Genomic DNA, 288,358 nt, shown 5'->3' on the forward strand with positions numbered 1-288,358 from the left:
AACATTAAAATGGAAAACCATTATTTTAAAGTTTAATGCCATTTCACAATATTACTGTTTTTACTGTGTTTATGATAAAGTAACCTTTATTATAATGTAGTGATGCCTAAATTAACTTGTAGCATTTAAAATAACTGATTTTAATTTTAGTGGTTCATTTTGTATTTATTTTGATTAAATTGTAAAGAATTTTAATGTTGGCCATTTATTGGTTATCAGCCATAAATTTTATATTGGTCCAAATTGATGTTGTTTGAAAATACACTATAGTAATGCTACTGTACATAATCAATACTGAAATGTATGTATATAAAATATATATATATATATATATATTTCAGTCTAACAACAAATGGGCCGCTTACAATTTTAAGTATATACAACAATTGCTTATGTATTGCATCGTTAGCTTAGCAACATGCTAACAGCAAACTATTGCCATTGATTATGAGTCATGTCTCCTCTGTGGTTTGTGTGCAGAGCACTATTTATATGACGCTCACAGTTACTGCCTATATAGAGCGCTCCAAATCTGTCACTTATGAGGTTTCATTTCAGTTAGGATGCTGCCTTAGAAGAAGACAGCTAGGCAGCTCATTAGGTTTCAGAACACAGTTTATACGTACAGTAGCAATAAAAAATTTGACTGATAGTAGATTTTGGAAGCGCATATTTTTTTCTCCAGCAACTTTAATGTAATCACAATGCTGTATTCACAAAATTCGCTGACCCTGTAAGAGCTTGTAAAAAATGGCAGCTATACAGGTGATCTCAGGGACTCTCAGTTGCTAGGCGGTGATGTCATTCTCTTAGCAGCACAGCGTGTACTTGAATCAGGTCATGCAGCTCCGCTCTTTCAAGTATCTCAAGTCTCAATGACTGTGGTCAGGCCACATTGTAACCAAAAGGCCAAACATGTCCAGAGAAGATAAAGGACACGTGGGTGAGAAAGAGAAAACCTCCCTGGCGTTTGGTTTTTGTTTGGCATGGTTTGGTGGTTTGTACAGACATAGGTGTGGATGTCAATACTAATGAGAAGAAGCGTAGTTGCGAAAGAAAATAATTATCTTGAGTGCAGTGAAGTGGAGCTTGTGCACGACAACAAAACCATCGAAGAAGTGAAAAATTATGTTCAAGATGAAAGAGTGCATGTCCCAAAGCTGATTAGCTCACATGTTTGAGTCACATAAACAACCTTTCTCTTTCTCTCTTGCATCTCACAGGTTGAGGATCAGAGGTCATGGAGTCTCTCTTCGGGGGGCAGTTGGGCTTGCTGGGGGGTAATGAGGGTCTGAAAGAAGATGGCTGTGGGGTGGGCTGGTCAAACTCTCCATTATCAGAAGACATGTACTCTGCCTCCCACTTCGCCCTCATCAGCGCCTACCAGGACATTAAGACTCGACTGGCCGGCCTTGAGCGAGAAAATGCAGACATCAAAAGAAAACTCAAGATTTACGAGATAAAGGTACAAAACGCCCTAAGGATCCTTTAGTTTCAGATACTGCAACAGATATCAGCAGTTAGTAGCGTATCTACCGGCAGTGTGGGCAGATCAGTTCACTGAAAAAACAAATGGTGTAGGATTTACTTATTCCCTCAGAAATTGCAGAAAATTAAAAAAGAAACAAGTTTAAAAATAAAGACAAGTAGCACATTTAATTAAATGTCTTTTATTTTTTAAGTAAAAAGATTGAAATAGTATTCCAATACGCCAGTAATTCAACAACTTAAAAAAAAACAGTTTTCACGTGTACTGTAGTACAATATCTTTGTATACTTATACTTTACAATATGTCTTAATATGTTTAATGATTAAAACACTAAAAGTGCCTAGCATTGCTATTCTTCACTGTCTCCTCTATAGTTAATTTCTCTCATACTATAAATATATCATCCATGGAGGCCACATATTCTAAAATCAATAAATTATACATTGGGGTCCAAATTCCAAAAATTCCAAATTCACAGTGTAAAGCATTTTTTCAAGGACATACCCTCTCCCAGGATTCCACAGGAAAAAGGTTCAGTGTCACTCTAGCTGTCTTAATAGACAGTGAATAATGGTCAAGATAATGTTCACCTCAAGCATACAGTATATACCAATATAAATATACATCTCCAACCAGCGTCTTTTATTAACGTGTTTAAATTTTGCTGGTGGGGATTGTGGGAACTATTGTCCTAACTACCTTTCTGGAATTTGAACGTGGTAGTTGCGTTGCTGTCTATGCAGGGTCAGAAAGCTCTCAGATTTCATCAAAAATATCTTAATTTGAGTTCCAAAGATGAACGAAGGTCTTACGGGTTTGGAACTACATGAGGGTAAATAATTAATGACCGAATTTTCATTTTGGGTGATTTATTCCTTTAAAGACCATTTGTGAAAATGCTATAAAATTCACCAGCAATTATTTTATATGACCGCAGCACTTTTTACCAGTTTGTGTAAAGCCTTATGATCATGTTATCCAGCTTGATTTGAGAATGATCCACAAAGCATCTTGTGCTTCAGTGGAAGCACGAAGAACTTTTGATTAGTGACCTAGAAATAGTGCAGAATCTTAAATTACTATTATGTAACTTTCCTTGTTTAAAACTATCAGCTTATTTCCAGGTTTAAATGAAAAACATCCCAGATTTTCAATGTGCTCTTGTAGACTTGTAGATAAAATAGTCTGCTAAACATAATTAAGCTTATTAAAATATCAAAATGACTCATTTTCAAATGTCGCAGCCTATTAAACTAACCTGTAGTTTTTACTATACCAGAGTAGGATTTTTTTAGCTAGTGCCATATATATATATATATATATATATATATATGGCATAATTATCGAGTTAAAAAATGGGGTGTAGACATCCTTGTTAGCCCCGAACCCTTTCTCCTGCCTCATCTCACATTAATGCAGAGACAGTGACACGATCACAGACATACTATATAGGGCATTTAATTAGAGTAGAGCAGAGTGGACACACATAGCAAGCGATAATATGGATAACTAGCACACAGCAGAGAATTGCACTGAGAAAGAGCATAAATCCAATAATTAAACTAACCACTTCCTGTGTCGAGCAACCCAAGTTCAATAGATCAAGGGTGCATTTCCCAAAAGCATCATTAGCCAGCTACGGTTGCAAGTTCCATTGACCTCTTTGGGTAACAACGGAACTTATGACCATAGTTGCTTTCGGGAAATGCACCCCAAAAAGAGAAGGTCAATCTACGTTTCTGATAAGCCTTTAATATGTGGTGCTCCAACATTTTAAGAGAAAGTGAGACACTCAGACATAAACATGAATCTGAGAGATTAATGATATGATTTATCTGTTTATTTAGCAAAGATGCATTAAAGTGACTGCAAAGACTTATTACATTGTTACAAAAAATATATATATTTCAATTGTTCTTTCTATTAATTAAAGAATCCTGAAAAGAAGTGTATCATGATTTCCACAAAACTATTAAGCAACACAACTGTTTTAAACATTTAGAACATTCAGAAATTATTGTAATATGCTGATTTAGTGCTCAAGAAACATGTGACACTGAAAACTAGAATATTCAGCTTTGCCATCACAGAAATAAATGATATTTTAATCTATATTAAAATAGAAAACTTGTTTTAAAATGGTAATATTTCACAATATTACAGTTTTTACTGTATGTTTGATCTAATAAATGCAACCTTATTCAGCATAAGAGACTTCTTTCAAAAATATGAAAAATCTAATGGTGGAGACCCATCAATTATTATTGCACCAATAGTAATACCACTATTTCTGGTAAAGGCTATTTAAAATTTAACTGTAATGGAGTTTGCAGTTCCCATGTGAAAAATTGTTCACCAGCTGAATACTGTGGCTGGACAGCACTCATTAAGAGCTGTGCCTCCTTCAAGTATGAAAGAGCTTTATTTATAGCCCAGCTGACACGTGAGCCGAGCAGTACATAAACAAGTATGCATGCTCTCTATAATTACCATGTCAGGCTCTCACATGAAAACTCACAAAGCCACTTATACACAAAAAACAAGATGCTCCTGATGCTGTTTAGATCACACGATTGTTAAGAAAGTAGATAACATCTCTATTAATATTTAAACGTGATTTAGTTGCTTTTCACTAAAATAATCAGTGCTCAGAAATGACAGCAATTATTGAGCATGAAGACACTAAATGCATAATATTTTGGTATCATATAAATGATCTACCAGTATTAGAAATATTTAAATATAGTAATATAGGTTGATGCTGAACGTGATGGAACAATATATATTGTGAAAAGTGCTATGCAAATAAACTTACAAAACTGCTGGTTCATTTGATGTGATTTTTGAGTACAACTAGATTGGGCTGCTGCCAGGCCTCTGGGGAGCTGCAGGTAGAAGATGCTCCAGATTGGATATATTTAAAGCTTTTTGGTTTGGCTCTGCCCAAACATATGCATGTATGCGCACCATCGACAGCTAGCCTCTGAAGAACAGCTGTTTTTGCAGAAGGCGAGAGAGAGAGCGCCTCCAGTGTTCTGCGTTCAGTGTGGCTCACTGCCTAGTAAATGGCTAAATGTGGGGAACTAATGCACACAGCTCGTAGGAGTAAAAATATATGAGATCCTGCACATCAAAGCACACAGCGTCTATTGATGCCAGTAGTGAGGTAGAAGATTATGTTGGAGCTGAACTTGTAGCCTACAAGAGCAGACCTCTTTGAACTGAGAGGACTGTTTGATACCAAGTGACTAATAAACCCCTCAAATTATTTAGTCACCAAGTCGCATTTATATATATATATTCTATATATATTCTGGCAATTACCTGATACTAATACTGGCTGTATAGATGTTTCTGAATGGTTATTTGTATATTGCTCACTAACTGTATCCCACCCGGAGGTCGTTTCAGAAGCATTTTTATCACTGTTGCCATACACTGTCATTCAAACGTTTGTGGTTCATAAGGCTTTTAAAGTTTTTGCTCACCAAATACAGTGATATTGTGATTTTATTACATTTTAAATTAACTTTTGAGTGTAATTTTGTCATTAATCCAGTCTTTAGTGTCACACGATCCTTCAGAAATCTAATTTGGTGGTCAAGAAAAATTTCTAATTATCATCAGTGGTGGTCATTTTTGGGGGATTATTTGATAAATAGTTCAAACGAACAGCCTTTATTTGAAATATAAAACATATAAAAAATATTTTTTACCTTTGTTTTTATAGGAAAGTAAAGTATAGACAGGAAAGTAGGGATGTAAGAGGGTAACAGGCCAGAGCTTGACCCACTCCTTAAAATGCAAAAAATGCCCTTTACTATACACTGTATCATGATTTATATGCCCAGTTATAAAGCCTCTCTCGATTCTTTCACACTGTAAAAAATATTTTTGGAAAATATTATTGGAGTACATTTTAGAAAAAAACATTATTTTTTACTTTCAAATTTCATGTTTAATTCAATGTGTTACTTGCCGTTTCATTGTAATTATTTGTGAAATTTAATAGCAATTTCTAAGTGAAAAAGGAAATCCTACACCATTTTTTCCAGATTAGAATTGCTTTGGATTTTTCACAAACATCTGTTTTAAAATTGTGTACCAACTGCTTTCTGTACAACTTTAATTGTGCTGAATTTAGTGAATAATGTGCAATCTGTAGACATCATTTACATATTTGTGCTGAAAAGAATGACAATGACTTCATTTAAATACTCAGTTTTAAACCAGTCCAGACATTGCCCTTTTAAACCAGATTGCAGGCTGTCAGTAAATATGACGTTTTTTGCTCCAAAAATGATAACCCCTGTGCCACTTTTTTGTACATTTGTGTGTACAGTTCCCCATGATAAGCGAGTTTGGAGATGACAGGAACTCCTACTGCTCCTTTGAGCCCAAAGACACAGCGCTACTCCAGTCAGAAAATGGCAGTCTGCAACAGAGAGTCAACATGCTGACCCTCGAGGTGAGAGGACACACACCTAAATACACCCACCCACCTCTTTCTGGATTGTATTTCATCTGATGTTCTGCTAATTTCGAACCACCGCTTGTTATAGTATGACTTGGCTATATTGTGTTGTAAATCTGGATTACACTTCACAAAATGTAAAGATTAGAGAGGTAATACGATTAGCTGGGTAATGAAGGACAACTTCAGATGCTCAGTCATTCATGGGCCTTACGTAATCTAGCCCAAGAACGAGTGTTCGTTTTTGCGTGCCTGAAGCCCGCTCTCAATCGTCTCTCCCGACTGGCTGTGATGTGGAGTGTAAACGGGAAGATCATACTCTCTCTCTGCATCTCTCGGCTTATTGCCTGGCGAAGCGTCTCATTAATTAATGATGCTTGCTATTTGTTTCCATAGCCACCCAGCAGCCTTCGCTCCATCGAAGAGCCAGATTTCTCTTTGTCATCTGTTCCTCTCTCTCTCCCACACCTCCCTCGCTTTTGCTGACGTTTGGTACTTTGTGTGTACGTTCCTTATTCTTCCCCACCTTCCTCATTTGACTTCCTTCTCGATTTGTGTCTTCTTGTGTTTTATTCTTCACTTTTTTCCAGAAAAAAAAGCCAGACCCAGAGCTTTGCAGTCATGAGCTATTGCTGAGATCTAATGCAGCGCTATTGAAAGTAAATACCCTGTTCAGTCATATTTTCTGAAAATAAGCTACTATTATCTGTGAAGCCAAAGGATCACTGCAGAGAGGTGTGTTTTATTATAATTGAAGTAGATGCTTATGTGTGTCTGTATTAAAATGAAAGTGCAGGGAAGAACATTTCACTTTATTATTTTTGTTTTTATATATCAGGCAGAACACTCTATGCCTATAAATGTTTTTATTCTCTCTCACACCATGTCGGTTTTCAGAGACAAGCAATTTGTCAAAGAATGAAACTTGTATGCAACATGATCAGTTAACAGAACAGTCACTTGCCCTTTCGCCACTCAACTATTACATTTCGAACTTGTAACGTAATTTTTTTTTCTTGTAAACATAAATGCTTGGTTTACTGTTGCTGATTTGTAACCAGCTTAGTTATCTGAGGTTTTGTCAAAATTAAGCATAAGTATGAATGTGATCAACTAGAAACCAATCAGTAATCATATACCTTTTGCTGTTTTTTTCTGCAAAAGTGTGATAATGAAATAATAGAATAGGATTATAGCTATAATTTTCAGGTTGTAACTAATTTTGTTTATAAAGAAAAAAATATTCATGTCAATAATAAAATAAATTAATACAAACTCAAACAGTTATTTTCAGCTTGTTTGTTTATAATAGACAAACATTTTATTAAAAATCATTTTATATTTATTTCTTATTTCTTAGATTTTCTCATGTTATTTTTCATTCATGTATATATATCTGAAAATCATTTATAGTAAATGTAAAATTTATTGTAAAAATGGATCTTTCAGAAAGGAGTTTCATGTGGTGAACAATCAAGTTAATAACGGAATAAGATTTAGGTCATGTGTGTAAAACTTATTGGCCTACTAGGGACATATAAAATCCATAATGGTAACAAAAATAATAGGAAGGAAATGTGACAAGAAATAATTGACAAAATGAGAATGATTTTAATATATTTTTATCGTACACCTGCCTAATACCAAATGTTACAACAGCTTGTCATTATACAGCTCGAGGACATCCCAGCTGTCATTGTAATTCAAGAGCGTATACACACTTTAATGTAAAATGAAAAATGAAAAAAATGTCTGTGTGAATTTAAGATTTTGAAATATCATCAGGTGTGTATTAAAGCCATATGGTGTTCGGGTCTGTGGGAACGTTTTCACTTTTTATCAAAAGAAAAATCATACTATTATTTATTTTTTCAATCTTAGACTCATTGGCCTTGACTCATTTTCTGTGAAGAACATATATCAGAACAAATTTTCAATGACAACACATTGTACACAGGGGGTGCTGAGGGTGCTGCAGCACCCCCTGATTTTTTCTGTGGGCAACTGTAAACTGTTGTGAATAAAAAAAATATATATAGGCTATATATATATATATATATATATATATATATATATATATATATATATATATACTGTATATTTATACTTGAATATTTGGGATTTGTATTATTAACCAATCAAATTTGTTGTTGCCGATTACAACGCGTAACTAAGGTTACCTTGAGGGACGTAATTTCAGTTAGACACGAAGCACATGAGCATGTCACAAAAGATAATTATGAGTTTTTCAAAAACCCTAAAAATATTAAAGTTTCAAGGACGAGCGTAAATGATTCGACTACCACCAACTCCGTGTCCAGCTCCACCACCGGCGGCCCTTATGTTTGTGAATGTTATGTTTGTGTTGTGGGATCTGTAGGTTGTGGCTTAAAAGCGGAACATGGAAATATCATGGATGTACTGGGAAAAAAATATGTTTTAAACTTTTTTTTTTTTTTCTCAGCGATATGAGTCTTCCCCTTCTCCCAAAACAGCTTATAGCTACCTATTAAAATAGTTCAGTTTTGTATGTAATGGAAAAGTGATTAGGCTATGTTTCGTTTTTTTTTTTTCTTCATAAAGTTAATTTAGAAAAACCTTGGGAGCATTTTTTTCCGTTAAATGTTGTTGTTTTTTTCTTTTAAGCAACGGCCAAGCGGCCAGCGTTAGCAGTGAGTTGCTCGCCTATGTTTGATTCATTTAGCCTTATCAAATCATCACGACTTGACTAAAAACCTATATAAATGTGCGCTGTTAGACGCATATCCAACAGTTTGTGTGGAGAGTGGAAGATGAAGCGAGCTGTAGGACGCGGAGGCTCCAGCGCGGTCACTTGTATTTTTTTTTTCTTACAGTAAAAACAACTTAAAATACGCCGTGTGATTTTTGCTCATAAAGGTAAGAGTAATACATCATTTGGAACTGTAAAGGGTCTACTTTTATTTGTGTGCATTCACAATATCAATATTGTGCTTTTATAAAATAGGAAAACAGAGTGTGCCAGAACAAGAAACTCGGCAACTCGAAACTGGCTCACAGATATGATACACAAATATAAAAATAAGGGAAAGCCTAAAACAGGCCCCATTGTAATTTGCGTTTTATTTTATAATTGTATTCAATAATAATAAAAAAAAAGTATGTAATATTTGTCCTTGAAATTTAAAGAATTTGCTACGACGCAATTTTGTCTGACTGATAGGCCTATGTGAATTATTTATTGGCCTAGCTTTTTAATCCATGCAGCAAATGCTTTAAAAAACAGCTGTAAAATTACTTTATTGCATTCCAGATGCTTTTAAAGAACTTTTCAATATACATTTGAAGGGTTTTTAAGCTTGAAATCAGCTTGAATGTAAAACATTATGAATTCATTGTAGCCTATTCCCATTTGTAAAATAGCTAATTGATGTCTAACACGATCTCATGAAAGTGCGTAGGCTATAGCATGATTTTCTGTTTCTATTTGGCGTATTATTTATATGCAGAAATTGACTAACCCCCCCACAGCACCCCCTACATAAAACATCTTCCCGCGCCCCTGTGTACCCCCCCCCCCCCACACACACACACGCATACAGGATGTTCGGGGCTAATAAAAGAGTGGAAATTTTAGGTCCCATGTACCTTCACTCTGTCTTCCTAATGTCTGGGCCTGATATAAGTGTTTATGTGTGTGTGTGTGTGTGTGTGTGTGTGCGTGCCTTTTTGTGACAAATGAGGACATAAATTTGTATAATGACACAGGTATGACATAGGTATTACAAGGTGAAGGTGACTTTTCAGGACATTAACCTATGTCCCCACTTTTCAAAACGCTTATAAATCATACAGAGTGAGTTTTTTTGGGGGAGTAGAAATGCACAGTCTCCTGTGAGGGCTAAGTTTAGGTGTAGGGCAATAGCAAATACAGTTTGTACAGTATAAAGACCATTACGCCTATGGGATGTCCCCACTTTTCACAAAAATAAACGTGTGTGTGTGTGTGTGTGAGAGAGAGAGAGAGAGAGTCTGTAAGAGTGTGAGTGCAAGTGTGAGTTTTGTGTTTCTGCCCCTGCCATTCCCGCACAAGGTTGTAGCACTTTCATTCATAAATGTGATCTAAAAAAGGTAAAGGGCAAGATTTATCTGATTTATCTAAAGGGTAATTTTGACCATATATGCTGTTTATATTTTTTGTAATTGGGATGAAGTAAACATCTGTTGAGTATTTTAACATATAATTTTTGATTGTGTTGAATTAATAACCCAAAACTGCAGCGGGTCCACCAGACCCACAAACACTGGCTGAGTCGCAAAAATGATAACCCACCACACAGGGGTTAAGCCAAAGGAAAGTCTTTTTAATGATAGGAGTGTTTGTGTTCTCAGCTTCAGAAGAGCAAAGAGCGAGAGGAGCAGCTTGAAGATGTCATTCAGGCCTATGAGAAAATCCACATGGAAAAGTCAAGCCTTCAGCGAGACCTCGACAAGATGGTGAGAACTCTCCTAAAACTTTAATTTCACCACATCCATGCTAAGTTTGACTGCCGAGCGGATGGGCAGTTGTGATAATTAGCCTCTCCATGTGCTTCAGGCTTTAATCCAACCAGGTGTCCATTTGATTAATCTTGTACTCTCATACGTCCTAACAAATGTAATTGCGCTCTTATATTACCCAGCCAAGCCCTCATATAAGTGGATGATGCTGGATATCTATAATCATACATGCGCATTTGCATCCTCAGTTTTAAACACGGGTCTCAAATGGCTTCAAATGGATTTGGCTGGGACCAAAAAATTGAGTTTTTGAAAATTGCATGATGCAAGCGTTTGAGCATCTGTGCCGTTCGCCTCTCTGAAACACTCAGTCAGCTATCAGCTGTTACATCTACTTGTTCTCATCTTTTATTGCTGACAAAAATTCCTTATGGACACGAATGCCGGAAGAATCTGCATGGTGAAGTAATGGCCTCTTTGCCCTTGTATATCTTTTGATCAGTCCCTCATCACCTGCCTTACTCTCTGTACTTTGGTGTTTCATGGTGTTTTTTAATCTTTTACTTTTGTGCCCATCTCTTTCTCTTTCCCTCTCCTTCTCTTCTTGTCTCTTTCTTCTCTCGCTCTCTTCCGGGCTCAGACGTCTCTGGTGGAGAAACATGTTGAGCGGATCCACAGTTTAGAGGCAGTTCTGAGGCAGAGGGAGAGCTCACTACACAAACTCAACACACAGCTACACAATAAAGATATGCAGTATCTGCAACTACACAGCCCTGACTCGCATAGTAAGTCTTGTTTTGTCTGTATGCATGCAGGTGTTCATTTATAAATCACTCAGTGGCCTAGAACCTGTTGATGTGTGCATAAAACCACTAACACTGACTCATTTAGTGCACATAGGTCACTATACAAGAACAGAGTGAAACAAAAGTGAGTGCATTCAGACAATATTGCACTTTGTAAGATCTTACAGTTGTTTTAAGTCCTGAACGACAAGAAAACTATCTGAAGTCTGTTCAAACTGAGATGAAAAAGAAAAAAAAAAATCACGTATCACATATGGATATGATTTGGATTAGGTTGGTAAACATAAGTTTTCATTTTTCTGTTCAGACTAATTAAAAAAATAATAATTTTGAATTAAATACAACAACCTATTTAAAAACTTAAAACTTTTAAATTATCCTGTAATTAAATACCAACTCTCACTGTACAAGTAAATTGCATGCAATCTGATCTGCAAGCTGCAACTTGACTGTTCACACTATACTGTACATGTGAAGTAAACACATGGGACATGTCAGAAATGTATCCAATCATGCGATTGCCGGTTGGGGGAGGTTACACTGCCCTACAAACGGTGCACTACAAAGCTGAAATTTGGCCCAATGTAAAAAAAAGAAAAAAAGAAGAAGAAGAAATCAAAGTCAAACAAAAATCAAACAAAAATCTCAGAGTGTATGCCCCAGATTTAAAATAGCCTTTTTCTTTGGATGTAGCCTACCAGTGCAAAGCATTTTGAGTATAATCTCGACTGAGAGCATGCAAGGCAATTATACTTTACCTTACTGTATAGTGAGTGTATATATCAATGTTTTGTAGGCTGGTAAGTTTTAACTGGAAACACAATAAGTATATCCCTTATGAGTAAAATCAGTAAGTTTTAGTCTAATAACTTTAACTAGCATGTTGGGGGGGGGGGGGGGGGGGGGGGGTCATCTTCAACACCAAATGAGATATGTAGCCACACATATCTTATATTTATATATAAATATAAAAATATATCAGGTTGTTTATTAGCATACAATCTCATTCATGATTCGTAATTTTATGTGCCTCCTTAATTTGTATTCCACTTCAACAACAGATTGTGTATTGTGGTCTTTGAAGTGTCCTTTTTCATTATATATGCATCACATTTTCTATCCAGTTTTCAATCTAGCCTAATTTCGTTTTTTCAAAGAACACCTCTCCTACGGAGGACTTCAAACAGGGCCAATCGTCAGTCCTTTTGTTCTTTTGGTCCTCTTTGTTGTTTCCCCTGATGACAGTGTTGTGTTGCATCTCTCTCATTTTACCCCATTTCCCATTTCCTTTCTCTCTTTCCGTTCACTGTCTCTGAGGCTCAGAAAAGACTCTCACCACAAAGAGACTATGTAACTAAATGGAAAGCATATTTGGCAGAAGAAGGTCACACCTTTTCTCCTGTGACCCCTTTCTGGGATCTAAAACGTTTCAGTCAAACTCAAAGGCACTCAACAGAAGTCAAATAATCTCAGAGAACTCCAGCAAGTTATGTATTTACTGTATGTAAATTACGCAACAGAGATGTTCTGTAACCCTGTCAGAAAATAATACAAGAATGATGTCAATTTTGTGTGCGCTCATGAATACAAATATTACATGCAAATATGAAAAAAAAAGAATAAAAATCATTTCACTGCTGTTTTGGTGCGAGATGTAGGCGTGCAGGGGTGTGTGTTTTCAGCTTGCTTATTGCTGAACTGTCACAATAGCTGCTGGCTCAAGGACGGCTTTTCTATGAGCTGCTGAATCACCATGCCCACGACGGGGGTGAGGAGCAGGATGCTCTGACAGGAAAGAGTTCAGTCTTGCATTCTCCATCTTCAAGGTTTCAAAGCTACATGGAGTAAAGGATGTGTGTAGGGGGACTTTAGGTTGGATTTCAGCCCTGTTAACAATATTGGCCCTGAGGCGGCCACCAAACCCCCTGTCCAGAAATTTGTAAGTTGGCGTCTGTTCCCTTTGGCTGATGAAGGAGAGAATTTCCCATTACGTAACATAAAGAAACACAAATGAGGTATTTGTTGCTCTGTTTTGAGTGACAGATCAGATATGTTGCTTCAAAGACATGCTGGCAGACAATTTGTCTGCAGCCTCATATGACAAGATGTTCAAGGAAACCTAGCATTATTATATTATTTCTGTCTCCACTTAAAACGCCACTTAAACTTTGAAAAGGTAGGGAGTTAATTTTAACCTTTTAATGTGCAATTCTGCTATCCTAGCTGGACGAACATTGATTTTTATTCATTGACGCAATGTGTTCGACTTTTCTGGTCATAATAACCATCCTATGTCTCTAGTGCTAGACTGCCCCATGACCCTACAGAGCTCCCGAAGCCTGGACACACTCTCTGACCTCAAACTGCAGCGTCTGGAGGCGGAGCTGGAGGGGGCACGGCATGAGGCTCAGGGGGCGTGTCAAAGGGAGGAGGAGCTAAAAGGAGAATGTGAGAGGTTACGAGAAGAACTGAGAGAATTGCAAAGCAACCAGAGACAGAGGGTCAGTAACAAACACACATGCTTAATGACTCAAATAGGAACTACACATTGTCAAAATTGATTTTTGCCTGAAGTCAGGTCTCTGAGACACTGATAAATACTGTAACCGACAGTTTTGTCTCAACTGTTCTCTGATTCAGAGGGAGAAAAAGTGATAAGTAATAAAGCATACAAAAATATTCTCACTTTGATTGCACAGCAACTGAATTTTGCCTTTGAATTTTGTCTCAAATCTAGCAGTGTCGTGACCTTTCTTGCCTTAGGCTTCAGATTTAAGATTTCAGGCCAAATATACTATGATTTAGAAGTTTAGGGTCTGCAAGAGTTAGTTAGTTAGCTTGAATTGTAATAATTTAATCATTTAATAATATTAGTGTCTTGACTGAATTTTTGGTCAAATAAATGCAGCCTTGAAACCTTTCAAAAACATTAAAATTCTCCAAACTTTTGTAGGTTCACATATAATTCTGATTGCATTTACAGTAATACAAGTAATATACAGAAAGTATGACGCCTGACATGTTGCTCTTTTGCACAGGATGTGAGTTCCACATGTGGACAGTGTGATGTGGAGTGGATAAAGAAAGTTGGAGATGAACAGTAAGAGTCTGTTTCATTGATTTAAAGCTTACAGCTGTGCATATTAACTTTTAAGTTATTGCTTTTGTAAATCAATTTGATTACATTTTGCTGCTATATTATTTGCTGCAGTTGCATGGCTAGTTTCCTTTGGATCAGTGGGCCATGGATATTTGCCAGTAGAGGGCAGTATAGCTATTGGCAAGCCTCCAGATCACAGTCTCACAGAAGTGGTCTAAAAGTATTCTCTCACAGAAGTGGTCTAAAGTGTTCTCTTAAACTGACGCTGAAGAGAATACAGGTGAACTGAAAGTAACCTGTGTTGAAGTGAAATGGGGATTCTTGGAAAGGAAGGTCGCAAGTAATGCCTACGTCTCTTTTGCACCTCAGTTTCACACTCTACTCCCCCTCTTTGTTTGAACTGCTGGTTCTTGTAAAAGTCGTGATTTAACAGAAAACGGCCAACATCTTTTATGCAGTTACTCAGACATTCTTATGCTGGAAGTTTTCAATGTTTTTGTCTTGTTTTCTGGTGGAGGGGTTTATTGGGAAAAAAATATTTTCATTTTCATAGACACCGATTCTAAAGAAAAGGCAAAAGACAATCTGGGGTTTCAATCCATTTCCACAGTGTTCAGGTTTATTTTGAACTGCAATTGGTATCACTAATTGTTTCACATACTGTATGCGGATGTTACATTCTTTTTCTTAACTTAAGTTTAAACTCAACTTAAAAGTGCACAGATTATATTGATTTTAATGGCAACTTTTTGGTGTTCACCAGGTACAGTTTTAACCAGTATGTTGACCTAGTCAGCATCAGTGTGAAGTCTTGATTTTAAATCATCATTGAGTCATCAACACTTGAGAAGTGGTATCGATGCATGGCATTTCCATCAGCTAAAAATTTAGATGAAAAATTATTGGATGGAAAATTAGCTAAAGCATTGGCAGTTAAATTGACTTAGCAGTATCTGTGTATAAAAAGGTATTGTCTGAACTTGTCCATAAACCCGAGAGTGTCACCTCAGAGTAAATATTTTCTCAATTATTGGATGTGTATATATATATATATATATATAGTGATTTTGCAGACGCTTTTATCCAAAGCCATTTACAATTGGGGAATACATAACGTGATTCATCTTAATGAGGCAAACAGACACAGGATGTGCTCATAATACCCAGTTTCAGGCATTGTTCCAAACAAGTACAAGCTAGAAAGGGAAGGAATAAATAAAGAGAAAGACAATGTTTTTTTGTTTTTTGTTTTTGAGATTAAATCAAATAGTGTTGAAAGAGATGAGTTTTCAGCTGTCGCTTGAAGATTGTCAGGGAATCACTTTAGAGTACGGTTCCATCATTAATAAACAACTACACAGGAACAAATGAGTAACGCAATATTAAGTTAAGTATTTAACCTCAGAATGATCTCAAAGTAAATCTGATTTTGTGGTAGCTGCGCTTTACAATTAAATTGTTATAATCTTAATTCAAGGGATAAAGAATTGCGAAAGTGATAGTGATCAGTGTTGAGTACTACTTTAAGGTTAACCCTGCCTGCTTTATATGTTTGAAAATGAGCAGCCTAACAGTTGAAAACATTAGAAATTTGGAAAAGTAATCAAAAAGTAATCAGTAACCTATTACATTTCCAAAGCAACCTTCCCAACACTGTTAGTAAGTAATAGAGCTTAGTCGAATGTGGTAGTTCACTATTAGCTAAATAGCAACTACTATTTTTTCACACCTCCCTTAGAACTAAGAACTAATGTATACCGGTCCATAATTATTATGAATAATGCATAATGTATAATTAATTCTAAAGTGAAGGTCATGGTAATGACTTTAATGACTCAAATATTACCAAAGTATTCATAAGGAATTACTAACTGTTTGGATTTGTATTCTAAAGTGAATAACATGATAACTCTCTAGTATACTAAAGTCATTGTAAGCAATTGGGGGTTTTGTAAGGTTCAGAATTATAATTCCTTTTTCTAGATTTGGTAACACTTGAGTCATTACTAATGGGTTACCATGACCTTCACTTTAGAATACTGATGCAAATAATTAGTAATTCCTTTAGAAGGATGTAACACTTGAGTCTTGCCATCTAAAGCCTTACATATGCCTCAAAAGCTTACAACGACATCAGTCAATATTAGGAAGTTAGCATGCTTTTCACTTTAGAATACAGATCCTAGTAATTAGTAGTTCCTTTAGAATGATTTGTAATACGTGAGTCACTGCTACTGGATTATCATGATCTTCACTTTAGAGTCAATTATACATTATGCATAATTCACATTAATTATGAACATGTATATAGTAGTTCTCCGGGATATATGAAGAAATAGTAGTTACTGATTAGCTAATAGTAAACTACCACTTTCAACTGAGCGTTATTACTTACTAAATCATTAATCAGAGTTTCTTGTTAATTAATAATAGCTACTAGAATGTTAATAGTGCATTAGTCATTTGTTCTTATGTAGTTATTTATTAACAATGGAACAGTATTCTAAAGATTTACCACCCAAACATACTGATTTGAAGGGTTGAGAAGTATGTTTTGCAATTATTTTTATAATAATGCTCTCTGGCAAAAGGTACTTATTTGTTTCTGATTACATTTATTGTCTGCAGCGTAGGCTGTGCTGATTAAGTTATTTGGCTGCTTTAGATTGAAGTTTTGCTGAAAAATAAAAGATAAATTCATATAGCCAACATTTGTTTGCATAAGAAGACGAATATTATAGATACTAGTTTCAGCACAAAGGTCATACATCGCTCAAGCAGCCCACATACCCTCCTACACTAGAACATCATCAATATTCAGATAAAAATCACACACACACACACACACACACATCCTCCCACTCATTTTTTTTGTTTTTTTTTACATTTTCTTATTTTTGTGCTCAATAGTTCTGCAGATGCTCAACTAAAGAATTTATTTCATACTTCAAGAGCTGTGATTTTACCTTTCAATGTACACACTCATATGTATTGTCTATATAGATGTATAATACTAGATAGATAGATAGATAGATAGATAGATAGATAGATAGATAGATAGATAGATAGATAGATAGATAGATAGATAGATAGATAGATAGATAGATAGATAGATAGATAGACAGAAAGAACAGGCCAGCAACACTACTCTGGTTTCATTTCATTTATGTTAATAGGAAGATGTTCACACATTCATAGAACATTTCAGTGAACAGTCCAAAAGGTGATGCATTCATAGGCCATTTCCTAAGATTCATACTGTGCATGCAAGTGTGTGTGTGTGTGTGTGTGTGTGTGTGTGTGTGTGTGTGTGTGTGTGTGTGTGTGTGTGAGAGCAAGCATGTGAGGAGGTGAGAAAAAAAGTGTCACACATCATCTAAATCTGCTGTAAATACCTCTTTGATAGATAGTGTCTATCAAATGAGGATGACACTTGGACAGATGAGTTGTTGCTCATGCGTTGCTAATGATGGAGGAGAAAGACAACTCGTTGCCACTGAATACCATGGTTGCTTGAGCCTGACTGTGGATGTTCACGAGCCCAGAGGGCCAAATAAAGGACACAATGAGCACAATGGTAAGAATATCCAATGCTATGGCTCATTGGCCAGCAACAGAAGACAACTTAGCAGATCACTGGTTAACGCTTGGCCTACGAATACAAATTAAGGCTAACGTTCCATTACTTTGTCTATAATGATGTTAGCTTGTTCTTTGGTATTTAGTCTCAATATAAACAGATAGAAGGCAAGAGTGGGTTCTCTCTTACTCAGCTAATGGAGATTTCTTTGGGCCATGTGGTAATTTGAGTGTGTGTGTGGGACTAAGAAAGAGACAGAGAGCTAAGTCCTCCACTAACGGAGAGAGAAAATTGACAAGATGTGACTTTGCACTTGACCGCTTTGGTGGCAGATGACTCATTTAACTCATCTTATTAAAATGCAGTGAACTTCTTCATTAGTTTTGGCCCCTTCTTGTGTTCATGACCCTCTTCATGTTTTTTTTGTTTTTTTATATTTAGTCATTATTGCCATTTACAATTAATCCAAATGTGCAGTATACATATTAGTGGCATTACATAGTCAAAATGGTAGTTGACCTTAAACGCTTTTGAATTAAGTTTTTTATTTTTTTGTAGGGAGCTGTTTTACATTTGATATACAAATATTTTAAAAATGACACCCATAATGGTGTTGACTTGAAATTAATTTAACAGCATGATGTTTATACTACTTATAATGTATATACTTATCTGTGGTTGTCAAATTCATGCGAATGTACGCATTTTAAAAAAGTGAGCGGTCACACGTGCCTTCTGAAGTGTAAAACTGAAACGTCTCTCCTGATATATCTAACACCATCTCAAAAACTATGAGTCTTTTTATAATAAAGCACCGAAGGTTTTTGTGAATTTGGTCAATGTATAATCAGATAAAGCCTTTCTGATGACATAGTTCCTGTTTCTTTGCATCTAAGTTAACTGGCATGTTTTACCAAAAAAAATGCTTTTTAATGGTTATCATAAATGTGTCAGACTTATTTGATTGTTGTGCATTTGAATTATGTATCTTTTGAGTAAGCTAGATAAAACCAAGATACAATCTGATCTCTTCTTTTTTTTTTTGCTAAAAATGGATGAATATCAGTGAAAGGAAGGTTGTGAGTTAAGTGAGAGATATTGTACAGTCATTCAGTCATTATTGCAATATAAATCACACTGGTTTATTTTATTATTGATAATGAAAGACTGATTGCTTAATACATGACTAGCAACAATATACATAAATACATGGACGTTAAAATTGATTATTTGTTAAAGTTACTGTATTATGCGTGAAGAAAGAGGCAGCAGAGAGCTGCGAAAGGCTTGCAGAGCTATGTAGGAAATCACTTGCCCATTTTTGTGATGACTGAGGCTTTTTAGAAATTTGGTTGCCATGGTGAGTGACTGCAGAGTCAGATGATTTGAAACTACACTGTTTTCTTCTCTGTACCAGTCATGCGTTATGTTCTCACTGGTGGAGCGACACATATCGCAGTTAAATAGTGTTACCAACTGTGTCATAAACATAATTGTCAACCATTGTTACAGTACTTGCTTCTTATTATTGCTTTTAAATGTCACACAGTTAAGTACTAAGGAAATAGTGCTGATATTTTATTGTCATTGTCAGTTATACAGTAATGTGTTAACATGCTAAGTGTTACTGCTGCATTGATGAAGTGCAGTTCCATCTTAGCAGACGGTAATAGCATGATGTTAATTACACCTGGCACCTAGTTTGTTTGTTTTTTAATCTGTGTGCATGCCACCATAGATTTTTAAATAGAAATTTTGCATATAAAGAATTAAACTAATTTAAGTACTCACGATGCAATCCTATCGGTTACATTGACTACAGGTGGTTATGAGACAAAAACGGTTTAGTTAATTCCCTCTGTCTCTCTCTTTCTCACTCCCTTCTCATTCTCTCTTTTTCTCTTGCTCTCTTTACAGAGTAAATCTGGCTTTGGCCTATACTGAACTAACAGAGGAGTTGGGCAAGCTACAGGCTCTGGCCTCGAAACAGACAGAGATATTGCGAAAAGCCTCACAGGAGCCGGCAAGCCCAGGTATGAGGACAAGGATCTCAATATTTCATCAATATTGTACATTTAGTTAGAGACATATATATATATATATATATATATATATATATATATATATATATATATATATATACACACACAACTATAATTACACTTTACAGAGTTATAAACATACACTATATATCTAAAGGTATGTAGACATCTTCTAATTACCCGTTTGTATATTCGAAAGGGCTCAGTGACTTTATTTAATGTGGCTTTGTCACAGGATTCAACCAGTTTACAGAGTCTGCTATAGAACGAATTAATTGGCTTAATTAGGTACAAGCTCCAAAAACTCGATGAAGCCCATTTCAAATGGCCGGAAAAAGGAAATCACTATTTAATTTTTATTAAAGTATTACTTTATATTCTAATGCCTTAACTGTTGGACCCACGACACTCAAGTCCTTTGGGATGAGTTGGAACGTCCACTGCCAACACCTGACGATACTGATGCTCATACTTTTTCCCATGTAGTGTAATGAAGACCTGGTTTAGGTAATAATCATATTTTCATACTTTAATAAACCTCTTTGTAATAATGCCAATTTGTCAAACTCATCAAAATTCAGCACAGCAGGTGGGTGCATTTTTTTAGCATTGCTTGCTTGTTTGCTGTCTGGTTAAATTCCACAAGGAATGTTTTTGCTGACATGTTCTGATCGCCTCTCATGTCTCTGAAGAGTTTGAGAACATAAACAACTCCCCCCTTATCTTTTTAGCACCTCTGCTCTCAACCACACAACCCGTTTGATATAGGAAACCAGACCAAAAAGCAGAAGCGGAGATGGAGGGGAAAAAAAACCTACTGATTCATAGATAGAAGGACTGATTTCTCTAAATAGCTGATTGCAATCTCACGATTGCAGGAAGCTCAGTGTATGCACGTTAAGACTTATGATTGAGTGACAGATGCATCTTCTGTACAGCATCTTGTGTACCCGTTGCTAGTCAGAAAGTGGTGTATAAGTAGCCTACCACAGGTGCTGGGGTGAATGCACAGGAAAACAATATGAAAATATCTAGAAGAGGAAATGTGAGGGGAAAGAGGAAGTCATTACAGACGTCTATCTGTCCATTAGGGACTGTGCTCATTTCACCTCCTTTTAAGATATCCTTCCGGTAATAAAATGAATCATGCTACAATTAATGAAATAAAATATTCAAATATATGAATTTAGCCATATAAATTTAACATAAACTACATGTCATTACCCAATGCCCATGTTTTACGTATATCATATTCACTGACTAACTCATAACTTAGTTCACTTGCATGTGATTTTGTGCAGATATTGTAATATTTTGTGTGTATGTATATATCAATGCATGTTAATATCTTGTGGTAGCATTATTTTTAATCAACAGTATTTTAAATTAAATTGTTTAAATATCTTCATGATGCATTTTTCGTCTTGTCTTTGTTACTGTCGATGAAAAATATTATTGTTAAATTACGATGTACGGAACCCCATAAATATATTTATTAAATTTGTTCATTCTAATTTTTACTTCCTGGCCACAATTTAATTTAAACCATAAATTGAAAATTCTGGCTTTGTAAAAGCAAGGCTTCATAATGATGAAACAGGGTTTTCTTCCATGTTGTGACATACATCCAGGTCTAACAAATTGATTATAAAGAAAAATGTGTATTTATTGGTTGCTGATTGGATTTTGAGATGTGGAGGAGGCAAAAATGACAGGCAGATAAATGTGAGCTTGCCGGGGCAAGCAGTTTAAGTGCCTTAAATGAGGAAAAAGCCAAAACATACATCTCCAGAGAGAAGACTGTCGTCTGTCCAGTAGTTTGAGTTATGGTATATGATTAATATATGAGGCTGGCTTTAAACAGCGATATCATCAGTAATTTTGTTGACAAGATTAACACTGATCTCAAGCATTTATTCAGTGTAATTGTTTAAACATGTATCTTGTCTAATATTCATTCTGGTGATTTTCTTCCCACTTTTTAAATGTCCTGTGTTTATTTTCTAGTTCAGCGCCACTCTCCTGTCCCTCACCAGAGGCATTCTCCTGTTCCGCAGCGCCATTCCCCAATCCAACAGCGTCATTCTCCCATACAACAGCGCCATTCGCCTGTTCCCCAGCGGCGCTCGCCAGTGCTGCAGCGTCTCTCTCCAGACATGCATCGTCGCTCGCCTCTGCCTGAGCTCAGCGACGGCCCCGCATCCTATTCCTGCAGGCCCACTTCCCACCACTTGAGGGCCAGTTTCCAGGGAAGACGCAGTTACTCTGAAGTAGCCGATCCATCGGCTTATCAACGGCCCCCACGGTTCACTCTGGACCCGGTGTCCACTTTGCCAAAACCTCGACCATATGTCGACAGCTACCACAAGCAGCAGCAGCAACAGCAGCAGCAACAACAACATGGAGGAAGCCAGCACATGTTAGTTCAAAGACAGGGCTCTCAGTCTGGGGTTGGAGGCGATGGGGGTTTGGTTGAATCTCCACGGCTGTCCAGGGAGCTGTCTTTCCATCACTCGGATATGTCCCACTTGCATTTCGAGCCTCAGCCCAGCCCAGCACCTCTGCATCCATCCCCACAGCCTCCACAGTCCTCAGAGGATGAGGAGGAGTGGTCCTGCCCTCATCCTATCAGTCCTCCGCGAACACTGGGAATGTCGAGCCCTTCATCAAGCTCCAGAGGCCCCGCCTCTTGTTCCGCTTTCCCAATTCCTTCCCGTCCCAGCACCTTAAGCTGTCACCCACCTGGATACCTGCACGCAGAGCATGCCCAGTCTTGGCCGTCCATCAATGTGAGTAGAAAATCACATTCAGTGGCCAGAATAACCTACCTAGGCTCATTGGAAATGTGCCTGTGATGACATTTCTGCAAAATGTTACGTTGCTTCTGGCTCGTTTCGTGACACTTTCAAAGTGAAATGTATAGTAAGTGGCGCTAAAAGCATGTTCAGTTTTATCCAAAACAGATGAACATAAATCTGACTCGTACCCCAAGCACACCATATTGAAAGTGCAATGCTGTACCAGGTGAGCTACCAAGCAAGTTTACTACATCAAAAAAGCCATGTGATGCTAATGTCAAAATATATCAATTTATAAATCATGCATTATAGTGTTTTGAGGTCTTAATATAGTGTTGTGCATAGACCCATAGAACAAAATTCTAGATAATAAAGACAAAAAAGTATTTATTCATTAAAAATCTTACCCTGTAATCATAAAAAAGCAAAGGAGTAAAAGTTGTTTGTGTTTTACCGCCACTAGTGTTCATTTGAGCTAGAAAATGCGGTGAACTGTATAAATAGATATGTTTTTGGCGTTTTGCAAAAGTGTAGGTAGAGGCACATTTTTCCAATGAACCTGAGAATATACAGCAACAAAGGTGAAGTGTGTGATTTCACCATTTGTGTCACCAAACGGAATTAAAAAGTAATGTTTTCAGACTGGATTCCTCAAACTTGTGCAGCATTCAGAATTGAATTGAGAATGTTTTTAATTAAAAAAGAAAGGTTTGCTAAGTCATGACAAAGCCATGTCTTAATCTTTAAAAGGCTTAAAGTTTGAAATGTCCCCTAGCATTGTTTCCTAATTTACATATAACATTTATATAATTGTTATATAATTGTGGAATAACATTTAATTAATTTAAAATCCACATCCTGTATTCCCAATTCAACTTCCTGTAGAGTTTGGTTGAGTCACCGTTGCTGTGTCTGACTGCTCTAACAAACAAATAAATATTTTGAAAGCACCATGGAGACAGTGTTTACAGATAAATCCATATTGCTTACTTGCTAAACAAGCTGCAAAAGGAAAAGATAGTTTAAATTCAATAAAATACACATTTCACATTTATTTTATTTGTTAGATTTTAAAACATTATGGCTTTCATACATATCACTTTGCCCGTTACAGCTGTGGATGGAGACAGAGGAAGAGGGTGACGTCAGGAGCTGCCCGCTGTGCCAGCTAATCTTCCCTGTTGGTTACCCTGATGATGCCTTGATCAAGCACATTGACTCGCACCTGGAGAACAGCAAGATCTGACAGCCACGCCATGACCTTCTGTTGTTCCACAGTTACATTCATTCTTTGCTCCTGGTATTTTTAGATGGGTGCCTTCAGACAGAATGTAGGCGATGCACCTGTGGCCAGTCTCCCAATTTGATAGGTGAAACGGAGATCTGTGATTACCTCCAAAACTCAAATGTGTCATGAATGGCTTATATCTCTATATATCGCTTCTTTTCAACACAAATTTCATGAAAAATGGTAACTTTCTATTTTAAACACTGTTTATCAGCAGTTACACACACTAAACCAAACTGACTGAGCATATTGCAATATTAAGGCTCTCATTTCAACTTTTAACTACAGTTACCATGATTATTTTAATTATTTACACTTTAATGTGGTCACAGAATGTGCTTTGTGGCCATTTTTGGAGAACTGAGTAGTTATGAGGGTGCTATAGAGGATGAATATGAGGGAATATTAGACATAATGGCCAACGGTTGCATAATTTGAATTTCAGCACTTTATATAAGCACTTAATATCCAGTTTACCTTCATCAATATTACTAACACTGAGGCAAAAAAAAGTAAAACCTTATAGATATAATTTATTTTTTAATACTCCAGGGTCTTGAATACCCTTAAATATATCTTAGTTTGGCAGGACTTCCCTTTAACAAAACTGAATTCTTTGTAATTATCTGTAAATTCACAATCGCATCTATTTTGTTTGTCTTCCGGGGAGTTTGGCTGTACAAAAAGGGAAGATTTTTTCTTAAAAATATTCTTAAAGAATTTCCTCTCATAATATACATAATGATTGCTGCTCTGTGCACACAGTTTAGCCAACCACTGACAAAACACCAGTTACTGTTGTTTCTCAAGACAGTAATACTGTGATTTCCATATAGTACACTTAGACAGTGGATTGTTTTTGATGTAATTACTTAAGAAAAATTGCTTTAACAAAATATATTTGTTCGTCTGATCACATCACAGAGTGCAATCTGTTTTATCAGTTCAAACTTTTTTAATGTACTGTAAATGTATACCTGTATTTAAAGCCAATTATATGTATTAACCTATATAATATAGATATGCATTTTTCAAGCTTGGATAAGAGCAAATGGATTGCTGAAGATTAAAAGCAAGCTACTGGAACTGCTAATTCAAGCGATACAGCACCCATTTGAGTGTGTTTAATTAGTGTTTAATTACCTTACTATTCCCTATTCTTCCAGGTGTACCTTATACTATGTTATAAAGTCTTCTTTCTCGCTACTTTCCCTGATTCTGCAGACGTTGTAAAAACGAGGGCACTGGATCTGATACTAACCCAAATAGAGAGGAACTAAAATGGGAAAGTAGCACAAAGTCATCGCTGGTGCACATGTGAGAAATTATGAAGCCAAATATAGCAAAGCGCAAAATAAGAAGCTGTATGCTGTCTGTCAAATAACTGGGTGGAGGTTTCATTCAATTGGTCATCTAATTTTATCTGGTATTTGCTAATATTCTGGAAAATACCATCCCAGATGTTGTAAATATATGAATTGTCTATGATGTCACCATTCAATATACGATGAAATACAAGTGTGGATAAACTGAAATGCCATCAATACAACCAAAGACACAGCCTGCTTGTTTTTCATTTCTTTTCACATGATGACCAAGTACCACTTAAGAATATTACCCTGAAATATGTGGAAGAACAGTTTTAATGAATAGTGTGCAGACGTGGAAACATTGCAGCTAAAGTGTAAAGACAATCCATTTCTGCATAATCACCCACAAGTTTCCATATATAAATATATATATATATTATATATTGTCTTGCACCCTTGTCCACGAACATGCAGAGTAGAAGCAAAGTAAAACTTCAGCCACTATTCACAAAGATTCGCTCAGGAGTTATTTAAAGAGCTATTGCTGTTACCTTGCTCCTCAAGACAGTGTTTTTTTCTCATTCAGTCAAATTAGCAAACTGAATGCTTTTCTGGATGCTCAAAGTATATGGTCTCATGCCCTGTAGTTTGGTGTGTGTGATTTCTTTGTGATATTCTTAAATAACTCAGGGGATAAAGCTTTGTGAATATGGCTTCTTGACCATACACAACTAACCTCCACTGGGACATTGTGAGAACTCGCCAAATCTATTGAAGAGCCAAGAGGACGCTAACGGGGTAGAGATATTTTGTCATACTAACAAGGTATACTTTAAAGAAAGAAAAAAAGAAAATGAAGGCATATTGTGTCAAAAATATTCTGTAAATATTATTAAATAAACTGGAACATGCACTGATTTGGTGTCTATTTGTCTGATTTGGTGAATATTGCTAAAATTATCCACAAATTATGCTTTTCACTCAAAAACTGAGGTGCATAAGCATAGACCAATGAGGCTTACGATCAATAAGCAACAAGAAGAAATAAAAAATGTGATAAATGGCAAATAAGCTGATAAAAAGACTGAATCCAAGATGGTAATAATACAACAATGAGAGATTTAAAACAAAGGCTGGTCATTTTTGACCAGAATTACCAAATTATGTAAAGTAACATTTTTAGCACAGCACAAGAGTTAAATAGGATCGCAGTGAACTGATCATTTGTAGAACAGTATAATCATATTTTCAAATGATATATCCTCATAGCTCAAACCTGGGAATATCAAATTGCATTAAAATAATTCATTTTCTCAAAAGTATGGAGCACACACAACAATTTAGTGGAAAAGTTTGCTTGAAAATGCATGTTGCTTGGTTTTATATTTTGTTAATCCAATGACATTCAAACCTTTTAATATGTGGCATAAGAGAATAAATACATTTTGGAGCAACTCTAGCTGATATCTGATATAATAAAATGCTATTTGTGTCAAATTCGATAAATAATATCCAAATTTAAGATTGTATAACAAAACAGAACACTACCAATCAAAAGTTTTTAATTAGTCTAAAGCATTATAAATGTCTTTATAATCACTTTTGATCAATTTAAAGCATCCTTGCTATTAGTATTAATTTCTATAATTTATCTCACAAAAAAAAAAAAATATATATATATATATATGTATATATATATATATATATATATATATATATATATATATATATATATATATATTGTGACGAGTCGGCTGCCTCCCCCCTTATTATCATCAGCACCCCGTCCCGTATTCGCCGCCCTTCACCAGGCTCCCGACGGGAGTGGGTGTGTGAGAGAGGAGGGGCGCTGAAACAGCCAGGGCTGGCGGCGTGTGATGAGGCGCACCTGATGTGAATAGAGCCTCATCACCGCCGCCGTTTAAATGCCGAGCGCGCCTCTCCTCGGGAGACCGGTCTCTTCCCCGTGCATGCACGCTGGTTTCCTCGTGGGTCCAGGAAGGGCGCGTCGAGTAGGAAGACTGCCGCACCCGTTACAGCTGACGGGCCAGGATGCCGGGCCGTTTAATCCCCCAGAAGCTCCGGGGGCCAAGGAGTAGGACGAAGCCGCTCGAGAGAAGCCGCCTGCCACTCGCTCCCGGACCCGAGAGGGGAGCGCGTGCGGCCACCAGACTCCGCCCCTTCCCTGGACCCTTCCTTTCTGAACACTGCCCTCCTTCACGTACCCCGCAGCACGACGAGGACACCAGATCCCCTGTTTATTTTGGACACTTTTTCCCCTTGGACACTATTTTGATTATTATTGTTTAATAAAAACCTCTCCGAGGCCTGTTGCCACACCCACTGTGTCTGTCGTTTGCTCCTCCCGCCACAATATAGCCTATATATATATATATATATATACACTCACCTAAAGGATTATTAGGAACACCATACTAATACTGTGTTTGACCCCCTTTCGCCTTCAGAACTGCCTTAATTCTACGTGGCATTGATTCAACAAGGTGCTGAAAGCATTCTTTAGAAATGTTGGCCCATATTGATAGGATAGCATCTTGCAGTTGATGGAGATTTGTGGGATGCACATCCAGGGCACGAAGCTCCCATTCCTCCACATCCCAAAGATGCTCTATTTGGTTGAGATCTGGTGACTGTGGGGGCCATTTTAGTACAGTGAACTCATTGTCATGTTCAAGAAACCAATTTGAAATGATTCGAGCTTTGTGACATGGTGCATTATCCTGCTGGAAGTAGCCATCAGAGGATGGGTACATGGTGGTCATAAAGGGATGGACATGGTCAGAAACAATGCTCAGGTAGGCCGTGGCATTTAAACGATGCCCAATTGGCACTAAGGGGCCTAAAGTGTGCCAAGAAAACATCCCCCACACCATTACACCACCACCAGCAGCCTGCACAGTGGTAACAAGGCATGATGGATCCATGTTCTCATTCTGTTTACGCCAAATTCTGACTCTACCATCTGAATGTCTCAACAGAAATCGAGACTCATCAGACCAGGCAACATTTTTCCAGTCTTCAACCGTCCAATTTTGGTGAGCTCGTGCAAATTGTAGCCTCTTTTTCCTATTTGTAGTGGAGATGAGTGGTACCCGGTGGGGTCTTCTGCTATTGTAGCCCATCCGCCACAAGGTTGTGCGTGTTGTGGCTTCACAAATGCTTTGCTGCATACCTCGGTTGTAACGAGTGGTTATTTCAGTCAAAGTTGCTCTTCTATCAGCTTGAATCAGTCGGCCCATTCTCCTCTGACCTCTAGCAACAAGGCATTTTCGCCCACAGGTCTGCCGCATACTGGATGTTTTTCCCTTTTCACTCCATTCTTTGTAAACCCTAGAAATGGTTGTGCGTGAAAATCCCAGTAACTGAGCAGATTGTGAAATACTCAGACCGGCCCGTCTGGCACCAACAACCATGCCACCCTCAAAATTGCTTAAATCACCTTTCTTTCCCATTCTGACATTCAGTTTGGAGTTCAGGAGATTGTCTTGACCAGGACCACACCCCTAAATGCATTGAAGCAACTGCCATGTGATTGGTTGATTAGATAATTGCATTAATGAGAAATTGAACAGGTGTTCCTAATAATCCTTTAGGTGAGTGTATATACTGACTCCAAGCTTTTGAATGGTATAATGTATAATATTACAAAGCTTTTTATTTCAGATAACTGCTGATCTTTGAATCTATATTCATCAAAGAATCCTGAAAGAATGTATTAGACTGTTTAAATTATTAATAATAATTAATATTAACAAAAAAAAAATCTTGAACAGCAAATCAGCATATTATAATTATTTCTGAAGGATCACGTGACACTGAAGACTGAAATAATGATGCTGAAAAGTTAGCTTTGATCGCAGGAATAAATTACATGTTAAAATATATTCAAATAGAAAGCAGTTATTTTAAATAGTAAAAATATTTCACAATATTACTACTTTTGCTGTATTTTGGATGTAATAAATGCAGGCTCGGTGAGTAGAAGAGAATTCTTTAAAAAACCTTAAAAATATTACTGTTCAAATTTTGACTGGTAGTGCATGGGCATTTTGATCTAGATTTTTTTTTTTAATTGCTTTGACCAAATGTTTGTTTTTATGATGATTTCTTATAATAGATGTCTTAGAAAGAGTCTCTCTCTCTCTCTCTCTCTCTCTCTTTAATTCATTGAACTGATAGCAACAAAAGCTGTTTTAAAACTCTCATCTGTTTTCCCCTAATTCCCCCACCCCACTTCCGACCCTTTGTGTCATTTCTCTGTCACATGCATGCTCTCAGTGAGAGATGCACTTCTCTTAAGTTCACAGGATGGCCCGCCCATCCGCTCAAAACCACATGCTCTCCGTGAAGAGCTGAGAACTCTCTCTTTCTCTCTTTTATTTCTCCTTTTCTTTTTCTCTCTCTCTCTCTCTCTCTTTTCTTTTTTTTTTTTGACAGACTCACACAAACACATCACACAGGCAAATGCCTCCACCTCAAACATTTCAGCAGATATGGGTCAAATGTAGGTTTTAGGGCTACTAATTAAAATTTAAACACAAAGGGAAATCAAAACCTAGATGATTTATGAATTATAATTCATTTGAATTTATGATTAATTTCAAACATTACAGTACAGTATTACTATACATTAAATTACAAACTGTAATTTTTTCATTGCTTTAGTTAATAAGATTGCCCTAAAAAGTTTGTAACATTTTGTGCCAATATTTACACCTAAATCTATAATAATTAACTGATGAGAAATGGGGAATAAATAATTCAAAAAAAGCATTCAAAGCTGTTTTTCACTTTTTTGTCTGATGGACAATGATAAGAGTTCAGCGTTAGTGGTTAACACAAATATTTATTTTCTGACGTGTTGCTGCCGTCACCTTCTTACTCTAAATAACTAACGTTTTCAAAAGTAAACAATTGGACAAATCCAGAAACGTATTGTGAAGGTGGATTGGCGTATACATTCATTAGTATCACCATGGATTAAAAAAAAAAAACATAAGCACTCCCTTTTCATTGCCAAAAATATGTGGAATCTAAAAACCACATAAATAGTGCTTGTTGAATATTTAATTCCAAAACCATTGGCATTAATAGTGAGTTGGTCCTACCTTTGCTGCTGCATCTTGGAAGACATTCCACTAGATGTTGGAAAAGGCTAAGATGATTTGCCCCTTTTCAGACAACAAAAGCATCAATGAGGTGCTTTAGTCACAAGTCAGTGTCTCAATTCATCCCAATTCATTCAGTGGTGTTCACCTTTGGGCTTTTTGCTGACCAGTCAATTTCTTTCACACAAGTATATAATTTCTTTATGGATGTCACTTCTATGCCCAGGTATTTTGTCATGCTGGAACAGGAAAGCTATACATGATTGATTAAATGCACCTGGCTGCAGGTGAAATAGCCAAACAGGTTAGTTAAAAGAGGGTGTGTTTTGTTACTCTCTTATGACATTTATTACAAAACATAATACTATACAATAGTATAATGTTACATCTGAGACAAAGTATAATGTTACATCTAAATATGAAACCATAATAACTTCTTTGTATGAAACCCTTCGGGTTTTGGGCTCAAACTTTAATTTGCTTGCTTGATAATCTAATCTTTATGTGGTACCCTAAGGTGCAAAAGCTAAAAGGTACATCTTTAAGTTTATTTACCCATAAATGCTATCAATAACTTAAATGTACATATTAGTACCTAAAGTGTATTTACTAGCTTTTGAAAGTGTCCCACCCCAGTGACAGTTTTGTACCTTTTTTCTGAATTTTCTGTGTATTGTTTCGTCTCAGGACTTCACTCTCAGAAAAAAACTGGGATGGCACTTTTTCAAATGGTACTGTACATACACTCTATGCACAAATATGCACCTTAAATTACTAAAATTGGATAAATAAGTTACAAAGGTGTATCTTTTGAAAGATTACCTGCCCAGTGGCAGCTTTCTGAGAGTGTTCAAAAAGTTCTTCTTTCATAGCTTTTTGAGGTAATTTTTTAAACTTTATGTTCAATGTTGCTACTTAGGGTAGAGAGGGGGGAAACACCCCCCTTAAGGACGGTGCAATGTTTTTTTTCTGTGAAACAAAAGTTAAATGTGTTCAGAAAAGTTATTATTGTTTTAGTGACAATGACATAAATTATAAACCAAGTATGAAAAATGTCCAGAGTTTTCATGTTATTAGATTTCTAACAAAAATTAAATGTGTGCCAAGGGGGCGTTTTATCCCAATTATAGGGTAAAATGCCCCCCAGTCTGACCAAGCAATTTGCTTTAAACATTTACAGCAAAATCAGAGTACAGGCAGTTTTAGCTTAAAAAAGAATGCAATCAATAATTACAAAAATAAATACAAAATTATAATAGCCTATTTGAAAAAAATTGTTCGCTGATGCTAACTGGCTAGCTAACTAGCTACCTAATGCTAACTTGAGGTAATTTTTAGGTCTAAAAAATAAAAGCAAATTTCAAAATGCATAACAAGAACTATAAAATATGTTGCATATTTTGTTTTGCCGTTGAGCTTTGGCCTGGCAACCCTGGTGAAAAATAAACTGACTGCTTGCTATCTAATATCACTGCTTCTATCTGTTTGCTTAATACCATGCAGTTTAACTAGCCAAACAGTTTTAAGTTAGTACCATACAACATCTCATGCTTAATCCCATTTGCTACTGTAACCCTGTGTATCCCACATTTTCCACTAGATGGCCAGGAAGATCACAAAAACAAGCTCTTTCACCATCCATGTGCAATATAGGCTACACAACATTCAGTGCAGATAATAAGTAACACAGATAGATAGATAGATAGATAGATAGATAGATAGATAGATAGATAGATAGATAGATAGATAGATAGATAGATAGATAGATAGATAGATAGATAGATAGATAGATAGATAGATAGATAGATAGATAGATAGATAGATAGATCATATAAGTTGTCATAATGGAACCTGCCATCAAACGGTTCATTACAAGTCGAGCATTATACTGGGCCAACAAATACTGTATTAATTAAAGCTGCAAGCAGTGTTGAAAGAGCCCTCGCACCCGGGCTCACCGCCACCCGGTGACTTTAGGAAAACAGTGAACGGTAAGCAAAAGGCATTTAAAGTGGTACATATATGTGGAATATAGGAATACATAATATAGCATTTATATGTGCCAAACTTACTGCTGCCAGCTGGTGGTGCTATGACTATAACTGAATATTGGCATGTAGATGTCTTCAAGCCAGGACTTTTATCAAACATTTGAAGTTTGGTGCAGATTGAACATGGTATGTTTGAGTAAGTGTAAAACATGACATGTTGCCAACAGGTGGCACTATGATTATAACTGTATGTCGGCCTTTAGATGTCTTCAGGCCAGGACTCTTAAGCCCCACACCAAGTCGACGGTTGGCCGTCGGCCAACTTCGGGCCATCGGTGAGTGTCTGTCGGGCTAGTTTGTTTGGTGTGTTCCTCTCATCAGGCTCACGTCGGCACTAGCTTGCCTGATTCAACATGCTGAATCGGTGTCAGGGCCATCAGGGCTGTTCAGGACCATCAGCGAGAGAGAGAGCTCTGATTGGATGTTCAGTTTAGCAATGAGTCTGTGCAGGAGAATTCAAGCAAAAGTAATAAAAACAAGCAAGTAAATGAAGGTCGCACAGACAGAAGGCTGTTTTTTGATGTTACTTGATATTACCCAAGCATTCCAATATTCAATTTTTTTCATAACAACATGAGCCGCTTAAAATGATGAATTTATCAACATTACTGATATTCAAAATGCAAAGCAAGCGTTGCTTTGTTTACGTTTCGTATATCTTTGTTTTGGTTTCTCCTTTTGAATGACGAATATTTACTATTGATAGCTACTGATATAGACAGCTAATTCCTCTCACGTAGGTGCAGAACATACGTGTTTAGTTTGCAGTCGGCTGTAGTCTGTGTGGTGTGTTCACGTGCAGCTTTTTGGTCTGACGCTGACGCTTTCGTCGCCACTAGTTTGTTGATGCCAAACACGTGAAGTCTAGTGCAGATTGGACATTGCATGTTTAAGTTTGTGTAAAACAAGTCATTTCCTGTTACCAGTAGGTGGTGCTATGATCATGACAGAATATTGGCCTTTAGATGTGTTCAGGCCAGAACTCTTATCGACTGTGTGAAGTTTGGGACAGATCGGACGTTGTATGGTTGAGTTACAACAGCTTCCTCTTCCATGGCAAAACATTGAACTTTGCCAGGCTGCCAAGGACACACCCTTTAGGGAAAACTCAAGATCTTCACAATTTAACATCTCAAAGGCCTTTAGAGTAGACTGACCAAATATAATTTTGATGTCATTAAATCTTAAGGAGGAGTTTGTTAGAGCTTAAAACATGGCACTTCCTGTTACCAGCAGGTGGCGCTATGACTATAAATGAATATGGGCATGTGTTCAGGACAGGACTCTCATCAAACCTGTGAAGTTTGGTGCAGATCGGACATTGTATGCCTGAATTATGACAACTTCCTACTTCATAGCAAAACATAGAAGTTTGTCATGGACACAGCCTTCAATGAAAACTCAAGATCTTCGCAATTTAACGTCACAAAGGGCTTTAGATTACACTGACCTTTGAAATTTGGTGTTGATCTGAATAAACCTCTAGGAGGAGTTTGTTAAAATACAATGCCTGAAAATGGCAAAAACAGCACAAAATTTGCAGAGAAAATTCAAAATAACAGACTTCCTGTTGGGTTTCGGACTTCATGGGACTTTTTTGTAGATATTGGTGTGCTACATGTGTCTACCGAATTTTGTACATGTATGTGAAACTGAGCAATTTTGATACGTTCCTCAAGCACCGGTGCTCGGGCCCAAAATATATTGTTCACAAAACATATTTGACTTGACCCAACCAGTTACCTACATAAAACACACATGGCCCACCGAGAAACAACAATGCCTTGGATTTCTCCTCTTAAGTTCCCATTTTTATTGCATGAAAAACAAAATGAGTTTGACAGTATATTCCAGGATCAAACAGAGCAGGGATCAAACAGTGGCGAGCAGAAGTGAAGCTGTTAGCGCAATGAGCCAATCAGAGCAGAGCGAGGCATCGACTTGGAGCATGAGGCTATGGCCTGCGTTTGAACTGCTGACCTGTGTAACTCACTCCTATTGATGACGGGACACGCACTACCACACTTACAACATAACGCTTCAGCAAGCACAGCAAGGCCCTGGGCGAGAGGGATGGAGAGGGGCAAGAGGGGGGAAATGGGAAAGGAAAGGGCAGGATGTTTGTCAGGATGTAAGTTTATTTTGTAGTGTTTTACACTGAAATTAAGCCAACGAGTCACTCTTCTCTGCATCTCTGGCCTGGAAACAGGTAAATATGACCGGTGTGGTAAGAAATGTCAGCAAAAAGTATAAAGGAAAAGATAAAGTGTAGCATTGGTGACGAGTCATCTGTTATTGATAAGCGAGTCAATTATTTTCAGGATCAGTTTTTCATCCATGACTGATGTTCCTTTGACCTCAGTTACACAACTAAGCACAACAGTGGCAAGAGGAGTGTTTAAAAAATTTTGGCCATTTCCTGGTTTGCTCAAATTAAATGACGCAAAATATTCTGTGCACAGCTTGTACTACAGTTAATATATTATACAATGCACTGCAAAAGTGGTTTTCCAATTTACCTAACATCATTTTGCTTCTCAAGTACTTGTTTCTTGATTTAAGAATATTGAGATATTTGTACTGGAAAACAAGAAAAAAACATTGAATAAGAAAATCACTTTTTGCACAAATATTGCCGGAAATGTTGCACAATGCACTTTTATGAAAGAAACCTCCTCATGCTCAAACCTTTGCCCAGGTGACCCCATTTTTCTGCCAACATTATGACCTCATCAAAGACATTTTATATTGCAGTGCACATGCCTCTTATTTGCAATATCCGCAAAACACACAACAGCGAACTAACGTCCTATCACATTAACATGTCCGCTGCACAATTTCTAAATCTAAATCATTGGTTTCTGAAGCAGATTAGAGGTCTGGTCCATAGATGAAATCAATATCTGTGGAAACCATAGTGTTTTCATTAGGCTTTGCGGTGACACCTTGCAAGCTCTGTGGTTTTTGCATAAACCCTCTTTCTTTGTTGGTGACACACTAGTATGCATAGAGTTAGAGTTAGTGTGACCATGAGTTTGTTTCCACTAACAGGAAGAGTGACTCATAGTCCCCAGTCATGCTGCAAAAAACAGTATTACAAACTGAATTATTATATATTTCTCTCATTTTAAAAACTTTTAGCAATCAGCGAGGTGTTTTTGTAAGTTGGCTTCATTTGCTCTTGTGACTGTTATCGTGACAGTATCTGTCAGGATGCATTTCAGCTCAGATTTTGGCGGACATGTAGCGCAACTTAGCAGCGCTCATCATTAGCTGTTGCCGCATGGCAAACGGGTGGCGCAGCCCTTTTTTCCATGCGGCAGTATCACAGCTCCGATCTGTCACCCTTTGCTCGCCTTAATGTGTGAAAGTAAGACGTGTTGCGCCTATTAGCACTTTCTGGCAAGGCTGGCATGCTGATCTGTCCTCCCTGGGGAGCCAGGCAATATGGTGGCCCGCACTCTGGGCCTGCCAGACAGGGCGCCCACTGTCACTCCACATCAGCTTGACATCAACTGCCCAGTCAGGCGGCTATAAACACACACACACACACACACACAAACAAACAAACATAAAAATCAAAACGGGATTAATACCTATAAACAATTTCAGTACAAGTGTTTTCTGACAGCTGGAAGTGGGCAGGATCATACAGATTAAAGGTGCAGTATGTAATATTGCTAGCTAGAAGTTGAGATGGGTACTGCAATTCCAACCTGGAACCTGCCCAAAACGCACATTTCAGAGTAGACTTACTGCCTATAGCATTATTTTTCACAGAAACAGCTATGTAAACATAACGTGTTTCCTAAATATCTACAAACATATTATGTTATTTTTTGGCTTTAGAAGAGTCCAAAACTTACACACAGCACCTTTAACAAAGTTCGGGAGGAGCACGTTCAGATAATTAACCTAATTAACACAAGAGGAGCACAATCAGTAATCAACCCAGTTAACAAGATAAGAGGCATGTATTCAACCGCTGCAGACGGAATGAGGAGGAGAGCAATTGTTGAATGAAGTCATTGTTTTTGTTTTCTTTGCACACAAAAAGTATTCTTGAAGCTTTGCAAAATTACGGATGAACCCCTGATGTAACATGGACTATTTTACCAAAGTCCTTGCTATGTTTCTGGACCTGGGCACATTGCAGTTGTGTTGCCGTCTATGGAGGGTCTGAGAGCTCTCGCATTTAATAAAAAATATCTTAATTTGTGTTCCGAAGATGAACGGAGGTCTTACGGGTTTGGAACGACATGAGGGTGAGTATTTAATGACAGAATTTTCATTTTTGGGTGAACTATTCCTTTCATAAATAATTGTGTGAAAATGATATAGCACTTTTAAGATCTATGTACTCCAAATCAGAGTTCATGGTGTTTGAGTCAGTGGTGTGAAAAGGTTAAGTACCTGCCAGTGAGGTTAGCAACCCTGAACTCAGCATGCAAGACCTGATTGTGAGCTGCTACTGAGCAGAAACACTCCACAGATCTCCTGTAACATTAGTGGAAAGGTCAAGAGTGGAAAAACGTCAAATAACATCATCTTCCAACACCATTTGACCTAACGTATCGGGAGTCACTTTAAAAGGCCACAAATACTTTGCGTTTGCTGACAGCGCCACACATGCGATTCACAGGTTTGTTTATTAATCACATCGTGGTGCACGCAGACTCTAAAAGATAAAAAAATGGAGTCGTATGTGGTGATAAAGCGACTTGCAGCTGTAAATAATCCCCATGCTTGTCAACAATGTGCTATCTTGTTAATCTGACGTTACAATTCCTTCCAGTGATCCCCAGTGGGCAGGTGAGGTATCATAGCCTGGTGCCAGGGTTCGGTTGGTTTTTGACCTGAAATTAATTTAAGATTAAGCGAGCTAGATAGGTAGCAGGGATGAAGGGATGCTGGGAGCAGAGGCGTGAGGGGGTAGGGTTGTCTGCCGATCTGTCACAGCTCCACGCCTGGATGCTCAAATTCATATTAGCAGTGACGAGACAAAGGGGTGACACGTCCCAGCCCGCAGGGGCCGGAGCAGACACATATGCATGTAAAACCTCCGCATAGACACCAGCACACACACACAATCCACATAAATCCACCTAAATATCCCTACAGGGTTGAGAGGGTCAATTTCAGGGTGCAATTGTGATTCATGAGTCATTGTGATGAACTGAATCAATTAAATTATCCTTTATTGGACACATTCAATGTTTAAAATTCATTCACACAGAAATGCGAGTAAAACAAATCAGGTGGGTGAAGCAGCTGGGATGATGTGTTCGGGAACGAAGGAGCAGTGAGCGCATCGCATACACATAAACGTGCTTACACACAGACACACACATATCATAATGGTTCACAAACAGCTCGGCTGATGGATAGAGGGTGGCAGAAAGCGATGCCTGAGCATGACAAGATTGAACTTTGGGACATCTCAGCACTCGACAGCTTCAACAAGAAGAGGGCAGCAGGCGGTCACCAGGGGCATTGCTGCGGTCACCAGGGAATGACATGGTATAGGAGAGGGATCTGGAGAAGGAGAGGAGAAACGGAGGGAGGGAAGATAGGAGGCATCACAATGTCACTGTACCGCCAGGCCATGTCACTTGCAATCAGCATTGGATGTAATTTTCTGAGCAATTAGAGCACTTGTATTCAGAGATCTGGCTGGCAAACAGGAGGTCCTATAGCAGCCATTCAGGCAGTAACGCAGGCCAGACACACACACACACACATTTACTTAGCTATTTATTTAGAAGTATTTAAGCAAATTAATATAAACTACAATTACAGTTATATTAATTCAATTGCATAACAATTAAAATAACCAGTAACAGATTAACCATAACGCAAACCCTACCTGAAAGAAAAATTTACAATTATTGAAAAAATAAAATAAGAAATAGTATTTTAGTGTGTGTGTGTGTGTGTGTGTGTGAGAATTCAATTCAATAAGATAGATACATAGATTGATTAATTTGATTTATTTCTCATCTGTCAGTCAATGACAAGTACATGAAGGCTTATTATACACTTCTGGCTGCATAATAAGAATTTATAAAACTCTAAGACTTTATAAGTCTTCAATAAGCTCTACTTTTACTTACTTACTTTACTTTTGTCATTTAGCAGACGCTTTTGTCCAAAGCGACTTACAAATAAGAAAAAGTAACTAAAACTAAAAGTTACAACTCTATAAATACTATACCACGTGTAAGCTTAGTGTAAGCTCTAATGTGCTGGTTGGTTAAATGGACCTATATAGAGGTGGTGCTGGTCAGTTGTTAACAGTAAATGAGGGTGTGATCTCTGGAAACACTGAGCAAGGGGGTATGGATGTGTTATTGTGGAGGTTACTGGTTCTGTCACCACAAAAGGTGTTTTTTCTCCACCTCCACCCAAGTGGGGTCTCTAAAATGATGGCAACCCCCCAGTGTGTCTTCCCCCACTTTCCATAGTTGTTTATTGACGAATGAAACTTCAAAATGACTGAATGAACAGGCAATGTTCCATCTCTGTCATTACCCATTACATACAATTGATCAGCTTTTGCTGGGGCAACAAAAAATGTTTTTGTTTAATTCATGCATACAATAACTGTTAATCAACAGTAACTACTGAACTATAATCTCCTCATTCCAAACGCCCAACTGGACAAATCAGTTTTTCTTTAAGTTTTTCTTTCCATAAATTGTAAAATATATTTTTTTTATATCAAAATATATATCAACGTTGTAAATAAAGATTATTCGATTTATTATCCTGTTTTAAAATAAAATTTCATGTTAATTATTCAATGTTTTACTTATTGAAGCTGGTTTCTGCTACGAGATTCTGGATATAAACTTGCAAGAAGAGAAGTCTGAATTGTGAATTGCGCGGAAAAAAGTCAGGATTGTGAAATAAAAAGTTTTCATTCTGTGGCAGAAATGGGCTTCCATAGTTATTTGCCATTTCTCAGTAATTATTTGTGAAATATACTAGCAATTTCTGAGTTAAAATTGTTACAAAGACAATTTGTTTTAGAGTAGAACAACAATTTAGAATTAACAGCAGCTATTTTTAACTGAAATATCTATTTACATTGGTCATTATGGAATGTTACTGTAATGGTTGATATTTTGAGTTTAATTGTCATGCTGAAAATTTTATCTAAAATGAACGTTGTTTTTAAATTGAAAATAACGTAAAACTAACAGCATAAAATTTATAAGACAGGACGTAATGAGTCACAATGGGTGACAGAGCGAGGGCAGGAAGGAGTGATATGAAATGAAACAGGAAAGACAATTAAAGTGTGCCAAGAAAGAGACTGTTGGTGAAGGGTGCGAGAGTTCATAAGAAATTGGGTGATTAAAATGTCAGATTTCCTTCCTCTGATAACACACTTCCACACCCAACCCTTCCATGTTTGTGCTTCCTACATGCCTGATTGAGTCAGAAGACACCAGCAGGGCAGATCTGGAGATGTCTTCTGCTATCAGCTGCAATGTCTAAAGATGCCTCAGCCTCGTTCCAGCCACATTCATTCAGGTTGAGACCTTCATAGACGCTTAACATCTACTGGACCAGAGGGTGTCGGACCATGTCAGCCCCCGTGTTACTGACACATGTCTTTTCGGGTTCTGGGCTCATATTTGCCGCTTCATCTGGCGCGTCTACTCCTGTTGGAAGAACCCACATCACCAGCTATCCTACACTGCCTGGGCCGAGAGCCACTCAGCTGGGGCAAAAGGATTTGTCATATTTAGAGTTAACACTCACATACGCATATAAAAAGATGAAATGACAAGAACACATTAAAGGTCTCAGTCACAGTCACAGATAGGGACACACAGAGAAATTAGATGCTGCTGTAACAAAATGAATGGCAAACAAGGCTTAAAAATTATGTGTTTAATTATTACAAAAAAAAATCTAAAGAAGTCTTGAAAGATTTGTCACGCTGAATACTGGAATATTTAGCTTTGCAGGAATCACAGGAATAACATTTACAAACCATTACATTTCAAAATATATTAAAATAGAAAACATTTATAACATTTATTTTTTATTATGTTTCACAATATTACAGTTTTGTATTTTGAAATGCAGCCTTGGTGAGCATAAGAAACTACAGTTTTAAGGGTATATTAATTATTATTAATAATAAAACAAGAATAGAATATATACATATTGTAAATACATATAAATGCATGAACAGGTCACGGATGAAGGAAGCAGCTCAAAAGTTAGTTTCCTCTGTCTAGCCACACTGATATCAATAGACACCTTTATTCTGCACACCAGCAACCGTTGGTCTATTTCTTCAGTTTGTCTATATTTCTGTCTATATTTTTCTTTCACTTCCTCTCTGTCCCCAGTGTTTTCTCTTTTGTTCTCATCTTATATGTCCTCCCATCGTTCTCTCCCTCTCTCGCTTTCTATCTTGTCCTCCCTCTCCGTCCTCCCATCTGGACTGATAGTGGTTGTGATGGCTGGGGTGTGAGGCGCTGCCTGGGTCCAGTTCCATTCTGGTCTCACCCACACCATGTGTACCATAGGTGCGTGAAGTATAAATACCGTGAGCCCCGTGGCCATGCTCATCCCAGCAGGACCCTCTCTAGCCCTCTGCACCCCTCCCCACTCCCCTTCAGTTTTTCTGTCCCTAATTAGGATCTTGGGCTCGTTAGGGCCTGAGACCCTCAGGCCTGCTGATACAAAGTTGATTCTATCTGACGTAACAAGTCGATGCTAAGGGGATGGATGCTAATTTTAATTAATAGAATGCAAGGGTCAGTTTATGCTAAAATGCTAGTGGAGATTGTAGTGAACAAATTACCAAGAGGTAAACCACAACAACAATCACCATCAAAATGAAATGGCCAGAACAGAGAACAAAATGCATAAGTCCTGGAGTTTGTGACCTCTTGGCAGCAGAAGACTTGGAAGAACCTGTTGATGACCCTATAATTCTCGCTTTCAACAAGCTAGCTGTGCATAAACTGCACAATATGCATGTATGATTTAAAGTAGATTTTTCCAAATGGTAGTTTGACTTAAGACTAAAAATTTATTAAATTGAATGCAACATTAAAATAAACAAATGGGGCTCTTAGAGTGAAGAGTGGCACTGTGTTCATTTACACGCGTGCTTCTTATAATAATGTGTTTTCAGAGCAGTTTAGTTCACAGTATATGCTGTTTCTCATAAATGTTTCTCATGCAACGCAGTTTTGTGTATGAAACCAATTCAAACTGAAGTCATTATTTACTGAAAGCCGGGACATCCACCCTATTCTCATAGTTCTCCCTTGCTTACAAGAATGTGCATGCAAACTTTACTGGTAGTAGTGATACATTTTTCAAAATGCCTCACTAACTAAAGGTGCAGCCTAAAGGTGCATCCTTGTGCAATTGTGCGGGCAAAAAAACAATTTGTTGTCTATTGTCAATAGAGATGTATAAAGACATTTTTGGGTGAACCGTTATTTTAAGAATAGTGGTTTAGCTCATTTTCCCTTTCATCTCCCAGCTCATGAAACCTGCGTGATGAATGTGAGAAGACTGTTGGTATGTGTTCCTACCAGAGCCAGTGGAGCAGCGAGAGCCAAATGACTGTCTCTGCGTGTGGAGGAACCCAGCTGTGGCTTCCTCTAGTGCTCTGCCATAACTTCAATCTGAATGATGCCAAACAGAGCCCTTAAACTAATAGTGGTATTGTTTTGTCTCCTGCCTCATCTTCTTTTCTCAGTATGAACTGAGATGCTTTATAGGCTATAGCAGAGCTGCAGTGCCTACTGCACACCCACTGAGAAGTAATTTAGGCTTTAGAATTTATAGTGATATTAATTTGTGTATATTTAGTGTATTAGTAAATAAAAGTGCCATAAAGTCATAAAGGGTGAAGGTCAGCCCCTTCCTCCATCGATTGACCTTTAGCATCTCCTCCTGCACATCACACACCTTGTGTCTTTTTTAAAGTAATTTGCAAATGCTTAACATTTGCTCAGTATTCTACTCACCCTCATCTTAATCACTGTTTCCTCAACATGTCCCTCTGTGCTCTCCACCGTCCTTGCATGTAACACACCCTCCCCCTCTTTTTTCTGACCTAGATTTAGCAGTTGATCCGGACTGGAAGGTTAACCCCTAGAGGGAGCACCTTGTCAGCCCTCCACCCCATCAGTTCACACACAAAGGGCACCCTTTGTCACTTCACATTTCCAGGCTTTCCTTGCCTTACTGTTGGGCCCTAATGGTCACTCTGCCATCAGGCCTTAGTCTTACCTTTGGCCCAAGCGCAGGTTTTGAAATCCTCTCGAAATCTTTGGTACAAAAAGATTAATAATTAAAAAGAGACAAAATTTGAAAAGAAAGGCCTGTTGTTGAGAGATTAGGCACTTATTTCATTTCCGTCTGCAAAGACGAGTCATTAGAGCAGGTATGTTTTTGTTATCTTTACTCAAAATTAAATGACTTCCTCTGAAATCTCTAAAAAGATCTGCTCATATTCAAATATTTCATTTCTGTGTGTTTTGGGGGGATCTGAGTTATACTGCAATTATGTGGTATCAGTTTTGGGTCAAAACTTATTCAAATGGATTCATCCACCTTGAAACTGAAAATCATACATATGTATTTTGTGATCATTTCACAAAAGTTTTTAATATTTTTGAAAGCAGACTCTTATGCTCATTTATTTGATCAAAAATACAGTAGTACAGTACTGTAACATTTTATTACAAAAATAACTGTTTTCTATTTTAATATATTTTTAATTTTATAATAAATGTGATTTATTCCTGGGAATTTTAAGCAGCCTTTACTCCAGTCTTCACTTTCACATGATCCTTAAGATATTCATATGTTGATTTGGTGCTTAAGTAATATTTCTTCTTATTACCAATGTTAACAATGCTTGTTTAATATTTGCTTCTTAATACTTTTGGGAAAACCATGAATAGAACGTTCAAAAGATTTCACTTTTGATCAATTCAATGCATTCTTGTTTAATATATTACTGACCCCAAATATTAGACAGAATTACCACAGAAATCAACCTCAATCAAGACAATTTCGCAATGCATAGTGACAAACAGGTGTTTAGGAAAGTATAGTAGTGGTTTCTGTTGCTATTCGCTAGAAGAAAAAAATCAAAAGGGCCCTTTACCCATGATACCCTGCATAGATGTGGCTATGGAAATGTTATGAAATCAATGAAATATTTACCTATTGCTTAGTTGAATGAGGACTTTTCTGCTCACAACACAGAGATCTCTCTCAGCTTTTCACCTCTACTGAACTAGCTTATGGAGCCACTTTCAGAACAGCTTTAAAAGGAGCTTGCTTGCCGTGTATGTAACACACAGCATGAGTGAGTGGTGCCAGGGTGTGAGTGCTAGTGACAGAAGGAGAGCTTAGGTTGGTTATGGCCCTCCCAGGGGTCAGCACCCATCATGCACCGGACCCTAATGCTGCTGATGAGAGAAAGACCACCCTACAGGCCTGCAGTCCCTCGAGGAGTGGGCATTCAGCATCAACATAAGCTGAGCCGACAGGCACAAACACACACAAAAGCAAGAACATGTACACTCACATACACACGGACAGGAATCTGACACATACAGACACACAAGCACAAAGACACACACATATCTAAACACACACTGCAAGATTAGTACAACATTGCATGACAAAGGCATGTAGGTTTCTCACTAAAGAAAGCACAACGGAATTAATGTGGCACACACTGAAAAGTACACTTTAAAATAGTATTTTATGACCACACAAACACACACATGCACATTTCCATGTTTTATGGAGACGTTCCATAGGCGTAATGTTTTTTATACTGTACACACTGCATTTTCTATTGCCCTACACCTAAACCTACCCCTCACAGGAAACTTTCAGCATTTTTAAATTTTCAAAAAAATACATTCTGTCTGATTTATAAGTTTGTTTCCTCGTGGGGACCTAAAATATGTCTCCACAAGGTCAAAATTTAATGGTATCACGATACTTGTGGAGACATTTGTTCCCCATAGCATACACATATCCACACACACACACAGACCCACACACACACACACACACACCTACACTGACAATTCAAAATGACACCCCTACTCTTTAATATTACAATTTTCTACATTTTAGAATAACAGTAAAGTCATTTAAAACTATAAAATAACACATGAAAGTATGAAAATTTCATAGTGACTAAAAATGTTAAATTAACATTTCTGCATTATACTTTAGATATAAGAAGTATAAGAAGAAATATGTATTATTATTATTATTATTATTATTATAAACAAAAAACATGCAAAAAAACTTGCAAAAAGGTTTTTGCAAAGAAATGTGAATGTATAATAATAATAAATATTGATTAAGATGAATTATTTTAATATTATTATAAATTATTTTTTTCTTTTCAGTTTTATAAAGACATTTGTAAATAATTATTATTTTTATATTATTTTTATATTAACATTATCATTCTAAACTTCCCATTATTGTTTTTTTGTTTTTCTAAAGAAATTTGTACAGTTAATAACATATTTTAAAATATATTTCATATATTCGGCAAAACTAATTACAAACTTTATGAGAAACAAATTCAGCCAAGTGTGTCCCAATTTTTGACTGGTATTGTACATACAAAAATTTTGTCACTAAGGCACAAAGTGAAAGATCATGCTCATCATAAGGAAGACATAAGATTCACTCATGCACTTGTCAGCACTGTCTGTGAACATGCCCATGGAGCTTGCAGTCTGGTCTCACGCAAACTAACAGCCCTCAAATTAGCACAGTCTTTCCTCACCTTCCTTCAGCACAGCTGCCGTGTGTTAAGCAGAAGGATGCAGATCCCTGCCAGCGCCTTCTTCAGGTGTGCTGTACATCTGAGGTGCTGCAAAACACACCTCCGTTGGAATTCCCTTGAGGATCTGTAAATATGGCTAGTCAAAGCAGCAACAGAACACTTAATTAGACTGATAAGCTCATCAAGTGTGATTAGGCCTTGTACAAATAACTGACATTTACTTTAATAATAATCCATTTGTTTTGGTTTCTGTTACATCTTGTTTTTAATTGCTAACGGGCTGATTTCTCCAGAAACTTCTGACCTGGGATTATGGGTGGTTAAAAAATGCTTTAATATATAACTTATATAAATACATATAAAGTCATATTTTTCATAATTTAAAAAAATGTAATTAAATATATTGTATTTTATATGCATAATCAGTGATGTACCATTAACTGATTTATGGCTGTAAAAAGTATTTTTTCGAAGTTGTAAATAAAACAAAGATTTTTGGAGTATCTTTTACAAGAACTTCCATAGTCTCTATAATTTCATATTTAATTTGATGTGTTACTTGCTGTTATGAATAATTTACTAGCAATTTCTGAGTCAAAACTGTTTCTACACCAACATTTTTTTCAGTGTAATATCGTCCATAATCCTTTATGAGAGAAAACAACTAATTTAAATATATTTAGGATTTTCAAACACTTTTTTGTTTGAAAATTCTAATTAACGTCTGTAATGTGATTAATCTCTAATTGGTTTGGTTCTTCAGTCAAAACTCTTAAATGAAAAATTATTTTACATTTTATATAATACAAATTTAAATAATAGAAATAATTTTAAATAATAGAAATACCGAAAAAATAATGAGGCAACCTATATGGTTCCTGCATTTTCTCATTTTGTGAATTATTATTATTTATCAAAATGACACCCCATACATATATATATAAATATATATATATACTGTATATATATGGGGTGTCATTTTGAAGTTTTTCATTCTCAGGCTGAATCTTATTGACAGAATTTCCTATGATGGTCAAACCTGCATGTGACATCAAAGGTCATTCTGTCTGATGATACTTTCAGTATTCCATCCATCATCAATACAATTCCATGATTGCATCACCTTTTATTCTCATGAACAACAATGAAGTTCTTGGTAAAGGCTGCTCTATAGCATAATTTAAAAGTAAAACCAAACCAGCTGACCTGACAAGTCAAGCTACGGCACTGAATATTGACCCAGCACGCCTGTACTTATCACTACCCCGTAGCATCCCTTAACAGGGTCGTGACCCTCTTAATTTACACCCGCTGCCAAACAGTCTGCCAGCAGCAAGCTTTTTAACCTCCTGAACCATGCATTGCAAGAAATACATGACCAGAGATTTCTCTTAGCCATGATCTTGTAAAAAACAATATACAAAATTATGAAAATAAATAAAATACTGAATTTGACAAATATGCCTTAGCTTATTTATTAGTTTTATTTCATGCATTTTGTGAGGACAATAAAAATAACCCTAAAAAATGTCGTAAATGTGTGTACGTGGTGGTTATTTATCATAACACGCACTAAGGCGTCTATGGAAAATTGGCCGCAGCACTATTACAATCCTAATTAGGCTTGCTTACGAGACAAGAAAGGCAAGCGTGTGTGTGTTTGTGTGTTGTAAAGCAGAGTAGCTGAAGGGGTTAGCAGGCAGGGGAGCTGAAAGGAAACACCGTCGTGTTGATCTTTAGGAATGCAGTATGCCAGAGGCCTGGCTCGGCTGGCACCAAACCCAAATACCTTGCCCACCCCTCTTCCTGTGCCTGTTCCCTTTCTTCTTACACTCCTTCTCCCAAACTGCTGCCCCCCACCCCCTGTGAAATGGGAGAGCCCTCGTCTCCACTTCCTCTGACAAGATCAGCAACCACCCTCCCCCCAGCAGAATTCCTGCCCTGGCGTTGCTGTTGCTGGCCGGCTGTCACAACTGACCAGCCAGAATAGCTCTGTGACGTCTGCTGAGTTACTAGAAAATTGAACTCTCCCAAGAACCCCGGGAACAAGGATACGTAAACGGACAAAATGTATCTATCCACTTGTGGCCGCGCAGTCTCTGACACAGACACAGGTGCACTAGGGTCAAAATACACACAGAGACACACATGCACAGTGGTACATGATGATTCGGTGGCATTTCTAGACTACTTTAATTAGGGGAGAAGGTTAGGTGCATGATAATAGAAATACCAAAATCTAAAATTCTACATTCTACAAATCTAGATTCCTACAAACTGTAAACGTTTGATGACAAATAATGAAAAGTACTATAAGCAAAAGGGATCTGGTTTCATCAGCCACGTTTTTCTGTGTAATTAATGACAGTGTATATTAATAATAATAATAATTCATTTACATACAAAACACATATACAAAAATAATATGCTTTGTGTGTTTTAATGAGAATGCATGTTTAATAAAATATATACATTATTATGTATGTACAGTGCCTTCCACTAATATTGAAGAGATACTCTACTCATTAAGAATTTCTAATTGTGGGCAACATGAACTAGAGAAAGCATTTATTTCACGATGAGATTTCCCCCCTTGCTCATATTTACCAAGGGTGCCAATATTATTGGAGGGCATTGTATGCATAGAGAGAGAGATTAATGTTATATGACATGATTATGTGTTAACTTTTGATGTACACTGTAAAAAATTGTTGTAAATAACAATTATTGGAGTATGCTTACAAGAAAATTTTATTTCAGTATTTCTACTTGAAAATTTAATTCAGTGTGTAAATTGTCAATTCTTTGTAATTATTTGTGAAATTTATTAGCAATTTCTGAGTGAAAATTGTTTGTACAACATATTTTTTAGTGTACGTTAAGAACCGACCAGGGAATACAGATAATACAGAATACAGATCCTTTCAAATACATAAAACATTGTTACAAACCAAATTAAAAGCTCAAGGCCATATGACCTAGAATATGTGACTAACTGCTTTTTATGAAACATAATGTCGCTCTCTACAAAAACACTTCAACAGACCGTCTGATAAACATTCACTTTCAACTTTGAAAGTATATTCTGACACAATGAATCCAAAAGACAGTCTGACCTCAACACGCTTCACATAAAGATCCTCACAACAAAAGCGAAACGCTCTTTCAGAGCATCTGAGGGAGCGTGACACCGCAGCTCAGCTCTGTGTCAGAAGGAATGATGCATGTTGACTGTAGCCCTGCGTTTGTCAGAAGAGGTGTCTGTCGTAAAATTGCCAAAGCCAGCAGATTGACACTCATTAGCAGGCCACTGAGAGCCATTGCCCGGGGAAGCAGCGCAGAGAGACCATATCCCACTAAAAATAAATGATTCAAATGATTGGTACTGATAAAACCGGATGAATTAGAAATAGAAGAGAGCTCAGGCAAGACCTCTGGTTGGCAAGCTGTTGTCACATGAAAGGCCGCTTAAAGCCTCCATGACACTCACCACCCCCAGCCTCTTAGCGCTGGTGTTGGCCACCCTCAAGCTGAGCCCACTCTTCCTGCTGCCACTCACAGGCACACAAATACTGTAAATTATGCACCCCACACACACACACACACACACACACACACATCAATGTCTGCTTCATGCCACAGTTTAAAAGCAGGAGTGACCAAGGCCAAATCCTAGAGGGTGTAACACACCCCCTCGTACACACATTTGCCTTCGCACTCCGAGCATACGCCATCATGAACGTCCTGCCCTGGTCCTTTGCACTTTATATGGCTTCACAGGCAGAAAGGGCACCTGTCCATCACTGCATTTGTTCACCATCCCTAAATTAAGTCATTCATCATTATGCATGTCTTAGTCTGTCAATCATTCAATCAATTGGAAGATTATTACAGTAATTTAAGGATCAGGCCCTCCAGCACAGAAAGTAGAAAGAGATGAAAGAAACTTTGAAACTTTTTGTGAATGGTATTCACAAGAATCGCCAGACATTCGCGACTCCCCTTGGAGTCCAAAATTTCACTTATTCTTTTGTTTATTGTTTGGAGGCAGTATTGAGACTACCAGACACTGCTCTCTCATGCCAGAGATATGCCAGAAAGTACTTACTGGACATACAGCCAAGTAAAGGCCGATTTTAACATTTAACTCCCTTGTCTTCTCACCAAAGCACGGATTATGGGAGCAACATTAAAAATGTGTTCCAAATGCTCACTGATGCGTCTCCTTAATCTCTAATTAATATTAATAATTTAACCAGATAATAATAATAATAGTTTAATCAGAGTTTGGGTAAGCTCTAAATAATTAAGTATAAAAATTAATCAAAATGTACATAAAATGAAATGAGGGCTTTTAATTTAAATAAAAAACTATTAAAACTGTTATAAAATAATAAAATATATCTCTAATGCTGTCAGTTCTTGCATATATTTGTATGTATATATATATATATATATATATATATATATATATATATTTAATGAATTGTTTATTATTTTTAGCATGCATATTTACTTGTTTAAAGCATTCAGAATCAATAACTTATTGGTTCAGCTTAGTATTCCTCAAAACCAATATTCACTTAAAGGGATGGTTCACCCAAAAATGAAAATTCTGTGATTAATTACTCACCTTCATGTCATTTACAATTTTAAAATGCATTCCTGTGCATATCTAAATGGGAAAATTCTGTAGACTTCTATTGTTTTATATATAACTATTTATAAATAGTATAACCTAACCCTAAAAAAAATCTTGACAATAATTACAAAAAAAACTTTTTACAACAGTTTTATATATTTGTATAACATCCCCAAAATTACATTTTGAGAGGTTTTGTCAGATTTACAATTTATCACACTTCTGGGTACAAATAAAATCAATATACTTATATTGTCATAGCCATTTAAAGTGATAGGTCACCCAAAAATTATTTCGTCAAACTGAGCACAAAAGAAGATATTTTGAAGAATGTTAGAAACAAAACAGTAGCTATTGACTTCCATAGTGGCTAACGTAAACTGTTTGATTACCAGCATTCTTCATCTTCTTTTGTGTTCAACAGAAGAAAGAAACTCATGTAGGTTTGAAACAACTTGAAGGTGAGAAAATTGCAAGAATTTTCATTTTTGGGTGAACTGTTCCTTTAAGTTTTCGTTTTAGTTAGGGTGCTGCATTAGAAAGCTGCCTAGCTGTAAAAGACTTGAATTCATTTAATTTATTAGATATATTATTATTTAATATGATATAATTCAATTTAATATGTATTATTAAATGTAATTGTAGACTAACTTAGACAATCGGCAAGACTAAATAATGTGTTGAACAAATCACAAAAGCAGCACAAAGAAAAAGGCAGAAAATAAAGAATAGAAGAAGACACATGTTTCATTACAGGATATGCTCCCTTTTTCTGAGCCCCTAAATGCATCTGTGTGCTCTCTGAAGGTCCATTTTCCCACAGTGATCCTTCCTGGATGTGGACTAAATATCCTGCACCAACCCTGCCAAAGTGTGTCTGATCCAGTCCAAATGTGGCAGGCTTCAAACCTGTGCCAAGTGTGTCACCATCAAGGGTCAGTATTCAGAAGCTACACTGAAACTAAAGTCCAGGCGCACAACAGGAAAACAACAACCACAGCTCATAAATCTGTCAGAATTTGTAATGATTTTTATTGGGGGGGGGGGGGGGGGGGTGAAAATGCTTTATTTACACAGTAATATTACATGTAGTGATTGTTTTGTTTTTTACTTTTTCACATTCTGAGTTAGTGATGAAAATTGTTCAGAGCTGAAACTCTTAACCCTTATATCATGTATAAATTATTATAACAATTATAAAGGGATGGATTTTTTTAACTGTATATTTCTTACATAAATTCTTGTAGCCATACTCTTTATTAGCCTTTGTTTATACAGTTAATTAATTAATTAATTAATTTACTTTACAAAAAGCTATGCAAAGTGTCAGTCAATTTGCAGTAAACTGTCTTTATCGGTCAAATCATTCCTGTGAATTTTTCATGCCATTTACGACTTCCCTTTAACGTGTCATAACCCTGTCAAAGCAGAGAGAGTGGGATGTATTTCACTTCAGCTCACCATCTGTGTTGTCCACTCAAAGCTGCTAGCTGAGTAAATCTTCCTATATGGATATTATATATGCATATTATGTGATATTAATATATTATTTTAAAAAACTGTAAGTACAATATGCATAATATTATGCAATACAATATTAATATAATCACATTTATAATAATAATAATATTTCATTAAGTGAACAAATAGGTGATGAGAAGAAATTGCCAAGAAACCAGATGCATTAGCCTTGTTTGTTTGTGTGTCTGTTTGTGTGTGTGTTCCTCAGGTATAAAAAATATTTATTTTATTGAAAAAATGTGAGTGACTATCATGAGGTGGAAAATTATTAAATGTTAACTGACTGAAAGGAAAGCTGCATCAGAAGTATCTTTTTGAAAGCCAATCTGCTTTTATTTGCCTAAGAGCTTGTATTACTCAGACTGCCCAATTTCCACTTTTTATGTGCCTTTAGTTCTATCCTTACTTACATTTGCTTGCACATTGCCCAGCAACAATCCATTTCTGCTCTACAAGCGCTGATGTCTTTTTCCACACTATCTCTATGTCCTGTTTTCCTCCTGTCACTCCCTCCCCGCATGTATTAAGATACAAAATTCTTCCTGCTCGTCTCGCCTTGTTACAGTCCATATACAAAAGTGGATTTAATGGGCTTTTGCAGTGATTTATAGCTGTCATGGCTCATCAATGCAAATGAGACTTGACACTGGCCCACATACTTTTTCCAGGCTACGAGCCAACAGATACAGACAGAGACACACACTATTTCTCATTCATGATTTCAGTCAGCGCAGACGCGGTGGGGCACGTCAGATCTCTCATGCGGTTTTTAACATCTTTAAGAGTCAGCTTTCTCCAAGCAGCCCTGCTGGTCGGTTCCCAAGAGGCTGCTGATTCTGCATTACATGCGATGACCCCTGTCTGACAGTAGGCATGACAGTGGTGATGATTTCTTAATGTTCGCCAAGTGGGCGACAGTGGGAGGCCCGTTTCTGACATTAGGGAGTGATGGAGGGGAAAGCGAATTGTATGGTCCGTCGGCCAATAAGAGGAAGCCATGCTTTGGGGGGTGATCACTTGGGGCCTGCAGAGCAAGCCAGAGGAATGCGGGAGAGCACAGCTGTCTTCTTCTGTCAAACGCAGACCCTAAACTGTCTGAAGAATAGATAAGCTTGGCATTTCGTTTGCAGGACCCATCCTCACCTTCTCAGGCCAGACTGGTGGGCCGCATACTACAGTTTTACATGTTCGGGGTGTGCTAAGCATTTCCCATCATTCACTGGAGCAGCATTCCTGATGAAATGCTGAAATGAGATGAAAATGTGCAGGTGTTTCCTTTAAGTCAACGCAATTTGCCTTTGAAAACACATTTTACTTTTATAATCTAACGGAATGTTCAGTGAAGTAGAGTCAGATTGAATGCATGTTTGCTAAAAACAGTCTCTAAACAGCTGTTTGGCTATTGCTTAACATTATTCAGTAGACTGCATGTGTTAGAGGGAGAAGTAATTTCAAAGAAAGTTACTGTATTAGAGGAAGAAAAATAATTTTAGACCAAGTTATTGCATTTCAATTTTAGATAAAAAAATTATGAAGACAATTAATATTTAATTATTATCACAATAAAGAAAATGCACACAAAAATTAAGATCCTGTCATCAAAATATCAGAATAAAATATAAAATTGTATAACACACACACAGAGAGCATTTTATTTTTTCATTATAGAATAGAAATAGAATAAAATAAAATGTTAACTATATTTATTTTTTTTAAATATGTAATTTTATAATTTATATAATGTTAAATTAAATAGATGTTACTACCTGAAGAACATTTTAGTTTACAATTTTAGGTTACATTTTTTAGGCTCTTTCCTAGAATCAGTATATATCTGCAATTCTGCATCATCAAATGTTAAATAATTTTCATTTAACTGAAGTTATTTTATCATTTTTATTTTTTTAAGCAACTGAAAAAAGAAATGGTTCTTGATTGTTAGAACTGATACACACACAAACACACACAAAGTATTTTTATTAAGATTTCTCAGCTTTTTTTTGTCTTCAAGAAGATTTGCAGTATGAAAGGTCACGTCTGGAGCCCTGGATATGTCTGCATGTGGGTCTCTCCTCCATGTTTAACCATGTACAACTTAGCGCCTCAAGCTTTTACTCAGTCATTGCGTTTATGGAGGTGACACAGGGTTCAGAGGCTGGTTGGAGAATGCAAACCCCACAAGAGCTGATGCACATTCAAAAATGAATGTACACGTGGAAAATCCCTTTTGATGGACGAGGCCGTTTTTATTGTTATGTTAAAAAAATAGGTGTCAACTCTCATTTTTACCGGAACGATCCGCCACACGTGTCCTGTAAGCAAAATTGCTGATTGAAACACCTTATGGACATTGACAAGTCTTCTCCCCTTTCCAAGAGACTCAGCATTGATTACCAGCTAATTATAAACGAAGGAAGTGGCAGCTTGTTTGTTTCTGGGGTTGCAGTGGAATACATTTGCACTTCTCCAGGAGATCATGTGATATCGGGTGAGAATTCCGCAGTTCATTAAGTGCTACCTTCTCCGCTCTCTTCTTCTACTTCACTCTGGTTGTCTGTCTCTCACTCCTCTAACGCTCTCTCTCTACACCTTTTAATTCTGCCGCCTTTTCAACGACCCCCCTGCCCGCATTCACAGCCCCTGTAGGTGGTGCCTCCCAAAAGCCTTATTTCACACCCAAAGTGGGGTTTCAAATAAACATATGTTGCGTTAATTAGGTCCCCGTGCCTGACAGGAAGGCCTAGTGTAAGGGGTGACTTGAAGAAACATATGCTGCTAAGTCTCTCTAATCAGAGCTATTCACACGGTGATTATTAGACAAGTTATACTCATGTCCTCATCCAGCTCCCCATATTCACCCACAATGAACACCAATCAAACAATGTGTTCATGATAAAATCACATATTAATTTAAGTAACACTATCTGAAAGTACGATATTGCTAATGGGTAAACATGGAAATCTATTTTTTGCTATTTGTGTGTATTTTTAGATGTTGCAAACAGGCACCAATTTTAATATTTGACTGGTTCATTTAAATAGTCCTGCGATGTGACAATGAATCTTTCAAATAATTAAACAAATAAGGTATTCTGTCAATTAAAATAAGCTCCTAAAACAGATGTCACACCACAGAACTATTTTGACACATTGCTTTCTATATGCTAGCATACACAGAAGTCGACTAATTTTATGTTATTAATAGGGAAATTCCTCTTTCTATTATGTGGATGTGTCATACTGCAGGACCGAAAGCATTTAAACATTAATATTACTAAATTAATTAGTGGTAGGATGCAAAGCTCAAGCTTGAAAATATTTGATTCACTTCCTGTTGGGGTCCTGATGAGCAACTTTTTCGAGGATCATCAAGAGATTGCCTATTTAGAAATGGATATTGTGAGTAAATCCACAAGTCTTAATAAACTGTAACAAATTATTTTATGTCTTTTTTAGATTTATGCAGCAATATAAAATTCAATGATGACTAATTTTAGAGAACAGTCCAAAAATAGATTATGCTAATATATTTAAATCCACATTTATCATTTTGATACACTTCTGTATGTCAGTGTTCATAATAGCAACAGACATAATTAAAATTTCTAAAGTACACTAAGAATAGATCATGTTCTTTGCTGTCCAAAAAAATTAGAATATAAAAAATATTTATTTGAAGACAATAAAATGACAAAATAAAACAGACACATTTAGGCTTGCTGTGTTAATCTTTTATTTTAATAAATTAGAGTAAAGTTCAAAATGAAGTAAATAGGAAAAGGAAGTGAAACTTGACTTGACTTCTGAGTTTACAAGAGCTGCTTTGACAACAAGGGTACCGCATATCATGACTGATGGAGTGCAGGCATGGTCTGGGTCCATCAGAGCATTAGGCGTGCTCAGGTTTCCGTGGGCCCTATGTCCTCCTCTCCCCTCCGTAACACTGAAACGAGAGTCATACGCTGTTGTGGAAAGAGAGCACACACTGAAACTATCACAGCTGCATATAGCTGAAGGTATATTGCTTAACAGATCATCGTTACTGATGGAAAATCTGAAATGTGTAGATAAAACATTAGTACAGGATGAGTCAGAATAACACCTCACTACACTAACCCACCACATGAAAACTCTCAACCCCTGAAACTGCAGGAAGAAGAAGTGTGATAAAGAAATCCAGCAATCTTTCACATCACTCTCTGATTGATCGTCAACTGAAAAGACATGATTTTTAGGAGAGCTTGACTTTCAAAACCAAACAAATCTCACAAAATCTAAAATGAAGTCGGATCCTGGTCATATCATTCACATCGTACATCTGTCACTCTGACCACAGATATGAATATGACCTCATAAAAATCTGCTGCTATCATTTACACCTTGTAAAATAGATAATAGTGTTGCTGAGGGAACACCAATGCAATATTCAGAAAAGAAGAAATGAATAATTTGATTGTCATATCCACTCGTTAAAAAATACAGCTTTTACATATAGAGCTACATACAGAAACCGCTCCAAAGAAGAGTAGAGCTAATATAAAATCCCTCCTCCCACACACTTTGAACAGAGAACTGCCATACACCTGTGACAACTGCACCAACTAGATTTGAGAATGCGTGGCATTCAAAGCTGCTGCGTAAATGCTTAAAAGACTGCCGGGCAGCGCGTTGCGTGTGTAGTGTGATTTCTTTAATTGCTGATACAGTAGATGAGGGATGTTTGTGCGTACCATTTGTGTTTTCCGAACGGCTGTGGTGGACATCCCCTGCGGAAGATCAGCTTAACTAAGGCCTAAAAGGTGCCTGTCACCCCCACAGGGCAGGTGGAGAGTATAACCGCCCGGCCTTGTGGACGTGTCATTGGGGACAATACGCTATCATAGGGTGTCAACACCAATGAGTTCAGCTGTTGACCTTGTGAGTTCACCTTGCTAGGAGAGACACATGAAGTTGAATTAGAGAAATTATGTGTCATACCTGCACTGGGGGGACACTGAGTAAGTGTGTGTGTGTTTGTGTGTGTGTGTGTGTGTGTGTGTGTGCATGCGTGTTAATAAAGTTATAAACAAAATAACAATTTTGAAATTGTAAAAATGCAGAAAGTCTCCTGTGAGGGCTAAGTTTAGGTGTAGGGTTGGTGTAGGCCAATAGCACATACAGTTTGTACTGTATAAAAACCATTACACCTATGGAATGTCCCCATTTAGATAGCTAAGTAAAAATGTGTGTGTGCGTGTGTGTGAATGTGGGTGTTATATTTGGTTGAATGTTGGCTGAATGGGGTATTGCGATTTTCCTCGTTTACTATTTCACACTTTTCTATGAATGCATAGTATTTTGTGCAAATGCTGTGTACAGTGTCACTTGACTGCAACTGAACTAATAAAGTGAAAAGAAGACTAATGTTTTCACATTACAACAAAGTACAGTAAGGAAACTAAAACATTTTTCAATTTAATTTGTTCATACAATAAAAAAAATACATTTTATAAGATAGTACATGAAAATTTAATTTTTTTATTTTTTTATTTATCAAGTATTTAAAAAACAGAAAGAAATTAAGTCACTACATATTATTAGAAATTATGCATTTTAAATAAAAATATTGCCTTTAATCCCATGTACAAACCATAACATTTTGGAATCTATTTAAAAAGTTAGTTTCTTATTTTTGTCTTATTTTAGTATGTACACCTTTTGAAGGTATACATACAGAGTATTGTATGTGGCATATTAAATTATTTGCATTTACTGCATTATTTTAGTGTCACGTGTGTTATTCTGATGTAGTGTTTGTCTTTATAATATTGCTAGTTCTCTGAAAGTTTTCATCAGTTATTGGAAAATACACTTACAGTGAACTTTAAGGCATGATGTTTGTGCCGTTACTAAAATGCCATATAATACTGCTGTTAATATCATCATATAACTTCATTTTGTACATGTACAACAGAATGGTTAAAAAATAAACCAATTAATTAATTAATTTAAAAAAATCAGTGCTCTTATTTACAGTGATATAATATTTCATATGTAAAATTTCAATAAAGCCGCTGTCATAGTGGAGACAAAAAAAAATCCCGTGTGCTTGAGTAAGAATGAATGTCATAAACCTAAGTTTCAAAAAGAAAAATAACAATTTCAAATGGGTGGAAAACGACTCACTCTCTGTGATTTATGTTGGTCTGGTATTCCACACATTATTCATTGACACCTGCAAACAAATTTAATGAGTTATATGAATTTAGTCTTAATTATAACTATTTTTAGTTTGTTGAAGGCTAATTGTTTTATTAAAAACTAATACAAAATACATTATTCAATACACTCACCGACACACATACCTTTATATGCGCCTTAAGAATGATTTTTTTACACTCTGTGAATATACACTATAAAAACTGTTCAGTTCTATTAAGTGAGTATACAAACTGAAGCCCCCGTAAATAGGGGAAGGCCCGTCCTCGCGTATCAAGCCTATCACGCCCAGTCTGTAGTGTAAAGCCCACCTCCGGACCAATTACCATTCGAGATATGGATATATCATAGAGTCTTATCATGTGTTTGAAGTCCGATTCCTATTCCAAATACATAGGGGCAATGTCTTCAACATACTAAGTTAAATCAAAGTGAAGACTTCCCAAGTAGTTTAAAACTAGATTACACGGTGCGCTTTGCAGACAAGCTCCACAATTTGCAGTCTATAGAGAGCTGTGTTGGAGTCTTATTTTAAATGTTAAAGCATACGGACGCTAAACCTATGACACCTCTAGTGAGCTCAACCCGGTGCTGCAGATGGGCGGCATAGGCAGGAATTTGTATCTCAATATGTTGAATGGAACAGAAGCGCAAAGTTTCGCCAAAGACGCAGAACTGAACAGCCACCTGCACCGAAACCGCGACTTACCGGACTTCAAAATGGGCATCCAAGACACGAGGTTTTACTACCAGGACTCGATTCCAAATGGACAGGACAGTTTGACGTTGCCGTTCCACGCTGAACACCACCAAAGCGCCGGGGCGCAGACGGGGAGGCTTTACGCACCGGCTCCGCTCGGCAGCTGTCACTTCACCAGCCGGAGCGGGACGGGACACACTTACGTTCCAGCCGGTGCCGACGCGTATTCTTCAGCCAACGGTAAAGACGTGTACCCGAGCAGTGCAGACGGCTACCCGGCGTCTTTTCAGCACGGGTATCCGCGAGCACCGATGTACTCTTTACCTGGTCTACAGGTGTCTGGGAAGACTCAAGTGCTCCTCAACAACTACCCGCTGTGGGCAAAGTTCCACAAGTACCAGACAGAGATGATCATAACGAAACAAGGACGGTAAGAAGCATAATAGATTGCCACTCTTTCTTTTTTTTTTTTTTGCCACTCTTCGTTTTTGTACGCGAAAACAGCATGGATCATAGAAACTGAATGTTTAGTCCTCTTACTTGTGTACTTATCTAAATGCCAGCTGTGCCAGTCAGGGCAGGTGGAGATGTAACCGAGTCCTTGGCATATGTGTCTTAAATTTAGAAGCCTAATTACAGAGATCTTTCGATCTGATCTTTTTTCTCCAGACCGCGACCTGGTTTCAGTTATTGTCAAAAGTAAACAAATACTTCTGATGATGTTTTGGATACGTTATTTTTAAATGCTGAGAATAATGACGGCAGTGTTATGAAAGAACGTGATGATCAAACTTAGTTATCATGTTTATAGTGTGAGTAGCCTAATAATAATAATAATAAAATTTAAAAAACGCAGTTAATTTAAAATGTGATTTATAAACCACCGGTGTTGTTCCCTAGGGACCCCAGGGAGGGAGGAAAGTGCTTGTGGGGACGTTTGGCAGGTCACTGAGCATTAATATCTAAACATGTCTCTGATGATTATAGTCTACAGATTATAGTCACTTTCATTTTAGAGCAGCTTTCAAGGCATACATTAGATAGTCATTGCATAATACAACTTAAAAATGTTGACTGATAAAACTACATAATTGTTTCTAAGTAGGCCCTTATAAGTCAGTTTGATGAAAATATCTATCACAGATTCTTGAATATGTTCAAATAAATAAATAACGCTTAAAACTGTTGCACTGACCACACCTGTCACCATAAAAATTATTCCTTTTAAAATGTATGAGAATTGACAGCATGCAAAAAACTTACACGCTTACACGTTAAATCCATAGAAAGAGTTATTAAAAAATTATTCAAAAGACAAAAAATGAACACTTGTAGTCTGAAATTTATTTTGTATTTTCTTTATGCATATATGACATGAATTAGATTTTAAGAAATAATAGGCCCTGCATATTTTAAATTTGGTATTGAAAGGGTGGTGTAACCTTGAAAAATTGACTATGTTTTTCTCTCAGTGTTTTAGCTACTGATTGAATTCCACAAAATAATGCTACACCAATATTATATTATATATCATAGCAGTAAAATCCTGACCATGATGTTGCTTTAAAAACTCCCACTGAGGTCATGGTCATCACTTATAAATGTCATTATTTTATTTTGTACTGTACTGTACTATATGCACCACCTAAAATCTAATTCCTCATTGTCAATTTTTTTTTAAACAGAGATATGTATTTATTTTTTTCTTAATATTATTATTATTTATAGCTTGGAAGCTTTTACTCAGATATGCGTGCATCTGTGTGTTCAGTAGGCTACAGTTGTTTGTGAGGGTGTTAGTGTGTGAATGCATGTGTTTGTAACCTGTAACCTACTGGCAGGTGCCTTGAAATCTTTTGCAAACTGTCTTTAAAGCCGTGTTCAAATACATTCAGAAAGCAAGAAATTCAACGGTGCGTGTTTTATGTAGTTTATTAATATACTATTAAAGATGTTACATAAACAAGACTTCAAATCACCCTAGTATGTGCGAGTAACAATTAAACTGACTATTTGTGAGATTTAATCTTTAACTTAAGCAAGAAAACCTTGTTTATTTTGAATCAGCATATTGATGATTTTTTTTTTTTCTCTGAATCCTGTTTGTATCTAATCTACTGAACTAATCTTCTCACATGCTTCAGATCGCATCAGTTTGAGTTTATTGAAATACACAATATTTTTTGTGAATTATTATTACGTTCTGGTTTGTACGATTCACAATACGAGGGTTATTTTTATTGGTTCTCGTTGCCAGTCAGTGTCAGAGCTCAGGTAATTCTGCCCAAGACAGGAAGTGGAAAAGTAAGGAGGAGGGGGTGGTGCATTTGTGGGTAAAGTTGGTGAGCACCACTGAGACTCTGATGGCCATACACATCAGTGGAGGTAGCTTTGAAGTGCAGGAAATGAAGGAAGGCACTTTCTTCCTCTCTCTCGCTCTCTTTCTCGCTTTTTCTTTGCTCTCTCTCCTCTGGTCTGGTACCTTGTGAGCGCAGTGATGCACGTTTCCTCAGAAGTCGAGGTGCAGTCCAATTCGAGGCTTTGAAATGCACCGTAAGGCCCATAGCCTGAGACGAGAGCAGAGGTCTTCAGCCCTTTTCAAGTCGAACTCTAAAACTAGCCCCTAACTTCACCCCTGCCACCAGGTTTCTCAAACTTAAACAGGCATAGGGCCATGAGCTCTAAACATAGATTGGTGTAGGTGAGTGTTGTCTTGCTTTTATGCTAGTCTGAGATCCAAATAAGGGAACAAGCGACTGCCAGACTAATAACTGGACTGAAATTCATGAAAAATGTTGCTTCACAGAAAGTCAGTGGGAGAGCTATGAAACCACAGATAATCCATTCCACTGCATGTTCAGTGGCTGGTAAATACTAGAGTGGAAGAAAAATGTCTTGTCAAATGCATCTGCAACATGCCTGAAAAGAGAAACTAGGGTTTTTCAATGTCATTATATAAAAGTCAATATAATAAGTTTAAAAGATATATTCTGGCATCAGGTGCTTGTATAGGAGATGTGAATCAGTAGGTTCTTCGTAAGTCTTGTGGAGGAGTCATGGGTCTGTGCATTATGTGTAAATAAAGCTGGCTTTCTGCTTCAGTGGATTCACATGTCTCATATTTAACACCACAAACAGCTAGAAATTTTCCAAGCATTTGCTTATGCCGGTGAAGTCTAAAATTGCGTAGTGAAACTCTTAGGAACTTCTTTACACTTTCTATATTCACACAAAACATGGTATAACGAAATATACTGCACAATGAAATCATGCAGCAAAGCAAAAAGTGAATGAATAATTTATCTGGCCTTCATTTGCCCTCCCTTAAATTGCAGCATTTAGTAAGATAATAAAGACGGCAGTTATAAACAGTGGCCCCCAAAATGAAAGTTTACCCACCCTCATGCCATTCCACACCTGTATGATTTTCCATCTCCTGTGGAGCATAAAAAAGATATTTTTAGAAATGTTTGTTTTTTGCTCAAAAGAAGTCAAAGCTTCATGGTTACTAGCATTCTTCAAAATGTCTTCTTTTTTGTGTTCGGCATAAGGAATAAAGTAAATGATGACAGAATTTCATTTTTGGGTGAACTATCCTTTTAAGAATGCGTAAATTGCATTCATTGAATTGCCTACACTGTAAAAATGAGTTTTGTTGTAAATAAAGATTATTGGAGTACATTTTACAAGAAAATAATATTTCAGTCTTTCTACTTTAACTTTTAATTTATTGTCATTTCTGTGTAATTATTTGTGAAATGTATTAGCCATTTCTGAGGGAAAATGGTTCCAAAGTAAATTGTTTACTGCATTTTTTAAGTGTATAATAAAAAAAAGATAGCAAACTAATTGGTAGCTGAAAACACTCAGAACTAGCTTTTTCTGAACCATTTTTCAATTACTAGCAGATGTCAAGGTGATTTAAGTAGAAAAATCCCATAGCAGAGAAACCGCAGATGTTTTTCATCACATGACCTAGGGACAATAGGTTAAATAAGCAAAAATGTTCAAAAAAATGCAATGATATTTATATAAAACCTAACAATTTTTTTGTTTTGTTTTGAGCGTGAAAAGTTTTGCTTGAAAAGTGCTATATTTCTTCAAAAAAAAACAAAAAAGAGAGATAAAATGCTTAAAATTTGATTGTATAATAATTCATTTTTAGGTGTGCTACTTTTTGGGGCCACTTTATTTCTGCATTTGTAAAGATTTACAGCAAGAGCAACCCGTGCAATATAAGTGCATCAGTTTTATTAATATTCTTGAGGTCGTCCAGGCTCTGCATAAAATGCAATCTCTCCCCCTGCACCACTCTTTCTGCCTGTAGCCTTTGAGCTCTCTGTCTTTTTTTTTTTTCAACTAACAATCACTTCCTGTTCAGCTGTATATGGTAACATGGCGCATGCAGTTTTACTGCAAAAAAAAACAGACCTCAGAAGCAGCAAACTTGTTGAATCGTCTTTGCTCACTGCAGGACAGACCTATCGCTGTGTACATGATTCCAGCAGAATCCCATCAAGCAGCTCTGACAGAAACAGATGAGTTGTGACAGTAGCACATCAGTAGAATGGCATCAAGATCAAAGGGATCGCATGTAACTGTGGTTGCTGGCTGCTCCATTTCCAGCCACTGTTTTTCAGCAACCATACTACAAGCTCATCACTACAGCTATGACGGTTCTCAGTAAATATATCATGGTTTCTGTACGTAACCACATTCGCATAATAGCTTACAATAACCACGTAAACATGCAGTATTTACTGTACATGTCAATCTGCATGTGTCATGTTTGATATTTTACCTTGGTGTAAAAAACGGTGTAAAAAAGTGAGCTAGCAGCCGCAGACTGGCGTGTTTTTAGAAGATCAAGACTACGAGGATGACATAAACTGGACCTGAACTTTTGTCCTGGCGAATTAGTGACCACCAGTCTATATCCAGACAGTTTTGTTTTTCTTTTGAGTGTCCCTTCTTGTCTTTCTTACTGAGCAGTGTTGCCTTGATCACATCAAGCAGTTCTTCTGCTTAGGGGAAACACATATATGTATGGAAAACTGCACCTTCCTAAAGTCCTAGACAGCAGAGGAGGCACTTTTGTTTGGCAACCACCTACTACCGTGTTCACGGCTCCATCAGTGAGTCAAGGAGTGGCAGATAAGTTTCCAAAGGTTAACCTCTAACTTTTTTGTCGTAAACCTTAACCTCCCACTCATGCAAAACATTCCTCTCAGTGGCAAACTCACTGGTTTCCCCCTCTCCAGGTACTGATTTCTTATAAATGTCTCATTTTAAATAAGTATGACAATTTCTGAGGCTCAGTCAGATGAGGAAAGTGACTGCCACAGACGGTATAGCTATAACTCAGAGTGAGGAGGCAGCACATGAGCGTTGAATGATACAGAGACAATTCTGGTTTCTGTTTTCACTTATATTGACAACTGATGTGGAAGAAGAAACCCTTCACCTGCTCGGTCTCTTCACCACCACAAGGCCCCACAATGGCAGGGCTACATCTGAGAATGATGATTGATTACAGCTGCCCGTGGGTGGGCAGTCCATCCGCTTGTGTTATGCCACCCTGTAGCAAATGAGTGTCATCGTCCTCATGCTCTGATCCTCGATATTCGTCCTTTACCCTACTTAAAAAGAGAAATTGTGAAACTGAACTTATTTCAGGTCAAAATATGGCTCTTAATTCTCTCTTTCAAAGCAGTCTGTTTTATTTTGTTTGTTTTTTGTTTGTTTTTTGTCTCTTTCCACTTACTGAAGCAGGTATAACTTCTTGGAAACACAAAATAAGATATTTAGTAGAATATGCAAGGTGCGCTTTTGCATAAAACAAAAGGAGACTATGGCTATGAGTTGTTGAACATCAAAAAAAAAAAAAAAATGCAGACAATGTAACAAAAACATAGTTGTTATATGCTTTAAAAAAATTCTCTTCATTGTAGTTCAGAGAATCTGTTCACATTTTTACATTCAAATAGCACGTGTATAATTTGCATTTTTGGGTGCACTATTTCTAATATACTATTCACTATTTCTACATATCTAATATATTTCTACTATGTTTTCTAATCATGAATAGTTTTGTTTTAGGGTTAGATTTGCTAGTTTTGTTACTTAGACCTACAGTACACTCTATTTTGTAAAATAAAGTACACTTTATTTTACGGTTACATCTATTAGTTGCTTATTAGCATGCATATTACTAGAATATTAGCCATGTATTAGTGCTAATTAAGCACATATTAATGCCTTATTCTGCATGACCTTATTCTACATCCCTAATCCTACCCAATACCTAAATTTAACAACTACCTTACTAACTATTAATAAGCAGCAAATTAAGAATTTATTGAGGGAAAAGTCATTCTTAATAGTTAGCAAGTGTTACCTATTCTAAAGTGTGACCGAGGTTTCTTATGATCGTCAAATCTGCATTTATTTGATTAAAAAACAGTGGTGGTGATTAATATTTTGTGGGTTCTTTATTAAAAATGGAAAGTTCAAAAAGAACAATTTTCTATTTGAAACAAAAAAAAATTGTATCATTATATACGTTTTTACTGTCACTTTTGATCACAATTTAATGCATCCTTGCTGAATAAAAGTATTCGTTTAAAAAATAAAATAAATAAATAAACAGAATTTTACTAACCCCAAACATGTCATTTTATTAAATAAATACACTATTGCTTAAAAATTACTATATTCCCTTCTTAAAATGAACCAAAAATAGGTTGTAAATTAACATTTAATATGTTCAATAAAAGAACATTTATTAATAAGTTTAATAAATAACAATGAAATAATAATACAAAAATGAATTGCTTATTAATACATTTTCACCCTTTGATTATTGTTGATGCCTCTAGTAATTATGGGTCTGATTTTTAATTAACAATCTATTTTGGGTTCATTTTAAGCCAGCCATAAAGCTGAAGTCGTTCTAAAAATCTGACCCTCATACACCCTTCCCAATGGGAAAAAGGTGTACAGTTTCACCCAGCAAGCTCACAGGCACAGGAGACAGAGCAAGATAGAGAGTGAGAGATTTTTTATAAACATACTCACAACCTAAATCCATTCTGAGCCATATACAAATTATTTGGTGTGTATCCAATTCATGGAATGGACACAGACACAGATATGATCAGACAACTGCACTTGAGTGTCACCTGACAGGAGCATCCGGCTGAGGGGAAACATGCAAGCATGAGCAGTAGCCCGCAACTGTTGAATCTACTGAATGAGAGGCAGCCATATGGCATAGATGTCATCTCTGGAGTGTATAAGTGAGACCGAAAGCGTCATAGTATTGGGTGAGGTTGAATTCAAGCCAGCATGGCTGATGTCAGAGGTGTGTTTTATCACAAGTGGTGCCAAGGCAGGAAGGCACAGAAAAACAGAAGCTGCACATTTCATACTGGATCTACTGAGATTTAAGTCACGTTTTTGTAAACTTCACCCTGCCATGGGACACAGTGACTTCCCAGTTACCTCCTCTCCATCTCTGTCCCGTGATCAAAATCTGTCTAGCAAGGAAAACTACAGCAATCAAGCAGATGTTTTATTAATTGTCATATTAAAGATTCACAAACATCCTGCTCCCAGTTGCCTTTCTATCATAATGTCTGTGCCTTCGTAACTACTGTTTACCACAAAATACCACCCGCATATATACAAGCATATTCAAATAGCTCATGCATATGCATGATATATTGGGACCATATCAAATATGAATGAATTTCATGTATTGTATCGGATGATTTTTGACATTTGTTTTAAACCATTTCTGCATATTTTTAGATTGCAGTCATCTAGCATGACCTTAGCATAAAGGATCGCGCAAGACTGTGGCATATGTTTATTTCTTTGTAAGAGCACTATTTCTTAAAGAGAGTGGGTGTCGCTTAGTTATCTTATAACAAAATTTCCTTTCACAAACTTTCAGAATGAATATTTGACCAAAAATATGTTGCATTAATTAATACATATTACAGTTATATTACATTGTTATAGTTCTTCATTTAGTTATGTTTTCATTATATACTAAATAAAATATTCAAAATATTATTCTAGCCCAGTCTTTCTTTATCTAAACCCCTTACCTTTCATTTCCAAAATATAAAACTTATAATTCTAATAGAATAAAATATATAAAATAATAAAATAAAATATACAAATAAAAATAAAAATAAACAAATACAAAAAAATATAAAATATATTTAAAATTTATAATGCCATTAAAAAATATGGGGGTCAGAAAATTTTATTTTTCATTTTTTTAAGAAATTAATTCAGCAAGGATGCATTAAATTGATTTTAAAAAAAATTAGATTCCAAATAAAACTGATTCCAAATAAATGTTGTTCTGTACTCATCAAAGATTAAAATAGATATATTTGACACCTTTATTATAATAAGAAATATTTGTAAAGTAAACATTTTCTTTCATAAACATCAAAATGAATATTCTAAAAAAATGAATATCTCTCAGTGAATATTTAAATAGTTATTTTAAATATAATTATGTTTAATCTATATTTTTATTAATGTATTTATTTGTTCTAGACAAAATCTAAAAAAAAGTATATATTTATAACAAAATAATTTGTTTGTCAACTTATCGCTATTCACAAAAAGTTTACTATCATTGCACCCCTAATAACGCGATCTTATCTTGTGTTTTCTGATCTGTCTGTCAACAGGAGGATGTTCCCTTTCCTCAGCTTTAACATCAGCTCACTGGACCCCTCGGCTCATTATAACATATATGTGGACGTGGTTCTTGCAGACCAGCATCACTGGAGGTACCAAGGAGGCAAATGGGTCCAGTGCGGCAAGGCAGAAGGCAACATGCCAGGTACCCAACAGTCTCACGGTGCCTTTTTCGGGCCACTATCTACTTTTAAACCCTACAAACAAGATAAATGTCTTTATCTGCATTGTGGTTTCACAGTGTGAGCCTTTTCTGAGCAGTGAAGAAAACTTCACATACCAATAGCTCTGTCTTTTTGCGGCTAGAAGTGCATGAGTGTTTCTGTTACCACTGTATGCCACAATCAGAGGAACCTAAGCATGTGGCCCACCACAACAGCTCTGCACTGCAACTGCTGTTCAAGGGTGACTGCATGGTAGTGCAAGTGTAAAACATTTGACATTGAACTCTTAATTGGCTTATACCAATCAATTTACAAAGTGCAAACATTTAAATACTCATACTTCTGGCTCTTTCAACCTAGTTTTTCTTTACTCAAACTCCTGACCTTTCCTTACCTAAATATGGCTCTTCTATAATTATAATAATTATATAATATAATCAAAATGTATAAAATATACAAATACTGTATGAAAAATAAGTAAATATTAAAAATAATTAAATAATTATCATTTTGGGGACAGTAAATGTTTATATATATATATATATATAAATTCATCAAGGATGCATTAAATTGATCAAAAGTGACAGTAAAGACTGCTAATAAGAAGATTGTTACAAAACGTTTTGTTTCAAATAAATGCTGTTCTTTTTAATGTTTTATTCATCAAAGAACCTTTAAAAAATTATAATAGTATCCACAAAAATATTAAGGAGCACAGCTGTTCACAACTTTGAATAATAAGAAATTTTTCCTGAGCATAGAATGATTTCTGAAGGATCATGTGACACTGAATACTGGAGTTTCAGGAATTAATAACATTTTAAGATATATTATAATAAAAAATAAACAATAACAATTTAATTATTTTAAAATGTAATGATAGTTCACAATATTACTTACTGTATTTTATCAACAAAAAAATGCAGCCTTGGTGAGCATAAGAGACTTCTTTCAAATACATTAAAATATCATACTGACCCAAAAGCTAAATGGTATTTTAAATGGTGTATATCAGTAAAATACTGTGTCATTGACAATAAAATATGGTTTAAAGACATGAATATTTAAATTGCATTCATTACCTATATATCTATTCTTAAGTGCTTAATTGTTTTTTGGTTTTTTACAGGAAACAGAATGTATATGCACCCAGACTCTCCCAACACTGGGAGTCATTGGATGAGACAGGAAGTTTCCTTTGGCAAATTGAAACTTACCAATAACAAAGGCAGCTCTAACAATGTAGCACAGGTAATTTAATATAATAATAAACTCCTACATAAAAGCCGACTTACTGCAACATACACAAACCTGAGTCATCTCTGTCAACATTGGTTGTAGTCAAACAGAGATTACAGTTATCATTTAGGTAGAATATATAGCACCATAGCATATCTGCACTATTTCTCTAACAATTGCATTGCTTGGAATACAGATGATAGTGCTGCAGTCGCTCCATAAATACCAACCACGTCTTCACATCGTGGAGGTGAAAGAGGATGGAACGGAGGATGCCTTTCTGACCTCGAAAACTCAGATGTTTGTCTTCCCTGAGACTCAGTTCATTGCCGTCACTGCCTACCAGAATGCAGATGTAAGTCACGTCATCTGAACACATCATGCTGTGGGTTATTTTCTTATTAATCAGATTGCAACTGTCACATAACCACTGCTTACAGCAAACAAAGATACATATCGTCACAGTGTGGGATGACCCAGACGACAGAGTTGTGTTATGTCTGCACTTTGAGTCTGTGATTGCAAACATGTGTAGTGCATGTGCAGAAGATGTCTGCCTGTAGGAAAGAGTATGAGTGGAATTCATGAATTATTTCGTAAAGACAGTGATCTATCAGTCTCCCTGGCTATGTTTCCTGTACCCATGTGACTTTACTCTTACCCTCTCTCTCTGCCCTTTCTCCAACCTCTTCCCCTGTCATTTCTTTCACAGATCACTCAGCTGAAAATAGATCATAACCCTTTTGCTAAAGGTTTCCGGGACAATTATGACACGTAAGTAAGCCTGAAGTAAATTAAATACAGAAAATTGTTCTCTGTGGAGCACTACTTGTCATTTACATCTATCTAGCTATATATCTATCTATCATCTATTTATCTATAAGCCTAAACCTTCAAACATTTTTTACAAAATAAGACTTAGTCAAGCCAACATTCAATTCTGCATCCTGTTTGCTACCTAAATTTGTATTAAATTAAAATTCATGAACTTCATTCTCAGTTTAATTAATGGTGCAGCATTAATTAACATAATATAATATTACAGTTTTTCTCAATAGATTTGACACATTTCTCCAAACTCAGGTCCCTGTTCTCAAAACTGTTAACAGTGAGCTGTACACTTTGTAATTGTCCTGAACAGATTGTAGGTTTTCATTAATTTCATACAAATTACAAATCATGCAAATAATTTTGTCAAAACACTGTGAACAAAAAACTCTCAAATGTTTTCATAATAGTTGGTAAAACTAACCAATACTTTAAAATATCTGAAAAAAGGTCATTTGTAATCTGTAATTTTTCATATCATCAAATGCACATGGTATATTTTCTGTTGGCCCCAAACTAATAACTGCTCACTTAATAACACACACAGCAGCACAGGAAACACAGTTTGGAACAAGAGCAAATGGAACAAGAGTACATTATATATATATATATATATATATATATATCTGTTTGTGCCACCTTTAGCAGCAAGAACTGCAAACAGACTCTTCTGATAACTAGAGAATATCAGAAGATTTTGTTTGCAGTTTCTTGCTGCTAAAGGTGGCACAAACAGATATTAAGTTTAAAGGGGCAATTAGTTTTTCCACATGGGTGTTTGGAGTTGGATAACAATTTTTTGTTTTGTTTAGATATACACAATATATACAAAACAAACTCCCTGTTGAAGAATTGCAATAAACATGTACTTTCATTAGGTATTTGTGTGTCTCCAGCAGACTATGTTTTATAATCATTAGCAATCATAGATTCAACGTAAACATTTACTTTTAATAAACGCATTACTAGAAAAATTGCAGTGCTTCATTTTGTAGTAAAATTTAACTGTTTGGTTAAGATAAGTTTGTGTTTAAATAGCTGTGTTATTTGTTTTGAGTAAACTGACAAATCGACTGAGAAAAACTGTAACATTAACATTTCAGAAGGGGTTTTGTCCGTTGAAGATGACCTTTGACCCCTTTTATTTCCTCATGTAGGCTCTATGCACCTCCTGACTCAGACCGCCTTACGCCTTCCCCAGCTGAGGGCCAGCAGCTCCTCCCAGGCGGTTGTTACCCTCACCAGCCATTCTTGTCTGATCAATACATGAGCCCCCTGCCTCAGAGTCGTTTCTACAGCCGCGAGCCAGTCAGCATGACCCAGCAGTGCCCCAAAGACCCTGCCGCCAGTCCTCATAGCCGCTTTTACCTGCCCAGCCAGCAGGGCGTGCCACCAAACCGCCTCGACTTCAACACATACGAGAGCGAATACACTTCCAACACCCTCTACAAGCCGTTTCCGATTCAGACATCCCCACACCACCCTCTGGGCTACTACTCTGAAAGCCCCTTCGCTTCTGGGCCGGCTTCTGGCACCAACGCTGGAGCGTGGAGCTCAGGACGACCCTCACCGCAATACCTTAATCACCCACACCACAGTAAACCCGGGTCTAGTCTTGGCTGGTTCCGAACCATCTCGTCCCCAGCCGCGTCTTCGTCTCCCTCAGCGGTGAACTCACGCTTCCATTCCTCCCCATCGCTCCTGGATCCCCAACGCCAGCCACTGCTCCAAGACAAGTCCAAAGAGTCTGGGGAGGACACCTGGATGGAAGCCCCCTCAGTAAAATCGGTGGACTCAGCTGACTCAGGTTTGTTTGAGGGAGGAGAGAGCAAGAAGAGGCGCGTGTCGCCTTACACATCCAGCACGGAAAATTCCCCTCCCAACCGCAGTGCAGAGGCTTGTGAAAAGGACAATTGCAGTGACGCGGGCTACTACGGCTTCTACACCCACTGAAGACCAGCCCTCAGACTGTGCTCCTGTTGTCTTACACCCACCGTCTGTCTGCATGACCTGAGACGCAGGGATCGAGCTCTCTGTGATAGTAGCTACAGTGCCAGGTGTTAGGTGGCCCCTCTGTACTTTGTGTTCCCTGTGTTAGATGTGTGGGGGGGTCATGTGGAGGTGTTCTGAAGGTCACTGTCACACAAAAGATGAAGACGATGTGACTGCACTGAGACACTGGCCTGGAGACACACAGACAGTCAGACCTGTGTGACTTTAGCAGCTGAAGATTTCACAGCACACCTGCTGACACTCCCCCAAAGGAACTGTCTCTGTCCCCCTCGTCAGCCACAGACATGAAAACACCTCACAAAACCCACGCACCACAAGCACGCTCAAACAAACAATCAAATCGTTTTCATCACATTCACATCCATCTTGAAAAACGTGGACTTAGAGGTATAGTTCACCCAAAAATTAAAAGTCCGTCATCTACTCTCCCTCATGTCATTTTAAACCTGTTCGACTTTCATAAAGTAGACAGTTTTAAGAAATGAAAACAAGGACCTTTCAAGCTTCAAAGTCACTATAAAAATAGTTCATACAGCTCATGTGCTGCATGTCAAGTCATCCAAAGCTTTATGAAAAGACATGAAATTTAAGTCTGACATCATCTGATTCGGACATTGCTTGTTCTCTCATGAAGAGAGAACAAGCAATGAGAAGAGAAGTCTGTTTCTTATCCAATGCTATTGTACATTTCAATTTTCACTCAGAAATTGCTAGCAAATTTCTCAAATAATTACAATGAAACAATAAGTAAAAGATTGAACTAATTATGAAATTTTGAAGTAGAAAGACTGAAACTGTTTTCATAACTTCAAAAACACCCGGAGTGTTGCACACAAATCTTTTATTTGGTCTCTAAATGACATGAAATCGACTTGCTTAAGATGTGATGCTGTGGACCTGTAAGCATGTGCTGATATAACATCTTCAGATCGATTGCTCTAAACAGAGTAATGCTGCATAACAATTGTGACCCTGGACCACAAAACCAGTCTTAGGTGTCATTTTTTTTAAATTGGGATTTATACATCATCTGAAATCTGAATAAATAAGCGTTCCATTGATGTATGGTTTGTTAGGATCAGACAATATTTGGCCGAGATACAACTATTTGAAAAGCTAGAATCTGAGGGTTAAAAAAAATATAAATATTGAGAAAATCTCCTTTAAAGTTGTCCAAATGAATCTCTTAGCAATGCATATTACTAATCAAAAATGAAGTTTTTATATATTTATGGTAAGAAATTTATAAAATATCTTCATGGAACATGATCTTTACTTAATATCCAAATGATTTTTGGCATAAAAGAAAAAATTATAATTTTGACCCATACAATGTATTTTTGGCTATTGCTACAAAAATACGCCAGCGACTTAAGACTGGTTTTGTGGTCCAGGGTCACAATTTAGCACAATACAGATTTAATGCATTGTGCATTTGAATGTGAGCCTTCATTACAGTGCAACATTTCTGTGTCGAGTCAATCCTAAAATGCACTCCTACAGGGAGTACAATCAATAAGCACATTGAAGCCCAGGCCACTCAGACAACACATGCTGGAAATAAAATAGCCACAATGTCTAACAGACCATGGCTGTATGCACCAGCTGGAATTCCATCCTTTAACAGACAGACATAACAAAGCTTGATAGAATGCGTGAGTTATCATATATGCGGTTATATTAACTATTTTCATAACTATTAACAAATTTTCATAAGACTAATAACATCGTTACAAAAAATTGAAATTTAGTTCTTTCCAGCATTCAAAATTCTATTGTGGTTTCCACGAAAATATTAAGCAGCACAATTGTTTTCAACATGATAATAATAAATGTTTCTCAAGCAGCAAATTAGCATATTAGACACTGAAGCCTGAAGAATGACTGTTAAGAAATTAAACACAAAATTACAGTTTTTACTATTTATGATCAAATAAATGCAGCCTTTGTGACTATAAGAGATTTCTTTTTGAAATATTACAAAAATCTAAACACAAAAACAGACAGGGGAAGGTTAATACATTTAAACTTAAAATGCAAAACTGAACCTTAAGACCTGTAGTAATTCTTTCCTGATCTAAAGTTTTATAGTTCTATTGAAAAAAAAAAAAAACATTTTTACTTTTCATACTGCATACTGGCAACTTATGTTATGGCAATTGTTTGAGACCTTGTAATTCTCAGGTTTCATGTAGCTAAAGTCCACGAGTTAGGATAAACACACTAGTGTCAATCTGATGACCTGTAACCGGACATACTTAAGCCAACAGCATCATGTCTTGAGGCGTCGCACGTGACGGTATACAGATAGACAGGGTGGAAAAATGGACACCTGGCAGGGGCTTCAGACTGACTATACATCATCTTTATTAAAACAACAATGTAACATGCAGACAGCCCACACACAGACGTCAGTGACACAAAGGAAGAATGAGCCTTCAGTCTAAGCCTGTCAGGCACCGCTGGCATTCAAAGGTGAGAATGACCTCAGACAGATAAGTGGGTGACAAGATGCCACTGCAGAAGACATACACTTCTGGGACACACCAGAAGCCTGTGAACTCAGAACTGTCCATTTATAGAAGCTTTCTGCATCTTCTGATCACAAATATGCACACAGACACTTGCATATGGTCTGTGTCCTAACATGAAACCTTTGTAAAATAGAACAATTAAAAATGATGACTCTTCGTTAAAATGCATTGCCATCTGTGTTCATAGAAGTTTCCGAGAAATTGTAAAGTGCTGCAAAAACCAAGATGGTATCAATATTCTGTGGCCACTCTGTGATCACAGTTTTTTTTTTTTTTTTTTTTTATAAAGTCAGCAAACTGACTCTAACTGCCTCTGTTTATTTTTCATGTATTTTTATGCAAAAGCAAACAAAACATGAGTAATATGGTTAAGACTACATTATTTTAAAATGCCAATACTGGATTAGAAAGCCATTGCCAGATTCATGCTTAGTTATTCAGCTGGGAAATTTGTAATATTTTACAAATGCAATTCATTCATTTGCTTATGGGTTTATTAAGATTAGTTAAGCATTTGACAATGATAAGCAAAAAGCGAATGGCTGCAAGACATTGCAGCAATATTATTTAACTGATAATCAACGTTAAAGAACAAATTTGTATTTTAAAGTGCAATTAATGTGTTTCTATGTTAATTTAAAAGATGCAAAGATTATTAATCTTCATGTTTGGTTTCTTTTTATACACTGAAATGCACTTAAACATTTCTTACTGTTGATGTGCACTCAACATAATGAACAAATTGTCTGTTGTTGTCATATTAGCAGTCAATCCATGTTTTGGCTGACCCCTGGTGGACATTTTGCTCCTCATATATTTGAGTGTCAATAGCAGGAACCCATTTAGGTTATTCTCTCTGGCACCATCCTTGTCTCTGTGGAGTTAAAAGCAACAATTTAAGTAATGTTATTAACAATAAAAGAGGTGCTTCTATAATAGGTTTCCTCAGCCAAGCAAACTGAGCCTCAGATACAGCTGTCAAAATACTGTAAATAATATTAAATGATGTTTTTGATTCATTCTAAATGTAATAAAGACTGAACTATACAAATTCATTAATATTGTACATTTTATTGCTGTTTTAAATAACTATACAAGTTGTACATTTGCACACTATGATTTTTTCATCCAGGCTTACACAATATGGTCGTTTGGGTTGAAACTGTGAGCTTAATTCATACTTAAATGCCAATAAATACAATATCATTGTCTAAAATTAAAATGACATTTAGTTCATTAAAAAAATAAGACGTGCAATATAAGATTGCTGTGGACACATTTCAGAAATCACCTACAGCAAAACGTCAATAAGGGCCCAAATTAGAGTTAATCCATTTACTGCTCAATCCTGCTCAGGTTCAGACATAGCTTTGCAAGGGAAATAATGCTCCTTTTATAAGTTAATGGAAGAAAAAGTTAGTTAATGAGACCTCTGAATATTACATGTGATCAAATAATCTATTTTCTTTATCCAGACTCCTGTTGTTTCCACCGGCACATAAGTACTTATATAAAGTGAAAAGTAATTTAACATTGACCATAGAAATGTGCGTGTGCGTAATTGTTAAAGCTTAACATCTCCAGAACTCGCATACATTCTCGTTTACCTTTTGGCTTATATTTTATCCAAAGTGGAAGACAAGGTCAAACTGTCCACCAAGTTTTGGTGTCCTCAACCATAAATTAAATAGAAATCTTCAAAATGTATCCCTCCTCTTGCTGTTTGGTAAAAGCATCATCCTTGCTCAATGGATTTGGTTTAGTACAAAAACCCTTGGCAATTCATTGTTGCTCCCAAAAGCTCCAAGTTTGTAAAGTCTTTCCAAAACTGTGTGCAAACTGAATTTATCACAGGCATTAAGTGTCCACAGCGTTGCAGCAATCTGCCTCCTTCACCATAATTCCAGGTTTTTAACATTGGAAAAACCAGGATTATCCCTGATCTTCCAATACGTTCCATTGTAAAGCCAAACTTCCCTTCCAGCAGCATCCAAAGTTTTCCTGTAAGATGGGAACATTTTAACATTCCAACTCTAATTCATATGAATAAATCAATTGTAGGGTTGATGTCAACTCACCTGAAGAAGCGAGGGATATGCTCCTCTCCTCTCTTGGCCAGAATTTTCCTCCTCTCTCTTTGCTTTTCCTCCACTTCATCCTTCTTTTTGTCTGTCTCCTCTATTTTCCCCTCCTCAAGAAGCCTAACAACACCAACACAGAGTAAATGTAAAACAGAGGATTTTATGGACTTGCTATATTTTAAACATAAAACAGAGAATCCATTTATGTAGCACTCTTAAATCATTCTGGCTCAAACGTCTGTCTGTATATCAGTGTCTATTAGGAAGGTCTCACCTTTGGTCTGGGCGCAAGCGTGTATCTGTAGGGGGCAGCAGGGGCTTAAGGTCAGGGATCAGCTCATTCATCTCTATTGCAAAGCTAGAGAAGCCAAAGTAAAGCATGTAGTTCTTGGGCTGTGGATCTGTAAGGAAGCACAGACATTCTGACAACATCTGCCAATACAAAGATACATCTTTCATTTATTTGTTTTGTCAGACAGACCATTAAGAATTGACCCAATACATTCCTGGTCTTCTTGTGAACAATGAACCTATTTCACAGTGATGACGTTTTTCCAGATATTAACATTGTAAATCAAGTTTTTTTATATATATTTTTAAAAATATAATGTACATTTATAACACTATACTTTGTTTTTTAACTTGGCATTAATTTACTGTTTCTAATAAAACGGGTGAGGAAGTTAAAAAAACCCCGGCTGTTTTGATCAACGTCATCTCTCTTTTTGTTTCCTTATTTGGAAAGTTATAGAAATTATGTTTTGTTTTCTTTTCTTGGTAACAATTCGGTAAGCAATTTACCAATTCTCTCTATTAACAAACCATTAACTATGACTTTTGCCTCAATGAACTCCTAATTTGCTGCTTATCAGTAGTTAGTAAGGTAGTTGTTAAGTTTGGGTATTGGGCAGGATTAGGGATATAGAATATGGTCATGCAGAATATGTGCTTAATAAGTACTAATAAACAGCCACTGTGTTAATAATATGCATGCTAATAAGCAACTGGTTAATAGTGAGAATTGCTCCCTATACTGAAGTGTTACATTTTTATACATTTTTAATGGGGATGCAAAAATTATGCAACATTTGTTATGGTTCCTGTTCAGCACTATCGAAGTTTACCAATTATGATGACTTCTGCTGCTGAGAACCCTCAAAATATGAAGAGAGTCCATGGCAGCACGAGTTACCACATAATGCTGACCAATATTCAAATATGTATTTAGTATTTTCTAAGCAAATGCATTCGGTCTGGATAATTCCCAAAGGATAAAATACATTTTAATTAAATTTAATTTTCTGTTTAACACAGGAATACAACACATTTCAAAAGGAATTTGGGTTGCAAACATCAGTCCATGCAGCAGTGGGCTGTTCATTGACTTCAATAAAAAGGCACAATAATAAAATAGAAGAGTATTCAATAAAATTAATGAAAGATGACTACTCACTTGGCTTCCAGATACACTGTGGATTGGGAAGGGTGTCACAGAAGATGCCTTCATGCCAAAATCCACCAAAACGATGGATGACATTACCAGACTCGTCTAGAACTTGACCCTGCACTTCGTTTTTGGAACCATCTGAACCCCAGTAACGGGACTGAGAGGGGAAAAAACATTTTCTGCATTTGTACTTAGACTTTTATCTATGTATACTCAAATGACAACAACATTTACATTCAAAACTGAACACACCTTGACAAATGTGATCTTACAGGTGCAGACCGAACTTTTCAAATTGCGAATAATGACTTCGCCGTAGTGCTCGAGGTATCGCTGCTGACTGAGGACACTGTGGATGCACGTCACCACTTTGTTCCATTCATAGTGGTCCCCGTATCTACAAGTACAGTATATCAAAGATCAGAATTCTTCTTTAACACTTCAGAATTAAAATTCCACCGACACCATACTTGCTTTTTAAGAGTCACATTCACCATCCCTGTTGGCATGATCTCCAAAGATTTGCCCCAAAACTTGTTTTTCCATCTCTGGTCTGCTCTCAGCATGTAGAATTAAAAAAGAATGAGATTCAAATTCAAACATATAGTACATTAAGACATCATCACACAGGCCTTAAAACATACCCTGCCAGAAATCAAAATTGTCGGATTCCGCATGACATGCAGATATTGGTGGATGATGGGAAACCTGAGGGCAAACAAAACCATGGAATAAACAACTGCTTGATAGCAACTTATCTGATGTATGATTAGATGCGATTATTAATTACCTGTTCACTAATGTAGCGGAAACCTCTGTCCTCTCTGATACACTCAAAAGTCTCTCCCAGAACTGGATTAAAAGGTTTGTAACGGTTGCGATACTGAGCCGTGGCATAGCCAGATATGGCGAAAGCAGCAATATAAACCTTTACAAAGACAAAACAGAATTTTCTAATAAATAAATATGAAGAAATGCACTACTGTTTAAACATTTAGGGTAAGATTGCAGATTCATTACATTGAAAGAGAGTGACAGTAAAACATTTATGTTAGAAAAATTCATCCTAGAACAACTGTTTCAACATATTAATAATAATAATAATACAAGTTTTTTTGTTATCTTGAGCATCAAATCAGCTTATTACAATGATTTCTGAAGGATTATGTGATACTGAAGACTGGATTAATGGCTGCGGGAAAAAATATATTTTCCATCACAGGATTAAGTTACAATGGAAAATAGATTAAAATATATATATGCAATAATATTTCACAATATTACTTTTTTTTTTTTTTATTGGATCAATTAAAAGCAGTCTTCTTTCAAAACCATTACAGTATACAGATATAGTAATAGTTTATTATATCATTTATACACTTCTAAATGAAACACACTCCTTTTGTAATCATTTGGACATGTACAGTTTTGCTGAAGTTTCTGTAATTATTACCATCCTCTGGTAGGGGTCATCGGTGTGATTGGCAGTGTCCAGTAGGTCAGAGTATTCCAGCTCCTCACAGAGTCTCTGCAGCAGGCACACAGGCTCATTCAGAGCTGCAGGCATGGAGACACGGGACAGATCCTTCCCTATGTTGTTGTAGAGGATAGTCATCAATCCAACGTGGCTGTTGTCAGGGCAGACTGCAGGCAGAGTAGTACGACGTCCGGTGTTCTTTATGCTGTTCAGTTTTGGTGGTGCCTTTGAAAGGCTGGCGCGGTACTTTCGTGAAGCCATTGCTGTTGAGTTGATAAGAAAAAGATAATGTTGTAACACAATGTAATAGATTACAATAAACAAAAGTACACTACAGTTCAAAAAAAAATTTTGTGTGTTTTTTAAAAGAAGTCTCTTAGGCTGCATTTGATCAAGAATACAGCACAGACAAATACTGTGAAATATTATTACAATCTAAAAATAATAGTAATTTTTTATATGTAATTTATTCCTGTAATGTCAAAATTAAATTTTCAGCAGCCATTACTCCAGTATTCAGTGTCACATGATCCTTTAGAATATATATAATCATTCTAATATGCTTATATGGTGCTCAAGAAACATTTCTTATTATCTATGTTGAAAACAGTACTGCTTAATACTGTATTGTTGAGGAAATGTGATACACTTTTAGCATTCTTTAATGAACTGAAAGTTCAAATTCATTATTACAAATTTCTTTACGGTCACTTTTGATCAATTTATTGCATCTCTGCTGAATAAAAGTATGAATTTCTCCAGCTGAACCCAACCCTTTGAATGGTAGTATATATAGACACCTAAACACCACACACGTGCCTACTGAGCATTTAATTTTTTACTAACCATGAGCCTCATCAGGCTCTGAATTACTGGATCCATCACTCAGACCGGACTCATCGGACATCTCAGAAGAGCTCGCACACATAAGCTCATCACATGCATCAAAATACTCTGCCGCTGAGTCAGCCACTGAGGGCGCACGGAAAGACAAACTACGGCCTGAGCCAGACTGAGTGAAACAGAGACAGACATGTAGGTAGTCAGAAACTGTATGCTTGATTGCATCATACTGCTATGACAATAAAACTATGAGAGGACAAAAGAGCCTGTCGGCATATGAAGTAGGTGTAACCCATCAACCTGTAAACAGAATAAAAAAGCAGAGGGTGGAGGAGGGAAAGAGAGACGAAAATGGGAACAGGATGAGTAGGTTCTGGGTAGAAAGAGACACACCTTCCTTTGCAGCACAGTACGGAAGGAATCTTCTGAGGAGTCGGAGGACACTGAGAGTTTGTGGATTTTGGTGTGACGGGACTTAACATCTAACTGAAGATACACATACACACACATCTATGCAGTAAAACATAACATGTAATGCACTGAAAATAAACTATTAAACCAGTGGTTCTCAACCTTTTTGACTCAACAATATTCACAACAATATTCCAAGCCCCCCTGACTTCTCTGGTTGTTTGATAATTCACCCAAAAACGAAAATCAGCCTCAAGTTGTTCCAAATCTGTACAAGTTTCTTTTTTCTGATAAACATAAAAGATATTTTGATGAATGCGAGTAATCAAACAGTTGCTGGTCCCCATTAATTTCCATGGTATGGAAAAAAAGTACAAGTCAATTTTGATTACCAACATTCTTCAGAATACCTTCTTTTGTGTTCAACAGAAAAAAGAAACTCAAACAGGTTTGGAACAACTTAAGGATGAGCAAAAGATCACAGATATTCATTTTTGGATGAACTATTCCTTAATTATGAAATAATCAGAAATTTTCAGTTATTTATTTAGCTTATTTTAATGCATGTTTTGTCTTGTTTTAAATAATTTCAAATCATCTTGAACTTTTTTAGAAATCTGTTGAGGCCACAGATTGAGAACAACTGTATTAAAGCATTTACTAGCAGGGGTGTTTGCTTTATGGTATAGAACCAACAGCATATACATCATCTTTAATAACAAGATACGCTCTAGTAAATCTATTGTTTGCAAGCATGCAGACAATTTCAAGGCAATACTGCTGCACTTTTAAGCTTTTTTGTGCTTTTTAAGTAATATAAGTCCTTATCACCTCAGCCAGGCTGCAGAGGTTGTTGATTTGAGCAGAGGTGGTCTGGTGAAGCTCCCTGCTGGACCAGGTGTCCTGCAGCCTTTGGCGCTCCTGAGCAAGAGCCTCATGTGTAGTACGCAGAGAGGCATGGACTTTATGGGAAAAGACAAAGTGCTGACCTTCAACATTATACATATAATACAGCAAATAATCATAAACTGAGTTTAAATTTCAACCATAAAATCATTCATGTGTTACTCTTATCCTTTCATACCTTTCAAGGACATGGAGCAGATGTCTTGGTGGAGTTTCTTGCTTTCTGATGAGGTGGAGGCTGGTGGGGTTGCCTGGGTGGAGACATAATCGGTCATCGAAGGGACAGAGGTTCCCAGGTGGGCAGAACTGGTCAAGTGGCTTGATGATAGCTGCATTAAAAAAAGTGGGTTGAAAACAAGTTGGAGGAGATATTATTATCTACTTTCTGCAACATGTAACAATCAGAACCTATAGTGCATTTACTAAACTACAATATAGACTACCATTCAGTGACTTTTTTTTTTTTTTTGAAGAAATTAATTTTATGTAGAAAGGATGTATTAAATTGATCAAAAGTGAGAGTAAAGTCATTTATAGTGTTACAAATTATTTATATTTCAAATAAATGCTGTCCTTTTTAACTTTCTATTTATCAAAAAAAAATGAAATATGTATTATAAATATATTAAAATAGAAAACCGTTGTTTTAAATTGCAATGGTATTTAACAATAGGTAAGAAACTTACTGACCCCAAACTTTTGAGTGGAAGTGTTGTAAAGCATTTGCTAGGTATAATGTGACGAAAATTACAAGGTTGATTTACAATCAGTGTTTCTTGTGCTGACTTACCGATTTAGTAATCCCACGAAACGGCTTCATGTAAAAAAGGAGTTGACTAAATTACTGGGGGTTTTGAAGCTCTAATGCTTACAATACATTGGCACAACACAAATGCCTGACTACAGTATGCAAAAATAAAATCAAATAAAAAATACACAGAGATCTTTGGGATGACACTGCACATGAATATGAAATAAATTCCATTACGGTTTCCAAACCTTTGTGGAAAACATGAAATAATCCCATTGGCAGGGCAATCCCTGTAGGCAAAGATTACAATTGCTTCCAAGGCTTTATCGAAGATATCGAAAATAATGTAAACTGAGCAGCCTCACCATTCCAAGAGCCTCAACTCGAGACAGAGTGCGAGAATGACCCCAAATCTTTCCACTCTTCTTCTTGGGTTTGTCGAGAAGGAGATTCTATGGGTCAAACACATGTGGGAACATTTACTTGCAAGTCATTTTAGTAAAGGCCTGTCTTCAGCCTGCTGCTTTGACTAACCTGCATGCTGATAATCCTCTGGAGATCTCCGTTATTGACCATTTGGCCCGATTCTAGAGAGTGCAACTTTTGGACCAGCCGTTGCAGCTCATTCAGCTCCATTTGACAACGGGTAAACTCTGGAAAACAACACAAATGCTGCATCTTATTCTGTACATATGCATCCGTTTATTACAGTTTCACTAGTATTTAAAAGCACAGCTGTACCTTGTGCGCAGATGTCAGGTTCTTGGGTCTGTAGCCAAGCTGACACTTTCCCATTAACAGCGGGATTGACACATGGCAGAGGTTCACCCACATAAGACGCGCCCTAGAATTGTTCATATGACATCCATTTGTAACTTCCATCAGACAAATAAACTATTAAATCACCGAAGCATCTATTAGTGTACATTTACAGATAAAACCACCGTCTGGGACATTGAGGTCTAATCACTAATTCGTCTTGTTCTTAAACTGTGAGGACACATTCTCCTAATCCCTGGTGATTTAGAGGGCTACAGGAAGTCAGTGTAGGAACAACTTTACTCACCATGTCCTGCATGGGACTGTTTTTGTGAGATAAATGACTGGTCTGGGACAGGGCCTGGAGGAAGCCATTGTGAACGTGTGCAGCCTCGTTTTTCTTATACATCCTGTGGGCACTCAGTTTGGTGACCCATATGTAATATGAATCCGGAGTCTTGGCCTAGTTAGAAAAGTAAAATGAGTTCAGTTGACATTTTTGATAGTGAATTTATTTAAATGAAATAATTAGCATAATTTGCTGAATGAAGGAAAAGTATTCACATGACATGCAGATAAACAAATTAAACACTTAATCTTTTTTTAGAATGTTTTATTTTGATTGTTTTTATTTTAACTGATTTATTTCAACTGTATTTTTTATTTATTTAATTAATTATTAGCTTTTCATAAACTCATAAACCCCCTGCATTTCCTTCAAAACCCTTCAGGGGTTCATGAACCCCAGTTTGGAAGTATTTAAGTAGCTGAATGACTTATGGAAGCCCATTCAATCATAGAATAAAAAAATATTTAAAAAGTTAATTGCAATTTATCACAAAATTCTGACTTTTATGCAGTAATGCTGGTTTATATTTCACAATTATGAGGACAAAAATCAGAATTGCGAAGTAAAAACTGACTTTTTCTTGCAATTCTAAGACTGTATCGAGCAATTCTAACATTTTTCCTCAGAATTCTAAGTTTACATTTTTATTGAAACTGCAAGTTTATATCTCCAAATTGAGTTTCTATCTTTCAATTCTGAAACCGAAAAAAGTCGAAAAACCGAAAAATAAGAGTTGTGAGAAAAAAGTCAGAATTGTGAAATAAAAAGTTACCTTTTTATTTTCTATCCCATGATGGAAACCAGCTTCCATAGAACTAAAGATCAATTTAGCTTTAAAACAAAAATGAATACATTTCATTCAATTATATGCCAGCATTAATGACTTACTTGAATGTGATACATGATGTCTCCAGCATCCAGATCTATGCGCCTTGCTTTTTTGTTCACTGACATAACTGCGAGACTGACATCTAGTGCACCGTGCATTTTCCCTCTAGAAAACTGTTGAAAAAGTAAATCCCTGATTGTCAAAAAAAAAGCCTGGATGCAAGATCTGCAGTTGCTTTTAAGGAAAAAGATAATTAGCATACTTACATCATGTTGGTTTTTTGAATATCGCAGGATCCCTTTATCCAAGACAAAGTATCTCTGTAAGAAAGTATAACTTTAAAGTTCATTAAATTTTACACAGTTCTACAATTATACCAACAACTATTAAGGAAAAGATTACATGAAACATTTTTTTCCTCATACCTTATGCCACCCTTTAAGAGGCCACTTTCTCCTCTTCATCAAGTAGCCTTCACAGATTCTTGGAGTATTCGCATCCTGCATGTTTTCTCCAGTGAGGTTCAAATCTACTGGAAAGTCGTCCATTACTTCCCAGTCTTTAATATTCTATTTGGAACAAAGGGAAAAATGCAATCACAGTTGACGTACAACAGGGCGTTCCCATTTAAACATGTGCCACAGGTAATCCCTATGAACGAAATGTAATTGTTGAGCTTGTTAAGACAAACTTGTTGGTTTAGCTTTCACACCATCTGATTGGACACTTGTTAGGTGTTGAGCAACTGGTTTCAAACACCCAAGGGCAGAACTCCTAATGCTAGCTTTTCACATACAGTATGTACTTGTAAGGAAAATATTTAGGTGTGTCCAAAAATCTGTTGAAAAAAAAAAACAGAGTTTGAGTGTGTTTATGTCAAGCAGATGTTACAAACCAGTCGTGAGTGACGTGAAGATGCTGTGCTGCTGCTCCTGGAATGAGTGGGCTTATGCCAGCCACTAGACACCTTCTCCACACCACTCATCTGTGACTGGACGTGGTCCAGTGAAGACCCGTGGGAGTCCATTTTGAAAATATCCTCTTGTGCACTTATTAGTCGAGCTTGGTGTGAAAATACACTCTGCTAGAGACTCCTTCTCATTGTACACTAGAGCACAATATGTCTGCAAAGCAGAGTTTTCATTATTGGCTTTTTAGAAAGACAAATCATTTATTGGTTAGTCAAACAAGCATGTGTTAAGACTGCTAAGAAAGTTAATTGTATACTATATTATGTAACAGGATTAGGAAAACAATTAGCCATATTTTCGATAACAGAGGTTTCTAAAAATACTATGAAAATACTGGAATTTATTTTTATACCATTTTGATTTTTAGTACACTGAAACTATAAAAGACAATTACTTAATATTGAAAATAACATGTCTTTGTGATATTGCACTTATTTTTTTATTCAAACGGTACATGAAAATATATAGTTGCCTTTATGTTTCAGACCTACTTTTATGAATGCTTTGTACAGTTAAATGCCATAAATAGCCAAGGCAGTAACCGGCACAGGGACAGTAAACAGAAGCCATACAATATCCAGAGAAAACTCCTCTAATTCGGTTATTTAACAGCAGGGATCTGCCTTAACCAACACTTCCTGGGCAGGACTTTAACTTCTGCCCTTTACTAGATCATATCGGTTCATCGTCTCATAAACACTTCAAATGACTTACTATGAAACACAACAAGAGCATAGTAATGCAAAGTAAAGAAACCAAAATAATACACTCATAATTACATAACAGTCTAAATGATACTAAACCATTATGTATGGACCAAGGAAACACCTTTATTGCTGCTTATTCTTAATTACATACTGACAGATTATTGAAAAAATCCTTTTTCTAGATATAAGCTGAATGGAATGTCATCAGAGGGGTGTGACAGAAACCAAACATGTTTTATAGAATCTCTAATTGTCTTGACAACACTGACAAGCTCATACATACCCATTAAACTAGAATGAGGGCAAATGAGATGTTTTGTAAACAGACGAATTTGTAGTTGAGTAATGAACTATTTGATTACACAATTGGCACTAAATAGGCCTATCTGAGGTAAAAGCAATTGGAATTATTCAATCATAACCATAAATCATCATTGTTTTATGTATGTTTTAGATATCCTTTTTTATGTAAGGCAGAATATGCACAGTAACACTTATGTTTATGGATAGTAACCTCATAAAGGTAACGGTCCCTATGGGAGAGGCTTAGTGTCATTACGATAATTGGCTTTGAATAACCCTTTTTAGCAGCCCTTATCTTGAATAGCTTTTCACCATGAGCATGCTGACAGGTCACAGTAAATATGATGTACAGCATCAGGAAAACAGTGTGATGTACACGTTTGAATAATCGTAACATCTAGTAGTTTAGAGTATTTAATTGTAGATGTCACTGTAAATTAAAAGAACTGAACACGATTTAAAAAATTATAATAATTGTTAAACAGGTTTAGTCAGACAAAGTAACCACGCCTTGTCTAGTAGCCTATGTGAAGCATCAACAAGCGTGTTGAGAAACTCAAATTTAATGTAGCTGAAGACTTACTCTTTGTAACTAAGATGAACTCTACAGAATAGAAAATTATTGTATAGCCTGATACTCTTACCAATCACCACATTGGCTGCCGATGCCAATAAATTAAATGTAAAACTAAATTTTAACAAATTAAATATTTTTATAGTTATAGAAAATGTGTGATTAAGTAACTTATCCAGTTAGATTCACCATGCACTTAATAAAGGCTGTTTTCCATACATATCCGTTTCCAAACAGTAAATATATAAATCCACTTCAAAGATCTATTTCTACTGCTACCAGCATTTAAAACCACAGTTTCTTTAAGTATTGTAACTCGAGCTCTTACCTGAGGTTCCTGCTCTTGGCCAGCGTGTGGTGCATCTCTGAGTGATTCCCTCCAAGCGCCTTACTTTCATGTTCCCCCATTTGTACAACCTTGCGTCACTGTACTGTCAGAACAGGAAACCAGTTCAACCACTTTCTACTAAAAGTTCAAGAATGCAGATATCCCATGTGCATACAGCTCGCAAACTATCCTCCACTGGTGACTGAACATCCTCCAAATCCACCCAAGGCTCCCATCCAAATCATTATCCGCATTAGTGTCTTAAAAGCTGTTGGAATTACAGGCATGTAGGAGGAACTTCACTGACAGCCAGCCATTCAGGTGAATTACATCTGAAACTATTGAGTTGTTCTGCCATTACCTGTTTACTGGGATGAGATCACCTCCAAATGTAGTCATATTCAAGTGGGTAACCCCCTATTGGTTCATATTTTACCACACACAGAGCACATACATTTAATTCAGAGACGTTTTACAAATTCAGATAATTTTTTCCAGAAAGAGAATTATACATAATTGTAAAACTGGCCTAAAATTAAACAGTGTGTCAAAATATGAAGAACAGAGACACTTCTACACTGAACCCAGAGTTACAACCATAAAGGACTAACTGACCTAGATTAACATGAAGTAATCCAGAGATTAGCACTAATCAGGATCCGTGACCACTAGCTAGTGTTTATTTTGGCAGTACAAATACATGCTTCTCTTGGCTTTGTAACTTACAAATCAGTTCAAATACACTTTAAATTGTTTAAATATCCAAAAGAGTTTAAGTCAGGGTCTCTACCCTGCTCCAGGAGAGCTACTCAACTCTAGTCTTAATCAAACACACCAGAACCAGCTAATCCAGGTGTTCAGGGTTACTTGGAAATTACAGGCAGGTGTATTGGAGCAGGATTGGAACTGAAATCTGAAGGAAGCAGAAGAGAGAAGGGAGCAGGGTTGGAGACCCCTGGCAAAAATAAATAAATATAGACACTGTACCTATTAACCTGTACATACCAAAAGAGTTGACTAGAAAAAAAGCTGTTGCATTTCCACCATTAAGGCTGAAGAATAAAAGATGCAGCACATTGACTTTTTAAGACAAGCTATATGGGTTAAATTGTCACAATGGAACCTGCCATTAAATAGCCTATTATTGGCTCTTCAGCAACATTTAACAGCAAAACAATTATTAACTAATATACATGGCAAATATATTCTTAAATTGTATAAAATGTCATTTAAATTGCACTTTGAAAGACAGAATTATTACTAATATTATACTAATTTAATGTTTTTTAACTAGTAATTTGAAACCAACATACAAAATCACTGCTAGAAAACAGCAGAGCTGTTGCCTTTATGAAACCGTGACAAACAAAATTCACCTCCAACTATAGCATATACTTTAACTTGAAATAACATTTTATTATATGCATTTTATGTTAACCATACACAGCTGTTCATTTTATAAAATTCAAGCTGCTGTTTCCTGTATTGTAGAAGTATGTTTATCTGTAACAGCATTTGTGGAGTCCCCAGAACCTTGCTGTTTGACATACTGTTGAAGGAGGGCGGAAAGGTGAGCTGGATGGTGACGCAGCATTGAGACAGTCCGTGAAGTCATCACTGTTAGACCACCAACTATCTCACCCTGGATAGTGGTCATAGACGGGAGCTTGGAGTAACTGAGAATGCCTTGATATGAAAGCAATGTGTTCTCTATACAAGCGCCTGAAAGAAAATGGCACAGAAAGCCTGAGAGACAATACCAACCATTTTTAGAAGATCTTTAAAGTAATAGTTTACCAAAAAATTAAATAACGCTTGTTCAGTGCTTATTTCTCGCCTGATTCAGACGAGACAACTTTTTCACTTTTCACTGGAAAAAGCAATATTATGGTGAATAGAGGGCCATTTTAGCAGGAAGTCAAAAACATCCTAATGATGGATTTGTTTATTATAAACATGCAACTTTTCACTTCAAGATATTAACTGGCTAGAGTTGTCTGGATTATTGTCTTGTTTTTAAATCGGCTGTTTGAATTCTCATTCTGACGACACTCTTTTACTGCAGAGGATCCATTTTTGGTGAACTATTCCTTTAAGAATGCAAATTCATGCTTAGGAAATACTCACCTAACAGCACCATCTGAGGACTTTGTTTTAACGCTTGGAACATCTCTTTAACCTTTGGCTCTTTACTAACAAATATCACAGTCTGGCCAACAAATAGAGGCAACATGTTACTGTAAATGCTGTTGCTGAGAAAGGACCTCGTCACCTGCAAAGAAACACAAATAAAATGTCACAAAGCAGTAGCGCACATCTCAACAGTGGTAAGCATCACTATAATTTGCCATTACCTGGTTTGGGAAGAACTTGACACTGATATTGTGTCTCTTCAGTTTGTGTTTCAGCACCATGAGGTCCTCTGCATTGATTGCATTGTTTTGGACCACAGCAATCATCTTACATTCCTTAAACAAGTTTTCTAGGTCTTTCCTCAGCAAAACTGCCAGAGCACTTTCCTAAAAGGAAAAAGAGTAGAGATATGCATATCATTAAACACTTAAAATGACACACTTAAAGCCTTGTAAGATAGTGTTCAGTAGGTAGGCTATAGCAGTGATTGACCTCCTCAATCTTTCTGACTCGTGGAGCCAAAGCAGCAGGAGGAGCTGCAGGTGTGGGGGGAATGTACTCTGTGACAGCCAACAGCTTCTGCTTGAGAAAGTGTATTGGCTTTCTGTGACGAGTAACAGCTTTGGAGCCGTGACGAACACTCTGGCTTAATGGCAGCCATCCTGTAGGTTATAATATGCAAATATTGGTAAGTATAACATTAAGGCTAGAATACAAACATTACTATTCAAATTACATTATGAATGTAAAGGATGCCACAAATGATTCACTAATATCGTGAGACCATCACATCTGGTGTTTTAATCATGAAAATAAATACAAGGGCTTGCCAAAAATCCAAAATAGCAGCATGCAAACATAACAAATGCTAAATATGAAGAAATGTACCAAATAACATTGAGCACCTCAAATATGAATAGCATATTCACTGATAGATGATGATTATACTGTACAGTACCACAAATAGCTTCATAGTGGCTTTCAGATGTATGTAATTTTACGATATAATTCATAAGTTACATGGTTGTAAATGACAGGTATTGTCTTTGTATACATGGTATTTACTTATAATATTTTTTGCAATAATATCAAACCACAATCTTACCCGATTTCGGGAAAAGCCTGCAATACAAGGTCGCTGCCATCTTGATCCGGAATTGACGTGGGGCCGTTTTGTTGAATTCGTACTTACAAAATAAAAGTCTTTATGGTTACGTTAAAAAATTTTTTATTATATATATAATAAAAAATAAATACTACAAAAGTATATATATATATATATATATATATATATATATATATATATATATATATATATATATATATATATATATATATATATATATATAATAAAAAATAAATACTACAAAAGTATATATTTTCGTTTTTAAAGTTTTACGAAATAGAACATATTTAAATGTTTTTGGCTATATTTTTATTTTTTTTATTAATTATAGAATATAAAACGAATGATTAATTGATTAACGTATTTATTTTTCATATTTTATTCATTCCTAAATTAATTCCAAAATTAGAGGTTAGTTACAAAACCGTAAGAGCATGAACGTGATGACGCAGGTTTGGAGTTGCAGGCATTGAACCCAGTGTTACCTTTACAGTCCGCAGTACTTCGTTATTTGCCTCGTTTTCCTGCAGGAATTTTACTGACAGCGGCACCGACATGGATCTGAGTAACATGAGAAAGAGCTATAAGAGCGATCAGGAGGTGGGACACATGACCTGAGACCCTTTTCAAAAGACATAATATACAGAGTATCATATCATGATTTTTACATCAAAACGCTAGATATGCAGAGCCGTCATTTTCTGTATTATTGTATAAAACCTTATCAATGGGCTTTTAAATTGTTTGCCATTTTATATTATCTGCAGCTAAATTGCGTGCTTGCCAAATGCCTTTTCAAAAATGCATGCATTGTCAGTTGACCTTGACTTTAATTAATCACTTACTAATTAAGATTATATGAAAAGAGTCAACACAATGAGACAGCCTTTGACCATTAAACATGCTTTTCATTTCAGTTATGCATGGGTTAGTGTTACAGTAATATCATATTTGGTAAAGACCCCTTTACACAGTAAAGGACACTGTACTAGTTCAGTTATGGGGTATTTAAACCTACTTTGCCACATATGTCACAACGGAGAGTCAATAATTTAAAAATAATATATGATACATTTATAAATTTCCTATTTATCATTCTCATCCTACAGTGTTTTGAGGAGGATCAACTTGCTTCTTTAGATCCAATTAAGCAATTCGGCAGCTGGTTTGATCAAGCCACTAAATGCCCTGAGGTGGGAGAAGCCAATGCTATGTGTCTCGCAACAGCCACCAAGTAAGAATGGATGTCGTGCCGTTCATCAATACTTGGAAATAAACAGAGCAATATAATCCATATACGTACTTAACTTGCTTTTTAAATTCGGTCAAAATTTCCCCTTCTTGTCTTCTCAAAAGGGACGGTCGTCCCTCTGCACGCATGGTTCTTCTAAAAGGCTACAGCGAGGAGGGATTTCGCTTCTTTACCAACTATGAGAGTCGGAAAGGTGAAGAGCTGGTGAGTCTTTAAAACAAAATGTCCTTATGGGTTTACCTTCTCATCTTTCTCACGTCTTGTATTTTTAAAATTGCTTTGTTTATTTTGCAATCAAATAGGACAGCAATCCCCACGCCTGTCTTGTATTTTACTGGGAACCATTAAACAGACAGGTAAGCTTTTTTGGTTGGGGGGGTCAGAATCTTCTCCAGCTAATTCTTTGGAGAATCTTTTCCATATTTCAATTTGAATGACAAAAAACGTAACACATTTTGAATGTAGTTTTTGAGCCCATTGTATTTTTGTTGTATCCTAACAGATTCGCATTGAAGGTGCTGTAGAGAGAATCCCGTATGAGATTTCACGTGATTATTTCCACTCAAGACCCAAGAGCAGTCAAATCGGTGCTGTTGTTAGCAGGCAGAGCACAGTAATACCAAGCAGACAAGTGAGTAGCACTATCAACACCATCCAGGGTTATTAAAATTTTTTTTTGCTAGAAATAAAATATAAATATTGAATGAAAACCATAAACTTATGTTGTCTTGGAAACTAACTGAAATAAGTTTGAGTACTAAAATTACTAACTGTAAATAAATAATAAAAAAAAAAAAAAAAAAAGACGAATACAATTGACAAAAGCACATAACAAAAATAACTAAAAATTAAACTATAATTAAAAAAAAAAATAAAGCTCATTCAAACTGCTAATGAAAGTAATAAGAAGATATAAATAATGCAATTAACACAATCAGCTTCAGCATTTAGCTAAACACTCATAATGATAATTATAAACAATTAATGTTAATTATTTTCCTGGTTTGATGCAACACCTGATTTATTAATAAATTGTTGTGTGTCCCCCTTAAAGTACCTGAGAGACAAGAATGCAGAGCTTGAGGAAAACTATAAGAACACTAATGTACCAATGCCAGATTACTGGTGAGTATTTTGTGTTTATTAATATCAAATCCCTGTCTGTGTTTGTATGTAGACAGTTATATTTTAGTTTCATAAATTTTTATTGATATATATTTTTCCGCAGGGGTGGATACATTGTAAAACCCCACCTGATTGAGTTCTGGCAGGGTCAGACAAATAGATTACATGACCGAATAGTCTTTTTGCAGCCAAAAGAGGGAGAGACTGAGCTGGGGGATATGCAGCATCAAGCTGAGGGAGGCTGGATATACCAACGCTTATCCCCCTAATAGAGGGCATGCTGTGAAATCAACATCACCGTCTGTGACATCAATACATCATCATTACTTGACAGTGACTGTCGCTAATAATGCCACCAGGGCATCAACTGACTAGTGAAGACTTATCACTCCATATCCGTCCTGCATTCGTATTGTCTTAACCCAAATCAGGAGGGAGATTTATATGTTGATAACTGTATACATGATTTTATGAATATAAATCATGTTGCATTACAAATGGTGCTTCGTTGCAGCATTTTTAAGCCTTCAAGACTGACCTCAACACATTCTTAATCTATTACTTGTAAGTGCAAAGTCTGTTGACTGCCTAATGTTTCTTAATAATTAAAAAGCACAGCTGTACTTGCAGCCTTAATTGTAGTTTCAGAGAACATAGACTTTGGACTTCTGTCACACACAAAGAAACATGTTGCTCCGTTTGATGTTTTGCACATCTTTAAGTGTGTTCATGTTACAACAAGTGTGAAATGTGATTAGATTGTGTTATAAATGTGCCAAATGTAATGCTGACCAAAATAAGTATCTGAATTTGGCTGAATGGTGACGTTTTCTTGTTAATATAAAGTAATAAACCTGTTTAATTTTTGCAGCAATGCTCATTGTGGTTTTTTGCCAGCAGATGGCAGTGGCGTTCAAACAGCTTGTTGTACTTCCACGATTTAACACATCTCAGCAATGCAATAAAAATCTTTATTCTGCATATTTCAACAATAACCTATAAAGACTGCAGTAAACAATAGACAAGTACAGATTAAAGCTGTAGTTGTGGAGAACCTATCTCTAGCGTGCTGTGACTTGACTGTCCTTGCCCTAGTTGAAACCATATTTATGATGAATGATCAAATCAGATGCACAACTGAACGTCCAACCACAAAAAAATAAAACACGTGATCAAATGCTAATCAAAGGTCACATCAACCTGAACAAGTCTGTTTCCCACAGGTTTGAGATATATTAAACAATAACGTACATTTGTATGACCATTCTCCACTTTAAGTTTAAAAATGAACGGATTGTGTGATTTATAAATGCGAGTTGGATAAGGTTTCTGTGATAACCCACAGATAACGCATTTTATGAGCATGACATTATTGTTTATGATTTACCGTAAACATTAGCAGCTAACTCCTTAATAATCATCTTGGGGTTGCTTTTCAATTAAAATATGGCCGTTAAAAAATAATAGCCTAATTTTCTGTTGAAGTATCTTTGTTGTTAAAACTCCATTCAACAAGAATGAGTAAAAATGAGTTTGTATGTATAAACAAGCTGCAAACTGTCTGGAAGTTATTTTTCCACATGGCTCTTGTCAGTCCGAGCAGGTTCGGGGAAAAGGCTTGGGTTTTCCGCCAGAGTCGAGCGAATCTTCTTCTTCTCCTTAAACCGCCCAGAATGGGAAACTTTTACATGACGGCCCTTGGTGGCAGATTTATCCACTATTTTTTCCAGTCTGGCATCTAAATTGCTGTCTGCGCCGTCGTTGTCCAGATCTTTTTGCGCATTGTTGGTGCTGAAGTCTGGTGGTATTTCATACAAGACCTTCGGCTCAGACTTCTTTTTCTTCAGGAAGGTGAGCTTCCACCAGGCAGGGTCGGCCATTATGACAGGTGCGAAGGGAAGTTAGCAAAGTAGACCTATAACACGAATGCAGATTTGTCAGGTAACTGTCAGGGCATAACTACAGATGAGTTATACTGAGTAATGACGATTCCAACTCATAATTTAACAGTGAGCTGATTAATCTTCCAGTCCATAGCATAAGACTCATGCATTTATCACCAACACACAGAGGGTTTTTGCCATAGGATGTGCTATTATGGATACAAAAACATCTAATTTGCATACTTTAGCACATTGTAAGCAGCAAAATTAGTTCTCTGTGAGGTCATATGTGTGTCTCCTCATCCAATGATTAGATTAGAATAACAAGAGGACACCTGACTCTGCTGCTCAGCTGTTTAATTAATGAACAGCACCACTGGATCCCCTGTCTCTCCCCTGAGATCTGAGATGCACCAAAATAACATTGCTTGAACCAAGACACTTGAACATCTCCTTGATGGATAACTTAGTATTTGGTCCTACTCCGATAGAGTATCATTTGTTATGTAATATTGGACAGACTGTATATAGCTATTGTACACATCACAAAGGATGTACAATGATTTACATAGCGACCAGTGTAAACACTAGAGACTCACACACCTGGTAATGATAATGGGTATGGTTGGTATCATGCTAGGGTGTGTCATCTGGTACCTTAACAACATTGCCATTGTTAAATGGAATGTATCAATGAAGATATGATGGGTCGTCCAGCGAATGCAGCAGGTTTTATAGCATTGGTGTGCGATAAGATTTTAAGTATCAGACCTGAAGTGATCTTTAGAAGGCACTAGTAAACACACCCTTCACTTGGCAGTTGCCACCTAATATACCGGTACTTTAAACTTTCTGGTAGAATATTGTTCAGTTATAGAGGGTGACTATAGCTACCTTTTATGGTGAATTCCACTACTTGACAAGCTCCTTTCTGACTTCCGGGTGCAATTAATTTTTGGTAAAATAAAGAAATTGGATTTAGATCTAGAGATCAGGCCAAAAATATTAGATTATTTTTAGCAATGTAAAGCATTTTGATAGACTATCTATCTATCTATCTATCTATCTATCTATCTATCTATCTATCTATCTATCTATCTATCTATCTATCTATCTATCTATCTATCTATATCTGTTGTAAGTTTTGTTCTCTGCAAAACTGCTTTGGAACAATATTTATTGTGTAAAATGTGATATGAAAAAAATCATTTGAAACCGAATTGAAACACCTGGCATTATCTGGGTAAAAAAAAAAATATTTAAAATGTAAAATATTGTTGTCCTCAATAAAATAGCAGTATTAAAAGCCAGTTAAATAAAAACTTTGTAAAAATGTTTTTACAAAGTAAAACAACATTCTTACTATTTTTTGCTCACACGACTTATACAGTAAAAATGTTGATGCATTTTTAGAAAGGAGGTCCCTTGCAAGGAGATCATCATATTTGGAGGTCATTGAAACCACTGCCATAAAGGTTCTGAGACAAAAACAACAGCCTTAATGCAAGGAGAGTTTCTCCATTTTCATGTAATGTTACAGTGTTTACAAAATAAGAAGGCATTTTAACACAAGGGAATATGGCCATTTTATGAGCAAACAGAGACTCTACACTGGATTTGTCACTGATCTTCTGCAATTACATAATGACATGATTCAGTCACTTTTAGAAGCAGCTATTACTATTTCACCTTAATTGGACTTAATTTATTGTAGCCAAGTAGACTGTAGATGTATCTAGAGGAGATCTTATTGCACTCTGAAAATGACTGTAAAGTTTAATCCTGGGAGAGTCAGGTGCTTTCCTCAGCTAGGGTGGTATAAGGTTCATTTAATGGTTTTATTGTTCATGCTTATTGATTATGACTTGCTTATGTTGAATTGTGAGTCACAGCCTGCAAACAGAAATGTGCCAGACTGAATGTGCTTTACAGAATGTTACTTTTGAAACATTTCAGACCAGCTAGAAAACAAATATATAAGTAATTAATGAATTCTTACTTGCACAATTATAAAAAAATAAAGTAAATAATAGCAGTATTTTATTTATATATTGAATTATTTTTCTTAAATATTTTCACACAAATAAAAATCTTTTGCAGCAGTTTCTTGAAAGTCACTTGACCTTCTACAAGACGTTCTGATACTCAAGAGATATCATTAGAGCTAGATAATAAGTTACTTTGTTTTCCTCCTTGTGTGACTGAGCAGCACTAAGAACTTCAGAGATCACAGGGAGAGTACACTGTGCCTATCTAAACCTAGGCAATCACTAACCAAGTTCAAAGCCTTCCCGGTGATACAAATGTTTGAGGAGAGGAGAGGTTAACTCAAGGGCAGCCAGGCCCTGCCGTATTCAGAGCAGTCATAGAGGGTGTCAAGTTTGCCTGCAAGTCTAGGCCTGGACATCCTACTGCTGCTGTTTGTGTTCTGAATGTTACTTCTCTCTCATCTGGGCCTGTAACATGGCATATCAAGCTTCCTATGTAGCCTACAGCCTCTCAAGAGAGGCCTTCATAGAGCATTTGTTCATAACAGGTTCTGTTAGGAGAATTCATGATTTATGAACACGTTCAAATTCCTCTCAAAACTACTCATGTTTGTTCATTTGACTTTATTTTTTATTATTAAATGGCAGTGTTATTATTTTAGTATCACTGAGGTACTATTATAGTTTTTATTAAACGTTTTGAATTAGTTTTGTATTTTTATACATTCACTTTTCAATGTGAATTTCAGTAAAAGTTTTAGTAATTTTGTTGTGTGTTTTTGTCATTTTTATTAGTATTTGTATTTAAAATGTCTGTATAGTTTTTATCAATTTTAATTTATTTTAGTACATTAAGGTAAACTAAATTAAAGTAAGAAACATTGCCTTGTCAACCACCTAGACGATTTTCCAAGATTGTTTTTATTTAATTTTATATTTTTTTGCTAACTTTATATTAATTTATATTTTATTTTATTTTTTAATCTTTTTTTTTTTTGTTATAATTTTTGATTAATGTTTTATGCATTTAATAAATTTAAGATTTTAAAAAAATCCTAGTGCATTTTTTAAACTAAATCAGCAAAATAAAAAATGTGAACTCTAATGTCCTTGTATATGCAAAAACAAAAACAAAAACAGCATCTTGAAATACAAGAATAAATGCAGTTCAATATTTCAACAATTTCACTTAAAAACACAAAAAAGAGCAAGTGATCAGTTCTCACCTGACAAGGTGCGTTCACTTCTTTCAAAAGTGCTCTTGGTTCAGAAGAACAGGTGTCCAGAAGTTAAACCATTGTTGCCTTGACAGCCTTGCTCCCTGTGTTCACTTAGTAACTTCACTTTACCGCTCAAGTTCAGTCTGCTGAGAGCTGCTAATACCTTCTCACCTTTTTGCTTCCCCTTCTCTTAATTAATCTCCCTACTACTGAATGTGTGCTTTGAGTGCAGCGTCTCATGCTACAGGTGTTCTCTTTCCCCCTTCCTCTCTCTTGGTCCCTCCCTTACTCCCTCTCTCTTTATCAGTCTTGTTTTATCTCAGACAACAGCCTATACAGCCTCACACAAACACACTGTTTCAGTCCAAGTTGAACATTAGGTCCAACCCAATGCAACATGAGTAAATGTTACAGCCATGTGATCGAAAGAGGGAGGGCAATCTGAGTGAACGACCTCATGGGAGCGTGAAGTTGGTTTAACATTTGCATGGTCAACCAAAAAGGTGCTCACCTTACCAAATCAAGACGGATTGCTGTAAATAAATGCTGCCTATCTATCTATCTATCTATCTATCTATCTATCTATCTATCTATCTATCTATCTATCTATCTATCTATCTATCTATCTATCTATCTATCTATCTATCTATCTATCTATCTATCTATCTATCTATCTATCTATCTATCCTATAGAGCATACTATAAAGTGCAAAGTAAAAATTCATAAAAGTTATTGTCTATGGAAATAGCAGGCAACTACATGAGATATTATATGGGTTATTAGAGTTAACTAAAATCATATAAAAAAAATTGAAATAAAATAAAATAAAAAAACTTAAACTTTTTCTATTCTAACTGCCAAAGCAACATTTCTCATTTTCATTTAGTTGAACTGACTAAAAATAACAAAACAAAAAGAAAAACTATAGACATATTAATAAACACACACACGTCCATAGTATTATGTGTGATATAAAATATCTCACACAGCATATTACTTCAATAACTTTTGTGATTTTTTTCTTTAATATTGTAGACATTTATTATAGATATTTTATTATATTATTATATTATAGACATTTATTGCAAATAAATGTCTACAGTTCAACCTTTTGACAAAGAAAATATAATTGTTTGTATGTTTGCCCTGGTTTAGTTTCATACTGCAAATGCAAAAGTCAGTGGTTTGTATTCACACATAGATGACATTCTCGAATATGGTTTTTAGAAATAAAGGATTTTTTGGGATTGTAGGGGCTTTTAAAAACAGAAGGACGCTTGCCACCTGAGCTTGTTCACAATTTCACCTGATGTTTAATTTGACAAGGCCACCAGACAGATAATGCTCACATTTGCATAATGTGGGGAAATCACAGACGGATACTAGATGTCCAGCTGAGATAGGAGCAGGTTTGAATGTCATTCAAAAAATATGAAAATAAAGCATTGCCTGTATGGTTCCCTTTAACTGTTACAGCCATTGTGCTTCACAAGACCATAAAAGAGCTTAACCGATTTAGGATTAAAATTCTGATTTCTGCTGAAATGGTCTTTGGAGTGATTAAAACTGCTCTGTTTGGAGTACAATGCAAGTTCCTTTTCAAAGGCCTCTCCTGTGTAAGCTGGGTATTAAGTGTAGTGTTACTGGAGTTGCCCAAGATATCCAAACTTTAAGAAGCAGAACTACAATCCTATCTTTGATTTTAACATTGCATAGTGTCATACTGACCTTTATTTCAAACTTTCTGCTTTCTTTCTTTCTGATTTTAATCTGCTCTGTCAAAAAAACAGAAGAAGAACTACTTAGATATTTCTGTCAACTGTACGACGGGAGGAGTCTCTTGTTGGAAACACCTGAGACACCTGCAGTCATATTTACAGCCAAAGTCCCTTTGGCAGATACTGTAGATAAGGTATGCTGTGATCCGGGAAACAGAAAAATCTATAAAACCACCTTGTTCAAATAAAACTGAGAAAAGAGCAGGAAATTTACCATACATTTATGTCCACATAAAGTGCATGTTGAAGTATTTTATGAATTATGCAAGCGGCACTATAAAAAGGAAGCACAAATGCAATGCATATGGTGCAAAAAAAATGTGAAATTACAATTTCATGTTGTTATTGCCAGGCCTGCTTATAAGTACGAAAAAAATATGTCACTATTTTTCTAGTGGTGTCAATATAAAGGAAATTGCGCCATCTAGTGGACATAGCACTTCTGCTGTATACCTTTCGAAAAGTAAACAAATAATTTATATTCTTCCCTTTTTTTTTCTTTTTTTTTTACCATAATAAGCATAATAAGAAAATAAATCCAAATGATCAAAGACCATTTAATAGTTTGAGTTTTTGCCGTTACATTGTGAAAGGACTAAGAAAAAAATAGTAATGTGTTGAATTTGCAGCTTTTTGAATGTGATATAAATAACGTGATATAAATAACTTTTTATTACCAGATTCGTAATTATGGCAAACAGTGTGATAAAATGCAAAGTATAAAGAGATAAAGTACACTTAATAATAAATACTTATTATTTATTAATATATAAACATCTTTTACATGGATAATAATAATTATAATTAATTATTCAATTATTAATACTTGAAATTTTTGAACCATCTTAATTTTATGAAATAAATTAGTTGAGTATCCACAACTTCTGAAAGCGTGTATTACGATTTCCGTACATTTGTAGATTTTTTTTTTTTTAAATTTACAGTGAATTTCAGATATGTTTGAGTTTACGAAAATACATAACTGTGAGAGAAAAATCAAGGTAACTTTGCTACAATTTCTAATGACTTTTATTTTGACGTTACAAGGAAGTGATTCAGGGTTCTTCTATTCGTGCAGTTCATTGGTCTTTCAGCAGTGTCGCGTGTGCTGATTGGTCAGTCGCGTATGTACGTGTCAGTGGAGTTGTAAACTTGAGCTGCATCTCATCGATTTGATTTTCAAGTATGGAGTAGCTTTAGGTATTATTCTATCAAAATAACGACAACCACGGTTGCAATGGAGGTAAAACAAAACATTCTTTGGTCAGAATTAAGTGTCACCGTTTTGTAAGTCTTGCTTATAGAAATTGACAAGCTATTCAAGAATATAGCCTAATTGTGCATCAATGCATACTTCTGTGTTTTTATTAATATAAATCCTGAATTATTTACTTGGCTTGCAACTTTTCATTGTCAAGATTATAAGTCCATAATAATGTGCAAAATGTTACCATGAGCGTTATTACAGTGTGTATATTGTAATCTACCTTTATTATAAAATCTGTTTTAATAGAACATCCAGAATGTCCCAATTGACATCCAAACCAGTAAACTCTTAGGTAAGACAGTCATTTATGCATACACAAGTCTTAAACATATGGTTTGAAGTGCTGTAGCTTGACTTCTATAAACAGTGTTAGATCTTGCACAAAGATCTATTGAATATTTTGCTTTTGTCTCCATCATTCAGACTGGCTGGTGGACCGGAGGCACTGCACACTGAAATGGCAAAGTGCAGTGATGACAATTAGAGAGAAAATCAATGCTGCCATTCAGGATATGCCTGAGAATGAGGAGATCAAACAACTGCTCTCTGGATCATGTAAAAAAAAAAACGTATAATAATACAAACATACTACTTTGTTTGAATGTTATTACTCATATATTGTTCCTTTTTGCAGATATTCACTATTTCCATTGCTTACGAATAATCGAAATATTAAAAGGAACAGAAGCGTCCACCAAAAATATTTTTGGCAGATATTCATCACAAAGGATGAAGGTGATGATGCATCTCTCTCTGCTGTTTATTATTCTTTTAATGTGTAATTTATTGCTGTATTTAGTAAAAAATAATAGCTTTATATATTTTATGTCAACAGGATTGGCAAGAAATAGTGTCCATGTATGAAAAAGACCATGTCTATTTAGGTAAACAATCATCATTTAGTTATTTAAGCCATTTTTTTTTAAAGTAACGCAAACACAGTGACGGGATTGTGTGTATGTGTGTTTTTATCCCCAGCTGAAGTGGCCAGTATTTTTATTCGTAGTGTAAGTTATGAAGGTCCTGCTTTGAGGAAGCAGGTGTCTAAAGCTCAGCAGCTTCAGCAGGAGTTGAGCCGACGAGAGCTGGAGTGTCAGAGCGGTGCCACCGACATGAGGGAACGCTATTATGCTGCCTGTAAACAGTATGGGATACAGGTTAGACAACAAATAATTACATTTTATTTTGCATCGTTTGTTGCTGATTACCGATAATGTCCTATAATTTTTCACAGGGGGAAAATGTGGCAAGGGAGTTGCAAGCACTCGTTAAGGATCTGCCTGTAGTTTTAGAAGAAACTGGTAAAAAAGCATCCTGTCTGGATGAAGCTATAAAATTTTACGCAGCCTTCATAAACTTTGTTAGTGACTGGTGAGTGTGACTTCCTGTCATTTCTAATGCTGCATTGATTGACCTTTAGACACCTGAAATCATGCCTGTGATTGAACTCCAACATGACCCTTATATGATGTTCGTCTAAGTGCAATTTTACCTTTTTTTTATTTTATTTTTTAGGTCTGAAGAAGTCCTGCCCATTCTAAGATTTGTCCAGAAGAAAGGAAACACAACTGTATATGAGTGGAAGACAGGAAATGTGCCCACAGTTGTAGAGAGACCTGTGATGGAGGAAGCCCCACCTGATGTTGTTGCAGAGGAGACCGTAAGTGTGATAATATGACGCCATGAGTTGAGTTTTAAGCGTCTATCTGTCATCTATCTATCATTCTTGTGTTGTGCAGATTGACTGGGGTGACCTCGGCGGTGGTGCTGGTACTGAAAAGGTGGATTTTGGGATCTCTGTTGAGGGTGGTGTGGACTGGGGTATTAGCCTCGAGTCTGGCACAGAGGTAAGAGCCTTAAATATTTAGTACAAATATAAAGTCTTTAGTTATCACATTTTGAAACAGAATTAAAACAGTCTACCAATCAACTTCAGGAAACCAGTGCTGGTGGTATTGACTGGGGAGACTCTGAATCTACACCTGTGGAAATTGAAATTGTGGATGTTGGTACAGACTGTAAGTGTGTTGGGATTTACTGAAATTAAATGTTGATAACTGTAATTAACATTAAGAATTTGTTATAAATGTACACTGCTTTTAAAAAGTTTGGGATCAATAATATTTTCATTCAGGATGCATTAAACTGATGTAAAGTGCCAATGCGACATCAATAATGTTAAAAAAGATTTTCAAATAAATGCTGCCCTTTTGAACTTTTTATTCATCAAAGAATCTTGGGGAAAAACTGTTTCATGGTTTCTTTACTATATATATATATATATATATATATATTCTTTTTTTATTTGTTTATGCACCTGTATATGTGTGTGTGTGTGTATATATATATATATATATATATATATATATATATATATATATATATATATATATATATATATATAGATAGATAGATAGATAGATATATAGAGATAGATAGATAGATATATAGAGATAGATAGATAGATATATGTATGTGTGTGTGTATATATATATAATATATATATATATAGAGAGAGAGAGATAAACACAACTGTAAATGAGTGGAAGACAGGAAATGTGCCCACAGTTGTAGAGTGACCTGTGATGGAGGAAGCCCCACCTGATGATAGATAGATAGAGAATAAAGAAACCATATATATATATATATATATATATATATATATTAGTTTTTTAAGAGTGATTTCCAAAGGACCATGAAACAACATCAAAATACTGGTACACCACAAAAAAAAAAAAATTTAGAATTTTTTTTTTAAGTGTTATATTTTACATTTTGCTGTATTTTTCTTAAAATAAAATGCAGCATTGGTAAACATAAATGACTTGCTTTTAAAAGTGTTAAAAAAAATAAAATAATATCAAAAATATCACCAAGAGCTTTTTATTTCAATGTGACATCTGCAGTTTGGTAAAATGATAGAATTACAGACAGGCAAACATAATCGTATATAAACATATTTATATCCATTATGTATATACACATTATATCAGTAATATAATACACATTATAATCAGTGTGCATAATGCACAACTCCAAAGTCTGCAGATTTCGTCTGGATCTGGGTATTGCGCTGAATTATTTTACTTTTGCAGGTCCTGATGGTGTTGCCAGAGGTGAAGATGCGCTTTCTCTTCTAGAAAACTCGCAGACACGTGGCCAGTTCATCAATGAGCTGAAGGAGGTACAACATCTCATTGTTAGAAGTATTAGACAGAATGTTTCGTCCTCACCCAAGCCAAACTCTTTTTCTGTGTTTCTGTGGGTCAGTTGGAAATGTTCCTGTGTCAGCGGCTCAGTGAGATGCATGAAGAAGGTGACTTGGTGACCATGAGTCAGTTCCAGCTCGCTCCCTCAGTGATCCAGGCCCAGACTCCCGAGTGTGTGGAGGCCATGCGGGCAGACGTGCGTGACCTGCTAAACGGGCTCACTTCAGTACGAATGCAGCACCTCTTCATGATCCAGGCGTCACCACGGTAACTACACACTCAAACATTTCAAACGCGGAAGTGCATTTTATATCTGTCATATCAGCATATCTGAAAGGAATTGTTCACCCAAAAATTAAACATTGCTGAAAATGTATTCACCTTCCAGCCATCCAAGATGTAGATGAGTTTCTTCATTTGAAAAGATATGGAGAAATGTAGCATTACATTACTTGCTCACTAATGGATCCTCTTCAGTGAATGGGTGCCGTCAGAATGAGTCCAAACTGCTGATAAAAACATCACAGTAATCCACAATGCTACTTCAGCCCACCAGTAAACATCTTGTGCTGCTAAAAGCTGTTTCATGAAATGTTCCCAGGCCCAGAATCGTAGCAAGGAGATTGGTAAAACAGTCCATGTGACATCAGTGGTTCAAACGTAATTTTACAAAGCTGCGAGAATACTTTTTGTGCGCAAAGAAAGCAAAAATAATAGCTTTATTCAACAATTCTTCTCCTCCAAATCTTCCACCATTATCTCGCTGCACGTAAACAATACATGCATCTTGGTACGCTCCATAATGGCGCCCTAGGGTGTTGTGAAGGAGAAGAATTGTTATTTTTGTTTTCTTTGCACACAAAAATTATTCTAATAGCTTCGTAAAATTGTGGTTCACCTAATGATGTCACACAGACTATTTGACCAAAGTCCTTACTACATTTCTGGGTCTGGGAACATTTCAGTTGCATTGCAGTCTATGCAGGGTCAGAAATTTGTGTTCCAAAGATGAACAAAATTCTTATGAGTTTGGAATGAAATGAGGGTGAGTAATTAATAACAGAATTTTCATTTTTGGGTGAACTATCCCTTTAACTTAAAACAATTTCTTCCAGTAAAAATATGAGTCCACTATCAATAATAATTGCTTTCTCCAGTGAAAAAGTAGAGAAATATGCACAGATCAAGTATTAATCTAACATTATTATGGCTTATGGTTTAATTGATGGACTGGAGTTTTGTGGATTATTGTGATGTTTTTATCAGCTATTTGGAGTCTCATTCTGACGGCACCCATTCACTGCAGTGGATCCACTGGTGAGCAAGTGATGTAATGCTAAATTTCTCCAAACCTGTTTCGATGAAAAGCAAACTCATTTACATCTTAGATGGCCTGAGGATGAGTAAATTTTCATTTAATTAACTATTCCTTGTAGCCATTAGTCACATAACAAAAACAAAGAACACTAAACAGTTATCTATAGTTTTAATGTTGTAGCAGCTGAGATCTTGTAGTCAGATCATGATAAATCTGGTGTTGTGTATGTTTGTTTGTTTGTTTGTGTCTCAGCTACGTGGAGCGTGTTTCAGAGTTACTGCGGCAGAAACTCAAGCAAGCTGATATCTTGGTGTTAAAACGAGGCACGCTGGCTGAAAAACGACAGGAGGCTCTGGAAGAACAGGCCAAGCTGGAGCCCCGCATTGATCTGCTGGCTGCTCGCACCAAGGAGCTCCAGAAACTGGTAGAGTAACTTGTTGTAATGATGTGTTTGTGCATTTGTTTCAGTACAGGTTTATCACAGTACATTTGTCCTATTACAGCAGTATATGGTATAGTCCTGATACTTTCTCACTCATTTACTTTCCTCTCTCTGCAAAAGTGAAACTGGCACCCTAGCAAACCTTCAAGTTCCTGTTCACTCTCTTCCCCTCTTTGCAAAAGGAGCCGATGCTTGGCAGTGTTAAATATAAAAAGAAATAAGGCTATTAGAGCAAAAAAGCTAAACTAATGTAGTTAAATGTCATGGTGGACATAACTTTTATTGAACTAAATCCTAGATCTATCCATCTGTCTCTCTCTCACACACACAGATTGAAGCTGACATCTCCAAAAGATACAACAACCGGCCCGTCAACCTCATGGGAGTTCATGTGTGACCAAGAAGAGTATTTACATGCTGCACAGATGTATCATTTCATAAATATATTTTTCCCATTTCAATTGGGAAGGTAATTGTTTTGTGGTGATTCTATTTTCTGGTGGAACAAAATTGTTGCAATCACAGCGCTTTGAATATTCAAAGGAGGCTGTAAATAACTTGCGCTTACACAGCTGGCCTCATTAGTCTGAAGTGCTGAATTCGGTAAATGAACAGTCTTAAGAGGCCAACATTTAAATATGCAATTGCTAACCCTAATTTCTGTGAAGAAAAACATGTGGCACTTTCAACATAAAGGCTATCAAAACTCTAAAAGAAATGGTCAGAAAAATTTACATTTTTGCAAACAACATGTACAAAGTAATAAACTTTATAAAAAATATATATATATTAAATTGCTGAATTATCAATATTTTAAAAACGACATACTAGCACAGTCGATTTTACCTGAATCAGCAGCGGTGACTTTTTAAGAGTTTGAAACAAAATGTGGTTTTGTAGATACCGATTAACCCATGCATACATATTTTCTCACACACACACACACCCATACATATATACAGTATCTCACAGAAGTGAGTACACCCCTCACATTTTTGTAAATATTTGATCTTTTCATGTAACAACACTGAAGAAATGACACTTTGCTACAATGTAAAGTAGTGAGTGTACAGCTTGTATAACAATGTTAATTTGCTGTCCCCTCAAAATAACTCAACACACAGCCATTAATTTCTAAACCGCTGGCCACAAAAGTGAGTACACCCCTAAGTGAAAATATCCAAATTGGGCCATATTAGCCATTTTCTCTTCCCGGTGTCATATGACTCGTTAGTGTTACAAGGTCTCAGGTGTGAATGGGGAGCAGGTGTGTTAAATTTGGTGTTATCACTCTCACTCTCTCATACTGGTCACTGGAAGTTCAACATGGCACCTCATGGCAAAGAACTCTCTGGAAAAGAGAATTGTTGCTCTACATAAAGATGGCATAGGCTATAAGAAGATTGCCAAGACCCTGAAACTGATCTGCAGCATGGTGGCCAAGACCATACAGCGGTTTAACAGGACAGGTTCCACTCAGAACAGGCCTCGCCATGGTCGACCAAAGTTGAGTGCACGTGCTCAGCACTCTGGTCATATCCAGAGGTTGTGTTTGGGAAATAGACGTATGAGTGCTGCCAGCATTGCTGCAGAGGTTGAAGGGGTGGGGGGTCAGCCTGTCAATGCTCAGACCATACGCCGCACACTGCATCAAATTGGTCTGCATGGCTGTCGTCTCAGAAGGAAGCCTCTTCTAAAGATGATGCACAAGAAAGCCTGCAAACAGTTTGCTGAAGACAAGCAGATTAAGGGCATGGATTACTGGAACCATGTCCTGTGGTCTGATGAGACCAAGATAAACTTATTTGGATCAGATGGTGTCAAGCGTGTGTGGTGGCAACAGTGTGGTGTGAGGAGTACAAAGACAAGTGTCTTGCCTACAGTCAAGCATGGTGGTGGGAGTGTCATGGTCTGGGGCTGCATGAGTGCTGCCGGCACTGGGGAGCTACAGTTCATTGAGGGAACCATGGATGCCAACATGTACTGTGACATACTGAAGCAGAGCATGATCCCCTCGGCAGTATTCCAACATAACGACCCCAAACACACCTCCAAAACGACCACTGCCTTGCTAAAGAAGCTGAGGGTAAAGGTGGAGGAGCTCAAGGTCCCTAATATCCACCAGTGGAAGAGGACTCCAGTGGCAACCTGTGAAGCTCTGGTGAACTCCATGCCCAAAGAGGGTTAAGTCAGTGCTGGAAAATAATGGTGGCCACACAAAATATTGACACTTTGGGCCCAATTTGGACATTTTCACTTAGGGGTACTCACTTTTGTGGCTAGCGGTTTAGACATTAATGGCTGTGTGTTATTTTGAGGAGACAGCAAATTTGAGTGTAGTGAGTGTACAGCTTGTATAACAAAGTGTCATTTCTTCAGTGTTGTCACATGAAAAGACAAAATATTTACAAAAAATGTGAGGGGTGTACTCACTTCTGTGAGATACTGTACATATATACATACATGCATACGTACTAGGGTTACTAATTTGTAGTAAACAAAGTTTTGTACAAATTAGTACAAAAGTACAAAATTAATGCAGTGTAACAGGGTTGCATGCAATTGTGTGGCACAGCCAAATATTAGATTTTTTAATTAATTCAAAAAAAATTTACTACAATAAAATGAATGTCAACAGATCAAATGATTTTAGCTGAATCAGAATATAAGGTCAAACGTCTGAGGTGGAATATGCCAAAAATACCATTTTAAGGGGGAGATAACAGACGGTTTCATATGCATTTCACACATTTGTGGTGGGTTTTTTTTTTTAACATTACTGCTATAATGTTTTTAAAATGTCTGGGGTCATTAAGGATTGTAAGAATGTAATTTCTTTCAGCAAGGAGACATTAAACTGATCAAAAGTGTCAGTAAAGACTTTACATTGTCAAAAAAAACTGAAAAATATCATGGTTTCCATAAAACTTTTAAGCAGCACAACTTTTTTAACACTGATAAGAAATCTGTTGCACCAAATTTGCATGAATGATTTCTGAAAGATCGCGTGACATTGAAGACTAGAATAACTCAGCTTTGCATCACATGAAAATACATGTTAAAATATTAAATAATATTTTGGATCAAATAAATGCAGCCTCGGTAAGTATAAGAGATTTCTTTAAAAACATTTAAACAATCTTACCAACCCCAAACTTTTTAAAATTATAGAGCATACTGTACCTAGAATGTTTTCCTTGTACAGTCCACCTAAAAATGAATTCTACAGTATAGTAAACATATAGTGAAATATTACTTTAGAACAGCATACGATTATCATAGGAATTGCACCTTAACTCATCTAAAAAGACTCTAGCCATGCATCTCCCCTGATGTTTTATCACTGTGTTGTCTCTGTTTTGCCCTGGGGCAGCTGGTTTAATCACATGGCAGAAACACATTATGCTCACAAGATTGAAGATCTAATGGACATCATCTTTGCACACACCCTACATCTGAAGCAAGGAACAATGAAGCATTACAGCTCAATTTCAGAGCCAAGTTTTATACCACATTGGTATTGTAGACTGTGTCGTCGATCATGGAGATGTTTAACAAAGATAATATCTGTGGTGCATTCTCACTTCATTGGTTTGCAAAATGCACACACATCCATTCTTTCTTTCTTTTGTCTGTGTCCACCTATCCCCCCACTGTCTCTGATGAAGCTATGATAAGTAGAGGGTTGCGCTCGGCCCAATCATCGCCTGTGCCATCAATCAGGCCAGACAGGCCCCTGTTTACTGACACAGAAGCTTAAAAGAGCAGCCATTACAAAACACTTTGTTTTCCGCCCAGTCGACAAGAGCGGAGAAACACGACAAAGGTCTGAGCATTTATCAAATATTCCACAGAAACATCATAATGATGATCAAAAGAAGTCTAAAATTGTCACTGGGTGACAGACCTAATCTCTTTTTGGGCCCTAAAAGCTTTTTGCCTTTCATTTGTTTGTCAAAAATCCCCCTCATCCCTGCAGCGGGCAGATGCTCAGAGGCGATGGCCAGGGTAAGACCCAGACTGCTGTGGCCCAGAAGACTGAGGTTGCCAAGACAACTGGCCCAGCACCCCTGCTGTTGTCACTCTGCCTGTGTCGCTCAGTCATTGATTCTCTCCATCTCACCAGCTCTCCACATGCAGCTTGCATTGTTCTCAATGGCCCTCATTGAGAAGGCATTGTACACGATAATACACCTACCAACTCTCCCACGTCCATTTCATCGTGTCACACATTAACAACCAAAAACCATATTGAATAAAAAATTAAAATTAAAAGCTAACACTAATAAGCACACCTACATTTTCAGCATTTAATAACAAAAACTACATACATAAAGCTGTTGTCATATAGACCAAATAACATCATCAAATAAGAAATACATTGAAAATACAATGTAAATAATGGTCACACCCTATTACGCTCCGCGCACAATGGTACGTCCTGAAATCCTACATCTGTTAAATACAAAGTATTAAAAAAAACAGACGTTCACAGAGACACATCATTAATATCTAAACATCTCGATATCTAAGCGTCGACTGTGCTCGATGCAGCCAGAGGCTTTCGTGAATGCAACATTTGGACTTATCTGGAATCGCTAATTTGCATTTTCACATCAGAAACGCCACAACCGTCAACTGCCAAATGGCTGCTGCAAGAGATCATTGTGACTTTCTTTGAAGACTATTGTCAACGCACATCAGTTTCACTTGAGTCCAGGACTTTAATTGTAAGTAACACCGAATAAGGCTAATTTAATTGAGAACACGCAATTAATATCCACTAACCGTACGTTTCAATTCTGGTCGATCATATCTAACGGTACATTGAAACCTCTAGACTCATATTGGCCTGAGAGTGACGGTTTCTTCCTCAGTCTCTTGGCTTCGTTTTGCAGTTTCTGTCTGATGTAGCCCTTGATCTCTGCGTCAGTCTTGCCAGGAAAGAAATACTGAACGGTTCCTGTACAGGAATATTTCCAAAAATTAGGTATAATAGATTCAAATTAGTGTAAATTTTCACAATCTTCAAAATGACAGAACACCATCTTACTCAGGATTGCCTGGACCTCTTCGGTGGGGAGAGCAGGCTTTGGTTGGCCTCTCTTGTTGTACACGACTCCAGATATAGAGTGGGAAGCCAGGCATTCCCTCTCGTAGAGTCCACGGAGCAGGTCGTTGGTCAGTTTTTGGGCAGTGGTGCCTGTGTTACATCTCTCCAAAATTTCAGGAGTGATAAACTGATAGAAAAAAAAAAATTATTAAATACCCAATTACTGATGCCATCTATTTTTTTGAACTTGTGAAATATATATAGCTTCATAAGACTTGACAAGTTCTTCTTTCATGTATGTTAGGAGTGACCAATATGACAAAAACATCGTATAGCAATTTTTTAAGGCAAGATCACAATCCACAATCTTGTGGCAGTTCTTTCGGATACTAGTTTAGAAGACTGAGCAGTACAGCCAACTGCTCTAATTGCCTTATTAAAAAATATATCACTACAAGGTAACAACAGAGAAAAGAATAAAGATAGACCGTTTATATATTGAAAAAGCATAAGATAAAATAGTAAAAACAAACAAAAAAAACCTTGTACACTGACAAAGTTAGTGTAGGATTACTTTTAAATTTCTTTTTTTACTTTTAAACAGAAATTGCTAGTAAATTTCATAAATAATTACAACTAAACAACAAGTAGCATTGAATTAAACATGAAAGTTTTAGGTAAAAATAATTGTAAAACATACTCCAATGTTGTATTTGCAACTTCTTAATTTCGACAATATAATTCAAAGTTCTTTTGATATTAGTGTCAAATTGAAAATATGGAGTGCTACAATATTAGGATGAAAATAGAGCATGACAGAAAATATACAACTGAACTGGTTGTATGAATAATGACCCAATTACAAATAATGATTATTTGTTGCACAACCTCTGACTAAAATGTCTAATTAACTCTTATAGACTACCTCTGTGAAGAGCCCATCCCTCTGAGCATTCTGAGTGGCCTCATGAGGTTTCTGTGGTCCTGCACCCTGATTCAGCCATTGCCCATTCACAATGGCTGGAGGAGAACGCACATCTGGTATCACAGCATCTGCCTCGGCAGGTGTCTTTGTCGTGCCTTGAGAATCTGGGGTCCCGATAGAGGTCCCGTTGTTCCCATTTGACCACATCTGGGTCTTCTCGATCAGCATCTCCAGGTTTCTTGCTAGCTTTCCACATGCTATAGTGAGTACATCAAATGTGATGATTTGAAATATGCAATTCAATAAATCAAAACACCTAACAGAGTCAAAAATATTGACCTGTAAGGCACCTAAGTTGTTCCTTCAAGTCCTCCATTTCCCTCTGCATGCACAAGACCATGGCAATAAGCTCCTTCTTCGAATAGGACTGTAAATAATGAGCCTCCTGCCATCATAAAAGTACACAAGCTCAGGTCTAGAATCAAATGTCTCGCAAGCAAACAAGTATGTCAACAAGCAAATGTCTCAAATGCTGAACACAAGTCACAACCTACCTCAGACTCAGAAGCAGGAGGACTGTCAGTGTAGAGGTCTGCGGAAGAACAATCCAGCTCATTAACCTGTTATGACAAGAAAGAGTCCTAGTATTTTCTATTTACTGAGTCACTTGTCATTGATAATTGTACAACAGTTCATTTCAGCCATCAAATCTGATCACATTTTCTCTCCCCATGACCAGATAGAGGTTTCTCTCACACTTCCTCTCATATGCTGTTTCAGAACAGCTGCCATTTTGTGTGTTGCTTGTTTGACAAATAAAGAAAATAAAGTATTACTTATAAACTTCCATTAATCCTGATTACCGACTGTTTGTTAATTAATGTTGAAAAACTATTTTCTATGAGAAACCGATTATATAGTTTGATTTAATATATATATATATATATATATATATATATATATATATATTTTGTTGGTGTATGAAACTGTTGGTGTTCAAAACTGTCTAAGACAGGATGTGATGCAGAGAGCTGTGAGTATCCTGGCCAGAAAACATCTGTTGTTTTTCCAAAAGTTATTATGCTCTTCATATATATTTTATCTCTAGCCTATATGATGTAATGTTTATTCTAACTGAAAGGTTATTCCACTGCATGTTGTTTTTGTTTATTAAAGTATATAAGCTGAGGCTTGGACAATAAACTTTGAAGAAGCTTGGCCAGAACAGAACTTTGCATTGGTGGTCATTCCTCGTTCCTGAATGAAACGACTGAGTATTCAACTGCACTGAGAAATACAGGAATAATCTAGTAGTGGATGAAGAAACTAAATTATAAACTAAAGGGTTAATGTATGTTAAACTGTAATATTATTGAGTATATCCAAATCACAGCTGTGCTCTTATTTACATCAACAGTAGCTTTAATGCGGCTTACATATGCATTGACAAGGTTGATACTTTGTTTACCATGATGAGAAGCTTCCACTGAAATATCAGGCAATGCAATTGTGGTGAACTACTTGATGAAAAAAAAACATTTTTAAAAAATGTTTCAGCTGACCTCCAAGCCTGACTAGGTCCTCACACCCATCTAAAACCACTGACTAGACCAGCATGGGAGAATAGAAGACCAGCAAACATCTTTTAAGCTGGTTCAAGATGTTTTGTCAGCAAAGGCATAGCCGCGAATGTCATGCAAAAGCAAAGCTACTGAATGCTTCTTACTCTTTAAATGAGAACCCATATTGTGGCCTTGCACACTGGTGTTTCCCTTGGGGGAAGTACCATGGCAATTTTTTATGGGTACCAACAAAATAACTTGAAAAGAAGAGATTGTTTCAAACTTTCTAAAGTTTAGAATTTCAAAACTTTGAACCCACTGGGGAGCTTGTACTTGGTGGGAAATGAGTACAGGGCTTTAGTTGTGCGAGCGCCTGAAGAGGTTTCGATCAAATGGTGTATTGTACCATGCTTTACCCCATTGTTCTCCATTAGCGGCCAGGCATGGCCGCCTGCCCTGCCTCACGCCACTGCTGCAGAATAGGAAAGCGTTCAATCTATTGCTATACGGTGCGAAAAGTGCAGTAGTAAACCAACAACAGTAAATTATGGGTGAGATTGTTGCGTAAAATGCTGCTAACAACCGACGTGGAACAACTGTGGGAATCAAAACAGGTCCGTCTTCTGTCAAAATGCATACAAAAAACATCGATTAAACACCTATAATGAGAAAAAGCCCAAACCTTGATGTCTAACTTCTGAAGCCCGGCGTCGGATGAGTTATTTTCTTCTGCTTTCTCTTTGGAGGAATACATTTTTCTTCGTTTCTGTGCACCATTCTGTTGGACAGTCGGGTTGACATGATACTAATTATTCTTTTGGGATCAAACATATGCCATTAACAGTTACAAACAAACAATGAGACATTAAACACGTTTCCGTCGATCATCTTACACTGAAGCAGTCCGGTTTTTGTTCCTCTTCCTCTTCATTTTCGTAGTCAAGAATTCGCTGCGCTTTTGTTTTCCTTCTCATTTCTCTCCCATTATTTTATCTGCGAGCGAGAAAAAAGGCTCCACTCTGAATAATGCAGTTACGACTAAAATAACACTATTCCTCTTTCTGAGATTTAGACGCGGCAGATCTACTACAGATACCGACAACTATGTGTCTTGCGATTATTCTACTTCAGCTCAAATACTTGAGTGAATCTATGGGAGGACAGCACTTTAAATGACAGGAACACATTTGAGGCTAACGCACCGTAGCGTAACGTGGCACGAGCTCGAGTCCCGTCTAGATTCGATCTAACGGCAGATCCTCACAACAACAGGAAATCCTTTGCAAAAAATTTACCATGGTAACCCTAGTTTCCGCCAAAATACCCTAGTTACTGCTGTAAAACCGTCATAAATCATTACAAATCCTCTTTAAAACAGTTCAAGAAGCTTTCAGAATCTTCATTTATTTTATTGATGGCACTGTCACCAAATACCAAGTTACCTCAGTTTTACTGTAGTAACAGTAACTGCAGTAATTATGGTATGTCGGCGGAAACTATGGTTACCACGGTAAATATTTATAAGGGGCGCTCTTTTAACTCTTGTTTCCCCTCCATATGTAGCATTTTGTTTAGGATATATCCAACTAAAGTCTTATTTACACGTCGTTTACTGAGTATTTAGCCGGACAATTGAGAAAGTTAGATTCGTCTTGCAGTTTTAAGAAATATTTCGCGAGACGTCAACTAAATAATTAACTTTAGTCTTATTTTGCAATTATAATACGTCTTTGGTGTGAGGCAGATCAGTTAATATTAATGTCAGATTATTAAAACGCCTTCAATTAAAAAATTTAGCAGTGTACACAGTTTCTACCACTTTAAAAAATATGGTAATTTATTAGATTAGATTAGACTAGATTAGATTAGATTAGATTAGATTAGATTAAATTTTATTGTCACTGTGCAGAGTACAAGTACAGAGCCAATGAAGTGCAGTTAGCATCTAACCAGAAGTGCAAATAACAAAGTATATAAATAAATATAAAAAAATGTGTATATGCATTAAGTTTTATGACATATAGTGCAAGTTATGAGGTAGAGGGGGAGAGACTAGCTCAGTGCAAATGACTGTTTTGTTATTAAATTTTTGTTATTAAATCTGTTATTAAAATGATACATTTTAGGTTGCAAGGAAGTATAAACAGAAGGTGCATTATACAGTGAGGTATGTAGTAGCATATGTTTATATATGACCAATGACCTTAACGGCATCCGGAGGTAGAAATGTGCAAAATAACAGAGGAAACAATACGAACATTGTGAGTGAGGAGTGCAGACACGTTATTGAACAGTGCATTTTTTTATTATTATTATTAGTCACCACTTTAATATGATCAAATAAAAATAATTTTTGTACTGTATTGGAGATCCTGTACTATGATGTCTTCGTTTCAAGAGCAAAATTATGTTTTGTATAAAGTGACCATTTCAGTTTAGGTCAATTAGCCTACAGCTTTCTGCTTTTGTAATTATTGGAAACTGACACACGAGGATGTTTCTTAAAATGAGTTTTTAAAGTCTTGAAGAGCCTTAAGTAAATGTGAATACATCGATTGACAAGGAGAAGAAACAATAACACTACTTAGGTTAAATGCATCAAATAGACTGATTTCCAAGTATCAAATGTGTTTTCTAGAATAAACACATTCTCTGAAATGTTTCCTGACTGATCCAGTGATAACCATAAATTGGAGCATGACATCTTGAATGGCAATAGATGTTTACTGCCTCCAAATGACATTTCCATTTCCAAGATTTTTTCCTCAGTAATCAGTTGTTATGCTTTCATATAGTCTTCAGTAACTCCTGACTCATGCAGCATTTTATGAACAACAGTTTGTTTTTGTCAATGCACTATTGTCTGTTTAAGAGATGCTTGAGCATTTAATTGGCCTCAAACGAGAGTGCATTGCAACCAAATGCTAACAGGGCTCTTATATGTAACTCTCCTGACTGTATCTGTAATATCTGAATTTCTCAATGCATGTCTCAGAGAGAATGTGAGTTGGAGAGAGACATAAGAAAAACTTGGAGGCATTCATGGTTTTTTTCCCCACTGCCTCTCAAGGCTGACACAAAGAAGCATGATTGATGTAGATATCCATTAAAAATTTCTAAAAACCAAAATAGCTGTAATTCAAAATTCATCAAACAAAAAAGATAATGTTATGAGGAGGGTAGTTACAATCTTGAACCCTGCTATAGAACAGAAGCGACCCTGTCAAACACGCTCAATGAGCGCCATCTAGTGGCTATAAGTAACTAAACGCATTTTTATAGTAAAATATTTTATTGAGTCAAGTTGTGCAAAGTGATATAATTTAATTCAATTAATTAACTACAATATTTACTGCGACAAAAGCTACTTTGGTTGCTATTTTGTGTGCTGGTTTCAGTGTTGATGAAAAATGTTGATGAAAAGCCTATAACATGCTATTTATTTAATGGCTGGTGACATTGTGACGAGAATAAAATGTCAATAAATGTATAAATGAACGGTATGTATTTTTCTAAATGTCGTCAGAAACTTTTTTGCAGGCTAGACTTTATGGACAATTTATTTTAAAAGATAAACCTACGCTAAGAAATATTAATTGGAGTAAAAGTGTGACAACTATCCCCATATGATAATAATGCATGATTCTTTTGGCATAAAGTATTATCCATCAATTAGTCTCGGTATCAGAGTATTTTTGGCCAGTGTTTTAGTGATTGTCAATTATTTTGTGACTTTCAGTACCACTTCTGAATATTGCAAATATCGCCAGTATTGTATTCCCACGGAGCTCATCGAGAAAGGGAAGAAAAATAAAGGCGGGACAACTAATAGAAGTCAAATAGATACCACACAGACAGATACCACTATTAAATTATGTTATATAAAAAAAAAAAAAAAGTCTTATTTATAGGTTTGTATACAACGGGGAATTTTGATGAATGATCTCATCCCGTATGTGCACTAGAATATTCTACGCATGCGCAGTGGCAGCATGTTTCAGCGCCTCAGTTCAGCCAAGTTGTCGGCAAGAGGAAATTCTGCAAGTCATGGTGGGCCATTCAAAACGAGAGGGGAGTGACAACCACATAGAGATCTAAGGGAATAAGTGCGTAGTTAGTTGGAAGTGACTGATGACAGTGGCTGTGTATGCATGTAGAGGCATTCGGTGTCATTTGTCAGTAAACTCTTCCTGAGTAAGTATGAAAACGGACTATTTTGATGCTATGCTAGCGGGCTAAGTTAGCTATAGCTTTCGAAATTGCGAATGTGGGAGTGTGTGTCAGTGCACAAGACAGCATTGCGTGAACCGAAGGAACCGTTTTGAACGGTTAGGTTTAACCAGTTGACAAGAACTGGGTATTTAATAAAAGTTGTTATTAGTAATTCAATGTCCCCGGTAGAACCCCGTCAGGGCCCGCCTCCTTATTGGCTGTAGCACGGAGAGGAAATGAGTGACAGGCATCTTAGCCAATCAGAGGCTGTTGCGCCACTTGTTGCTAACGGGCTGCTGGGCTGTGATAGCGGAAGTGTAAGAGGTCAATACTTCACAGTGCTTGGATAAGTAAATTGTTCTTAGATTAGGTTTTAGAAGGAGGAGATGAAAGTAGACAGAGAACGACATTAGGCCGAAGCTCAGTCACCGATCTGGAATTTATTGGTGGCGAACATGCGCGATTTCTTTGCGTACTTTAGGTTATTAGAGGGCTACAGGGATGGATTGATGTGGGTGTGATTGTGAGGTGGGTGTATGTGGTGGGAGGTCATTTAATATTTTATAATAACAGTTTCATAGTAAGACTGTAAATTGTCATAGTATTACTTGAATTAGGTTGTTAAAACACTTTGTTGTGATGTCTGGTGTGCTTTCATAAATCAGAATGTGTTAACATTAGAATGTTGAAATTTAATTTGTGTATTATACTACATTATGATGCAAGCACTTTTGATGTTATTTAACTGATTTGAAAAATCACTTGCACTTGAAATATTTGCAATTTAATTGCTAATAATATTGTAAAATTTTGATTAATTTCTGTCTTCTCTTTCTATGCAGGCTTGGTGAACTTTGAAAGTGCATGCTTACAAATATATAAGCTGGATATAATTTGGGTGAAAAAACTTTCTTCAAAGACAACAAAAGAGGATTTATCTTCATCTTTAGTCCTGTTTTATTACAAGCACATGACCGTGAAACGAAGCGAGCATCCTTTTATCTTGTGTCTGCTTTCGATTTTCTATCGTTTACAAGGCTGACCATAACCTTAATCGGGTTTGACATTTGTATGTGTGTATTATTTATTTTTTTTGCTTTTTAATTCCTTTTTGAGGTTTTTCTTTTTTTGTTCCTTTGCAAAGAAATGCTTTACTTGAAAAAGTACTTCACAGAGGGTCTTATTCAGTTCACTATCCTCCTGAGTCTAATTGGGGTACGGTTGGACTTGGACACTTATTTAAACAATCAGCTCCCTCCACTCCGTGAGATCATCCTGGGCCCCAGCTCGGCCTACACCCAGACGCAGTTCCACAATCTCCGTAACACCCTGGACGGCTATGGCATCCATCCTAAAAGTGTGGACCTGGACCATTTTTTTGCCACTCGCCGGCTTCTGAACCAGGTGCACTCCCTGGATCATCTGCGTGTGCCCAGCACCGAGCTAAGTGCCTGGCTGGTGCATCGTGACCCTGAGACTGTGGTTTCGGCAACCAGTCAGTCCGGCCCCAGCATTGCCCTGGACAATGGGGGCAGCCTGGAGGACGTGAACAACTCCGAAGCCTCGGCCATGAGAGGGGCTGGCGGTGCTTCTGAGACCACTTACAGCCTCAGTGGAGAGGACAGCCTGGGAGCCGTGGCCCCTGAGGACAGTCAGGAGCAAGGGGAGAGAGAGAGCAGCGACGACCTCTCCAAAGAGGTACAGTAGCTGTGTGTTTTTAGCTTAGCCTACAGTAATTAGATTGACATTGGTTCGTATTTGATTTCTTCAAAGAGAGAACAGTGTTATGCTATTATCTCTAGCTATTAGATTAAGCGCATTGCATAGTGGCTATTAAGAGCGTTGTATGTGAAAGAGTAGTATTCTTACTCTACATTATGAGCCTTACAATAGTGGCTGGACAGGGTGTGGTCTCCTCGATAGAGCTGTTTCTCTTAAAACTAGGTAGTTATGCTAATGTTAATGTTTTAGGCTAACAGTAATGTAAATATTACATTTTCTAGCAATGTGGACATGTGGAACAAATACTGCACTGAATCAAATGGAGATTATAGTAGTAGTAGTAGAGGTCATCTACTCTTATGGTTGTCAGGACCTTATACAATATGTAGCATTTAATTTTTTTGAGAGAGAGAGAGAGACACGTGGTTCCTTTGTGATTTATTTAGGAATACATGCTTGGAACAATTAGCCAAATAAGAGCTGACGAATCTGCATCATGTCCCTCATTATATATAATTATCTTATGATGTCCCGTAATCTTAGACCTGTTATGACACTCCACTTTAATGAATATATTTCTAGGACATTGACCTCATAGACATCCAATGGAGGCAGGATATTGACCTTGGTGCTGGCCGAGAAGTATTTAACTATAGCAGTCGGCAGAAGGAGAGTGATAAACCTAATGAAGAGAACGAGGAGGCAGGTGGAAGAGAGGAAAGCTGGAGAAATGGACTTAATCTCCAAGCAGTGCAGAGCCTAACTCATGTTGATGGAGAGACAGGAGAAAGCATACCTGCGGAGGTATATGCTGTAATATGCTAGGATTCCAGGAAGGTGTGAGGAGCACAGCAAGGTTTTGCTTAATAATGCTTTTAGATTATTCAAAAAGGCTGGTGAGCTGTAGATGTGAAGTGAATCTCAGTCAGCCTTTGAATCACATGGACTTTTCTTGTTGTATTTCCTAGCTTACCAGTCTCGGTGCTCAGACTTCATTATCGCTGCAGGAATGTCTGAGGCTTCTGGAGGCTACCTTTCCATTTGGAGAAGAGCCAGAGGTAGCAACAGTGAAATTCATGCTACATAAAAGATTAAAACTTGGCAGTTTTTTTGTTTGATTGTCATTTTACAGTGACTTTTTTTCTCTTTAGTTCCAGGCCACTGGACCCACCTCACAGCAGAGAGCTTCAACCGAGGAAACACCTTCAACATCACAAGGGATCCCTCTGCAAGCCCCACTGTCACAGTCTGATACACCACTAGACCTGGAGCAGCAGTGGCAGGACATAATGTCAATAATGGAACTGCAGGTTTGTGCATTTATTGCATTCAAAATTGATGAAAGGAATATATAGATATTATTTATGGCTTAGTGACAGTGGTTGTAATAGTGTCAAATTAAAAGTCATTTTAAAAACACATTATAATGTGCTTTTGGATTTATACCATTTCCAATTAAATTTTTTACTTGTGATAAATGTGGTGTATCCATCGAATAAAAAGCAATAACACATTTTTCTTAAACCATAAATTTAGGCTTACTACGATAGACAGTGTTGACTGTTTTACTGGCGTGAAGCCGGTTACGTCACTTGTCCACCACAGCACCGTCCCCCACCGTCGTTTTGACTTTTTATAGTAATAAAAATAATTTTGTTCAGTTAGAGAACAGACACTACAAGTAAAACTGAACGCGGCTGCTCAATGCAGCATGCTGAACGACAGTTGCATCACAGATCAGATTTAATTTATCACGTGAGGTGAGACAAACAAGACGATGGCGGAAGATTTAGTTTAGAAACGAAATGCATAACGTTTCGTTGTTATTCTGAGTGCACACAAATAAAAAAATAAAAGTTTTTACAGATTTGAAAAATGTGTTCCTCTTATCTATATGATCAAAAATGACAGAGTATTTTAAAGGAACACTCCACTTTTTTGGAAATAGACCCATTTTACAACTCCCCTAGAGTTAAACAGTTGAGTTTTACCATTTTTGAATCCATTCAGCTGATCTCTGGGTCTGGCGGTAGCACTTTTAGCTTAGCTTAGCATAGATCATTGAATCTGGTTAGACCATTAGCATCTCGCTCAAAAATGACCAAAGAGTTTAGATAATTTTCTTATTTAAAGCTTGATGCTTCTGTAGTTACATCATGTATTAAGGCCGACGAAAAATGAAAAGTTGCGATTTTCTAGGCCGATATGGCTAGGAACTACACTCTCGTTCCGGTGTAGTAATCAAGGAACTTTGCTGCCGTACCATGGGTGCAGCAGGCGCAGTGATATTATGCAGCGCCTGAAAGTAGTCCCCAGCATATCGGCCTAGAAAATCGCAACTTTTCATTTTTACGTCGGTCTTAGTACACTATGTAACTACAGAAGAGTCGAGCTTTAAATAAGAAAATGATCTAAATTCTTTGGTAATTTTTGAGCGAGATGCTAATGGTCTAATCAAATTCAATGATCTATGTTAAGCTAAGATAAAAGTGCTACCGCCAGACCCGGAGATCCGCTGAATGGATTCAAAAATGAATTAAAATGAGCCTATTTCCAAAAAAGTGGAGTGTTCCTTTAAGAGAAAAAGACCGCACCGGCGCCTCCATCTGTCATGCAGTGAGCGCTCTGCTGTTCAGTTTCCGCACTCCGCACAGACACTTGAATAGTGCACATATTTGTAGGTGAACATTAGATTGAGCGACCATGTAAAGTTACTACTACATCCATCTTTCAGATGAAAATCCATATGTGAAAGTAAAATGTGCACAGCGCTAATTTAAAAGCAAAGGAAAAGAGGGAAAACCCAAAAAAAGCCCCCCTCCACGGTGATACCGGTATTACCGGTGTTGTCACTCATCGATTAACCGGTGGGAAAATTTCCTCACCATCACACCCTTACCATGAATACATGTGAGTGTATGCATATATCTATCCATCTATATATATATTACATATATCAGGGCTGTCAGTCGATTAAAATATTTTATCTAATTACATGATGTGTCGATTATTTAATCGAATTAATCGCAAATTACATTTAAGTTTATTTAATGCTATTTTTGTGTTAAATGAGAAAGTATTAAGTAGACATTATAAATAGTAGCTTTAGAATGGGATATTTTATTTGATTCAACATAAACTATGAAACATAAAAGAAGATAATTTGAGTAACATCTGGGTTTTTTTTTTGTTGTTGTTTTTTTCCGTTCATGCAGTGGATGTCATTGGTAACCAAAACAGCTTTGTTACCTACAGTCTTCAAAATACCTTCTTTTATGTTCCACAAAAGAAAGTAAGTCATTCAGGTTTGAGTAAATGATGGGATAATAAAAGGGGTGGTTGTTTGTGATTTCACTTTTTTAAAAAGCTAATTAGTGTGTAATGTTGCTGTTTGAGCATAAACAATATCGGCAAAGTTGCGAATCTGAAAGTTCAGTGCAAACAGAGATATCATCTTTTAAAATTCTGGCAGTTTAATACCTACAAAAACGGTTCGTAGGGCTACAACGAGTTACCTTCTGGATTTGTAATAGGGCTGGGCGATATATATCAAATGCGATTATCATGCGCGTCTTGTCAGTAAAGCCGGTTCCGTGATTAGCGGTAAATCTCCATCACCTGCATTTAATACACAGAACCGTAATTCACTGACAAGCTACGCAATAGCACGTTCATTATCGCAGATGAATCGCCTTTGATAATGAACGCGATATTGCATAGTTTTTCAGTGAACTACGGCTCTGTGTAAATGCAGCTCCATTTGAAGGCAGGTGATGGAGATTTAACACTAATTACAGAACCGGCTTTACTGATGAGATGTGCATGACAATCGCATGCGATATATCGCCCAGCCCTATTTTGTGACGTAACAAACCCAGATAAACCCCGCCCCTGGGAACACACAGCAAAGGGGGTGAGGCCATGCTGCACTGCTAGAGAAAAGTAAGAGAAAACTATGGGTGCACGTAATAATTTATTCATATACAGTGCCCCCCATAAGTATTGGAACAGTAAAGACAAAATTGCTCTGTTGCCTGTGGAATCAAGGCATTTGCAAATATGATTAAAAGATGAATGAGACACAACTCTGAATTCAATAATGAAATGCCTTAACTGAATATTGAGTGTTTAATCTTATTTTTATACATTACTGACACTCTATCGTCCAATTTGATACTGTTAAGTGCTTTGACACAATCTGTATTGTTAAAAGCGCTATATAAATAAAGGTGACTTGACAAAACTACAGAATGTCACATTTTATTATTAGCCGTTTCAACACATACATGTTTTACCAAATAAAAAGAACAGCACTTTTAGAGTTCATCCCACTCATTGATGTGAGCATAAGTATTGGGACAGTTGAACAAAGCAGATATAAAAGATTAAAAGCTATCATTTAGTTGCAGATCCCTTGCACACAATCACAGCAGTGAGTCTGTGACCCATAGACATCACCAGACTCTTGGTCTCATCCTTTGAAATGCTTTTCCCAACATTTAATGCAGCCTTTACTCTCCTCTTCAGCTGGTGAAATTCATGTTCAGTCAGATTTAAATCTGGAGATTGACTTGGGCAATCTAAGACTTTCCATTTCTTTGCCCTTATAAATTCTTTGACTGAACTGGCAGGGTGTTTTTGGTCATTGTCCTGATGCAATATGAAGCACTTCCAAATTAATCTGGTGGCATTTTCTTGAATATTGGTAGGCAAGATTGGTAGGCAGCCATGCATGCCCATTCCATGACGCCACCTCCACCATGCTTTACAGATGAGGCTGTATGCTTGGGATCATTTGCAGTTCCCTTTTTATCTCCAGATTTTTGCTTTCCCATCACTTAGATAAAGGTTCATCTTTGTCTCATCGGTCCATAAACACAGTTCCAAAACTCTTCTGGCTCACCTTTGTGCTTTTTTGCAAACTCTAATCTTGCCTTTCTATTTTTGGTGCTGGTCAGAGGTTTGCATCTTGCTGTGTAGCATCTGTAATTCTGTGTCAAAGTCTCCAGTACGGTGTACATTTTAGGACATCCTCAGACCTCAGTCATAAAATTATTAGGACATCCTCAGACCTCAGTCATAAAATTAAACGGTGTCGTGCCTCAGACTGAAAGTCTTCAGGTGTACATTTTAGGACATCCTCAGACCTCAGTCATAAAATTAAACGGTGTCGTGCCTCAGACTGAAAGGCTTCAGGTCTCAGGAAAAACAACATCAGGTCTCATACAATTAGGCATCAGGCAAAACGGACTCAGATTAAAAGGCATCAGATTAAAAGGCATCAGGCGAAACGGACTCAGATTAAAAGGCATCAGGCGAAACGGACTCAGATTAAAAGGCATCAGATTAAAAGGCATCAGGCGAAACGGACTCAGGTAGAGTGTGACGTGTCGCGCTGCCCCGCCCCATGTGACGTCACACGCACGCGGTTCAAAACAAGTGGTGTGGAATGGTTGAGGATGGCGGAAGGAGGTAAGCCGCTCCTGATATATTCTAACAGTTTCAGTTAAATGTTAAACTAATGGGGCGGCGCGGGGCGGGGCAGCGCGACACGTCATACTCTACCTGAGTCCGTTTCGCCTGATGCCTTTTAATCTGAGTCCGTTTTGCCTGATGCCTTTTAATCTGATGCCTTTTAATCTGAGTCCGTTTTGCCTGATGCCTTTTAATCTGATGCCTTTTAATCTGAGTCCGTTTTGCCTGATGCCTAATTGTATGAGACCTGATGTTGTTTTTCCTGAGACCTGAAGCCTTTCAGTCTGAGGCACGACACCATTTAATTTTATGACAGGTCTGAGGATGTCCTAAAATGTACACCGTACTCCTGAGGACAGTAGATTGTCAGAGCATCACCCCAGCTTTCTGGAAGTTGTTGGTGATTTTACAGACACGTCTTTTAGGGTTAATTTTCATAGTTTTTATGATTTGTCTGTCATCAGCTACTGTTGTTTTCTCAGTCGATCAGGTAGTTGTTGGTTGCTGGTGTCGCTGGTGGTTTCCAGACTGTTGATTTCTCCATGCCCTTTGTTTTTGCTATAGCTATAATTGACTTCCTCTTTTCTTTTAGCATCCAAATTGCTTACTTTTCTCTCAAAGTCAGCTCCCTCATCTTCATCCTGGTTTGTGTGTCATCATCGAATGCAGGATTCAGAATACAGAAGTAATGGATATAACTGATACGACACATTCCCTGCTTTTAATTTCTGAAGAATTAATGCAACAGGACACAGCTGATCACTTAGAAAGACCTGTGAGGTAACTGTTCTAATACTTATGCTCACATCAGATAGAGGGATGAAACTCTAAAAGTGGAACTTCTTAGCTGGTAAAACATTTATGTGTTGAATCACCCAATAATAAACTGTGACATTCTGTAGTTCTGTGTCATATTCATCTTTTAATCATATTTGTAAATGTCTTGACTCCACAGCCAACAGAGCAATTTTGTCTCTACTGTTCCAATACTTTTGGAGGGCACTGTATGAATCGCGATTCTGTCTTCTAATGATTCTAATCGATTCACAAGTTTCAAAATCAATGTTCTAAAGCAGCGGTTCTTAATACTGTTCCTCATGTCCAATGCTCTGCACACGCTCTGCTCTGAATCTCTCTCTCTCTCTCTCTCTCTCTGATTTAGATCATCAGCTCAGTGAATACACTTATTTTCACATAGCTATGAGAAGCGTTATACATGGATGCGTGTGCAGTTGCTGTACTGTATTAAAGCTTTAATCAGAATAAAACCGTATACTAAAAGCTAACAGTTACAAATAGCAGAATATCTAAAAGTATAAGACAACAACAAACAAAAAACTACTGTTAAAAACCGTGCTTGGACAGGTTCTGCATGATCCTCTTCATTAATATTTTCTGGGTCTCAATCAGGCTCAAATTGATAAGCAATATAGATGATGCCATTGTTTACAATACAACCGGAGCACATTCCGCTAAGCTGAGGGGCAGGACGTTTAGACACGCACTAGAGGCAGTTTAGCCAATCACAACACACTGGACCAGCTAACCAATCAGAGCCCGTATTTCTGAAGGAGGGGCTTCATAAAAGCAGGAAATGATCAGCGCGTTTATCAGAGAAGGGACAGAGCGGTGTGGAATAAAGGTAAATTATGTGAAAAATAATGTGTTTTTTTTTTTTAAACGAAGCATTAACATGTTAGACTGCACCCCATAAACAATCAAGCCTAGAAAAAAAAAATTCAACCACCCCTTTAAAGTTTTTTGGGTGAACTATTAGATTAAAAGATTTTTTCCCCCCTATTTTTTTCCTTTTTTTAATGAAATAATTCTCTAAATAAGAAACTAAAACTGCCAGCAGTTTTGATTCATTCAAACAGCTGATTCATTCACGAATTCAGTAAATGGCTCACTTCATGAATTGGCCTTTGAATCATTGATTCATCTGATTTGTTTAAAACACTACACCGCTATGTTGAGACGTACAACAGTTCTGCTGTGGCTTTATAGGTAATATTTTTTTCTTGGCAAAACGGAGCAAAAACAGGCAATATTGTGTTTAAAATACAACACAATATTAAAGAGTTACTCCACCCCAAAATGAAAATTGTCATTTATCACTTACCCCCATGTCATTCCAAACCCGTAAAAGCTTTGTCTTCGGAACACAATTTAAGATATTTTAGATGAAAACTGGGAGGCTTGTGACTGTCCCATTGACTGCCAAGTAATTACTACTGTCAAGGCCCAGAAACGTATGAAAAGCATCGTCAGGATAGTCCATCTGTCATCAGTGGTTCAATCTGAATTTTATGAAGCAACGAGAATACTTTTTGTACACAAAGAAAATAAAAATAACACCTTTTTTTTTTTTTTTTCAACAATTCGTCTCTGTCTCTCTCTGCGTCACTGTAGAGCCATTTTGGAGATTATCCACTGAACGCAAACTGCGTACACTGTTTTGTGTCAGCCGCACCTCGCGGATACGTCTTCTATGTATGTTTACGCTTTGATTTGAATGAAAATAGCGCATCCTTGTGTTGCGGCTGATACAGAAGAGCATACGAAATTTGGGTTCAGTGGATAATCTCCATAATGGCGCTATGGTCTTATTATTTACTGAACCGTTGTGTAAAATCACATTTTGCTCTCGTGCTATTCGGACATAAACGGCACTCATGTGATATTGCTCTCGCTGCTGATGTGCTATCGCTTATCATGTGATATAAATATGAGACAAAAACTCATACAGGACCATTTTTGCCCCAACATCTTGAATTTTATGCCATAATTGCATTTATGAAATCGTTGCGCTGCATCATATTTGTCAACAGTCAAGTTTATGTAAATGTAAGATGACATACTAGTCTGGGGGGTGGGGCCAGTGCATTAACTGTTAAAATATTTTAATCATGTTATTTTTTTCATAACTAATTGAGTTAAACTGACAGCCCTAATTATATATATATATATATAATGTATGTATGTATGTATTAGGAGTGTAACGGTACACAAACATGATGGTTCGGTACGTACCTCGGTTTCGAAGTCACGGTCCGGTATGGTTTCGTCACAGCAGGAGGATAAACATATATTTATATTTTTTTATTTTATTTTTTTTTCTAATTAAACAATGGTTTACTAAACAAATTGCTTAAATTCAGTTACAATTTTCTATCTACCTCAGCTTCAGCTCTTAATTATAGGGAGCCCTTTTACATTACTACAAGGCTACAATTAACAAAAGAACACAAACTTAAATTTAGTTACTATTTATTTTTAACTATAATAATCAACACTCAAATTAAAAATGTGTATGGAAACGTTGCACATAATGCAGTTTTTAAATTAACCTCTAAATTAAGACATCACTAACAGGTAAAATATAATGGAGTATATAGTCTAATATTTTTCAAAATGCTATTCTCTAGACTTCTCTTGGAAATAATGAGCTGTAGACACTGATGACTTTCCTAAGGTAAATGAAATGCTACATGACATTTTGTTAACAAGCTGTTTTAGAGACGTCTTTCCACAATAAAACACTGATTGAGCGATTACATGAGATGTTCATTCATGTTTATTTTTCGTTAAAACTAGTAGTAAAGATGAACGTGCTCCACACTGCCATTAGAACTGAGGCTTCTATACAGCAATTTGTCACACCACATCAAAGAGTGTCATAACAGCATTGTATTGTCTGAATTTACTAAAAAATTTAATGATTTGTTTGGTACACATGCGTACCGAATTGAAAGACCCATCCCAAAAATTAAGAGTATATATATATATATATATATATATATATATATATATATATATGAATAACATGACATTGTAAAACCTAAACTAACCTTGCATTGCTCTATAAATGTCTATAAAGAGACTAACTGGCCTTGACACCACATCGTGAGGTTCTGAACAAGAGTATGTTGGTCTTACTGTATGACTTTGACTTGGCAGTAGTGTTGTCACGATACTGGAATTTCTAACTTCGATACGATACCTTGAAAAATATCGATACTCGATACCATTTTCGATACCACGGTGAAACAAAATGCCACAATATTAAGGGGGTAATTTTTTTTAATTTAAAGATAAATGTAACAAGTCGAGAACATGCGGTATATTTTACATGAACAAAAAAAATGTCTTGAGGTACTGCATTTGTTGATTTATTTATTAATCTTAGTTAAATGTTCATTGAAACTAACGTTTACTAATACATGTACTAATTAAAATCCAAAGTTCTATTTGTTGATATTCTCATTTGCTTCATAACCAAAATATCTCCAGATATAGGGCCCTATGAAATCCGTTTTATTTTTCCCCAAATTCCGTTTTATTTTTTTCTACATTCAATTTTTTCCATTTTAATTTTTCTGGATTCCGTTTTTTTCCGTTTGAATTTTTCTGGACTCTTTTTTTTTTTTTTAATGGTCAAATTAAATGCTATTAATCTAAAAACATGTCTAATTCATTAAAATCATGAAAATTATACAATTTAACATTAAATTTATTAAAAGTGTAACAAAAATGACACGTTTAGGGCCGTATGAAATGTTTTATTTTTTTCTCACCTTATGTTTTAGCATGTCTATTATTTGAATGCATACAAACAATTTTTATTTATTCTTACAGTAGCCTTATGAAATGTGTTTTCCCCCTCAGAAATTCTGTGTTGTGTATTTAAATTTTACTGGATATCAGATGAAGGCATAAAACAATTTTAATTAATTTATATTTGAATTAATGAAAATTAAACATTTACATTTTTGGCAAATGAAGGGGATTTACTATTAAAATTAAAATATTTTGTGATTATTTCTTTAAAAAAAATGAACAGTGTAGTAGTATTATGTACATTCTACTAAATAATAGTAATATAGCCTATTTCTGGCACACGGTCTTTAATAGGCTGTTAAACCGAACTTTTATTTTGACGGGTTGCCGTGAATACTTCTAAAGTTCTGTGTGTGTATGATATGATGCTAGTTTTACTCAAATTAAATGTTAAAATGCTCGTAAAGTGCCTTTCAGATCAGTTCTGGAGATATTGTTGATGTATTTATGTCCTCATTGAGACGGCAGACGCTGAAATCACCGCGAGCGCCACATTAGTAAACACAAACGCACGTGCAGCACATTCACACAGAGACGCGCAGAACATGCAGGATTCATATTTAAATCCACTTTTGCAGCTTAATATTTACAGATACTAGTCCATATCGCGATTTGATTTAAGTGTAATGACCTACTTTTGATTAATTCATCCAAACTTTGACAAATTCTGTGACATTCCGCGTTAAACTGTAAATTCCGTTTTTATGACTGGATTCCGTGCGCGTTCTCTGCATCGCGGCAGCAGCGGCTCGCCCATAGAGGGAGCTGGGGCGCCGACCTCCCTGCCAGTTTTTTATTTTTATTTATTTTTTTATTTAATAATAAGAAGTTTTTAATAATCTCTCATTTTGAAAAATGATCCGTGTTAATGACATGCTATTAATGGTTTTACTTTAGAATGTGTTTAGAACACATTTATTTACATTTATTCATTTAGCTGACGCTTTTATCCAAAGCGACTTACAATTGCTATATATGTCAGAGGTCGCACGCCTCTGGAGCAACTAGGGGTTAAGTGTCTTGCTCAGGGACACATTGGTGTCTCACAGTGGATTCGAACCCGGGTCTCTCACACCAAAGGCGTGTGTCTTATCCACTGCGCCATCACCACCCCCCGGTGAACTCTCCAGAATGATATTTGCATTCACTTCATGTTGGTGTAGTAGTAGCCAATAGGCTGTCTTCCCTGGGCGCCAGTTCGCTCAGCCCTACAGTGCTGGAATTTAAGCCAATGGTTCCCCTGTTGCTACGCAAAAAAGTTTATATTTTGCCAATCATCGTCGTCGAATTTTATGGTTTGGGGGCGCTGAAAATATCGCCCCTAGTACCAAGATTAGAGCAGTGCACCTGCTGCGCGGGACATTTACCTCAGAGGAGTGCGAGTGCAGTATGGCAGCGCCGGCGACGTCGAGTAGCATTAATGTAAATAAAAAAGAATTCTTAATTCAGATATTTTTGTTTAAAAACATTTTTTGTAAATTTTACTGATTTTAAATGGTTAACTTTTAAGGAATTAATTAGATTAATTATTACTCAATTCTAATTTGTTAAATGTATTTAATAATATTGCTTGTAATCTGTTGCCACAATTTTGAGTGAATATAGCGTATTCATTTTTATGCTGTCATTCTCTTACTCACTCAGTCTCTCTCTCTCACTCACAGTCACACACCACGTTTCACACACATTTGCCATTAAAATAGTGATCTCAATAGGAATCTAACTGTATGTTTGCTTTGCTTTTTTTGTTTCGAAGTTCTGAGCTGGATTACTGTGTTTCATACTAGCTAAAATGTTAAAATAATTTTTCTTCTCATACTTGGTGTTCTTCAAGAATGTTGTCCCACGCTTTCTTTGAGAGCCTTCTCTCTTTCTCTAGTATCAACACAGACTGTTATCCATTATCCAATTTGTCTACAGTGAACTTTAAAGATATGTAGTCTACAGTTGGGGATTGATTAAAGAACTAGATTGTTGTATTTCCTATAATTTATCGTTATGCGTTTGCACTTTTTCTATCTGGACACGGAGCATAATAAACATGCAACTTGTTCATTATCATTACCTGTGAAACTGTTGATTTCTACATGGCAGTTCAAATAATATTGTCTTTTTAGACCATTGGTATTGACTGGTTTGAGTTATTTTATTGGTATAAGCAAGGGACATGGGTGGCCTAAAATGCACCAGAATGCAGGAAATCACATCTATGAAATTAAAATTTTTCTGGGGGAGGAGCCCCCAGACCCCCCGCACAAACAGCCCAACCTAAAACATTTTTCACCAGCCGCCACTGCATCGCGGAGATCATAGATCCCTACAGATAGCGCTCCTGCTGTGTTCTTTAACAACCAGAGCAATCATCTTTCTATTCACTTCACTTTTGCTATTTAACCAGAGCGAAGGAGACGAGTGCGGTCACGTGTGGTGCTTGTCCACGCGCCTTTGGAGAGAAGTGAAAGTGACAGCTCGGCTAGTATCGGTATATCGATACTTCGGGAAATTAATATTGGTACCGTTCAGATATTTCAGTATCGATATTTATCGAAATATCGATATTTTTGACAACACTACTTGGCAGACAAGTTTTTTCAGATATTAATAACCACTTAAAATATTTTTTCCCAAAAAAAAATTCAGGAATTTCTTCCTTTCAGTCAGACTTTTAATCTTTTTTTATTATAATGATCTCTGAATACTTTTATCACCCTGACACCCTGAAAAAACAATTAAACTGTAGGTATTCTATGTAAACTAGGTATTCTAGTCATTGTTTGTGTGAAATAAAATGAAATATTATTTAATGAATAGATAGGACTATAGTAATGAGCATCACTCCATTAAACCCTGTCTAATATTCATTACGTCTTTTTTTAGGACATGGAGGTGAACAATACAGCAGTAAATGTCGCCATGAATAATGACCCCAATAACAACAATGCCAGCACTACCGAATCAGCCACAATAGGAAGTTTTGAACTCCCACGGTCCACTCTCATTAACCAGGATGTTAGTCTCCACCAGGCTTCACTTCCCAGTTGCAGCCAGGACTTTCCCACACTCTTCAACCCCGAGCTGGATTCCACCGGGGTACAGCGGCCTACCTTAGTCAGGCTCTCTTCTAGCAACTCCTCCAACATCAATTCAACATTTGGAGCTACTAACTTGACCGGACTCTTTCTCCCACCACCTCTAAACAGTACTACAAACCTAACCACTACTCCGGTGCTGCCAGATCCATTTTCCAGTCTGTTGGAAGAGTCTATGCTGGATGAAATTAGCCTGCTAGACCTTGCAATGGAAGAGGGTTTCAGCCAAGACCAGGCTTCTCAGCTCGAGGATGAGCTCGATTCCGACTCAGGTCTTTCACTGGACTCTAGCCATAGCCCAGCCTCACCTAGCAACTCGGAGACATCCTGCTCGTCAGCCGCATCATCTTCATCCACCTCTGCTACATTCTCGGAGGAAGGAGCTGTGAGCTACAGTACAGATTCAGAGGCGGCCACAGCAGAAGCGGAGGAAGGAGCCGTCGGGGGCTACCAACCAGAGTATAGCAAGCTGTGCCGCATGAGCTACCAAGATCCATCTCAGTTCCATGGCATACCGCAGTTGGAAAGCGTCAATCACAACCACACCTACAATCTACCACTGGCATCGTCCTACTCTGAGCGTTCTCAGCTGTCCGCATCTTGCAGCAAGAAAGGCAGAGACAAGCAAATGCAGCAGACCAAGCTACAGCCACCACAAGAATGTGTTGACAGGCAGTCTAGCCGCGATGAACGTAGGGCGAGGGCCATGGACATCCCATTCTCCAATGAGAAGATCATTAACCTCCCCGTTGAGGAGTTCAACGAGCTTCTGGCCAAGCACCATCTCAACGAGGACCAGCTCTCACTCATTCGCGACATCCGCCGCCGCGGAAAGAACAAAATGGCGGCGCAAAACTGCCGTAAACGCAAGCTAGACACCATCCTGAAACTCGAGCAGGGCGTGCAAGACCTGCAACGCGAAAAAGCTCAGCTGCTGAAGGAGAAGATGGAGTACTGTAAGTGCATCAGACAGACAAAGCAGAAGGTTCAAAGCCTTTCCCAGGAATTGTTCGCACAGCTGCGGGACGAGGAAGGCAGACCCTACTCGGCCAGCGAATACTTTCTGCAGTACGGCCCCGATGGCGTTCTTCTCATGCCTCGTAACATGACCACAGAACAAAGCAACAAGCCTGACAAGAAGCAGAAGGACAAAAAGAAGTGAGGAACTTGAACTGTTGCACTTTTATTTTTCGCAAAGGCACTACCATACAAAGTATTTCGAAAGGCAAAGGAAGCCTTTTTCTTTGAGATGATACTAGCAAGGAGAAGAAAATTGCACCATTGATTACTCTTCCTGCATTGGGTTTTCTTTGTTCCTTTTTGGTTCAGAAGTTTTCTCCTGAAAGCGGCATTAAAGCAGACGTGCTTTATGTAGTACTGATTTCTCATTACAGAAAGATGCAAGCGAACGGGATACTTTCCGATGCCAACTGAAAGAACTGTCCAGAATGTGAGGTCATGGAGGACGCCAAAATGTTCTTAATTCAAAGAACTGTTCGGTAATGCTCCTAAAAATGTAGTCGATGACAATAATACACCATACCTAGATGATGTTGACCACGAGAATGCAAAAATTGTTACATTTTCAGCATTAGCCCATGCTGTGTGTTTGTGCGTACCCTGGGATTTCATTGGTGGGTGAGAAGCAGGACCCCTGAGAGCTGGTAGAAAAAGAGTCTACTGTACACTAGAAGTGAAGCCAAAAGAAACTACAGGCATGCCAATACTAACCAAAGGTTGTGTTGTGCTGTTGTTCCCATAACGAGTCACTCTGTGGATCCAAATTCACGTTTTCACTTAAAAAACAAAAAACAAAACGAGTTTATTAGTCTCACTGGACAGCAAACCCACCTGAAATTTCTCTGGAGGGTCAATGCCATTTGCCAAGGAACTTGGACGGTGAAACGAATAGCGCTAATGAGTGAGTTTGAAGTTAGCTTTGGCTTGATGAAAAGCATTGGAGGTGCAGATGGAGGATGGATACACACTGCATTATTACTAATAAATCGGCTTCTGTACCCTTTTCAGCACTGTAAATCAACACTGTAGTTTGCCTATAAGCTTTTTTCCTCTTCTGCTGGGGAAAGGGTCTCTCAGGCCTTTCTGTCAGCTTTTAATGTAACTCTCTCCCATGTGCATAAACTTTTTAATAAGCCATCATGGACACCTGAGTGGCATCAGTGCAGTTTGCTCCCAAATCATGTGATTGAGTCTGGTGTGCCTTGGTATACAGGATTAATTGAAACGAACCGAGTCGTTTGCTTTTAAAGTTCATAATGTTTAGCCTTTGTTGCAGGTCAAAATGCTCTGTTGCTACTGCAACTCATGCTAGTGGCTTTTGTGTAGTGCAGTGGAGGAACGTTAAGAGATGCTTTTGTTACAGTTGTACTGTCATTTGAAAAAGGAATACAATTCTCACCAAAATATACGAATAGTAGCAGGCATAGGTCATTATTACATTTAAACTACAACTTCTCATTAGCTGGGTCAGTGTCTTAGCCTTGATGTGACGTGAACCTGACTTTTTTCTTTTACCCAATACACTACGTTTAGTAAAAGTACCTTCATCGCTAATTGAGTGAAGCCATGAATGGTCTCCTGGCAAATTAAAGCAGTTAAGCTTGTGCCAATAACCAACTGGATCGTGCTTTACTGCAGCCTGAGGATACAGCTGAACTTATACACTGACATATCAATGAATGGGTAGAAAAAAACAGTAACACTGCTGTGAATGTCTAATTTACATGTTGTCCATCTTCATCCTCTTCTGTCGGTCTCTGTTGTTTCCATCTACACTGTTCATAAAGCACCACGAGACACGGTCAGTGTCTGTTTTGGTGTGACATGAATAAATATGCAAGACGTGGTAATTTTTTTGTCTCAGAAATGGAAAAGAGACCATCTTTATGTTACTGGTTACAAATACTTAGCGTAGTTGGGGTAGAGATAATGAAAAAAGGCAAGCAATTTGTTCACTTGGATGAAATTTGAATCCCTGTTACACTGTCATAAGTACTTGCCATTAAGCACTGTTGTTTTTCGTTCATCTTGTTCAGTTTGTAAATATTTTTGTGTTCTGTATGTCTATTGTCCTAATTGCTTGGTTCAGCCAGGCCTTTTTGCACCTTCTTTGGATTTCCCTGGTCAGAGTATTCCTATATGATTTATGTTGAGAGATTTGCTGGCAATCTGAAATTGTTCTTTTATTAATTATAATAAACATTTGTTTCATTTCCTTGGTTTTCCTTTTTTTTTAAGTGATTATTATAAACATGGCAAAATAAATTGAATTAAAAAATAAAAATGTCAGAGGATTTGGTTATACTGTAAAAACTCTCCTGATAGCTATATAAAAATGAATTATGTTGTCTTTATTGCTGGCGAAGCTTAATTTTTGCTTCAGTGTGCTGCTCACCTCTCAATGTTTGGTAAAATTGTACTCTTATGGGGTAAAACTTTATTAAGTTCAGTTTAATTTGTGATTTGTTTTCAGTTAACATTGCATAAAAAAAGTCTCTGGTGCTCTGGAAGTTGATTTATTTATTGAAACATCATTTATTTATTGATCGATTGCTTCAGTCTGTTGTGCTGCTGAGAGGTTTGCGATTGTAGCTCCGCTTTTTTTATTGAATCTTTACCTTACTTTCACTCTCTGTTGTTTAAAGTGACAATGCATAACTTAATTCCCAGCATATTTCTGGTATTATCAAACGAATTTGATCGTTCGCTTTTAAAACCGCGAGTGCAGCGCGTTAGCATTCGTTAGCCAGTTAGCTTCTGTTCGCCCCTATTATTTTTTCTAGCTCTGTTTTCACGAGTTCATCAAACAACATTGACAAGTTCATCAATCAGGGTGAGTAATGGCTTCTTCTCCTGCTATTGTTGTTTGCACTGCTTGCCACATGTACAGTTTATCTGTCGGCGTCGAGGGATTCACGTGATAAATGCAGGGAAATAGGCTGACAGAGAATAAATGTCTGTTTGGCATGGCATCTAGTTTTACTGTCACAATAAGTTAACGTCATTCTCCAGCCAAAGCACTTCTAATGCTGCTGAATGATTATGATTTGATCATACGATCAGAAAAATTGCACATCGTCACAACGAATCCCATTAATGTAAACACTGTTATTGCATAACAACACCCCGAAGTTTAAGTCTAGTTCTATGTTGCGATCCAGTGGATCATTGGCAAAACACATTCTTACACAGGCAGGCTGCCCACATACACTTGATTGGAAGAGAGCTGAAGTGGATGACGACGATGACATCACTAAATCATCAATGAGCTGACTTTAGCTGGAAAATGACTGTTGTTGTCCTCTATTTTCCTGTTGACACTGTAAAGCGGCTTTGACACAATCAGCATTGTATAAAGTGCTATATAAATAAAGGTGAAAAACAATTCAAATTATACCTCTATAGCACTTTTCACAGCTTTACAATAACACACACACACACACTACACACAAGCAGGACAAAGGAAGTCTTCCTCAATGGGAGGCTGGCCAACACAGTTCCAGTGAAGCCATAGGTTGCATGTGCTACATTGAATCTGGTGAAGAAAACATTATTGAGGGAAAGTGTCTACATATTTGGACTCCATCATATTGCAGTGGATCCAGCTACAATAAAGCAGGTGACTGTCAAGATATAGACCTTTCCACATGGTCAATAAAGCATAGGGTGCATACCTTCCCCAGTCCTTTTTGACGTCCTTGCCACATGGAGGCCATTTGATACAAGTCTACTACAAAGCCTCTTTTGGAGTCTGTGGTGTACTGTTTCACCAAACTGGTGAGGTAGGCATTTATTATCTAAAAACTAGGGATGTAACGGTATGAAAATTTCTCATCACGATTATAGTGACCAAAATTATCACGGTTATCAGTATTATCACGGTATTGTTAAAATGTGCTGGAGATGTTCAAAAAGTACCGATACATAAATCACTTCACCAAGTTTTATACTTAAAAATCAACAAACAGCAAATAAAATGACTTTTTGTTTGCATAATCACTAAAACAATAACATTACCAATGAGGTCTGGATTTTAAATGACAACTTGACTGACACCCGTTTAATAGCATGTTCAAATAAATAATGTAAATGTTCAAATAAAGCTTTGAAAAAGTTTCATATAAAGGTAAACCTCACATTTCAGCCTTTAAAGAAAGGAGTTAAGTCAAAATGATAATTGATTAATAAGGGGAAGGGGAGGGGGGAAGTGGTGTGTGGCCAAGTATGGTGACCCATACTCTGAATTTGTGCTCTGCATTTAACCCATCCAAGTGTACACACAGTAGTGAACATGCACCCAAAACAGTAGCACATTAGTAGTCATCTTTATGTATATTTCTAGCAACACAAACCCATTGGCTAATAAGGAAACACAATAATCAACTTTTTAAAGGTTAAAAAACATTTAAAGAAAAAGGAAAAAAAACTTACACCTTTCTGAGGCATCAGTTGGAGACTGTGTAGAACAAGAAGAAAACTTTAATGTTATTTAGTGCAGAATTTCAGGGAAACCTTTTACATAGCATATATTGGAGTTGCATAAGAGTGCTGCAGCGACGTGTCTGTTGGTGGGGTCTCTTGAGGCTCAGGGCATGTAGGTGGGGTCTCTTGAGGCTCAGGGCATGTTGGTGGGGTCTCTTGAGGCTCAGGGCATGTTGGTGGGGTCTCTTGAGGCTCAGGGTATGTTGGTGGGGTCTCTTGAGGCTCAGGGCATGTAGGTGGGGTCTCTTGAGGCTCAGGGCATGTTGGTGGGTTCTCTTGAGGCTCAGGGCATGTTGGTGGGGTCTCTTGAGGCTCAGGGCATGTTGGTGGGGTCTCTTGAGGCTCAGGGCATGTTGGTGGGGTCTCTTGAGGCTCAGGGCATGTAGGTGGGGTCTCTTGAGGCTCAGGGCATGTAGGTGGGGTCTCTTGAGGCTCAGGGCATGTAGGTGGGGTCTCTTGAGTTGTGTTGAGAGCTGCTTTTTGGTCCTAGTGCAAATAAGGTTGCCTTCAGGTGTGTGTCCCAGCTCTCAGCATTTGAACCCACCAACTTTGTTAGAACTCTGAAAAGGTAATTATTTGTTTTATCCTTGTTACTATACAGTATCTGTTAAGGTTATGCCGCTATAAACAATCCAGGTCAGCATTACACGTTTGGATGCTTCCATTCATTTTCTCCACAAGGCCATTGGTTTGTGGGTGGTATGGAGAGCACAAGTTCCTTTTAATACCCAACCTTTGACAAAGGTCAAAATTAGTCTGTGAAAATAAGTGTACAGTAGGGGTGTGCGATATGACGATTTTTGATCGTGGACGATAAAAATGTCTCCACGATCTGCCTTTTAAGAAATATCGTAGTATCGTGCTACAGCACACATTATGTCAAATACAGTCCTGGCGCCGCTGTCTCTATATACTGTACAACACGACATACAGCAGTAGAGTTACTCTGACAGGACACTGCACTTATTCACGATCGCAAAAGTACATTATTTGCACACAAGCCTTGCTGGTTAAATGTTTAATTCGCGCGCTGGTCTGACGTGCGCTTTTTCTGAGCGTATTCACCTTAAGCACGCGCACTAAAAAGCCTGTCTAACAGCGCCTGATTACTCAACTAAGTTATCTTTTGCGCTAATACTGTCAAAACACACAAGGTTTACATACAGACTGAGTTGGTTATCTCTAAAATGCGTACCTGTATATTAGATGCGTGCAGCTCTTAAAGGGACAGGACACTAAACGTGCTGTCGACTGTCATTAAAGGGATAGTTCACCCTAAAATTTAATTTCTGTCATTATTTACTCACTCACATGTTGTCCCAAACCTCTATTAATTTATTGTGCTGAACACAAAAGAAGATATTTTGAAGAATGAGGGTAACCAAACAGTTGCTGGTCCACATCGACTTTGATAGTAAGAAAGAAAAATCCTATGGAAGTCACTGTGGACCAGCAGCTGTTTGGTTTTCCACCTTCTTCAAAATAGCATTTATGTTCAGCAGAAGAAAGAAACCCAGTCAGGCTTAAAACAACTTTTGAGTAAATGATGGTATAAAAATAAAACATTATGACAGAATTGACAGATGACTATTTATTTTTGAGGGAACTATTCATTTAACGTTAACAAAACAACAAAACACAAAGAGAAAAATCACTCACTATTCTTGACTGAAAATCTTTAATACAGTTGCTTTAGTCTATCTACAGTTTTATTTTTATACTTGTTCATTCAATTTCATTGAATGCTCTGCTAAATACACCTATTGTACCTGAAAATAAAGCACTGTTTGTTTTATTTGTATATTATGTGTATTTGTAATGTGTATCTTTGTTCTTATTTTTTAATAAAATAATAAAATAAAATAATGACAAAGATTTTTTATCTTCGCCCACTTTGGCCTAAATATCTGCCATGCATCTTTGTTTTTCTAGTTTGGCTGTAATGCTCAGACAACTTGTAAAACCAAAATAGTAAAACTAACATGACAAAGAATCGTGATAAAATTGTGAATCGTGATATTTCTAAAATAAATCGTTATATGATATTTTTCCCATATCGCCCACCCCTAGTGTACAGTATACTGAAAAATATTTTTTTAAGACCCAGAGCACATTAGGTGACAAATATGTTACCTTTATTGACAAACTCTTTGCCTTGGTCAGTCAAAATCCTTTTTGGAGCTCCAAATTTATAGAAAAAAATCTAAAAGGCAGTCAGACACTTCCCTTGCCGTTTTTGATTTCAGTGGGTAGGCCTCTGTTCACTTAGTAAGATAATCAATCATAACACAAATGTATTGATTCCCCTGCTTGGTTGGAGTCCATTTCCCAACCAAATCCATTCCCACGAGTTCCAGAGGCTCTGTGATCTGGGAAAAAAAATATGGTGTATAGAAGGACAATATGCATTTAATCAAATTTTGGAACACTACTGTCATTGGATATACTCACCTCTATCGGGATGTAGGCCGCCTTCTCCTTCAATGTAGAACAATGTAGCACTGGGCTAGCTACAAAATTTTATGTTCTGTATTAAGTACATTCTAGCGATTTAGTGATTTTTCTTTAAAATAATGAGCCACAAATAAGTAGGCAAGAATAAAACTCACCCATTTGAGGATGTCCTCTTCCATGACAGGCCAGTAGAATCTGGAGCTGATGGCATCAAGTTTTTTCCATGCCACAATGATCCCCCTGATCATTGGCATGGAGGCTAATAAAAACATAATTTGCCTCCTCTGGTGAGGTGACCATTTTGGCCAAATGTTCACCTCGCCTACGCCTCCGACATGTATAGTGAAGCTGGCCATCTGATATAGAATAGACAAAGGCTAAGGTAATTATTTGCTGTACTTGTGCCACTAAAATGGCAATTTTAAGGCTTGCCTTTCACTATATAGCTTTCAGCTCTTCTTTTAATGATGAACTTATCCTGTTTGGAAAGCAACGTTTAATAATAATAGGTTGCACTACTTTTCTGTAAAGTGTAATATACTTTGTTTAAAGAACTTTGCTACTTATTTTTCTGTTTGTATGGTTGAGATTGTATGTATCTGAATTGGAATCCACTAGACACTAAGCACAATTTACAAAACATTGTCATTACAGACCCACATGCAAAGACCATCATAGTTTTGATTAAAACAAGAACCCAGATGGCCATTCTCATTACAACCATTAAAGCTCATGAAACTTTGCAGTTGTTTTTGTTCAGATTTTTCAGCTGAATTTTGATAATGTTCATATTTCATAAATTTTTTACTAAACAAATTAGATGAGATACAAGATATTTCACAGATTAACATGGGCACATTGGCTTTATAGTGCAACATGCAGTCTTCCCAGATTTATAGCACCTGTGAACTATGGTTTCATAGGGAATGTGTTGGCCAGTGCTTGCCTTTAAAAAACATCGGTGTTCTGACACCGATGTAATAATAAAATCACATGTAAAATGAATCACATTTGTATGGAAGCCCGTTTCCGCCAATGAATAAAAAATAAAACAAGGTAATTGCGACTTTTTATCTCACAATTCGGACTTTTTTTCTCGCAATTCTGACTTTATAACTCGCAATTCTGACTTTATAACTCGCAATTCTGAGATATAAACTCGCAATTCGGAGATATAAACTCGCAATTCTGACTTTATAACTCGCAATTCGGAGATATAAACTCGCAATTCTGACTTTATAACTCGCAATTCGGAGATATAAACTCGCAATTCTGACTTTATAACTCGCAATTCTGAGATATAAACTCGCAATTCGGAGATATAAACTCGCAATTCTGACTTTATAACTCGCAATTCTGACTTTATAACTCGCAATTCTGAGATATAAACTCGCAATTCGGAGATATAAACTCGCAATTCTGACTTTATAACTCGCAATTCTGAGATATAAACTCGCAATTCTGACTTTATAACTCGCAATTCTGAGATATAAACTCGCAATTCGGAGATATAAACTCGCAATTCTGACTTTATAACTCGCAATTCTGAGATATAAACTCGCAATTCTGACTTTTTTTCTCAGAATTCTGACTTTTTTTCTCGCAATTGCGAGTTTATATCTCACAACTCTGACTTTCTCGCACCATAGCAAACCACTCTCCGTGTAAGGCTTTGCAGTACTTTGTTCAATTAGCTGAACTATATATTGAACTAGATGAATGTTGCGTCCGAATATGATTTTTGAACAAACATAAAAATTACTCATTATTCTTTATTTCTGTGTTTTGCGCTCACGGTTTGGACAGTACCATTACCGCCGGGCTTTCAGACACAACATTCTTCATTTCTTTATAGTTCTGAGTTTGAGGCAGCTTCTATCGCGTTATTTTAATAACAGCTGTCAAGTAAAGCGCGTATTATTGTAACACGAGAGTGGATATATATGAATGCACGCAGGTGGATTTCCTTCACTCTCGCATAAAGCGCGCTTTCATCTCTATGTTCTTGCTATAGAATTATCTTATCTCCTGTATTTAATGTTGTAAGATATCGACCAAGCAAGACATCCCCAATGAAAATTATAAATAAAGGATTCATTAATTTTATTATTATTATTTAGTCAATGAAGAGTTCAGATGCAAAAGCCATAAGTGCCATCTGAAATGTTATTCTAAAATGAGCATTTTTCTCAGGAACAGGTTCTTTTCATTGTCATTAAAGTAAAATAACTGAATATAAACGAAAAATACTAATTTTAGAAGAAAATTTCAGATGGCATTTAAGCTTTTGCATCTGAATTCTTCATATATAATTGACTAAATAATTTTCATTTATTTATAATTTATTTATAATTTTCATTGGGGATGTCTTGCTTGGTCGATATCTTACAACATTAAATACAGGAGATAAGATAATTCTAGCAAGAACATAGAGATGAAAGCGCGCTTTATGCGAGAGTGAAGGAAATCCACCTGCGTGCATTCATATATATATCCACTCTCGTGTTACAATAATACGCGCTTTACTTGACAGCTGTTATTAAAATAACGCAATAGAAGCTGCCTCAAACTCAGAACTATAAAGAAATGAAGAATGTTTTGTCTGAAAGCCCGGCGGTAATGGTAGGCTACTGTCCAACCGCGTCCAAAAGCCACGGAGAGTGGTTTGCTATGGTGCGAGAAAGTCAGAGTTGTGAGATATAAACTCGCAATTGTGAGAAAAAAAGTCAGAATTGCGAGTTTATATCTCAGAATTGCGAGTTATAAAGTCAGAATTGCGAGTTTATATCTCAGAATTGCGAGTTATAAAGTCAGAATTGCGAGTTTATATCTCAGAATTGCGAGTTATAAAGTCAGAATTGCGAGTTTATATCTCCGAATTGCGAGTTATAAAGTCAGAATTGCGAGTTTATATCTCCGAATTGCGAGTTATAAAGTCAGAATTGCGAGTTATAAAGTCAGAATTGCGAGTTTATATCTCAGAATTGCGAGTTATAAAGTCAGAATTGCGAGTTTATATCTCCGAATTGCGAGTTATAAAGTCAGAATTGCGAGTTTATATCTCCGAATTGCGAGTTATAAAGTCAGAATTGCGAGTTATAAAGTCAGAATTGCGAGTTTATATCTCCGAATTGCGAGTTTATATCTCAGAATTGCGAGTTATAAAGTCAGAATTGCGAGTTTATATCTCAGAATTGCGAGTTATAAAGTCAGAATTGCGAGTTTATATCTCAGAATTGCGAGTTATAAAGTCAGAATTGCGAGTTTATATCTCAGAATTGCGAGTTTATATCTCAGAATTGCGAGTTTATATCTCAGAATTGCGAGTTATAAAGTCAGAATTGCGAGTTTATATCTCAGAATTGCGAGTTATAAAGTCAGAATTGCGAGTTTATATCTCAGAATTGCGAGTTATAAAGTCAGAATTGCGAGTTATAAAGTCAGAATTGCGAGTTATAAAGTCAGAATTGCGAGAAAAAAAGTCCGAATTGTGAGATAAAAAGTCGCAATTACCTTGTTTTATTTTTTATTCATTGGCGGAAACGGGCTTCCATACATTTGTTTACATTTTCTTTTGTAGCACAGAATTCTTAAATAAAATTGTTTAAAATCTTAAATTCTTTAAGTTACCCATTTCATTTTTCATACTAAGAGGTTGCATGGGGAAAATGTCCCACAAAACATCTGTGTTGCTTTAGAATTGCTCACAATTATTAGACATTTCCATCCATCCATCCATCTTCTTCCGCTTATCCGGGGCCGGGTCGCGGGGGCAGCAGTCTAAGCAGAGATGCCCAGACTTCCCTCTCCCTAGACACTTCCTCCAGCTCTTCCGGGGGGACACCGAGGCGTTCCCAGGCCAGCCGGGGGACATAGTCTCTCCAGCGTGTCCTAGGTCTTCCCCGGGGTCTCCTCCCAGTGGGACGCGCCCGGAACACCTTCCCGGGAAGGCGTCCAGGAGGCATCCGGAACAGATGCCCGAGCCACCTCAGCTGACCCCTCTCAATGTGAAGGAGGGTAGGATATTAGACATTTCTAAAATCTAATTCAACCACTTGAAGTGTACCATTGAGGAAGACTTCCTTTGTCCTGCTTGTTTAGCGTGTGTGTGTGTGTGTGTGTGTGTGTGTGTGTGTATTGTAAAGCTGTGAAAAGTGCTATAGAGGTATAATTTGAATTCTTTTTCACCTTTATTTATATAGCGCTTTATACAATGCTGATTGTGTCAAAGCCGCTTTACAGTGTCAACAGGAAAATAGAGGACAACAACAGTAATTTTCCAGCTAAAGTCAGTTCATTGATGATTTAGTGATGTCATCGTCGTCATCCACTTCAGCTCTCTTCCAATAGTGTGCAATCAGTCGAGTGTCCCCAACTAAGCAAGGCAAAAATGTATTTTTATGTATTAACCAGTGGAATGAACCACGTCTGTGTACAGTCTTTTGTAGCAGGATTTGCTTAGAGCATTAATGTCCATTTATTTATTTAATTTGATGTCTTTGTTGCATTTTTGTCCAGTACACAAAGACAAATTCCTTGTACATGTAAACCCATTGTATCTGGCAATAAAAGGGATTGTGATTGTGAAAGAACTTGTGGAGCATTGATTAAAAGAGTTTGAAAATTTGTCCTTTCACTATTTAAACATTGTGGCTAAGAGGCTGCATGGGGAACATGCCCCATCAGATATTTGTCCATATCGAAATCCTGATTATTACTAGTAGTTACTAGTACTAGTAGTTACACTATAATGGTTGTCTTGGATAGTTAGCAGATGTTATAGGGTTTTTTGTGTTTTTTTTTTTTTAACATTGTAAAACAAGAAGTGTTATGTGGGCAGCCTGCCTGTGTAAGAATGTGTTTTGCCAATGATCCACTGGATCGCAACATAGAACTAGACTTAAACTTCGGGGTGTTGTTATGCAATAACAGTGTTTACATTAATGGGATTCGTTGTGACGATGTGCAATTTTTCTGATCGTATGATCAAATCATAATCATTCAGCAGCATTAGAAGTGCTTTGGCTGGAGAATGACGTTAACTTATTGTGACAGTAAAACTAGATTTTGGCTAGCAAACAGGTCACAAGTTAACACGGACACATTTCCTTGATTCAGCCACGCAGAGAGTAAAATCCTATTTGAATCCAAAAATCCGCGATTTAATCAATGCAGCTCGGTAGCTCAGTGTGTTCATTACTGGCGTCTCCCAGCACAGCTATTTGCTATTTTTGGGCGTGTTCGAAACCCATGCCAAACAGACTTTTTTTTTTTTTTTGTTCCGAAATTCAACCGCTACTGGCGATCATACCATTAATTTCTAATCATTACAAGAATACCAAAATCGTGTGATGTGCAAGTGTTATCAGACAGCTTAATATCACGTCAGTTTGTGCTTTCAGAATCTGTGAATCTGCTGCGGTCGTCCCATCACATCTGGAGCGAAGGACCTGAACCAGGAAGTTGGTCACCAGATAACACGGAAACCAGTTAAACCGTAACACCGGCATTAGAGCCCATGCAGCAGGGAAACTGGGTGACTGTAAGGCGGCCTAGTCGCGGGTCAAAACCAGGGGCGTCGCTAGTGGGGGAAAAAGGGTGACAGAGTGCATAGGGCCCAGAGGTTTGGGGGGCCCGCGATCACCTACTGGCCATCGGGAGCACCGGGACACTACCTTTGAGTAGTGGGCCGATCGCCTAAAAGAGGGAAACGTTATTAATGTTACATTAAATGTTATTAGGCGCTGTTTTTAAACTACAGCGTATGCGAAACCACATAAAGCAAATACTCCAAAAGTGTGAAGCAGCGCTCCCCGATGCATCTGCCAGCCGCTCGTCAAAGCAGAGCGGGATCAGTCTCCCGCACAGCGCTGATGAACGTATGCCGCGCTTCTGCCACGATTTATAAGAGATAAACAGCGCAAGTCACTTGATCCACTCAGATGTGACACAGAATTGTTATACAGTCGTGTGATATGAGAACATTAAAGGTTCTGTGGTGATGCTAGCTGAAAGCAGCCATGAAAGTGAGGTATATTGGAAAACGCCAATAGGCTGTCAATTCAGTACCATAGTAATTTAACTTGAAGTTAAATGTATTTTGCAGAAATTAGTTTGCAGAAATGTATTTATTATAAATGTTACTGTTGTTACATATAGGGTAATATTTTAATTTCATAAGTTATTTTGTAGTTCCTTCGTTTAGTTTTTTTTAATACAAATTTTATAGTTTATTATTGCTTATTATTTATTTTAAAAACCATATAACCATGGTAATGAGGACCATGGTTTTACCTTTTGTGACCACTATCCTACTAATTCTAGTCAGTTAAACTCTGGATTCTAAGCAAGAACTTCTTTCTTTTTAGATGTTTAGTTCTAATGAATTTTAATTGAAGTAAAATGTTAATTTTCAGCAGCTCTGTTAGTATTGATGAGCCTCAGACTATCAACACTCATTCAACAAGACATTCAGGATCATCAGCAGATCATCTCACTTTATTCTGAGTGTTTGCTTCTAGAAACTGATTATATGAGTCTGATAAAAGTCTATAAGTGTTCAAATGAAAGAAAGTACTGTTATTTCTCACAATGTGACATGGACGCTAATAGCAGCAGGTAAATGTACAGGGCAGTCGTGGCCTAGTCGATAGAGAGTTGGACTTGTAACCCGAAGGTTGTGGGTTCGAGTCTCAGGTCCGGCAGGGATTGTAGGTGGGGGACTGAGGTGAGACCCTTGAGCAAGGCACCGAACCCCCAACTGCTCCCTGGGCGCCGCAGCAATGGCTGCCCACTGCTCCGGGTGTATGTTCACTACTGTGTGTACACTTGGATGGGTTAAATGCAGAGCACAAATTCTGTGTATGGGTCACCATACTTGGCCACACACCACTTCCCTTTCCCTAAATATCTATCCAACAACACCACGTGTTTAGTTGTAATGAATTATAATTGAAGTAAAATGTTAATTCAATAAGAGACTGATTAAAGATAAATAGCAGTGTTATATAGATAGTTATATAAATTAGGTGCTTATTATTTACAAATAATAAAGTTCTTAAAGGGAGATTCACCCAAAAATGAAAATTGTCTTCATTTACTCAACATCATGTCATTCCAAACCTGTATGAATTTCTTTTTTCTGTGGAATGTAATTTGAGAAATTCAAGACATTTTTGTCCATATAGTAGAAATTAAGGGTAACCAAAATGGTTTGGTAACATTCTACAAAATCCTCTTTTGTGTTCAACAGAAGAAAGTCATTTTTAATGACATGAGGGTGAGGAAATGATGGCAGAATTTACTAGCAGTAACTTTCCAGCAGTCTAGCTCACAATCAATGCTTTACTGTCAAGTGCTTTTCTATGTGACAAAAATGCATTATTAAGTTTGTTGCATTTGTTGTGAATTCAGTAATAGCTATCGTTTCTGTCCTGTGTCATTTATTAATTTATTTACTCCAATTGATGGCACTATGATCCATCAAAACAAGGGGGAAATTGTGGGAACTCACTGAACGTGATTTTGAGGGGGCCCCATAGCAATTTAGTGCACAGGGCCCAGAATTCCTAGCGACAGCCCTGGTCAAAACACCGCTCTTCTGTTCCGATCAAAACATCAAACAGGTTCTCCCCACTCAGTGACACACCCACTGAGAAACCTGATGAAAGTGCTCTAGTAATTGGCGATTCTATTGTACGGAATATGAAAATAGAGACACCAGCCACCATAGTCCAGTGTTTACCGGGAGCCAGAGTGCCTGACATCTTGGCAGATTTAAAAGTGCTGGCTAATGCTAAACATATATTCAGTACGATTGTTATCCTTCTCGGCGCCAATGATGTTCGACTTCGCCAGTCGGAGATCACTAAAAATAATGTTAAAGAGGTGTGTGAACTTGCAAGCACAATGTCAGACACGGTAATATGCTCTGGCCTGCTCCCTGCTGACGAGATTCATAGCAGACTGCTGTCAGTCAATGGCTGGATGTCTAAGTGGTGCCCGCAGAATAACATAGACTTTATAGACAATTGGACGAGTTTTTGGGGCAGACCTGACCTGTTGAAAAGAGATGGTCTTCATGCCTCCTGGGTGGTGCCGCTCTTCTCTCTAGAAATATGGCACATAGTCTTAGAGTTCGTACTTCACTAACAGGGGCCCAGGTCAAGATGCAGACAGACTGGCTAAACCGACCGTCTGCTAGCCGCCTCACGTCACAGAAGTCAGTTAATTCTCAGCACATAGAGACTCTTTCACCTAGATATCACACTATAGAGACTGTGTCTGTTCCCCGAACTAGAAAATACAGAAAACGTCCAAACCAAATTAAGAGTAACAATTTAATTGATGTTCAACAAATAAAAAATGTTTACAATACAGAGAAACAATTGATCAAACTTGGCTTACTGAATATCAGGTCCCTTTCTACAAAAGCACTTTTTGTAAATGATTTGGTCAGTGATCATAACCTAGATTTGCTCTGTTTGACAGAAACATGGCTAAAACCAGATGAATACATTACTTTAAATGAGTCTACCCCCCCAAGATTACTGCTATAAAAATGAGCCACGTCCAAAAGGTAAAGGCGGAGGTGTTGCTACAATTTATAGCAATATTCTCAGTATTTCTCGGAGGGCACGCTTTAAGTATAACTCGTTTGACGTTATGGTGCTGCGTATAACATTATCTAGAGAAACACATGTTAGTGATAAATCCCCTGTGATGTTTGTACTGGCTACTGTATACAGGCCACCAGGGCACCACACAGACTTTATTAAAGAATTTGCTGACTTTCTATCTGAGTTAGTACTGGCTGCAGATAAAGTCTTAATTGTTGTATGTCGATATTGAAAAAGATGCATTGGGATCAGCATTCATAGACATTCTGAACTCTATTGGGGTTAGACAACACGTTTCAGAACCTACTCATTGTCGAAATCATACTCTAGATTTAATACTGTCACATGGAATTGATGTTAGTGGTGTTGAAATTCTGCAGCAAAGCGATGATATCTCAGATAATTATCTAGTCTTGTGTAAACTCCATATAGCTAAAACTGTAAATTCTACTCCTTGTTACAAGTATGGTAGAACCATCACTTCTACCACAAAAGACTGCTTTGTAAGTAATCTTCCTGATTTATCTCAATTCCTTAGCATATCCAACAGCGCAGAAAAACTTGATGATGTAACAGAAACTATGGACTCTCTCTTTTATAGCACTTTAGATACAGTTGCTTCTTTATGCTTAAGGGAGATCAAAGTGAAGTCTGATTCCGTGGTATAATGAGCACACTCGCATCCTAAAGAGAGCAACCCAGAAAATGAAGTGCAGCTGGAGGAAAACAAAACTAGAGGTATTTCGTATAGCTTGGTGGGAAAGTACCCTATCCTACAGAAAAGCATTAAAAACTGCTAGATCTGATTACTTTCTGATTACGTCTCTTCTAGAAGAAAACAAACATAACCCCTGTTTTTTATTCAATACAGTCACTAAATTAACGAAAAATAAAGCATCAACAGGTGTTGGCATTTCCCAAGAGCACAGCAGTAATGATTTTATGAACTACTTTACTTCCAAGATCGATTCTATCAAAGATAAAATTGTAACCATGCAGCCGTCAGCTACAATATCGCCTCAGATATTGCACTATAGATCCCCTGAGGAACAATTCCACTCATTTTCTACTATTGGAGAGGAAGAATTGTATAAACTAATCATCTAAACCAACAACATGTATGTTAGACCCTATTCCATCTAAACTACTAAAAGATCTGCTTCCAGAAGTCATGGATCCTCTTTTGGCTATTATTAATTCATCATTGTCATTAAGATATGTCCCCAAAACCTTCAAATTGGCTGTTATTAAGCCTCTCATTAAAAAACCACAACTTGACCCCAAAGATCTAGTTAATTACAGACCGATCTCAAATCTCCCTTTTCTGTCAAAGATACTAGAAAATGTAGTATCCTCACAATTATATTCCTTCTTGGAGAAAAATGGTATCTGTGCGGAATTCCAGTCAGGACTTAGACCGTATCGTAGTACTGAGACTGCTCTCATTAGAGTTACAAATGACCTGCTTCTATCATCTGATCGTGGTTGTATCTCTTTATTAGTTTTACTGGATCTTAGCGCTGCGTTTGACACTATCGACCACAACATTCTTTTAAATAGACTAGAACACTTTGTTGGCATTAGTGGAAGTGCCTTAGCATGGTTCAAATCGTACTTATCTGACCGCCATAAGTTCGTATTAAAGGATTGTTAGGCCACATTAATTAGTTCAACCGGAACCGGGAACACTCCTCATAACACACAATGTACTCGTTACATCGTAAGAAGAATGGCAAGGCAAGGCAAGGCAAGTTTATTTATATAGCACATTTCATACACAGTGGTAATTCAAAGTGCTTTACATAAAAGAAAGTGAAGTAGACATTAAAATCAATAAAAACATGGAAATAAAAATAATAAAAACAAAGAATTTTAAAATGATATAGAAAATGATTTAAATAAATTTAAAGAAAATGATTATACATAAAATTATTGCAGTCAGTTCGGACATATAGCACAGTGCTCATTCAACAAATGCACAGTTAAACAGATGAGTTTTGAGTCTTGATTTAAATGTGGCTAATGTTTTAGCACATCTGATCTCTTCTGGAAGCTGGTTCCAACTGCGGGCGGCATTATAGCTAAAAGCAGACTCCCCTTGTTTTGTGTGAACCCTTGGTATTTCTAACTGACTCGATCCTAATGATCTGAGTGGTCTGTTTGGTTTATATTCAGTGAGCATATCAGCAATATATTTAGGTCCTAGGCCATTGAGTGACTTATAAACGAGTAAAAGTACTTTAAAATCAATCCTAAATGTAACTGGAAGCCAGTGTAAGGACTTGAGGACTGGTGTGATATGCTCAGATTTTCTGGTTCTAGTCAGAATCCTGGCAGCAGCGTTCTGGATGAGCTGCAGTTGTCTAATGGTCTTCTTGGGAAGGCCGGTGAGGAGACCATTACAGTAATCCACCCTGCTGGTGATAAAGGCATGAACAAGTTTCTCCAAGTCTTGACTGGAAACAAAACATCTAATTCTTGCAATATTTTTGAGATGATAGTATGCTGATTTAGTTATTGCTTTGACATGACTACTGAAACTAAGGTCTGTCTCCAGAATCACCCCAAGATTTCTGACTTGATTTTTAGTTGTTTGACCCCTAGAGTCAAGGTATGCATTCACCTTGAGAACTTCATCTTTATTTCCAAATGCAATGACTTCAGTTTTCTCCTTGTTTAACTGAAGAAAGTTCTGGCACATCCAACTGTTAATTTCATCAATGCATTGGCAGAGGGAGTCAATGGGGCTGTAGTCATTTGGAGATAAGGCTAGGTAAATCTGGGTATCATCAGCATAGCTGTGATAGGCAATTTGGTTCTTCCTCATTATCTGACTTAGTGGGAGCATATACAGGCTAAACAAGAGCGGTGCAAGAATTGAGCCTTGTGGGACTCCACATGTCATGGCCGTCCACTTAGACTTATGCTCTCCTATACTCACATAATAACCTCTCCCTTCTAAGTATGATCTGAACCATTTGAGTGCCATCCCAGAAAGCCCGACCCAGTTTTCTAGTCTCTCTAAAAGTATGTTATGATCGACAGTGTCAAACGCAGCACTAAGATCTAGTAGTACCAGCACTGATATTTTGCCAGAATCAGAATTGACGCGAATATCATTTATTATCTTAACGAGTGCTGTCTCTGTGCTGTGATGTGCTCGGAAACCAGATTGAAAATTGTCCAGGTATCCATTTGACTTTAAGTAGTTGTTCAGCTGATTAGAAACTACCTTTTCAATTATCTTACCTATGAAAGGAAGATTTGATATGGGTCTATAGTTGCTCAACATGGTGTTATCAAGATTGCGCTTTTTCAGAAGGGGCTTAACAACTGCAGTTTTAAGGGAGTTTGGAAAAGTCCCAGAAAGAAGTGAGGCGTTCACCACTTCTAAGAGATCAGCTTCTAAACAGTTAAGCACATTTTTGAAAAAGGATGTGGGAAGTGTGTCAAGATAGCAGGTTGAAGATTTAAGGTGCTGTACTATTTCTTCCAAAATTTTGTTATCAATTTCTTTAAAAACACACATAGTCACTTCTTTTTGAAATTGCGGTCGAATCTGTGTGACCTCTGCATAACTTGAGGATGTGCCAATCTCCTTTCTGATATTATTGATCTTCTCAGAAAAGAAGGAAGCAAACTCATTGCATTTGCTGTCGGAGAGCATTTCACTGGGAATCTGACTTGGGGGGTTTGTCAGTCTCTCAACAGTCGCAAAAAGAGTGCGGGTGTTGTTTAAGTTACTGTTTATAAGGTTTGAAAAGAAAGTCTGTCTAGCTGTGGCTAGTTCCACATTGAAAGCATGAAGGCTGTCTTTATAGATGCTATAGTGAATTTCGAGTTTTGTCTTCCGCCACATCCGCTCAGCTTTTCTGCATTGTCTTTTCATGCTCTGAACTGCTGTTGATTTTCTCCAAATTGATTTCTGTTTCCCCGTCTTCTTGCTGACCTTTATCGGGGCAATATCATCAATAACATTCTTAATTTTTGAGTTAAAAGACTCCAGGAGAAGATCAACAGAGTCTGCAGAAATGCTTGGTGTTAATGATATTGCCTCCATAAATAGCGCACTAGTGTTGTCGTTAATGCATCTCTTTCTGATAGAGACAGATCTAGATTCAGTGGTGACCGAGATCAATATATCAAAGAAAATACAGAAGTGATCAGATAGTGCTACATCCTTAATTACAATGGATGAGATGTTTAGACCTCTACTGATGAGTAAATCTAGAGTGTGTCCACGATTGTGTGTTGGTCCGTGCACATGCTGACTCAGGTCAAAAGTGTTTAAAACAGTTATAATTTCTTTTGTAGTTTTGATTGGCTACATGCTAATATTTGTCTGTTTCTTTCTTATTCTGTTTCTCAGTCCGTGGCCGGATCAGATGGTGGATCGGCGCCGGGAGATGATGTCTGCGGCTCTGATCGTCGGCGGAGACTGGACACTTGGATGAGCCCCGGGGACATATCCCCAAGGAAAACCTCGACAAAAAAAAAAAATACAATAAAACTAAAAATAAAACAAAATAACTAAAAATATAATAAAATACCTAACTACATAATACTATTATTGTTAGAAATTGCAACAATATAAAAATAGAAATAGAATACATTTAAAAATTTTATTAAATCAATAAATAACCAATAATATCCTGGCCAGTGGTTTCTCCCAAGGTTTTTTTCTCCATTCTGTCACAGAGGGAGTTTTGGTTCCTTGCCACTGTCGCCTCTGGCTTGCTCAGTTGGGGACACTTAATTTCTAGCGATTATCGTCAATTTGATTTCACAGATACTATTTAAACTAAACTGAGCTAGACAATGACATCACTGAATTCAATAATGAAATGCCTTAACTGAATATTGAGTGTTTAATCTTATTATTATACATTACTGACACTCTATCCTCCAGTTTGATACTGTTAAGTGCTTTGACACAATCTGCATTGTTAAAAGCGCTATATAAATAAAGGTGACTTGACTTGAAACAGTAATCATGTGAAATATAATTTAAATAAGCTTTTATTGTAACATTTTAAAATGTAATTTATTTGTTACATGGTCCTTCATAAGTTTTTTGTTAATACTTTTTTTGGTCATATGATCCTTTAGTAGTTCACTAGGAGTGCTCAAGAATCATTTCTTATTAACAATATTGGAAATTTTTGCGCTGTATAATATTTTATAAGAGATTGAGTAAAAAAAAAAAAAAACAGCATTTATTTATAACAAATCTTTTATAATACTCTAAATTCCTTTACTGTGACTTTTGATAAATTTAATTCTTCCTTGCGGATAAAAGTAATAATTTATTTTTAAAAAAAGTAATAGTAGTTAATAAAAATAGTAGTATAAAAAAAAATGCTAAATTAAATAAAAAAGAGATTGATATCATGTGACCTTTAACTGATATCAGAATAATGAACATGCTTAGTTTTGAAAATTTTTAAATTATTAAAATATTAACTTCAAATTTAAGGGGTTAATTTCATGTCAAAGGGGACAAAAAAAAGAGACTCCCTGTACAAGTAATTTACCAAGATTAAAAGTATTGACCATTGACCTTAGAGTATAAGCATAAATAATTATGACCGGTTTTGACAGAAATACAACAAAGATTTTTATTTTTGAAAATGGTATTTCATTGGAAAATGCTCTGATAATATGGTTAAACAAAACTAGCATACAATCGTTAAAGCTCAGAACATAAAAACGTACTACAGGAGAACAAATGTTACAATTCTTCTACTTTGCTGTGTGACAAAAATAAGACCGAGTATCAAAGTAAAAACCAATCTTCAGCTGACTGTACACAGTGATACTGATGTGCAAGGAAATGGCAAACCTATTTACAAACACAAATGTCAAGAAAGACTGTTAATATCCAATGGGGCTGACTCACAAATAGCACCTATGGTGAGACCAGACACGTCGTGGGCAAACAAACACTGAAGAGTAACAGTTGCTGGCATGTCTTTATAAAACCAATCGTATCAAAGCCAGTTCCGAACGTCAAATAAGGCCTATATCTTACACCTCTTTTACCATGGGCCTAGATACAGTCCTGCGTTCAATGACCACCTGCATTGACAGATGTATAAAATTGTCATTTTCTTAATAATCTGTTAAAGCAGTAATATTTTAACATTAGTTATATATACATAAAATTAAGAATCGTGGAATACATCAGGACGTTTTTTGAGACCGCTACAGCATCAAACATAACCCACCCAGTATGATAGACTAAACACTAATCTACACAGGGAAGGGGAATGTAAAGAACACTATTTGACGTATGAATATCAGACTGTGATTCTCCTTTGAAACATGATCTGAATGTTTCCGTCAACAGAAAGCATGAAGAGTACATTAAATGTGCAGTCACCTGTCAAGCACACCGAGACAGCAGTGTTCTATTTACTTCATCTATGACACCGGTGCCCAAACTAAAATATGCTGAAACCTATGTAGATTACAGTTTATACTGTCGCTTTTTACAAATGCTTCTGACAGTTTTCCTTTGCCATCTTAAAAAATTTTTTTAAATAAATGAAGAATAAAACAAGCATATCAATGGCCACGACTGATATTGACTGTCCCTTACATCTTTTTTTCTGTGTGTGTGTGTGTGTGTGTCTAGTTTTTGTCATCCTTCTTCTCTTCCTCTTCAGTGGGGTATGAATGCCAGGTGAGACGTTCCTCGTAAAAGGAGATGACCACTTGTGGACACTTTACATTCGCCTCCTTGGCTGGTACTAGATCAGCTTCATCAGAGTTTTTCCTGTAATATAAAAATACAAAAGAATACATTAACAACTAATCGGCTATTTCTCATCCGAGATGGGTTTCTTGAGTAGAGAAAACTGAGGGCAATTATAATATTTCCTTCAACTCACAGACAACTCAAAATACACCAAGCCATCTTTTGGTATATGTGCCAAAAATAACAGCTCCAGTAAGTCTAAAATTAATACACTGTAAACATCAGAATACTATCATTCTATATCAGATGTTAAAAACATTACAATTGTCCCTGTTATGGAGGTGATTGCAAGGGTACGACTACATTTCAAGCATCTGAAATTGATTTGGTCCTGGCAATGAAGTGTGGAAACAGGATATGATTTTATCTGTTTTTAATGAATAATTCAAAAGCTTTCCCTCAACACTGCAGATCATACAGCTGTATGAATGTGCAGGTCAGAGTTCACCAAACTTGAACTTTAGTATCCAGAGGAAGATGAAGATTGCATTTCCACTCGCTCATGTTCACATGCGTATGAATGGAAGTGAATGGAGTCTTATGTGGCCACACTTAAAAAAGGGATATTCACATTAAAAAATTCTGTCATGATTTAATCACCCTCATGTCATTCCAAACCTGTAAAAAAAAAAAAAAAAGAAAAGATATTCCGAAAATGGCCTCAATGTCTCACTATACCTCCTTTTGTGTTCCACAGAACATGGAGGTGAGTAAATGACAGAATTTTTATTTTTAGATGAAATACCCCTTTAACAGTGAAAGGGGGCAATTGTAATGCTTGAAAAATAAACCAAGTAGTAATGGCAAGGTCATGGAATGCATAAATTTGTATGCCACATAAACTATGTATACCTTAAATATCCTGTTTACATAAGAAGTCTCTTATGCACACCAAGGCAGCATTTATTTGATCAAAAATCCAGTAAAAAAAAAAATATATATTTTTTATAAATATAAATGTTTTCAATTTTATGTCTTCTATTTTCATTTCTATTCCATTTTAAAATTATCATCATATAATTTATTCTTTTTATCATGCAATTTATTCCTATGATGATAAGGCTGAATTTTCAGCAGCAATTACTTCATTCTTCAGCTTCACGTGATTCTTCAGAAATCATCTGAATATGCTGATTTGGTGCTAAAGAAACATTTCTTCTTATCAATATTGAAGATGTTGCACATTTCGAAGACCAGCATTTATTTCAAAGAGTAATCTTTTGTATCATTCCAAATGTAACTCTTATTAATTGCTCTTGTAAGCCTTTATTGCATTTATGATGTGTGAATGCAGTTGTGCTGTTGAATTTTGTAATGCTGGCAGGACTTGTTTATTTATTGTTACTGTTTTTTTTCTAGTTTGCTTGCTGTAAGGTGACCTTGGGTGTTTAGAAAGGCGCCATTAAATAAAATGAATTATTATTAAATGTCTTTACTGCCATTCAAGAAATTTTTGCTGAATAAAAGTATTAATATCTTTCAAATAACATTTAAAATATCAAATAACATGTAAAAATAACATTACATATTTTAAATATTCACTGTAATATTACAATTACACCGACCCGAGAAGTTATAAAATGTTGCATAGTAGCTACCAGTTAAAATGTTAACATTTTTCATTCTCGTAAACTTTTAACCAGTTGATAGATATTAGTTTCCATTTGAAGGCATCAAAACTTTAGAAAGCAAAAGACAAAAAAAACTCAGTGATACAAATCATGCTTTTTTCCCCTTACGCAGAGCATATACTACATAGATGTGGTTTGAAGAAATTTAGTGCGTTACAATTGCCCCCAGTCTCTCCTAATGCTGCTCAGGAACTGTCTCTCTAATCCAAAACTTGGTTTTTGTTTTTTTTTACGGGTAACAATTTCCATACAAACCATTTCATGAGGAACATGAGTTCTCCACTTGAGTCTGTAGCACCAATAATCCTCTCAGGATCCAAACCACGTGCAAAACCTCTGAGTTTCTCAGGCTAAATTAAGAGAGATGGCATGTAAGACACTGTTTAGCCCATTCAATCTCTTTTGGTTTTCTAATGTTTTAAAGACACTTCCTGACCAGCTTATAGACATGGATTGATGTAGACATCTCAGATTCTCAGATCTTCATGGCTCTTACCTCATCCTTGCGCTTTTTGGTCTCCTTTCCATCTCCGTCTGACTCGGCCCGCCTCTTGCCTCCAGATTCAGCCGATTTCTGTGACTTAAGGAATTCTGCTATGAGGTCAGGACAGTCTAGGTTTTCCTCTGGTTCCCAGGTGTTGTCCTCGCTGAGGAAAATAAATAAATAAATAAACACCAGGATTTTCAGACAAAATCAAGTTGAAATCCAACTGCGGCTGCTCACTCAGAAAAGCCTTTCCACTTGAGGAGATACTCCACTCTTCCCTTCACCACACGCCGATCTAGGACCTTCTCCACAACATACTCCTCTTCTTCTTCCTCCACCACTTCTTCCACTTTCTTTTTGTTCTGTTTCTTCCCTGCTGTTGATTGCTTGGTTTCAGATTGAGTAACTGGAGCTGGATACATGAATGGTGGGTGGAAAATACATACAAAAACATACAAGTTGACCTAAATCTTTTACCACAGTTTATGTCAAAATACCACAGTTACAACAGTGGTTGTTTCTACCGCAAAATATGGGTAACTTGATGCCAGCAACTACTGGCATAACAGAAAAAAGGGACAGTTCACTCGAAATAAAACTTATTTACACACAAAATGTGATGTTAGGAAGAAAGTTAGAGGCTGACCACATCATTCCCTTTGATGTAATATTTTTCCATACAATAAAAACGAAGAAGGCTGTCGTCCTCCATAACAACTCATTTTGCGTTCCACAGAAGAAAATAAGCCGTATGGGTTTGAAACAACATGAGGGTGAATAAATAATGGGCAGTGCTGGGTAGTTACATCATTTGGATTACATAATCTGTAAAAACTGTATTTGTAATTAGATTAAATTACTTTTTAAAAAAAGATTATAATCAAAGTTAAATAGTTGTTTTTATGGATTACATGATTTCATATTCACACATTACTTTGACATAAAATATTTAAATAGACCCCCCCCCCCCCCCCCCCCCGTGATTTAAAGTTAATGTCAATATTATTAATAATGTTATTATTTATTATTAATATTTCAATCAGTTTTCTGATGTCAGTCAGTCAATGGTCATCACACTGCGCGGGTAAATAAATATAAAATATTTCTCATTTTAACGCTAAAGTATTTTTTGTCATTTTTATAGTATTTCTTTAAATTTACATTTTGATTATTCAATACATTTGCTTTTCATCAGCTCACAAACCCCAGTTTGGTAAATCCTGATGTTCAATTCATATATTATATATATATATATATATATATACAAAGATTACTTTTGACCTATTTCGTTTATCACATATATTTGAATGGGACTGTTTTGTACCATGTTTGAGAAAAAAATAAAAATCACACACACACACATATATATATAATATATATATATATATATATATATGTATATGTGTGTGTGTGTGTGTGTGTGTGTGTGTGTGTGTGTGTGCACCTGGTATTCATCACGTCCTGGGGACCAAATGTCCCCACAAGGATAGTAATACCAGTAAATCTTAATCTTGTGGGGACATTTTTTGGTCCCCATGAGGAAACAAGCTTATAAATCATACAGCATAAAGTTTTTTGAAAATCTAAAAATGCAGCATGTTTCCTGTGAGGGCTAAGTTTAGGTGTAGGGTTGGTGTAGGGCAATAGCACATACAGATTGTACAGTATAAAAACCATTACGCCTATGGGATGTCCCCATAAAACATGGAAACCCAACATGTGTGTGTGTGTGTGTGTGTGTGTGTGTGTGTGTGTGTGTGTGATTTTTATTTTTTTCTCAAACATGGTACAAAACAGTCCCATTCAAATATATGTGATAAACGAAATAGGTCAAAAGTAATCTAAAAGTAACCAAAAAGTAATAAGACTACATTATTTTCAGGTAATCTGTAGTAAGTAACGAACTACAATTTCAAGTAATCTACACAGCACTGATAACAGGTGTACTATCCCTTTAAACAAAAAAGATTACCGAACGCTTCTTATAAGTTCGGATGAGATGTCATATCTATGATTTTATAGCAAATAATAGCTGTAACTATGGTATTTTGACGAATTGGTGTTTGTTTCCATTGCAAACTAATACAAAAAAAATTCCAAACCTTCAGTCACAGCAGCATCGGCTGAAGGCTCTGACGTTTGGCTCATATTTCCAAGGGCTCTTAACAGCTGGAAATATATATAGATCCTTATAAATACAGATATAAAAAAAAACAAATACAAATATTTTCTATGAGATATATCGATCACAAATTTCGTAAGCACACTACACTCATCATTTCATCTGAACGTGTGTTGGTTTACCTAAGGGATGCAGCTGTACTACACATCTGCATGCATAATATGACAAACACTAGGACTGTCTGTTATGCATTTGCGAAGGCGCGCGACAAAACCCATTCTGAATAAATGCATTGCATGCTTCACGTGCTGTGCGCGATGAGATGGATGAAGCAGGACGCCGCTGTTTTACTGTATTTTGTTCCTCCATGTTGTTTTAGAGAGCGCAAGCACGCAATTCGATGGATGTCTGCTGTGGTCAAAACATCTTGCATCCATGCCGCAGCACGTTTGATCGCTGCGATTTTACCACAACAAACACTACGTGCACGAGCCCGTAAATCGGCGGCACGCTGAGACAAACGCACTTACTTGTATCTCGCTGAGATAAGGATGAAATAAAGCTGATCTGCATGTATTTAAATCCGAAATGAATAGGTTGCAGTGATTAATTACAGACGTCTACTGTGCTGTGATGCTGCTGAATGTGGCTGTTATTCACGCCCCCTTCCGTATTAGAAAGGAGACAAAACGGTGACTTCCGGTGTAATTATCTCTATGGTTTCTTTCATCATAAAAGTAGATTTGCTTTATTAGATATTCCGGAGGATGGAATTGTGATTGGTCTCAGTCATTTCTCTCGCATGTTGCTTCAACAAAGCATGAGCCATCTTTACTCAGCAGAGATGCAGCATCTGTGCTGCTTTTGCTTATGTTCTAGCTTCCTTTCATGAATTTCAGAAGGGAATGTGGGCTTCACACTTAAAACAGCCGTACACTGCCATGCAGCTCTTGACACATGCTGCATAAAAGCAAAGAACGCCATACTAAAATGCAATTCTGATGCTGATTTGCTTCCATGTGAATTATGCAGCATTGAAGCTTAATTGTTGCCAGTATCAAGTTTCAATGTCTATAACATCTGTATGTGTAAATACACCTTTAGGCTATTATTAGCTTCAGTCTAGTATTTGTAGAACTCATAAGCGAATAAAGAAATCAGGTCAAGGGTCTACTTGTTATTTTCTCTGTTAATCAAAAGTAAATGTTTTTAATGGCGAACTATGAAAAGGCAATGTTATGTAGATTATTTCAAGCTCATTGAAGTGAGTATAGTCATGCCAGCATAATGACAGAACAACCACTTGAGAGAATGAAAAGCACATCCTTAGAAACAAAGACCCAATCTGTCCATCCCATCAGAAGATGCACTTTCATTTGAACTGTTTATATCTTGCTTCTGTTTATATCAATTATTATTAAATTTAATTAGTTTATTTCCTTCAGCTGTTACTGATATGCATTAATTGTCTATCAATAGTTCTTAGGAACATTTTAATTTTCAATTGACCAAAGTGTTTAGAAAGCAGCTGACATCTTATTTATGTCTTACCAACTCATAAATCCAGTCTTCCTAGGTGGATTTCAATGCACAATAAGTTGTACTCAGCTGGTCATGGGATCTCAGCATGACGGGCCCTATGAAGTGACCAAATTTATGTAAAACAGCCTTTTTGACTGATTGACTGAAAACGGCTGTGACAATATTTTTCAGAATTACTATTCATGTTTTTTTATGTATTTTTTTTCTATTCTATATCTTTTGCCACATCATGTTAAATTTCTTTTGGTAAAACCAGGAGGGGGAAAATGACTCAATAAATAGGTTGTGCTAGTACCCGCTCCATCCTACAGGTGGCAGTGATGAACAGCGACAGTACAGCATCTGTCCTTTACAAGGCAGAGAAGTAGGAGTCAACGAGGCTGTTGCTGTTGACATTTCTCAGGAGCCCTTCAATAGTTTTCCGCAGTGCTATGGCAGTATTGTCAGTGGCTTCAAATACATGTTTTCAGTCGGAGAGTTGAAAACACCGAGCCGTCAGATGACTGTGCACTTCGGTTGATTTTGTGGAAGTGGTTGTGAGTACACTTTGCTTTTCGGGGTTGGGACAGGAACAGCATACGAGGTCATTGATCGCAACAGCTCGTTTCTCAGAACAGACTGTTTGTTTTCAGTTATTGTTATTCTGTGCTGTTATTTCATGTAAGTGAGTATTACGTTTATTAGTCTGCAAGCATGTGGTTTAACCTTTCGATGCACGAATTATTAAATTATTATAAATTACATTTTTTTTAAATAATACATGCTATTATATTACTTCTTTTAAAAATAATGTATTTTGAGAGGGGTGCACATTTGTCCACTGTAGTCCCCTATATTTTTGGGGTTGTAATGTAAATAAATGGCAACTAATGGGAAAGCATGTCCGTTATATCAGAATATGTTGGTTATAGCAACTAATTTAAAACATGTATTACGAACATGTCAAATAACGATAATAACATTTACATTTACATTTATTCATTTAGCTGACGCTTTTATCCAAAGCGACTTACAATTGCTATATATGTCAGAGGTCGCACGCCTCTGGAGCAACTAGGGGGTTAAGTGTCTTGCTCAGGGACAATATATTTATTATTCATTTTATTAATAGTAATAGTTTTAAAAAATTGCTTAATAAATATTTTAGATCTAATAAATAAATATTTAGTGGATCTTAGTGGAAACTCCCAAGGGAATTTTTTTATTTTTGAAGATAAACTAAAGAACTTTTTAAAAATGTGCTTCACTGCTTTCAGATCACGTTGAATTTTTGTTGCCAATAAAATGTGCGTTGAGAGAATTATTCAGCTTCAGGTAAAGAGCTGTGGTGGTTTCGATGTAATATCACACCCTGAAATGGCTTTTAAAGATCTGCAGAGTGTAGTGGGACATTGTGCATTAGAGGAATATGATGGAACAAGCATGACTGATTGATTGGTTAATTGGGCAATCAAGATATGTAATACACAAGAAGTAAACATGCATACCTTCTCTTCACTCATTCAAATCAAAGTAAATAAATGTGCCTGGTTTAGGTTGTCAGTATGACTCGCGATATCATTCTTGGAGATGAACTGCCTGACTGGGTCGGGGCAAAAGAGTTTTATCAGAAATATGATCCCAAAGAGGTGATTGGCAGGTGAGTATTTGTTCGATTCAACAAGTGTTTTGATGTAATTTATTGAGACGTCTTGTAACTGAACTGTCCCCTGTGCAGAGGTGTGAGCAGTGTGGTGCGCAGATGTGTACACAAACACGCTGGGCAGGAGTTTGCGGTGAAGATCATTGAGATCACTGCAGAGAAAATGACAGAACAGCAGTTAGAGGAGGTGAAGAGCTCCACACTGAAGGAGATCCACGTGCTCAATGTGGTGAAGGGCCACTCGTCCATCAGTGAGTATGAAATGTACTGCTAATGTTTAAACATCTGTTCAAACCTTTCTGAATAGTAACTGACCTTCTCTGTGCTCCTTTTTCAGTCACACTTATTGATTCTTATGAATCAACAACCTTCATATTTTTGGTATTTGACCTGTAAGTATCTATATTATATTATGTTATATTATTATGAAAAGTTTGGGGTCGGTAAGATTTTATTAAAGAAATAAAAGTAAATTAATACGTTTATTCATCAAGGATGCATTAAATTGATCAAAGGTGACAGTAAAAACCATTACAATGTTACAAAAGATTTGTATTTTAAATAAATGTTCTATGAACTGAAAAAAATCTATCACAGTTTCTTCAAAGATATCAACACTGATAATAAGAAGAAATATTAGAATGATATCTGAAGGATCATGTGATCCTTTGCCATCATAAAAATAAATTACATTTTTAAATATATTAAACTATAAATATTAGTAATAATATTTAACTATTTAAATGTTTTTACTGTATTTTTGATCAAATAAATGCAGCCTTGGTAAGCATAATCTTAGCAAGCCCAAACGTTTAAACAGTAGTGTATATTTTGTAATTTCACACACATCTTTTCATACAGTATGAGGAGAGGAGAGCTATTTGATTACTTGACTGAAAAAGTCACTCTCAGTGAAAAGGAAACCAGGTGAGGTTTCAATTTATTCTCAGATCTTGCTTCAAGTTTCTATGGTAGCAAATTGTTCTCCACATACCATAATTATCCACATTTATTTCTTGCAAAACTGTTCTTGCTTTTAGGAGTATGATGCGTGCTCTTCTGGAGGCTGTCCAGTATCTGCATTCTCTAAATATTATACATCGTGACCTCAAACCTGAAAATATTCTGCTGGACGACCAGGGACACATCAAACTTTCCGACTTTGGCTTTTCAGTCCAGCTGGGGCCTGATGAAAAACTAAGAGGTGAGAAAATCAACCCTGTCCTTCCACAGCGGCAAATCAAAACAGATTCAGAACAGTTTTTCAAAAACAGTTTTTACACTGCTCTTTACACTGCTCAGTTTCCTTTGTTAGAGTTGTGTGGAACACCAGGATATCTGGCACCAGAGATTCTGAAGTGCTCCATGGATGAGACACATGAGGGATATGGGAAAGAGGTTGACCTGTGAGTAAATGGGTTGAGATTTGCTATTAAACCTTAATATTAAACCTTTCTTTGGGTCTCAAAAGCATTGTACTGCAGTTGGTTCATCATTCGCTCCATGTTTTTCCACAGATGGGCTTGTGGTGTGATCATGTTCACGCTTCTTGCTGGTTCTCCACCATTCTGGCATCGCAAACAGCTGCTAATGCTGAGAAAGATCATGGAAGGCCGGTACCAGTTTAGCTCTCCAGAGTGGGATGACCGGTCTGACACCGTCAAAGACTTGGTGAGATTCTCTTAGCCTGTAGCATATAGGCGAACTGCTAGCATTGAGAAATGTAACCATATGTGCATTCTCTAAATACACTTAGATCTCCAGGCTTTTAGTGGTGGAACCCACACTTCGTCTAACGGCTGAGCAAGCTTTAGCTCATCCTTTCTTCCGTCAGTACCAAAAGGAGGATGTGCGGCTCTTTAGCCCCAGGAAGACATTTAAGGTGTGTTTTTTTTTTTTTTTTTTTTTTCATTAATATAAACTACCATTCAAATTTTGGTGTTGGAAAGATTTTTTGTTGTTTTTGAAAGAAGTCTCTTATGCTCACCAAGACTGCATTTATTTAAGAAATTACAGTAGCAGTAGTATTGTGAAATGTGATGTCATCACAAATTAATAAAACTTTTTAATATTTTAAAATGTCATTTAAATTTTCAGCAACCATCTCTGTGCTCAAGAAACACTACTTATCATCAATGTTGAAAAACATATTTTTCTAAAAAAGTCCCTTTTGTCAGGATTCTTTGATGAAAGAAAATTCAAAAGAACAGCATATATTTGAAATGGAAATCTTTTCTAAAATTATTATCTTTAACAGTCACTTTAACTTAACTTTAACACTTTAATTATTATCTTTAACAGTCACTTCTGAACAACTGAATGCATCTTTGCTGAATAGAAGTAATAGGGCCAGTTTTACTAAACGGCAAATTAGCACGAGAGCGCAATTCCAAAACAGCGCCGATGGGCGTGGAAATTTCTGCAGGTGATTTACTAACAACGCAAAGATTAAAGAACACCGACTCAACATCTCATTTACATATCGACCAACGCAATATATCAAGCGCTGCGCAAATTAGCGTAGCTGCAAATACAGAATAAACAAATAAATAAGCCACAGTACGTTGAAAATCCTCTCCCTTCTGCGCTCTCTGTTCTCTGCGGTGCCTTCTCCTTGCAACAATAATTGCAACCATTTCAAGCGTAACACAGTTTAAGACATGCTTTATTTGGGCGTTAAATAATGGCGCAAATACTAGTAATTTGACGAGCACAAACGTTAGTAAAACGCGTTGCGTGATTCATTTGGATACTCTCCTCCCATAAATTTTGCGTCTGAAATGGAAACTCCCACAAATGCATATTCAATAAGGTCAGGTGCAAAAATAACTGTCCACGCTTTTTCAGTGCTAATTCTTCACTGCGTGTCTTTAGTAAATCCTGACAGTACTATTTTAATGCCAAAAGACGGTTTGCGCTGGCGCAAGCTGTTAGTAAACCTGGCCCTTAATTTCTTTAAAAAAAATATCATACTGACCCCAAACTTTTCGACAGTAGCGTAAGATTAATAACGAACCATCATTCTAAAGTGTTACCAAATTGTTTCCACTTGTCTTTACAGGGTTTTGTAAATTACTAAAATATTATGTAAATAAAAAAATATATATATTTTTTTTTTGCTTAATGTTTTTTTTTTTGTATACAAGAGAAACTGTAATTCAAAATTGTTGTTTGCATTTTCAGGCCCTGATCTTGACCGTGTTAGCTTGCATACGAATGCAGTGCCGCTACTACCGAGCCAGACCATTAACAAAGGAGCTCCTAGCAAGAGACCCTTATTCCATCCGCGGTGTGCGCAAGCTGATCGACGGCTGTGCTTTCCGCATATATGGACACTGGGTCAAGAAAGGGGAGCAACAGAACCGAGCTGCTCTATTCCAGAACACTGCTAAAATCATTCTACTGGGCCTTGAAGACCTTGAAAACTAAAGGTCATATTTTTGTTTCTAAAGATATCCCTCATCTGTCAATTAACCGTTTATTGTTTATGTCTTTAAGTTAGGGTCTGTAGTTTGCCTGTCCAAAATTTGCACAAAACACAACTATTTATAGATGTTTTTTGTTCTTAAAGATGGATGGTTTTAGCAGCAGGCCATGTGACCTCATTTTAATCACTCACTGTGGATTTTACGTTTTTTAAAATGTATAGTTTTGTCACATACTTATTGGTGTTATTGTCTGATATTGCTTATTATATGGACCTCAAAAAAAAACCTCATTCACAATTACCTAACAGAGCTTGTCTCCTATTCAAGCGCTCTAGCCTTTGAGAGTTTTTGACACAAAGCAGATTGTATTTGAATTTATTATCATTTTTATGCTTCAAAAACAATTCCAGGTTGTTGAAGACTAAACCATAGATGCACAGGGACTATTTAACAACGTGGAGTGGATTTTAAGACTTTCAATACAAAGGATAACATACTTGAAACATAGTTACATAACCCTACTTTTTATCCTTATAAAATGTATATACCACTTGTTTCTTATCACAGTCGATCAGACATTATCCATTTATCATCAAGGTACTGTACTAATTCTAAACAGGTATACATATGAATAATATATATATAATTACTGTCTTGTGTTTTTTTAAATGAGTGGTTTCCAAAACTAAAGAAGTGGGACATATTTTCTTACTTAACTTGAATGTTGGTCTCCAGTTTACTAATGGCAGGGCTCGCAAAATCGCTAGCCCGACGTCCCGGGGCTATTGTGTTTTCCAGTCGGGCTACCAAAATGTATCACTGCCCTGCCCGACGGGCTACCTTAAATACAGGGCTCCCACGCAATGTTCCCTCTAAGCTGAGCGCGCGCGCGGCCGCGCAGAAGAAATAATGTGCCTCGCGCGCACAAAAATGAGTTGGGAAGCCATTTGATTGAATGCCACAGTAAAAGGGAAAGAATAGCAATGCTCGGGCAAACCACTATAGAGCTGATGTCACGACAGAGTTAGAACCGGTTTCATAGAAAGAGAACGATATGCACCAAATGAGTCGCTGTACAAACTGAATACTTCAATGGTTGCACGAGAGACAACGCAAACACAATGACATGTGAAATAAAACGTCCTCATATATTAAATAAGAGTGGCTTGATTAAGTGCTGGAAATAGCGGAGGATGGGCAACAAAACTCTGAAACATGTACAGTCTCACACAAGAGTATTGTACAAACTGTACTTCATAATGATGTTTAGACGGCTATAGAAGAATTCATACGTTCACGGTTTTTATATTTAACTTACAGATCTCAGCTTAAGTTTGGCCTCAGTTTGTATTCTATTCCATTCTATCAGTTTAAATAGTTTTTGATAATATATTATGTTAGGCCTATTATAGACTCAAAAACAAGGTCAATTATTTATCAGGTTTTTGACTTTGAGTCTCTTGCTCATCAAGGCTGTATACAGAAAAAACAGTGATATAGTGAAATATTATTGCAATTTCTAATATTGGTTTCCTATTTTAATACCTATACTTTAAAATAGCATTTATTCCTGAGATCAAAGCTGAATTTTCAGCATCATTACTCCAGTCTTCATGATCCTTCAGAAATCTTTCTAATATGTTGATTTATTATCAGTGTTGAAACTGTTGTGCTGCTTCATATTTATATGGAAACTGTTTCTTTTTTCTTTGATTCTTTGATTAATAAGTTTAAAAGAACAGCATTTATTCAAAATATAAATATTTTCTAACAATAGAAGTCTTTACTATCAATTTTATCCATTTAACACATCCTTGCTGAATAAAGTTTATTTAACTTTTTTTAAAGTATCTTTAAAAAAGAAAGAAAACATTTCTGACCCCAAACTTTTGAATAGTTTATATTGTAACACAAAATCTCTATTTTGACTAAACACTGTTCTTTTTAACTTTATTTTTTTTTAAATATCACAGGTCCCAAAAAATACAGTATATATATAAAAAAAAAAAAAAAAGCAGTACAACTGTTTCCAACATTGATTAAAAATCAGCATATTAGAATGACTTCTAAAGGATCATGTGACTCTGAAAAAACTGCTTTGCTTCACAGGAATTAATTACATTTTAAAGTATATTAAAATAGAAACATTTTATTTTAAATTGCAATATTTCACAATATTATTTTGTGAAATAATATTCAGTATTTTTTATCAAATAGATACAGCCTTGATGGGCATAAGAAACTTCTTTAAAACTTTTTTGTGTGTGTGCTGTACAGGTCTGGTATAAAGAATGCTTTTGCTCAGGTGACCGAAATGTCCACCCAATAGAGAAAATTTTGCTCAGTAAGAAAAAAAATGAGAGAGAGCATTGTTCCCACAGGTCCTTAAATTTGATACAACTAAACTGAAGAGTTTTTAAGGCCTTAGACAGTTTTAAATGTTAAATGGTATAAGAAATAATTTTTCAAATTGCCTTAACTAGATTTTTAAGAATTCTGCAGATACCTTGTAAATAGTAAAATAAAACTCTTTCGTTGATATTTGTGTATTGAAAATGTTTTTGATTGCCATTTATGGTCTTTATTTTATTTGGGCTAGTTAAATTAATTTTCGGGCTACCAAAATCTGAAGAGTACCTGCCCGAAGGGCTACCAGAGATTTAGAAATTTTGCGAGCCCTGAATGGCATTATTTAGCTGATCAGCACTGTCCTGGAGCTGTTGTTGTCACTGAGCAGTCAAACGCATCACTTCATCCCTCACTTCCTTTTGAACAGTGGTCCTTAGCTCAGACTTTGGAGAAGACCCTTGTGTGAGTAAAAAAACAATATAAACATAAGCACATACATTTGTTTTATTTGTTGTATGTAGTGATTATTACATATTAAATCATGCAGTCTGGCATTCAATTATGTAATCACTATTTTTCAAATATCTTCCACTTGTACAGGTTTTCTAAATTACTAAAATAAATTCTAAATAAAAAAAATGTTTTTGTGTTTTGTGGAAATTGGGCATACACATAATAATGTTTTTTTTTTTAATTAAAAACAAAAATTTTCTTTAATAATAATTTGTCAAATTGGAGTTGGATGAACTTATTTGTTGATTTGTATTAACAAAAATATATTTTAGAGCTAATGCCTTGTGCAAGCTTGCAATTTTGTTTTTGGAGTTGTCTTATATACTTAAAATTAAATGAAACCTGTTAATAAACTTTAATATATTAGTACCTTGCTCGAGACTGTCTGTCTCTGTAGCCGTCATTTCCAATGCAGCACTTTGATGAACTTCTCCATGCATTTCTGTCTCACTCTCAGTTTCTCTTTTGCCATCTGCAACACTTTCTTTAAACAACAATTGACCGTATATGCTTTCAGTTATCAGTTGTATGCTATACGGTATATTTTAATTTCATCCGATGTGCATTACTGTACCAGATTGGGCAGTTTCCTCTATATCTGTGTCCTCAGGTATTCCAATATATGACAAAGATATATCCAGCTGTACCTTTACCATGCAAGAGAAAGTGGTCATAAAGGTCATCATTTCTTTTCCTGTTAACATGAATTAATACTTAATTTACGCACAGCATTTGGCCTGACAAATTCACAGCCTCATACATACCTCTGGGGTAAAAATGTATTTGTAGAAAAAATAATGTCTCATGTGTGTTGATGAAATAGGACAAAATTTGTGTCACTTGTTCCGAGCTGAAAAGGTCAATATTGAAAGGAGGCCTCTCTGTGTTTAAAGGGGAAAAGAACAAAGGTTATGATATTTGTTATGTGAGGTTTCCAAAATGTATGTCTTTGCAGATACAGCAATATTATTCTGACAAGCTCAGGAAAAAATTATCTTCCAGTGATCCTGCTTCAGTGTGGATAGGAATGAAGGACATCACCAGTTACAAGTCACCATCCCCCAGCACTCTGGAGAATCAACACCTGGCAGACGACTTTTATTGTTGTTTTGAAAGATCACACCACACCCGCCCTGAACACCTCTCTGCACAACCATTCACACCTCCAGCAACCCCTCTCTCCCCCACACCTACGATTCAAATCAGCGAAGAAGATTTGTGCCAGGTCTCCAGGAATAACAAAAGAAGGAAAGCACCAGGCCCAGACGGTGTGTCACCAGCTTGCCTAAAAACCTGTGCTGATCAGCTGGCCCCCATCTTCACACAGATCTTCAACAGATCACTGGAGCTGTGCGAAGTCCCCTCATGCTTCAAACGCTCCACCATCATCCCCGTCCCAAAGAAACCCCAAATTACTGGACTTAATGACTACAGACCTGTGGCACTAACATCTGTAGCAATGAAATCATTTGAAAACTGGTTTTGGCTTATCTGAAGGACATCACTGGACCCTTACTGGACCCCCTGCAGTTTGCCTATACAGAGCAAACAGGTCTGTGGATGATGCAGTCAACATGGGACTGCACTTCATCCTGCAGCATCTAGACAGACCAGGGACTTATGTGAGGATCCTGTTTGTGGACTTCAGCTCCGCTTTTAACACCATCATCACAGAAACCTTTTCATCCAGCTAGTAAAGCTTGGTAAATTCACATCCGGCACTCGTACCATCAGCACTGGAGCTCCTCAGGGCTGTGTTCTCTCCCCACTGCTCTTCTCCCTCTACACCAACAACTGCACCTCTAAAGACCCCTCTGTCAAGCTCCTGAAGTTTGCAGATGACACCACACTGATCGGCCTCATCCAGGACGGTGACGAGTCTGCTTACAGACAGGAGGTTAAGAAGCTGGCTGTCTGGTGCAGTCTTAACAACCTGGAGCTTAACACGCTCAAAACTGTGGAGATGATCATGGATTTCAGGAGAAACCCCCCTGCTCTCCCCCCACTCACCATCATGAACAGCACCGTGACTGCAGTGGAATCATTCAGATTCCTGGGCACCACCATCTCTCAGGACCTGAAGTGGGATATTCACATTGACTCCATTGTCAGGAAGGCCCAGCAGAGGCTGTACTTTCTTCGCCAGCTGAGGAAGTTCAACCTGCCACAGGAGCTGCTGAAACAGTTCTACTCCGCCATCATTGAATCCATCCTCTGCACCTCAATAACTGTCTGGTTCAGCTCAGCTACCAAATCTGACCTCAGAAGACTACAGAGGGTAGTCCGGACTGCTGAGCGAATCATTGGTACAACCCTCCCCACTCTCCAAGAACTGTACTCATCCAGAGTGAGCAAAAGGGCTGGTAAAATCACTCTGGACCCCTCACATCCAGCACACTCCCTCTTTGAACTGTTACCGTCTGGTCGACGCTATAGAGCTCTGAGCACCAGAACGACCAGACACAGGAACAGTTTCTTCCCTCAGGCAATCCATCTCATGAACACTGAACAATAAACGTGGGACACACAACTATAATACATTATCCATTCACCACAATCACTAATTTTATCTTTATTTTCTCATTTCTAATTTGCACATACTTGACCTGTACATACATAGTTGTTTATATTATATATTGTGTTTTTACTGCTTTGTACATTGCCTATTTGGATATTATTATTTTATTATCTGTGTCCTGTCCTGTTACTGTCCTTCTGTTTCACTGTGAAGCTTCTGTCACTACAACAAATTGCTTGTATGTGTAAACTTGGCCAATAAAGCTCATTCTGATTCTGATTCTGATATAAGATCTACACTACTTTTTAAAAGTTTGGGTATGTAAAAAATTTTTTTTTATGTTTTTGAAAGATATTTTTTATGCTTTTTTTTTTTTTTTTTCAAAATACAGTAAAAAAAACAGCAATATTGTAAAATATTACAATTTAAAATAACTGTTTTGAACTGAATTTCATATATTTTAAAATGTAATTTATTCATAAGATGGTAAAACTGAATTTTAATTCAGTCTTCACTGTCACATGATCTTTCAGAAATTATTCTAATATGCTGATTTGGTGCCCAAGATTCATTATTAGTATTACCAATGTTAAAAATGCTGCAGGATGATTCAGGATTCTTTGATGAATAGAAAGTTTAAATGTGAATAGTATTTATTTGATACTGAATAGTATTTATTTGATACTACAGAATGCTTTGTAACAGAAATATTTTTACTGTCATTTTTGATAAATTTGATTAAAATACATCCTTGTCGAATAGAAGCATTAATTTCAAACTAAATCTTACTGACCCCAAATGTTTGAACAGTAGTGTATGTGCATACCCTGACTGAATGGCCAAGCAGAAGTTCACTGCAGTAGGTCAAACATTGATCTGTGTTATTGAGGGGCGTTTCTGAAAGGTTGACAAGAAAACGTGTACAACAGTTAAGTACTTTATTAAGCAAGTTATGAGTACTATGGGTGCATTACCTGTGTTAAACTGATGTACGTATTTGATAATTGAGATAAGTACAGAAGTTTGTTCCCTGTTAAAATCTTGCTCTTTGCAGAACAACACAAGATTTGTGTACAGCACAAGTCTGTTTTGGCTGAGCCACATCAGAGGTCAATAATGCAAGGCACAAAATCCTAGAGAGGAAGCAGACAATGTGCATTTAAACGAATTTGTTTATTTATTCAGTTGCAGGGAAAACAGCAGGTTGCCTAATAATAAATCAATAAGGGTTAGAAAGTTTGAAAGATTTATAGAGGGTGTTATATTTTATAATGTCACTAATTTATACATGATGGACTGTTTAAAACTAACAAATTAGGATGTAATGTTTTAAAAAACAATTTAATATGTTTGTTAGGCAACAAAGTTTATAGTATAAAGGTAAACCTTTCGATCTCGTATGGAATTGCTCTTCTCAATCTCTTACATGTCACTGTGTTTCAGATCAGCCCTAGAAATGCAATCAACAAGAGTTTTAGGATGTTTGTGTCTGAATATGCGCAAACTGAACTGGATTTAGATTTATAATTGTGGGACCTACCATAACAGCATCCGTGATCTTGGAGGCCGAGGAACCTAAAAAAAAAAGATTACGAATAATGTAACGTTACAATAACGGATCAAATATTGATGAAATTACCATTTACTACTGTAAAAGTAACGCGTTTACCCTGATGTTCTCTAAATGTCTCCCCCCTGGCAGTCTGAAAGCTGCTCTATAAAATATTGATCTAAACCACGTGTATGTTGAATCGTATCCTAGCAACTGATTTATTTATTTTTTCTTCTGTAAAAAAACAAAAAAGCAAAACTTATAACCCAAGAACGAAAACCTCACACGAAGGTGCAAGCTATTAATTATTTTTTATCTTAAATTAAACAATAAAAACATGGAATGTAATTACATGCGTTTTCTACGAATCAACAAATAAATTAATTTTGAAGCCAACGGTTACGGACTTTTATTTTATTATTTATTTATTTATTTTTATTGCAGAAAAAGGTAACATACAGATAAGAACACAAAAATATAAACGAACAAGACAAAAGAAAAAATAAATAATAAATAAAAGCATAGCTCATATTCAATTTTAACAAATAAGGATATTACAAAATACCAGGGGGATTGAAGAGTGTATCATAGCTTTTTAAACATTTCACAGACTTTTAGTTTTTTAACAGTCTTATTGAAGAAATATAAAATTCAAAGTCAGAACAAAAAAATTAACATAGAAGATGAAGTAAGACATTTTTGTTTATGTATGTGAAATTTTGCTAATAAAATAAAAAGGTTAACAATAAATTCTAGATCCTTATTGCTTTTATTTTCATAATACAAGGTAACATCCACGAACTTTTATTTTCACCCTGCGATTTAGGGGAAGTGACGTAAAGCATCAGACCAGCACGAAAGAGTCCGCAAACACACTTTATTCAAATCGCTCACTTCGCGCAAGTACATCAGTGATCCCAACAAATGTTCAAAAAGGTACGAGTGCTATAAACAAAAATGTTTCGACATACGTGAGGGCCTGTCTGTACCCGCTCACTTTTATTTTGATAGAGAATAGTTTTTCCCGGTAGTGTCAATGTTCACATATTCTACTCTTCTTCCTGTTTTCCGACCGGAGTGGAGGTTTGTTTCTGGGTGCAAAGAAAATCACTAACACAAATATATTTTAATACACATTTGTGACGGCGAGGTAGCTAAAACGTTGTCGTATGACATACGCCATATAGTTTATACAAGAGTGTAATTTATAACGTAAAAATGCCCATGTTGTGACGGTTGTAGCTCGCTTGCTAGGCTTCGGATAGCATCGAAGCTAACCTCACTCTAAGCGCCATGGTTGCCTAAAATTAATGTAGAAAATAATATTTTACTCTAAGAATTATGTAATATGATTCAAATGAATATTATAGCTTCTTTATTGTTTGTTTCGTTATAAAAGAAATTCAAATAAATAAAAATTGTATCGCCGTCGTTAGCCAGCATTAATATAACAGAAAATCGTGAATTAAGTGACAGTTGCTTTTGATATCGTCCAATATTTAGTTTTGATTAACTTAGGCGGAACATATTAATATCTTGACTATGTAAAGCCTATTTTATTCCACGTAGGTAGCTATTATCTATGCAAAATCTCTGTACAAGTGTCTTTGTTTGAAATTATCCGTACTGACAGCTGTCCTTGCAATTTAGTTCTTCGGTGTAATAATGTTTTTTTTAAATGATAGTTCACCCCTAAAAGAAAAAACTGTCAATCGTTTACCCACCCTCATGTTATTCCAAATCCATATGACTTGCTTTTCTGTAGAACACAAAAGGAGGTGTTGTGCAAAATGATTAGAAATGACAGCGTCAGTCATCATTCATTTTCAGTTGCATATTTTTTCCGCACGATGAAGTTGAATGATGACCAAGGCTGTTATTCTGCCTAACACATCCCTTCATATTCCACAAAAGTTAGTCATGCAGGTTTGGGACCAACATGAGGGTGAGTACATGATGGCAGGTTCTACTAGAAATTGATCAGCACCCAGGTTGATTTGCCTATGTTGTAGTTCCAAATGATATTATAATAATAATCTTTTCAAAATTATGTGTAACACTGAATTTTGTAGGGAAACATGTCTGGCGCAGGGGGTGGGAAGCGCCCCACAGGAGGGGATAGTCCCCCTGGCCCTCCTGAAAAAAAGCTGAAGAAAGAGGAGAAGACGACCACCACTCTCATCGAGCCCATCCGCATTGGAGGAGTTTCTTCTACGGTTTGTTTCAAACTGTGATACATTTTTTTCAGGATTACTTTATGAATCAAAGAGACATTTATTTGAAATAGAAACATTTTGTAACATTCTAAATGTCTTTACTGTCACTTTTGATCAATTTATTTCATCCTTGCTGAATAAAATCATTAATTTATTTTAAAACTAATCTTACAGTCCCCAAACTTTGGAACAGTAGTGTATGTTTCAGTCATAACCATGAAATGTAATGTAACCATGTAATTTTGCCCCAAATTGTCCTTTGCAGGAGGAGATGGACATGAAGGTCATTCAATTCAAGAACAAGAAGCTCTGCGAACGGCTTGAACAGAGGCAGGCTTTGGAGGATGAGTTGAGGGAGAAGATTGAGAAGTTGGAGAAGAGACAGGCAACTGATGACACCACCCTGCTTATCGTCAACCGCTGCTGGACTCAGGTTCAACACTCTTCTTTTCTTCCAATGCTTTACTCATTTTCTTCTATAACAGACCTCAACGTTAAGCTTTTCCAGTAAAATTGATAATTTATTGTTTTTAACAGTATTGCTTTAGCATACAAAAATGAGTAGAAAAACGGGCTCATTTGAAATCTGTTCTTACAGCTTGAGGAAAATATCCATGAACTGCTGCAACGTGTGGAGCCTAAGGACGCCCCGACACCTGTCCAGACCCCTGCCACCCCTCCTGTTCCAGACTTCTCAGTTGCTGCTGCAGCCCCTTCATCTGCTCCTGAACCTTCTGCTCCTTTGCCAGCTCCAATTGAAGGTGAGGACAGCCTCCCGCAGCCTCCACCTTCAGCTGATGTGGTGGAAGAAGAGCAGCAACAACCAGTGCAAGAAAAGGAACAGACGCAAGAGCAGCAACAGCAGCTTCCTGACTCTGTGGAGAAGTCGGCTGATAAACCAGTGGAGGACAGAATTCCCGGTAAACATGCAAGGAGTTAGACTCCAATACACTGTGTATATCTACAAATATGTCAAATTATGCATTTTTAGAATTGTGCCAAAGGCCTTTTACATGGTAAAAAAAAAATAACAGAAGCATGTTGTAGATTAAGTACAAAAGGTTTATCAGCCAGTTTTGATCGTGTTGATAATCAAAGTTTATGTAGTTATCTTATTAGTCCTGTAAAACCTACTGTTTCATATTTGACATGCACATTTTGAAATCCTCTAAGTTAATATCAACATGATCAAAACTTACTGAAAAACCTGTTGTACTCAATCTACTACATGCTTCTGTTGTCTGATTGATAGATCGGGGCCGATTAAATGTTTTTTTTTAAGTGATCGCATCGGCCTTAGCCCGATCCTTGTTTTACATCAGCTGTCATGCAGGTGAGTGCAGTAGGTGGCAGTTTGCACCTTTAAGTGGGTTTGCCAACTGCCATTAAAAGGAAAAGAAGAAATGTTGTGTATGGAAGGTCACGTGGGTGAACCAGTGAGGTCTGTTCTGGCGTTCGAGATTCTGTGTTTAGTGTATTTGATGCGCACTTTTGTAACATTTCTTATTCATTTATCGTCTACTGTTATCTGCCGTCAGATTATCTGAATCAATGTTGTCATAATGCGGATTTGACTGATAGACTGGCGTTCTGACACCGTGAGCTTCATACTTTATAACCATGTGTTGTAATTATTCTGCTTATTGTACATAAAATACAGGAAGTTTATATCAGCAGTCCCATATTCATTATTGTGACGACACAGTCTATTAACAGTGGTTAACACTGTAACATGTTTACATCTACTGAAGTCTTTATATACTGTGTGCACAGAGAGTGAGTGAAACTTATATTTATATATTACATGATGTTATATTATATCATATTATACAGTGTATTCAGTAAGTATTCAGACCCCATTCACTTTTTTTCAATTTTATGTTGCTACCTTATACTAAAATTGTTTAAATGAATTTTTTTCTCATTAATCTACACTCAGCACATTTATAATGACAAAGTGAAAACAGAATTTTAGAAATGTCTAAATTTATTAACACTAAAATATCACATTTACATAAGTATTAAGACCCTTTACTCAGTACTTAGTTGAAGCACCTGTAGCAGCCTCGGGTGTTTTTGGGTACGAGGCTACAAGTTTTGCACACCTGAATTGGAGATGTTCGATAGGGTTCAAGTCGGGGCTTTGACTGGGCCTCTCTAGGACATTGACACTAGAGGTCGACCGATTTTTGGCATTTTTCCGACATCGGCGATTGTACTGCACATTAGGCCGATTTATAGGCAGGCGCATCTGCGGGCAGCTTGTGGAACGCCAGGCTGCGTGAGACGGAGCAGCACACTGCAGGAGCGCCTTGTTTACACACAGCTTCAGCTAATGATGACAGGGGAAAACAGATCATTTCAAAAGCGTAATTACGTTTTACCCTACTAGAATTGATGCCGGAAATTTATCGTATTCATAAGTGCAACAGGTCATTTGCACGTGAAAGTAGAAACGCGTGCAATTCAGACGAAACTTGTGGGCTGATTATAACGTGCACGTTAACTTTACTCATTAAATGTGTGTGGGTCCGACATCCCTCGTGGCAAGTGCACCCTTAAGCAGTTATGAGCAGCGGGCTGTGTAATATGTGTGAACTCTTATTTTTGTTATCACTATGGCCATTTGACTTATAGCAGTGTCCTGTGTTTCCCACACATTGAGTTATTTGTGGCGGCTCGTCACATTATCAAAACTTACCGCCCCAAATACATTTTCCAAAAGTCTTATACTTCGTTGAATTAACTGAGCACTGCACGTTTCAAAATTAAATGCAGCGCGGGTATTTTTATATGAATGTATCTTTGAAAAGAACCGACTGTCTTCAGAAGAAAAGCTTCGATGTCATTTTAATTTCGTCTTTCCTGTAATGCCTGATAAAGTAGCGTTTGTTAGCGCAGCATCTATTTGATTACAGCCGTTACCGGGGAAACCGCTACCTCCCGTTCCAGCAGCGCCTCCTGCTGGCAGAGAATGCATTTGGATTTGCATTTGTATGTCTGTGAGAAACACTGGCGTCTGTCAACAAACATGAACAAAAAGCATGCTTCTGAACTATTTTGAGAAGGTGCTTAAATTATGAGCCATGTATTATTACCATGAATTAGGCTATTGCTACTATCTTGTAACCCTGCAATAATCATTTACTCAAACTCTCTTTTATGAGATGAAGGGGGAAAATAGAAAATCAGACAAAAGAAATCTGCATCATATGGGCCATTGGCTTCCCTGATTTCTAAATATGGGCATTGGCCAGAGAAAAACCCATATCGGGCGACCTTTAATTCATAGAGTTGTCTCTAAGCCAATCTTGTGTTGCCTTGGCTGTGTGCTTAGGGTCATTATCATGTTGGAAGGTGAACCTTTGGCCCAGACTGAGGTCATGAGCATTGTGGAACAGGTTTTCTTGGTCACCAGTCTAGACAAGGACTTTCTCCATCAATCAGTTTGGCTGGGCGACCTGGTTGTGCCAAACTTCTTCCATTTGAGCATTACGGAGGCCACTGTGCTCTTGGGAACATTCAGTGCAGCAGATCTGTGCCTTGGTACAATCCTGTCTCTGAGCTCTGCAGGCAGTTCCTTTGACCTCATGGCTTGGTTTTCGCTCTGATATGCATTGCTAGCTGTGAGGCCTTTTGTGGAGAAGTGTGTGCCTTTCCAAATCGTGTCCAATGAATTTAACTTACCACAGGTGGACTCCAATCAATTTGTAGAAACATCTCAGCAATGATCAAGAGAAATGGGAGGCACCTGAGCTAAATTTCAAGTGTTGTTCCAAAGGTTCTGAATACTTATGTAAATGTGATATTTCAGTTTTTCATTTTTAATAAATTTACAAACATTTCTAAATTCTGTTTTCACTGTCTTTATGAGGTATGTAGTGTAGATTAATGATAAGAAAAAAAAAGAATTTAAACAATTGTAGTATCAGGCTGCAGCATAACAAAATAGAAAAAAGTGAAGGGGTTCTTAATACTTTCTGACTGCACTGTATATACATGCATGCATACATTGATCTTTGCACAACTCTTTATACATTGGATTGATTTTAATGTACTTGAATTGTGCACCAAACATTTGGAGCATATTAGTATATCGGATCGGGGCACAAAAAACCTGATCGGGACATCCTGTTAGATCATGCCTCCGTGCCAGATAATTAAGATCCAGTCCCTGATGCCAGATCCTGTCAAAAAATATCAGTTTTGTCTGGTAACAGACCAACTAATCAGCAAAGTAGTCTAATACCCAAAACCCCTTAACAGCAAGTCTTTTCTGTTACCCAAAACTATCAGTCAAGAAGTTGACTGAGGAAAAAGCCAGTGAAGAGCAGAAGCAGGAGACAAAGCGATAATAAAAAGGAACAGTTTTGTATGTTTCAATTCTCAGACTTCGTCTGACGAACACAAATTCAACAAGTAATATTATACCAAACTGATTCACAACAATTTCCCATAAACCTTGAGTTTCTCTAAACATTCCCTCTTATCTCTTATCCATGAAGACAAACAGCCCTTGAAGCCACACAGTCATAAGACTAAACAACAATGGTAAAACTATAATATAATGTAAATTATTAATCATTTAATGAGTCAGTGAATTATTATAAATGATTATATTGAATAATAAAATTATTATAAATAAATTAATGAACAAATGAATATAAAATAAAGTAAATCACAACACAAATGTATGATTGCTCTCTTGAAGCAAAACACAAACAATTTGAATTTGAGGATCCTCAGATCCTTCGTTCCCCCCTCTTAATCATATGAAACCTCAAACTTCCATAATCATTATCAAAAACATTCTTGGAAACGTTCAGGTGATCAGGCCATACTCTTCCCTTCTACATGTTCAGAAAAATAAGTCACTTCTGTCATGCTGCGTACCAGCATCAGTTTGGGGTAATATTTGTCTCTGACTGTTATCGTACAACAGTTAACAGTAATCTGACAACGCAAATCAATATTCTAATGTCAGTATACAAGAGTAAGATGATAAATAATCCTAAAACCTTAACTAAAGCACTTAAATGATTCCAAAGTGGCCCTAAAATTGATCCAAACATAATCCTTAATCAAGTTTATATACATGTTCATGCAGAACTTTAGCTAAATTATAGACTGCATTTGCAGTATTATCTAAAAGGTATGAACAGCATTCAGTTGCAATCACTTTACATGTTTCATGTTTAAACCTGTGATTTTGTACAATTGGATTTTCCAAAAACTCATTGTAAAAACATTTCATATTGCATGTGCTTTTACCTTTGGCCATTTGTCATCTTTAGCATCTCAGCATTAGGATTTCTGTGCCCTAGTATTTGCTCATGTTGTCTGGCAAGTTTATCAATTTGTAAATAGAATTGCCAGTTGGAGTGTACCAGTTCAAATCAAATCAGATGGTTGTAATAAATGTGCATACAAATTCCATTATGAATTCCATGTAATGAGGAATGATTCCATTAAGGTTTGACCAAAATTACATCACTATGTCATTCTAGACATGGATAAGTCATTGAATCTACGTCACTTCCAGCATGATAATAAAAAAAAAAAAAAAAAAAAAACCTAATTGGCCCGATTAACTGTGTTTGACAAATATATGACTTAAAAATACCCCTATATGTTAAAAACTATAGCACAAAATTTAAAAGTTATTGTCTGACTAACTTGAGTTTGAAGATTGCGAAGTTACATCTCTTTGTTTGAAGTTCCTGTTATTCTGTTAGCCGTGTTGTCGACACGCACTTTCCCCTCTATGATAAGGCTTGAACCTCTCAGTGAGTTTCTCGAAGGTCGCCGGCAGACATTGAACTGCGAAAACACAAAAACAAGAGAACGAAAAACAGAGATTGCTCTTTTTGAAAAACAAGATTGTTTGCACTTTGTTGGAAGTATTTTGATTCCATTATAACTTTGATAGATAAACAAAACCGATAGAGGCCATTTGGCTGGCGACTGAACTGTAGTCCAAGGAAAGCTAATCATTGTAACCCCCCACCTGCCATATCTTCATCATGAGGTTGGCCCCCAAATCACTAAAAGATATTTCTTCCTCATGACTCCATCCTAGAGTTTTTCGCCAGTTCTCATTCAAAATTAAGTATGAGCTAATTCACAATGTCTAATGTACTGTATCCATCTTAAATTTGCCGCCTCTGGGGGCTGTTTTCATGCATCTTGAAGCCTTTGTGCTGCCACAGTTTAAACTATTCAATGTATCAGTACGAAATCTGACATTAAGTGCACACCTGCCTCAGCTAGATCTCTAATAGCAACATTTGACCTTCAGCCAAACCTGGGCTGATAAACTGACATTATGCACAGAAATAATAGAGGCACATCTACCATGTTAGCCCTGTTGTTCCATTTTTAACGGCTTAACTTCTGACCACTCCATAACTGTGGAAATATAATTTGACCCAGTAGTTTAGCTACCCCCACGGTACGTACCGGATTTACATGAAATGTCAATCAGAACACACTCACTATGCCTAGTTTATTTATTTATTTATTTTAGCAAAAAAAAAAAACTTTAGTACAATTCTAATAGTGTCTTCTTTCAGGTCATGTCTTTTTGCTGTGAAATTTGTGCTCATTTTATGTAGTAAATGTCAGAATTACTTTTATATTGTTAGTAATATTTCAGGATGAACACTTGTTGGACTGAAACATTTCAGAATTTCATCTTATTACATTTTTGCTCAGTCTGGTCCTCTAAATAAAATTGAGATGTCTTTTTTTCCACCTTGAGTATGAATTCTTTATCCTTGTATTATCATATTTTAAAAGCCTAACGTATCAAATCTGATACTCAAGAAACAATGCGTATGCAAATTCTTTTAGATTTGAAGAAAAGATTAGATTTTTCTGTCCATAGCAGATTTTATCATGCACATTCATATTGTTTTTGGTCTTTCTTTAAGCCCCTCCACCACCTCTCACTGAGAGCGCAAAGGTATTCCTGGCTACTCTGGATAACAGCAGTGAGGAGGAGCTCACACTGCAGCTACAGGACAGGATGCAGTTCAGCAAGGGTGCCGTGGCCTGTATGGTCTGCATATTTGACCGTCTGCATACTACCATTGATGAGCTGTGTACCCGAGTGCAGTCAGCTGGTAAAATAACAATTCATTTGGTGTGATTCTCGAAGTACGAACTGCTTATTACAGAAAAAAAAGCATCTCTAGAAGTTTTAATCACTTTGTGAGCAAATGCTAAACTTGTGCACTTTGTTCTTATCAGTTTGTCAGGATGACAGTCAGCGAGAGATAATTGCCACAAACCGCACACTTCTAGAGGAACATAATCGACTGCAAGATCTTGCTTACTCCCTTCAAGGGAAACACCACAAAATGTCATTGGAGGTATCTCTTTACCTAGTTTTGTATGACTTTATTTTATTCATATTTAGTAAATGTTACACTACCTTTCAGAAGTTGGGATTAGTATGCATTGAAAAGAAATCGAAAAGTTTATTCAGCAAGGACACATTAAAGTGATTAAAAGTAAAGACTTTGTTACAGTAGCATTTTGTTTCAAATAAATGCTGTTTTTTGGGTTTTTTTTTTTTTTACTTTTTATTCACCAAAAACTCCTAAAAAATGTATCTAGGTTTCCATAAAAATATTACAGTCTATAGTTTTCAATATAGAATAGTAGTAAGAAATGTTTGTTAAGCTCAATGTCAGCATATTTGAATGACTTCTGAAGGATCATGTGACACTAAAGATCGGAGTAATGACTTTGTGAGCATAAGGGACTTTTAAAATTATTTAAAAAATAAAAAATCTTACCAACCCAAAACTTTTGAATGGGAATGTCACAAAGGGACCCAGAGGCAAAGGCAAGTCAAACAGAGAATTTATTGTCCACAAAACGAACTCAGGCAGTCTGTTGTTCGCTAGCCGTGTCAGGCATACGCAGAACTGGAAAATCATGCAGGCGCATAAACTGGAACATAGAAGCAGACTTGACTTGAACAAGAGGAAGCGCAATCCCGGTCGGAGCGGCGAGCGGCAACTTCCACTGAAGGTTGTACAGTCCGGAGGGCTGTGCCCGGAGGCAAACGAACCACTGGCCGCAGGCAACTGGGAGACTGGGCAGAGAACAGGTCAGACACTTGACAGGACTCGACTTGACCAAACAGGACAGGACCGTACTTGATTGAACACAACAGAGTAGCGGTAGTCGGGTAGAATGGCTGCGTAGCACAATAATCTGACAAAGAAGTCTAGAAACACACAGAGAGAAATAGAGGAACAAATCAGCATCAAAAGGAAACAGGTGCTGTCCGTGAGTGCTGATTGTGAACGCGAACAGCTGGGTCTAGGAGGCAGAGCAAGAAATAGAAAGGAAAAGAAATCAAACCCGGCTCATGACAGGGAGTGTATATATAAACTTTTTTCTAAGCATTAGTATAAAACTGCCTATCACATTTTTTTAAAGCTGTGTATCTTGTACCCTGAACTGTCCTAAGACCAGTCTTTGCTTCTACAGTATAATGAACTTATTGACAAAGTTACAAGTTCTGAGACTAAAGTGTCTGAGATGGAAACGGCTGTGGAAGATCTGCAGTGGGACATTGAAAAACTTCGAAAGAGAGAGCAGAAGCTGAATAAACACCTAGCAGAAGCTCTGGAGCAGGTCAGCTTTTCCTTCATCTCAGAAATAATACATTTACAGTTTTCATGCAATGTATTTCTTTTGAAATTCATTATCATCTTAGTAGTCATATGTGTTGTGTTATTTGCTTATCTATCAGCACATCCTTTAAGAAAGGAAATTGTACTGCAGGATATTATACTACAAATCATGCTGCGTCATTTACAGTTGACACGGTGTACCGGTGAAACATACAGTAATTTGACACAATAGTATAATGCAGTGATGTTAATGTGTTTGTGGTTTGAATTAGGGGGTATTACTAACAGGGGGAATTACTAACAATTTTATGTATTTTTGTTGATTTATTGAGTGTGTATTTATTTTTTTCCCAAATCAGCTTAATTCTGGTTACCATGCCACTGGCAGTTCAGGTGGATTACCCGGTGGTCAAATCACACTAAGTATACAGAAGGTAGTAGTTCAAAAATTGTTACCTAAAACCATTTTTAATCATTTCTTTATGTAGTTTTACAAAAATATAATTAAAATGTTTGTTTATTGGAATGGTGTAGACCTTATTCCAGTCTGTCATTGTACATCAGTTTGTCTAATAAGTAATTCTCTACTCTCAGTTTGAGTCTCTGAATGCCGAACTGGAGCAGAACCAGGAACTTGCCAACAGCCGCATGGCAGAGCTCGAGAAACTGCAGCAAGAGCTACAGGAAGCTGTTCGGGAGAGTGAGAAACTAAAGGTAGTATAGTTTACTGAGAACACAACACCAGCTCAAAATTCCCAGTTATGACCCCAATGCATTATTTGACGAGAACAGTTTCCTTCGTGTCTGAACGTATTTCCTGCTGAAGCAGGAAGCTGAGTGGGGGCATATCAAAAGGATTTGATTTTTCATGACACATTACTGATCTCTGTATCCCTTTGTAGATGGATCTGAGGAATATACCAGAGGAAGTGTTGAAGGAGACGCCAGAGTACAAGTGCCTCCAATCACAGTTCTCTCTACTGTACAATGAGTCTCTAAGTGTGAAAACCCAGCTGGATGAGGCCAGAGCCCTGCTGCTTACAGCCAAAAATGCTCACCTGCGGCAGATAGAGCACATGGAGGTGAGATATATGACGGGACAGAAATGATTGCTGATAGTTAGATCTGATTGTTTTTTTTTTTTCTGATTGTTTGAATGTCATTCTCTCTGTTTGTAGAGTGATGAGTTGTCTCTTCAGAAAAAGTTACGCACCGAGGTCATCCAGTTAGAGGACACACTGGCCCAGGTGCGCAAGGAATACGAAATGCTACGGATCGAGTTCGAACAGAATCTTGCAGCCAATGAGCAAGCAGGTAACGTCTCTCATACAAGAGATTTTGGCCCCGTTAAATGTGACCCAATTCCTCATATGTGACAGATCGGATCTGTTCTATGACAGTGTAAACAGGAAAAAGATGCATGCATTCGGATATAGCGAGATCGGATTCAGGCCTCGTATGTGGAAATAAATTTGTATGTGGAAATAAATCGGATATGTGCCAATGTGACTATAATGTAAACAGGCAGATCGGATTTTCTGAGGCATCGCGTTCTGTACGTCATTAAAACTGCCACAATTTCGTACTTCTCCGCGGTTTAGTGATGTCATATGAGTGTAAATCATGTAAATGCACACGGGCTATTTTGAGCTAAGAGCAAAAAATAAAAAAGGGAAAAATCTTGATTTTAGTCGAATTTGAGGTTGTCTCAAAAAATTGTTAATTAAGCCCTCATTTAGTGATCCCAATGCTCCAATTAGTAATTAAACATCTAAAAGTATCTTCAATTGTATATTTTCTGAAAGGATTACCTTTTCTCCGCTCACGCTGAATGTCATCTGAAGAGCACGCATAACGGTGCTTCTGACGGCGCGCGATCTCGATAAATACACAGAATTATAGTATTTCAATATTCACGCAAACAATAATCTGTTCTGTCTTAAGTGAACGCTTGGGGAACTGATGGGGAAAAAACATCTGATGTGGAACTTTATATGATTCGTGCATTACAGTAGGCTGTCTGTCTCAGTGTTATCCATCAATAGCCTATAAAAGAAAAAAGCTGGAATCACTCCTAGCACTTCATTTAACTGCTTTTGTAGTTTTAAAAATCAATTTATTTGTAGTGAACACACTGAATTGATTTTTACATTTGATAATTTGTTGTTTGTAGGCTATTTGAATGCTTTTGTTTAGATGTAAAATGATAAAGGTAATGCATTATTGATTTCTTTCTAGGCTATTTGTTCCTATACTGTTTTTTTTCATCTGTTCTTATTTATAATAGGAAAGATAAAATAAAAAACAGCTGTGATTATTAATATGGTAGCCTAATTATTAATAAGAAAAGAACTGGAGGAAAACTTTAATCTTTCTCATAATCAACCTTGCTGACTCTATATCCATTTCAAACGGGTGTAGTAATCATTTTTTGTCTGATTCCAAAAAATCATACATCATTTTGAAGGCCTTTTAATGGACAATGTGAACATAAAAATAAAAATAACTCCTTTTTAAAATTTGCTCGACTCGTTTTGTCAGCATAGGTCACATTATTCTCGGGAGTAAGCACGTGGAGGCACATGAATGGGATATGGGTCACAACTGAAAGAACGTGTAAACGGACAGCCAAAAAAATTGGATATAGGCACCAAATCGTAATTGAGCATCAAGACCTGCAGTGTAAACGAGACCTTAGTTATATCCGTTTTGGTTGTCATGACCTTAGGGTTAGGTGGGATTCCTTAGTGGTGAATTTCCCAAAGCCCATTTGTTTTAAAGTAACCATGGCTACAGTGAGGAAATCTACGGGGTGGTGTATCCTGTCGTCACTTCTCTCATTGTTCACTGTTTTGGCTCGGGTTTACTTTTAACTAAGCATCATAAACCGAGATGTCTGTCATTGTGCCATTTGAAATGACTATCAGCATCACAATCTCTTTCAATATTACCTCTCTTATTCATTCTAGGGCCAATAAACAGAGAAATGAGACACTTAATCAGCAGTCTTCAAAACCATAATCATCAGCTGAAAGGTGATGTGCAGAGATATAAGAGGAAACTTCGTGAGACACAGATGGAAATAAACAAGGTATTGCTCATGCTGATCTCCGTTAAGTTTTTTTTTTTTTTCATGATAACGGAATTTTCAGATGGGAACATTTTACTTGCTAATCTACCATTGCATATGTGGGCTGTTTTTTTCTTCAAAATGATTGAATTTTAACAAAATATTTTTCTCTTTGAAATGTCACTCCTTTTGTTTGTTTTTTCAGTTGAAGTGCCAGAGTGGAGAGGCAGGTGCACTGATGTTGGAAGAAAGCGTGGGTGACGGAGGACTGGAGGTTAAGAAAGAGGAAGATGAGGACCAGGAGGAGGAGGAAGAGAGGAGGAGAGAGCTGGAAAGGCAACGGGCACGGGAGAGAGAGAGGGAGGCGGAGAGAGAGCGGGAGCGAGAAAGAGAGCGGGAGAGACAGCGCAGTGAAGAGCTGAAGAGGAAGGACTCAGACACACTGAAGATGCTTAGAGGAGAGCTCAAGTACGTCTCAGCCTGCAACATGATTCTCAGTGCTACTTAACTTCCTATAATAATGTTTGCTCTCTTCTCAATCAATCAATGCTGGATCTAAATGTATGATCATAATTAATATGCCTTGGCCCCAAAAATATTTGGACACTGCTAAGTCCTGCTTAATAATTCACTGCATTACATAAACTATAAAAGCAAGTGGCATTTTTATTAAAGAATATATGTGTAATTGTGTGTGTGTGTGTATTAGTGCTGTCAAACAATTAATCGCATCCAAAATAAGTTTTTGTTTACATAATATATATGTGCGTACTGTATATATTTATGTATATATACATACACACATACAGTATATATTTTGAAAGTATTTACATGCATAAATGTATATTCATATAATTAATATTATATATAATATATTTAATATATAAACATAACACAGTTTTCTTAAATATATACATGCATGTGTGTGTATTTATATATACATAATAAATACAGTACACATGTATATTTTGTAAACAAACTTTTATTTTGGATGCGATTAATCGTTCGACAGCAATAATATACACATATAGTATTTAAAAATGAAGGCAGAAAGCACTTTCTGTGTTGTATTTTAATGTGCTTTATTTTGGGAAACTATAATATCACCCCATATCGTTTAGCATTTAATGAACTTCTCATCTTCTGTGTTGTATATTAATGTGCTTTATTTTGAGGAACTATATCACCCTATATTGTTTTGCATTTAATCAACTTCACATCTTAATCACCTCTCCCACACATCATTTGCATCATGCCAACAGAAAAGCACAGGAGTCTCAGAAGGAAATGAAACTACTGCTAGACATGTATAAATCAGCCCCAAAGGAGCAGCGAGATAAAGTGCAACTTATGGCTGCAGAAAAGAAGTCCAAAGCAGAAGTATGTGAACCCACAAAGATTTACTGTATTTCTGTGTGGCAAAACCATTAACATGCAATTCACTTGGGGTGGTCCTTCTTTTAATGCTAATGTCAACATTGTCTGGCAGGTGGAAGAGTTGAGGCAGCGAGTACGGGAACTGGAGGAGAGGGAAAGAAAGGAAAGCAAAAAGCTGGCAGATGAAGACGCTCTCCGCAAGATCCGTGTGGCTGAGGAGACCATTGAACACTTGCAGAAAAAACTGGCTGCTACTAAACAGGTGTGTCTAGTTGAACAGAATTGTCTACATTTGTGTCAGAATCAATTTAGATCAATAGCCTCTGTAGCAGATTAGCTGATAATTAAAAACTGATGGACCTTTCAGGAGGAAGAGGCTCTGCTGAGTGAGATGGATGTGACGGGACAGGCTTTTGAAGACATGCAGGAGCAGAACAGCAGACTCATGCAGCAGCTCCGAGAGAAAGACGATGCCAACTTCAAACTAATGAGTGAGAGAATCAAATCCAACCAGATTTACAAGCTTCTGCGGGAGGAGAAAGAGGAGTTGGCAGACCAAGTGCTTACTTTCAAAACCCAGGTGCACAAAAAAAAAAAAGCATTACTCATACAATCACAATGCACCCACATGTGGATTTATGAATGTACAAAACAAACATTTTCATAATCTACTAGTCAGTGGGTTCTAGTTGACTATGGCTACACCTGAAAGGTTAGGCTGACTTGTTGCTTCACCATCCAATCAGATGTTTGCACACAAAGGTACCTCCCGAAACTGATTTTGGACAGGCTTCTATGACAGCATAACGGTTTAATGATGTGCAAAAAAATAGAGCGCGCTTTGGTCATAACTATTATAATACTAATTTCTTGCTGGATATGAAATCAAAAGTCAAAAACCTCAGCTGTCATTGAATTAAATACACACAATAGTGGGATATCATAGACAGAGAATACATCTACGCTACCTTCAAAAATCATTCAGATGATGATATCTCAGTAGACAGGATGTGACAAGATCATAGGGGTCTCACATTTTTTTCCCCACTGTTTTTAACATAACACGCCATCTTTACTCAAATATTTGTAACATAATACACAAAACTAATCTTCAAAAATATCCTTAAAAATGGAAGCCAACAGAAATCTCCTAATTGATCACATTTAATGTATCGCCACTAAATATAAAATTAAAATTAGACAAAAAACTGGAAAATATAATTGATTAGTTGGTTGATAGACAACTAGTCAGCCCATCCCTGTTAAAATGGACCTCTCAGTTTTCTCAAAATCTGCACACAAAGTTTTAAAATGTTTTTTTGTTTGTTTTTTTAATACTGATGTTGTTGAATCTTGTGCTCTTTAACTGTCCCTCCCAGGTGGACGCTCAGCTGCTGGTAGTGCAGAAACTAGAAGAGAAGGAGGGAGTCCTGCAGAGCACACTGGCTGCTTTGGAGAAAGAGCTGGCGCTGCGCACTCAAGCACTGGAGCTCAACAAGCGCAAGGTAAAACCGGAAAGATCACAGACGCCCACCTCTGTTCTCATGTCCATGACAGCCATGACTCAGCTTAGCCAACCATTAGCGTATATTTCCAGATGTGTGTTTGATGCTCGTCTTTTTGCACGATGGCTCAGGCAGTGGAGGCTGCCCAGTTGGCCGAGGACCTTAAAGTGCAGCTGGAACACACTCATACCAAGTTGAGGGAAATCCAAGCCTCTGTACTAGACAACCGCACTGCCCGTGAGAGGGAGAGTGTCAACCTCAAGAAAGCACAGGTACATGGGCACGCATGTTGTAGAAAAGTTTGGGATACAAACGAGTGAGAACAATGTGTGTGAAACTCTTCTACTGTGCTGTACTTTTCAGGAGGAATTGTCCAGACTGCGGCGTAAGCTGGAGAAACAGAAGAAAGTTGAGGTGTACACAGATGCTGATGAGATTCTGCAAGAAGAAATTAATCAGTATAAGGTGAGTCTAAATTTATTTATATTATATATTTATTAAAGACACAAGTACTTTTATTCAGGAAATGCATTAAATTGATCAACAGTGACAGTGAAGACAGTATAATGTTACAGAAGATTTCTATTTCAAGTAAATGCTGTTCTTTTGAGTCTTCAATAAAAAAGGTGTCACAGTTTTCCCATGAAGATTAAGCAGCAAATATTGGTTTCTTGAGCACCAAATCGGCATCATATAATGATTTTTTTGAAGGACCATATGACATTGAAGAATGGAGTAATGGCTGCTGAAAATTCACAGGAATAAATTGCATTTTAAATTACATTCAAATACAAAACAGTTACTTAAATTGTAATAATATTTTTAGTGCTGGGCAACGATTAATCGCGATTTATATAATACAGTATATGTGTTTGTACTGTGTATATTTATTATGTGTATATAAAGACACACGTACAGTATATATTTTGAAAATATCTATTTATATTCATATAATTTATATTTTATATAAATATATTTAATATATAAACAACATTTTTCTTAAATGCATGTGTGTGTATTTATATATACATAATAAATATACACAGTAAACACATTATGTACACAAACTTTTATTTTGGATGCAATTAATTGAGATTAATCACAATATTACTGTTTTTTTGCTGTACATTTAATCAAATAAATGTAGCCTTGGGAAAATTTAGAAACATTTAGAAAAACCAATCTCAACCCCAAACTTATATATTTAAGTAAATATATAATTTAAAACAATTAGATAAAAAATATTTTTTTAAAGCTTTACAATAATAATGAATCATTAAAGTTATGAAAATACAAATGCAAGTATGAGAAACATGCTGTGACCAAAATAGGTTAAACTGTCATATGTATGTCATAAACTGTTAGCTTCTTCAAAGTAGCCACACTTTGCTCAGATTACACACTGCGGGCGGCTATTCTTCCATCCAACTTCTTGACTCCAAGTGGGATGGTTTTTTTCCCCATGTGTGCGGGCTGCAAGTGTGCTGCTTTTCCTGTACTATTTGGTCCAACTCTCCCTTTAAAAAAAAATCTTTGTAGATAAGCACAATTAATGTGTCCATGACATTTAATGACTGGTGTATTAGCTTAATACTGTATTATTTGTGGCTGACCTGACTGTTGTCTCCTTTCTAGGCTAAATTACGTTGTCCCTGTTGTAATACCCGAGATAAGGAGACTGTCCTCACCAAGTGTTTCCACGTCTTCTGCTATGAATGCTTGAAGACTCGCTACGACACTCGCCAGAGGAAGTGCCCCAAATGCAATGCTGCATTCGGAGCAAATGACTTCCACCGCATCTACATCACATAATTTAGTGTGGGCTTTCTGATGAACTGAATACAGTAGATGAGAAACGAAGGGATGAAAGTGGTCTTGAAGCACTGGATTACCATAATATGAAAAAAAAAAAAAAAATGCTCTAAAGGGCCACTTTCACTCCCATCTGTGATAGGTGGTGCTAGTGACCAATCAGACAGTGACAGAATGGAAACAGTTGTGAAGTAGTCATGGTCTACAGCACTCAAGCAGTGCTTCTTCATTGCAGAGGAATCTGTTGAGTTTTGTCTCTTACTTTTTTGTGTTCTTTAAAGTACTGCTGATTTTTTTTTTTTACCTGCGTTTTGTTGAATGACCATGAAAAAAGTATCTGCTCAAATATCAATATATCATAAATGTCACAACTCCACAGAATACGAGTGACGTCTGAAGTTCACAGAAACTGTTTTGTTTTGACAATTATGGCCTTATCCGTTTGAGTCATACAGTAACTATCCAGTAATGTGCTTAGTCAGTTTCTATGGAGACACTGTGTTATTGAACCCCTTAAAGTAAGTAATGAACAGATGTGATAGGTTCTGGGTGGAAAAAGGAGAGCTGCAGAATTAGAAGCATAGATGGTGGTGCAGTGATCTTAAAAACACAAAACATGAACAAAATTTCTCAATAGGTACCATATACCCAACCATACTGTGATATATCACCAACATTTGTCAGTAACTATTGCTCAATTTCCTTAAAAAAATAATAATAATAAAAACTGGATAAAGTTACTTGTGAACTCAGCTCTCTGCTTTGATGTCAACCTAGACAAAACATTCAGAGACTTTTTTTTGTGTTTTACCTTACCAGTTAAAGCCCGTGTACCGTTTTAAGATTGTACAGGCTTTAAGATTGATTGGTTAGATGAAATCTGGATTTTCATTTTAATGATGTTATTGTTGTACTTTGTGGAAAAGGATGACTCGAAACTGGACTTTCCAAATGCAATATCGCAGTCCAAATGCTGTCTGCCAATACAATCCTATTTGCACAATGCATGTGTCTTTAGTAACATCAGATGGTTTAGATAGATATGCATAGTTGCATACTATTTAGAAGAGGATCACAGGGGAAGCAGTCCTGGGGAGAATATAAAACCGACCACGGTTTTTTTGTACTTGCAAATTTTTGCCCGGAATATATATGTAAATGTTTTTCATTATATTGCGCAATCGACCTTATGTTATTCCCCGCACCCAAGGTTTTGCTGTTCTTGATCGTATTAATAACTGTCGTGCTGCTTTTCCTCTCAGTCTGCTCTGTGTGTCTGTCAAACACTGAACTGTTGTTTGCTTCCTTGGACCAGAGACAGTGAATTACGTAGTTGGGTGGGGTAACTTTAATGTGCCTATTTTGCTCAAGCATACTTTGTGCGCGGAGACTGGGGTCTCTAGTTCGTGCTCTTACTAAAAAAAGTACTTATTTTCGCAAATTGTCGTTTCGTTTAAACGTTGATTCATTTAAGTTGTTTTCGCATAGGTCTAACATCAAATATTTACGTCAAGAAGACCACCAGTATTTTCCTGGCTGATATTTATATTAATAGAGAACTGGTTTCTTTTTCACGTTAATGTAGCTCTTGAAAGTAAAAACGAGAGTGTTGTCAGCGAACAAGCTGTGTTTGTGAGTCTCTACCATCACTGACGGTTTCCCACTCGTGGTGCTTTGTCGTGCTGTGAATGCAGAGATTCTAGGGCCGTGTTTCAAATGCTAGCGAGTTGCCTGCTTAGACATCATAAAGAATGAACGATTCCGCGTCCTCTTTACGAATTCGAACGGTTAGACAGTTCTTTTAGTACTTTTGAGGAAGTAGATGCCATCAGCAGTCGCCGAATGTTTATTCATTCAGATTAATTCAGTAACAACACCGAATGATTCATAAATGTTTTGATTCACTAAGAGAACAGATTTATTTGAATAATAAAGACTGGTCAGTGTTTTTGACTCATTAAAACGAGTCGGTTCGGTGTCGTAGTTCAGCAACCGGTCGCACTTTATGACTCACTAAAAAGAATCTGATCGTAAAAATCAGAGTACCAGCAGGGATTACCATAGTGAAGCAGGATGCTTTTTTATGTTCTCAGAATAAGAACCCCACTAAAAGGGAACGTTCTCAGAAAGTTCTAGCAAGGTTCTCAAAGTTATGAACAAACATGTTTCCATTAACATTAATGTTTGTTCAAAGATCTTTTAATGACGTTCTCAAAGCACAAAAACATGATACATCGTTTATGGACCGTTTTTCTAAAGCATTTTAGTCGAATGATTTAAAGAGAGCATTTAAACATTCGCATAATGTTTGCAAAATCATTAATGTTTAATAACCAAAAAAAAAAAAAACTGGACGTTTTGAACCAGAAATAACGTTTTCATGACTTAATTGGAATGTTATTAAACGTTCTAGAACATGTGTTTGTTAGCTGAGAAATTCTTGGTGAAAAATGTTGGTTCTCAACTCTAATTGTAAGTCTCGCGGATGCCCTAAAGGCTGTCTACATAGACAGCCCACAAGCTTTTGAGATACGGTCACAGAATCTCAGTACAGTACATAGGAAATGACTCATAGAGGAGTTGATCCCAACGCGTGGGTGTGGGCGCTATTAAAACAAGACTGAAAGTTTGGGGTGGGTCATTCACACGCGCTGCTTTTGCTATGCTTGAAACCCATTTGTGGCTTTTAATCTTTTGGAATCGCTGTGGGATTTCAAGATATATAAAGCTCTATGGATTCCGGTGCTATGTTGCGTTGCCTCTATTGGATTACTCTATTGATCGCCACGCTTATTCATGGGATAAACGCGGATAAAAGTAAGAATATTCACATTTAATTGCTTAATGTCCCCGTGTTATAACATAGAGCGTATGTGTGAAATTTATGTAGCCTATCTGTCTGTTGGTGAGAGAAGTTCCAACCTTATGTCTCATTTGTCCTCTTGCTATGAACATGGACAGACGTGGAGTCAGTGGAGTTAATGACGATGAACTGCTTCATTCGTAATAGCTTCCCTTACCAGTTACAGTTCCCACCGGTTCCGCATTCCAATGCTCTTATTTCACTCCCGCCCGCTCCATGGGTTGTATTGTGCCCAGCTGAGAACAGAGCAGCACAAGAGGCTTCAGCTTTCCATGAGGAACATGAAGCTTGTAGCGCCTTTGTTACTTTGGCATGTGTATGTTACTGCTGGAACAGTTTTAATTGTAAAAACACTTGCAGGAATGAAAGTATTTTTTCTGTTATGGGAAAGTCTTAGGCAATGTCTTGGAAAGTGTCCGCCCTTGTTATATTCAGTGGCTTTAGTTAAGCAGTGATTTAATACAGACAGAAAAATGATTCATGTCACAAAGTTAGTTTATAACGAAGAAATTAGATTTGAAGTTTTATGGATTTAATCATGCACATCAAAACATGCTTAGACCATCATTATAGCCGGCTGTGCTGGTTCTTTCCTGGGGGCCTCATGCCCACTAGGGGGCCTTAGAAAAACTTCCAAGGTGGCTGCAAAACATCTTGATATTATGTATAATTGTTCAAATAATTTAACAAATAGAAAATTCAGGAATTGACTCTCTGCTGAGTTCACAGCAGATTTGTTTTTCAGTGCAGGATACTACCTTTGCAAACAAAACTGAAACATTATCCTCATTTAAAAAAAAAAAAAAAAAAATTAATCATATTACTTTTCTTTAGAAAAATGGTTTGGTAACAGAACTTTTCCAGCATCAATAAAACAACTGTTAACTATGAAGAAAAAACCTTGTCAGTTCATTATTTAACATTGTTAATGTTAAAAAATGGAAAAAATGGCACCTCATTATTTTAGCAGAAGTAAGGAAGACCACCTATAGGCTATATATGGGGCCCTTGAAATATTAACTTTGACTAGGGGTCCTTGGATTAAAAAGGCTGAGAACTACAGACACTGAGGGGCTAATATTCAAGCTGATGTTTACTGATCATTAAGCTTGCTTGGGTGTGCATGATAAAACATACAAGACTTTGATATTTGTGACCCTGGACCACAAAACCAGTCATAAGGGTCAATTTTTCGAAATTGAGATTTATACATCATCTGAAAGCTGGATAAATAAGCTTTCCATTGATGTATGATTTGTTAGGATAGGACAATAATTTGACCAAGATACAACTATTTGAAAATCTGGAATCTGAGGGTGCGAAAAAAAAAAAAAATCAAAATATTGAGAAAAAGTTCTTAGCAATGCCTATTACTAATAAAAAATTAAGTTTTACTATATTTACAGTAGGAAATTTGCTAAATATCTTCACGGAATATTATCTTTACTTAATATCCTAATGATTTTTGGCATAAAAGAAAAATCAATATTTTTGACCCCTATAATATTTTGGCTATTGCTACAAATATACCCCAGCGACTTAAGACTGGTTTTGTGCTCCAGGGTCACATTTTACTATTGCTCAAGGGCACAATGGTGATAGAGCAGAACTGATTTCAGTAGCCTATCTGTTGAACAGCCCACATTCACTACCTCAACCATCAATACTGAGGTCTGATTCATTACTCCCTGAAGAGTTAACTGTTTTAAAATGTGCTTTAATGCATATGACAAAAAGATATGCAGATATTTGCGTTACAGTGTACTTTTAATGCAGTATAATGCATCCTTGAAAGTCACTATACAGGATCAATATCAGATTATAAATCAATGTGAGCAGTGCATGTTGTTCTGTTACATCACACGACTTGTCAAGAAAAGCTTTCAATATGCACTTTCAGAATCAGAAAGAGTTTTATTGCCAAGTATGCTTGTGCATACAAGGAATTTGTTTTAGTGTCATAAGCTTCCAGTTCACAGAGACAACATGTGAACTGGCTAACATTATAATGATAAATGTAGCGCACGCACCCCACAAGGAATAGACGTCAAGAGTCATTTGTAAGAAAGCAAGTCTTCATGAGAATCTGCCGGTGTTCTCGAAGTCACGTCATGTAGTACTGCGGGTGATATTAGCTTGCAGATGTTTGTCATCTGTGGACCGCAACTGTTTATGTGAAAGTCTTTCAGTGGTGCCTGCCTTACCGCTTTTTCCTATATGTACCCCTCAACCCTAAAGTACAACCCTAAGCCCCTCAGCTTTCACTGATGACGCCTTCGCCAACCCATTAGTTCTCTTAAAGTCACTTTTCCATGTCCTCAGTTCTCACAGTGGGACACTTTGCATGCACTCAGGAGCTGCATCACAGTCTGGCCGTGAGTTTAGACTTGCTTACGCACACAGAGCATGAGTAATATCGTTTCCCCGCGAGTGCACCACCACATCACTGCAACGGAATTTCCCTCGGAATCTCATTTCATATGAAAACGAGGCAGAGCGAAGAAAGCTCTTGGACCTTCTTATTAAGTCGCAAAACCTCGAACCCACCCCGAGTTATCAGGAAACGCGTGCGGAGCAGTTGTTTTTGTCAGTTTCGCTGTAATCTGCTACCGCTATTTGACACCTTTGTGTTTGCTTCTTTGTTCAATTTTGTCAGGTTCAGCCTTTTGTTCGAAATCCGAATTCTGGAACGGAGATGTCGCACAATGTGTACCTTGTCATATATGCAAACAGTACCCGAAAACTCCATCATGTGACACATGTGAGTATATTGGATCAAAGTTAAGATTATAAAGGGCTCGTTCATGAACACTCTAAGAAAAAAAAGGTACACAAACTGTCACCTAAGGCGGTACCCGAAGGTATAAAAACTAAAGGTACACCTTATTTGCCCCTATAGGCTTACTAGGCTACCATAAAGATACACATTAGTTGGCATACTTTAAGTAGCCTACATATTATTAGCCTACCTGCAGTATACATATTTTGAAAGGGTGCCTCCCCATTTACAGTCTTGTCTGTTTTCTTTATTTTTTTCAAGTTGCAGTGGCGACTGAGGAGGTTAAGTAACCATTCATTTAAATCTGGTTTATGGAAGCCTGTTTCCACCATAGAATGAAGACTAAAAAAGTAATTGCTACTTTTTATCTCACTTTTTGTCTCAGAATTGCAAGAAACTAAGTGAATTGTGAGATATAAACTCAAACTAAACTAAAAAGTCGCAAACATCTTTTATTTATTTATTTATTTTCGAGGCCTTGAAATTTCCTAATTTCTACTATTTTAAAAAATGGGGAATTTCGCTACTGAAAAATTATTTGAATTTAGATCCACTTAAATGAATGAGATAACTTGAATAAAAAAGTTCATTTTGCTGAACAAGATACAAAGGTCCAAGTCATTAAAATGGTCCAATGGTCCAATATAAGGTTAAACACTCATGAGAATGCATTGTAAGTAGATTCTTTTTAAATAGGTCCAAGCTTACATACAGAGAAGGAGTGGCTAGATTCTTTATGTATGATCCGTCGAGCTGGAGGTCTTCCAGTAACATTATCCTGTGTTTTTAAGGCCCACCCATAGAGCCTTCGGATTCCTGGAGGGTGGCAGCAATTACCAGTTTATCTGTCCTGGCAGCCGTAATTGTTTGCGGAGCCTTGCTCATAGGCATTCTAGTACATCAATGCAGGTCCAAGAGGACTTTACGTGGTGAGATATTAAGATTGCAACACATTTTTAACAACAAACATTCTGCTTCAGAGCAGGACTCAGAACTAACTAAACTTCTCCTTCCACAATTCAGAACCGATTGAAGAGACGACAGGACCCCTTTATCCAGTATAGGATCTTCATAAGGTAAGGGTTGAAAAATGCAACACTTCTTAAGATGCTTCGAAATGCGTTAAGGAAATTAATTTTGTTCATATGCAATCTTTTAAATGTTTGCAGCTCATGGAACTCAAGCTGGCGAAAATGAAAATGGACTGTTACTCCAGTCAATTAATGCTCCAGTTGGTAAACACTGGCTGGTACCTCAACCACAGAGTGTTCTATGAGTAGCATCTGATTTGTCTAATTTATTACATTAGTAGGCTATGTTATGCATAGCAAATGGTTATGAACAAAAGCTGCACTGACACCTTCCTTGTCACTCACTGTGCAGAATAGGTTTGCAAGCCTTGGTGCTAAGTGACATCCTATGGACAGCATTATAGCATATATTATATATTCCTTTTTTTGGAACCCTTAAAATGCTTCAGTGACAGGTCTTGTTACACTGTTTTTACAGAAATTTAAGGCCATCCATGTTGCACTTAGAGTGCACCGTAGATGCATTCCCACTTGAATATTCCTTGTTAGATTTGTGAACACGATAAATAACCACAACCAGTTTAATATAGTAGACTTAGAGATCATGTTTTTTACACAAATATGCCTCCCTAAACAGAGTTAGTATGGCACAACCATTTGAATGTATTTGTAATCATTGTTTGTACAGTTTAATTATCTATTTTTATAGTGTTGGAATACTACTCACTGTATAGATGTAGCCCTTTGTACAACAATGTTCTGACACCGACTGGCTCAGCAGCCTGTCTATGGCATTGATGAACACTCTGGAGACACTGAAGACCAGTGAAGCAACAGAAGCCGATATCCTGAAAGACAAGGGTCGCCAGCTGACGTTAACAAATTCTCTGAGAAAGAGTCGCAGGTGTCAGATTCCATCTTAGTTTTGCTGCCTTTATACGCATAAGAGATTAGATAGTTTAGAGTGATATTTACATATATGTATCTCAATACATTTAATCTCCCGTGTTTTATCATTTCAGCTTACTAAAATATTTTGAAAGGATAGAATCACCAGTTTTAGATGTGTGTAGCCAGCTATGGGCATTAGGGAATGTATATATTTATATACAGCAGATGCTAATGAGTAATTAATTTGTTTGAATGACTTAAAGCATGTTTAGCAAGAGGTTAATCTCATGAAACCTGTGAAGAACATGTCTGAGTAACATTTCAACCCAGAATAAAAAGAAATTAGAAATTATATTTTGCTTAAAGAATGTTGCATGTTTTTCAAGAAAACTAAGCACACTTTATACACCAGTTCCCAAGAATACTTTATGTACCTCATTGTGAATTACTGCCATGTTTGTCAGAAATCTAGGATCAAGAAGCTAGTCCAGAATCTTGATAAACATAAACCCGTGAAGCATGCACAGCGCTGTCACAGTCTTGAGTAAAGTTGGTTGTGTATTTGTGCCTTTACTCATTCACAATTACTCCACAGACTGCAGAGGAAACTATGCATTTTAATACAATAAAGAGACAACTAATATACTGTGTTTGTCTGATGTTTTTTTTTGTTTGTTCCCTTAATGTATTTTTTAAGTGTCTAATTTGCAGTCGTCACACAAAATGATAAACCCATCAACTCAATTCTCATTTGCATAAAATAATCATGTAATGCACTGCAACTGCAAGGAATTCAAGTGTTAAAACAAATATAAAATAAGAAAACTCAAAGAAGCCAAAACGCACTGCTATATTGGTTTTATTCAGTTCAAGAAAGTGAGGGCATCAACACCTACAAATAAACATCATCTGCTTATTAAGGTCCCTACTTGAGAAAGAGAAACATTGATCATGTGAACAAAAATAAATATTTTATATTTAAGATATATGCAACTGATTACAGCAAGTCTCAGTTGTCAGTTTAAGTTTTCTCAAATGCAATGAAGCTGTTAATACATGAATTCTACTCTTAAATAATCAGTAAGCGCTGATCTATAGGCTTAAAAGGAAACCATTTCACAAATAATTTAATCCAAGTATAGGGTGGTGATATGAAATGGCACACTGAAATTCAATCTGGCATCAAAGACAGACAGAAGCCTTGATGCAAGAAGCATCAAGCTAAATGTATTTTCTTACATTGCGTCTAATAAGTTGCGAGACCTGAGCATTTTAAAAAAACTGTTGAAAAGAGTTTAGTCTGTGAATTCCTGCCCTAATAGAGCCCGACCGATCATGGATTTTTTTGGGTTCATTCATTTTTTGTGCTCCAAAATCGTGAACATACTTCCACTTCATAAAACATTTACTAGAAAAGTATGCACTAAGAAAACTTAAATATTTCAGTTGTGAATGCTTTTAAAGAGGTATTTCTTAAGTGTTTACAACCATTGTCTAGAATACCTACATAATCGACCAATCTAGCATTTATCACACACTTAATACCATGCATAATGTGTATCACATTTAACGGTATTAAAGACAAGAAATATGCTTACATTTCAAATATTAATATAAGGTATAAATAGTTCTATTTAAATAAATAAATATCTTTGAGATTTTCTACAAGACAGGCCTTAGTGAAGGTTGCTGTTTAACAGCCTTACCAGTGTCATCCATTATGAAACTGCAGGAACATCAAGAGTATGTTAATGAAACAATGATTACAGCACATCTACCACCAGCAGTATGATAACCTGAAAATATGGAAGCACTTAATACAAAACATAATGAGAAGGATAGTATGTATCCTTTTATTCCCATAATACCTTTACATAAAATAAAACATAACAGCTTGTTTTGTTCCCTCTCCGATTACGCCAAATAATCGGTCAGGCTCTTGAAGGCAGCACTAGGTAAGAGTCTGGACAGAAATACTCATCCAAGCTCTCAGTCTGAGACCTATCATAGTACCAAACAATTTGTGCACTGTGTGGGGACACAAAACAAATGAAATAAAAATCTAAAATGGTCTCTGACAGGCACTGTCACTTATTCTAAAATGTCTACAGTATTACTGTCCCTACCAGAGGTAGTATCTCATCAATGCCAGTCTTAAGTGTCCATTTAAGAACAACATTTAGGAAAACACAACAGTAAAGTAGGTAAGTCCTGCCAAGATTAGCATCTGTGTGCGACACCATCTGGACAAGTACAGCAGAAAACCTGACGTTGTACGATTATTGGCATTGGGCCTTGGGTGGAGAAAGAGTCTTGTAATAGAATATTGTTTTGAAATCTTCCCTTGAAGCGGCAAGACTGGAACGTGGCCTTAGAGGAAAGGGTCCACACCCAGTCCCATGAATGTATTATCATCCATGTTGAAGGAGGACTCATAAGTCTGTTGGGTATTCTGATGCATCTTCTGATGGTGCCGGAGGTTGGACTTGCTAGAGAAACGCTTGTCGCAAAGGAGGCAGGAGAAAGGCTTCTCTTTGGTGTGGATGCGCCTGTGGCAGATAAGCTGGGTGGAGACCCGGAAGGCCTTGCCACACTCCAGGCACTGATAGCGTTTGGGTTCTGTGTGAATGCGCCGGTGATTCTTCAGCGCCATGAGATTTGTGAACTCCTTTTGGCAGACCGAGCAGAAGAAGGAGCCGGTCTTGTGGCTGTTCTTGTGGTTGAGCAGTGAACCAGCGTGGCGGTAAGTGCGCCCACAGTGCTCGCACACATGACTTTTCTCTTCCCTACCGTATCCCTCGCTACTTTCCTGCTGGTCTTGTGGCTCAGGGAATCCGTGGACTCGGCTGAAGGCTGACTCGATCTTAGGAAGGCTCTGAATTCCTATCTGCTGGTCTAGTGCTGAGTCCCAACCTAAATCCTGCTGCATCTGCATACCTTGCTCATGCCCCTGCAAGCCGCCATGGAGCTCCTGGTGCTGCTGAAAACTAGCCAGGTTTGGAAAGTTCTGTTGACATATGTTGCAGTAATAGGGGAGTCCCTTACTATGCACCTCCATGTGGCTCTGCAGGTGTGCAAACTCACAGAAGGTTTTCCCGCAATCTGGGCAGCAGTGGCGCGCCATTTGAGAATGGTTCTCTAAATCCAGAGGGTCCGTGAATGTTTTTAGGCAGAGAGTGCAGTTGAGGAGGTCAGTGGAATGACTCTTCTTGTGGTTAAGAAGGGAACCGGCATGTCTATAAGAGCGTCCGCACTGATCACACCTGTACAAAAGAAAAGATTGGAATCAGATGACAGATAGGTAAGGATAAGTGTTCAAATAGCATTTAAGAAAAAAAAAATTACTCACGTATAGCATTTGTCCACACCGTCTTGATTTACAGTACAGTTTGGATTGCCGTTTCGGTAACAGCGATGTCTCTTTAGCCCAGACTTTCCCTGGAAGCTTTTGCCACATGTTTGGCAGCTATAATGAGTTACTCCCCGTGCATGGATTTTTTGGTGATTGTACAGGATACTGGAGAGACGGAAAGCTTTACCACAAGTAGGACAGACATACTTTTTCTTCTGCGTGTGAATTCGTGTATGGTTTCGTAAAGCCATGGGATTGGAAAAGGGCTTGGCACAGAAGGTGCAGGTGAAATGGCCTGTTTTGTGAGTGTTCTTATGGTTCAACAAGCTACCAGCGTGACGGTAACTGCGACTACAAATGTTGCACTTGAATGGTCGTTCTTCTTTTTCTAGGTCCGCACCATTGTTGTCACCATCTACATCTCCTAGGGGGACCGAATCAGGGGCAGTCTCTTTACTACAGGTGTGTCCTTCAAGTAGTTCAGTATCTGGAAATACGAGACGGCACTGCTTGCAAGTCAAATCCTTTTCTCGTTTGTGGCCCCTGATCTTTCCTCTTGCTGATGCATTTCTTTTATTGGTCGAACAAGTGTGGTTGAGTAACTGTTTGTTTCCCCTGAAGGCCTTTCCACAGTCTTGGCAGCGGTGTCTTTTGACGGCAAAGTGTATTCGCAAATGGTTCTTCATTGCTAGCTGGTTGGAGTAAGTGTTGTTGCACAAAGCACAGTAATATTCACCTGTCTTGTGCGAGTTTTTGTGGTTGACCAAGCTTCCTGCATGTCGATAGCTTCGCCCACACTGATCACAGACAAAAGGGCGAGGGTCTCTGGGATCTCCCATCTGGCCCTCTTTTTCTTGGCTAGACTGATTACTGTTAGAGGTCTGCCGTTGCTTGTGGCGTCTGCTCATTCTCTTTCTGCTGGAATTAAGTGCCTGCATTCCACTCCCTGAGGCATTCCCACTCATCTGCATGAGTGTCTGAATTTGTTTGTTGAGCTCTTCAATCTTAGCCTTGTTTTCCTGATGTACCCTCTGGTGGTTCAACAGTTGTTTATAGATTTTGAATGCTTTCCCACATTCTGTGCATCTATGCCTGGTAGAAAAAGATCAAAAAAAAAAAAAAAACCTTGGCTGTAAAACAATATAGATTAATTATGACCTATACAATAACTTTTTTCAAAGTAATCAAATTTTGAGGTTCAATTTGAATTTTTTTTTTGAAATACTTACTTTTTAACATCAAAGTGTGTCCTCTGGTGATTCTTGAGAGCCAGCAAATTATAAAAACGCTTTTGGCAAACAAAGCAGCGAAACACTCCAGTTTTGTGAGACTTCTTATGATTGAGTAATGATCCAGCATGTCTGTACGAACGACCACATTGGTCACACTTGTACTGGCGCTCTCCATCATGTAGACTTTCCTGCAAAAGTACATTTCGTTGAAATGTATTTTTAAGAAGCGGTTTCTCCCCACATTTCTCCTCCACTTGCCCATCTTGTTGTCCTGTGCAGTTGTGGTTATTTAGGTGATAAATGTCGCTGCAGCTTATGCCACATTTCCCACAAATAATACTTTCTATTTCCACTTTTGGTTTGAGCTCATTCTGGTGGTTGGTTACAAATTGTTCTTGTGGATTACCTTCTATATTGCTATGCAAGAGTTGGTGGGCTTGTAGGTCTGGTTTCTTTGTAAAGCTCTCTCCACAAGTGCTGCAGATAATCAGACTGCAGTCACCCTGCTGATTTTCACTCGGTTCATCTTTCTTGACCTCTAGAGAAGACAACGATGATGGGCCACATGCTGAAGGTGCACCATGAGTTTGAGTATGACTTCTGAGATGGCTTCGCAGTGCACGCATGCTAGTATAGTGATTCCCACACACTGAGCACTGATACATCTCTCCATCGTCCTCTTCTTCATCGTCTTCACATTCAGCTTTAGCTTCACTGTCACTCATCTGACCATGAATGTTGTCATGAAAGGCCTGCTGTCTAAAATAGGCCTCTGCTGCACTAGCATTGTGTTCCTCAAAACCAACATCTTCCTCTGACTCTTCTAAGAAATGTTGATGCTTTGTGTTGTGAAAGTCCATGTGACCGGGTGAGCCGTTCATCATGGTCCGATACTGCTGATTCAGGAGGGGACAAATGTGTGACTTGATTCCTGCAATATCAGTAAATGTTTTACCACAGTCAGCACACATGTGCCTCTCCATGAGGTGTTCATCCTGAGGTAGGTGCTCATCTGAGAAGGAATTGTCAAACTGCTCATGAAATTCAGTAGCATTCATCTCATTCACATGCTCCTCATCGGATTTATGCTGCACAGAGTCTACCAGGTCCTGAGGAAGGCCTAATATTCCACTTACATCTCCCTCATGTGATGGAAAACAGTTCTGTTGGCTCTCATGTGTCAAGGGTTCTGAGGAAAGCCAGTCACCCTCAGAACTAGCAGGGAAAGATGCGGACCTTCCTTTATGTATCCGAAGGTGGCTTCGTAGAGCCGCCAAATGTGGGTAGTTCTTGCGGCAGATGGAACACTGAAAGACCCCAATTTGATGGGACCGTTTGTGATTTATAAGACTGCCTGCATGCCTGTAGCGTTTGCCACAGATGTGGCACTTGAATCTGCGATCAGAACTGTCAGCATCTTCTACTTTGTTGTTATCAGTACCCTGTGCTGAACAATCAGGGTTGAGGTTTTCTGATGGTAGGGCCATTGGCTGTCCCTGAGCATGTAGAGTCAATGGATTTTCATCTAAAGAGTTGGGTAGATAAATATGACCATTTTCCAATGGCCCATCTGCTTGGGAATATTCAATGGTTTTATCGAGTAACGGGGGCAATGGTGGAGTGTCACTAGAGGGGGGATAAGGATTAGACTCTGGGGAATGAGTAACACTATCATTGTAAGAAAAATTGTGCTCCTCTGACAAGTTAGTAGGGAGCTCAAATGACACTGAAGAGGAGTTATGCAACAGAATGTGATTTTGAAACTCATCATTAGCAAAAGCAACCTGACAAAGGTGACAAAAATGTATATTAGCATCACCATTCTGTGGCATAACATGAGGGGCAAGTTCTTGCTTGCATTCTGTGAAGGTAGCTTTAGAGGTCTGCACACTGAGACAACCTCGGGTTTTACTGTGTATTCGCTGGTGACTATTAAGTGCAGCAAGATTATTGAACTGTTTAAAACAGACTGGGCACTCAAATATCCCCATTTGATGAGTTTTCTTATGATTTATGAGGCTGCCATGATGTCTGTATGTCTTGTCACACAAGTCACATTTGAACGGCCTGTCTCCAGCATCATCTTCAGCTGCCATGTCACTTTCTGTGGTGGCGTTTGAAATGTGTTCTGACATGGCACCATTACTAAGGCTGCTCATTGGAGCAATATTTAGCTTCATGTCTGGCTGCAAATCTGGTATCATGTCAAATTCAATCTCATCCAGATGCAGCAACTCATCGTCTTTATAATCACTCTCAATAAGACTGTTTGCAGAATCCTTTGTCCTGATTTGAGACTCTTTATTGAGATGAACCTTTTGATGGGTGACCAGCTGAGTTGCAAGACGAAAAGCCTTTCCACATTCTGTGCAAGAATATTTCTTTCTAGATGTGTGAATGCGCAGGTGGCTTTTGAGAGCCAATGCATTGGAGAGCTTCCTGGAGCATATATGACACTGAAAAGAGCCAACCTCGTGTGTTTTTCTGTGGTTAGCCAAGCTGCCAGCATGCCTGTAGCCTCGTCCACATTCATCACATTTGAACTTCCGTTCCTCTTCTGACTGATGAAAATTGTCTGTATGCTCCAAAAGACTGGGCATGCTCGCACATACTACACCACAATGTCTACACGAAAAGCCTTTGGTCCGGCCTGGCTCTTGCATAGCTATAATGGTATAGTATAATCATAAGAAATGTCAACAAGAGCCAGTTTGAATGACCGTGACGGACAAACCTGTCCTCGCTATTATCAAATTGGCTTGTTCGAAGAGGTGTGAGCGTAAAGGCAACATTCAAAAAATTAGCTGAGAATACATTCTGTTCCATTCCATTGGAAAAATGTCATTGAGAAGATGATGCAAGCGCAGGCACTGGATGAAATCTGTAACAGGAAAACCCATACATTATTTACCATTAAGTTCACACAGGGCAGTTGCATAACAAGAAAGTCAATAATGATGAAAAGCTAACACTAACATTGCTTTCTAATGTGACTAAGTCTTGACAAAAAGCTCGGAGTTTACATAACGCATGAGTAATTAAATAAAAGGAATTATTCTAACATTACTGTACAATAAAACACTGCACTGGTTTATAAGGGAAATTCATGCAAATCTGAAGATTATATGTTCAATCGTCAATCTTCATATGACTTTCTTTCCATATGACAGTCTCTGTCAATATTCACTTTTATTGTATGGACTAAAAATGCAATAATAGGAAATGCTGACTGAAGCTGTCATTCTGCCTGACATCTCCTTTAATGCTGTTAGAAGAAAGAAAGTCCTACAAGGCTGGAATGTCAAGAGGGTGAGTAAATAGGAATTTGGGACAAGGTAAAACTGATTCCTCTAACAGGTCAAAGGTCTATTGTTGTTACAATTTTAATCTATTATTAATTTATTAAATTGTTTTAAACAAAAAACAATTAAAACAGAAACAGAACTTGGGACAAAATAAGAAGAATTTAATTGGATCAATTGTGATTTTTATTTTCTGGGTGAATTGTTCCTTTAATAAACACTTTTTATTTGTTCACATTAAAAAGTGTTTATTAAGCACACAAAAAACACCAAACACACACTTATTTTATACAACTTGGACGTTATATATAAAACCAAAGTAGTGCAGGGGTTTTAATATCCATTCAAAGATATTTACCATCAATCATGAAGCCTTTAGTCGGCTCGTTTTTATTCTTCTTTAAATCTTATTTTAAAACACTATTCACTAAAATAACGCTGATACAGTTTATCTGTCTGGATCTGATAGTATCACGGATCTCTTAACAGATTTTAGATGGAATTTTAACAGATGAGTGGACAGCTTGAAGGATCAACTCATGGGTTTCAGCAGTTAGGTGACAGACTGCCTCACACAATGGAGCTCTATTGACACAGTAAACACTTGCCGAGTACATTAGCCTAACAGCTAACAACACAAGCACAATTTTGATCATTTTAATAGCCTTATAGCCGCAGTTTAAATTAATATCGTAGACAAATTATCCTTGAGTTGAACTGAATAAAATATGTATTTGGGAGAGGCAGTAGCATCCCATCCCGTTGCGAGCTAGTTAGCATTTGGCGGCTAGAATCAACAGCTAAAACTAACCCACTGATACGGCAAAAAAAGACGCTAGGAATATACATACTGAATGATGCAGTCTCCCTGTGTGATGTTGGTGCATGTAATGTTGGCACTCCGTTCACTTTATTTTAGTTTCAGGACGGGCGTGTTCGTCCCCCTTTCTACCAATTGTCTTTTCCCCATCCCACTCGACTCACTTCCTGCTCTTGTTGCTAGGAAACAGGAAATGTGCATCAGCGAAAAACGTCCGTGCGTTCATCTTAAGAGGTGTTTTCTTTAACAATACATTTTCATTTGAAACTTATTTTACTTATATTATTTCGACCCTCTCCGCCAGTTCCTTCTGGAATAAGCATGAACTACATGAAGTTTAGTCCGCGTTTCTCAAAGACTTTACTCAAGTGACCAAGAATGTTTTATTTTTGTAATATATAGCCACAATATAGGCACTCTTACATTATATGTATATAATTAAATATTATACAGCTATCATAACTTCAGGAATTTGTTCCACCCATTAGATTATATTTTCGAAGCCTAATTTTTATGTGTTCGTTCATTCTTTAATGTTGTCATTAATGTTAATAACAGCTTGTATTATTAAAAATGCACAATTCCACTCTATTTGTCAACTCTTAAAATAAATCCATTGCAAATGCCCAGTTACTAGAACCACCGCACTATTATTTTTTTAGTCAATTCACATTTTGTTATGTAACTTTATATGAGTGAGCATACATCATTTCCCCTCCCACAGGCTCTCTCTCCACCCCACTCACCATGCGCTGTAGTCCGTAGAAACACCGTAGACCAAAATAGCAGAGACAGGATTGCGTTTTAATTCAAGACAAATTCAGATCATGTTGTAGGCATTCCCCAGGTGGTGAGTGAGGAAGTCATGAAGGCGCACATCTCTGCGTTCACGGGATAATTTCGTCGTGGTCCTAAAGCCGCCGGCCTCCACCTGAGATCGATTTGTGATTCATTGTCAAAGACACACACGTCTCTCCAGAGAGCACACAAGGTACGTAACGTAAATCACATTTTGTAGGCATACTAAAGAGATAAAAAACGATAGCATTTTTTTTTGTTATGCTGTGATTATAATGAAGTGACTGCAAATGTTCAGCGGTCCTAAAGCCAGCCATTTTGTGTTATGGTGCAAGCTAAAAGAGCAGTTGTATGCTTTAAAGACATGTTCATTAGTTTTTTGTATTCGCATTGCTTCTGTTTGGTCATGGTCGTTAATAAATTTATGTTATCATCGAAATGTAATTCAGTTTTGTACACAAGCAGCTGAGATGCCAACTTCCTTTGAGAACAAGAGCATCTTTCCTAATTGTCCCTGAGGTCCTAATGCCGGCCATTTTGTGCTGCCTGCCCCATTAAACAAAATATTCACCATAGTTTCTGCCCAAATACTATATATTAGTTTTATTTTTGTACGCTGTACGTACATCACACTAAATACTACATGCTAGTTACTACAGTTATTGTTCTTATAATAAATCTGTGTTAATTTGCCTCCATTGTCATGAGATATAATATACTAAATGACTGAGGAAAATGCATTTTTAAAACAAAATTAACAGTAAGTTTTGTGATCATGGTATTTTTACAGAAGTTTACAGAATAATAATAATAATAGCAACAATAATAATTAATTGATTTATTATTATGTAATATTAATGTAATTGTGTAATATAGTTTTCCTAAAAAAATGAAGTTGGAACAAAGAGTAACATATAACAAAGAATAAATAAAAGTATATATAAATGAATCGGTCAAATGTATGTAAACAAAGTAAATGAACTAAATTAAATTATAACATATAAATTCAAGGCACTCATTGTGTATTTTGTTGTTCTCTCCAGCATCATCAGGATGGCTTCACCCCAACCAGGTAGCCCACCAACCGCAGAGCAGTTTACACCACCGCCTTCTGAGACCGAGCCCAACAAAGAACCAGACAACTCATCAGAACAATCTTCAAAAAGAAGAGGCAAAGGGAGACCGCCAAAAACTTTGCACAGTTTTAAATGCTCGACCTGTCAGGAGGTCTTTACCAGCCCTTCAGCTCTACAAAGCCACAAGCTGTCAGTACATGGTAAAGACAAACAGCAGCAATACACCTGCGGTAAGTGCACAAAGACGTTCTCCAGCCGGGCGCAGCTTTCCAAGCATCAGCGCTCCCACTCTGCTCAGCGTCCGTTCCAGTGCCCACACTGCCATAAGGCTTACAAGACTCCAACTGAGTTACGCAACCACAGCCGTTCACACACAGGAGAGAAACCGTTTGTTTGTTTTGACTGTGGCAAGGCATTTATGCAGGCCATTTGCCTGCGTATCCACATGACACAGCACAGTGGTGAAAGGCCTCACTCTTGCCCTCATTGCTCTAAGAGTTATCCCACACTATCCAAACTCAAAGTGCACCAACGATCACACACCGGGGAGAAGCCTTACTTCTGTTCCGAGTGTGGGAAGAGTTTCGCCGACCCTTCGGTGTACCGCAAGCATCGGCGTAATCACCAAGGCCACCGGCCGTATTGTTGCGGCCAGTGTGGCAAAACGTACACGGAGCTGAAGGACTTGAAGAACCATGAGCGTTCGCACACGGGCGAGAAGCCTTACTTGTGCTCGGACTGCGGCAAAGCCTTCTCCCGGTCGTCCTCTTTGGCGTGCCACTTGCGAATCCACTCCAAGAGTAAGCCGTATCAGTGTGAACAGTGTGGCAAAGGTTTTACTCAGCTGTCCTCGTACCAGTCCCATCTTCGTACCCACTCGGGTGAAAAACCCTTCTTGTGTCCACAGTGTGGCAAGATGTTCTCCGATCCCTCTAGTTTCCGCCGACATCAACGGGCACATCAAGGATTCAAGCCGTACCCTTGTGACAAGTGCACTAAGAGGTTTCGGCAGCCTGCGGACCTTGCGGTGCATCAGCGTGTGCATTCCGGTCAGCGGCCCTACAAATGCCAGCGCTGCGATAAAGCTTTCGTCGCTTCGTGGGATCTGCGACGCCACATGCTAGTGCACTCTGGTCTGCGGCCTTTTTCTTGCACGGAATGTGGCAAGTCCTTTACGGAGCGCTCTAGTCTGAACAAGCACAGAAGGGTGCATTCAGGGGAGCGTCCTTACAAATGCCAGCTGTGCTTCAAGTCGTTTGTTGTGTCGTCCAGTTTGCGCAAGCATGAGAGGACACACTTGTCCGAGAGGCCGTTACAGGTCCAGGCTGCTCCTGAAACGGCTCAAATGTTTCCCACCACCCTTCCCCAGTTCTCCTGCTCTCACTGTGATATGATATTTGGAACATGGGAGGAAGTGCAGGCCCATTCCAGCCTACACACTATCTCTCCTCCGTCAGATTCTACGGTTTCGGCTTTACCTATTGGCCCATACGTTTGTGTGACCTGCCAGGCAGAGTTTGTTCAGCTGGCTGATATGCAGGCACATGAGAAACTGCACCCCAAGCCACGACCTCACATTTGTGACGAGTGCGGTAAGGGTTTCCTGAATAAAACCGGGCTTCGTAAACACCAGCGCATCCACTCAACCAGTCGGCCACATTGCTGCGCTGTTTGCGGAAAGGCTTTTCTTTTCGCCGCCTACCTTCGCAAACACTTGCGCACTCACCGCGACACTGAGACTTCATCCTCCCTGCCACAGACAGATGTAGTGCACAGCCAACCCCTGCCATCCCCACCAAGTGCTGCTTCACCGTCGGGATCTGAGCCCACCGCTGTTTCTCTAACTGTTCCGGTGACTGTGCCGGTGTCGGCATTTCAGACCATGCCAGCTCATGTGTATATAGACAAGGAAGAGGGACTCTGAACTTATTGCTGACTGTGTCAGCTGCTTTGAGAGAATCTTGCAAAAACCCTGAAAATCAATAAAATCTCATTTTTAAATCGTATTAAATGCTTCAGTGCATAAATAGCCACAAAATAATGGCTTTAATTTGCCTTGATATTGTACAAAAATGTTTTTCTCTTTAGAAATGTGCCAAGATTGCTGAGAGGTTTTTATTTTTTATTTTTACGGTATGTCTGAATCAAAGAGTCAGTTAATGGTTTTGTCCACAATGTCATAATCACAGATTATGTAATCTAATATGTCATGTTTATACACACGAAATCAGTGTAATATTTGAATTTTGATTTTAATCACAGGACCTTATTTTAAATCAATATTTTTTTTTCTCCATCAACTGACTACACAAGTTTATACTGTATTTTATTTTTTCTCAAGTTTAAACAGCTGTAATTATTTGAGTGTTTTTTTTAAGGCAACAAGAATGTGTATGTGGTGGTAAATATGACAGTAACTTTTTGGACATAATATAATTTTTTTATGCTGTACAACTAAACAATATCGCCTCTTGTTCTTCTTTATATGTCCTAAAGCAAAATTGAACTTCATGGATTTTTGACCGTTTGGTATAGAGTAATATTTATGATTTGAAAAAGGTCTCATTTATAATACCAGTCACAATTTTTTTTTTCTATGATCTTAAAAATGTTTAATCTAGTTTTGTAGACACAAAGATATGACTTTCTTTACAATATATTTTTGTCATTAAATAGATGAGTATGCATAGATAGTGAAAGAAAGAAGCTGACAGTTCCAATTTCATAGCTTTGATGACTTTATTGTTTTTTAAAATGGTAATTAGTATTGGTTAAAAAAAATAGCAGGTGTATCAAAAAAATTTAACTATAGAGTATGCCATTAAACTAACATGTCATTTAAATTCAGTTTGGAAAATAATCTAGAAAAGGAATGAGCAGTAAACATTTAATATTTGAAGTTTGTTAAATATAGATATTAGTATTATAGACAAATACAAATCGGTTTTGTACAAAAGCTACTAGAGATCTTGTATTAACACAAAGTTAAGAAAAAAAAAACTGTGGATAAATGTGAGAAACCATTTTTGATGACACGTTCAGTTACAGGCTATATATTGAGTGAAGCTCAAAATTACAACAACTTCAGCACTGGACAAACACACAAAACCTTCGTTCCCTATAAAAAGGTAAGTTTGGTTCATATTCTTTAAACAAAATATCCACACTGCTTTTTGAAATCATGTTGATGTTGTATCTCACAATGCAGTGGTTCCTAACCCTGGTCCTGGAGGCACCCCAACACTGCACATTGTGCATATCTCCTTTCTACTAATGAGCTGATGACCTGAATCAGGTGTGTTTGATTAAGGAGACATGCAAAACGTGTAGTGTTGGGGTGCCTCCAGGACCAGGGTTGGGAACCACTGTCACAACGTATCAAATATTTAAGCAGATACCAAATATCTGTAATATAACTGTAATTGAAAATTCTCCCTTTTTTATGCAGATACATTATTTCCATAAAGAAGACAAATCCACCCTAGAGAGCGATGGCAGCGATAGTTACCGGGCTCATCCCAATCCTCCGCACTGCGGTGGACTCCACTGCCACCTATAAAGGTCGCACCATGTGGTTCGGCCTGCTCTGCATCCGCCTAGTGACCGTCTTTCTGGCTCAGTTTCCATGGAAAAGCCTAAATGAGGATTTCTACTGTAACAGCACTGACAACTTTTGCATTAAAGCTTGTTTTAATAAACACTTCGACAATTCTATAGTGATGGCATGGCATTTCCTCTTTATCCTTCTTGTGCTCTCGGTCCTTCTCATGGAGCTGTTTTCCTCCCATCTTCGATCTTCATTCCAGAAGAAGAAGGAGAAAGAAATGGTATCTCATCGTGAGCAGGGAGCTGTCACTAATCCCACCATGACTGTTGGTGGTAGGATGATGATAGACCTCCACAAAAGCAAAAGCAGTGTGGTGGTGTACCTGTTCAGCATCATGCTGCGGATTGCAGTGGAGGTTTTGTTCGTGTGTGTCTTGTTCTGCTGGGTTCTGCCTAAACTGAATGAAGAGTCATACCTCTGTTATGCACAAAATTTTGGTAAATGTTCAGTTCAGCAATGTGTGGTCCGAGGGGCAGCAGAAAAGAGAATGTCTGTCTATGCATTACTGTTTATGTCTGCCCTGGTTATTATAACAAGTGGTCTGTTCTTTCTCTACTCAGTAGGCCACTATCTCTGTATTGGTTAACAAAAGGTTCCCATTGAACACAAGCATATTAAGTAGCTTTAATGCATCTGTATATAAATTGTGTTTCTTTTTTTCTCTCTTTTTATGGTTTACAGATGAATATTGTGAACCGTATTTACTATATTTTATAGTTTAAGTTTAAATGTAACTTTGCAATAAACCAAGAACAAAAAAATAGTTATGGAGATGCTTTTTGGCTCTGTGTGGTGTTTCTGTGTCTGCATTTTTGTTTTGTTTGGTCTGGGTAAGAAGTCATTTTTTGTGTGAATGCTGACTGAGCTGTTTTGTTGTAGAGTTCAGCTGTTGTACTTGTCAAACCTCTGACAATGTACAAGATGATGTTTTAGAAAACAAAGAATCATCATCATTGCTTTTTGTTTTTATTTCTTTATATTATCCTCTACTTACATTTACATATAGTAAATTAGAATCAATTAATAACTATGATAGCTGTACGTTTTTAATATTTTAAGTAGCATGAGATAAAACCAGACAACTGTAAAATATATTTAGCTGATGGAGCACATTAGTTGCAGAGATCTGTGTTGCAGCACACGATTTCCACCTGAGGAGGCACCTGAGCATTACACTCCTCAATTTTGGCACATCTGCGCACCTCACCATCTACAAAAAGAAATGCAGAATAGCTTAAATTCAAAATAACAAATTAAATAATACTCACTATGAATCATTGCCCTCCATCATTTGATGCAACTAAATCTCAGTTTACACATGCAATAGAACTTAAATAAGAAACTATCCTATTTTTATCAGTTTCAACATCTGAGGAAAAGAATATAGTCAACTCACAGGCTGGACGATGCATATTGATTTTAATGCAATGGTCAAAACCACTGCTGCATTCTTTCTCCTCCATCTTATCACAGGTGGGATTGTCTTTGTTAATATTCTGGCAGAAGTTGCACCTCAGTGCCTGTGCAACTAGTGAGATCACAATTTTGAAATCTTTGTTATATTTTGATTTAAAAAAGCTTCTGTGCTGAATTCATTATAATGCCCTATTATACATATATATATATATATATATATATATGTACTTTATATGTATATATATATATATATATATGTGACCCTGGGCCAAAACCAGTCTGAAGTCACACGCATATATTTGTAGCAATAGCCAAAATATATCAAAACTTAATTTTTGATTAGTAATATGCATTGCCAAGGAATTGGCCACTTTAAAGCCAATTTTCTCAATATTTAGATTTTTTGTACCCTTAGTGTCCAGATTTTTAAATAGTTCTATCTCGGCCAAATATTGTCCTGTCCTAACATTACATCACGGAAAGCTTATTTATTCAGCTTTCATATGTTGTAGTAATCTCAATTTTAAGATTGACCCTTATGACTGGTTTTGTGGTCCTGGGTCACATATATATTACCCAGTTTATTGTAATGTCAAAGTCAAAATTGTTTCCCACTTACCACAGAGGGCACCTAAAAACATGATCAGAACCAATGTGCGGGATCCCATCTTCGTGTCTTTATCAAACTGACAGTAATAAATAAATAATTAATGATAATGAATGAATGTGCATATATATATATATATATATATATATATACAGACGTGGTCAGAATTGTTGGCACCCTTGGTAAATATGATCAAAGAAGACTCTGAAAATAAACCTGCATTATTAATCCTTTTGATCTTTTATTTAAAAAAATCTAACCTTTCACTGAACTAAAACAATTGATAATGGGGGGAAATCTCATTATGAAATAAATGTTTTACTCAAAATACACGTTGCACACAATAATTGGTACCCCTAGAAATTCTTAAGAGTAACATATGTCTGAAGTATATTCCCATTCATATTCACAATTTTGAGCACTCTGTGGGTGATTATGAACATGAAATTATCCAGCCATGGCTTTCTGTTTCACAGAAATATAAATAGGAGGGAAAACAAAGTCCAAATTCCCTTAATCATCCATCACAATGAGAAAAACCAAAGGATAGATTTCTGATGTGCAGCAAAAGATAATTGAGCTTCACAAATTAGTGAAGTGGTTTTAAGAAAAGAGCTAGGGCACACTGTAAACCCCACTGTTGTCATTAATAAAGAAATTAAGTTAATATAACTTGACATTACTTAAAGTACTAAGTTTTGGCATCAAAACTTAAACAGGTGTATTTAACTTACTCATTTGGCAGCAAAAACGTTTTAATTAATATTTTAAGTTCTCTGAACTCAACATTTTAATTCATTTAAATGTTTCACCATGTCTCTGTTTAAAATGATTGGTCGCGCTTGAAATTCTGCTTTGACAACCGCGCTGATTGGTCGATATAAGTTATATGACACAAGGCGGGAATTATTTTTTTTTTCTTTGTCGTGCTGAATTTTGCTGAAGCAGCAGCAGGACAGAGGCACTAGCAGAAACCATCTGACAGAAGAAAGACAAAAGTTAAATTAGTAAGTAGAGATTTAAACGCTCATATACACTTTTCTTTATTGATTTACACCTTATTCTAATGTTACGTTTTTCGTTTCACTCCAGTAGCAGCACAAGTACGCTGGCGGTAAAGCAGGTGGGAAGAGAGTCGTCCTGAAAGATTCATTAGAGTGACGTTACACAGGTAGGTTAATGATAAATATTTAAGTGTAAAATTCGCTTGGTTGCCGTTTTATTTTTGGAGAATTTTGTAGTTATAAACACGCATGAGTTACTAACTTTCTGTAAGAACATTTTAATTTCCCGTTTAATTTTTTTGGTTTCTTCCCCCAGCTGCACTTGCTGCAGGCGATTATGAAGCAGGTGGGGACACGCATGGAGTCGTGATAAAGGCCCATGGATTACGCTGGTAAGTTAATGTTTAACACGTCTGTACATTTTGGTTTATTGTCTGTAAAAGGTTTTATTTTGGAGTTATAAACACGCCTGAGTTTCTAATTTTCTGTAAGAACATTTGAATTTCCCGCCTAACCGTTTTCCTCCCCCAGCGGCACTTGCAGGCAGGCGGTCGTGAAGCAGGCGTGACAGGGATGGAGTAGTTATGAAGGCCCATGGATTACACTGGTAAGTTAATGTTTAACACGTCTGCACGTCTTGGTTTATTGTCTGTAAAATGTTTTATTTTATACGGATGGACAAGGTATAACGTTAAATGCGTTTAGGTTAATATGAACATGAGCTTGCAACCATGTGAATTAACTTTAATTTGATAATGTTTATTCATCTTCACTAGATGTCCGATGATCGCAGCTCGAATCTTGACGTTCCAGTGGGGATTGTAATAGTTGAAGATGGGACTACTCTTCAGCCTCTCTCCTCATTTGGGATAGTAATTGAGGGAAAAGTGGTGATGGACAATCTACATGACCTTCCTGAATCAATGTGCCTTCTGTTTGGACTAATTTTTTTTGGTTTGAGATTTTCCAGTTCCTTGTGCGTTATAAATACCATGGTATTAATCTGGACCTACCACAGTGTTTTGTACGGTAGGTTTGTCGTCATTCCACAGAATCGTGCAACAAATTTGAGTGTCCTGTCATTGAATGTGAACAAACTACATTCTCTGCAAGTAAAAGGTTCGAGAACAAGGAAAAAAAGTCAAGTTTCCACTTTGCTGGTAATTTAAGTTGCACTTAAATTACCCAAAGTCACTGAAGTACACATTTGAATTTATTCAACGCATTCTCCTTTCCATGGGGCAGAAAGACCTGCAGCCTAAGATACAATCCTTGGCTAACCAGCTGTTCCATTAAAATGGATAAACAAGATCAGCACATGCATTTTCCTAAAAACAAAAAAAACACTTAAGATACAGCATGGAGGGGTCCCTTTCTGTTTTGTGCTTTTTCTTGTCAGCTGAGATTAAAAAAAAAAAAAAAAAAAAAAAAAGACCTTTACATTGGAAATTAAAAACATTTTAATGTTAACAGTCAGTAAGACTTTTACCAGCAAAGTGGAAACTTGTCTTTTTTTCCTTGTTCTCGAACCTTTTACTTGCAGAGAATGTAGTTTGTTCACATTCAATGACAGGACACTCAAATTTGTTGCACGATTCTGTGGAATGACGACAAACCTACCGTACAAAACACTGTGGTAGGTCCAGATTAATACCATGGTATTTATAACGCACAAGGAACTGGAAAATCTCAAACCAAAAATGAGTTTACAGTTTTGTCTCTTCTGAAAATGTGACAAAATGTCTAGATAAAAATAAGCTTACCATTTGGTTGTTAATGTGTCTTTTAAAATGTGATAAATAATAGGTTTACATCTAAAAACAGTTTACCGTTCAAAAAAATAGCTTATGTTCAGGTCTTCTAAAAATGTGAGCTTATGATTTTGTTCATGTCTTAAAAATGACTGAATGTGATCTTACAGATGAAAATAGGAGTTTGCTGTTAAAATGAGCTCATGATTTTGTTCATGTCTTTTAAAAATGTGGGCTTACTGTTATAAGAAATGAAATGTAAATGCAGTATAAGCCTAATAAAGTGGTTGATTTGGGGAAAAAAACAACTTGTTTTAATGATTTATAAATTATTTAATACAAGTAAAGAATATATAAGCTGAAAATTTGGTAAGTTTTGTCTATTAGCCCTTTTAAGTTATCTGTACTTAAACATTTAAGTTAATTCAATGAAGAGACCACATTTGGTTAACTCAATAAATCGAGTTGTCAATTTTACATTACTCAAACGAACTGAGGGAATCACTTTCCTCAAATCATTTGAGTACTCTCAACTTATTAGGGTTTACAGTGCAGTGAAAATTCCCATTTCCACCATCAGGGCAATAATTAAGAATTTCCAATCAACATAAAATGTTACAAAAATGCCTGGAAGAGGACGTGTATCTATATCATCCTAATGCACGGTGAGAATTAGAATTTGAGTGGCTAAAGACTCCAAGGATCACAGCTGGAGAATTGCAGAAAATAGTCTCAGGGTCAGAAAACCTTCAGCCCCTACATCACATGTTGTTCGGGAGGTTTAAAAAAAAAATATCCTAGCTCATCCAGAAACAAACTCCAGCATATTCAGTTATCAGACACGACTGGAACTTCAAATGGCACTGGCTTCTATGGTCACTAAAAAAATAGCTTTTTCGCTGCAAACACTCAAGATGGGTTTGGTGAACACATGGATAAAAAAGTACCCCATGTGTACAATGAAATATGCTGCTGTATTTTTGATGTTGTGGGCCTATATTTCTGCTGGAGGTCATGGACATTCTGTTTAGACACATGACATCATGGATTCTATCAAATACCAACAGATAAAAAAAACAAAAACTGACTCTGTTAGAAATCTTATAATGGGCCCTGTTTGGATCTTCCAACCGGATAATAATCCAAACACAAACCTCAAAAACAACACAAAAATGGGTCACTGAGCACAAAACCAAGCTTCTGCTATGGCCATTCCAGTTCTCTGACCTGAACCCTGTAGAAAATGAGTGAGGTGAACTGAAGAGAAGAAGCACCAACATTGAGCTGGGAAAAGGGTCTGGAGTGATTCTGGATGAAAAAAAATGGCCACTCTTGTCAGGTGTTCTCTAACCTCATCAGGCATTATAGGGGAACATTTAGAGCTGCTAAACTGGCAAATGGAGGTTTCAAAAAGTATTGAATAAAAGGGTGCCGTTAATTGTGGCCAATGTGTATTAGAGAAAAACATTTATTTCATAATGATATTTTCCCCCATTTTAAATTCTTATTCTCCAATGAAAGGTTAATTAATTAATGAATTTTCACAGCTTTCTTTGATCATATTTACCAAAGGTGCCAAAAATTCTGACCAAGTCTATATATACCCTGATAAAAATAATTTTTTGGTGAAGTAAATACTACATAAAAACAAATGTAATGTATACATTAAATAATTTAGTTCAGGCAAGAATTAAAAACATTTAAGTAAATTCTATATTAGTACTCAATTTAAGTTTGTAGAAATTAAAGTTTGAACATAAGTATATTTTACTTGGAATTGTTTGTTATGTTTACAAGGATTCTTTAAGTAAATATCAAAGTTATGATCCCGTTTTCCCATCACGCACTGGGGCATGAATAATTAAAAAGGTAAAATTCTTCACTGTTTTATGGTAGCTTTTGTTGTTAGGTTTAGTAGCTTACTGTTTTGTGTCATCTGGAGTTGATTTTCTCCTCAAAATGACCCATTCATACTCGGACACTATTCACTGATTGTCACCGTCATTGTGTATGGTGTACCAAGTATTGAGGTCTCTATTCATTTGGGTAATAGCTCATGAAAGTGGACATATTATCTTAAAATATAACAAGCTGTCTGCTTGCTTGCTTATATGTTTGTAAGTAAATCACATGTTTTAATAGCATGGTTGTTTCCCAGTGCTATGCTGATTGAGTACATTTTAGAGTGAATTGTACAAAAGTATTGCAGAGCTAGCTTAAAATAATTAAGTAATAATAACTACATTTACTTATTTCCTTTGCTAATTTTACCTAAGTAGATTTTACTTAATTCAATATATACATTTTACTTAAAATGTATGTGTACAAAAACAAAATAAAAATTAAGTAATTGTTTTTTTCAGTGTATATGTATATATATATATATATATATATATATATATATATATATATATATATACTAAAAGTACTGTAAAAATAGTCTGAAAATATCCTTCTTACCTTCTTAGTCTGTAGTGTTGCTCTGGAATTAATGAGGGAGATGAACACAGCATGTATTTATATGATACCTGATAACAAGTGTACTGTCCTCCTCCCTGCCCTAACAATAACTTGATATGGTGTATTACATATCCCATGTACCATTTAGATCTTAAGTTTAAATAAATACCTAAATACATTTATGACAAAAAAAAAAAAATCAACTTTATGATATAATTTTTGTTTTATTTCCATTTAGCAACAGCAGTTTTATTACAATTACTCTGTTTTTCAAAGTGTATTTACACAATTTACTTACATTTATATACTTTAAATTCAAACATTTTTTAAAAGCCAGTGTGTACCACTTGTCACCTTACATAAAAGCAGCATATAATTAAGGACAATTTGAATTTTAATATTTAAATGTAAAATACATATTATGAACAGTATCGCACACATTGCCTCAATATTGAGGTCATTTGCTTTGTGTGCACAACAATGGTGAAATATTATACTGTCCCACCCTAATGTTTTTCTCACCCACTGGCTAAATTGAACAAATGAGAACATTCTTAGTCGCATGCACATATTTTGAGAATTAAGAAATAAAAGTTTATATCTTTTAAATATAATATGAACAGGTTCAAATTATTTGTACTTTTTCATAAACAGATAAAAAAACATATAGCATCTGAATAATTAGGAAAAACATCAAGTGACTGCCTTTTGAAGAAAAAAATATCTGTATAAAACAATCAAATACTGAACAAAAAAATAATAATCTCATAAGAAACACATCAACAAAACATCAAATATACGAATATATGTTTTTCCTCACTGATCCTGGTCATCTTAGTGGAGAATTGTGTTGTAATCCGCAGAACCCTCTTTATACAGACACATCGAAAGGATCATACCACATATCTGCAAAGAGGATGAAAGATATATATATATATATATTTTAATAAATTAATCATCCATGTTTCAACCTCAGTTAACCATTAATATTCTACCTTTAGCAATGTACTAAATTAACTATTCTGGTCAAACACTGCAGATTCAAATGTTGGGACCAAGTCAATGGATGAATCTTCACACCACACACTAGGCTACTATTATAACAGCACAATAAATCTACCTTGCCAGTATTCCACAGTGAAATCTCTGTGAGGGAAGATATAATTATAAGTAACCACTGAGGCCTTTGTACAATCATATTTTGTGACTCCGAGCTCACAAAACAAACAATACAGTTACAGTCACACAGTTAGAAAAATCATAAGAAAAGGTGCAGCTAATACAGCAAACTCTCTAATCTGAGAAACAATATTATGCAAAACAATACTATGTTTGTCCACACTAAGTAGTATCATGCATTATTTTACTTATTACACATTGCTCTAGAATTCTTGCTTCTGATTGGTCAATCGTAGCAGTCAAAGGATCTTATTGGCCCATGAAATGTCACTGATTGCTCTATCTTGTTTTAAACAAATGCAACTATGCAATCTTATGTCTCTGTTGCTGATTGTAATAAAAAATTGAGAACCTCAGTTTTGATTGTAATATTGTTGTGTTCTTCTTCTTACTGCTAGGCCGACTGATTTGCGATTGATTTAAGATAGTATACAGATAAGATTATAAAACAATTTTGAATCAGTATTTTATGTCCAGCTATTTATTTTTTAATGAGGAGCTGTATAATAAGTAATGTCTACTTAGTATTTCAAAATAACCTCCTTAAGGCTGCAATACGGTTTGTTGAGTTTGTAGTGTCTTGTAATCTGGAAGTGTGTGATCCTCATTCGTTTAGTGTATGATGTTGTCCAGTTTTTCTCTGTAACCGTACAAAGTTGGCAAGTGTATGATGCCTTTAGTGTTTTAAAATATGTTCAGATTTAAAATGTGTGTGTTGTATTCCAGCCTTTAAGGATAAAACAAGACTGACAGTATTTCAGCATGCAAAAATGAAGCACTCAGACACACTACACTAGTCACAAACTGAGACCTGGACAGCTGAACATGGCTGCCATGAGACTCTCTAGGGCAGCAGCGGTGTGTGCGATTAAGGCAACAGTAAGATACAAGGCATATCCACTGAAGACACTATGAGACAGAACACCATTTTACTTTGTTTATTCTCATTAACTCTAAGTTTGGACAGTAAAGGATTATAGTTTTTATATTTGGATTTTCTGAATCGGGTGTAAAGTGTTTGGTGACAGCTTGCTTACCTCCACCACAGTAATGGCCAAAATAACCACCACAATTATGCGAAGATTTTCATTCAGCCATTCTTTTATATTCTTACTGCAACCCTTTGAGAGAGAGAAAAGAGTGTGATGTGTGATGTTGGAATACAATTTACCCAAAAATAGTTAGAGGGCAGAACTGAAAACATACCTGATTATAAATGCCACATGTGTAATTTGAAGCATCTGAGAAACATTTGAAACATTTTTGATCATCTATTTCATATGTCCCATTGACAGTGGCATTGCCTTTGACGTAGCAAGAACAGGGTATATATTCCTCCGTAAAGTCGGCTTTTCCATCCCAACCACAGCATTTGGCCTGTGGAGATATAATGGTGGAGGTGATATCCTGTTTCAAACTTTCCAAAGTAACTGTCAAAGTTTGCTTTCAAGTTCTAATGATATCATATTAGCATATACCAAGGGTCACCTCTGGCAGAAATAACTTTTCTTAACTTTTAATTGTTAAGTTTTTTAGCTGAGTTGCTGCTTTTTCAATTTACATTTAAAATGAGCTAAAGCAATGGCACTTAAGCCTCGTGTAAATATGTAAAATCCATTTGTGCTGGTACTACATGAATCATTTTTGTGGCATTATACACTTCTATCATTTATGGAGTTTTCTTAATTCTATGTGTGATATTTACTTGGAAAATGTGAGTGCAAAAACTTGTAAAAGAAATAATAATAATTTTTACTTGTTTTTTTCATATATAGTTTTCTTTTTGTTGTTTACTGCTGTGTGCTTTTGATTGCAGTACTGTGACTCTCACCTCGTGCTGAATGTACTCTAGAGTTATTTCAAAACTCTTGAGACTGGAATCATTCCTTCCAAATGACTTCATTAGTTGAAGAGTATGCTCTCCTAGTGAACTAGCCAACTGATTAAGAGTGGGAAAAAAAACAAGTTGAAGATGTTTTGGTCATGATTATATCTGAAGCTTTATAGGCATATATAGCTTTCAAAAATAGATATCAATCAAACTGATTTAAAACTTGACACCAAAGAGGATTAGTTAAGTCATGTGCTGGATTGTTCTTAAAAGCCCAACACCAAACTGGGACTGCTGATCCTCACGCTTGAGTTACCTCAGTCTTCTGGGTGTAGACAAGAACCCCACCCACTATCTGAGCCGCAAGAAGAACCGTGAGCAGGATAAAATACTGCAGATAAATAAAGCTTATTTTAACACACTGTTACAGCAAGTGGAGCAGATAAACATACAGATGAGTTACAAAAACTGTACCAGGAACATGCACAATTCCCAAGAGGTTGGTGACTACTACTAAGATCTTACAGTTTTTCTCAGTTGCTTTGGTACATTTCTCGAATCATCCTTGACATTTGCAAAACAGTAAGTGCATTTCTCAAAACAACTCGTACAAATAGCAAAACACCATGGATTACCTGCAAAAGCCAGTCTCTTGCTCAAAATACTTAGTTCATCTCTCAAAAATAAATATCTGTGTCAATGAACATGTCAGTGCCATCAGAATGACAAGTCCTTGTGTCATTGTGTACGGATAAGACAGTCCAATTGCTTAGTCATGTTGTCAATATAACAGTGTACTCTGGAGGGATGTTCTGATGTAAACTATGGCTACAGTTTGGATGACAGTTACTGTACTGAAATGCAGAAGGCTGCACTTCTTATGTATGCCATATTTCCTTTCAAAAGTACAAATTTACACATTACTGTATGTGGGATATTGATTGAAAGAGACTGTTTCAAAATGTTTGAATTATTGAGGATACGGTCGAGCTCCCAATTTTTAGCTGCACCCTTCAGCCATTGTAAGGCCATGATTGACAACATTATTTCATCTGATATGCACCTCTGTCCTTGGCCTCTTCTTCCTCTTCCTCTGTTTTGCCTCTGTACCCTTCCATGCATCCTTACTCCTCTTCTTCCTCTCGGCTGTTGACCCTGATCGTTTTCTGGATGTTCATCCATCGTCAGAATTTGTAACTTTTGTGTTGTCCTCTGTCTATATATGCTTTCCAATTGAAGGGTGATGAAATGCACCTTTGGGCTATTTCAGAGAATTGGTTTATAATTGGTTGATCTATATTCTCTTCATTAGTGAGAGTCAAGATTCACTTGCACAATTCATGGCAAACGTACAAAAAGTCTAATAGAGATGTGTAGAAAATATGCTTGACAGTTTATGACAACTAGATCAACCATTTTATATTTAATGACTTATACGATGAACTAATGACTAGATGTTTTGAGGGGTAAGACAATAGCACAGAGATCTATATAATACATTTTGAGCAACATGACATAAGCAATTGATAATGTAGGAAACAGCAGAGAATTGTACATAATCATTTGCATGGATGTACTAAAGCATTTGCAACCTGTTCAAAGAAATGAGAAACTGCTTTTTTGATGTGCACAAGTGATACAATGATGTGAAGATTGAACAGGTAGTTCTGAGAATTTCAGTTCTGATCTGAGAAATGTACCAAAGCGACTGAGAAAAACTGTAATATTTTAAGAGTTCTCCTAACAAATAACCATATTTTTTAAATCCATACAGTTTTGGTTTTCTGAAAACTCACAGTTGCCAGCAGGCATTTGACAGTCTTCAGAGAGCCCAGACATCCTAAGAAGCCTAATGACATGGTCACAGATCCACTGCCGATCAGCAAGTAGGAAAAGAGAGAGATGGAAATGTAGGGAGTAGAGGGCACTGCAAATGACATTGAGCAAATTCTTTAATAGTTCACAATATATAATAATTAATAGACAAATTATCAAAATAGGACTATGATTTCCGCACTCAAATAAATGTAACACTTACTGAGTATCATGTTCTCTGAAAGTAGTATCCATAGTCCCATAGATAAGAGGAGTGATCCTAAGAGCTAAATGAGACAGTTTCTGTTGAAAAATCACAGTCCAACAGCAATCCGACATGTACATTGTATAAAATGTAAAAGTTTGGCCTTGCTGAGACCAAAAAGGCAACAGTTATATTGCTGTAAGAAAATTATCTCATTGTACCAAATGGTATTGTAATGTATGTATTTTATATTTTTGGTATATTATAAAACACTTTATTTTATTTCATTTTAGACCAGTTAACTGTGTCTTATGACTCATTAGCAACTTACAAAGAATATCAAGTTGAAGAGAAAGAGGAAGTATTTGATGAGACTGAGACAGCACTCAGATGCCATATCTGTGAGCACAAAATATATAAATATTAAAATCATTTTATAAGAACCAGTGGAAATGGTTAAAAAATAAAAATAAATAAATGATATTATCAGTAGCAGGCTGATAAGCAGAAAATATGCCATATTGTTCAACTTTAAGTGTTCACAGAACCAAGCTGGTTTCACAGTTTTATTTAAGAACAGCATGTGAGCTATATTTGTTTTTGTATGTTTATATGGATTTGCTGCCCAGAAAGATACTACAAAATAACCCCGGCTCCTTTTCTCAAGCACAAAAACAGAACAGAGTACAGGAAGTATCTTCTATTCTCATATTTCCTTGCCTATGGTAACGAAACCAAAGCTATCATTTTACACATGCATGCCATTAACTATTCAAGTACTAGCACAAGGGACAAAAGTGCTTTGTTTGCTGTTAAGAAAATTTGAGAACACGTCCTTCGGTGATTACGTAAATTGAGATTTTTTAGGGCTACATCCTGTATAATGGTTAAAACAGACAGTTTTTGTTGTTGTTGTTATTTCCCCTTTTTATAATGTAACTTTTTTGATAAAATGTAACATTTATGCAACTGGCTTTTCAGGAAATGGTGTCTCAGATAAACAATGTTTCTATATTATCAACATCTAACTGCCATTTCTCAGAACATTTTAATAATTTGACTGATTCCTTATATTGTTTTCTAGAATCAATTGTTTTACAAAAGAAATAAAGATGTAAAACTTACCTTAAACTGGGCAAAGTCGGTAAGGTTACACGGAGGGTAAATGAAATGTGGTGGCTTCACATGAGATCACGTGAAACTAAATTTAGCATAAATAAAATTCTTAATTCTCATTCGTTGTATTGCTTAAGAGTTCCTGTCTGTGAGCAAAGCATCTTTGACTATACTTCAGTGGAAAGCATGTGTACAGAACACCCACCATAAATAAAATATAAGCCCTAGTCACAGACTCTTACAGCTTTTAGATTCATACACTCCCCGCTTATTCTTCTGAATTAGCAGCATTTAATTTGAAATACAAGGTATATTATGTGCCATGATATGACATTTTGTGATGTTTTCATGTTTTCCACAGGCTGCAAGATTTAGAACAATTAATAGATTTGACATTTATATATATAAAAAAGCACTGAATAGTTTAATCTGTTTTCATCTAACTGTTTCCACGATGCATATGATTTCAGCTGCTGCCTAAAACTTCAGGATATCAATTTCTGAGAGGGGACAAAAGAAATGACCTCTGGTATAAGAGCTGACCTGTGCTTAGCAGAAGATGAGTGCATAAAAATGAAACACAGGGGGCAGAGATCAGGGTTAATTCATCTGAGGTCACTATTATGCCTCCCACAGGAACCTGAAATGTCAGCTCTCATTCCCTGTTTCAACACGCTTCCTGGTCGGCCTGTTCACCCCCGCCACAAATGCAGCTTTAGCACAATTAGTTGTAGCTAATTAGGTGGAATGTTTTAGGGTTTCCCTGTTAATGGATAGAAAGGAGCAGTAGGTGCTGTAATTATATCTAGGGCAAAGTGCTGTTATTAAATGGAGAAAAGCATCATGGATTGAAATGGATCTCAGTATTGCCTCTTGTGAATCCAATGGATAGATAGATAGATAGATAGATAGATAGATAGATAGATAGATAGACAGACAGACAGACAGACAGTCAGACAGACAGACAGACAGAGAGACAGACAGACAGACAGACAGACAGACAGATAGATAGATAGATAGATAGATAGATAGATAGATAGATAGATAGATAGACAGACAGACAGACAGACAGACAGACAGAGAGACAGACAGACAGATAGATAGATAGATAGATAGATAGACAGACAGATAGAGAGACAGACAGACAGACAGATAGATAGATAGATAGATAGATAGATAGATAGATAGATAGATAGATAGATAGATAGATAGATAGATAGATAGATAGATAGATAGATAGATAGATAGATAGATAGATAGATGGATGGACGGATCGATGGACAGATAGATAGATAGACAGACAGACAGACAGAGACAGACAGACAGACAGGCAGATAGATAGATAGATAGATAGATAGATAGATAGATAGATAGATAGATAGATAGATAGATAGATAGATAGATAGATAGATAGATAGATAGATAGATAGATAGATAGATAGATCTACACTACATCTATGTTGTTGTTGTTGTTTAGATGTTTGGCACTATTCCTCCTCCTGTCCTGTACTGCGTAGCCTTGCTTACTGTCTGATTAATTCTGTCTCATCATTCTCTGTCTTTCCTCTCTCTCCCATCTCTGTAAACAGCACCAGTAATTATGAGAAATGAACAAATGAATGTCATAGTAATAGAGTTTCATTATGTTAATATGCTGTATGCTGCTGGGTGTATAAAAGACAGACTGTCCCTTATTCAGACACACACCTGCAGCAAACCTGCTGTTTGAAGGTTACAGACGGACTCTTTTTTTTCTGGAATCCGGGGTTTTTATAAATATTTATAAACAGCAACTGTTCTCTTATAAGGTAAGTATTATCTATGTTGTGTTTAATGCTCCAACCACTTTAATATTTTTAAAATTGTGTCTGTGAAGTTACAACTTGAGGCAGAACATCTAAGATACAATTGATTAAATTAAATGATAACAATACAAATATGCATACACTCAAAAAAAAAAAAAAAAGGTTCCAAAAGGGTGTTTTTGCAGCAGTGCCACAGAAGAATCATTTCAGGCTTCCCAAAGATCTGTTCTTTTTTTAGCGTGAAGAATATTTGGATGCTAAAGGTTTTCCATGGAGCCAAAAAAAATTAATAAAAAAATCATTTATTTTATAGAAGTGTACAAATGTCTTTATCATATTTGTTGAATATTATAATTGTTTTATTGAAATCCGGGGAGGAAAAGGCTAACAAAAAGAATATTTCAGATTAAATGGCTATTAACAAGTTTGGAAAGAAGAAACAGCTGCAACACAAAATCTTGATCTTTTATTTAAATATTTATATTTAAAAAAGTAATCTCAATCTTGCGGTTTTACACTGGTGAGTTTTACATATTTATTTATAAATACTGATTCTTTTCTAATGTCATCCTTTATTAATGTGATCTGGCAAACACCTAACACAACCTATAAATACAACAAAAAAGAATGAATAAGAATTGTTTTAAAATGAATATTTTTTCCTTTACAATGCATAGATGTATATGTTACATATAGTCTATGTCTTTTTCACAGATGCAGATTAGTTGTGCTTTACTCTGTATCTCGCTGTGTGTCTTCACTGCACATCTGTCAAGGATCCATGGCATGACCCTCATGGTACATCTTCTATTATCTCTTCTGAAGCTCAACAAGATGGTTGTTTTTCCGTCATTTCTTTTATGAGTCTCTCTTTGTTAATCCCACAGAATCCAGAGAAAAAGGGATGGACTCTGAACAGTGCTGGTTACCTACTAGGACCTTGTAAGTTCATCGCATTCAAATAATTAGACACACTTGAAAATATTGTGCAAATGTGTATTTTAAGTATTTAATATTGGTTTATTGCGTTGATTTTGTTGCTGTTCTCTTGCAGATGCTCACAAAAGTCTTAATGTAAGACACAGAGCTACGGGCAAAAGAGACATGTGGAATGAAAGTTCAAGCTTACCAGCATCTTCATACAGTCAGTTCTTAAAGCATTTATAATGACTTTTATTATTATGATTAGGCTATTACAGCCTTACAACCTTATTGATATTAAGGAATAATCTGAAATGTTAGTACATTCATATTTTGTGATCAAGTCCCCTTCTAAAATATTATTCTTGGTTATTCAGTTTGTTAGTTTTTTCCCCCTAGTATTTTATTTTTCTAAAGAGGTCTACTTTCTTATTCCACAGATGATTCCTATCTTCTCTCACTGCTGGGCCATCTTGCATATCTGCAATTAAAAGGTAAATCACAAAGTAGTTTGATTGTTTTGTTTCCTTTTATTTCTAGTAACTGAAAAAGTATGTGATTCTAGGCAAGTAAAAGTACCGTTTTTCTTTCAGAAATGGGAATGACTGAAGATTTCAGTGGCTCTTTAATGAGTATGAAGCAATAACAAAGTATCTCTGTTTTACTGTTTTGCAACAGTTGCCCTCTAATACTGTTTTCATATATGTTTTTATAATTTTTAAATATGTACTAACAAGTAGCTCAAATTGGTAAAATGCATAGATTAATATCCCATGAATCATGCTGATTTGACTCATCTCTCCACTCTCCATCTTGAACCATTGTTGGTGCATAATTTTCTGCTTTAGAGATCAAATAAAGCACTTCATGACAAATGTTTTAAAAGCCATTACGCTTATTCCATATAAAACGGAAATTGAGGTGATCAGGGCATGTTTTGTAGAATATTATGTAATGAAGAGCAGAGTTTTAGCATATGGCGCCATCTAGTGGCAGATGCATGAAACGACATTCTTGTAAATGGATGCTGTGTTATTTAGGCTTCACAAAAGACTTGGACATTAGTTACTTTTTAAGGAAAGTAATGTGTTACGTTACTTTTGCCTTACTTGTTGTCACCTGAGACGGGTTTGCTTACAATAAATAAACCCAAAAGGCAACTGTAAAGGCCCTTTCACACCAAAAGTGAAACGAATAAGATTCTAGCTGAAGGAAGTGCTTCTGCTTCTGCCTCTGCACTTACTCCCAATTTCTCTTAACATGGAGACAGTAGTAGAGTTGTCAGTGAATAAATCAATAAACTGTCATTTATTTGAAAAAGTAATTTAGATATTTTCCTGAAAATGTAAAAGTAATGCGCTACTTTAGTTACAAGAAAAAAACGTTAAATAAAATAAAACTAAAGAAAACATTGTGACCAGTGTTTTACTTTTTAAAAGAGTGAATATAATCTCTTAAATAATATGAGGATATACAACTGCATGCATAATACTCAAAAGAATAAATAGGCCCACTGTTAAAAATAGATGTAAATGCAGAATAACACGTCGAAGTGAAAACAACAACACTACTAAGTGTTTCATGGATTGTAATATATATTACTATGATTAAATTAGCTTCAGCCATTTCTGAAGTTGTTTTTAACTTGGTTATCTACAGAGACATCAGAAGAATGCTGGAGGCAGAATGAGGCAGATGGGAAGGGGCGATTTAGGGCTTGGGGGGGGTCAGATGGGGTCCCTAGAAGGATGGCTGCCTAGTTTCGCATGGTGATTATAACAACATCTGAGCTCTTAACATTTTTCCAAGAACTATTTCAAAAATTGCATCTGTGCTAAATATACCCCATCCTATCAGTCCGTTTATCCTCAGTCTGAACTGCTCATCATGAACGGAGTTTTCTAAAAAGCACCTTGTATCACACCTTCTGGTCAAAGAAATAATCGCTTTCGTGATTGGTTTGTATCCGTTTATTAAGTCAACAGGAATTCACAAGATAATAAGATTTCAATCAGTCGTCTTCCTGGAAGATGGGTTGACATTTTTCATCTTCACGTAGAAAGGCCAACCAACTGTAGATTGTATGTGTAATGATTCTGTAGTGGAAAATGTTGACTGACAATCACTGTGTTTACAGAAATTCTTGCACTCAGCTTGCTTATGGCTCCAATATGGCTTAAATGTCGCTTGGATTTGTAAAGGTTACATTAGATTTGTGCAGTACCATTAAGCTACAATAGTTTTGTTTATTGTATGTGACAACTGCAAAGCTATAAAATTAGCAGACCACTTGTCACATAAATGCCACCACAATTAGAAAGAGCAAGCATAAAAGAAAATACGTGAGTTATAAATCACTCGGGGTCAGTTCCAGACATCACAATAATCCATTAACCAGAGCATCGTGGTAATGTCACGATTTAAAAGTGCTGGTATTAATTAGGTTGTGCTTATATGATGGACAGCCTGTCATCTACTACGGTGAGCCAGAGTCAGAATACTGATAAGAGGGTTCAAGGTAAATGAGAATGTTTAACTGCTCAGCAGGACTAGGGTCATTTTAATGCCACTGCTACCAAGAATCTGCAGCTGTGAAGAATCAGACAGCTTTCTTGACGTGTCCCATTATGTGTTAAAAGGTCCAGAAACCCGTATGACTCAACTGAGCACGTCACTAAGTGACTAGACACGGATTGGAAATTAGTATAACTGGAAATCAAAAAAGTCGATGTGGCAGACATACACACACACACACAAACATAATCTTTCCTCAAAGAAAAAGATCCATCCTCGAAGCAACCTTGCACTACTTAGATGGACCTTACTCAAGTTAATTAAATATACTAATGATCAATCGACCCTTACTTTGCAGTAAAATAGCAATTAGTCTTAACAATTGAACACTTTCATTTTCCTGTCATGCCTGTGGTTGCAAGTAAAACAATTTTACATTCTATACTGTTGATCAATCCTCACAGGATGCATAAATTACTTACATATGCAAGGGCTGTGGCAATGTTCTTTCTAAGCATCTGAATAGGATGTGAGGACAGTGAGAAATGTTACAGACAAGACACTTGTGTATTGATATTATCTCAGTTTCTTGCATTTTCCTACTTTCCTTAATAATTTCCTTCTAGGAAATCTGCACAGTTAATTATGCGGTTTTATCTTGTAGCAGATGAATCACTCCTGGTATTTTCACTCTTGTCAGTTTGAGGCAGGAAAAGAAGGCATTTCAGACATTATCTATGGGAGAAGATCATTTTGACACACTTTCATCAAATAATCTCTCATGTCAAAAATATTTAGCACATTAGAAATATGCAGTGAATTTTTTAAACTGATCTCTTTTTTTTTACAAATGCAAACTTTGCATTAAATGAGTAGTTCACACAAAAAATTAAATTTTTTACTCACTCTCAGGCCATGCGAGATGTAGACGAGTTTCCTTCTTCATTAGAACAGATTTGGAGAAACAGCATTACATCACTTGCTCACCAATGGATCATCTGCAGTGAATGGGTGCCATCAGAATGAGAGTCTAAACAGCTGATAAAAAAACGTCACAATAATCCACAAGAAATCCACACAACTCCAGTCTATCAGTTAACATCTTGTGAGGTGAAAAGCTAAGAAACAAATCCATTGTTAAGATATTTATTAACCTTTGCTTTGAGCTGAGTATTGACCTCAATCAATAACATTGCAGTGAAAAAGTATATCTCCAGTGGAAATATCTTGTTTGATTCAGGAGAGAAATATGCACAGAACAGAACAAGTAATGTGAAGATGCCCATGTAGAATAAAATAGTCTTTTCTTTAAGCTTTTTATCTTTTTTAGAAGAGTGATATGCCCGGAGACTTCATCTCAGGTGAATGTGTATTATTTTAATGACCGTTTTCAAAGGTACTCTATGTGTAAAACTTTTTCATTAGCTAAAAACGACTGCGTGCACCTTTAAGAGAGCAAAGCGCGTGACGCCCCTCTGAAATGTCTCGGTAAACTTGGAAAAGGACTTTTCTCATTACCCCGAGGGATTGAGATGGCCATGCTGACGGACTGCATATATAAAGGAGAACATCATGAACATGCTTATGCTCAACTGTGGACGCAAAGCGAGCGGACCTGTGACGTTTAATTGCAACCTTTACGCAGAGGCGCTCTTCTGGACTTCTACTAGCTTTACTAGAAAAGATTGGAATATTTTAAAAATTATAAAGAAATAAATAATAAGTCAACGTATACAACACAAATTCATTTTAGACTTATTTATGTGTGTGTTTGAGTTAGTATTAATTATTTTTTACAGTGCGCAGTTAGTATAAAAACACCTGTCTTGGACTTTCAAGAAGCTCCTTAGTGATGATTTGATGACTTTTTCCCTGATCTTTTTCATCCCGATGCTCGCCCTAATCGCTGTCATGGAATCGTTTGGGTCTTCGGTCACCGAGTCCACCGACATCTCCACCCCGGACGATCCGTTCTCTGGTCCCCTGAAGTCTGTTGCGCCCTGGAATTACACTGTCCTCGCCTGTCTGATGTTCATAGTGACTTCACTGTCTATAACAGAGAACTTCACCGTTATGCTTGTGACGTTTAGATTCAAACAGTTAAGGAAACCGTTGAATTACATCATTGTTAATTTATCTGTTGCTGATTTTCTAGTTTCACTGACAGGAGGCACTATAAGTTTTCTAACTAATGCACGAGGTTACTTCTTCCTGGGCGTCTGGGCGTGTGTGCTGGAGGGATTCGCTGTCACTTTTTTCGGTGAGTTATTATATAACTATACCAAGACGTGTAACATTTATGCATTTAAACTAAATATTAATACCGTTTATTGTATTTATTTATTAGTATTTATATCTTTGCTACTAGCCACTTCCAGAGACAATTCCACTGTTATTGGTAATAAATTGGATATTCTTGTCATTCAGTTCTGTTGTAGTATGTATTCCACTTGTTGCTGGTGCCTTTTCTAGTTTTATTCTTAAAATACTAGTATTATTTCTTATTTACTACCTACCAGGAATTATCCCCAGTAAATTTATTAGTAAGCAGTACTTGTTGGGATAGTGACTACTTCTAGTATCAAAGGAAAAATGAGTAGACTGTGTTAAAAGTGTGTTACAGTGACTACTGCAGTTATGAATAGATACAATTCACTATTGGATTTCTTTCTTTCTCTCTTTCTTTCTTTCTTTGCCAGATTATTTATCATATCAGCAAATAGCTGAACTATAGTTATTGTAGTAAACCATAATAAATTTTCATCCATTTTCCAAACCACAGGGTCATAGTAATATGTAGCCAATCCCAGCATCTCAGGCTATAGGCAGGGAAACACCCTGGACAGTGGTGACTTGTCATAAATGTAGTAATGATAAAATACTAGACTTTTACTAACCTAAAAAAGTCTTTGTTTTACTATTTGCCTTTGTTTTACTAATCAACCCATTTCTTCTACATAAGAAATAAAAATCATGTTTTGGTAAATCATAATTATGACATTAAATTAGAAATTAAAAATGATGAGATCCAAAGTCATACTTGTGTGATATAAAGTTGAAATTATGACAAAAGTTTTTATCTTAACTTTTTATCTTCTCATTTTGCCTTTTAACTTATAACTGTGATTCACCAAAGCATGATTTTTTTTCTTATGTGGTGGCTTAATGGCTTCCACAGTTTCTTGCAATCATGTAATCAGGGTCTTATTTGTACTTGAGGAGTTTCCCGTCCTTGCAGTAAATATCCATTAGTTGTTCTTGCCTCCCATGATGCTCATTGCTTTTCTGAAAAGCAAGCTGGAATCTTATGAATTCAATTTAACCGTAAAAGTTACAGAACTTCTGTTTTCATCTCTTGTTAAATGTCAGTACATGTATACTGACTCAGCACAGCAATAATGGGTGTACTTTCTTGATTTCTAGGTATTGTGGCTTTATGGTCTTTAGCAATCTTGGCATTTGAGCGTTATTTTGTGATCTGTCGTCCTCTGAAAAATGTCCGGCTGGGAGTCAAGCACGCAGCTATGGGTCTTGTTTTTGTTTGGACCTTCTCCTTCATCTGGACAATCCCGCCAGTGTTTGGCTGGAACAGTTATACAGTCAGCAAAATTGGTACCACATGTGAACCTAACTGGTGAGCTCAAAATACCGTTTCAATGAATCTACCTTCCTTCATTCCTTCATTCACACATTCTGTTTGTCCATTACTTGGTCTTCTCTCGCTCACAGTCTTTCATTCTCTGTCTGTCATGGTCATGTATGAAGAGAACAACATCCACAGTTGCACAGTATGACCCTATTGATGAATACTAATGTTCCTTACAGTGGGGTTATGTGGAATTAGATAAGGAGTTCAAGTCAAGGCTTCTTTCTGTGTGTTATATTGTGACAGAAAAAAGGAAACCACTTATAAAACCAAGGCTGATGCCATGCAGCCATCAGTTGAAAAATTGCTTTCAAGAGACTGGTAAAAAACATTTGTGACTGTGACTGTGGCTTGGCCTTGGCCTTGGAACACAAACAGTCCACAAACTATTGAATAGGGAATGCACACTGACACAGAGAAGACCAAGGATGGGGAATATTTTTATCGTTATGGGGCATAGTTGTATCCATGTTGATGTTCAGTAAGAGTTATGTAGTTTCTGCAGGTGAGAGCTCTGACAGCTAAACAGTAAATGTAAATTTAGGTTTCTATTCAGTCTCAGTGATCCAAATTTTGACACTGCCTTGAGCTTGCAGGTGCTTATTATTACTCAACTGTTATGTTGCATTGTTTGTTTGGACCAAACAAAGCACTTCACAAAGCACACTAAGCATATTATGCAATTGGAAAACATGCACGTGTGCTCTTAATGTTAAATATTTGGGCACAACTCATTATTATCCACACAAATTTTTGTGTTCAAATGGTGTGTTCAAGTCCTCTGGGTGGTTTGTATTTATTAGTTGAGAAGTCATAATTATGAAGTCAAGTGCAGTCAAGTCAATTTAGTCAGAACAAGATGGTGATGTACCTGTAAAAAAAAAAAAATCACCTTTAAACTCTAAAAATGAACTCTTAAAAAAAAAATGAATAAAGAATGCGTATAAGGAGTGTTTTTGCTTTTTATCTTTTTATTTAATTTATGAAGATGCTGCATGATATTATCATATTTTATACATCCAAATATGCTAGTTTTATTGTAAAAACAAACAAACAAAAAAAAACATAAATAGAAACTGCTTTCATTGTGGGTAACATATTTTCTCATTGACACGAACCTAACTCGGAAACTTGGGGTTTCAAGAAACATTTTCCACTTGTAATTACTACTTTGTGGTGGCATTCAACTCGTAAATATGATCTTTTTCTGACATGACTTGAACACACCAAAAGTACCTTCTGCAAGATGACATATAGGCCAAATTGTGGAGGTCTAAAGTCTCTGTTTTTTTTAAGGTACTCAACTGATTACTACGACCACACCTACATCATCACCTTTTTCGTTACGTGTTTTATCCTTCCTCTTGGCATGATCATTATCTCCTATGGCAAACTTATGCAGAAACTCAGAAAGGTTGGTAATATACTCTTGTATTGTTTTTCATTATTAGCTTTTTAGCAGATATAAATGAATAAAGAGCAAAAAAACAAAAACAAAAAAACTTGGTAACACTTTACAATAAGGTTCCTTTTGTTAACATTTAGTAACTAACATAATCTAACAATTTATCTTAAGTAATGTTGATTCCAGCATTTACAAATACATTATTAAAATCAAATGTTGTACCTATTAATGTTATTCAGTGGACCTGAGCTAACATGGACTAACAGTGAACAGTATTTTTGTTAACTAACTTTAACAAAGATGAATAAATACTGTAACAATTTATTGTTTATTGTTAGTTAATGTGAGTTAATGCATTAAATATAGTTAACAAATATTACAGTATTACCAAAAACTGAATAAAACTAGCAAAACAACAAAGAAGCTTTTGAGGTTCTGTTTGTTGTGCCTAATGTACATTAACAGTTGATGCTGACTTACTCTTGGACTGCATTTAATCTTAGAACTCTAATATGCTTAATAGGTGTCGAACACTCATGGAAGGCTGGGTAATGCACGTAAGCCTGACCGAGAGGTGGCGAGGATGGTCGTTGTAATGATAGTTGCGTTCATGGTTGGATGGACACCATATGCAGCATTCTCAATTATTGTCACAGCCTGTCCCACAATTCATATTGATCCTCGCCTGGGCTCAATACCGGCCTTCTTCTCAAAGACTGCAGCTGTGTACAATCCCATCATCTATGTCTTCATGAATAAGCAGGTACGTCTTTGCCATTTGTCATCCTTATCTGGCATTTTTGGATCACTTGCACATTTTATTAAAAAAATTTTTAGGGTGCCACACTGAGAAACAATCTGATGAGAGGGTTTTATATTTTATATATTAAGAATCGATTTGTAGTGTTTTATGTTTTTATGCCATCAATCAATAAAAGACAGAAAAGCAACAAGGAGCAAAGACAGTAAATCTCACCTGGCATATATTACATATATATATATATATTTTTTTTTTTTTGCAGAAAACATCATTAAAGAATTATTGCACTGTGGGAAATATATTATAGCTATCTTGTCAGAATTGACTATGCTTTACTAGAAAAGCCATTGCATGAGCAGGTGGTCTGAACTTCTACACTTTTTTCTTTCATCATATGTCAGGGACAAATCACAGACATCTGATGCTCTTTGACAGTTTTGGTTGAGGAAATTCCATTTTTCTTAGTTCAAAAATGTACAAAATATTCATATTTAATGTTAAAATTCACAGAGCTAGAATGGTCCATAGACTTACTGTATATCTCTCGAGTTATAAATCCAAGGGGGGGGGGGTCTTAGGTCCTACAATTCAATTGCTTCAGTTACTTTGTCATCCTTGACAAACAATGGTTTAAACCTCTGACTATTTTAATTTTAAAGATATTCTGTATTCTCAGAGGAGCTATGAATTATGAGCGATACATTCTGCACAGTTGCTCAATGATATCTCTTTTTTTTTTTTTACACATACATTAAGCTCATTGAGGGAAATTTCTCCTCAGTGTCCCTGTAGTGTGCCGTTTGTATGATGTAAAAGGCGAAGAGATCTTTTGTAGTCATGTGACTCTGATGACCACCCCTAGGATGTGGGTCCCAGGTGGTTTGGAGTGGAGGCTGCTGGACCCCTTGAGCTGTGCACATCTTCCAGAACTAACCCAATTCCTTCCCAGCTGTTCCCAGAATAAATTCAGGTCAAGGGTCACAGGGTCGCAAATTTCTCTGATGTGAGAGAGAGAGACAGACTACATTATAGAGACACAAGAACAAACACCCAAGAGTGAGAATAAGGGTGGTTTATATAGCATCAGTAATGCTGCATTGTGTTTGGATATCACAAGAGCTCTTGAGCATACAGAGATTCCTACACAAAATGAACATATCATATATGGGCTATGTATATAGGCATTTTTTTTCATTGAAGTTTGCTGTTATTTGGTGTGAAGAATGCAAAGTTGATTGTCAACTTGAGTTGATAGATCTGAAATATAACATATACGGCTAGATTTTATTTATTTATTTATTTCAGTTCTCCTGGTATAATATTAAATATACTGCTCAGTTTCATGTGTTAGTTATTATGCATAAGGTAACATGAACTAACAATGAACAAAATATTTTTTCAGTATTCATATATTTTAATGTTAATTCTCGAATATACATTTTTTTGTATTTGTTTATAATACATTAATGTTAATTTATGTACAAATTGTAATGTTAAATTAAATATTAAAATGTATTAGCTGTAAAAGAATAATTAACTTAGACTAATAAATACTGTAAAGGCTTTCATTTTTAGTTCATAATATCTAATTAACGAATATTAACTAAATGAACATTATTGTAAAGTGTCACTGTGCTTAATCTAACATTTTAACAGATTATGTTGTTGTATACGCAGTTAAAGTTTTCTGTGACTTTCCATTTCAGTGCAGTTTGTCTTTGTACCTTCTGCTTGTATTATTCTGTAAATGTATACCGGCCATAGTGTTTCTCTGCATTACAAATTTGACCAAGAGAGTAGCTGGTATTATAATTACCCAGGGTACCTCATTTTCATCCAGTCCAACCAAAACCTTGAGGAAATGAATATATTTACTTCTCATGACCTTATCTGCTTTAATTAAGGTCAGAATGTCCTTGTTTTTACATAGAATACATCTTGCTTAATGACCTTTTCCTTGTTTCAATGCAGAAGTTGTACAAAGGTCTAACTACTGAAAATAAATCTCTACATGGTGGCACAGAGACTGGAAATATTAATCAAAGCTCTGCTTTTGCGTTTTGAGTTCATAATAAGCATAATTAATAGCATTGCACAATTTTTGAATTTATATGTGTGTTTGGTTTCTTTGATTTAGAAAGACCATGATCCTTATTTACAGTGAATCCAACATTCTTTCTCTCAGTTCAGGAAGTGTCTGATCCAGATGTTTAAAGGAAATGTCACCAATCTGGACTCCACCAATCTGAACCAGACATCAGACAAAGGGGCCATCACTGCCACAGCAGAGAGTCACCTTGGGGAGATGTCCACTATTGCTGCTCGCGTGCCTATGTCCATGTGCAACATAGAGAAGAGTGAGGATGAAGAGGAAGAGTCCGAGCAAAGTGGGAATGGAGATCCAAAGCAGCTCCCTTTATCGGATAGTCGAGTGTGTACTTTGTAGAGAATAAATGTATACCTTTAATCTAACCTGTTGTCTAACTAAAGCATAAATCCTACAGTCGTTACCTCTATTGGAATGCATATGTCTGAATGTATTGTTTGTGTTTTCATGCATTCTTTGTTGTTGTTCGTATTTCTTTATGTTGTGGCGATTTGCAGTCTTGGCGTGTCTGTGTACTTGTCAGTATTGCGATATTACCTTATGTAAAAATGGAGGCAGGCAATACATTTCCATTTTGTCCTCTGAATGAGCGCTATCTCCTCTCACTATATTGCTGATTGCACACTACTACCAGTGCGGATGTTTTGTTTGTTTGTTTTAATGGCAATTGAAATGAAAGACTATAATATTGCAATAGCTTTCAGGTCAGAATACTGACTTTCATTTTATAATCATTAATAGTCTACTTAAAAAAGATATTGGTTTAAAAACCAAAGGAGAAAGTGATAGGCTGGATAGTAAAAACATGCCGCAGATGCTTCATTGTTGAGCTAAAGCACAGGGGTGTCTTAAAGTGGCAAAAACAACACCAAAACAGCCGAACAGCAAAATTAAAATGAGCTGTTTTTGAAAATATAAAATAATCACTCAGCTATCAAAGTTTGATCCGTCGGTCTGCTGTTTTAAAACTGACATTGATGAGTTGCTCTGTATCACAAAATCTAAGGCTGACCAAAGACTGTCATTCTAGTGCATGTTAACATAAAAAAGTAGAAAAATAAAAGTGTATCTACACATCTCAGAATCTAACACACACTGCAGTTTGATACCATAACAATTCATTTAGTGAACTAATGGGTCAAACAGGTTTGGCAGCATATCTGCTTTGCAATATAGTAATAAACCATGCAATTAATGTTCCTCGTCTCATGGAAATAATATCCTCATCTGACAAATCAGTGTCTTGTTTTGAAAGGTTTAATCAAGCAAGAGTGTTTATCAAATTGTATTTATGTGAGTTTGAATGAACTGTCTGAATGTCTTATTAGGCCACAATGCTTGGTATTTGCTCACAGTTTCTGTCCAAACTGAATATTGATGTTGATGTTTGTCTGTGGCATGCCAAGTAACGTTTTACTTATGTATTATTTATCAATGTCTTGGAGTCATTTAGATTTGGTGTCATATTTCGATTAATATGATTTTTTATTTTTTTTTAAACATTGATTGTCGATGATGTAGAACACTAATAAAACAACTTGCAATAATTTTAAAGAGTGGTCACAACTTATATTCACCTTATAATTCAATACAGAGGCGCATTGTGAATTAGTAATGAAAAAATGTATAATAGCACTGTGGCAAATCCAATGTATTTATTGCATCCTGAAATAGCACAGAATCTTTGAGATGAGAGTTGAGCGCTGTAGGTTCCCTTAACCTCAGAAGAACTCTTTCAACATCAGACTGGTAAATGAAAACATCTGAATTCAATTTCTCCTGACCATGGTTTGTTATCACCCAAGGTAGCGAGAGGAACCAAGTATCAGAGCACAGAAAAAGATTTATCAACAGAGGACCACCATGCTTGCTCTCACTCATGAAGTGAAAAGTCAGAAGAGGTAAACAATTGGCCTGAAATATAAAGAAAATAGTTCACCCCAAAAATTGAAAAATGCTGGAAATGTACCCTCAGGCCATCAAAGATGTTTAGCATCACTTGCACATCAATGGATCCTCTGCAGTGAATGGGTGCCATCAGAATGAGAGTCCAGACAGCTGAGCTGATAAAAACATAACAATAATTCACAAGTAATCCTTACGACTCCAGTCCATCATTGACTTATTTTGAAGTGAAGAGCTGCGTGTTTGTAACAAATCCATCATTTTAATCTTAAACGGTCACTTCTGGACAAAATTCCAGTCTATGGTCCATAATAACATTTCCTTCAGTAAAATGTCCTATCACATAGAATATATTTGTTCAGCACTGTTTTGGACTGTTTGATCCGTGCCTATTTCTCTTCTGATTCACACGAGACAACTTTTTCACTGGAGAAAGCAATATAATGGATAGAGGACTCATATTTAGCCAGAAGCAACCGTTTTAAACAGTTAAAACACATTAATAATGGATTTGTTAATTACAAACACATAGCTTTTCATTTCAGAAGAAGTTAATTGATGGACTTGAGTCATGTAGATTACTTGTGGATTATTGTAATGTTTTTATCAGCTGTTTGAACCTCAGCTGTTCTGATGGCACCCTTACTGCAGAGGATCCACTGGTGTAACACTAAATTTCTTACAGTCTGTTTCAAGTCAGCCACATCTTGGATGGCCTGAGAGTGATTAAATTTCCAGCAGATTTTGGGTGAAATATTCCTTTAAATCCTGTTTTACATATATCAGCAACAAAGACAACGTTTTCTTCAAAGTCAGAGCTTATGGTAAAATAAGGAAGGTGGTTTATTAATAGATTTGAATTAAGCCAAACATATTAATTAAATGCATTTCAATATTACTGTTTTCAAATTCAGTTTAACAATGGATAATACATCATACAGCAGATGAAAGTGGCCTCAGCAATGGGCATGAACAAAGATGTCTTCTACCTTTCCCCTAAAGCATTAGCAGGCATTCCAAGGCATTCGATTGGACTTATGAATTTCAAATATTATTCCTAGTATGTCACACAATTCTCTGTGATCAATGACAATTACAAAGGCCTCAAGATTAAAGTAGATGGGTATAAAAGATGACATTTTTGCTGCGCTTTTGAGCCCTTGATGTGTATCAGTGATATAGTCATTAAAACAGCTCATGCTGTGTGAATACATCATGCCCTGTAGCTTATACATTTTTTATGTGACATATACATTATAAACATTCATTGTCACTATCCTCAGGGGATAGTTGATGTGTGTGTGTGTGTGTGTGAGAAACATTAATAGAAAGAGACAGATATATATATATATTCACCTACTTTTTAGCTAACCCATAATGCAACAGTTTCAGGTTTTTATACTGAAATATCTATAGATTTAGTCACACATATAAATGTGCTTGGAAAAAATAAAAAACGAAACATTTATGGTTGGATTCTCATTGCAGCTTTACAAGCATAAACTTATTCTTTAATTACTTCTATTATTTTCAACAAATCTTTGCTTTGTTACAGTTGAGCGGTGACCCAGTAATGCAGTTCCCTTTGTTAGAATATCATGCAAACCACTTAAGTATGCATGGAAATACATGTCTGGCTACATTCCTCCTGAAAAATATCTTTGTTCACCCTTTGTGTCTCAGTTTTGGTTTTACATTATTTGTTTTGCTCGGAATGTTGAATTTTGTCCATGTCTTTGTTTCATTTTTATGTAAATTTTCTGAGCTTGTATTCTTCTGAGAAGGCTTCAGATTTCAAGATTTCTTGCTATAGAAATCTGCAGTGCCTGAGGTGCTCTGCAGTTACAATTCATCAGGCATGCTGAACTTTTTTGGTTACTAATGGGAAATCTCCAAAGCAATGTGATAAGAACAGGCTTAGCTTGGTCACGAGTCCAACATGCCTGTTTACACAAACAGCAACTGACTGTAGGGCTCACTTGAAATGAATTACTTTCTGCATTTTCCTATTTCATTTGAAGGTAGTGGAATGTTATATATGTGTATTTTTTCATGCTTTGCTATTTTTTTTCATTTTGCTGCATTTCCCACACACAGTATCTACTTTGTTTAAATCATCAGTAAAAGGAAAACAGTGTTTTGAAATATGCTTGGATTCTAAAATTAATTTGAGACTTGCAAAAAAGATAAACATCTGCTAACAGTCTAGATAGCATTTTACATGAAACTTCAGACTATATTGTCTACAAGCTGCTGCTTTATCTAATTTACAAAAACTGTTTTGACTAATAAGCAATTAAATGGGAATTGGATTTGTAGTCTTAGCATGTAATCAGCTCTCAAAGCAGAACAAATAAGATATTGAAAACTTAAGATTGATTTATTTTTCTATTCATGGTAGTCTAAGAATATCTTGTATGCACAGAGGCGAGCCTTTGGGGTTACCCATATGAGGAAAAGCACATCTGCCCTAGGCTATATAAACACACTTTTATATCTGCAGGAATATTTTGAGGTATTAAACTTCAGATGTGCACAGATATAAGGCAATTCTCATAGTCAGCAGCATTTAGCCAAACTTAATATTTTTGAAACATTCTGTAGAATGTGCCCATAAATAAGTTTAAAATTGACACTGATTTATAGAAAAAATGTGATCTTTCACTGCAATCAAGATGTCACCAGTTACATTTATGAAACAAGAGTGAGCCCGCTGTATGATAGAAAGTCTTGTAAGTAGCACTGGTTTCAGTAAAACATTTTAGAACGTTTTTATTAGAACGTTTTTCTTTTGCGTTTTTGAACCATTTTTGAACAAAGTTTTCGCAAAATTATGTTTTTGTAGTTTACACAGAGATGATAATGGTATTGTTTTAAAAAACTTGCACTTTGAAACTTCAAAAGTTTTCATTTTCAGACTCTTAAAACACTATTGTCATATAAATGAACAGCCAAAATGCATAAAAAAGTTTTCCATATTTATTTGAAAACTATCTGAAATCCATTAGATACAGTGTTGCTATGGACAACGGTGAGTATAGGCATTATTCAGGGTAGCACCATTGACTTTTTGACAGGAATGAAAAGGACAGAATGAGAGATAGAAGTAGGCCTACCGTGCGTTCAATGGATTGTATTGTTGTTTAACATCATACTGATTGCTGAACTAACAAAACATCTTTCTGAACAACTCATAAACACAGTTTTGTGTTACGATTTATGAAAAATATTTCATGTAGAACCTTTCTACAGTGTGTGCCATTGTAAAGACTGCGTGCCTATCCCTCAAAGCCTCATTTTCATCCTCATCTATCCTGACTAAGGTGTATTATAGCAAAGGCTTTAGTATTAGGTAATATCTGAATACCCAACGCCAAGATGACCAATTAGAATCAAGTAGCTTATTCCATAGAGCCTTGGAATAATGTATAAGCTTCCATTCCTGAGATATTAAATGTTTACCATTTAACTGACCTTCCATTATTATCTGCTGCAGTCTGCCATGTGTTGGATTATGGTTTCTGCTTGAATTGTGAAGATTCGTAGTCTACTAATGAACATCTCAGATAAGGGCTCCAAGTTCACTACAGAACAATGAGAGCAGGCACTAGTTGATCTTCACCTCACCCCCATCTGCATTTGTCCAACAGCTGAAATGCAGACTAATTAGATAACACTCAGTGTTAAAATTAAGAATCACATAAAAAGGATTCTGATAGTAGGTAGATTAATGAGGAGTGGCTCATGTAAATGTCCTGTTTTAACTTCTCATTGAACTTTGCCGAGGAAGTCACAGAGGACATTGTTAGTGCCGTCAACTCAATTACCCCTCATCATAACTTAAAAAAAGACACACGGTGAGAATAGGCTAATTAATCCAATAATGACAGTGCGTGTTGAAATGTGACCCGAATGGATGATGATGTGATAAGAAATTAATGCATCCTGACACCAGCAGTGTTACTGTTTTTTACATGATGTACTCAATAATGAATCCATTTTCTGCTTCAAAAGGAATATAATTTACATAGCTGGTGTTTTTATTTTCTCTGTGCAATCCTCTGTTGGTCTTTCCTACACGAGACTTAAAAATCTTCTCCTCCTACTCACAATCTGGCCATTCCACTGCGGGATAATTAGCTCCAAATTGTGGACTTTAAAAATGTAGAAAGAAATGGGATGAGAATCCCGTGGAGATACAAGCAGGCATTGTAATGAGGTTAGCTGGGACGTGAATCAGCATTGGCATGCAGAGATCTGTGAATGAATGTCGACGTGAGCCTGTGGTGGTGATGGTGCATATATCAACACCATCATCATTGAAGAGGTCAAAAGATAGTCTTGGCTTCAAAAACGGCTCATAAATAAATAAACCTTTAAACATAGCCTTAAGGTGTGTACATCTAAAGTCGAGGTTGACATTTCGGTATGTTTCCTGACCTGGCATCAGTGATTTGGCAACTTGTTTGTAGCATTTGAAAGTCAGTGACAGACCAAAGGGTGTGAGAACAACAAACACCAGTGAAATCAAAGCTAATCCATCAAAGTGTGTTGGACGAGTAAATTAGTCTGGGATGGAAAGATAACTTCATATTAGGTCTGTTCATTACTCTCTGCCTGCCCAGTCCTTACATAATTGCTGATTCAACCATGGAATGTCTGTGGTTCATTTAGAGTATCTATACCCCCCCCCCCCCTTTTTTTTTTTAAATGTAGCATTGCCTGTTTTTGCAGTGATTCTGATTGTCAGCCAATATGGGGTGCGTTTCCCAAAAAGCAACTATGGTCACGAGTTCCGTCATTGCCTAAAGAATTCAATGGAACTAACAACCATAGTTAGCTAACGATGGTTTTGGGAAATGCACCCATGATTGGACTTCCAGAGACCAAAGAGGACAAAATTTTATTCTTTCTCTCAACACTCAAAGATTCTTAGAAAACATTTTATCACTCAGACTGTTTTATCAGTCAAACCAATGTCATAAACACACAAAGGCATATAAGACACCAACAGCAAAAAGATATTTCATCATACATCAAATTTATGTAAAATATGTTTCTGACATCCTAAGCAACAGATTTAGCCACAAAGTTTCATATTAAAAACCTAAATAAATAAAGCAAAAAGACAAATAAAAAGCATTTTTCCATTTAATGTTATTTTTGGTTATATGTCATTGTTTTGATGCAACATTTATTATTATGTTTAGTTTTGGTTAGTTATAATTGTCACTTAATATTACACGGGGCAACTTTTTGAACAATTTTGCTAGGCAACTTTTTTTTAGAGCAATGTTGCATATAGGCACATTCCCCACTGAGAATTGGTAACAAATAATCTATCTGGATACTGGAGATCGGTCGTGCGCCCTGTGTCTCACCTGGTTGCCCTTTGACGGCAACGTTAACCAAAAGTTACCCAGCAACATTGCTCAAAAAATTTCCATGTGTATCATCAGCCTTAATACCAAAAATAGAGCTTTATGGGACTGATTAAAAAAACCCTTCATCAAATAATTGATTTGTATTTACAATAGATTTTTTAATGTTTATTTTTGCCTTTTATGATGACAGGACTATGTAGAGCTGACAGGAAGCAAAGTGGGAGTGAGAGAGGGGGACAGGACAAATAGCTATAATCATAACTAAAATGTTCATTTTTAATATTTTGTTGAGAATGCAATGGCTGCCTTAAGTCTGGAGCTCATGGACATTACCAGAGACTGGGTTTTCTCCTTTGTGATGCTTTGCCAGGCTTTTACTGCAGCTGACTTCAGTTGTTGTGTGTTTGTGGGTCTTTCTGCCTTTAGTGAAAGCAAGTGAAATGCATGTTAATCGAGTTAAGATCAGGAGATTGACTTGGCCTTTGCAGAATATTCCACTTTTTTACCTTCAAAAACTCCTGGGTTTCTTTTGCGGCATGTTTTGGGTCATAGTCCATTTATACTATGAAGTGCTGTCCAATCAACTTTGCTGCATTTGGCTGAATCTGGGCAGAGAGTAGCCTATATACCTATACACTTCAGAATTCTTCCGGCTGTTTCTGTCCCCTGTCACAAGCCATGCATGCTCATGCCATCACACTGCTCCACCATGTTTCACAGATGACTCTGTATGCTTTGGATCATGAGCTGTTCCATGCCTTCTCCATACTTTTTTCTTCCCGTCAATCTGGTACAGGTTGATCTTAATTTCAGTCGTCCAAAGAATGCTATTCCAGACACACCTCCTGGAGAGTGTTCTTCTCTTGGCTGGATGTTGGGAAAGGGTTTTTCTCCGATCATCCACCACTGTTGTTCTCTGTGGATATCCAGGCCTTTTTATGTTGCTGAGTTCAGTGCAATCTTTTTATTTTCTCAGAATGTACCAAACTGTTCAAATGGCACACTTAGAATAAACTCCAGAGCTTTTATCTGCTTAATTGATGTAGAAATAAAGAAAGAATAGCCCACACCTGTCCATGAAACAGCTTTTATCAATTGTCCAATTTATGGTCCCTTGAAAAAGGGGGAAGGTACATATAAAAGAGCTGTAATTCCTTAACCTTTCCTCTAATTTTGATGAAAATACCCTCAAATTAAGCTCAGAGCATGGACTTTAAGCCCACATTCATTATATAACTGTAACTTGAATATGTTTTGTTCAGCAGCTAAAATAATACAAATTGTGCCTGTGTCCAAATATATATGGTTGTATAATAGTAATAGTTATTAGTTAATAATTATATTATTAGATCTAACAACAACAACAACAATAATTGTAATAGTGACAAGTAAATTATTTTTTTATTTAAGGCTGTGTGAAGATAAATAATACACAAACAGTTCTTTATGGGACTCAACAACACCCTGCAAATCTATTAAAAACAACCATTTTAATATTAAATAATATGTAATATTAATGTTTGAATTAATAATGGCTAAGTAATGTATTAAAGTTGTGTGAATGTGGCCTCCTTTTTGTTTCACTTCTTTTGAGTCCACTAGAGTGCACTGTTACTTCACACTCACTGTGTGTGTTTCAGCTTCATTCTGCAGCACATCATAGTTTCACTGACTGTTGGTCTCGAAATTGAATTAAAAATTACAGATCTCCTTGCTCCTATTTGCCGCAGACGTTTATTATGGCTCAATTGGCCATTACATGTTTGCACACAAAGCATAACATTTTCAATTTCAATAACCACACGCTGACTCCTGCTGTATAATGAATGTATCGTGAGTCACTGAAACATGAAATCAAAGCATTTCACTGCCTGCAGAGTAAAGGCTTGCTCAATACCTCACTATGCCCACCGTGAGATTCAGCTGCAGTTACCATTTATATTCCTTTTTTATTTAATTTTTTTTGAAAAAGCACTGCTGAAAGGCACTGCTCAAGTGTATATTAGGCACATAATGAAAAAGCGAGAAAATCCAAAAGCATTTTACATCTAACAATCTAACTCTACTGTGATAAATAATTCACCGATTAGAATCAAAGACTGTGACAAACTTTGATGCTCTAAATGAACATGAACAGATTCTGACAATCAGTATTTACAGAGAGAATAGAAGTTTTTCTCAGTGGGTAGCGTGTCTGTTTAGGCCCTATGTAGTGTGGGTATACTAGGTTTTCAGTACACTGTATTTTGTGTGTTTGTGTGAAAGTGAAAATGGAGAACAGGGGTGGGTGGCGGGGGCGACACACAGCAATTCATGGCTTCGAGTCAAAACGCTGAGCCCTCAGGGAGAGAACAGCCTCTCTGGTGCTGCTTTATCTGTGCTCAGCTCGTTCATAAGCAGGGTCACATGGTGCAGATGACCAAACATGTCCCTTATGGTTCGCATTAACTTCACAACTAATATAAGCAGTTGCTGTTTTTCTTGATAGCATGATTGAGTGCCTTTTAATGTGTAACATACAGCCGTTACCCAATACCTGATTTGTTTCTAGACTTATTGAATGGTTTCATGCAGGGTAAGCAAAACACATTTTCATGTCACATTTTGAAATCTTTTGGCAGAATTACAATACGGATTGGTTCCAATTACAGCATGTCAACACAAAATATAGTTGTTCAGCCCACAGACTTGCCTTAAGGCATTATAATTATCTACCTGCAAAATATGTAATTTAGTAGTGTAGCATGAAACTATGGGATTTTTATAATACCATAATACCACGATATTTCTGACATAATTGATCCAAACAAACACTGATAAAGTGACTGTCAGGAAGGATTCTAAAAAAAATGTGATCCATGCAGACAAGAGCAGCAAAGTGCTGCAAGCTGTTAATAATCTTCATTAAGTACAACAGCACTTAAGAAGACAGGAAGAGTCACATAACCTGTCATATAAGGACAATTACATGCTCATTTGAGCAGAATGATCACAAATTGCACCTAGATTGTATGGTTTATTCTGTTGTATAAGTTTTATGTGGGCTTAGAAATGGTCTAATTAGAAACGGTTTTTTATTTTTCATCTTTAACACCTTCACTGGATTTTTTTTTTTTTTTTTCCTGAACAAAATTTTTTTATTTTTTTTATTTTTCAGAATAAATTCATATTACGTGCATTACTGAGTGGAGACAACAAACACCATGAAATGGTGAGGTAGTCATCATCTTAACCCTCCTTGATGTGCATTATGTTCTAACCATGAAATATGTTTTTAAAAATAAGCTTTTATGACATGAAGTAGCTTTAATCATACAACTCAAAACAGATTTAGAATGGTCTAATATAAAATGGTCAAAAAAGTAGTTTTTTTTTTCTAAATGTTTTTATGTTTTATTTAAATGCACACTTCTTTTAGAAATTGATAGACTTGATATACTCGGAACTCATGCAAAGCAAAAATAAGTAGATCCCTATCATTTAACCTACATTGAAGGCTAACTCATCCTCACTTATCACATGAAAGAGCTAACTCTGCACTCTTCCTATTGGCCTTTCTGTAAAATATTGCTGTATTAATTTTTTGAAAAGAAGAAATAATTTAGTTTTTTTATGCATAAATACAACTATACTATTAGAAACACTTCAAATAAATAAATAACTGCAATGATATTATTGATGCTAATCTAGTTTGAGCGACGAATGGAGCTCAAGCATAGTTCAGGCAGACCACGGCGTGACTGCAGCATCGGCTGACGCTCAGCTGTTCGTAACTGCTCCCACTACAATTAATAAGATATATAAGTACTCACACTTGCCATAGTCTGTTTCACAGACATGCGCTTACCCTCCTCCAACTCCTCCTTATGCAAATACATGATCACTTAACTGCTTGTCACCGAGATATATCATCTGTCCAGCTCATTGCTAAACTGTCCAATTTATTCACAGTACAGTATTACTCTACTTGGAATATACAACTGTTGCATATTAAATATCTGGCAATTGCTTAGGCTTCAAAAGAGGGGTTCAAATCTCAGTGAGGTTTGCCTGTGGATAGCTCAGAATCTGAACCCAGAGAAAAGCCTGCCGCCAAATACAAAGTTCAGGAACTCTAAAATATTCTGACAGAGTGTATTCAAACAGAGTGGTCCTGACTGAACTATCTATAAAAAAATCCCAATGGGGAAATACATTACTCCAATTCCACCGTGGTAGAGCGCTGCCATATGGAAACATTGATATTTTCTCAATTTACAGTACAATTATGTTAGATAAAGTTAAATTGTGAATACAAATATCTAATTTACTGCAAAAAATGATGCTGAAAAAAATTTCCCTTAAGAAGAGATGTTCAGAAATGAGGTTAACAGAGCAATTTCTGGAGCACTTCAACAGGTGTCTTACGTGTGAGAATGAAAAAGAGTTTTGGACAGACATTCAAATGTCATGTGACTTAAAAACAGCACACCATTGTCTACCTTAAGGCCTGTCCTTTTAATTCCCATAGTGCAATATATATACAGTATATATATATTTATTTATTTTTTTTTTAATTTATTTTTTTTTTTTTCAGAATAACAAGGAAATTAGTAGAAATTAATTCCTGCCATATGACAACTCCGTACTGGGCACCAATTATGCCCCTTTTTACAAGATGTAATATAAGTCTCAGGTGTTCCCAAAATGTGTCTGTGAAGTTTCAGCTCAAAATACCCCACAGATCATTATTATATCATATATGTTATGGACGCAGCCAGACACAAAGGTAAGTGTAACACACAGTGACTTTATTTACAGATATCGTGCAGTGGATGAGTGCGGCTGGGGATGAGAGGTGAGAGTCCGCTTAGAAGAGGCTTGGGATGCCAATGGGGGAGGAACTGAGTGTTGTCTTTGTGCTTTCCAGGAGCGGAGCAGCCGATGAGGATCGGGGCGACTGAGAAACTGACCACGGAGAGGAACAATCTGGACACAGGGAGACAACGGGACGGAGAACAGGAGGTAAGTAAAACAGGTAATGTATAGGAGGTAATACTCATTGAGTTTGGCTTGCAGGGATTGAGTCCACGTTGGATTAACGAGATCGGACACAGAGTGACTGGAGGTGAGTGCTTTTATGTGGTTCTGGGTGATGATGGTGATGGGGTGCAGGTGCGTGTGATCAGAACTCAGGTGACGTGGATCGTGGTAATTGGCTGGGCGGAGAGCCTGGCCGTGCTGTTACAATATAGAAACATGCTGTTTTCTGAGCACACACATTTGAAGCACGCACACAGAAAGCGGCTGTCACATGGCATGTGAGTACTAAACTAATTCCTCTTTCATGTCTTATTGCGCTTAATTTGTCAAATACCCACATGTTTGTATTAAAAAAGCATGCGAGTTACAAAAACACTATCGTTTATGTCTGTGAAGGTAAACACCTGGGAAAGAAATTGCATGTTTATATTAAGTGACAGCAGCATTATATTGCTATATGACCCAAAAAATAATGCTCTTGAATGGATAATTTCTGTAGCTGTAAATAAGAAGACTTTTTTTTCTTTTACTTAAATGCTGCTTTTAAATGTTCTAGTGGGAAGATACACATGGCGGTTTGTGTGCATATGTGACCCTGGACCACAAAACCAGTCATAAGGGTCAATTTTATGAAATTGAGATTTATACATAATCTGAAAACTGAATAAATAAGCTTTACACTGATGTATGGTTTATTAGGATAGGACAATATTTGGCTGAGATTTGAACATTTGAAATCTGAGGGTGCAGAAAAAGAAAATCCAAATATTGAGAAAATCACCTTTTAAAGTTGTCCAAATGAAGTCCTTACCAGTGCACATTACTAATCAAAAATTTGTTTTTTTGATATTTACGGTAGGAAATTAAAAAAAATATCTTCATGGAACATGATCTTTACCTAATATCCTAATGATTTCTAAATGCTAATGATAATTTCGACTCATACAATGTATTGTTGGCTATTGTGACAAATATACCCGTGCGACTTATGACTAGTTTTGTGTTCCAGGGTCACATATAATTTACAGTATGTAGTATACACCTGGTGTAATTATGTATGCATTTCTCTAAATAAAAAAAAAAGCAATTTAGTAAAATCCATTTAAACATGCAAAGAAGCTATGCTGGGTGCAACAGAACAAAACATATTTTGTATATTGTCCTGTCTGCTGTAATGAGATCTGCCTGTGATTTCAAAACAGGCTTGCTACATGACCAGAAATACACCTGGTTTCAACACCTATAACAGTGACTCATTTTCATTTATAGCAAATAATGAGCTTACTTGACACATACTGCCTTCACTTTTTTATGTAGCAAAAACAGTGATTTCTAAATTCACTTCAGACCAGATAGGTTTGATGTGACTAGCAGATAGCACTGCTTCTTGAGCGGATCATAATCCTGTTTCCTGAACTGGCACTAGACCGGCCCAGGCACACCGCATGTGGATTATCCAGATTTATGAGACGTCATCTTCACTGCAATGGAAGGATGTGGCCCACAGTTTTAGATAAAAGCCCTAGATGTTGGAACAGACAGCATGAGGAATCACTTTATAAGGTGGGAGTAGAAGCATATACATCGATTGTGTCTACACACATTAGCCTTATTGTCACGTCAAGTGTCTGTTTCCATTTAGTTCCGTTTTGTCCTTATTTGGTATTTCCTGTCCTTGTTTAGTTAATTATCATCCAGTTCACCTGTCTTGTATTATCATCTTGTTTACTCCTTTGTTTCCTGATCTTTATAAGCATTCAGTTTCGTTGTAGTCTTTGTCCAGTCTTAAAGTAATGTTAAGTGTAACCTTTTGTTGGAAATAAAAGTTTTTTTTTTTTCTCTGCTCTTCATCATTAAAATTACTATTTGCTGAATTCCTGTGTTCTCTTGGAGTGACGTCACATTACACTTATCAGAAGAAAAGGTCTGAAGTTCTCTGCTGGGAATGTGAGGGAAAAAAATGGCCTGAGGATGTAATGAGGACGGGAACTAACAAAAACCGAATACAACAGGAAGCAAACCTATACAAATAACACATAACTGGGAACAGGTTGAGATCATCAAGCCAGTCATGATGCCAAATCTCAATAGTACAGTGATAATGACCTCTGGTATTACGACAGTAACATTACATCTATGACAATTTGCTAATGCTTTGATCTGTAGCACTTTTTGAAAGTGGTGTGGTTCATATTTATGAACCTCTGTAACACATGAAAAAATCTGGTCAATAGTAGCTTTAGTTTTACCAGTGATGTGCCCGAGGGAAACGTGGTTTAAGGTCTGGAATAAGAATGAGGTGGAACTTTACTGCAGTGTGCTGAGTCTCCTGCATTTCCACAGACACTCTTAAACAGTCTAACTGTGTAAGAATTATTGTGTACATTTCAATCGAGCACTATATCCAGAACAAACCATTTATCCTGCTTATTCGTTACATTAGCTGTTCATAAAATGTTATTCATCTATCAGAGCTAAATTGACTCCACAAACAATTTAAAGTGTCTGTTTTTCTAACTGCTTACCAACTAATCCGATTGCACTAATTCGCTCATAAAAATACTGCTAAAAGCATTAGTAAATGCTTGAATTTATGATTTGCCAAGCTGATATAACAGAGATGTTATACCAGTTCAGTGAGACTCCCTCCCTATAAAAATTCAGAGCAGATGCATAAATCTATTTGAAATTAAATCAAGAGGCTTGGATGGGTGCCAGTGCACGCTATTGCGCTGATGGTCTCATTAGACATGTAATTGTTGAGAAGACTCTTCTCTTACAGGCTGGTTCACAGTGCTCTTAAAAAGGGTTAACGCACTGATCAAAACCTAAAACTAGGCTTAAAGGATACATGATATGGGTGGCCTTTATTTTTGGACATTTAAAATGTTCTGCTCTTACCCTCCCAGTCAACTGCCCTTCATGAGAAATAGAAACAAACCAAATTTTGCTAAGATTAGACTACGTTTGGGGTGTGCTCATCAACACTGAAATTCTGGCTTAATGTCCATAACAGCATGTAATTAATAATTATTCAAAACGATTAGTAAACTGCGAATTAGGTTCAAAATGAGACCACAGAACAGTGTTTGGTAATCTTAAAATGTTAAATTACATCGGTGCCAATAGCCTTGTGGGCAACATACCGACATGTAGGCCTAGTGCTGCTGTGCTTCAGGCGTCACGAGTTTGAGTCCCAATCTCTTTCCCAAACTAGTCCCCCTATGCTTCCTATCCACTTACTGTCCTATAGAAATAAAGGCATAAAATGAAGTGCATTTCTTCTTCAGTCTTTGAGAGGAGTTTGTTGTGAGAGGTTAACATTTCCAATAAAAAAAATGTAGGCAGTGCCTCCTCAAAATATTGGATCAGAAAAAAAATGTAGTAAAAAAAACAACAACAAATACAATACAAAATATAATATTACAAAGTGTATAAATCACTCGTTTCTGTCCAACAGTGAAACCAACAGGTAAAGTTACAGCGGGTGTCCGCGTCTTGTCTTGCCTCCCATGAGCCCACTAAGTTTTAACAACCCCCTCTAAAACTTGCGGTGGGTTTAGTGGGGGGAAATTGAATATGAATGAGGAAAAGTCACATGAGAGGAGGCAGTGCCTCCATCGCCATATGATTGGATATAGGCCTATATGATCGGCTGTGATTGGCTCATGTGATAAATCCCGCTTCTTGTGTTCGTGAGCGTTACATGTTCGCGAATCAGTCTGAATTAACAATATAATGGCGTTAATGGGAATGATAATTTAAAGAAAAGTAAACAAGTCACACACTTAGATATAACCACATTGTTACATCAAAATAAGACTTGAAACATAATTTTGGTATTATTTCACGCCAAATCACTCAAAGCCCAAGTGTATTCTATCAATAATTTAATTGCACACGCACGCACAGACAGATAGAGTGGGGACATCCCACAGGCGTAATGGTTTTTATACAAACTGTATGTGCTATTGCCCTACACCAACCCTACACCTAAACTTAGACCTCACAGGAGACTGTGCACCCCCCCCCCCCCCCCCCAAAAAAGTTTTTGCGCACAGAAAGTCCTTTAGAATAATCCAGAACATTAGAACAAATGTAAGAACAAATTTATCTGTGTGTCTGCACTGTTTGTTATAAGTCCAAAATAATTATTAGGTACAAACCTTTTCTGCGCACATAAATGCACAGATTGTAGAAAGTTTTAATGAATAAGGCCTATTTCAAACAGGTTTTCCGAACACTCCCCTTCATCTGCCATTGGTCAGACAAAAATATAGTCCTGCCTCGAGCTTATGCCATTGGTTAAACATATGTTGCTAGGTTAGGTAGGTCTTAATGCTTCACAAACATTTGTGATATTCCATATTGTGATTAAGTCGCAGAGACACAGTGCTTACACAGTTTTTGCAAAGAAAACAACCTACAAATGGCTTACTTATAGCTGTCTCAGCCTATTAAGCGGACATAGTTGAAAGTATTTTAACATCAAAGAAATTACACACTTCAGCTCTTACAAACCTCTGCTCTTGGGGCCATCGAAATGTCTGCAGAAATAAGAGGTGTGAAAAGTGATGATACAGTAGATGTGAGAATGGATAAATCTCACCCTGTGGCTGTTGTAAACTTCATCTCTCACAGAAGAAAATGCACTGCACTGTGAAATCATCATCAAGAAATGCTCCACTACACTATAATAGGTTGTGAAAGCAATCATCGCCCTTTAGCATTAAACTCAGGTTATCACATAGGAGGTATGAGGGAGGGAATGCTGACTCGACAGCTTAGAATGAATTAGGGCTCGTTAGCTCTGTGGAAACCACTGAACTGAATGTGATAAATTTTCTTTAGCTAATTTACACCCCAGGATTTAAGAAGTTAATGGTTAAAGGTAAATCTGCCGAAAGTGTTCATTCTCTTGAGGCATAATTCTAAAGAAATATCAGGAAACCTCTGCAGGACAAGGTGTGCCTGGTTAGTATGGGCCAGTTAGCCCCTCCTGGTAGATGCTGTGACTAAAACTTTTAATTTTCTCTATTGACAAGTATTCAAAAATAGCTATGCATTCTGATGAAATCAGAACATGATTCACAAATATTTTATTAAAGTAGGTGCTTTACCAGTAATTTGTATGACCGTGAAATGGAATTATGCTTCCCTTGTCTGCTGCATTTGATATCACAGAATATTTCTTAAAACCAATCAATCAAAAAGATTAACAGACAGAGAATATTTCTGGTTTAAGTTTTCTGATTATTGGTTTGCTTTCTGCAGGGGACCATTGTTACTATGTTTGCTTATTCTAAGTGAGTTTGAGCTTAGGTTTTACCTCCACTTTTTTTCTAAGTCAAAAATTTCTGTTATTTCTTAAACTATTAAATTATTGATAGAATACACTTGGGCTTTGAGTGATTTGGCGTGAAATAACACCAAAATTATGTTTCTCTGTCTCTCTATCATGATGTCTTGCAAGCTATGCTCCGTCTGAATTAGTGTTGTGATTGTCTGTGTTTCTTATAGCAGTTCTGCTTGTGGTCAGATAAGAAGGAGAAATAAATTCTGTGCCACACAACATTTTAATAACAAAGTGAGATTGACCAATTAATTATAATTAATTAAATAATTAATCAGATCATTAAAATCAAGTCACCTTTATACTTCAAGCCAATGTTTCATACTTTTTAAGTAAAAAAGTAAAACCAAATTGATCAAAAACAACAGTAAAGATATTTATAACATAACAAAAGATTTATATTTTAAATAAATGCTGTTCTTCTGACCTTTCTATTCCTCAAATAATCCTGAAAAAATGTGTCATGGTTTCCTGAAAAATATTAAACAGCATGACTGTCAATATTGGTAATAATACACAATTTTTAATAAACAGCAAATCAGCATAGAATGATTTCTAAAACTAAAATAAGGACTGCTAAAAATTCAGCTTTGCCATCACAGAAATAAATAGCATTTTAAAAGATATTAAAACAGAAAACCTTTGAAATTGTAGCAATATTTCACAATATTGCTGTTTTTACATATCATGGAAATTCTGTTTATAAGAGACTTATTTCAAAAACATTAAAACAGTCTTACAGACTCCAAACATTTGAACAGTTGTATATGTATATGTATTTTTTTTTTGCAAGGATATATAGACCTAATCATTTAACTGAAAAACATCAGTTTTAATCAGTTGTTTATCTTTTTCTCATTTACAACAAATATCTTTAGCTATCCTTGTACTGTGCTGCATGGATTAGTGATGAACTTTTAAAAAAAATAAGGAAATATTAGATGAAATGCTGCTGTTGATGTTTATTAAAGCTATTTGATCATTCTGAACAATTTTGTTTTAATTGAGAGTAGGAGAGCATCCACATTGTGTGCTTTTTTTAGATTGTACAGTAATTGCTGTCACCTGTCATTGAGCTTTCCTGCATGTCTTTTGCTGTGAGTGTCTTTTATGCTGAACTATACACACCCACCCCCTGCTTTGGAGACATTGTTCCTCGCCGTTTAATGACAGAATGAGGAGAAACATTTCCAAGCATCAATCCTGACAACATATCACATCAGCTTCCCTTTTGCGGTGAGTTTGTTGTTGTGAAGGATTTGTGGAGCCAGCGTAGAGTTGTACATAAAGCTTCATAAACTCATCCCTCCTGGGAGCTGGCCAGGGAATGAGGCAGGGTTTGCACATGCTGTCATCGGGCGCTGTGGCAGCGGTGGGTGGCACACAGCTCGACACTCAGGGCACTGCTGCCAGTCGATACCAGACTGTCCTGAAACCTCCTGCCCTCTCCTGATTCACGTTACTCAGAGGCCCAAGTGAGAGCCCTTGCTCTGTCACATCCTTATGTAAGTCCTGAGTTCTATACATGTCAGAATTGGGCTTGAGGCTTTACCATATGGTGCTCTCGCTCTCCGCAGTCTATCCGCTCAGCCACGGGCTCAGAACTCCAAAACTTCAATCTTAACAGGAACTCCTGTCCCCCACAATGAAGGAAACTGCCCTGTGTGGAGTGGGCAGACACACAGCAACAGGGATGCCGCTGACATTTTGTCAAGAGAATGGCACGGCATCGAGTGCAAGGCACGGACTCCAGGCATTCCAAGAAGCTGCCAGGACGAGAGTGGGCGGCACTAGATGCGAAGTGCCTGACAGCTTACAATGTTAGAGGCCGTTCTTGCCTTGTTGAGATGATGGCATTAGGAGTGCTGTGGGTGTTGATGGAGCAATGTTAGCCAACCTGGGCAGAGTTTTAAACACCATTTCTCTCTCTCCGCTCCTTCACTCTCTTCTTGACAGGTCTCAAGCAAAGGCAGTTAATAATTCATGCAGTTGTTGTTTCTTTTTGCTATTACAGTTACACCCCACTTATTTTACTATGGCTCATCGTTTTCCACCTATTTCCTATGCGGCTTCACAGGAAATGACCTCAGCTCTTGCACAAGCTAAACAGTTTGCATATTTTAGGCAATTTTAAATGGGTACTTCTTACCCTTGAACTTTTTCTTCAGCTAAATTATTCAAAAAATGTGTGCAATTCAAGTGCAATCACTGAAACAACAGTAAAAAAGTACTTGAGTAATTACATGTTTTATATAATTGTATAAAATGTTAAATAAATGATTCATGCTTGCTATAATTAGTTATAATTAGGCCCAGGTTTAACTTAACAGAAGGCATGGCTTCCTACAATTAAAGATTTATCAAACAAAATGAGGAACTGTCCCAGTGGACTACTTGCAGGCAATTAAAACTAAAAAAGCAGTGAGCAGTCTGACATCAGGCAGCAATGCAAGAGGCATTTGAATAAAACATTTATTGTACATGTCTTTTTTAGTCACATTTATAAGTTTGGAGTTGACAAGTGGAGCTGACGGCTTGTGTCTCCCCAGAAAGTGCAGAACAGAGAGATATTTTTATATTGCTTTATTTATGCATATGTATATTTTAGTGCTTTCACTGTTTTCATTAAGTTGAACACATTTGGTTACTTTATGGTCTTTGCTGTCCAGTCACTGCTTAGATCAGCAGGTTAAACAGCAGATCAAACACTGTGCAAACCCATAATGCACTGTTTTTCTATGTGACTTATGGTAAAAAAGAGATAACCTATACAATTTTCAAGGATTAAAAGGGTTTATGATGTTGTAATGGGTATTTATGATTCAAAACAGTGGCAGTATCCAGATTATTATCCTTATGGATTTGTTGGAGATTATTTCAAGAAGTACATATAAAACAATTTAATTATAATATAATATGTTTTTATAATGTGTTTTTTGTTGTTGTTGTTTTTTACTTTTTTTACTTTCTACATAAAGAAACTTTTTAGGTTATCATTTTGTTTATGTACAAAAACAAAGGCTGGTTTAATCCAATGTGTGTGTGTGTGTGTGTGCTTTATTTTTTTTTATTATATATATATATTCATTTGTCATCTTGTATATTCAACATGTGACCTGATTATTCTACATAAATTATACTGTATAGATAAGATTGTGAATTTAGTTCTGTATGGTAATGCGTCAGAACAATTGTCTTTGTTTATTTTGCCATCCATTAAATTTACACGATTAATGTCTTGTCTGTTTTAATGTGGTGTAGTTTTTGTCCCAGGTCACGCTTCATACTGAATAATGAATTGAATCACAATTCTCTGTTATGGTCTCATGGAGTGATATACTAAAGGACATATTTAAATGTCTTGAGTGGGAGTGTTGCGGCAAGCCTTCACTGCTTGTTTTTGCATGAGCGAGCAGAGAACTTTTTGGACAGGAACAGCATAGCGTTTGGCATGCAACCCTGAAACAATTTTTATTCTGCAGCATTGTGGGAGGATCCTATTTGAATGCATCTTGTGTAATGTTTGATCTGACAGGCAACATGCATATGCAGTCAATTAGCTTTGGCACCAACGGACTTGCAGGTGCTTGATGAAGATAGATCAGAGAAGACATGCTGTTTTCAACCACAAATAAGTTCTGGGCTTTTTTGTAGCTAGTTAACTTACCTTCTCAAAACTTCAATAGCCTACAGCCAAATGTACAACGATCTGCACACATCTTCAGCTCTGAAATATACCATGAAAGCATCCATCAGTTGCAAAAGGAAATCTCTTACAATCAGATCTATGTGCCTGTTGGCAGTTAGATGTTGGAGAGCAGCAGTAAGCGGGTTTATTATGAAGACCTGCCACTTTCGTGGGTGCTAGAACTGGAGCTTCCCCCAAAATTGCAGTATCCAGCCTCTAACAACACACCAGAAAAAGTGAATGCATTTCTGCACTCGATACCGCATTATTCCCTAGAGTGCTCTGGTATAATCTATAGCTATATGATGCAATGTCAAACATTTCTTATTTGCCAGGGGTAAGTGGGCGAGCATGTGAAAATACAATTTCATGCCTTAAAGGAAATAACCTCTTGGTCAAAAGTGACATGACATATAAAGAAAGAGATGACAGACAGGGTTTGCTTACATGTGGCATAAATAGCCTATGAAGATTAGTAGAATGATGTTTGTATGTGATAATTACAAGCCACTGTGATTCAATGTATATTTTCCAAACATGTGAGTTGCCTCTTTCCAAGCCTGTTCCCTCCAATCACCACTGAATCATCACTGAAAGGTTCTTCTCCAATGAGCACAGAGCAGAATGTGTCTGGGATGCAACCAGTAGTTTAGAGGGACTGCTGTGAAGTAGTTGCGCATCACTGACGGATTCCTGCGCCTTGAACACCGCTGAGAGTCACGTTTTTCCCTTTCAAAGAACTAAATGGCTCGGACTTACAACCGATTCAACATATGTAGATGAGTGATTCGATACTCTAAGCGTTTGTGAAATGCAAACGATTGCCCGGATTTAAATGTAAGTACGCAGTGAGTCATGATGTCATGTGCGTTTATGAATTTTATTGAAATGTTTTGATATGTGAAAACTGTACGATGGATTGCACGGTTATGTTTATCATATCGTTTACTAAAAAAAAAATAAAAAAAAAATGTTTGTTTAAATCACTCGATTTTGAAAACCGTGATCAAGTAGAAGACGTTAAAACACAGTTTAAACACTCTTCTTTTATATTGTGGATGACAGTTTGTGTTGTTATAATAAATGTAAATGTAAATCGCGTTTTTATATTAATGAGAATAGTTTACATGTATATTGATATTGTGTTTGTGTTTATAGCTAAGCTAATGTAGTTCTACTGTGATTAGCGTTGCCTTAAATTGGAATCGTCCCGTATTTAAAGGTAAAATGATGCGATTTGTCCCGTATTGTACAAAGGCCAACAAGCTGAATCAACAAATAAGTATTTTGCACCGTTTATAATGCTAATAGAAATTATAATGAAATCAATTTCATAAGAAGTTAGAGAAGCTCATCTTGGCGTCTTTGTTTCCATGGCGATGATGGAGTCTCCAGAGCAGCATGCACTAAACCCGCGCGCTTTAAAACATCGAGGAGCTCACGTCCGCCCTTTTGAACACAAGACTCTCAAGATGTAGAGCTTCATAATAATGTTTTATAGTTTTTAATATTAAAGCTTTGGGTTAATTTGAATTAGCCTATTAAGTGTCAGTGCATGCAATTGGTTTTGAGTACAATTGTTATTTTTTTTTGACAGGTATGGTCTGAAAATATTCATGTTTGTTGAAGATTGTATTAAAAATATGCATTATAGAAGCATTATAAGGGAAATCACATCTGTCTGTTTTGTTTTGCTTGCACTTATACTCTCTGTCCATACAGTGAATATGCAGAACAAAATAGTCATCATGGTGCAATCAGCTTCACTTTAAAATACAAATATTTTATATGCCATATTTCCACAGGCTTGTGTCACAGGCAACCATGCTTAATTTCATTAGAAGATTGCTTTGTAGTAAAAAAAAAAGTGATATGGCACTTAAAGATTGATTTATCAGCATCCAAATGTGATGTGCACTGGAACGAATCTGTGTCTGAACAGGTTAAGAAGGCATAGAGTTACGCCAAGGCCTTTGAATTGAGATTATATTAACGTCCTCAAGTGACATGGTTTGGTAGTGATTACTGTTTTTTGCTATCCATTACTATAGACTGTGGCCTAAAAAAAAACTGAGAAACTTTGCAGATTTCCATGTTGCAATTAGCTGAGGGCTTAAGGCTAAACTCTCCATTGGTTTTCAAATCAGCATGTCTCATGTTCTCTGTTAGCAGGTAAATGATCAGTTGTGTTGAAAGCTCTTTATCTTGGGTGCCATGAGATGCCCAGATAATCTCTATCAGCGGCAGGATGATAATATTTACCCTAATATTAACCCCCCCCCCCATCTCTCTCTCTTCCACATCCATATTTTATTATTTACAATATTCTGATGAGATGAGATGATTTCCCTGTTACATCATGCACACAAATAAACAGCAAAAAATAAACAGATCTTTTTAGTGAATTATAAGACCAAGAAAGGCCTTATAAAGTAAAATGGTTTGCATTATGCTCCTATTTTGATGTCATGATTAATTCAGAAGGTTCTCATGGAGATATTTTTAAGTTAGTCAAAGAACAGTAATTGGACCTTGCTTTTGCGAGATTCAGAAATCAGTCATTCACTGACCTAGATTCTCGCTGAGATATCTGCTGTTTGAAGTCAATATAGCAAGAAGGTGAGCAATAAAGAAAATAGCTGAGGCTCTTTGCTTTGTAGATGGATGTAGCTTAGCACAGTAAGACCAGCCCTCAGGCCTCCTAATTATGCTACCATTCAAAAGTGAAAAGGAGACAGATTTGTTTGGGGGGAAAAAGAGAATACTTTTATTCAGCAGATATAACGCAGTTAAATGGTCAAAAGTGACAGTAAGGATATTTTAATATTACAAAGGTTTATAATTTAAACAAATGCTGTTCTTTTGCACTTTCTGTTCTTTAAAGAATCGTAGAAAAAATTTGGCACAGTTTTAACAACAACAACAACAACAAATGTTTTCAGCATTGATAATAATAAGTAATGTTTCTTGGAAATGTTAAACTTGGAATTGCAAGAACAAAATAACAGTTCTGGGTTTATATCTTGCAATTTTTAATTTTTCCTCCAAAATTCTGAGTTGCGAGGAAAAAAGTCTGAATTGTGAGATGAAGTATTTTTATAAGAGACTCAAAAACATTAAAATAAATAAATAAATCTTACAAATCCCAAACATTAGAATGGTAGTGTATATTACATTAGAAAGTCAAGACGGCAGAGCACTGTATCTCTAACACTAGAGATACCTATGGTCACAACAGCATTCCCAGCTTCAGGCCATTTGGGTTTCCTGGGAAGGTTGTTAAACAAGTCCAGTGTACCCTTCCCGTGGGGTCCTTGCTATCAAGGTCCAGGACGTCATGGAAGATGTCATCTGTCACTCTAAATGAGTGACACCTCAGTCTTAAGATCAGAATCCTCCGAGCAGCCACTGACTCACAAACCACTAGGGTAGGAACAAAAGAGAAGGGAACAGCTTTTGCAACGGAGAGAAGATTATATGCGTGTGGGAAGAATGCACTTTTCATGTATTTAGGTACAAATAAGTCAGGAGACATCAACATTTTCTCCAAGTAAGGATGTGTCAACTTGTGCTTACAAAAATTAAAGGGATAGTTCAACTAAAAATAATTCTGTCATCATTTATTCATCCTTATGATGTTCCAAACCTGTATGTATTTCTTTCTTCTGTGGAAAATAAAAGAATGTAAGAGTGTTTCATCTGTGTGGACCCCATCGACTTCTATAAAAAAAAATCAAAACGGTTTTCAGAAAACCTATTTTGTGTTCCACAGAAGAAAGAAAGTCATACGGGTTCAGAATTACATTATTTGGAGGCGAACTATCCCTTTAAGACATTTTCTGTAATTTGATCCTCAGTTTGATTTACAACAAGAAATATGTGCTTGTGGTAACTTGCTTTACCATTGTCAGGAGCATTGGTACTTATTCTGCTACCCGCCTCCACCACAAGCCATCATGAAGAGCTGATGAGTAGAAAAGAGACAGGAGTGTTAAAATAAAAAAATAATTAAATTAAATATTCTGATTTTAGAGATGTGCACTGACAGGCAGAATGGAAGAGCATCTCAGTGTGTTTTTTGTTTGTGATAGTCTGTTTAAAAAAATAATTAACATTAATCTGGGTCAGCAGATTAATATTTTTTTCATGTTAACAATATGACAGTTTTGTTTGTCTACATGATTTGATAATATCAAGATGGCATGACTGCTTTCAATAGCACTATCCATGCAATCGAAAATTGAAGCATTTTTGCTTCTTCCTGCACATTGTGTGTTTATGGACACAAGCTTCAGGGCAGACGTCTGTTGTCTCAAACTCATCGTCACAGCTGCACACAGATTGCAATGGTGCTGGAAGACTGGGCAAAGAATCAGAGGCTATTTTTTGCCATCAAGGCTCAAAATAGACATCAAGTAGATAAAAAGTAGCTCTGAAATATATGGCCAGCTAAAAGCTGTTATTTACAAGGGGGAAAAGCTCAGAGCCAAATGAACAGTATTCAAGAATGAGGGGATTGAGAATAATTTTAAAACCTAAATAGTACTTATACTGTTGTATCTTGTCATCTTTGTGTAGTTGGTGATCACATGGCTAAAGTGGTTTTACATAATTCCCTGGAAATATGCACAGTTTATATAGAGTTTAATGTCACCATCAGTAAATCTGTTGTGCGAGTGAACTGGATTCCAACATTAAAACATTTTTAAGGGATTATTTCACTCGTTGCTCTGGGATTATGCATCAGAGTTCACATTTTCAATGGTTAAATTTTATAAATACAGGTCTGAGGTTAAAGATTTCAGATGACAAATGTATCAATGTTTCACAAATAATTCACAAGTATTTGAAATTTGCTATTGAAAATCCTTTTTTTTTATATATTTTCCTATCTCCATGGTTACCTCAAAATTTGTCTTAAAATATGAAAGTCTTTATTTTTAAGGGTGCCACCTTATAGTAAATCAAAACTTGAGGAAGTGGTATATTTTTGTCACTAAACAGTCCCTAGACACACTTAAGGTGGATTGAGAAAACCTGCCCTAATTTTGCCAGGATCATCGAGCTACAATGCTGAGCGCTTGTTCTAACTGCAAAATTTGTCAGTAATGCTTAATCTCTGTGTACAAATCTGTTGAATCTCGACATAATCTCTCCATTCTTTGTCTCTCATTTCTCAGTCAGACGTGTAACGCTCAAGCAGCCATGTCAAACAGCCATTTGTGCAGCTTTGTGGGCTCTTTGCTCCTCCTCCTTTTCATCAGCAGGTAAGAAACTCCTGGTGGCTTATTATGAACACACTTTTGCTATTCCTGCACTCATTATTGCCATATGGCTAGCTGAATATGACTGCATCCTACACTGTTTATTGCTTTTGTGTCTTTCCCCCTTAATTTATTTGTGTCTCAAGTAGAGTGTAGGATGTGCATTCACTTCAGTAGTGACTTTGTAGAGTTGATAAATATGGCTTTTCTCAATGCTCGCAGGAAAGCTGAGGCGGAAAACCCATTTTTGTCAATAAATTCTCCCGGGTGATAAACTCTCGGAGTGACGTCTTTGTCGAGATGACAAGCCGGGTATAATTTAGGTTTTACTCTTTTGGCAGCAAATAAAAAACTATATGCCTTAAGTATCCATTCACAACAGATTATGTGGGCTTGGTGAAAGGTGTAGCTAAAGGAAGGATGGAATTATAGCTAATCTGTGTAGATTTTTGGGTGAGCCTGAATGAGACCGTCGGAGTCGATGTACGGGTTACAGATGGAAATAACAGCCCTCGAATCATGTCTCCTCTCTGTTTTGCCTGTTCAAGCTTATCTTTCCATGCAGCAGTACAGTAGCTGCAATGCTAACGCGATTACTGTGACAGTGTAGAGACAAGGCACGTCGATTTACTGGAACGGCCACCGCTCAGCCATGTTCAATGAGAGTTCAGACAGACTTCATGTAATGAGATATGAATCTCATCGTCAACGCTTTTATTCTGGCCTGACCTTTGAAATTTGATGGGAAGATGCAGGACCTGGTCAGAACGACTCAAAAGATCAAAGGAAGATGTTGAGGAAGTGTGCTAACATCAATTCACCTCACCATCTGCTTTCCCCCACCCCCTTCCTGTCCTCCTTTCCCCTCCAATCTCCAGTCTCTGTTTCTGGCAAGCTGGGAGACTTTAGTGGGTGTACATATAGTTTAGCCAGGAATTCAGCTTCCATCACATAACAAACCACAACAACAAGAGCCATACCTCCTTTTTGGGTTCTTAGAGCTTAGCACATGAAGATAAGGATGAAGGCTTTAATCTTGTAATGTAGGGACTTGTAATGTTTTTGTTTGCTGAAATATAAAACTAATGGTTTGCGTTTAGGTGGATTTTAAAGGGCCGTATCATAAAAAATGTTCTTTTATCTTTTGAGATAAAAGAGCTAGAAGTACTGTGAAGTCATATTGTAACTTTTAGAACCCAAACTCACTTTCTGCTAAAACAGCTCGATAAAGTCTGTTGGGCGATTCGAAATTTGGCCCTTTGATGTCATGCAAGTCAATTTTTTGCAGTGATTATGTGTGATATTATATGTAGGGTAAAAAAGAAAAAAAGTGACCGTTAAAGGAAACCTAAAATGTTATTTGGCACAAAAAAAATTGCTAACATTATAATTGGACCTCAGAGAAAAATATTTATAATATGACCCTTTTAAAAGTTATTTTATCAAAAGCTCCCCATGATTAAACTTTTATTTTATAGGTCAGTTGCCAGAGATCTGTAGAAACATAAATATACTGTAGGACTGTTTTGTAGATGAGAGTCACTGCTGAATGATCTTTTTTAAAAGCCATATTTAATGCATGAAGCAGTACAGTAAGCATTCATTTCTTTGACACACACTTCTGGGTAAACCAGACTAGATCCAAACCACATGAGGAGATCAGAGTGGTGAAAATAATTAGGTCATTATCACTCTGAACTCACTGGCTAGTTTCAATAAACAAATTGCCTGGCAAGCTTGTTTGTGTACTTATGTATTTGGTTTATTGCTGTTTCAGACTGTTTTCTATCAGTTTAAAAACATTCAAACTTAAATTATTTTCTGCACAAACTTTCTGGGGTTATTTAATATAAGGTCTCCCAGATACTGTGAGAGAGAGAGTTTTCAATGTTGGGGCTCATGTCTCATATGACCACTGATGTGTGTAGACGGGGAGATGAAGTTGATACAAGGTTGAGAAGCTGTCTCTGTGGACCAAAGCAGAAACAGTTGGGGAGACAGTCCTGCTAGGAGAGCTTTTTCTCCATACACGACAACACGTCAGTCAGACTAAACACCAGAGACGTGTTTGGTTTAGTCTCAAGGTTGGTTCAAAACTAAGAAAGAAAATGTATAAAGTAAAAAAATAAATAAAAAATATATATATATGTAATGTAAACATTTAGTTCTATACAGGTGAAATAATACACTCACCTAAAGGATTATTAGGAACACCATACTAATACTGTGTTTGACCCCCTTTCGCCTTCAGAACTGCCTTAATTCTACGTGGCATTGATTCAACAAGGTGCTGAAAGCATTCTTTAGAAATGTTGGCCCATATTGATAGGATAGCATCTTGCAGTTGATGGAGATTTGTCGGCTGCACATCCAGGGCACGAAGCTCCCATTCCACCACAACCCAAAGATGCTCTATTGGGTTGAGATCTGGTGACTGTGGGGGCCATTTTAGTACAGTGAACTCATTGTCATGTTCAAGAAACCAATTTGAAATGATTCGAGCTTTGTGACATGGTGCATTATCCTGCTGGAAGTAGCCATCAGAGGATGGGTACATGGTGGTCATAAAGGGATGGACATGGTCAGAAACAATGCTCAGGTAGGCCGTGGCATTTAAACGATGCCCAATTGGCACTAAGGGGCCTAAAGTGTGCCAAGAAAACATCCCCCACACCATTACACCACCACCAGCAGCCTGCACAGTGGTAACAAGGCATGATGGATCCATGTTCTCATTCTGTTTACGCCAAATTCTGACTCTACCATCTGAATGTCTCAATAGAAATCGAGACTCATCAGACCAGGCAACATTTTTCCAGTCTTCAACCGTCCAATTTTGGTGAGCTCGTGCAAATTGTAGCCTCTTTTTCCTATTTGTAGTGGAGATGAGTGGTACCCGGTGGGGTCTTCTGCTGTTGTAGCCCATCCGCCACAAGGTTGTGCGTGTTGTGGCTTCACAAATGCTTTGCTGCATACCTCGGTTGTAACGAGTGGTTATTTCAGTCAAAGTTGCTCTTCTATCAGCTTGAATCAGTCGGCCCATTCTCCTCTGACCTCTAGCATCAACAAACCATTTTCGCCCACAGGACTGCCGCATACTGGATGTTTTTCCCTTTTCACACCATTCTTTGTAAACCCTAGAAATGGTTGTGTGTGAAAATCCCAGTAACTGAGCAAATTGTGAAATACTCAGACCGGCCCGTCTGGCACCAACAACCATGCCACGCTCAAAATTGCTTAAATCCCCTTTCTTTCCCATTCTGACATTCAGTTTGGAGTTCAGGAGATTGTCATGACCATGACCACACCCCTAAATGCATTGAAGCAACTGCCATGTGATTGGTTGATTAGATAATTGCATTAATGAGAAATTGAACAGGTGTTCCTAATAATCCTTTAGGTGAGTATGTATGTATATGTATATGTATATGTATATGTATATGTATATGTATATATATATATATATATATGTATATGTATATATATATATATATATATATATATATATATATATATATATATATATATATATATATAATATAAATTTATGATTTATCAATTGTATTTATTAAATGTATTTGTTTCCATCATATTTTGCAGTTTACTAATGAAAATAAATTTAGATGTCATTTTGTTTTATATTTAATTTAATGCAATTACATTAAACAATACTGGCTAAAAAATATTCCTAATCTTAATAAATCTTAATGCAAGTTATTAAAAGCAACTTGTAAAACATATTACTTTTAAGATTTGTAATAATACTTACTTTTTGCCCTATGAGTTAAATTCAAGTTCTCGGCTCATTACAAATCGTAGTCTACATGTTGCAGATGAATCACTAATCCAAATTATTATTACACTGATATGTTAGAAAGAAATGGCTCATTTCACAGAGTCTGTGAACTGTTATCATGGATCATTGTGAGAGAGAGTATGTCCAAATGATCCATCTTGAGAACTGCGTTCAGACCAGTTCAGTGAACTGCATTCAACTTTTTTATTAAATTAAGTAAAATGGTCCAATCTGTTTATTAAAAGGTATGATTCAAAAGAACAATTGTTTATGACACTGAACAAAATTCATAGCATTATGGAAACAAAATTGTTTGCAAACACATCTGTGCCGTTTTCTGCTTTTGCTCGGAAGAGATCTCATTCAGGCACATAGGTGATGGAGAAATGCAACGGACCACAACATGCTCCCATTGCACAGAGGCTAGCCCTGGGGTGGGTATAGTTGGAGATATTTGCCTTAATGGAGCCCACAAACCTTCAACAGTTGATGATTTCAAGACTCACATTTTGGGAAATTCCCAGAGGAATTGATATGCCTTCAAACATGCAGAGTGATTCCCAATCAAGGCCCTCTCTTTAATCTCTCCCCCTATAGTATATTGATGAATCTGGTTTACTCAGAGTTGGTGGACGCCTTTCACAAGCAAGCCTTGGAAGAGATGAGGTGTGTCCTCTGATTCTCCCTGGTCACTGTCACATCACATCTCTTCTCATTCAACATTATCACAAACAAGTCGAACATCAGGGACGTGTCTTCACTGAGGGTGCTCTGAGAGAGATGGTAAAAGGCGCATCAGCAGTGTGATCTTTCAGTGTGTTCAGTGTCGCAAACTGCGGGGAAGGATTCTAACTCAGAAGATGTCTGACTTACCTCCTGAGAGACTCAGTATGGATCCTCCATTCTCCTTTGTAGGATTAGATGTTTTCAGGCCTTGGATGGTCACCTCGCGTCGGACCAGAGGAGGACAAGCAAACTCTAAACGCTGGGCAGTTCTGTTCACATGTATGAGCACAAGGGCCATACATATCGAAGTTATAGAGTCGATGGATAGCTCCAGCTTTATAAATGCTCTCCGCCGATTCTTCGCCATTCGAGGTCCAGCAAAGCAGTTGCGATCAGACTGTGGCACCAACTTTGTTGGAGCATGCAAGGAGTTGAAGATGGAGTCAATCACAAATGACAGAAAGGTACAAGAGTATCTTAGTGTCAAGGGATGCTTTTGGGTGTTTAGCCCCCCCCACTCATCTCACATGGGTGGAAGTTGGGAGCGTATGACCGGCGTCTCAAGACAGATCCTTGAATCTATGCTACAAGGATTTGGATCATCAAGGTTATCCCATGAGGTTTTGACCACCTTCATGTGTGAAGTCACAGCTATAGTCAATGCTCGTCCACTTGTACCTGTATCAACAGGACCAGACGCTCCTTTAATTCTGACTCCAGCGACTCTACTGACTCAGAAGTCTTCAGTAGTTCTTCCTACACCAGGAGAGTTCAATGAAAAGGACCTCCTTGTTCGTCAATGGAGGCAAGTCCAAAGCTTGACCAATACATTTTGGAATCGCTGGCGAAAGGAATATCTCACAACCTTACAAAATCGCAGAAAATGGCAGAACGAGAGTTCCAGTCTCCAAGCGGGAGATGTTGTGCTGCTGAAAAGCATTCAAGCCAAAAGGAATGACTGGCCCATGGGTATCGTATTGGAAACAATTCCTGGGAGGGACAGGAGAGTAAGGAAAGTTGAGGTCAAGGTCAAGGTCAAGGTCAAAGATGGATCAGCCAAGGTGTTCCTGCGACTTATATCGGATGTCGTTTTACTGATGTCCCCTGGGACTGAATAGACAAACTTAAGTATGCTTCATGATAGCATCTTCCAGATGCCAGACGAGGAGTGTACCGTTTTGGTTGGAAATAAATCCATGCTACAATTCAACGTCTCTGTGGAAGGAGTTATCTATCTGCCTAGTTAAAGAAGGGAAACTCTTTTATGAGGGCAGAATAACATCGCTATTTTGTATTTAACATAAACAGTCAAAGCATGTAACAAATGAATGTGTTAAATGCTTATAAGAGTATGATAGATGCTTATCAACTGCCACAGTTTGCAGAGAAAAACTGTCTACCCAGCAATCACAGACTGATAACTCCGCATTCCCTCACACTTGACTGGACTTCAGCCTGAAGGGGGCAGCAAAAAAAGTGTTGCCTTTTAACGCTAAAAATGTCTAATCTTAGGCTGATGATACACTGGGCAACTTTTCGAGCAATGTTGCTGGGCAACTTTAGGAAATGTTGTCATCAACGGGCAACCAGGTGAGAAACAGGGCCCATGACCGATATAAAATATCCAGATAAAAATTTGTTACTGATTCTCAATGTGAAAGTGCCCAAGCAACATTGCTCTAAAAAAGTTTCCCAGCAAAATTCCATTTAGAAGTTCAGCTTTCACACAGTTTAAGATGAAACAACACAAATTGCATTGCTTTGATGATTTGGCTATTTGTCATTTAACCCACATTACCTGTTTTCCTCGCATGACGGAATACTAAATTGTTTTACAGAATTATTGAGCCCCCAAAGGTAAAAACTCCATCCTGATTTTCTGACTAGCATGGACAATTAAAGCTGAAGTGTAGTGTCAGAATTGCACAAATAATGACTGTTTGCCATTGGTCACATAGTCCCACCCAAGTCACATCATTGGTTGCTGTGTCGGGATGCTCAAACAAACAGAGCAATGTTTTACTACACCACAGAGACACAGTTTTACACATTTTTGAGGGGGAAAACAACTTACAAATGGCTTACATTTAGCTGTCTCTGCTTATTAAGCTGAGATAGGAGAAAATATTGTAACATATCGTAACAAATTGCACACCTCAGCTTTATCATGGGAGGCATGTGAAAGAAAGACATTCTGAAATGCTAGCTGTGCTTACCAGTGAGTGACAATTGCTATACATCATGTATAAAGTTTTTTTTCTACCAAGTTTGTAGTGATGCAGAACATGATCAGATGTGTCTGGGAGGTGAAAAAATGTTTTCGAACAGCCTTCCGTGTGTTTATATGGGGTAATGTAGAGGCAGTGACCTGCATGGTTCACTTCTTGTTTTGATTTTTTTTTTTTAAAGTAACAGTTTAATGAGAGTAATAATAGAGCCATCATGTCAATGACCTAGAGCTCTCCGTCTGTCTTCCAAACTCTCTCTGTGTCTCTCACACTCTCTCACCATCTGTCTCAGTTCCTCTCTTTTGATCTTTCCCAGTCGTTCTCTGTCTTGTTTCTTCATACAAGTATGTGTGTGCGTTTTAGCATGCATAATTCTGTACATCATATGGGTGAAAATGTCTAAAAAAATGTCTCATACCTGGATACAGGTGAATATGAACATTTCTAATTTTTTTTTCTAAATGATCAATTATATTTAGGGGTCAGTAAAATAATTTTAATATTTTTGAAAGAAATATATATTGTTCTTATGCTCATGAAGACTGCATTAATTTAATAAAAAATACAGTAAAAATTGCAATATTTTGATTACATGTATTTTTATTACATAATATTTTTATTATATAATATAATTTTCAGAAGCCATTACTCCAGTCTTCAGTGTCTCATAACCCTTCAGAAATCATTAAGACACATTTCCTGTTTTCTTATTTCTTACTATTTATTTTATTATTATTATGAAAACAGTTGTGCTTATTTGTCCATTTTACTATGACTGCAGCACCCGAGTTGCATGAACTCCACAAGTTCGTGTCAAATCTGATGACTGTGTGTTCCAGTGTAATTTGTGAATGATCCAAAGAGCAACGCAAAAGCATTGTATTGATCAGTCACGTTCAGTATCGTAAGCCTACTTTGATTAGATATCTAAAACTAATCCAGAATCTTAATTATTTCCCATTCATTTTACATCAGAATGTTTTATTGCTTCATTGTAACTCCCTAAACCTTCTATTTATGTCCATTTTGAATCTCAGATATTCAATGTATACTCAGACTTTTGGACCTGACTGTATGTATTTATAGACGAAGAAGAATATTATATGTAGGGTGATGTCTGTGAGAGCTACAGAAGGGACGGAAGAGATCTGCCGCAGTAAAAATCCCCATGTACCTCTGTCCTCCTGCTGTGCTTGGCCTACAGTACTTGTTTCTGTTCATTCTAGAATATTTATAATGGTATTGTGTAGTGTCAACCAAGCAGGTTTTTTTCCTCAGACGTCTCTTGAAGTATTTCCTACATGTGCAGCTGTGCTCTATGGGGTTGTTACCCTGAAGCTGAATAATATCTGAAGCTCATGGGCCTTTTACACTGTAGAAACAGAGGCTTCACTCTGCGGGAAAGAGCACAATCGCTTCTACCATCGCTGAGGATGTTCAAATCGCACACACGCCACAGTCGGCAGAAGTGCTTTAATGAGAGAAAAGATGAAGCCTAAAAATACACAGTGTTTCAAATCTAGGTCATAAGTTATTGGCAATTAAGTCCACATGATCAAAACATGCCTTGGTTCGGTGGAAGTAACGTTGCCTTTCTGCTTTTCTGCACTGACTTGTGGAATATTGAGTGCTTAATGTGTGTTTTGTGTTCTGCTGTTTTTACAGGAGCATGGATGGCTCTGTCGCCAGCACAGAGGAGATCTTGCCTCCCACCATTCAGAAACTGATGAAGGGATACAACAAGTACCTTAGACCATTCTTTGGCAGTACGATGATCAAAGCTTTTACATTTACACAAACTATTATCTTGCATAAGTGGATTTTTACCTTCTCTTAAAGTCCTAGCATCAACAACAACTGCAATTAAAACAAATGTAAACTCAGTGGAAACGCTCCGGGCTTGAGTTGATGCAGTCCACTCTTGTAACCTTTTTATGCTGTCTTTCTCTGTTAGAAGTGTTGTCACTCTGTAGTGAATGCAGTGCGTGTTGTTGTTGTGTTTTTTTTTTTCTTCAGATGGGCCTGTTACTGTAGGAATGAGTCTGGATATCGCCAGCATAGACACCATATCAGAAATCAACATGGTATGATACTCTTACAAACCACAAGCATCCAAATATTATTTCTAAATTACTAAGGTATCACAAAACATTCATGAATATGTTTTTTTTATGTTGACCTTGTAAAATTGTACTTAAAATATCATAACTTGATCTCCTGGTGAAACAAGTAAAAAAAAAAAAAAAAAATCCTTACACTATAAATACACAATGATAATTATAATTATTTTTAGTTTTGAATTATGAAAATTTAAATGATTCCATTTAATATATAATATATATTTTAAGAGCATAAAAATATAAAAAATGAAAGTTACGGACTTCAAGCCTAACAAAAACTAATAGTAGTTTATAATTCAGAATTATAATTCAGAAATTGACAACATGTGTTCAAGTCGTTGTGTGTATGAATTGCATTTTAATGTATCTTTTTAAATCTCAGTAGGAAAAATTGAATGTCACATCATTGGCCCATATTTCAAAGAACCTCTTTGATGTTTGCACAGAGTTGTATAAGAGCTGAGTGTATGATGTAAATCTAAGCTTGCGGTGCACATGACTTAAATAAGCCTCTCTTCTCAACCTCCTCAGGATTACACAGCCACCATCTTTCTTCGTCAGCGCTGGACAGACGAACGCTTGTGTTTTGATGGCAATAAGAGCTTGAGTCTGGATGGGAGACTGGCAGAGCTCCTTTGGGTTCCTGATACATTCATTGTGGATTCCAAGAAATCCTTCCTGCATGACATCACTGTCGAAAACAGACTGATCCGGATATTCCCCAACGGAACTGTGCTGTATGCCCTGAGGTAGTGAGGTGTCATTCAGTCAGACACTGCTGGGATCTTAAGAAAGGAGATAGTTGAGGAAAGTGTTCACTGTTGAAGGACTGACTGGAGGGTTGATGGAGGTATTAGGGTTTAAGGGGACAACTAGAAAGGGGCAGGGATAGTTATGGGCCAGTGGAAGAGTTCACAATGGCAGAAAACAGGGTAAGAATAGAAGCGGTGGCAAGGGACTCGAAGCTTGTGTACAGATGGGCAGCTGGCATCAAAAATTTAAGCTTGAAAGTAGCATCCACAGACAGTGAGCTGATTTCCAGTGTTATATAAGCAACAACATTCTCTCATGTATGTCACTCTTTTTTCTCTCTATTTCTCTAGAATTACTACAACGGTGGCCTGCAGTATGGATCTAACCAAATATCCCATGGACAGACAGACGTGCACCCTTCAACTTGAAAGCTGTAGGTCTCAAATAATATGCTATTTGTATAGCCAGATTTTAAACAATTTTCAACCCAGTGGGTTTTATTCACTTGTAATTGCTTAAGTGTTCACAAAATAGAACATTTATATAGGCCTAGGCTACACATGACTGTATTTCTATGCATGACCATATCAGATAAATGCACCATATTGTAACGCATTTTTTGTGTTATTCTTAAATACGAAAGACTCATTGCAGAGTTTAAAATATATTTAGAACTTATGTTTAAAATTAAATTTTTCAAAAAGATGATTTGATTTATATTATGCTTAAAATACTTTTAATTTGATATTATAAATGTATATATTATAAAATATATTCTATTATAAAAATGTACATTTGATATATATATATATATATATATATATATATATATATATATATATATATATATATATATATATATATATATATATATATATATATATATTATTAGTTTTTTTTTTATATATACTGTCCAAACCTTTTAATAGCATTATATATTATACTGTTATATGTAACAGTGTATATAAACGTATAAAAAGAATATATCTATCACAATTTTTATATATATATTTTAATATAATTGTAATATATACTTTTACTATATTAACTATACTGCATAGTGTATATATATATATATATATATATATATATATATATATATATATATATATATATATATATATATATATATATACACACACTTATATTTTAAAAACTTTGACTCACAAATAAATGTTGCAATAGTAAGTGAATGAGAATGGTGTTTTTTGAGCTGACCTTATATTGCTTTTAGTCTCTTCCTGAATCTGCAGTACAGAATGATGTGTTCCCACCAAAGTGTGATTTAGTACACATATGCTGCGTGGCAGGCATAAAGCCTTCAAAATATGTGCATGTTTCAAGACTTTTTCTAAATTTGTGAAGTTTCTGTAAAATATTAATTTCGCTAAAGATGGATGCTCCAGGTGTACACACCATAAATGTCCCTTAAGTTGTAAAAAAATCATCTGCAAACAAGGTCTCCCGTATGCTCACTTGCCTAAGACTGCAAGATGTCTGTTCAAGATCTCTTGATCTGGAAAGTATCTGCTGTCTACAAACATCTGACAGATGTCTTTAAGATTTCAGTTTTACATACATTCTAAATCATAAACATCTTAAAGACAACTAATAGACATCTATTTGACATCTAAAAGGAAACGTCCTATAGACGTATTGCAGATGAGCAAACACCCTAAAATATACGTCTTGCAGATTTAAATGCAGACGTCAAATAGATGTCTCCGAGATGTACGTGTGCTATCAGGGGTGTGAGTGTTTAGCTTGGCATGTATGAATATTAAAGAGGTTTTATATTATTTAGACACATGAGCATTATGCTGGTAAGATAAGGCAGCAGTCATTCAAAATATTTTAAGGTTTACTTTATCAGCTGGTGTTAAATCTGCTTGATGATTTTGACCAGTTGAATGGACATTGCCCTGCTAAAAAGACTAGCATGGTTGGTCACCGGCATACGGTGTGTGTTTTGGATTCTGGCATCTCTATCTGGCTTCTACCTTAACAGAAAGACTGCTGTATGTGCTTTTTGGCAATACCAGATGGATTACTTACACAATATGCAGCAGGAGATAAATTGTATTATTGTAGTCCACCACCAAACCAAAAATGCAAACTAGCCTTGGCCAGCATGTTAATTCTTAGTTGTGTATGCTGGTATTTTCAGCAGCAAACAGTTAAATTAGCGACACAAGCTATAAAAACAGTGTGACAGCTAAATCTTATTTAGTGTTCAGTATGTGCTTTTTGCTTGATGAAATAACTAATTTCTGGGTGAAATCAGGGCAACATATTTCACAATGTTTTATTCTCTAGATTGAGGAAAAATATTTAATCTGTACAGCAAGTTATTTTTTAATGAGATTTCTTTTGCACACTAAACTTTGTATGACACAGTGCCATCTTGAGTTGTACATTATGTATTACAACAGAAAACAACATGCTGCAATAATAGAGCTGCTTATTTTCAGTTCTAAAACCCAGAAAAGATTTTTCAGTTTATGATAAAAAAAAAGTAAGTAATTAACATTATTTGAAAAGAGATTTATAACATGGAAAATGGGGACGTCTCCTAGTTCAGTGTTTAAAATATAATTGAAATCGCACTTGTTATTATCTCTGAATTAAAAAATTGGGACAATATATTTTGTATAGTTGCTTTTTTTTAATTGCTGTGGTTTCCTACTATTAGGGGGTATACTACTATTTATTTATTTTTGTTTGTTTGTTTTTCAAACTAACCATAACTGGTTTTAATATACAATTCACCACAAATCACACTATGAAAACAGTCAAAGTAACCATTATAAATAGCAGATCAAAACAGTATTATATTATAACAAAATTATAACTTTACAAGAACACATTGCAAAAATTTGTGAGATGATAAAACTCGGCCTGTGGAGGGTGCTCCGGGAGTATGGGGTCCGGGGTCCTTTACTAAGGGCTGTCCGGTCCCTGTATGACCGAAGCAGGAGCTTGGTTCGCATTGCCGGCAGTAAGTCAGACTTGTTCCCGGTGCATGTTGGACTCCGGCAGGGCTGCCCTTTGTCGCCGGTTCTGTTCATAAGTTTTATGGACAGAATTTCTAGGCGCAGCCAGGGGCCGGAGGGTGTCAGGTTTGGTGACCACACGATTTCGTCTCTGCTTTTTGCAGATGACGTTGTCGTGTTGGCTTCATCAAGCCAGGACCTTCAGCAGGCACTGGGACGGTTTGCAGCCGAGTGTGAAGCGGCTGGGATGAGAATCAGCACCTCCAAATCCGAGGCCATGGTCCTCAGTCGGAAAAGGGTGGTTTGCCCACTTCAGGTTGGTGGAGAGTTCCTGCCTCAAGTGGAGGATTTTAAGTATCTTGGGGTTTTGTTCACGAGTGAGGGAAGGATGGAACGGGAGATTGACAGACGGATCGGTGCATCTTCTGCAGTAATGCGGTCGATGTACCGGTCTGTTGTGGTGAAGAAAGAGCTGAGCCGCAAGGCGAAGCTCTCGATTTACCGGTCAATCTACGTTCCTACTCTCACCTATGGTCATGAGCTTTGGGTCATGACCGAAAGGACAAGATCCCGGATACAGGCGGCTGAAATGAGCTTTCTCCGCAGGGTGGCTGGGCGATCCCTTAGAGATAGGGTGAGAAGCTCGGTCACTCGGGAGGAGCTCAGAGTAGAGCCGCTGCTCCTTCACATTGAGAGGGGTCAGCTGAGGTGGCTCGGGCATCTGTTCCGGATGCCTCCTGGACGCCTTCCTGGGAAGGTATTCCGGGCACGTCCCACTGGGAGGAGACCCCGGGGAAGACCTAGGACATGCTGGAGAGACTATGTCTCCCGGCTGGCCTGGGAACGCCTCGGTGTCCCCCCGGAAGAGCTGGAGGAAGTGTCTAGGGAGAGGGAAGTCTGGGCATCTGCTTAGACTGCTGTCCCCGCGACCCGGCCCCGGATAAGCGGTAGAAGATGGATGGATGGATGATAAAACTCTATTTAGCAAAAACATTTTCTCGTATTTTATATTTTTTTCAAACTGTGAATACATTGATAAAAACAAGTATACTTGTTGCAAGTGTAATTGTCTAGCTGATTAAATGATTTAAAAAAAATATAAGGAAATGCTAACAAGGATGTGTTTTACATGCTTGACGAATCAGACAACTGTTGCAGTCCTTATTTAGCAACTTTCCGTAGGGAACTCATATGAATTAACATTTCAGGTTGGCCTCCAAATGACTGAACTGCTCTCTTCAGAATTATTGATGTTATGTAATGCCTATATCATAGCGTAATGCTCTAGTAGCGTTGCATATAAAATTAGTGGTAATTGAATGCTTTTATTACTGCCGTATAAGTGTAATCTGGTGGAAATATAGCAGCTCTCAGCAATAGAATTACTTATTATGTAGTGATAATTGGCTCTTCAATTTATATTATGTTTTCCACAGGGGGATATAATGTGAAAGATGTGGTTTTCTATTGGACACGGGGAAACCAGTCAGTTAGCGGTCTTGATCATTTACATCTGGCTCAGTACACCCTTGAGGATCACTACACCTCTGAATCTGAAGCCGTTTATGAGACTGGTATGAACACACACACACACACACACACACACACACACACACACACACACACACACACACACACACACACACACTTTATATGCTGTATTGATGTTTTTACTTTCTCTTTAATAATGTAACAGGCAATTACCCAAAGTTGATCTTCCACTTCAAACTCAAACGGAGCATCTTATATTTCATTCTGGAGACGTACGTTCCTTCCAGTGCTCTGGTGGTTCTGTCATGGGTCTCATTCTGGATCAGTCAATCTTCAGTACCTGCTCGCATCTGCATAGGTAGGAACATAAAGTAGTCCTTAGTTACCACATTAATGTGATCATCAAAATGTATCAACACCTCATCAGTATTCAGCAGCTTGATGAATGACACAAATGTCAATAGAGGTCCTTCTGAAAATACATTTGTACAACATTTGTTACAAAACACATCCTGAAACAAAGTCTCACAGTTTTCACAAAAACTATTGAGCAGCATAAATGTTTTAGACATTGATAATAAGAAGAAATGTTTTTTGTGCAACAAATAAGCATATTAGAATGATTTTGAAGGATCATGTAGACTGGAGTAATGGCTGCTGAAAATTCAGCTTTGCCATCACAGGAATAAATTACATTTGAAATAAATTAAAATAGAAGGCTATTTCAAATTGTAGTAATATTTCATAACATTGCTGTTTTTGCTGTATTTTTGATAAAATACAGTGCCTTGGTGAGAAAAAGAGACCTGCTCATTTCAAGTCGGTTTTCTCTTTGCTGATGCAACCGCTTGGCAAAAGAACAGATTTTGTACTTATATTAATAGTCTCAGATCACATAAACCATGACTCTAACAACATAGCTAACACAGTGGATCTGGATTTGCTTTTTCACAGAAATAATTTATGCAACACTCTTGTCTAGTAATAGCTCGTTTCTGACATACTCTCCACAATATCCACCTTCTGAATCACCATGTAACATTCACATTAAGCATTGAGCACAAGTGTCAGTGTTACTTATCTTTTCCCAAAATGCATGTTTGTTCTGATGAAATTTCAAATTTGGGACAACATTTAGACAAGTTTTGAACAAATGCTTTAATATCTAAGTAAGGTCAAGAAAACGGCTTTTCACTTTTTTAGAGTATTGTTGTTTAGTTCACACAAAGTAAGACTCTGAGAGTGTATTAGATTCATACATGTTTTATAACTCAATACTCTTTGTCGTTAACTCATAGGAGTGACCACAGTCTTAACTATGACCACCCTTATGATGGGAGCCCGCACCTCTCTACCCAATGCCAACTGCTTTATCAAAGCCATCGATGTGTATCTGGGCATCTGCTTCAGCTTCATCTTTGGCGCTCTGATTGAATACGCAGTCGCTCATTTCTGCACGTTACACCAGCCAAACGCTGCCAATGCATACATGGTGAGAATCTTTATCAAAATAAATGTGGCCTATAAAAAATGCTTGTTAAATTTACTTATAGCAACACAATTGTTATAGATGTTTATTGTGTTCAATCCATTTCAATGTATGAAAATTTGCTTCAGTTTAATCAATTTTTGTTGCATTAATTGAAATGTTCTACACTTTAATGTATCAAGTCTCAATGGGAACTGTATGATGTGCAAATGTCACTGCAGTGACATGTAATTTCCTGCTTTTGCTCTTCTACGTTAACAGGTCTTTCCATTTGTTCAAAACACTGACTTGAATATATTGGAATCTACTCAATACAACTGAGCTGATATAACTAAAAAACATTGAGTAACAAAAAAAATGTATGTTTAATATTAAGAATATTAAGACCACTTACTTTCTGGGGAATAGTTCACCCAGAAATGAACATTTGCTGAAAATTAACTCACCTTCAAGCCATCCAAGATGTAGATGAGTTTGTTTCTTCATTGAAATATATTTAAAGAAATTTAGCATCACTTGCTCACCAGTGGATTCTCTACAGTGAATGGGTGCCGTCAGAGTGAGTCCAGACAACTGATAAAAACATAACAATAATCCATGACTAATCCACACGACTTAAATCCAGTCCATCAATTAACAACAGATTTTACTGGAGAAAGCAATATAATGGATAGAGGATTCACATTTTAGCCATAAACAATAATTAAGTGATGAAGTTAAAAATGTCTTAATGATAGATTTGTTTATTACAAGCACACAGCTTTTCATTTCATAAAACTTTAATTTATGGTCTGGAATCATGTGGATTGCTTGTGGATTATTGTGATGTTTTTATTAGTTGTTTGGACTCTCATTCTGACGGCACCCATTCACTGCAGAGGATCCATTGGTGAGCAAGCGGTTTAATGCTAAATTTATGTTCAGAGGAAAAACTAATTAATCTATATCTTGGATGGCCTGACGGTGAGTACATTTTCAGCAAATTGTCATTTTGAGGTGAACTATTCCTTTAAAAATATGGAGTTAAATCAAAAAGCCATTTTTTTCAGTATAGTAGTGATACCATAATGCCCATGAATATGATTATCTTCACCTTGCCGTAGTCATAACAGTAAATCGAACACATTTATGTCTCATTGTTGCATCAGTATGGCCAGGAAATGCAGGAGCGCGAGGATGAGATGAACGGCATCGTCACCTCCATCGGTTGCCATGCTTTGCGGGCCCGTAAACGGGAGGAGATGCTGTCCCGGATGGGCAGCACCAGCAACCCCACCCCCAGTGAAAGTAAGGAGGACATCAACTCCTCACAGCCACAAACCCGCTGCACCAAGTGCATGTCGACGGCACGCCAAATCGTGCGCTGTCTGAACTGCTGCAAAGTGGAAAACCCGCATTACATCGACAACTACTCAAGGCTGTCCTTCCCCCTCTCCTTCATATTCATCAACCTAATCTACTGGACATATTACTTGTACTTCTAAAGCTCCTGTTGTCTGTGTGTGTGTTGAGGGTCAATAGTGAAGTATGTGTGTCCCTTTTTGTGTCACAGTTTACCTAAGGGTTTTTACTCTTACATGTCAGCATGCATTTCAGTTCAACTTGAGTATGACTGACTGTGTTCATGCCACCCAAGTATGCGTCATTGAGGTACGCAGGATCTGAGTGAGTTTGGACTACACAGATATATGCAGATTTGTACCATGTCTACACCTTGAAGATGCATCTACATCTCTGTGTCAGAAATATGTGGCCTTCATTTTCTGATGGAGCTTTAGATTCACTCAAATCCACAACAAAATCGGCCTAGCTGTAAATTGCAATAGGAATTTATGATATCTGTACAACAATTTAAAATTGACATGAATGTAAGTATAATTACTTGTCTTTTAGCACAAAAAAGCATGATTTATAAATCACTGCTGACACAAGTAACAAAACATAAGCAATTCACGATACTGAAAGTGGAAAAAAAAAATAATGCTTTAATTTATTAATTGAACAACAGAATTGTTTCAGCATGTTTGACAGCTATAGGAATAATAACTGGACCAAAGATTTAATGTGCATTTAATGTTCATAATTACAATCTGAATTCGTATGAGCACAAGTTATGCATTGTCTTTGGGGCATATACTGTATGTATTTGCAAATTCAGCAGTCGTATGTCTTGTTATCAGCTGCCAAACAAGAATCAAGCCAGTTTGACTCATTTTCTCCTGGTGATTTAGATGTGTGAGTTGTATGGGAATATTCTCTTAGGGATAGAAACTCTGATTATGAATGATTCTCTATTATTTGCATGATCATTTATTTATTCTGCTGTATATTGTTGTATTATTGTTATTATTATTTTTGTTAATGAAATGCTTTTATCTGATTTAAAGCTCTTTGACCTAGTTAAAATTGGGCTGTTAAAGGAATAGTTGACCCAAAAATGAAAATATGCTGAAAATTTTCTCATCCCCAGGTGATGCGAGATGTAGATTATTTTTTTTTCTTCACTGGAACAGATTTGGAGAAATTTAGCATTACATCACTTGCTTACTGATGGATCCGCTGCAGTGAATGGGTGCCGTCAGAAAAAGAGTTCAGACAGCTGCTAAATTTCCGATGAAGAAACAAACTCATCCACATCTTGGATGGCCTGAGGGTGAGTCATTTTCATTTTAGGGAGAACTATTCCTTTAAGGACTGCACTACAGTATTTTTGATAGCAGACTATTTTTGTGAAAATGCCAAAACTGAAACAACGATGTGTTAATTTGCTAATGGCATATTCAACACTGACATTTACAAGACTTCTTGGCAGATTTTTTGCATCGTTAATGTAAATTGCTCTTATTTGCATATAGTTTGCAGTATACATTTTTCCCACTAGTCAGCACATTTTGTTATCAATGTCATAGAGAGTTGCTGGTTTGTATGACCTTTTTCAAGAACATGCTATTCACCTGACCTTTGTGGGTAAACCTTTTCTTTTACTGTGAATGTCATACTTCTTACAGGTGAATATATTTTGTGCTCAAGCTGTAAAAATATTTTTATGTTCTCCTTTTGCACTGAGATTTTGAATTACAAAGGCAATATTACTTTGCCAAGAAGCATTTTGTTTTTGTATATACTGACTGAATATTGCAAATGATGTTAACCAAATTATATTTATTATTAATACTGTTATTTTAATAATGCATGAAAGTTGCATATCATAGTTAGAGAAACAACAGCGCATGTTGCTGTTTTCCATGCATGAGGAGTTCTGCATCTGTTTCCATGGATTTGGACATAATAAACAGTTGAACAATCCATAAGACTGGCTTTAAAGTAATCTATTAATCTATCAAGACAGAACATAATATTTATATGAAAAGTTAATTTTAGTTGTTTATTGTACATTTACAAGTGCACACTACTGCCTGGAAACATTTATTAAAATTTTGACAAATGTAACTGCCAGGTTTCTCTGCACTGTACAAAAGCAAATAATGGTAGCGAAATTTACAATACCTGTAACTTCCTGGCACAAAATCCTTCAATGGCAGTGGCTTCTTAGAGTCCCATGGCCCCTTACTGATGAGTCCAGTTTTCTGTATTCATTTATTTTTATCCTCGTCTAAATCTAGAATCAGGTCAATACAGAAAGACGCATTTAGTAATACATTTGTCACTCCAGCATATTACTGCCCTTAGGATAGTATGTTGTCAGTGCTGATCTTGATGCCAAAAAGTTAGTTATTTAACATGTAGGCTTTATCACTTACTTCCAGAAATGAAAATAACAGTTTGTTCTAATTACAAAATTTATGCACATTCCTTTGCAGTATTCATAGTAGCTTGTATTAAATGCTGTAGTCACTGGACAAAATTTTTGATTTCAGCATGTAAATTAATATGGCTAATGTGTAATATAAGGTTGCATTTAAAAACAGCCTCAAATATAGAGGCATAAAATTCATATTTAATTTTTTTTTTTGTAAAATTATATGTTTATTTTTATTTATTTATTTATTTTTGATGTAGTAATATACTTCATGTCTCACTATGCATGCAAAGTTAATGTTTAGGATAATAAAATCTTTTTACTGAAAGATGAATTTTTGCGCATTTGTCAGTTTATAATGATTTGTTTCCCACCTTCCAGAAATGTGAATTCTTAAACAATTTCTTAATTTACCAACATTTCATTAACTACATCGTCATTATTCATAGCCTAATTGAAACCCAACCACATGGTGGCGCTGTGATGTCAACTTCACTTTGAAGGACTCCGATCAAAACAGACATCACAGCAATTCTCATTGATTTTCTCCATTAAGAAGAATATAAGTCTCTCACATCTTCTTCTTGAGTACGACCCAGTGCCTATTATCTTGGTCCACAGCCTGTATAATCAGCTGTCTCTTAATGCTGAAGATAGTGTGTCAGAGATGGTTAAATAGATGAAAAGATGGGAATATGGGCCATGGGGTTGTTAACATTGCAGTGTGAAGTCCGGTCAGCCATGCTCAAGCTCTTTCTCCTACTTCATCTAGGATCACACAAAAGAGGAATAGATATCGAGAGGAGGGGCTGCCAAGCCAAAAAAAATCAGCACATTTCAATAAACCCCCTCCTCTATCAGTGAGACATGTGACAGCTGCAAGCATTAGTTGTGCACTGCAATTTGCTATTAGACTATTAACATGGTACCCTATATAAAACATATTTAAAAATGTAAATATTAAATGTAAAATGATAATGTAAAATGTATATATATTTAAAGTAATGTAATAATATAATATTCTATATATATATATAGATAGATAGATAGATAGAATTTTTATTTAATTTATTTATTAGTTTGTATTGCCTTTAATGCAACTTTAAAATGTAATAAAATAAAATTAATACAGTAATATAATAAAATAGTATAATAAACAAAAATTTCACAAAAATAAAAATTACATAATATAAAAAAAAATCAAAACACATATGTGACTAAACCAGTCTTAAGTGTAAATTTTGATTTATACATTATCTGAAAGCTGAATAAGTAAGCGTTCCATTGATGTATGGTTTGTTGGAATAGGACAGCTATTTGAAAATCTGGAATCTGAGGGTGCAAAAAAAATCTAAATATTGAGAAAATCGCCTTTAAATTTGTCCAAATGACGTTCTTAGCAATGCATATTACTAATCAAAAATCAAGTTTTGATATATTTACAGTAGGAAATTTACAAAATGATCTTTACTTAATATCCTAATGATTTTTGTCATGAAAGAAATATTGATAAAAATCGATAATTTTGACCCATACAATGTATTTTTGGCTATTGCTACAAATATACCCCAGCGACTTCAGACTGGTTTTGTGGTCCAGGGTAATACAATACACATTGTATATATTATGCTATATATGAATAAGTGTGTAAGCATATATCACAATAAATTGATTTCATTCAGATATTAAATAAATTAAAACTGGTTTCATAGATTACAAAGCATCCAGAGGGAATCTGTGAAGCACATATAATTTTTGAGCTTTAGCTTTTATTTATTTAGCTCGGCGGAACACTGAGAGGTGCAGCCACGGTGCATTATGTCACTGAGTCACACAACTTTCTGCACAGATGAGCTGCTCTCTACTCCCCTACCGCACTCTCCAAACTCTCTGAGTCAACAATCACATTTGGCGAGTAAGGAAAAAGAGCCAGTACATTCTGTCTGCACCTGGAGCAATGAGGGCCAGGTGGTATGCATGTGGCTCAGAGACAGGAAGGTCAAAAGCTGTACAACATGGATCATTTTCCACTTTTGTCCCTTTTTTCCTCTCTCATAAAGGGTAAAAGCCCTGCCCCTTCTGCTCTATTTTCAGATTTCAGGTCACATGTGAAGCACCAGTCATTTTATATTCTGTCCACATGATGCAAAGGAATGTGTGTATTAAGCAGGATATCCAGCATTTGTATTCAATAGTGCAGCATATGTATAGGCCTATACAAGGATTTCTGTGACTGCATGCCTATAGGAGCTATCTGAAGAATACAGTAGAGAACTGAATT

The 288,358-nt window shown here is 36.8% G+C and overlaps 19 protein-coding genes, 1 long non-coding RNA gene and 1 pseudogene across 39 annotated transcripts; 13 read left to right on the forward strand and 8 right to left on the reverse strand.

The window, feature by feature from the left end:
• Positions 1 to 1,240: 1,240 nt before the first annotated feature.
• LOC306852045 (TANK-binding kinase 1-binding protein 1-like) lies at positions 1,241 to 26,160 on the forward strand (the record flags this gene model as incomplete). Its single annotated transcript, XM_079388642.1, has 9 exons — positions 1,241 to 1,465; positions 5,833 to 5,958; positions 10,336 to 10,440; positions 11,084 to 11,228; positions 13,551 to 13,750; positions 14,288 to 14,349; positions 19,847 to 19,962; positions 21,979 to 22,760; positions 23,884 to 26,160. 9 exons carry the CDS (start codon positions 1,241 to 1,243, stop codon positions 24,013 to 24,015), a joined length of 1,893 nt encoding a protein of 630 aa, XP_079244768.1. The 3' UTR covers positions 24,016 to 26,160.
• A 31,892-nt stretch (positions 26,161 to 58,052) lies between these two features.
• LOC306852576 (eomesodermin-like) lies at positions 58,053 to 73,486 on the forward strand. The gene is made up of 6 exons (XM_079389522.1): positions 58,053 to 58,855; positions 67,140 to 67,294; positions 68,443 to 68,564; positions 68,749 to 68,907; positions 69,265 to 69,326; positions 70,538 to 73,486. Exons 1-6 carry the CDS (start codon positions 58,323 to 58,325, stop codon positions 71,331 to 71,333), a joined length of 1,827 nt encoding a protein of 608 aa, XP_079245648.1. The 5' UTR covers positions 58,053 to 58,322; the 3' UTR covers positions 71,334 to 73,486.
• A 253-nt stretch (positions 73,487 to 73,739) lies between these two features.
• LOC306852575 (oxysterol-binding protein-related protein 6-like) lies at positions 73,740 to 86,906 on the reverse strand. Of its 9 annotated transcripts, XM_079389514.1 has the most exons (23): positions 86,664 to 86,888; positions 84,676 to 84,904; positions 84,206 to 84,349; positions 84,047 to 84,100; positions 83,840 to 83,953; positions 82,910 to 83,065; positions 82,585 to 82,687; positions 82,378 to 82,496; positions 82,209 to 82,295; positions 81,883 to 81,906; positions 81,271 to 81,421; positions 81,018 to 81,148; positions 80,169 to 80,261; positions 79,779 to 79,944; positions 78,909 to 79,195; positions 78,246 to 78,383; positions 78,100 to 78,163; positions 77,930 to 78,008; positions 77,708 to 77,852; positions 77,462 to 77,612; positions 76,283 to 76,409; positions 76,006 to 76,128; positions 74,980 to 75,928 (listed from the first exon to the last, which is right to left on the reverse strand). In XM_079389514.1, the coding sequence occupies exons 2-23, from the start codon at positions 84,805 to 84,807 to the stop codon at positions 75,820 to 75,822; spliced, it is 2,697 nt and encodes an 898-aa protein (XP_079245640.1). In that variant the 5' UTR covers positions 84,808 to 84,904; positions 86,664 to 86,888; the 3' UTR covers positions 74,980 to 75,819. The 9 variants fall into 9 exon arrangements, 8 of the variants coding, with proteins under 8 accessions (XP_079245640.1, XP_079245641.1, XP_079245642.1 ...); XR_013782635.1 differs by lacking the exons at positions 80,169 to 80,261; positions 84,676 to 84,904 and adding an exon at positions 73,740 to 74,801 and having other exon boundaries at positions 75,535 to 75,928; XM_079389515.1 differs by lacking the exon at positions 81,883 to 81,906 and having other exon boundaries at positions 86,664 to 86,906.
• A 401-nt stretch (positions 86,907 to 87,307) lies between these two features.
• Positions 87,308 to 89,959, reverse strand: LOC306852775 (large ribosomal subunit protein uL10m-like). Of its 2 annotated transcripts, none has more exons than XM_079389844.1 (5): positions 89,902 to 89,958; positions 89,289 to 89,458; positions 89,018 to 89,182; positions 88,791 to 88,935; positions 87,308 to 88,409 (listed from the first exon to the last, which is right to left on the reverse strand). In XM_079389844.1, the coding sequence occupies exons 1-5, from the start codon at positions 89,939 to 89,941 to the stop codon at positions 88,129 to 88,131; spliced, it is 801 nt and encodes a 266-aa protein (XP_079245970.1). In that variant the 5' UTR covers positions 89,942 to 89,958; the 3' UTR covers positions 87,308 to 88,128. The 2 variants fall into 2 exon arrangements, with proteins under 2 accessions (XP_079245970.1, XP_079245971.1); XM_079389845.1 differs by having other exon boundaries at positions 87,309 to 88,385; positions 89,902 to 89,959.
• A 378-nt stretch (positions 89,960 to 90,337) lies between these two features.
• LOC306852776 (pyridoxine-5'-phosphate oxidase-like) lies at positions 90,338 to 93,171 on the forward strand. Of its 2 annotated transcripts, none has more exons than XM_079389847.1 (7): positions 90,338 to 90,522; positions 91,032 to 91,156; positions 91,279 to 91,378; positions 91,477 to 91,530; positions 91,677 to 91,805; positions 92,229 to 92,299; positions 92,403 to 93,171. In XM_079389847.1, the coding sequence occupies exons 1-7, from the start codon at positions 90,478 to 90,480 to the stop codon at positions 92,566 to 92,568; spliced, it is 690 nt and encodes a 229-aa protein (XP_079245973.1). In that variant the 5' UTR covers positions 90,338 to 90,477; the 3' UTR covers positions 92,569 to 93,171. The 2 variants fall into 2 exon arrangements, with proteins under 2 accessions (XP_079245973.1, XP_079245972.1); XM_079389846.1 differs by having other exon boundaries at positions 92,488 to 93,168.
• Positions 93,172 to 93,751: 580 nt separating this feature from the next.
• Positions 93,752 to 97,532, reverse strand: LOC306852243 (proline-rich protein 15-like protein B). The gene is made up of 2 exons (XM_079388953.1): positions 97,397 to 97,532; positions 93,752 to 94,214 (listed from the first exon to the last, which is right to left on the reverse strand). Exon 2 carries the CDS (start codon positions 94,177 to 94,179, stop codon positions 93,868 to 93,870), a length of 312 nt encoding a protein of 103 aa, XP_079245079.1. The 5' UTR covers positions 94,180 to 94,214; positions 97,397 to 97,532; the 3' UTR covers positions 93,752 to 93,867.
• A 2,679-nt stretch (positions 97,533 to 100,211) lies between these two features.
• On the forward strand, positions 100,212 to 106,193 carry LOC306852244 (CDK5 regulatory subunit-associated protein 3-like). Of its 2 annotated transcripts, XM_079388954.1 has the most exons (15): positions 100,279 to 100,412; positions 100,683 to 100,728; positions 100,860 to 100,991; positions 101,071 to 101,171; positions 101,272 to 101,320; positions 101,415 to 101,593; positions 101,671 to 101,807; positions 101,952 to 102,096; positions 102,176 to 102,283; positions 102,373 to 102,454; positions 103,532 to 103,620; positions 103,707 to 103,912; positions 104,912 to 104,962; positions 105,216 to 105,387; positions 105,737 to 106,115. In XM_079388954.1, the coding sequence occupies exons 1-15, from the start codon at positions 100,407 to 100,409 to the stop codon at positions 105,800 to 105,802; spliced, it is 1,569 nt and encodes a 522-aa protein (XP_079245080.1). In that variant the 5' UTR covers positions 100,279 to 100,406; the 3' UTR covers positions 105,803 to 106,115. The 2 variants fall into 2 exon arrangements, with proteins under 2 accessions (XP_079245081.1, XP_079245080.1); XM_079388955.1 differs by lacking the exon at positions 104,912 to 104,962 and having other exon boundaries at positions 100,212 to 100,412; positions 105,737 to 106,193.
• A 1,789-nt stretch (positions 106,194 to 107,982) lies between these two features.
• On the reverse strand, positions 107,983 to 114,414 carry LOC306852231 (BEN domain-containing protein 6-like). 2 transcript variants are annotated; one of them, XM_079388937.1, is made up of 8 exons: positions 114,148 to 114,414; positions 113,839 to 113,938; positions 113,628 to 113,723; positions 111,938 to 112,003; positions 111,723 to 111,828; positions 111,384 to 111,640; positions 110,459 to 110,645; positions 109,697 to 110,368 (listed from the first exon to the last, which is right to left on the reverse strand). In XM_079388937.1, exons 2-8 carry the CDS (start codon positions 113,917 to 113,919, stop codon positions 110,202 to 110,204), a joined length of 960 nt encoding a protein of 319 aa, XP_079245063.1. In that variant the 5' UTR covers positions 113,920 to 113,938; positions 114,148 to 114,414; the 3' UTR covers positions 109,697 to 110,201. The 2 variants fall into 2 exon arrangements, with proteins under 2 accessions (XP_079245062.1, XP_079245063.1); XM_079388936.1 differs by having other exon boundaries at positions 107,983 to 110,368; positions 113,839 to 114,401.
• A 2,504-nt stretch (positions 114,415 to 116,918) lies between these two features.
• LOC306852590 (endoplasmic reticulum membrane sensor NFE2L1-like) lies at positions 116,919 to 135,297 on the forward strand. Of its 2 annotated transcripts, XM_079389544.1 has the most exons (6): positions 116,953 to 117,139; positions 118,000 to 118,855; positions 119,462 to 119,683; positions 119,848 to 119,937; positions 120,031 to 120,189; positions 131,852 to 135,297. In XM_079389544.1, the coding sequence occupies exons 2-6, from the start codon at positions 118,304 to 118,306 to the stop codon at positions 133,223 to 133,225; spliced, it is 2,397 nt and encodes a 798-aa protein (XP_079245670.1). In that variant the 5' UTR covers positions 116,953 to 117,139; positions 118,000 to 118,303; the 3' UTR covers positions 133,226 to 135,297. The 2 variants fall into 2 exon arrangements, with proteins under 2 accessions (XP_079245671.1, XP_079245670.1); XM_079389545.1 differs by lacking the exon at positions 119,462 to 119,683 and having other exon boundaries at positions 116,919 to 117,139.
• An 18,936-nt stretch (positions 135,298 to 154,233) lies between these two features.
• On the reverse strand, positions 154,234 to 160,312 carry LOC306852591 (chromobox protein homolog 1-like). 3 transcript variants are annotated; one of them, XM_079389546.1, is made up of 6 exons: positions 160,168 to 160,312; positions 159,618 to 159,684; positions 157,753 to 157,927; positions 157,525 to 157,675; positions 157,284 to 157,378; positions 154,234 to 155,415 (listed from the first exon to the last, which is right to left on the reverse strand). In XM_079389546.1, exons 2-6 carry the CDS (start codon positions 159,661 to 159,663, stop codon positions 155,271 to 155,273), a joined length of 612 nt encoding a protein of 203 aa, XP_079245672.1. In that variant the 5' UTR covers positions 159,664 to 159,684; positions 160,168 to 160,312; the 3' UTR covers positions 154,234 to 155,270. The 3 variants fall into 3 exon arrangements, with proteins under 3 accessions (XP_079245672.1, XP_079245673.1, XP_079245674.1); XM_079389547.1 differs by having other exon boundaries at positions 159,618 to 159,703; positions 160,168 to 160,282; XM_079389548.1 differs by lacking the exon at positions 159,618 to 159,684.
• A 1,218-nt stretch (positions 160,313 to 161,530) lies between these two features.
• LOC306852672 (phosphorylase b kinase gamma catalytic chain, liver/testis isoform-like) lies at positions 161,531 to 168,227 on the forward strand. 3 transcript variants are annotated; one of them, XM_079389694.1, is made up of 10 exons: positions 161,531 to 161,715; positions 162,715 to 162,818; positions 162,897 to 163,072; positions 163,159 to 163,213; positions 163,683 to 163,748; positions 163,862 to 164,025; positions 164,137 to 164,227; positions 164,339 to 164,492; positions 164,578 to 164,703; positions 166,005 to 168,227. In XM_079389694.1, exons 2-10 carry the CDS (start codon positions 162,724 to 162,726, stop codon positions 166,248 to 166,250), a joined length of 1,173 nt encoding a protein of 390 aa, XP_079245820.1. In that variant the 5' UTR covers positions 161,531 to 161,715; positions 162,715 to 162,723; the 3' UTR covers positions 166,251 to 168,227. The 3 variants fall into 3 exon arrangements, with proteins under 3 accessions (XP_079245820.1, XP_079245821.1, XP_079245822.1); XM_079389695.1 differs by having other exon boundaries at positions 161,709 to 161,839; positions 166,005 to 168,098; XM_079389696.1 differs by lacking the exon at positions 161,531 to 161,715 and having other exon boundaries at positions 162,586 to 162,818; positions 166,005 to 168,098.
• Positions 168,228 to 168,296: 69 nt separating this feature from the next.
• Positions 168,297 to 172,733, reverse strand: LOC306852720 (cilia- and flagella-associated protein 119-like; annotated as a pseudogene). Its single transcript, XR_013786046.1, has 6 exons — positions 172,604 to 172,733; positions 172,419 to 172,526; positions 169,876 to 169,992; positions 169,686 to 169,758; positions 169,482 to 169,595; positions 168,297 to 169,055 (listed from the first exon to the last, which is right to left on the reverse strand). The product of XR_013786046.1 is annotated as a cilia- and flagella-associated protein 119-like (transcript).
• Positions 172,734 to 174,005: 1,272 nt separating this feature from the next.
• On the forward strand, positions 174,006 to 193,429 carry LOC306851965 (E3 ubiquitin-protein ligase BRE1B-like). 2 transcript variants are annotated; one of them, XM_079388511.1, is made up of 20 exons: positions 174,006 to 174,117; positions 175,254 to 175,397; positions 175,663 to 175,830; positions 175,996 to 176,317; positions 182,330 to 182,521; positions 182,649 to 182,770; positions 183,903 to 184,049; positions 184,408 to 184,482; positions 184,643 to 184,762; positions 184,951 to 185,130; positions 185,227 to 185,362; positions 187,018 to 187,139; positions 187,324 to 187,586; positions 188,381 to 188,498; positions 188,608 to 188,757; positions 188,863 to 189,075; positions 189,875 to 190,000; positions 190,132 to 190,272; positions 190,364 to 190,465; positions 191,636 to 193,429. In XM_079388511.1, the coding sequence occupies exons 1-20, from the start codon at positions 174,106 to 174,108 to the stop codon at positions 191,810 to 191,812; spliced, it is 3,030 nt and encodes a 1,009-aa protein (XP_079244637.1). In that variant the 5' UTR covers positions 174,006 to 174,105; the 3' UTR covers positions 191,813 to 193,429. The 2 variants fall into 2 exon arrangements, with proteins under 2 accessions (XP_079244637.1, XP_079244638.1); XM_079388512.1 differs by lacking the exon at positions 174,006 to 174,117 and adding an exon at positions 174,217 to 174,264.
• Positions 193,430 to 194,405: 976 nt separating this feature from the next.
• Positions 194,406 to 200,022, forward strand: LOC306851966. The gene is made up of 5 exons (XR_013782542.1): positions 194,406 to 194,629; positions 197,332 to 197,436; positions 198,246 to 198,383; positions 198,478 to 198,530; positions 198,624 to 200,022. It is a non-coding gene; the product is annotated as an uncharacterized lncRNA (long non-coding RNA).
• A 195-nt stretch (positions 200,023 to 200,217) lies between these two features.
• Positions 200,218 to 208,239, reverse strand: LOC306852607 (zinc finger protein 646-like). Its single transcript, XM_079389584.1, has 4 exons — positions 208,114 to 208,239; positions 203,958 to 206,841; positions 202,726 to 203,820; positions 200,218 to 202,639 (listed from the first exon to the last, which is right to left on the reverse strand). The coding sequence occupies exons 2-4, from the start codon at positions 206,621 to 206,623 to the stop codon at positions 201,748 to 201,750; spliced, it is 4,653 nt and encodes a 1,550-aa protein (XP_079245710.1). The 5' UTR covers positions 206,624 to 206,841; positions 208,114 to 208,239; the 3' UTR covers positions 200,218 to 201,747.
• A 583-nt stretch (positions 208,240 to 208,822) lies between these two features.
• LOC306852608 (uncharacterized protein) lies at positions 208,823 to 212,407 on the forward strand. Its single transcript, XM_079389585.1, has 2 exons — positions 208,823 to 209,073; positions 209,924 to 212,407. Exon 2 carries the CDS (start codon positions 209,934 to 209,936, stop codon positions 211,878 to 211,880), a length of 1,947 nt encoding a protein of 648 aa, XP_079245711.1. The 5' UTR covers positions 208,823 to 209,073; positions 209,924 to 209,933; the 3' UTR covers positions 211,881 to 212,407.
• Positions 212,408 to 213,447: 1,040 nt separating this feature from the next.
• On the forward strand, positions 213,448 to 214,149 carry LOC306852721 (uncharacterized protein; the record flags this gene model as incomplete). Its single annotated transcript, XM_079389786.1, has 1 exon — positions 213,448 to 214,149. One exon carries the CDS (start codon positions 213,448 to 213,450, stop codon positions 214,147 to 214,149), a length of 702 nt encoding a protein of 233 aa, XP_079245912.1.
• A 6,882-nt stretch (positions 214,150 to 221,031) lies between these two features.
• On the reverse strand, positions 221,032 to 227,034 carry LOC306851982 (CD82 antigen-like). The gene is made up of 9 exons (XM_079388530.1): positions 226,957 to 227,034; positions 226,163 to 226,230; positions 225,850 to 225,913; positions 225,608 to 225,738; positions 224,128 to 224,202; positions 223,812 to 223,919; positions 223,187 to 223,357; positions 223,018 to 223,101; positions 221,032 to 221,707 (listed from the first exon to the last, which is right to left on the reverse strand). The coding sequence occupies exons 2-9, from the start codon at positions 226,226 to 226,228 to the stop codon at positions 221,636 to 221,638; spliced, it is 771 nt and encodes a 256-aa protein (XP_079244656.1). The 5' UTR covers positions 226,229 to 226,230; positions 226,957 to 227,034; the 3' UTR covers positions 221,032 to 221,635.
• A 2,432-nt stretch (positions 227,035 to 229,466) lies between these two features.
• LOC306852722 (galanin peptides-like) lies at positions 229,467 to 229,919 on the forward strand (the record flags this gene model as incomplete). The annotated part of the gene is made up of 3 exons (XM_079389787.1): positions 229,467 to 229,550; positions 229,640 to 229,694; positions 229,807 to 229,919. The coding sequence occupies 3 exons, from the start codon at positions 229,467 to 229,469 to the stop codon at positions 229,917 to 229,919; spliced, it is 252 nt and encodes an 83-aa protein (XP_079245913.1).
• Positions 229,920 to 234,077: 4,158 nt separating this feature from the next.
• On the forward strand, positions 234,078 to 241,641 carry LOC306852582 (vertebrate ancient opsin-like; the record flags this gene model as incomplete). The annotated part of the gene is made up of 5 exons (XM_079389529.1): positions 234,078 to 234,447; positions 235,611 to 235,821; positions 237,130 to 237,247; positions 237,762 to 238,001; positions 240,184 to 241,641. 5 exons carry the CDS (start codon positions 234,078 to 234,080, stop codon positions 240,442 to 240,444), a joined length of 1,200 nt encoding a protein of 399 aa, XP_079245655.1. The 3' UTR covers positions 240,445 to 241,641.
• Positions 241,642 to 262,085: 20,444 nt separating this feature from the next.
• Positions 262,086 to 285,624, forward strand: LOC306852006 (gamma-aminobutyric acid receptor subunit pi-like). Its single transcript, XM_079388571.1, has 10 exons — positions 262,086 to 262,294; positions 266,638 to 266,724; positions 275,137 to 275,237; positions 275,488 to 275,555; positions 276,123 to 276,340; positions 276,695 to 276,777; positions 280,774 to 280,911; positions 281,034 to 281,186; positions 282,127 to 282,320; positions 283,466 to 285,624. Exons 2-10 carry the CDS (start codon positions 266,663 to 266,665, stop codon positions 283,799 to 283,801), a joined length of 1,353 nt encoding a protein of 450 aa, XP_079244697.1. The 5' UTR covers positions 262,086 to 262,294; positions 266,638 to 266,662; the 3' UTR covers positions 283,802 to 285,624.
• Positions 285,625 to 288,358: the final 2,734 nt, after the last annotated feature.

The sequence above is a fragment of the Barbus barbus genome, assembly GCF_936440315.1.
Source record: "Barbus barbus genome assembly, chromosome: 32".
NCBI lineage: Eukaryota > Metazoa > Chordata > Actinopteri > Cypriniformes > Cyprinidae > Barbus > Barbus barbus.

Bases quoted from the DNA above. Each gene is read 5' to 3' on its own strand.
- LOC306852576 (XM_079389522.1), top strand. From the start codon at position 58,323: ATGGGCGGCATAGGCAGGAATTTGTATCTCAATATGTTGAATGGAACA. The intron at 58,856-67,139 runs GTAAGAAGCATA...GTCTGTCAACAG, and splicing joins ATCATAACGAAACAAGGACG to GAGGATGTTCCCTTTCCTCA. The intron at 68,565-68,748 runs GTAATTTAATAT...CTTGGAATACAG, and splicing joins GCTCTAACAATGTAGCACAG to ATGATAGTGCTGCAGTCGCT.
- LOC306852575 (XM_079389514.1), bottom strand. From the start codon at position 84,807: ATGGACTCCCACGGGTCTTCACTGGACCACGTCCAGTCACAGATGAGT. The intron at 83,954-84,046 runs GTAAGTATGCTA...CTTTTTCAACAG, and splicing joins ATTCAAAAAACCAACATGAT to TTTTCTAGAGGGAAAATGCA. The intron at 82,296-82,377 runs GTTAGTCAAAGC...TTTGACCCATAG, and splicing joins AGAGGATTATCAGCATGCAG to AATCTCCTTCTCGACAAACC.
- LOC306852775 (XM_079389844.1), bottom strand. From the start codon at position 89,941: ATGGCAGCGACCTTGTATTGCAGGCTTTTCCCGAAATCGG. The intron at 89,459-89,901 runs GTAAGATTGTGG...TATAACCTACAG, and splicing joins CAGGCTTTTCCCGAAATCGG to GATGGCTGCCATTAAGCCAG. The intron at 88,936-89,017 runs GTAATGGCAAAT...GTTTCTTTGCAG, and splicing joins TCAAGTTCTTCCCAAACCAG to GTGACGAGGTCCTTTCTCAG.
- LOC306852776 (XM_079389846.1), top strand. From the start codon at position 90,478: ATGGATCTGAGTAACATGAGAAAGAGCTATAAGAGCGATCAGGAG. The intron at 91,157-91,278 runs GTAAGAATGGAT...TCTTCTCAAAAG, and splicing joins TGTCTCGCAACAGCCACCAA to GGACGGTCGTCCCTCTGCAC. The intron at 91,379-91,476 runs GTGAGTCTTTAA...GCAATCAAATAG, and splicing joins GTCGGAAAGGTGAAGAGCTG to GACAGCAATCCCCACGCCTG.
- LOC306852243 (XM_079388953.1), bottom strand. From the start codon at position 94,179: ATGGCCGACCCTGCCTGGTGGAAGCTCACCTTCCTGAAGAAAAAGAAG.
- LOC306852244 (XM_079388954.1), top strand. The intron at 101,172-101,271 runs GTGATGATGCAT...TTATGTCAACAG, and splicing joins ATTCATCACAAAGGATGAAG to GATTGGCAAGAAATAGTGTC. The intron at 101,321-101,414 runs GTAAACAATCAT...TTTTATCCCCAG, and splicing joins AAAAGACCATGTCTATTTAG to CTGAAGTGGCCAGTATTTTT.
- LOC306852231 (XM_079388936.1), bottom strand. From the start codon at position 113,919: ATGAGAAGGAAAACAAAAGCGCAGCGAATTCTTGACTACGAAAATGAA. The intron at 113,724-113,838 runs GTAAGATGATCG...ACTGTCCAACAG, and splicing joins AAAAACCGGACTGCTTCAGT to AATGGTGCACAGAAACGAAG. The intron at 112,004-113,627 runs GTTTGGGCTTTT...TTGTCATAACAG, and splicing joins TTCAGAAGTTAGACATCAAG to GTTAATGAGCTGGATTGTTC.
- LOC306852590 (XM_079389544.1), top strand. From the start codon at position 118,304: ATGCTTTACTTGAAAAAGTACTTCACAGAGGGTCTTATTCAGTTCACT. The intron at 118,856-119,461 runs GTACAGTAGCTG...ATATATTTCTAG, and splicing joins GCGACGACCTCTCCAAAGAG to GACATTGACCTCATAGACAT. The intron at 119,938-120,030 runs GTAGCAACAGTG...TTTTCTCTTTAG, and splicing joins CATTTGGAGAAGAGCCAGAG to TTCCAGGCCACTGGACCCAC.
- LOC306852591 (XM_079389546.1), bottom strand. From the start codon at position 159,663: ATGAGCCAAACGTCAGAGCCTTCAGCCGATGCTGCTGTGACTGAAG. The intron at 157,379-157,524 runs GTAAGAGCCATG...CTCTTAATTTAG, and splicing joins CCAAAAAGCGCAAGGATGAG to CCTGAGAAACTCAGAGGTTT. The intron at 155,416-157,283 runs GTTTGTATGGAA...TTTATATTACAG, and splicing joins CTCATGTTCCTCATGAAATG to GAAAAACTCTGATGAAGCTG.
- LOC306852672 (XM_079389694.1), top strand. From the start codon at position 162,724: ATGACTCGCGATATCATTCTTGGAGATGAACTGCCTGACTGGGTCGGG. The intron at 163,214-163,682 runs GTAAGTATCTAT...CTTTTCATACAG, and splicing joins ATATTTTTGGTATTTGACCT to TATGAGGAGAGGAGAGCTAT. The intron at 164,026-164,136 runs GTGAGAAAATCA...TTCCTTTGTTAG, and splicing joins GCCTGATGAAAAACTAAGAG to AGTTGTGTGGAACACCAGGA.
- LOC306851965 (XM_079388511.1), top strand. The intron at 176,318-182,329 runs GTAAACATGCAA...TCTTTCTTTAAG, and splicing joins AGTGGAGGACAGAATTCCCG to CCCCTCCACCACCTCTCACT. The intron at 190,273-190,363 runs GTACATGGGCAC...TGTACTTTTCAG, and splicing joins TCAACCTCAAGAAAGCACAG to GAGGAATTGTCCAGACTGCG.
- LOC306852607 (XM_079389584.1), bottom strand. From the start codon at position 206,623: ATGCAAGAGCCAGGCCGGACCAAAGGCTTTTCGTGTAGACATTGTGGT. The intron at 203,821-203,957 runs GTAAGTATTTCA...TTTTTCTACCAG, and splicing joins ACACACTTTGATGTTAAAAA to GCATAGATGCACAGAATGTG. The intron at 202,640-202,725 runs GTGAGTAATTTT...TCTTTTGTACAG, and splicing joins GGTGTGGACAAATGCTATAC to GTGTGATCAGTGCGGACGCT.
- LOC306852608 (XM_079389585.1), top strand. From the start codon at position 209,934: ATGGCTTCACCCCAACCAGGTAGCCCACCAACCGCAGAGCAGTTTACA.
- LOC306851982 (XM_079388530.1), bottom strand. From the start codon at position 226,228: ATGGCATCTGAGTGCTGTCTCAGTCTCATCAAATACTTCCTCTTTCTC. The intron at 224,203-225,607 runs GTGAGTTTTCAG...ATTTATCTGCAG, and splicing joins TCAAATGCCTGCTGGCAACT to TATTTTATCCTGCTCACGGT. The intron at 223,102-223,186 runs GTATGTTTTCAG...TCTCTCTCAAAG, and splicing joins CATGTGGCATTTATAATCAG to GGTTGCAGTAAGAATATAAA.
- LOC306852006 (XM_079388571.1), top strand. From the start codon at position 266,663: ATGTCAAACAGCCATTTGTGCAGCTTTGTGGGCTCTTTGCTCCTCCTC. The intron at 275,238-275,487 runs GTACGATGATCA...TTTTTTCTTCAG, and splicing joins CCTTAGACCATTCTTTGGCA to ATGGGCCTGTTACTGTAGGA. The intron at 275,556-276,122 runs GTATGATACTCT...CAACCTCCTCAG, and splicing joins CCATATCAGAAATCAACATG to GATTACACAGCCACCATCTT.